The sequence below is a fragment of the Colossoma macropomum genome, unplaced genomic scaffold, assembly GCF_904425465.1.
Source record: "Colossoma macropomum unplaced genomic scaffold, Colossoma_macropomum, whole genome shotgun sequence".
NCBI lineage: Eukaryota > Metazoa > Chordata > Actinopteri > Characiformes > Serrasalmidae > Colossoma > Colossoma macropomum.
In genome coordinates, this window is record NW_023494807.1 from 31591218 (window position 1) to 31861162 (window position 269945).

Genomic DNA, 269945 nt, shown 5'->3' on the forward strand with positions numbered 1-269945 from the left:
ATTCGCTTATATTTTAGTTTTATTATTAGTTGGTGTTTTTCTAATGCACTGCTTGGACTCCTGCTCAATTTCATTGTGCTCTGTGCAGTGACAATAAGGCATCCTATCTTTAGGTTTTAAAATGTACCATTCACTCTCTGGTCCATATAGTCTATATATCATCACTCTATATTAAAAAATAAATTCCATTTTTTTCTATTTTTGTTTTTTGAGCGCAGCAACTGCCCTTTACATTGAGTGAAAAATTCATGATGAACGGACCAATTGAAATGATAATAATGTCAAGATAAGGATGATATAATCTCTTTACCTTAACTTTCTGTAAAAATAAGGAATGTTTTGCCCTCTTTTTTAAAGTTACCATTTTGAGTATACCTAATTTTCTCTGAACAGCGACAATATGAAAACTAAAGTGCAAAAACAGCCTGCTTTGACTCGTATCTCCAAAATGATACTTTTACAGGAGAAGGAAAAAACCTACTTTACTTTTAATGTAAGTCAATGGAACCAGACAAGTAATTTTGGGCAGTTTCTTTTAGTCCATTCATCATGAAATTTACACACAATGTAAAGAGCAACAGGTATTTTCAAATTATGTCAAAAACTGAAAAATTACAAAAATGGAGATAGGAGGTTTTGTTCCGACAGCAGGAATATATGTGATTCTCCTATTCAGCTTACAGCAGTTTAGCCCCGCCCACTCAGGCTGAAGCTATAAAGAGTGTTTCAGCCTGGATTGCTTTTGAAAAAAGGCACAATACAGGATGATAATGTCAATCAGGACCAGGCCAATTTTCATATATCAGTAACTAAATCAGCCTATTAAATTCTAAGATAAAGAGAAGTTGGGAAATAGTCATGTATAAATGAATTGCAACATAAAAGCACACAAATGTTATAAGTGGAGCAAAGGAAATATAAAACAAAATACAAGAGAATTGTGTTATATGTCAGCATTATGTTGAACATTTTACTGCCGCATTACGTTTCAAGGTTTCCTTTTAAGTTAAACGATAAACCTTCCAGATATGACTTTATTTAGTCTACTGGAATGAATAACAGAGTTAGTTTACAGACAGAGCCATGCGGGGCCTTTGTGCACCCAGTTGGAAGACATATGGGTCATTCTCCATTTGGAGGGGAAACCATGTCACAAAGGTTTAAGGGCTTAAAAAGATGCTTAAAATATTAGGCACAGCTCCAACAGTCGGTTATGTACATTTACACAGTTGACCTAAGATTAAATAATACTTTTCTCTCATGATTTCTCTGATGTTTCTCTTTTTATCCTGTTTTGTAGTCGCATCTGTAAAACAGCTTGTCACAAAAACCAATTTTATGTTTACTTTTTACATCATAACGTAAAACTACATTTAAAAAATATGTATTTTATTATATAAATTCATTTGTCACAGAGGTTTTGGTCACTGCTGTTATCAGGACTCTTATTTTACATTTTAACACAGTGTTTTCAGCTCTATTTATCTGCCTCTTTGGGTCGAGGCTCATCAGAGAGGAAGCATCTTAAGGCGTGAGAAGGCGAGTCACACTCGCTCACTATATTTCATTAATTTATTAATAATTTTGTTCATCAGGCAGAGCGTGCAGCATCATCAAGGACTCCTCTCACCCCACCTGGGAGGAGATACAGAAGCATTCCGACCAGAACCAGTCAGCTCAGGTCCAGCTTCTTTCCCTCCACCATCACCCTGCTGAACGCCACACCGCTCCACTAATACTCATATCTGTATGTTACACACATATATTTATTTATTATTTACTATCCCTTTCATTTCCATACAACAGACTGTTCACTGTATATTGAATACAGCACATAACTGCTTACTCTAACAGTATGTAACATACCTTATTTATTGTGTATCTCTCTCTCTCTCTCTTTCTATATATATATATATATTATATATATATATATATATATATATATATACAGAGAGAGAGAGAGAGCGAGAGAGAGAGAAAGATCGATAGATATTATATTATATATCATATTCTTAGATATATTTGTATTTGTGTATAGATATGTTATATTTATGCCTATTATTGCACATTTGCACTGTCTGCTTTTGCACTATTGCTACTATATGCTCTTCTGGTAGATGCTAACTGCATTTCGTTGCCTTGTACTTGTACTGAGCAATGACAAAGTTGACTCTATCTATCTATAACCTCTATATGTCACCGGTGTTATGTGCTGGTAAGTGAAATTCTGTCAAAAATAATGCTATTTATCACTTTTATTACTGATTTTAAAATAGTTGCACAAGGTCACCTGACCACCAATGAGTCAGCCAGTTTACAGAATCCTCAGTTTTAGCCAGAATGTCACTGGAGTCACCGTCACTGGTGTTACACCATATTCATGCAACACTAGTGACTGAATTTATTTGGAACTAAGCTCTCATTTTTGCATATATATATATATATATATATATATATATATATATATGATATGTCCATTAACATCTCCTGTTAAGATAATTTAGTTTTGGGATGAAAGAAATACATTTGTTTTTTAATGTTTCCTTCTGAATTCCCACTCCAAATGGAGAATGACCCATATAACGCAATACAGCTGACCAGGACACAGCTGGTGTTGAAAAAGGGAGCATTCACTGGTTAAATTATGAGTGTTTAAGCCGTCCATGTGACAAGCAGGGTGAATAGGAGACTTTGCTTCTGGCTAGAGGGCCACCTACTCCACAGAGTGGGGGGAATGGCTGGCCAAGTCTGAGATATCTAACCAGCTCTAACTCAAGCCGAAACTAGTCCCGTTATCTCGCAGCTTTTGGCTCAAGATAGGGCAAAAATGGACGCTGTCGAACGGGGAGGAGTAACCATGCCGTTGGTGTAACTGTTTTTCATCATCTTCGAAGGCTGGAGACGGAGAAGACAGGTAAATAAACCCGAGAAAACGTAAACGTGGTGTTTTTAACGCTGCTGTGATGGTTATGCTGATGTAGCTCCAGCTCATTTCTTGCTCTAACATTTTCTTGATGGCTTCTTGGTTTTCTCGATTTTGAACCTCTGCCACTTTTTCTAGCCTGGACATCAACACGTACGATATCTGTAACCATTTATTAGCCCATTTTGAAGCCGAAGTTGAAGCGAGTATCGCTTTATTTTCGTTGTTTTGCTCAGTTGTCCAGTAAGCTAACTGGCTAACTCACAGTTAACCACGACGACACTGAAAAAGGGGGGTTGCTGGCCTCTTGTCCTCCCTGGCTTTGGAGCCTTATTAGTCGGCGAGGGAGGCTCGGACCAAGCCCGCATTTAGATGTTTAGTTAGACCTCGACCCCACCTTTAAAACGAGCCATGTCTCGACAATCTGGAGCTTGCGGTTAACGAGATGTGGAGGGGGATATTGGCTAAAATCATGACCGCGTGAGGCGTTCCCCAGGGCGGGCTTGTAGAGAGAGGGGCTCCCGCGCCCTGGATGTCCCAGTTCCAGAAACACTGGAGCTTAGTTTTTTTAGGAAAAACGTCAATAAATGGCGGTTTTGTTTCGCTAGTTCAGCTTTTCTAGTCTAACTTGCCTTGTATCTTTTATCACCTTTGAGAATAAGCTTCTGAAATGTTTTCCCAGCCCTTTTTTTTGTTTAAGAGCTGGAAATTTTTTTGATTTTTGTAATAGTTACACACAATTCCCGATTAATGCAACGTTATTTTAACCCAAACCGACGTCAAACGCCTCAAATAAGATAAAATTAGTAGCCTGTCTGTGTAAAAGCTCTTAAAACAAAGTAAAGTAACTGTTAACTCCCATCTCTGAAGTCGCCCAGCCTGCAGTGTATTGCGTTTGAGGGAGCTAAGCTGGCTGTAGTCTCATTTAATGGGTTTTCCCCTAAATTAGCCTATTTTAAGTCTTATTAAAGTGTGATATTTACGACCCAGGCTACGTTAGATGTCACTGTAATCCTCTAAGGATGATAAATGTGCTGTATGTCACTGTTATTCAGAGTAGATATCAACAAGTTGCATGGCAAAATGGTTGATTAGATAAACTCCATGTTTATTCACTTTGGTAACTTGCAGAAGTGTAAAAACCACAATAACGGTCAAAAATATACTGGTATCAAGACTCCTCACTGTAAAAGATAACGTCTTATCATCTCTGGCCTTTCCTCACTCCCACTCTGGACCTTACCAGGGCGTTAAGGGTTCTAGCCTACATCTGGTCTTCTTCATTTATTCTATGGTCTTGTGTTTACAGTTAACTGTACGGGAGAGATGAGGTTCTTTAGTAAAGGCAGTGGCTTTAAATAAACCATTTGCATGCTTAAATGGTTATTTGTGTGGTAAAATGGTTCTTCAGACTGTATATGGTTCTATATAGAACCTTTTTTGAAAATTGGTTCAATACAACACCAAAAAGGTTCTTCTGATGTTTCAAGCTTGACATTATAATACTAGAACCCGCTTTTGGTGCTGTATAGAACCCTTTACCATATACAACACAAGCTCCATCAACATGAAGAACCATTTCACCATGCAAAGAACCATTTAATGCAGATGGTCCAATAAAGAATGAAGAATAATGAACTCATAGTTCTAAGTAGAACCATTGCTTTTACTAAAGAACGCTTGAAGAATATTGGTAACTTAACAGTAGAAAAACTGAGGGAAAAAACATACTTAACTTTTAATGTAAGTCAGTGGAACCAGATTTTTTGTCCAAGTAATTTTGGGCCAGTCATTTTTGGACAATGTTTTGTCCTTCTAGGTTACCGTTTTGGAGATACTAGGTTTTTGTTTTGTGTGATGACAGTGATACACATATACACAGATCGGGCATAACATTCTGACCACCTCCTTGTTTCTACGCTCATTGTCCATTTTATCAGCTCCACTTACTATATAGGTGCACTTTGTAGTTCTACAGTTACAGACTGTAGTCCATCTGTTTCTCTGATACTTTGTTAGCCCCCTTTTACCCTGTTCTTCAGTTTTTAAACACTGTGTCCACTCACTGTCCACTCTATTAGATACTCCTACCTTGTAGATGTAAAGTCAGAGACGATAGCTCATCTGCTGCTGCACAGTTTGTGTTGGTCATCCTCTAGTCCTTCATCAGTGGTCACAGGACGCTGCCTGCAGGACGCTCTTGGCTGGATATTTTTGGTTGGTGGACATTTCTCAGTCCAGCAGTGACACTGAGGTGTTTAAAAACTCCAGCAGCGCTGCTGTGTCTGATCCACTCAGACCAGCACAACACACACTAACACACCACCACCACGTCAGTGTTCCTGCAGTGCTGAGAATGATCCACCACCCAAATAGTACCTGCTCTGTGAGGGTCCATGGGGGTCCTGACCACTGAAGAACAGGGTAAAAGGGGGCTAACAAAGTATGCAGAGAAACAGATGGACTACAGTCTGTAACTGTAGAACTACAAAGTGCACCTATATAGTAAGTGGAGCTGATAAAATGGACAATGAGCGTAGAAACAAGGAGGTGGTCATAATGTTATGCCTGACGTGTATAATTATATATGTATATATTTATGTGTGTGTACAGAGTATGTATATCATCAGAACCCAGGTAATAATGGACATCACTAACTAGGACTCCCTAAATATTATACAAATAAATAATACAAGACTACATTTTCCATCTTCTAAATTCTGTTTATCTACCTTTCATCATTCTCGACAAATTAGCTTCCTGCTAATAAGCTGAAATGTGCGGTTGTGGAGTAGAAGCATCATAATAGAATCATGCTGTACATTTATAAGCAACATATTTATTTTATTCTTTTAACTGGTAGAGCTGGAATAAATAATGGAGTTGAGTTAGTGTCCTGCCTATCATGCACTCATTTTGCAGCACAGGAAAAAACAGTGTAAAATGTCTACTAGCAGTATCAGAGCTCTGTCAGAACAAGACAGGATGTGCATGGCCTTCGAGGATTACACTCTAGAGAGGTGCAGTAACTTAATTACTTAAAATTTGACCTTAACCCTCTACTGCACGCATTATGAGAGCAATTAAAAAAATTGACTCACTTTTCTTGCATAAATCGACCTGATTATTATTTAAAAATGTTTTTGAATTTAACAATGTATACAGGGGTCCTTTTGGGCTATGTTGCCCTACAATGTTGCTTCTAGGCAACAAACATACTTCTGCAAATTCTCATAAAAAAAAATACTGAAATGTTAAAGAGGTATAAAAGTGTCCACTAAGAGAGAGTGTGGCCAGATACATGCTTTTTATTGACTTACTTGAACTTTTCCCTTTATTATTAAACCTGTGATTGTCGTTAAATATGTATAATGTTAGTGTAAAGAGAGGAAAATGGGTTTGTTGCCTATAGGCAACGTCATGCAATAGAGGGTTAATAGGTACATTTAGAATGAAAAAATATCACAGTATAATACATTCCTGCTTTTTTGTATGACTTTTCCATTTCTTGTGCATCCTACACTCTAAAAAGTGCTGTTAAATAACAACACGCTTAACTGTGTTACCTGTTTTAACACTTTGCTTTATTGTTTTCTGGTTTAACTGTGTGTTAAAAGTAACATAAAATGTTTGCTCTCTAACTGAACACACTGATGTGTCTAGTTAGAGACTGAATGTGTTGTTTTTTTTACATCTATTTTAAGAGTCTAAGCTTTTTCCACACAGAAACCTAAATACAACTTGTCAACTAACAGGTCTTGAGGTTTGTGCTCTGGAGTGTTGAGGTCCCAATCAATTATAACACAAGCTGTTCTGTTTCTGTGTTAACAGCTTCAAAAAGTGTTCAGTATCTGAAAGAATTCTGTTAATAGGTTTAAAGATTAGAGGCTTAAAGCTACTTTAGTTCAGCACTGTGTCTGTAGCCTTTCTTCTTACAGCTGCAGTAAATAACAGAGCTTTTCTCTTTGCCCCATGCAGCACTGTGCAGAAGTCAGAATCCACATTTCCAGTCAAAACGGCTATTAAGTTATTCATTTTTCAGCTTCAGGAAAAAAGCAGAAAACCTATTTAACCAAAAATACACAGAAGCATTAAGAACTAAGTCTAATATCAGCTGTGTGAGTGTTCAGTGTTCAGTGCGTCACACTTTACCTTTATTCCAGCTTCCATTCTTTTCAGGAGACTCGCTTTCAGTTTCTCAAAGAATCTGCAGACACACCTCCAAAGTTCAGTCTTAGAAGTTGGTTCAGCACAGGGGTCGCCAACATGCGGTGCTGGAGCCTCATGCGGCTCTTTTCCTGTCCTGTTGTGGCTCCACAGCTGAATTAGGTTTGTAGGTAAAAATAAAATAATCCTCCTTTACAGTAAAATAAAGCTCTGCTGATCGTTCAACACAGTTTAACAATAAATGGTCTTAAACTCTGGAGTTAATGTAGAACTGCTGATTCACCCTTTAACCCTGAAGATCAGCGCAGACTGGTCACCATAGCAACACAGAGAACAATCTCGCCTAGCTAGTAGCAAACGAAACGGCAAAGAGAGAGATTTAAGATAAACATCGATAATTTGGAGACGAATGGACTTATTTGTGTTTATAATCACTCCAGCTGGTTTCCTGATATGTTTAATCTGCAACGAGAAAAAGTTGCGAGGCTGAAATCGCTTCTCATTCGCCAGCTTCTTGTTCGAATTTAATATACCTTAAATGGTGCAGCAGTTACATTCTGGCACCTCAGGCACCATTTAAAGTGGAACGGGAAAATTTGAACAGGAAGCTGGTGAATGAGAAGCGACTTCAGCCTCGTAAAAAGTTGAGCGTTGAGAGACATTTTACAAAAAACTGTTCTACTTTTGTGGAAAAGTTTCCTGCCAGAGATGCGAGAAAGGCGGCTATAGCTGAGCTAAAGCTTAAAACAGAGCAAAGTAAGTCTGAGTTTTCGTTTATATTTTTATCCTATATTAGTACATCAGCACATACTGAGACACATTTACAGCCAAGATGGTAAAATGGACATAAAATGTTGGGCTCCCAAAGTGGTTTGATTTTTTGTTTAAAGGACAAAATGGCTCTTCTTAACATTTGGGCAGCGACCCCTGAACTAGCGTTGGATTACTTCAGAAAAACACATTCAGTGGTGTTGAGGTCTGGACTCTGGGGTGGTCAGTCCATCGTTCAGCTTCTTTGTTTGATGTGTCCGTCTCCTTTTCTCAGTGAGGTTCTTCTTGATCAGCTACACATCCTTTCAGACCCACAGCGCTGAGTCGTCTTCTCACAGTGGAAGGATGGACAGAAACACCTGTGGATGTTTTCAGATCTGAAGCAGCTTGATTTTCTCCTCTCTCTCAGAGATGAAAGCTTTAAGTGCTGTTTATCTGATGGGGGCAGTTTTGGGGTCGACCAGGCTTTCCAGGTGGTTGTTAGGAGCCCCATTTTCTCTGTATTTTCAGTTGTAATCAGTTTCTGAACTCTTGTCTTTCTCCTTCCTTATACAAGTGGATTATCTTGTATCTAATCTCCTCAGAAACATCTCATGAACATTGAAGAACTTGTAGTTAACGTCTGTTTTGACTGGAAATTGAATAAACGAAAGGATGTTCTGACTTTAGCACAGTACTGTATAGGGACACGTCATCTGAGGTAGCCAACAAGTCTCAGGTTGCACCTGCTGGACGGAGACAGAGGGATTTCCAGCAGCTGTGGCTCAGTTTGAAACAAGGTCGGACGGAGATAAGCGTAAATTAGAGCCTCTGCAGCAGCTTAAATTTGTTATTTATTAATTCACACGTTCTTGCTGCTTCTTTGAGCTCGTTGTTTGGTGTGTTTTCTCACAGTACTTGCCCATGACAGCTCTCCCGTATGCCCTGTTTTATAAGCAACACGCCGTCCTACAGATGTCTTAGTTTATTACTATACAGTGACTGAATTGTGGTTTGATTGTGTAATTTCTGTAATAAAACAGATTGTTCCAGTTTTAATATGGCTGCATATCACCTGTATTATTGCGTCCTGGGCCGTATTACAGGAGCTTCCCATTTTTAATCTTTAAATTAAAACCTGACATTGTCACGTATGTCCTGTCTCACAACAGCTTATCTTGAACTACTCATTTAAGGTTGTTATTCAACTGGCATGTTTGGCACCAAGCAACTGACAACACAGGCACAGCTATGATAAATAACAGAGAAATAGCATGAAGGGAAATGTAAGTCAGTTAGCCAGACAGATAAAACAAAACTAAACTGCAATAAAATGGAAGCTGATTGATAAAAAAGTTAAGAATATTAAATTTTAAATTAAAATAAGTGTACAGTTGCCTAAAAAGGTGACATTCTATGGTTTAGTAGAAAGGCTAATGGTAGAAGTGGACATTTTGTCAGGTTATGATGCTTCCATCACACTTGTTTCTTATCCAGAGGTAGGATAACGTAATAAACTTAGGAAAATGTTATTCTGTCATAGTTACTGTCCTAAATTCAATCTTCTCAACCCTGTCTTATCTGTGATGACTCAACTGATACGATTCCACGATTGGGATTTTTCAGTAATACATACCAAGTTGCTTGGCAACCATAACCATAACAAATGACAATCAATCTTTGAATCAAGGCTAACTCAATGATAATGCGCCAATGAGTGTGTCTACATGCACTAAATAATCCAATAACTGCAGAAAATCTAATTTGGTCAGTAATCTGATCAATGCGTTTACATGTACTTGAGTAATCAGATAATGGGGAAACTCAGTAATCGGATTCTGCTTTGCAACCAGCCAATAAACCACTCGTGCCACAGCTTTTTTTAAAACACTGAGCCACTTTACCTGAAAATATGAACATGCATCGTCTACAAGATGAAGAATATTTAGATCTGTCATTTCGTCAAGTATTTGGTTTCAGCGTCGCTCCGAAAGTGTTTTGCTGCGTCTCGCTGCAACGCTGCCCGCTTATTTCCGGTACCGCGGCCTGTTTTCGCACATGCACAGAGTGAGACATCTGAAAAAAAAATCAGAGTAAGAGTTCACATGCACTGAGAAATCTGATTACGGAGCTAAAACCCAGCTCTCTTTATCAGATTTCTTAATCAGATTTCTAGATCTTACTCCGATCTAAGAAATAAGAGTGTGCTGTTTACACAACCATTTGAATAATCAGATAACTGCAGAAATCTGATTATGATCAGATTGAGTGCAGTGATTGGCTTCATTGAATTACCGTTCCAGTCCGAAGTTGATTCATCACTTTTGCACCCTGAATTAAAACTGAAGCAACATTGAAAACTTACTAAAATTCGTCAGAACGGCAGTGATATGGTAATTATATCAATTTTCGATCTTTTAAAAATCCTGTTACTACAGTAAAATACCGTTAAATACATCCACCATTAATCTGTCGCAGGGATTATGATGTTAAAATCCAAGTAAAACAAATTTGGCCCATAAATAAAATGGAAAACTTTAAATTAGTTTTAGACAGAACGCTTCTTTATTCAGTAACAAGATGACAGCAAAAAAGAAACCTTTACCCAGGAGGCTTGTGTTATATTGATTTTACCCTGCTTGTGATTTAAGATCTTGAAATTGTTTAAAAAAAGCAATGTTATCGTCTAGAAAACAAAAACCTTGATGCATGAAAAGTAAAACCTAAAAAAAGGAATTTTAATAAGCAATTTTCAAGCTTTTTATTGTTATCTGTGAGGTGTAATAATAATAATAAAATTACAGTGATGCTGAACCCTTTTACCACTATACAGACACACTGAGGGAGGTCAGGCTCGATTTGGGTGGTCTGAAGTCGCCTCTTGCGCTGCCAACTGAGAAAATGCCGACTAATGCTCTCTGTTTTTGCAGAGTTTGTCAGTCCTAGATTTAAGTTGTGTCCTCGTGACCTCAGTCGGGTCCATCTGAGATTTTTTTTTTTTGGGGACTTCCTTAGTGCTGGAGTTGTCATTGGAGAGGCGACTTTCCTCCAGTTTCCTCTCCTCCAGGAAGCTCGTAGGTCAGCAGCTATTGTCAGTCACATGCGTTTCTGGGAAAGAGCTGGTCTTGAGGTAATTTGACACTAATTTCCAATCGCTGCTGATGAAGTGTGCAGTAACAGACGTGTATGACTGTAAATTAGTACTTAAAGTTAATGAAAAATAATCATTTTGATCAGCCTTAGATGACTCCACCCAGTATTACCATCTTTTGTGATGACTTATTACAGTTTTTACATGTCACATTGTTCGGATTGAGTGGTTGACCCCTTACATCGGCTGTAAAGGTAAAAAGTTGTCAGATTTTAAAAGGTATTTTAACAAGCTGCTCTTTAGTTAAAGGAAAACTAACAGGAAAAACCTGAACTGAAAGTTTAATCTCATACATTTTTACCATTCAAAACTGGGCTGTCATACTTACGAGAGCGTTTTAGGGCCACTGTTAATAAAAATAAAAATAGTAGACTTTGAGAATAAAGTCGTACTATTTCGAGAAAAAAGTCATAGAATTACGACATTAAAGTGGCATTAATACCAGGAAAGGTCGCAATATTGTGGCCAAAGGCTTTTCAAAGGGAAAGCAGCACCTCTTTGTGTTAAATGAGGGGCGTTGAGGAGTTGGTGGGGTTATATTTTCATATCAGTTTCACCCATAAAAAAATACTCATTCTCCCTGTCTCTCCTGCACATCAGCACCAGCCTGTTATTAGTATAAGAACCGGCTGAAACGGCTGAGCAGGAAACTGTGTTTATCTAGAATAAAGAGCCAGACGGACTCGGAGGAAACTGTCTGTCTGTGTTGTTGAAGGAGAATCTCAGGCAGGGTCGTCTACACGCCTATCGGGGCTCCATCTCCACCCATTCAAAGAGGGCATGAAGTTTCACAGACAGTGAGAATGATGATCAAAATGATCCACAATGAAACAGGAGTGAGTGGAGCTCCGGCGCCAGTACTGCAACCGAGACCTCAATGCGTTATGGCAGCCCCCCTACAGTACAGCAACCGAGACCCCAACGCGTTATGGCAGCCCTACAGTACAGCAACCGAGACCCCAACGCGTTATGGCAGCCCTACAGTACAGCAACCGAGACCCCAATGCGTTATGGCAGCCCCCCTACAGTACAGCAACCGAGACCCCAACGCGTTATGGCAGCCCCCTACAGTACAGCAACCGAGACCCCAATGCGTTATGGCAGCCCCCTACAGTACAGCAACCGAGACCCCAATGCGTTATGGCAGCCCCCCTACAGTACAGCAACCGAGACCCCAATGCGTTATGGCAGCCCCCCTACAGTACAGCAACCGAGACCCCAATGCGTTATGGCAGCCCTACAGTACAGCAACCGAGACCCCAATGCGTTATGGCAGCCCCCCTACAGTACAGCAACCGAGACCCCAATGCGTTATGGCAGCCCTACAGTACAGCAACCGAGACCCCAATGCGTTATGGCAGCCCCCCTACAGTACAGCAACAGAGATCCCAACGCGTTATGGCAGCCCCCCTACAGTACAGCAACCGAGACCCCAACGCGTTATGGCAGCCCCCCTACAGTACAGCAACCGAGACCCCAATGCGTTATGGCAGCCCTACAGTACAGCAACCGAGACCCCAACGCGTTATGGCAGCCCCCCTACAGTACAGCAACAGAGATCCCAACGCGTTATGGCAGCCCCCCTACAGTACAGCAACCGAGACCCCAATGCGTTATGGCAGCCCCCCTACAGTACAGCAACCGAGACCCCAATGCGTTATGGCAGCCCCCCTACAGTACAGCAACCAAGATCCCAACGCGTTATGGCAGCCCCCCTACAGTTAGCCCCCCTACAGTTAGCCCCCCCTACAGTTAGCCCACTTTATCCTCGAAAAATTACGACTTTATTCTCGAAGTCTATTGTTTTTATTTTTATTAACAGTGGCCCTAAAACGGCGTCATACAAACTCAGCTGCTGAAAGGGCCATATTAAAAAATCTCAACAGATCCGTGGGCCAGAAAACGCCCTTCTTCATCTCCGCCGTGCTGTCTGTCTAACTCTCCGGTGCCTTGTTTCATAATGGTACCTAATGTGATATTCCTTCATTACAGCCAAACCATGTCTGCAAACGAGACAGATACTGAAGTAAAGAGGTATTTGAGCTCCCACCATCTTGAAATCCCCAGCGTTCACTGTCCACTTCTCACTTTTAGTGAACTAGGTAGTTTTTAACTAGCCAAGTGTTTATATTGGTTGGACTGCTACCGAAACACACACAGTGTGTCTGGTGATGTGACTGTTGTGGTAGGATTGAGGTGTAACCGCTGTCCCATAGGTTTCTGTTGGAGGGAGGAGGGTTGGAGTGCACTGCACGTTGCAGTGCATGTTGGGGATTGTAGTGCAGCACATGGTGAAATGGGCTAATATTAATAGAAATTTTTAAAGAGTTTAAAAAGAGTTACTTCAAGAGTTAAGAGGCAAACTTCGTACAGTTAGTGAATTGATGTAATTGGAGTTGATGTTACTGGATATTAGGACAATCAAATTGTTATATCACAGAAGAATACTACCAAGTGGGGGTAACATAATAAAAGTTATAGGGATGTAGTTACTTTTTACTGTAGTGAAGTAATGCAGTACAGTTTAAATGTTTGTAATCTGTAAAAGTTACCGATTTTAACAAGAATTATGTTACTTATAAGTCTCTCCCACAGCAATTTAAGACACAAATTGTCACAAAAAAAGTCACATACTCAAACTGTGAGTAATTCATAAACACAAATGGTTGGCTCATTTCAGGAGACCTCCTTTTACCTTGATTCCTCTGAGAAGTAAAAGCAAGAAATCAAGCTGTGAGTTGTGGTACTTACCCAAAACAAAATCTGTTACAAATGACACATAACTCCTTAACAGGCCAGGAGCCCAATGGTAGGCCTGAAGTTTCATTACACACTTCTGTAATCTAAGAATAGCTCAACCAGTTTTCACTGAAGTCCCGGTAGATACTGAATAATAAGCCTGGGATGTTAAGGGGTTTAACTGTAATGGGATTATTTCACTGACTAATTTCACTTCATTTAGAAAGAAATAGTCAGTCATCACATTAAACACATTTAAAGCTGCACTGTGTAAGATTTAGGGATTTGGAGACCTCTCTGGTGGAAATGTGTAATTGCATGCAATGTCTGGAAAAGCATTTTGTACCATGGGTTGTGCTTTGGATACGTTCACCAAGCGGACGAATCTGATGATTGAAAGAGAATTCAAAGGGAATTCAGTCTAAACCTGGTGAAGGACGTGTCTTCTGAGGATGAGAGAGAATTATCTACTATTTTCATTGCATCTTCATCAGTATAATGTTGATTCTGAGATTATTTGACACCTAAACATCTAGCCGGACCTTCTTTTTGAGTCTGTTTCTGTGACATTAATACTTAAAGATGTATCACGTGAAAAACTCTTGAACTGACTCTTCTGACCTTTTAAAAGAAATGGTCAGTCATCACATTAAACACATTTAAAGCTGCACTTGTAAGATTTAGGGATTTGGAGACCCCTCTGGTGGAAATGTGTAATTGCATGCGTGGAAAAGCATTTTGTACCATGCCAACGGAGGTTAAACATCGCGACGGCTCCTACCTCATCTCTCCAACACAGGGGCATCCCGGCTTGTTAGAAGCTCCATACACTGAGGAGCACGTTGCACGTTGTTTCGTTCAGATTGCTTCATCCTAGAGAGAGTTATGACAGAATATTCTGGGCTTCTTTCGAGTGAATCTTCCTGTAGATGAAGCTCAGCCAGACATTGAGGAGCCAGGCCATGCAGAGCTTTATATGTAATAAGGAGAACCTTGTACTGAACACAGAATGTAAAGGGTAACCAGCAACTGTGACCACAGTTATTAATTTGTGAGTAATAAAATGTGGCGACAGGGAGCAACTTTGAATTATTATTATTATTATTATTTTTTAAGGGTAACTATTTATTACTGTTGTTCTGAATTTATTACCTTTTTTTTGTTTTTATGTATTTTCATTTATCATTTTACATCTTAAAACGTAACTGATAGGCTTTAGCGTCACATGGACGTGTCTGCCTACCAAAAAAATGCCTGTGTGCTCATGGGATTTTAACCAGAGTGACAAAACGTGACAAAGCAGCTGAGCCAAGCTGAGGTATTTGCAGTCAACGTCAGCGTGTAGAAATCGTAGATAGATCTACGTCTTTGTCAGACCTTAAGACGTCATCTGCTCAACCCCAGTTCGACTCAGTTAGGACCAGTGAAAGATGCACATGAAGAGGTACTTGAACAACCGTCCACTTAAAGCACTTCATGCAAAAGTGCAACCACAGAAAGATTTCCGGACTTCTTGGCTTCAGGAATTTGTGTATCTCAGGTATGACAAAGCAGACTGTATTGCGAATTCTGTTCGAAAGCAAGCAAAAAATATAGCTGTCGTGTGTAATGAGCAAGGAACAAAACAGACTGGTAGAAACATTGAACACAAAATAACAAACTACTAAGCTTAACAAAAACACTGAGCAAACCAAACACAAGGTAGTCGCACAACAACTTCGCACAACAAAGTGACGAGGAGACCAGATAAACAGTGTGTCCCAATTTAGCGGCTGGATCCTTCGAAGAACAAGGTCTGTGAAGGTGTGTCCTTCGAAGGCTGCTTAGATCCGTGAAGGCTGAACCGAAATGAGACGGTCTGCTCTACGGCGGATTTTCTGTTTGCGTCACAGCACCGCTGTTCCCACCCTTACACCTGCGCCACGAAACATCCTGTCAAGTTCTTTTAAAGATGGAGCCAGAAACTGATTTTAGTTGTTTATTTTTTTTATTTGTTAGAGCTGGAGATGCTTCACCGCCGGCTACTATGAGGTTTTACATTTGTATCGTTAGCTATTCGCCTCAGTTTAAACCCAATACTTATTTATATACATTTAAAGTGTCTCTTCAGCCGTTCGCTTCTCTGTTGATGCCGCCATGTTCTCGAATCCTCGCCGGCACTCAATGAACCTTGGGATATGTTGGCTGGAGAAGGATGCACCCATTGGATCCTCCGTTGCCATGGAAAAGGAGGACACATTTCTCGGCCGCGTATGAAGGAAACTTCGAAATGGGACAGCCTAGTCGCGCCGCTGTGACGCTGTCAGCCTTCAAATGCAGCCTCCAAAGGATGCAGCCCCTGAAATGAGACACACTGGAAACACTGACAAACAAAGGGCTTAATAAAGGCTACAACAAATGGGGAACACCTGGGAGAGGGAGGAGACAGAGACTACAGACAGGTAAGGATACTAATAGGGAAGACGAGGGAGCTCGAAACGCAAGCACCTGGCTAAAAAAGCACATGGCTACAACACGGGAAGAAACAGATGAAGACAGGGACAGAGGAAACCGTGACAATAGCTGGGAAATGGGTTTCTTAACAGGAATGAATCATCCCAAACAAAGAGACGGTGAAAAAAATATGGCACATATTTCAAACGCAAAGAAGTGCACGCGATGTTCTCAGAGTGCTCCTAAGTAAGGTCACTTAGCTCCCGCAGTGTCTCGTGCATGCAAAGAAACAGCCGAGAAAGAATTAAGAGCTTAAACAGAGGCTACAGAATAGCACGTGAAGAACTACGCTTCACCAAATTCACCTCCCAAATCTTGCTAATGAAAGAAAGCAGACTGGATGTGTTGCAGGCGTATGATAATATGTATGTCAACAACCAGGCTGAGGTGGAAGGCAGAGATATGTAAATCAAAGAGCTGATCTGAGGTGTGTTAAAAAGCTTTATTTATTTATTTGCATAGTATTATTTGGCACTTAAAGCTGTTGGCGCCCAATTCTTTTGTGGCTCCTTACGCTAGTTTTTAGTCTGGAGCCCTGCAGTAAAGGGGTGATGGTCATTCTTTGAAAAGGGTGATCCTGGCCTCGGCATTTTGAACATACTGTGACCCACTGAGGTCTTTGACAGGGAGGCCAGATGGAAGAACATTGCAGTAGTCCAACCCGCGATGTCACTAATGCATTTTAAAGTGTTTCTACGTCAGCTTGGCTGAGGAACGGTTGGAGACGAGGAGCACTGCGATGGAAAAATGCTGTCTTAGCAACAGAATTGATGTGAATGTCAAAAGAGAGCGTGGGGTTAAGGATAACTCCGAGACTGCAGACGTGGGGAGAAAGTGTTACCAGAATCCCATCAATATTGATGCTAAGGACGGATGAACTAGATGTCAGTGACTTTGAGCCGATTAAAGGCAACTCGGTTTTGGAAGCATTGTTTGTAAAAGTTGATGCTCATCCATAACTTTGTCATGAATACAGTCAGATGAAGGAGGTGGTGGTTGTAGTCTGAGCAGGGCTGACACTGACATAGGTCTACTGTATGGAGTTCTGAATGTAAGTGGAGTCTGGTCTGATTAGGTGAGGTTCTCTTCATCGGCAGGGACATCATGAGCTGTTTGTGCCGGTGTTGCACTGCTCACATTTACAGTCAGTCACGCAGAAAACACATTTGAGGGTTTGCTATATGGCAAAAATATTATCACAATACTTCAAGTAGGGCTGGGCGATAAAGCGATAATGATAAGTATCGCGATATAACTTTTCCTCGATAGAGCGATAAGACAGGTTCGATAAATGTTTGATATAATACACCATTCTCACACTTCTACGTTTTAGCGAAAGCCCTGTTGACGTTTTCTACTGCAAGGAAAGCGACACTACTCTGCTGTCGCCAGGAGAAGGCGCACTTCCGAATTTTTCGACTTGATTAGAGAGGGAGGGGGCCACGAGTAAAAAAGGGTCGCCAAATATGCTTTAGCAATGGCTGAAACGCGGAGTTATACAGTCCCTGTTTGAGTGGAGCGACCGGCGATCTGTTCTCCTGTGACCGAGTGTGAGTGACGAGGTCAGTGGTGTAACTGTACTGACCTACGGTGAACTCACCTCTTTACTAACATCCTAACAACTTTAGCAGTGTTAAATCACGTCTGCAGCGCCGTGTTGCAGCGCCAAACCGCCATAGTTTAGTATTAGTGCATTCTCGAGCAACGAAAGTGAAAGAAAGAAGTGGTTCATGTTCGAAAGTAAACAGAGGAAGCTGTGAGGCATTGGAGAGTGGGAGAGCGCTGTCTTTCCAGGCTAACTGTTTTTAGCTGCAGGCTAATCGAAGCAGCGCTCCGGCAAAACATGGTGAATTGATGATACTGTAGATCAAACAAGACACAAAATCACCGCTTTCAGTTTAAACATGCCTAAAAGGAGGACTCTGTGACTGGTGAGAGAGATTCACACTGCAGATAACGCTTTTACACAGCGAGCGTCAGATACACTGCGGTTCACCCCTTAAACTACTACGATAGCATAGAGAAACCCAGCCGTCTAGCTGGTGTCTGAATACTGTGATCTGCTCTGACATGGATGTGGTAGGAGTGACCACAGTGACCTACCGAACCGAGTTGACGTTGTTGAGAAACTAAAGAGTTCAGCTCTGTTGTTGGCCACTTGTTTAGCATTTGTAGCGGGGTAGCCGAGCGCTCGACACCAGACAGATAAAATAATCTGTTTTCTTTCTTAAATCATGACTATTACAAAAATTGCAGCTGTGCTTTTCCAGCTGATAAAAACAGCTCAGGAACTTTCTCCCACTGTCCCAAGACAGATTAGTGAAACGTTCCACTGTTTGCCGAGTGTTTGTCATGATCGGACCACAATTAACCACCCAGGAGCAAAATCAGCCTTCAAACGTGAAAGAAATCATGATTTGACATTTATCGCGATATGTATTGATATCGAACGATATGAATTTTGTTTATCGTGGTAACGTTTTTGGCCATATCGCCCAGCTCTAACTTCAAGATATTTTTATGATACACAATATTTTGAGATTTAATACGTTGGAACAGGCAAAACAGAACCTGTAGTGCCACATATTATATTTTTATTATTATTAATAATAATAATAATAATAATAATAATAATTCAGTGTTTTACAAACTGCACTGCCCTGTCACGAGTTCGATCCCTGGTGATGCTACAGCCATCCTTGGCCGGGAGTCCAAGAGAGCACAGTTGGCCTCGCTCTCTCTGGGTGGGTAAGATGGCCCCCCTGTCTCCCCCATCACTCAGTGCGATGCTAGTCAGTGCAGGTGTCTGTTAGCTGATGTAACAGACCGGGAGGTTAGCATTCTCCTCCAGTGACGTTGCGTGAGCGGCGGTTCGAAAGGTTGCGTTGGACCTTCACAGGTCTCAGAGGAAGCCTGTGCTAGCCTTCACCCTCCTAGTGCTGGTGGTATTGTGTGATTGGGGGAGTCCTAACTAGTGGGTGGAATTGGAGATGACTAAACTGGGGAGAGAACTGGGGCGGGGGAGTGGGGACTGCACCGCCCTAAATCCAATTAAACTGCTCTAATTATGCCCTCTTTTCTGTGAAACATGTAGTTAGTCATTGTTCTTTAAGTTCTGGTGATATCTACGATACACTCAGGAAAACATATTGTGACACACTTTATCACGATAAACAAAATATCATCATATCGCCCACCCATACACAAATTACATACAAGCACAGACGTGTATAATCTAAGGGTTTTTAAGTTCTTTTTAAATGAACCGAATCGAGTTCTGTTAAAGTGAACCTGAAAGGGAACCAACTGCAAATGACCTCAGCACTTTGTATGCAGAGTTTTTTTCCTGGTCCTTTGAGATCTCAGGCCACTTCTTGTTCAGACCACAACTCCATTAGAACTCGGACCCTTTCACAGAACTCACGGTGTGAGTGGCGCTCGTGAAGTGGGCAGCGTTCTCTGATAAAACTTTCAGGTGGTGAGAGGAACTACCAGACATGCCTGCTGCTCTCTGCCAAAGTGCACTGCGCAAAATTGGAAAAATGACCCTGCGCGTGTGCTGCAGCGGGTTCAGTTTTTGGCTTTGCTCCTCACTGAGCTCCACCCGGCAAAAATGCAATGAAGTAGTTTATTTGAAGGAGCAGCGGTGGAATTTCTTTCGTTCAGCGTCCTGTGGAAAGCAGCTTAAAGCTCTTTTGCGTGCCCAGCCTGAGCCTTTAACACGGTAAAATCACGCAGACTCTCGCATCTTATCGCTTTAATATGTCAGGGCTGCTGCCTCGTCGCAGAGGACAGGCTAAAAGCAGACTGGGGCTGTTTTGTTTTCACAATGTACAAATCAATCGATCCATAAAACGAACTGCAAATGAACCACCCTTGGAGAGGTGGTCTCAGTTTGGTTTGTTTTTGGGGCTGTTTAGAGGGTCCGAGTTTGTTTGGCTTGTTCACACATGCACAGGAACCATGACTCGGCGGACTCGGTCCACTTCAGACACAGGAAATTTATGTTTATAAAAATTCAGCATACTTGACATTGAGTGGTTTTACATGCACTTAATAAACTGTTAATTCAGATAATCCAATCAACGCGTTGAGTACATACACGAGTAATCAGATAATATGAAAACTCCAGGTCTACATGAGTCAGACAGTAATCAGATTTCTGCTTTACAACCAGCCAATAGACTCTCAGAAGAAGATGTGACATAAATGTAATGTAAAACTTTATGCTGCAGCGTTTTTTTTTGTTGTTTTTTGTTTTTTTTTATAAACCTTGCACCACTTTAACTGAAAATATGAACACACATCATCAAGAAGATGAAGAATATTTAAATCCTTTATATCGTTAAGCATGTAGTCGGTTTCAGCGTCGCATGTAAATTCTTACTCCGATTTCTTTCAGCAGTACCGCAAATAAGCGAGCAGCGTCGCCGAAAGAAACCGGAGTAATCAGAGTTTACATGCCCTGAGAAATCTGATTACTGAGCTAAAATCCAGCCTCTTTATCAGATTTCTTAATCGGATTTCTAGACCTTACTCCAATCTAAGAAATCGGAGTGAGCTGTTTGTTTACATGACCATTTGAATAATCAGATAACTGCAGAAATCTGATTATGATCAGATTAGTGAGTGCATGTAAACTCACTCAAACTGCAGTGCGATCACAAGAATTTAAACTACGTAATTGCAGGAAAAAGTAATTCCATTACTGTATCGGTTACTTTCTACCCTGTTACCCCAACACAAAAGCTTCATTTCTCACACTGTTAAATAGTTTGACAGAATAGATTGACAGAATGTAGGACGAATTATTCTACTGTTAACTTACTATTAGAGGCTCAGTTACCTCTGCGTTTTACGGCGGCTGGGTTATTTACTGTTTTAGGTAAAAACAGAGACTCTTTCTTTACAGTGTGAACAAGTGATAAATGACTAGGCAGATGTAGAACTACTTCTCAGCACAGTCGCACTGGTTACTGTCATTTTGTGGCTGCAGTTCAGCGGAACTCAGCACCACAAAGCCACACTCGTCTTGTTTTCGAGTGCATATCTCTTTGCTGATCCTGTTCTCACACCGCATTAAACCACTGCTTTACAAAATGTTTTAACTGCTGCTGAGCTGAGGAGTGTGTTTTGAAACCGTTTGTTTTGGAATGCTCTTAGGGAGTTTTCCCTGACGGTCTCCGTCGGCAACGCTCATTAGAGGGTAGAGATAAGAATTTAGTCTGCGTTTCTCTGTTCTGGTCCTGGACTGGTAGTGTAAACATTTTAGCCTTTTTCCTGTTAATAGGCTGGAAAAATGCTGCAACTTTCTTGCAATTAGTTGCACTGTCTGAGTGCAACATAACTTCCATGCAGCTTGACAGTTGCATGAAGCAGTTCAAAAACAGCTGTATGCAGCACATTTGATTACTCCACTAGTTAGCACAAATATATATGTGTGTGTGTGTGTGTGTATGATATATATATATATATATATATATATATATATATATATATATATATATATATATATATATATATATATATATACATACACACACACACACAAAGATTCATCTGATTTTTAAGCGTCATATTTTTACTACCGTGAGGCGCCTAGGAACCAATCACATACCAATTGAAAGAGGGGGTCATAGAGTTTCTGACTGTCAGTGGAAGATGGCTCCCTTCAGTCTGCGAGGAGATGGAGACCCCTGAGCAGAAAGCTTTCGAAGTCATTCAGAGTCATTCAGAGTGGTTTAAAATAAAATGGCTCGTTGTAGTGAAACTTACTCACATTTCTTTACAGTGGTGGTGATGGGAACCGGGGTCGCCATGACTACAACACAAATATAGACATTTAATTTACTATCCAGAGCCACCAGTGAACCTACACGAGTCTTCTGAGTTTATATGGAATGTTGATGGTAAAATAGTGGAAAATCTGAAGTTTTTTGAGGGACTATTTTTGCTGTCAACACTCTGCATGTATCCCTCCACCATAAACGGATTAAAATAAATGGATTAGCAACATGTTTTAGGCCAAAACTGTATCACAAAACTATCATAAAACAGTGTCTCAGTCATCAGGCAGTGAATTCATAACCGTTTCATGTAGTAACTTTCTGTGAGGGAGCTTTTAGAGGTGGACCTATGACCTATAGGTGGTTCCTATCACATATTCAACTTGCAGCAAACCACTGCGTTGTTCGTTAGTACAGTGAAATCAATGGTTTGAAATGATCATGTGACATTCTTGTGGTTTTGATTGGTTTCATGAAACTTGTTTGAGATGTTTGAGAGAGTGGCTCATTTCCAAGCCCTCATGAGGTGAAAATGAGGGTGTTGGGGCAGGAAATCACTGCAGTCTGCAGGCCAAAGGCAGTAGCAGCCGGATTAGGAAACACTGGGTTAAATGTTGGTAATCTTTATGGAATTCATTACTAACCATGTTCTAACATTAGTTTCGTGCTGGGAACGAAGCAGCCTTATCAGTCTTCTGTGATTTCCATTATCTGGTGCATGAAAAAAACAACGGCCACAGCCTTCGAGTCTCAATTCTTTTCTTTCTGGAAAAACATTACGCAAGTGTGTAATAACGTGACTTAAAAACAAATGGGTTCATTAATACATTAATACTGAAAGGAAGATGTGAGTAATCCTACATGATGCATCTGGCTTATTTTAGATCAGAACTAGAGATATGCAATATGATGATGATATTTTAGCATTATTGTGATGAATTATGTCACAGTATGCTTTTTTGAGCATATTGTGGGTATTATCAGTACTTAAAGAACACTGACTGCTTGTTTCATTACAAAGATAGCATAATTAGGCCTGTTTAGTTGGATTTAGTGTAGTGAAGCTTGTAAAACATTCAATTAAAATCATTCTAGTTGTAGGTTTATTATTATTATTATTATTATTATTATTATTATTATTAGCATTATTATTATCAGTAGTAGTAGTAGTATTATGATGTGTGTGTGTGTGTGTGTGTGTGTGTGTGTATATATGTGGCACTACAGTTTGTTTTGTCTGCAAGTTATTAAATGTTAAACACTAACTATCTTAGCTGTAGGCATATTTTATCATTATTATTATTATTATTGTTATTATTATTATTATTATTATTATTATGTGGCACTATATTTTGTCTGTTGCAACTTATTAAATCTTAAACACTAAACATCATAGTTGTAGGCTTGTTGTTGTTGTTGTTGTTGTTGTTGTTGTTGTACTTTATATGTGGCACTGCAGGTTCCATTTTGTCCGTTACAACTTATTAAATCTTAAAACACTAAATATCATATAGTTGTAGGTTTATTATTATTATTATTATTATTATTATTATGTGGCACTACAGTTTCTATTTTGTCCGTTACAACTTATTAAATCTTAAAACACTAAATATCATAGTTGTAGGTTTATTATTATTATTACTATATTATTATTATTATTGTAATTTATATGCGGAACTTCAGGTTCTATTCTGTCTGTTGCAACTTATTAAACTTATAAACATTATGCATATTATGTATTATGTGAAAACATCTTAATGCATGTCATGATAACATAATATTTTTGCCACATACCGCCCACCTCTAATCAAAACTCTTTAAACACTAGTTTAATTAACATGAGATTTTACTTAAAACTGTCATGAAATTATGGTGCAAACAAACCAAACACATTTGATTAGCTTTCCTTGTTGGCTACCTCATTTGCCTTTAGCCAGCCAGCCTGTCAGCCCAGAGCCTTATTAAAGACTTTATCACAAGCCCCCTCTTCTCGCTCCACCTTGCTGGTGTACAGTTGGACTTTCTGACCACAAAGCTGCACCTGGCTGGATATTTTTGTAAACCTCATCAGTGCATCAGTGTGTAGTTCCCATCTTGCCCACATCAGAAACTGTAGGTCTAAGCAAATTTTCCCTGTGATAAAAAATGAATGCTGCTTTTGAAAATTGGAGCCATCATTTTGTGTGATGGCGTATCAGCTTTGGATTTTTGTTTCTGTCCTATATTTCCCACCAAGCGTCACTGAATCCTCAGAATTTAGAGGTTGTTAGAGTTGAAAGATAAATAATGCTACATTCATGCTAACATTTGTGCATGCTGAAATAGAGAGGCATTAAACTTAGTTTCAATATATACCAACACCACCTACTCAAACTGTGACCTAAAGCCACAGAAGCAAATCGACTACCACATTTGGCAGAGCTTGCTGGTTTGTGTGCTGATTTTGGTGAGGTTACCAGTCTTAGTGTGTGCTGACCGCAAGGTACGTTACTTTATGGGCTTCCAGTACACATTATAAGTATTATTAATAGTTGTATTAGTGTAAATATTTATTATTTTGTATATTTTATATTCAATTTACAAAAAACTAAAATGTACCTACAATATCCTAATAAGTGGGTTTGTAGGCTGATGATAAATAAATCTAGGCTACTTGTAACATTATAGGCAATGAGTCTGGATACAAGTGTAAGTTACTTACTTTTTAAAATCAGAGTCCAGAAACCGGGTAGCAGAGGTAAGTAGAGCAGACAAGTCCATGATGAAACAAAACAGGAAAACTGAGCCAATCTAGAACCGACAGGCGGAGACAGGCGATGGCAACAGGGTCACATAAACAATGCAAGACAAAGGGACTAAGCAAACAGAGAGGTATAAATACACTGAGGGGAAACAAGAAACACCTGGGACTAATAAGAGGGCAGGGCTACAGACTACACACAGGTGGAACAGATGACAAGGTGGCAGGACCAGGGAGGAGACACGGACCAAAACAACAACAAAAACACCTGGTAAGATACACAAGGGAATGAAAACAAAGGCAGAAACAGAGAAAGACACAGACAGGATGTCACAATACTCACCATTTTGATTGAAGCCTCATGCTATTTTCTGATAGGTGGTTTATTCGTGTTTGTTTATGCACATACTTGACGTTTCCGGTCTAGCCATCCTGAAAGCTTGACAACTTAACGCAGGGCTACACTAAAATACTGACATGCGGTGTTTCAGTGCGCCGCTGTTTTAGCTTCCATGCAGCAATAGTTGCATATAAGATCACCGGACAAGAACTTACTCACCTGTGGCTGAAACGTACCTAATAGCATGTAATACCTCCACAAACACGAATAACAGCTGTGTCAGTTTGCATGGACTGGACAAGTTGGATGTAGGTGACATCAGTGTTCAGCCACTCTTGCATCAGGGAATCTCACAGTTCGACCAGATTTCGCATTCACTGCACTGTACCACCTTTTCTCAATCTATGAATCCCGTCGCACACCCCGCAGGCATTTATAGCCCAGCCCTCCTCGTGCAACGTCATCTGCAGGAACCTGAATTTACTACCACCTTAAACATGCAAGGTGACTTTGTCCAGGGAGCTTACGAGGTTTTGTTCCGATAGAGACGATCTATAGTTTCATTTTACACAGGTAGGTGAAGGTAGGGTTAGGAGTCTTGCCCAAGCACTCTTATTGGTATCGTGTAGGGTGCTTGTCCAGGTGGGGATTGAACCCCAGTCTACAACATAACGCAGAGTTGTTACCCACTACACTATACCATACCAACCACTGGTTAAATCTAGATCTATGCGTCCAGTGCTGATATGTATTTTTAAGCTGTTCTCTGCTGATACCAATATTATTCTGTCATCATTGTGAATCTCCGATGGTTCAGTTGTAGCTTGTTTAGTATTAACTGGTATTCTCACATCCTTAAAGCTGAGGTCATGTCATCTGCACTCGAAAGCAGAACAGGAATTCAGTTTGGGTGCATGAACTGTCAGCTTTCAATCACAGAAATATGGTGTTTGACTGTTTATAGCTTGATGTGGACATGCTGTAAACAGAAGACTGTGTTTATCTAATTTCAGCTTTACAGGCTGAGTTTATTCACATCCTCTTTAGTGATCTAAATAGGGAAAATATCTAATTGTGATTTTCTGACTAATATAAATTTCAATTATGATTTTATAAATTGAGCTTCAAGCCTGATTTATTTTGGACAAGAAGACCAGAATATCCACCTTTTTTGGCTTGAAAGCTCGACCCCTGAACATAGTGTGCCACACTTAAAAAAAAAAAAAGATGGTACTTCAAGGGTTCTTTAGTAAAGTGACCCATTTGTATGCTTAAAAGTTCTTTGCATGGTGAAATGGTTCTTTAGATGTATGGAGAATGTGTTGTGCTGTATAGAACCATGTACCTTTTTTAAAAAGGGTTTGACATCGTAACAATAGCAGAACCCTTTTTGCTACTGTATAGAACCATAAGCAACACATTCCCCATCAGTCTGAAAAACTATTTTACCATGCAGAGAACTTTTTAAGCATGCAAATGGGTCTTTGAGTGTTTATGGTTCTATAGAGAACCAGTGTCTTTACTAAAGAACCCTGGAAGAACCATCCTTTTTTAAGTGTGTGCATTAGCAAAAATGTTGTTTTAGGTTTTAAGAGGGGAAATTGAACTAATCAGAGCTTGTAAATGCCTGTAGATGAGTTAGACCAATCCGAGGCAACCAAATCTGTGTTGTGACATCACAACCACAGCTTACTGGCAGTTTGGCACGCTACGTTCGGGGGTCGAGCCTCAAGCCACAAAAGGTGGATATTCTGGTCTTCTTGGCCAAAATAAATCCGGCTTGAATCTCAATTTCACCATGCAAAGAACTTTTTAATCGTGCACACAAGTCTTTGAGTGTTCATGGTTTTATATAGAATGACTGTCTTTGCTAAAGAACCATCTTTTTTAAGAACCTTGATGAACTATGTTTTTTTTACGGGTAGGCTGTGATTAAAACAAATTGCAGCTCTTTTAAAATTGCATGTCTTAAATTGCGATTTTCGATACAAAACAATTAATTTTTCAGCCCTGGATCTAAACATGAGGGTCAAATGACATTGATTTAGCTCTTATTTGCTTCACAGTGTGCGTGTGCTCATTCCATACTGCAAAACAAAACATTTGAATGATGATAAAAGTGAGAAATAGTCATTAAAACACTGCTGGTCATCACAGATGAGTTCAAACAGTTGGAGCAGCAGCAGATAAACAGTGAAAATATCAGCCACGTGTAACATGGCTGAGGAACGTTAGACACAGACTTAATAATCTCTGTTCACGTGGAGCATCGAGACCCCCAAGAGCTTCTCCGCTGCAGGTCTGATATCACCTGAAAACATGACATGATATGCAGAACACAGCAAAACAACAAGCGCAGAAAGGAAAGTCCCTGCGAGCAGGTTGACACCACCTGTACACTCATTTTATCAAATGAAGAGGATATTAAACCCCGAAAAAGTGCAAAGAATAACTAAAAAATAATGGAATTCATTGCCTTGCATGACCAGCTGTTCTCTGTTGTCGAGGACTGTATCCAGCATTCTGTGATCGTTTAAGTGAGTTAATGAGATTTAGTGAGATTGGCAGCTCAATTTTGTGCCGTTGAAACCAGATTTTGTACATCAAAGGATATATTTTCTTTATTACATCATAGTTTTTAGTTTTTGTTTAGTATGTTTATTCAAAAGCATGAATAAAACCGCAAATAAAAAAGAAAACATTCTTAGGCTTTTCCGTTTTGGTTTATGTCCAGGTGTGTTTTGGATTCCGGTTTCTGTTTTGTTCAGATTTTCCTTTTGGTGCATCACTAGTTTGCATCAATGTCTTCTGACTCAAATTGCAAGATGTGGGAAATTGCCTGCATTTAAAACTGATATATGTACATAAGCTTCGCTCTGAATGGCTGGCATGTTTTGAGGCATATTTAGAAGGCAGTCTGGACTGAAACACTGTTTAGAACTTCAATGAGGGGCCATCGGTGAGTAGTATGAGAGATAACGGTTGCCGTTTGAGTATAAAAGTTCTGTCATAACTGTTAAACCAGTTATGCAGTTTCGTTTTGTTGCATTTCATGTTTTATTTTTTTGTGATGTGTTAAATTCACTAAAGAAATGGTAACTGTGCACTAAAATATGCTAAGACTCTCTATAGAGGATGTTTCCACTAATTTTGACCTAGAAAATCGACGTCATTAAAGCAGGAGCGCACAAACATATGTATTACTTCTTCATTTGTTTGATTTATGACTGTATATTTTACAGATTTTGAGTGGTAATGCATTCAACTTCATCATCCCGAAAGCATCCTAATCCTGCACTCTCAGAATTAAAGGTATGAAACTGTCTCTGGGTCAGTTCCCCTCTTGTCACTGGGGTGGAACCCTCAAGGGTCCATCTCAGTACCTTTAGTCAGGGAACATAACTGAACTATAAAGCACTGAAATGATATGTTCTAAGCTGTACTGACTCCACACACCCCGTCTCGCCTCCAGGCTTTTATTTTACTGTTCTGTTTAAAACATTCGGTTATGAAAAGGTACAAATACGAACTTTTCACCTGGAGAAACTTATTTAAGGTTCACAATCAGACCTTAAAACCACTGTTGGAGCTTTGAGGGAACATTTACACTGTTTGTACCTTGATGAACGTAAAGTGTACCTGTATAGTACCTTTATTTCTAACAGTGTATTAGCCACTGAATGGAGTAATGGAATATTTAGCATATTGTATGTATGTACAGCAGATAAACAATACATGTGCATTAAAATGTGCAGGAAGTCAACAAAACATGCAGTTTGACCAGAGGCGCACAAACCTGTGCGAGTGAGTCTGTTTTAATTCCGACAGGTTGCACTCGTGCACATGGGGAATGCACACAAAATGAATACCCAAGTTACAGCATGTTTTGTGCTCCCGCTGGGGGGGGGAGGGATTTGACTGACTCCCATTTGCGAGTTCGGACCATGCCTTTAACATATGCTGGTGGTATGAGGGAAGACTGACTGAGTAATACATATGTAACTTGGGCTGAAGTTCTGAGTGGCTAAAAGTCTGGACCCCCCAGCTGACATAGGACTGAGGAACAGGGAGGAGATGCGCTGGCGGTGGGGATCGTAAGAACTTTGCAGCAGTTGAAACGTTAGGGATGGCAATTTATAGGCTGTTAGGCTGGAAGGAGGAGGGGTTTCAGGCGTGGTCCTCCTCCCAAATTTCAGTTATTCCATTACTACTCCATTTAGTGGCTCAATTAAAGTAACGTTGGAAATGTTGGAAAACAGGACGTCTGTTCTGAGAAGAGAGAAGATGAAAATAGTGCATGGGACGATGTTAAATCTGCACTGCATAAAGTTGCCTTTGTTACCACTTAAAATCTGTAAAGTTTACAGTCAGTGAGGAAGTCATTTATTGCTGCTGTCGGCACAAAACCTCCCTCTTATCTCCATTTTTGGCGTTTTTCAGTTTTTGACATAATTTGAAAATGGTTGTTAGCCTTTACACTTTTTGTAAATTTCATAATGAATGGACCAAAAGAAATCTACTTGGAAGAAAGTCTGGTTCCATTGACTTACATCAAACGTAAAGTATGAGGCTCCCGAGTGGCGCAACCGTCTAAGCGTTGGCCCTATTATCAGGAGATCGCGAGTTCGATCCCTGGTGATGCTACAGCCGTCCGTAGCCGGGAGTCCGAGAGAGCACAGTTGGCCTCGCTCTCTCTGGGTGGGTAGGATGGCCCCTCCTTCTCCCCCCATCACTCAGCGCGATGCTAGTCAGCGCAGGCGTCTGTTAGCTGACGTAACAGATCTGGCGGTTGGCGCTTTCCTCCGACGCGTTCGGCTGTCCAGTGACGTTGCGTGAGCGGCAGCTCGAAAAGAAGCGGTGGTTGGCTTCACAGGTCTCAGAGGGAAGCCTGTGTTAGCCTTCACCCTCCTAGCGTTGATAGCATCGTGTGATTGGGGGAGTCCTAACTAGCGGGCGGAATTGGAGACGACTAAATTGGGGAGAAAATCGGGTAAAAATAAAAAAAAAATTAAAGTATGTTTTTTCCTTCTCCTGTAAAGTTACCATTTTGGAGAAACGAGGTTTTGTTCCGTTAGCAGCGATTTATCGTTGCTGTGCTGTGAAAATCACGTATCTCCATTTTTTGCGATTTTTACTTTTCTGCATCGTTTGAGCTCAGCAGATGTCCTTTACGTTGTGTGAATATTTCATGATGATTGGACCAATAGAAATGCTCCAAAATTGCTTAGAATAAAATCTCTTTTTTCCTTAACTTACATTGACAGGTAAAGAACGTTTTCTGCCCTCTCCTGTAGGGTGACTATTTTTGAAGACACTTGTTTTTTTTTCTTGGACAGCAACGATATGTTTGTGCTCCCTGTTCTAACGACGTTGGTTTTCTAAGTGTGAATATAGACAACACACTTCTGCACATTTTAATGCACAGTTTGCTGAAAAAGTTAGGGCACAATTTTTATTTTATGTTTTATTTTTTTCTCAGTAGCCAACTGCAGTAGCCTTTAGTAGTGTCTGAGTGCACAGCCTGTAGACATAAGATTCCTAAGTTTTCCTGTGTGTGTGTGTGTGTGTGTGTGTGTGTGTGTGTGTGGCGGGTATTATTTTAAGATTATTATTTTTTTTAATAGGGCCTTACACCTAAACTATATGAACATTTGGGCAGGAAGTCTTTGTTTCTGCCATTTTATATTTTTACAATTCCATAGTTTGGTAACTGGGAGTTAAATGAAACAGTTATGTAAACAAAAGCAACTTAACCCCTTAAAATCCTAGGCTTACTACATTCTAAGGCTTTTCATTGAGTAAATACAGAGACTTCTGAGCTGTTCTTAGGTTATAGAAGTGTGTAATAAAACTTTGGGCCTGCTGGTGGGCTCTGACCATTTAACCCCCCTGTTATCCTCAAAATTACTAACATCTTTGATCTTTGGAGTCAATTTGGCACCAGCAATTTAAACCTCCAGGAAATATCAGAGTTCTAGTGGGAATTCTGTTTCCCCCACCCCCCCCTGTCTCGCACTACTACTAGTGTGGTTGTGTTACACTCTTAAAATGAAGGTTCTTCAAGTGTTCTTTATTAAGGAAAGTGGTACTGTATAGAACCCTGAACACCTCAGAGAATTCTTTGCATCGTGAAATGATTCTTCAGATTGATGGAGAATGTACTGTAGATGGTTTTATATAGAACCTTTTTGAAAAGTGTTGTCAAGCCTGTAACAATAGAAGAGCCCTTTTTGGTGCTAAATAGAACCCTTTTAAAAAGGTTCTGTTAGAACCATATAAAACACATTCTCCACCAATCTGAAGAAAGAGCTTTCACAGTGTAAAACACCCTTTAATCATGCAAAGGCTTCTTTGAGTGTTCAGGGTTCTATACAGAACCATTTTCCTTACTGAAGAACCCTTGAAGAGCCATCTTTTTTGTGTGTAGTGTGTAGGTTATGGCCCTAAAGCCCTTTTGAGTTATAAAATTGCACATATGACCTACAGTGATCATCCAAAACAACCAAAATATAAAGCATGTCTACATGTAAGCAATATAAAGCATATTTCTGATTCTATTTCTCATTGAAGTTGACCCCAGAGATCACAGATGCATACAAAATGTGTACAGAAATTGAAAATATATCCTGTTAAATTTGTTTACCCAGTTAAATTAGTAAAAAGTAAATAAATGGGCAGCAAAAAAAAAAATCAATAATTTATTTAGAGATGTTAAACATTAAATAGGGTTAAATTTACCATAAAGATAATAGGAGTGTTAAGGGGTTAATTCAGGTTTCTTGTGTCTTGATTTAAACTGTTTTCTCATTGAAAAGGGAGCGTAAAGTTATAGAAGGTTGTAGAAGTAATTACAGGTCATATTTTCTAAAAAGCTTCACATCCTGAGCAGTTGTGGTTGTGACGTGCCAAACATCACACTCAGCATCACAGTGTAAGTTTTGTTGCAGGCCTAATATTCTACACCCACACAAATATAACTGCTGAGTTCACTTCCTTCCTGATCTTATTTTAGCCTGGTGCCATTCAGAGGTTGCCTTTAGCTTCCTCCTCTTTACGTCTTATGTAAAAATTGGTCAACTGCTTTGAAGGGATTTGAGAATATTAACAGAGCTGGGCAGCAGCTACATTTACTCAGTCCCATGCACTCAAATAAAAGATACTAAAATATGGCTCATATCAGAAGGATCAAAAAAAAGAGAAGAACTGAGCTGCACAGTCTTCGGTTCCTATGCAGTTGTATGCAAAAGTTTGAACAGCATGTTTATTTTAGAGTGATACGATCACATCCTCTACAGAGAACACACTCAAACCTGGCACTTTCTACAAACTGTAGTGCACAGTTTATATTTATTTGCTGGGTTTAACATGTTGGGAGGAAAATAAAATCTAAATTGTGCCAAATTGTTTGTACAGGCCATTGTTTATTGTTTTATATTTTTTTCCCAATATGCCAAATTCAGCAAATAAACAGTAACTGTGCATTGAAGTATGCATGGGTGCGTTCTCTCTAGAGGATGTGTTGCTTATTTTCACTTCACTTTCACTTTTCCTCATGTCAGGTGGCACAACCAAAAACAAAGGACTTTTATTTTGACATTTTATCATGTCAGGTGGTCTAAGCATAAAAATGTGTAATCATGTGTCTTAATTATTACACTTAAAACGTAAGACTAAACTCAAATTCAAGAACAAAGGTTTCTACAGGTGTCTAATTAGACACCTTTTTAATTTGAAATTAGTCTGAAAAGTCAGGCGGCGCAACCAGTAAGTCAGATGGAGCAACCAGACCAGTACAGTTTTCATACCAGGCAATTAAATGCTTTGATACCACTCACTAGTCAAGAAAGTCAATTAATCTGCCGCGTTTGTAGTCTACTCAGGTTTTCTTTTGGAAAGTTAGTTTTACATTTATTTAACAGTTTAGGCTGCTGTACACACTGAATATCACTCTGATATTTGTGCACAAGATCATATGTCATCTGCAGCTGAACGGAAAAGATAACGACCTGTATTCTGTTCTTCCACCTCTTTAAGATCTTTTAATAGTTTCCAGATGGCAATCACATCAAAGCTTCATGACGATAGTGGGCTTGTTCAAGGTGACGTGCTTCCTCTTGGTGGTCAGTGAGAGTTTTCATAACGAGAAAGCCTTGAGCAGTTTTGGGCTAAATAAGCCTCACTGTAAAGGTCTAAAAACCAGGGCTGTAACAGTGTGTCTTTAATTGTTGGCAGCAACTCGCATTAGTTGGCTTGATGACATTTGTGTTTCCCGTTCACATCATGTGACGGAAAGAAGGAAACACTGATGGTGCAGAATGCACAAGGCCAAAATATAACAAGCCATGAAAACACTTGCCTTCGGCGTTGTCTTAGAAGATGGTTTAAGGTGTGATATGTAAAACTGATAAGCCAGGTGCGAGTATGAGAGAGAAAACACTGCATTCACAGTAAAAGCCACAGTCAGAAGTGGAAACAGTGCATCTCTGTCTGCTTCTCAGCTGATTCTGTTTTAGATTAGCAGATATAATAAGTAGCGCGGACTGAAAAAAAGTCTAAACTACACTGTTGTCAGGCTGCTTGTAAGCTAATGCACACAGACTAGCTCAGATGTTTTCCTCTGTTTTAGCCTCAATTCCACACAAAAACAGAGCTTTAGGTCTCTAATATTTTTAAAAGTGTTATTTTTCAGTGCTTGAATGTACGCTGATAAAAAGAATATAAATGTTTATGGGTGACATGATATGTTTTTATTTTGTGTCCAATTACTTAATTACTTTCCCAATAAATAATTTAAGAAATACATGATAAATATAAAATTATTCAACAATATCTCTTTCGTTTGAAACAAACTTCAGTGCATCCATATAATATTCATTTTAGTGTCTTTTTGCCTCCAGACGTCTAAAAGTATCAGGTGGTGCAACCGTCCAACAATATAAGTTGATTAAGCAAACGATCAGAAAGGTTATTTAGTTTTATAATTGCGTGTTTGAAACCTTTAAAATGGATACCTTGTTGTAAAATAAGGCAGCTTAAAAAGTGCTCAACCTGCTGGAAAACTTGTGTCCACAAGATCTTACTTCCTTAAAAAAAAAAAAAGCCAAGTGGCACAACCACAAACAAAGGACTTGTATTTTGACATTTTACCATGTCAGGTGGTCTGACCTCAGGAGAACCATGAAAATGTGGAATTATAATAATGTTTATTTATTTTAAAAAATGTAAATTTAAACTCAAGTTCGAGGACAAAGTAAGTGGACGCCTGTTTAATTTGAAATTAGTCTGAAAAGTCAGGTGGCGCAACCTGTAACTCAGATTGAGCAACCAGACCAACACAGTTTACTGACTCAAACAGGCAGTTAAAAGCTATGATAACACTCACTATATTTAAGATATAAAATGAACATTTTTATATATATATATATATATATATATATATATATATATATATAAATGCAAATACATGGGCACATCATGTTCTTTTTCATAAGATTCTTACTTGTCATTAACCCATATATTGGAAAACTAATATCGTTGGGTTATGGTTATTGTCGTTTTCTGTGTAATGGGCTGCTAAACACACTTAAAAGAGACAGTTCTTCAAGGGTTCTTTCGTAAAGGCAATACTTCTATTTAGAACCATGAGTTCTATATAGAACCATTTGCATGCTTAAATAGTTCTTTGCTTGGTGAAAATGTCCTTCAGATTGATGAAAAACGTGTTGTATATGGTTTTGCATGGAACCTTTTTGAAGATGGTTCTGTATAGCACCAGAAAAGGTTCTTCTATTGTTAGAAGCTTGACTCAATCTAAAAGGAAAGCTTTGTACCGAGCTACGCTGCGATTGATCTGTGCACCAATCCAACCAAATAATACACAGCTTTGGTCAAACCTGTGTCTTGGAGGGTTAACTTGGAATTTACGGTCATTTTACAGCACTCTTATTTTGACACCCTCAGATCTAAAATGGTGTTCCTCTGCATATGTTTTTCCTCTTTCTGTGACTGGGGCAATCATGATATTTACAATAACTTCAGTTTCTTTTACAATTTTGTATCATAAAATACTAGTATTATAATTGTAGTGCTACATATTGTGTCTGTGTTATTGCTTGCAATCTTTTAATATGCATTATTTTGGCCAAAATAATTTCCTTCTGCTGGATATGAACGTACACTGCAAGAAATGGTATCTTGTCAAGTAAAATGATCTTAAATCTGGTATTTAACTTATTTCCAAACAGTTTTAAGTGATTTTATTAAGTAAATTTATCTCACTATACTAGCAGAGAATTTTGCTTGTTGTAAGAAATGTGCTTGAAACCAGCAAAATTATCTGCCAAATGATAAAATAACTTAAAACACGTAAAAAGAATCTATAAATAAGCTAGATAATCTTACAATAAAAGCACAACCACTTCAAAATCAGACATATTAGGCAGATCAACTAGAATAAAGATAATTTCACTTGTCAAGCTACTATTTTTTGCAGTGTATTGATTCATAAACTCATCTGTAACTGTGATTAGTCGAGTCAAAGTTTATTTATACAGCGCTTTTCACATTAGAATGAGGTTAGATTGTTTCTCAGGGCACCGGCGGCACACAGTGAGGAACGTTGTTTTTGGTCAGAGGGCTCTTTTGCATACTGCACATTGCAGCCTTCTGCGAGATTTGGGTGGGGGCGGGGGGTTTTTGGTGGGGGCGGGGGGTTTTTGGTGGGGGCGGCGGGGGGGGTGCGTGATAACCTGATAACTTAGGCAAAAACAACCAAGCCTGTCCAGTAGGAGCAGAGCTAAGGAACAGCGACTCATTGTCAAAAACGCTGATAAAAGTGCTCAAAATGCAGAGCAGCAGTCGTCGACATGTGTACACGGTGCTATGACTGGTTAATGATCTTGTGTAGAGAGACATGGGCACAGCTAATTTGCATATACCTCTGGCCTCTTTGGGCATAACCTCACTCAGCTGTCGATGGTATAACTGAAGAGCATAAAACACCTGACGTTTCCGAGCTCAGTTGGCCTCGATGGTTTGCTGAATAGTGTTATGCTGAGCTTCTCTGGCCCACAGAAAAGAAGTGGATGTGGAAAAACAAAGAGAAAGAAGGACAAAGCAAACAATGAATATGCAAGTAAAGTGGGAAAGGAAAACAGCTATTTATAGTATTCGATTACATCATTAAGGAGACCACGTCGCCGTGTTGGTAGGCGAGCCGCATCTCTGCTCTGACAGAGCTCGACTCCTCACCATTACTGCAGATACAGCCCTGCAGGAGGATAAACACCGAGCAAAATAGACCAGAGTGACCACGAAAACACGAGCGGATATGTAGATGGTTTAGATGCGTCTCCAGAAAGAGCTACGAGGAGAAGACTAGCCTGATTGGTGGATCTGTATAACCTGCACATCTCCAGAGTTCAGAACATTCCAGTGGCTACCAGAACTGCCATAGCTCTTAGATAATATATTTACATTTACATTTACAGCATTTAGCAGACGCTCTTATCCAGAGTGACTTACAAAAAGTGCTTTGTCTATCCAGAGAAAGTATCTTTGCTGGTTACCAATAGGTTAGAGAGAAACCTATGATACTCATACGTGAGCTGAAGTGAGCTACTTATTCACCAGCTTCTCATTTAAATTTTCTGTTTCACCTTAAATGGTGCTGCAGTTACACTGAGGCACCTTAAACGTAGAACGAATTTTAAAAGTTTGCGATACGAAGCAACGTCAGCTTATCCTGATAAATGTGTTAACTTACCTCAATAAATTCATCAATTTACCTCAATAAATGTTTTAATTTACCTCCATAAAGTCATTAACTAACCTCAGTAAATGCACTAATTTACCTTCATAAATTCTCTTTCATCAACGAACACTTCGCTGTTTAATGAGCAGCTAACGAGCAGCACAGCAGAGCAGCTGTTGATCGCCTCTCACTGGCTGATCTAATGCAGCATCCCAAACCACACATTTCTGCACTTCACCTACTGCACTAATGAGTTATTTTATATAACGGTATATGCACTACTTTTCGCATACTATTTAGTGTGCGGTTTGGCACGCGACAGTGGGAAATCTCAGCCGTTTAGATTTTAGCTTTCATTTGTTAATCACTACAGCAACAAATCAAACGAAAGCAAGGCAGTACTGTCACGCTTCCCTTCGGCCCCGCTGTCACCACTTGTCAGCCTCTGGACTGAGATGACCTCAGACCCCCCTCATGTGACTCCCCACCGCTCCACTTCACCTTTTATTGATTCAGGTCACCTGTTTAACACACTATGTAAACCTCCTCAGTTTGTCAGCTCTTTGCGAAGTGCATTAGTTTGGCTTTCTGCGCGTGACCTCGCCTTAGCCCGGCCCTTTGTCTATTGTTTGTATTTCTGGTCTGGACTTTCTCTTTTGGTTTATGGACTCTGTTTATTTGGATTGCCCCTGTGGTCATTGTTTCTCGATCCGGCTTTTGACTTTGGACAGTTTGATTTTGGATTCCCCTTTTGCTGATAAAGCCTTTGTACTTCAGTCTGGTCTGTGAACGTCCGAGTTCTGTCCGAACCTGACAAATACCCTCAGATATGTCAGTTAATATGCTTTAGAAATGCTATTTATAAAGTGTTTATAGAAACGTGTTTTACTGCCTTTGCTGGATCGGTTCTGGCTTTGTTATCTCATTACAAACAGCCACAGCACTGCTGAGTGAACTTGAAGTTGCCTACCAAAATGGTGGCAGCGTGATTGTGACGTCATCGCAATACTGTCAATATTGAAACGGAGCTTTGTTGAGGCGGTCTTAACCTTTTTCAACTCCTTGGGACCACCGGTGGTTCCAAAACGCACTTCGTCATATTCTTCATAACTTTCATATTTCATAAGCTTCATTCTAAAGGTGAGGGTCGTATGAGAGCTGTAACTGTCTTCTTTCCAGTCAAATAGATGGGTGATGTTATTTTAAACCCTTATAATAAAAGAAGCTCAACTCAATTTTCTTTTCTACTGAAAGTCGACCCATTTTTCCATAAATCTGGGCTATAAACTATAAACAGATGGCGTCTCTTCAGTGATCTGCTCTGTAAACATTATTTTAATAAAATAATACAAAAAGCATCTGAGATTTTTGGCTTTCAGCAGTAAATTGTAGGCATATAGTAATATGTGTATCATAAAACACGTTCTGTTAATTTGAGGGGAGTTTTTATATAAAAAATAAAATAAAAATTTACATTTTTTCATGCAGTTACTGAATAATTTGCCTTACGATTTGGTCATGTAAATTCAGATGGAAAAACCAAAATATACCCTGGAGAATAAGAGTTAATTGCTTGATTACATTTAATCTGAGGTAGGTCCTGGGCGATGAAACGATAACGATAATTATCATGATATAACTTTTTCCTCGATAGAGCGATACAGCATGTTCGATAAATGTTCGATATAATACACCACTCTCACACTTCCACGTTCAGCGAAAGCCTTCGTGGCGTTTCTACTGCAAGGAAAGCGACACTACTCTGCTGTCACCAGGAGAGGGCGCACTTCTGAGTTTTTCGACATGATTTAGAGAGGGAGGGGCTGAAAAGTGGAGCTATATATGCCCTGTTTGAGCGGAGCGACCGGCGATCTGTTCTCCTGTGACCGAGTGTGAGTGACGAGGTCAGTGGTGTAACTGTACTGACCTACAGTGAACTCACCTCTTTCCTAACATCCTAACCAGCTTTAGCAGCGTTAAATCACAATCCTCACAACTAAAGCGCTGTTACAGCGCTCAGTCATATTTCAGTATTAGTGCATTCCCAAGCAACGAAAGTGAAAGAAAGAAGTGAGTTCTTGTAAATTACAGCCCTGATTTAAACAACAGTAAACTGAGGAAGCTGTGAGGCAGTGGAGAGCGGGAGAGCGCTAACAGCTTTCCAGGCTAGCTGTTTTTAGCAGCTGGCTAACCTGAAGCAGCTCCGTCACTCACACAGCACGGAGAACTGATGATACTGTAGATCAAACACAACACAAAATTACCGCTTTCAGTTTAAACGTACCTAAAAGAGGACTCTGTTTGTCTGGTGTTGATATTTTGCGGTTCACCCCTTAAACTACTACGATAGTATAGAGAAATCCAGTCGTCTAGCTGGTGTCTGAATACTGTGATGTCATGTGTAGCGGGGTAGCCGAGCGCTCGGCACCAGCTAAAATAATCTGTTTTCTTTCTTAAATTATGACTATTACAAAACAGCCGTGCTTTTCCAGCTGGTAAAAACAGCTCAGCAGACACTTTCCCCCACTCTCCCATGACAGATCTGTGAAATGTTCCACTGTTTGCTGAGTGTTTGTCGTGTTCCGACTATAAAGGACAGTTTAAAACAGCAATGAACCACCCAGGAGCAAAAATCAGCCTTCAAACTTGAAAGAAATAATGATTTGACATTTATCGCTGTATGTATCGATATCGAACGATACGAATTTTGTTTATTGTCACATTTTTGGCCGTATCGCCCAGCTCTAATCTGAAAATTAAACTTTCCGATAAATCAGCAGGAATTAGTTTAAAAATTTCCTAATGCCCTCTCACGTTTTTTTTTTAACATTTTAATTTTTTTTGTTTGTCTTTTAACAAAAAAAGTATTGTAGCGTCTGTGAAAGGCTCTATGTGGCTTTTTATTGCTCAGTAAAGTCTGTTTTTATTGTTTGCCTCAAGCATGTGTTCAATTAATATGCAAAACATGAGACCTGAAGGGAGTGCAGGGCTGTGCCCACAATTAATCACATGAGTTTTGAGGAGTGAAAGCCGAAGAGAAAGAAGGAGGAGGATAGAGTTCAGAGAGCTCGAGCTTTTTTAGGTTTAGGTTCAGGTGGTCCTCCTTGCTGAAGATCCCACAGTGGAATGCAGGAGTGAAGGAGAACAAGGAGGAGGTGAGGAGGGAGAGAATGGCAGTGCCAGACAGGGAGTGTTCGCTGGAAGGCGTTAGATATGGTTCTTCTCCAAAAACATCACACATCGACTAAGTCCATCAAGGTATTTGAACAGTTCTGTAATATTTTGGGCCCTCTGTTTTGAAAGTTGAGAAAAAGATGGTTCTTCAAGGGTTCTTTGCATGGTGAAGTGGTTCTTCAGATTGATGGAGAATATGTTTGTGTTGTAAAAAAGGTTCTTGACACTGTAACTATAGCAGAACCTTTTCTGGTGCTATATAGGCCCAGTCCCATTTAACCCTTCGCCCCTACCACTTAGCCCTACCCCTCCGTTTTGCGTGTTCACGTCTGGGGGTAGGGTGTCCCGATTCTTGTTGAGATAGAGGGGGTAGGGCGAAGTGTTGGGGCTACATGACCCTCCAAACTGAGATTTTTCACCAGGCTCCAAGGAGAGTGATATGAGAGAGAAAGAAAAACCTGTAAGGTGGCTGAACAAGAGACCAAAGAAACCCCCAAATGTGAGAATTTTCTCAGTTAAAAGTTACAATAATCACTGAATTATCTTAGTTTAATGTCGTTTCAGTGTATTATTGTATTATTGTATCATTTTCATGTGTCATTTTCTTAGTAACAAGCATGAAAAATCGCTGATAGTATGCTGATGTCTCAGTAGCTAGTTAGCTAAATTCCCCGTTCCACCTTAAATAGTCCAGCAGTTCTGACGCCTAAAGTGCCAGAATGTAACTGCTGCACCATTTAAGGTGGAACGGGAAAATTAGAACAAGAATCTGGTGAATATCTGCCTTCAGCTTCATATCACTGAAGAATTAGGGGTGGGTGATAATAAATAATTGCCCCCCTCTTTGAAGGCATATGATGCCCTAAATGTAACTAAAGCCCAGCAGTGAGGAGCTGAACTTTACCCTCCTCTGCTGTCACTGCAGACTGGCAGGGTCGCCTACAGAGCAGCGCTGGTAGCTGTTAATGAAGTGATGCTCTTTTTATCTGAGGGTCCCATTTCAGAGGGAAGATTTCAACCAGTACCCCTTATAACTCAGTTCCAAGGGGCAACACTCGAAAACAAGGGGTAGGGGTAAAAATAGGAAATGGGATTGGGCCATAGAGTCATTCTATGTCGTAGATGGGACACATTCTCCATCAATCTTAAGAGCGATTTCACCATGCAAAAAAAAACATTTAATCATGCACGTTTCTATAAAGAACTAATAGTTCTAAGGGTTCCTTACTAAACTCTTTTTCATGTGTGGGCTGGTGGATGAGTATAGAAACTAGCTGTTGGGCGAACACGTATTTTGCATACCCCTTTAGAAATAAAGTTTCTGTGCAGGTGCATTTCTGTTCATCAAGGTACAAACAGTGTAAATGTTCCCTCAAAGCTCCAACAGTGGTTTTAAGGTCTGATTGTGAACCTTAAATAAGTGTTTCCAGGTGAAAAGTTCGTATTTGTACCTTTTCATAACCGAATGTTTTAAACAGAACAGTAAAATAAAAGCCTGGAGACGAGACGGGGTGTGTGGAGTCAGTACAGCTTAGAACATATCATTTCAGTGGATTATGGTTCAGTTATGTTCCCTGACTGAAGGTACTGAGATGAACCCTTGAGGGTCCCACCCCAGTGACAGTTTAGTACCTTTATTTCTGAGAGTGTAGTTAAAAACTAAGGATAGGCATTTTAGTCAAATTTTGCATCTGGAAGGCATTTTTGAGAGCTGTGAAACTGAACCGGATTGGCGACAAAAATCCTCCATTTTAGTGCAGTTAGCAAGATAGATAACTGCATAAAAGGGATGATAGCAGATAATTATCTACTCGTGAGAGCAGATTGCTGTATCAGTTGTAAGCGTATCCAAGAAAAGAGAGACGTGGGTGGCAGCAGCAGTGTGGACTAATTATGCATTAGCACTTAGCAGTAAGCAAGCTAGAAAATATAGTGCAGTCTGTCTTTTATTATAGTCGGTGGTGAAGACGTTACAGAGCAGGTTGATCGTTTCTGAAGAAGTAAGTGGTTAAGATGTAAACGGAGTCATTCAGAGTGGTTTGGTGTGAAGCGCTCCGTTCTAGAGAAACTTACAGAGTCAGAACTGTTCACAGTGGTGGTGATAGGAACCAGACGTCCACCTCTTAAAGCTCCCTCACAGAAAGTCACTACAGGATACGGTTATGAATTCACTGCCTGATGACTGAGACGCTGTTTTAAGGGGTCCTTGAAGGCCTCAAATGTTTTGTTTTGTCGTTTTTTTACATTCACGTCAGAAGTATGTGCAGCCGCTCTTTTACCATCATCAGTATATAAACTCACAAGACTCCTGTAGGTTCACTGGTGGTTTCGGATGGTAAATAAAACGTCCATATTTGTGTTGTAGTCATGGCGACGCCCTGGTTCCTATCACCACCACTGCAAAGGAATCGGAGTCTCTACGATAAACCATTTCACACCAAACCACTCTGAACGACCATTTGTTTACGTTTCCAGCACTGAATTGTGCAGAAAAGTTTACTTTTGGGTGGAGTTCCCCTTAAAAGGGTCATGTTTAGACACGGCTAGAATTCGCATTTCCTCCGTTTTGGATGTTCAGTGCTGCTGTGTGAAGTCCCTGCCCCATAAAAGGTCAAATCAGTAGCACCACTGGTCGAGGACATTGTGGATGATTTCCTTTGAAACAAACTTCCTGCTCATAAAAGGAACAGAACGCTGGTGTTAATTGGACCTTAAGGCGAACTGTAGACGTGTTAAACAGGCTGCTAATGTTACCAGCCTAGTGATACTCGTGTCGCCTCGTACCTTTTAGCTGGAAAGCAGTGAGTGTGTGGAAAAGACTTGAGACACCAGGTATGTCTTGGCTGATCGCCTGAGTTTGTTATAATGGCGAAATTGTCAGTTTGATTTTTTTGCTGAACTGTCACTTTGAAAATGCTTATCAGCTTTTGCAGTGTTGCACATTTTGAGACATCTGCAGTGCGCAGTGTAGCTCTGAGCTCGAGAGTAGAAGAAGTCAGGGGCCAGTGGCCGGTTGCACCATCTGTGGGTAAGTTTAAACATATCGCTGCTGTCAGGACAAAACCTCCTATCTCCATTTTTGGCGTTTTTCAGTTTTTCACATAATCTGAAAATGCCTGCTGCTCTTTGCTTTGTGTGTGAATTTCATGATGAATGGACCAAAAGAAACGACCCAGAATGACTTGGAAAGAAGTCTGGTTCCATTGACTTGCATTAAAAGTAAGGTAGGTTTTTTGCTTCTCCTGTAAAGTTGTGAATTGGGAGATACGAGGTTTTGTTCCGACAGCAGCGATAGGCTAGTTCACGTTTCTGCATCACTAAATAAAACGAGTTGCACCACAAACTAGTTTTAACTCTAAGTGAGTGGGCGGTGTAAGTTTTGGGGAAACCATCAGAAACTACGTAGTGTAACTCCACCATCTTCTCAACGTCCCTCATTTTAGCACGAGGAGGTGCCGCCTTCCTTTTGCAAACCCTTTGGCCACAGTATTGCAGTTTTTCCTGGTAATATCACACTTTAATGTCGTAATTCTACAAATTTATTCTCTAAATATTACGACTTTTTTCTGAAAATACTATGATTTTATTCTAGAAAGTACGACTTCATTCTTGAAGTCTTTTATTTTAATTTTTTAACGGTGGCCTTAAAACGCCACAGTTGGTAAAAGTGAGGTCATTTTTTAGGCCGGACAGACGAGCCAAATTTACAGTGTGTGCTCTTATTATTTATAGTAGTTTAGTAGTGATAGAATTATTAAAGCACATTAAAATAACGGTAATAAAGTACTAATCTATCTATCTATCTATCTATCTTCTTTCTTTCTTCCTTTCTTTCTTTCTTTCTTCCTTTCTTTCTTCCTTCCTGCCTTTCTGCCTTCCTTCCTTTCTTCCTTCTTTCCTTCTTTCTTTCTTTCTGCCGTTCTTTTTCTTTTCTTTTTCTTTCTTTCATTCTTTCTTCCTTCCTTGTTTCTTTCTTTCTTTCTTTCTTTCTTTCTGCCTTCTTTCTTTCTTTCTTTCTTTCTTTCTGCCTTTCTTTCTTTCTTTCTTTCTTTCTTTCTTCCTTCCTTCCTGCCTTTCTGCCTTCCTTTCTTTCTTTCTTTCTTTCTTTCTTTCTTCCTTCCTTCCTGCCTTTCTGCCTTCCATCCTTTCTTCTTTCTTTCTTTCTTCCTTCCTGCCTTTCTGCCTTCCATCCTTTCTTCTTCTTTCTTTCTTTTCTTTCTTTCTGCCTTCCTTCTTTCTTCTTCTTTCCTTCTTTCTTTCTTTCTTTCTTTCTGCCGTTCTTTTTCTTTTCTTTTTCTTTCTTTCTTTCTGCCTATTTTCTTTCTTTCTTTCTTGCTTGCTTTCTTTCTTTCTTTCTTTCTTTCTTCCTTCCTTTCTTTTTCTTTCTTTCTTTTTGGCTTTCTTTCTTCCTTCCTTTCTTTCTTCCTGCCGTTCTTTTTCTTTTCTTTTTCTTTCTTTCTTTCTTTCTTTCTTTCTTTCTTTCTTTCTTCCTTCCTTCCTGCCTTCCTGCCTTCCTGCCTTCTTGCTGGATCACCCAGTGGGCCTAGGAAATGCTGTGTCACTGACTGACTGACCCATTGCCAAAACTCACATGCATTGCTCAAGACAGGCAGCAGGTGGCGCTATACACCATTAAATGCTGCTCTCATACCTTCTGAATGCTACCAGTATGAGGTTAACAAGTAATAGAAGAAAGTAGAAAATGCATTTATGGAAGCACATCATGGGTCTTACGATAACGATGACCGAGTAACGAGTGATACAAACGGCTCGTTAAACTGTAAACAGATTATTCAGTCTTCAGGCTGTACAGTCCGTATATCTAACCTATGTGTGGAAGCTGTGAGTTGTTTTTGGTGAGCAACACATTTATGTTTGTCTACTTAGATCACAGCAGTTTAGCTCCGCCCACTCACACTGTTAAGGAGTTATGTCAGTGTTCCAGCCTGGACTGCGTATTAAATAAGGCAAAATACAGGTCAGCCAATCAGAATAGAACTCATTTACATATCAGTCTTAAAGGCACGGTAGCAAAAACAGCCTGTTTAGTTCTAAAGGATAGAAGGTAAAATAATATAAAATAATAATATATAATATATATTAGTAATAATAATAATGATAATAATAATAATATAGAAATGTAAGATACTGGCCCCTTTTAGCAGGTGGAATGAACGTTACATGGTGGTTCCGCATTAAACATCTCCTAGAACAGCTGTCCTTTGTGCAGATCATCAGGCTCCTGTGGTTCTCAGACATTTCTAACGTCATACTCCAGCACAGTCATCCTGACTGTCGGTAGGAAATCCACAATTGAGTCTGTGGCTAAGGAAACACCCTCAGCCTGTCTGGCTGATCATCAGCCAGTGGCTGTGACCTCGGTCATTATCCTGCACCTGGTCTTTGCCTGTATAAAGCAGACCAGTGCAGGTCTTACTGCTCTGTCCGCTCTGTGGATGACGCTGTTTCATTACCTCTCCACAAAGCACCTGAACACAGAGGTGGGTAATATGACTGTATTTATTGTTATCGTGATGAATTACATCACGTTATGTCACAGTACGCTTTTCTGAGCGTGTAGTGGATACGGTCAGTACTTAAGGAGCACTGACCAACTGCGTGATCACCATAATTAGTCCTGTTCAGTTGGATTTAGCGCCGGTGTGTGAAACGTTTAGTAAAAATCACTGTACTCTTATTTTTATAGTATTTTGGTAGTGATAGGATTATCACCATTATTGTAATGTGCTTTGATGAAGTACAAATCTGTTTACCCGTCTATTTATCTGCCTTTCTTTCTTTATTCTTTCTTTCTCCCTTTCTTCCTTCTTTCTTTCCTCCTTTCTTTCTTTCTTTCTTTCTTTCTTTATCCCTTCCTTTCTTTCTTTCTTTCTTTCTTTCTTTCTTTTCTTTCTTTCTTTCTTTTTTCTTTCTCCTTTCCTTTCTTTCTCCCTTCCTTTCTTTCTTTCTCCTTTTCTTTTTCTGTCTCCCTCCCTTTCTTTCTTTCTTTCTTTCTTTCTTTATCCTTTCTTTATTCTTTCTTTCTTTCTTTCTTTCTTTCTTCTTTCTCCTTTCCTTTCTTTCTCCCTTCCTTTCTTTCTTTCTCCCTTTCTTTTTCTGTCTCCCTCCCTTTCTTTCTTTCTTTCTTTCTGACTGACTACCCTTTGCCAAAACGCACATGCATTGCCTGAGGCAAGCAGCAGGTGGCGCTATACACCATTAAATGCTGCTCTCATACCCTCTAAATGCTCCCAATGTAAGGTGAAATAATGAAAGAAAGTATAAATGCATTTATGGAAGCAGGTCATGGGTCTTACGATAACGATGACTGAATAACGAGGGAAATAACCAGAGGTGTCTGATTTCATTTTCATCTTGCTGTATAAGCAGCACCTGTCCAGGGTGTTTCCTGCCTTCCGCCCAGTGACCGCTGGGATAGGCTCCAGCACATTGAGATTTTCTCAGTAATTTTACATGCATGGGAGTAATGGGGAAACTCCAGGTCTACATGAGTCAGTAATCGGATTTCTGCTTTACAACCAGCCAGTAAACTCACAGAAGAAGACGCAACGTAAATGTAACGTAAAACTCAAAACTTCACGCAGCTTTTTTTGTGAACATCGCGCCACTTTACCTGAAAATATGAACAAACATCATCTAGAAGATGAAGAATATTTAAATCCTTCATTTCCTCAAGCATGTATTTGGTTTCAGCATCGCTCCAAAAGTGTTTTGCTGTGTGTCGCGGCGACGCTGCTCGCTTATTTCCGGTACCGCCGTCTGTTTCCGCACATGCTCAGACTGAGAAATCCGAAAGAAATCAGAGTAAGAGTTCACATGCACTGAGAATCTGATTACTGAGCTGAAGTCCAGCCTTTTCATCAGATTTCTTGATCGTATTTCTAGACCTTACCCTGATCTAAGAAATCAGAGTGTGCTGTTTGCATGACCATTTGAATAATCAGATAACTGCAGAAATCTGATTATGATTGGATTATTGAGTGCGCTGATTATCACAGTCACTATCTACAAAAAGGTTACTTTACAAGAGAAGAAAAAACACTCAACTTAGAATGGAAGTTAAAGTAAAAAGATGATTTTCCATGTCTTTTTGGACTGTTTCTGTTGGTCTGTTCATGAAATTTGGACACAATTCAAAGGGTAACTGGAATATTAGAACTGAAAAATTATGAAAATAGAAATACAAAGTTTGCGCCACAGTGACAACATGTTAGTTTGTTAGTATAATTTAGACCGGACTGGATAGCTGGCTAAATGTGTCTTAATGGATACATCCATGAAGTAGCAGTAAACACATCATGTCCGAATTTTCTAACGAATTATGAAATGAATTATGAAATGGATCCTATGAGAACAGATTATTCCTACGGTTCGTTTTATAGTCGGTCAAAGCCGCTGGAATATATTTACAGATGTGGGGAAACACAGTCTGTTAAAATGACTGACGTGGCGGATTCGGACTGGAGTAACATCACCGAGAAACTGAATTACGTTACCCCATCTCCTCACATACAGCTAATTCTGTCTCAATAGTGTTTTAAAAACATGCTGAATTTCATCATAAAGGGACCAGAGGTCGTCATTGATCATCCAGCCTTATCTTAAACTCAGCAGTCCACTGAACTGTTCATTGTGTATCTATGACTGAAACACCATGGCAGCCTTATCGGAAACTCAGCATGACCCAGTGGACGTTGGAGCTTTCACTGATCAGCTGATGGACTAGAAACATCACAAAATGTATCAGTGTAAAACTGTAAAATGCCTCAGTGAGCTTGTTAGATTTGTGTACTGCCTAAAAAATCAGAAATTGACTGATTGCAAAATGTAACACTTTATATGTTTGGCCAACTGTAAATGCTTCGTCTGCGCTTATTACTTTGAACTTGAATTCAAATAAATCAAATCATGTGTGTCATCACATTTATACAGGTGCAAAGGTGAGTGAAAATCTTGTGTGTAGCCCCCTAGAGGTACTGAAAAAAAAATGTGTGTATGTGTGTATATATGTATATATATATATATATAGTTTTCCAGTTTTTGACACAATCTGAAAATGCCTGTTGGTCTTTACATTGTGTGTAACTTTCATGGTGAATGGACCAAAAGAAACGGCCCAAAATGACTTAAAAAGACGTCTGGTTCCATTGACTTACATTAAAAGTAAAGTAGGTTTTTCCTTCTCCTGTAAAGTTACCATTTTGAAGATAAAAGGTTTTCTTCCAACAACAGCGATATGTAATGTAAATGTAATGTATAGAGCCCATATCATGAAAAACTGAATAACTGAATACTTTTTTTGAAATAAGAGTTTAATGTAGTATCTGTGTTAAAGTTTCAATACACGCTGTTCACTCCCCAGTAAACACAGTCCATATATGGAAACTCATTTATCAAATTTATTGTTTTTGCTTTTACCTTTGTGCATCTGCATTTAAAGTCTGCAGTGTAGCCCCGCCCACTCACACTAAAGTCAGGAGCTTATTTACATACATCAGGTTTTGAGGCACAGTAACATCCAGACAGTTTTGACAATGTTTAGTACATAAAACCACACAAATGCTAAAAGTTGACCAAATACAAAAATGTAAAATGGGCTCTTTAATGTTCCTGATTTTAACCTTAATCTCAACCCAAAACTTAATCCTTACAGAAATGTTATCCAAAATACAGGCATTTTTTACTTGACTTAACAGTGTCTGAATCGAATCGCTGTTTAATGTGTTTGTACTGAATCGGATCTTTCTCAATTCAACAACGTTTTTGAACTGCTGAATTGAATCACTGAATCGAATGGCCAAATGGAATCGCTGTTTAGTGTAAAGAATCACTTCTTTCTTTTTTGAAATGGTGAATCGACTGGCTGAATCACTGTTAAGTGTACTGAATCGGCTCTTTCTCAGTTCACTAGAAGCATTTTGGAACCACTGAATTAACTGAGTCAGTCAAATTACTATTTTGGTCTCTGGCCGAATTGAATCACTGTTTAGTGTACTGAACTGGCTCTTCCTCAATTCACTGGAAGTCTTTCAGGACCGCTGAATTGACTGGCTGAATCAACTGCTGTTTGTATTGAATCATATGGGATCTATCTCAATTCACAAGAATTGTTTTTGATCAGCTGAATCAATTGCTGAATTAACCCCTTGAATCGAATCACTCTTTAGTGTATCGAATCAGATCTTTCTCAGTTTTTGAACCACTGAATCAAATTCTACCCTTAAACAACCCAAAACCTAATCCTCACAAAAATGTAGTTTTTTACTTAACAGTGACTGAATTGAATCACTGTTGAGTTTTGTATTTAATCGGATCTTTCTTAATTCAGAAAATCGTTTTTGAACTTCTGAATTGAATCGCTGAATCAGATGGCCAAATGTAATTGCTGTTTAGTGTAAAGAATCAGTTCTTTCTTATTTTTTTTTTTTAAACAGTGAATCGACTGGCTGAATCACTGTTTAACGTCTTGAATTGGCTCTTTCTCAATTCACTGGAAGCATTTCGGAACCGCTGAATTGACCGGCTCAACCAAATCGCTCAATTTACAAGAATCGTTTTTGATCAGCTGAATTGAATCGCTGAATTGACCACTTAAATCGAATCGGTGTTTACAAAAATCAGTTTACAAAAATTGATTTGAATCGAATTGTCAAATTGAGCTGCTGTTTAGTGTATAAAATCAGTTACTTCACAAGAATTACTTTTGAATTTAATTGACAACTAATGAATCATTTTATATCAGTTTATACCTGTACGTCACCGCCCGGTGGAATAACACCTTCATTGTGCTACAGCTGCGCTATAAACTCTTTGTGTTCTTGTGTTCCTGTTCTGTCTGCTGTAGGTGAAGCAACAGATGGTACCATGTAAATGACTGAGGATCATGAAGGCCACACACAAACTACTGTTTGTTCTGTGTCCCATGCTGGTCCTGGTGTTCATCTACTACTCGTCTGGGAAGCTGCACCTGCACGTATGGGGCCAGAAGCCGCGTGAGTAACCCAGCTCTGACCTTCTGCTGGTGTTTGTCTACTGTTAGTGTTCGTGTTTCTTCACTGGATTGCCCTTCAGTCTGTCAACATGCATGTATCGGTTTTGTTTGTTGCCAGTTAAATGATTAAACTTTTCCGTGGCTTCTGTGCTACCCCGCGTTTGACCGGGATCAGACCGGACGGGCTGCGTCCGGATGTTAAGGCTCGCGAGGACCTTTTACACTCCATTGTCTGTCACAGGAAGGAGTGACTTAGGCAGAAAGAAAATGCCTTTGTGGTGATCCTGGTTACAGAGACTGTCGAGGCTGCTTTCACAACGTTCACCACCAGCCTTTCACAACCATTTCCCAACAAGGCTGTTTTTTAGTTTTTTGGTTTCCTGCTGCAGCCGTTAAATTCTCCGTTCACAAATGCTTTTGTTGACCGATTGATCAGGACGATAGCTACCTGTTTTTTATCTTCACTGTCTTATCGTTGCATAATATCCAGGGCTTGGTCGACAGTTTGGGAAATCAGTACATCATGACCATTCAAAACCATGGGTATTTCACAGAACCACATTCTGGACAGGTTCTGTTCGCGCCAGAGGGGGGAGCAAAGCCCAGGGCCATTTCATACCACTTCTGAGTGATGGATGGATAGATAAGTAGATAGATAGGTAGATAGGTAGATGGATGGATGGATAGGATAGATAGGTAGATGGATGGATGAATGGATGGATAGGTAGATGGATGGATAGGTAGATGGATGGATAGATGATGGATGGATGGATGGATGGATAGATAGGTAGGTAGGCAGATGGATGAATGGATGGTTGGATGGATGGATAGGTAGATCAATAGATGGATGGATGGATAGGTAGATGGATGGATGGATAGGTAGATGGATAGATGGATAGGTAGATGGATAGGTAGATGGATAGATGGATGGATAGATAGGTGGATAGATGGATAGGTAGATGGATAGATGGATGGATAGATAGGTAGATGGATGGATGGATAGGATAGATAGGTAGATGGATGGATAGGTAGATGGATGGATAGGTAGATGGATGGATGGATGGATGGATGGATGGATAGGTAGATCAATAGATGGATGGATGGATGGATGGATGGATGGATAGGTAGATCAATAGATGGATGGATGGATAGGTAGATGGATGGATGGATAGGTAGATGGATGGATGGATAGGTAGATGGATAGATGGATGGATAGATAGGTGGATGGATGGATGGATGGATGTATAGATAGGTAGATGGATGGATAGATAGGTAGATGGATGGATAGATAGGTGGATAGATGGATGGAGAGATAGATGATGGATAGATAGGTAGATGGATAGATGGATGGATAGGTAGATGGATAGATGGATGGATAGGTAGATGGATGGATGGATAGGTGGATGGATGGATAGATAGGTGGATGGATGGATGGAAAGGTAGATGGATGGATGGAAAGGTAGATGGATGGATGACTGGCTGGCTGGATGGATGGATGGATAGATAGGTGGATGGATGGATGGGTAGATGGGTAGATGGATGGATGACTGGCTGGCTGGATGGATGGATGGATAGATAGGTGGATGGATGGATGGGTAGATGGGTAGATGGATGGATAGATAGGAGGATGGATGGATGGAGAGATAGATGATGGATAGATAGGTAGATGGATGGATGGATGGATAGGTAGATGGATGGATGGATAGATAGGTGGATGGATGGATGGGTAGATAGGTGGATGGATGGGTAGATAGGTGGATGGATGGATGGATAGATGTGCACGTAACAGCAGCAGCTAAGCGATACTACTGGAATTGTGTTGCAGGTAAAGGTAATAAACATAATTAAAAGTAAGAAGTACAATTATAAATAGTAATAAAAGTGAAAATTACAGTAAAAAATAAGAATAAAAAATAACAGTAAAGTAATTATAAACACCAGACCTTCAAATAAATCTTTGTACAAACGGGTCAGATTGTTTTTTATTTCGTCTCTTCCAGTGAAGCTCATGGTCAGATGACTCACAGGTGTGTCGAGGCTTTTCCACACACCCGTTGAATCTCGAGTGCACACTTTCATTGAAGCGAAAGGGACACCTCACCAAATACTAAGACATTCTGAAATTCTTCTTGCTGATAACATAATTTGTAATTCAAATCTTTCTATGAAATTAGGAAGGAATCCAAAATATTATTTTTTTTTCTAGTGCTTTCAGCCTTTTGAACCCCTAAAAATGTTAGAACATCACCCACTGTTGCCCTGTAAACGCTGGAGCACCACATTAGAGATTTGCATGATCTCTGTGATGATGTGTCTGAGCGAAGGCGTTTACTGCTTTCTTTAATGTACATTTATTAGCCTCGACCCGACGCCCCCGTTTCACACCCTGCTCACTGCAGCATAATATGAAATGGAACAACTGTGGAAAATGATGGCCGACAGCGTAAATAAATGTAATTAGGCGAGTATGAAATAATTATGACGGGCCTTCTAGAAATCGATAAATGGACTTATCTGTGGCCGTGTTCTAGTTTAGAGCCACTAAATACTTCTGATGAACAGACACTGACGCGGCTTAGATCATCCCACTGACTGACCTTAGTAATGTACCGTGATGAGCTTCAGTGACGTCGGCTCGTTCTGATGAATGCCTTGCAGTGTGAACTGGCTCCTCAGGGTAGAGGTTGCTTTGTCATGAGGCTGAAGTTGGTTCTTGTTCACAAGCTTCATATTAGAGTGTTCCACCTTAAATGCTGCAGCAGTTTCATTCTGGCACCTGTAAGATATGAAATTCAGCCTGTCCGTTTACTGGACGTTCTTCTGTGGAAAGCTCAGACTTGCCTATGTTGTATGTGACGACTTTTATCCTTCATTTTAAGAAAGTTTTGTCTTTTTCCTTAGAAATCTGCTCACATCATGACACTAAGTGAATTTCTGCCCTCTTCAGGCTAAAGGCGTACACTACACAACTTCTAAAATCCTAATATATACATATAAACACCGATCAGGCATAACATTATGACCACCTCCTTGTTTCTACGCTCATTGTCCATTTTATCAGCTCCACTTACTATATAGGTTTACCCTGTTCTTCAGTGGTCAGGACCCCCATGGACCCTCACAGAGCAGGTACTATTTGGGTGGTGGGTCATTCTCAGCACTGCAGTAACACTGACCACTGTGGTGGTGGTGTGTTAGTGTGTGTTGTGCTGGTCTGAGTGGATCAGACACAGCAGTGCTGCTGGAGTTTTTAAACACCTCAGTGTCACTGCTGGACTGAGAATAGTCCACCAACCAAAAATATCCAGCCAACAGCGTCCAGTGGGCAGCGTCCTGTGGGCAGCGTCCTGTGATGACAAGGTAGGAGTGTATAATATAGTGGACAAACTCCAGCAGCACTGCTGTGTCTGATCCACTCGTACCAGCACAACACACACTAACACACCACCACCACCATGTCAGTGTTACTGCAGTGCTAAGAATGATCCACCACCCAAATAGTACCTGCTCTGTGAGGGTCCATGGGGGTCCTGACCACTGACGAACAGGGTAAAAGGGGGCTAACAAAGTATCAGAGAAACAGATGGACTACAGTCTGTAACTGTAGAACTACAAAGTGCACCTATATAGTAAGTGGAGCTGATAAAATGGACAGTGAGCGTAGAAACAAGGAGGTGGTCAGAATGTTATGCCTGATCGGTGTATGCACCCACTGCTGTGAAAAAGTTTTTGCCCCCTTCCCAGCATCTTCTGTTTTTTTGCACGTTTGCCACACTTGAATGTTTCAGATCATCATTTTTTTTAATATTAGACAAAGACAACCCAAGTAAACAGTAAACACAAAATGCTTTTTTCAAATGATTTCATTTATTGAAAGAAAAATGCTGTTCAGCCCTACTTGGCCCGGTGTGAAAAAGTAATTGCCCCCTTAGTTACTAAATCCAGTTAACCAAATTCAGTTGACTGTTGGGTTCACTGTCACTAGCCAGGTCAAAGTCCTGACTTGGATCCCTTTGAGATGCTGTGGCAAGACCTTAAAAGGGCAGTTCAGACTCGAAAACCACTTCAATGTAGCCAAATTAAAACAATTCTGCAAAGAAAAGTGGGTCAAAATTCCTCCACAGTGATGCAAAAAACTTACCGCAAGTCATCACAAACGTTTGATTGCAGCTGGTACTGCCAAGACAGGCATGGCCAGTTATTAGATGGGGCAGTTACTTTTTACATGGGTGACATAGGTTTTGAAATTAAAATGGAATGATCATTTATAAACTAAATTATGTTTACTCATGTTGTCTTTATGTTATATTAAAATTAGTTGGATGATCTGAAACATTTAAACGTGACAAATAGTGCGCAAAAATACAAGAAATTCGGTGAGGGGCAAATATTTTTTCACAGCACTGTGTATGTGTGTGTAAATACATAGACATAAAAAAAATAGTGAAGGTCATAATTGCAGGAAGCTAACTGGTGCGAATATAGTCTGATATAAACCTTACATTTTTGAAATTGATCACTTCTTCATATTCTGTGAGCTATAAGGTGGTGATAACCAGCCTCATCCTGAAGAAACTCTCCTGTAGAGTTTAATTTCAACCTGCCTCTAACGTGCCCCGCCCACTTATCCCTTACCGCACACTAATGCATCTGATCCAGCCAGTCAGAGGCTTCTGAAGAGGTTAATTACCTGAAGCAGGTGCAGCACGTTGTGGTTGGAATTAGACTCTGCAGGAAGGTAGATCTCCAGGACCAGGACTGGTGACCGCTGCTGTAAAGGCATCATTTATGAAATTCTCCTGTACTTTTGACCCTCCGCCACTAGAGGGGGACAAAGAACAGTGGAGGAGATTTTGATTCCTGCTTTTGCATGGTGCAGTCTCTCCACACGGGTGAGCTTTAGGCTCAGTTTCACAGCCTGCAGTGTCCTCCAGGCTTGTTTTACTGTGGTTCCCAAACAGAGACGTTCTCTGCGAGCACGTTTATTCTAAAATAATAATTCTAATAATTAATTAAATAAATAGTTTCCTGCAAACTAAGATTTTAACGTCTGTTTTGTTTAGATTAGAGCCACTGTAGAGTTCTGATACTCAGGTTCCATGTATTTATCAGAATCTGCAGAAATCCCACTGAGAAAGAACCAATAATAATAATAATTATAAATAATAATAATAAATAACAACAACAATAATAATAATAATATTGTCTTCAGTTTCTGTACTGCCTTTCTCAAACCCAAGGTCACAGTACACACCTTACAAGTTTTGAGCTTCAGTGTAAAAGAGTGTAGCTGGGTCATTCAACAGAAATGTCCATTTTTGTGCCCCTAGTGTTTACAGATATATTACACTTTAAAAACTTCTTAAGGTTACAATTTATTTATATTTTTAAAATAAAACAAGTTATTTTAACAGTTAGACCTTCTTGAGCCTCAATTTAGCAATATTGTTTTTTTTAAATCAATTATCTAGAATTCCAAGCACCACAGAAGAGCTCGTCCCCACAGTCATGTGTGAAGGCTGAGGCCATATTTTGAAGTAAAAAACATGTTTTTCTGCAATTTTAACTGCAATAATCTATACATGACTATGAAATATATGATTTAAATGACATAAAGAAAACAAATGCATATTTTAAAATATATAATGAAAGTTGTTGTCCCCAGGAGTCGTGTCACTGGTGTTACTGCATAACAAAGTCTCTTATTTTGAAATAAAAGTCACACTGATGACATCACTTGACTTCCTTTTACCTGTTTTCTGAGGATCTATGAAGAAAAGCTCATGGTGAGTCCACTGTGTCTTTCAGTTATCAGAGGTTTTCTCATTTAGCTCATGATTTCATATGAAGCTTTTAGCTGAAGTCACTGGTGTGACCGACTTTATTCTGAGGTCATTGTGAAAAAATAGAATACAAATGGATTAAATTCCATATTTTATTGGATATTCCATGACTGACGACATGTGGTTTGATGCTCTGTAGCTGTTATTTTGTAAAATGCATTATTCATTAAAAATGTCTCTGGTGTTCCTTTATTATGTGGAACACCAATGAGGGTCAGTAACACCAGTGACTCCTATGGACAGATAGGAAAAGTGGACGTTTCTGCAGAATGACCCAGCTGTGTATTTTACAGCACTGTGAGGATTCATGTCATTCAAGTTTTAAGTTTTCTTTTTAAGTTACGAGGTTATTTATAATTGGACTGTTTTTATATTTGTATCGTTGAAGACTTTTGTCCCTGACTTTCCGTTCAGCAGCATAACGAATACATAAATAGTGATTTCAGTGTTCAAAAGAGGAAGAAACCTTGAGAGGAACCAAGACTCAGAAGGGGAACCCGTCGACACCGGTTAGCAAACAGCATTAGTATAAGGGTTCTCTATAGCACCAAAATTCTGTTGTTACAAACTTGACATCGTAATAATAGAAAAACCCTTTTTGGTGCTATATAGAACATTTTTTCAAAAAGGTTCTATGTAGAACCATCTACATCAGTCTGACGAACGCTTTCATGATGCAAAGAACCCTTTGATCATGTAAAGGCTTCTTTGAGTCACCATGGCGGTATATAGAACCATTTTCTTTACTTAAAAAAACCCTTGAAGAACCTTCATTTTAGAATGTATATGGTTCTATAAAGAGGGTTTTTGAAAAGGGTTCTATATAGCACCAAAAAGTGTTCTTCTATTGCTGCAAACTTGACATCGTAATAATAAAAGAACCATTTTTGGTGCTTTATAGAACCCGAGAACCCCAAAAGTTTCTATATAGAAGCATTTACAGCACGTTCTCCACCAATCTGAAGATCCCTTTTATGATGCAAAGAACCCTTTGACCTTGCAAAGGGTTCTTTGAGTGTCCATGGTTCTGTGTAGAACCATTTTCTTAACTGAATAACCCTTGAAGAAGGATCTTTTTTAGGAATGTATACGGTTCTATAGGGAAGGTTTTTGAAAAGGGTTCTGTATAGGAGCAAAATGGGTTCTTCTATTGCTACTTCACGTTGTAATAATAGAAGAACTCTTTTTGGTTCTATATAGAACCCAAAACCCCAAAAGGTTCTATATCGAAGCATCTACAGCACATTCTCGATCTATCTGACAAAATGCTTTTATGATGCAAAAACCCTTTAATCATGCGAAGGGTTCTTTGGGTGGGCATTGTTCTATATGGAACCGTTTTCTTTAAAGAACCCTTGAAGAACCATCATTTTTAAGAACGCAGCCACCCTCAGAAAAACGAAGTATTGCAATATATATTGTGTATCGTGAAAATGTTTAGGTCAGTGTTCTGTTTTTGACCTTTTATGTAATGCAAACTCAGTTTATTCAAATAAACATACTGACCTAAAACCATCAGTATGTTCCTGTTTAGACGCATTTTAGACGGAGATGTTTGTTGCGCGTGTGCCGCATACATGCGCACTGATATTAAACCGGATAAGAAATCAAATTTCCGCTCAAAGTAAATTTAGAACTTCTCAGTTGGAGGTTTAACCACAGCGTCAGGCTGCAGGTACAACCTGTTTTCGACATAGATGTTGTGCTTCTTGCTCATTGATAAAGTTTGAATTCTCAAGTCTGGGTTAGGAAAATAGTTTGGGACGTGATGGATGGCTTGGTATTTAGCGCTTGTCAGCGATTCCGTTCATGTTTTCATTTCCCAACTTCATCGTCCTGAACTTCTGTGGAAAAAATGCGAGTAGATTAATTATAAACAGTACTATTCAACAGCTGTTCCCAGTTTATTTTGGAAAATCACATGAACCTGGGAAGGGTTTCTTTGAACCTGGCTCCTGTTATGCAAGCTCTTTTGGTCAAATTGTAAAGATGAATCACAATGAATGGCTTTGAAAGGGTAAGTGGGAAGGAAGCACAGCCCTCCTGTGATGATAAATAACAAAGAGAGGGCAAAAACGCAGTAATGTGCTTGGCATGACTGCGGAGGATATGCCTTGAAAGATTTCGGCATGTTGACAGAGGGTCATCTCAGTCAGCACGGGCACTTTCATCTCCAATGTGGCAGGATTCGTGTGTGCACCACTGTGTACGTGTTTATTATATCTAAGCAGTATAGAGGACTTAACTGTGTTTATTTTGGAAAATGAGGTCCAGTCAGCGCACTGACAGGAGTAATGCATTGAATTCACTTGAGCGCATATCGCATCAACACAGTTAAGACCGAAAGTAAGTAAACTTAAAGCCGAAATTATTTTCATGTTGCGTGTTCAGGTGGAAGCTCTGCACACATTTGAATTTCCTTTGAATCCAATAGGGCTGGGAAATTAAGTCATTTTGGTTTTGAAAGTTGATAAATCAGGAGAAAATTGTTAGAAAATATTCATATATTTATTATTTAAATCCACAGGGGTTGTACAGTCTGATATACAGTATGTCTTGACAGTTCCCGTTTGTGCCAGAGGGGGCGCCAAAGCCTGAATCACAATGAGGAAAAGTACAACTGAAATTATTGGCACCACTAGTCAATTTACTGATCAATAATCAATGAGTAGAATTTTTCTTTTTTATCTTTTCCGTTTTGTGAGTGCACTCCGATCCGTGATCCGAGACTCCAGTCTTGGTTTTTCTTAATGTAGTCTGTTTACATGTGCTTAATATTCCGACAACCGCAAAGAATCAGATTTTGTCAGTAATCTGATCAGCACATTTACGTGCACTTGAGTGATCAGATAATGGGGAAACTTCAGGTCTACATGAGTCAGACAGTTATCAGATTTTTCTTTGCGACCAGCCAATAAACTCACAGAAGACGCAACATAAACGTAAAACTCAAACTTCATGCTGCGGCTTTTAAATCGCCACTTTACCTGAAAATATGAACAAACATCGTCTAGAAGATGAAGAATATTCAAATCCGTAATTTCATCAAGCATGTATTTGGTTTCAGCGTCAGCAACGCTGCTCGCTTATTTCCGGTACCGCCGTCTGTTTCGCACATGCTCAGACTGAGAAATCCGAAAGAAATCAGAGTAAGAGTTCACACTCAGAAATCTGATTACTGAGGTAAAATCCAGCCTCTTCATCAGATTTCGTAATCAGATTTCTAGACCATACTCTTATCTAAGAAAGAGTGAGCTGTTTACATGACCATTTGAGTAATCAGATAACTGCGGAAATCTGATTATGATCAGATAAGTGCGTGTAAATGCGCTCATTTCCATCCGAAGCAGGGAGTCACTCTGTGCGTCCCTTTATAGTTTAGTGTTTATTTGTTGTGAGGTCTTTTCACATGGAGGATATGATCTCCAGCTGATCTCCTGGCGCTGCACATAATGATCTTAGGCTTGTGTGCAGCTCAAACTCATTTCATGAAGCTGCTGACGGGCAGTTCTTGTGCTGATGTTGCTTCCAGAGGCAGTTTGGCGGATTTTATGCATTACACACTTGAGCACTCTGCGGCGCCACTGTGTGAGTTTGCGTGGTCCGCCGCTTCGTGGCTGAGCCGTCGTTGCTCTTAGACGCTTCCATTTAACTATAATAGCACTTACAGTTGACAGGGGGAGCTCTAGCAGGACAGACATGTCACAAACTGACTTGTGTCTGAGGTGCCATCCTATGACAGAGCCACGTTGGAAGTCCATGAGCTCTTCAGTTCGACCCTCTACTGCCAGTGTTTGTCTGTGGAGACTGCAAGGCTGTGAGCTTAATTTTATACACCTGTTAGCAACGGGTGTGGCTGACACACCTGAACACAATAGTAGGGGTGTCCACATACTTTTAGCCACATAATGTATGTTCAGCAGCAGCTCAGACATTAGCTGACACCAGAGCCTGTTTATGAAGAGCCGTTTTCCCCCATTATATCAAAAACATGACTGCAAAATGCCAGAGGGCAGAGAATGGAGCTAAAATAGTTTCTGATCACTCGACCAGAACTTTCTTTTAATTTTAGAAAGTAAAAGGATGGATTTCACTAAAAAAGCAAAGAAAGCTCTAAACTGTAAGTCTCTTTTTTTCTACTGCAAATGAGTTTTGGGCAGCAGGACGCTTACATTACTGCTACTGAGTGCTGATTGGTTGGTGAGCGGAGCAGCTCATTGGCTGTTTGCGCTCACTGACTTCATTGACGTATATGAGGCGCCTCGAGTTTAAAAGCTCTTAAAAATATAACAGCGGTGTTGAAATGTTTTATGCGGTTCTGTGTTCAGTAAATTACTGTATTACTTTATATTAAAAATGTTTATTCATTTATAAACTATGATTTTACTCAAATGCTCAATCTTAACCCATTCGTTTTGGACTCGCTCAGCAGCGCCCTCTAGTGTTTGAGAAACCCGGAAGACATTACAGAGCACATTTTTTGTCTGTAAAACTCTTACACAGGTTTGTCGCCCCCTTTGGCGCAAATGGACGAACGTTCTGGATATACTGTGTGTTGCTATAAAATATCTCTGGTTTAAATAACGAATATATCCGTGTCAAAAAATATTCAAAATTGATTATTGACCCAGCCTTAAAAATGACCAACAAAAGAAGATACATGTCCGTCATCTATTTTGTGACATTATTGCTAAACTGATAGGTGGTCCCAGCTCTGATTCACTGTGTTACCCTTTTCATTGTGCTTTTGGACGGATTGTTCAGGCCGTTTGCCTTTTTATTGGAAATTATATGTAGCATCACATCAGTTTGTTTAGATTGCTGGTGGGTTTGCACTGAGTATTTCTGATTGCACTGATGTTGTAACCCTTTTGTTTCACAGATGTAGATGTGGAGCCGACTGTTTCTCTAACAGTTACAAAAGCTAAACCTAAACCTAAAGTGACGACAGGTAGAAACACCACTGTTCTGTACTAAACCTTCCATTCTGATGATGGTGGGCCGATGTGTAGCATTAATTGTTATAACTCCTTGCTGATAAATGCTGCTAGCGTCAATCTGGTTTCTACTAACACCGCCTAACTAAACCTCACTCTCCTCTGCCCTTTAAACCGATTTGACTAATTCTGGCTAATGCAGGGACACATGGAGCAGAACTGTACTGATGCTAATCATTTCATAAGCGCTGCTTTATCACTGTGAGGGAGGGATTGGTATGATTCAGGGCAGCGGAGTATTTCCCATGTTGCTCTGCTACAGTAGCCGGCTGCTGGGTGTAAGTGACTGGTTTTGTCTTTCAGAGCCGGAGCCAGAGGCCGTTGTCTCCGAGGGACAAGTAGTAGGCTCAGGTTGGGTGCTGGTCATTTTAAATACATCTTACTATTGAAGAAACAGTTCAGAGAAAAATGTAATTTACGGCATTTTCCAGTTGTTTCTTTACTTTTGCGCTGGAGCTACGCGGCCAGTGTACATTACTGTGTAAAGATCAGAGACTACCTTTCATTTAGCTCATTTCCAGTCAAAATGAAGACAGGTTCTTCTGATGTTTCGTAAGGAGGGAGAAAGCCAAAGCGAGTTTCCAAAACTGGCATTTAAAAGCTACAGAGAAAATGGGGCTCCTAACAACCACCTGGAAGAGCTGGTCAACCCCAAAACCGCCCCCATCAGATAAACAGCACTTAAAGCTTTCATCTCTGAGAGAGAGGAGAAAATCAAGCTGCTTCAGATCTGAAAACATCCACAGGTGTTTCTGTCCATCCTTCCACTGTGAGAAGACGACTCAGCGCTGTGGGTCTGAAAGGATGTGTAGCTGATCAAGAAGAACCTCACTGAGAAAAGGAGACGGACACATCAAACAAAGAAGCTGAACGATGGACTGACCACCCCAGAGTCCAGACCTCAACACCACTGAATGTGTTTGATTACTTCAGAAAATGATCAACCAGCTTCTAAGACTGAACTTTGGAGGTGTGTCTGCAGATTCTTTGAGGAGCTGAAAGTGAGTCTCCTGAAAAGAATGGAAGCTGGAATAAAGGTAAAGTGTGACTAACTGACCACTCGAGCACCTGATATATTTATTGTTGAGTATAATTTTCTGTTAAACATATTTTCTGCTTTTTTCCTGACATTGAAAAATGAATAACTTAATGTCTGGTCTGAAGGATGAAGGATGGTCTCTGACTTTTGCACAGTACTGTAGCTACTGCATGCCTAAACCATCACAAACTAGCTTCAAGCCGTGTGGAGTTGTTACATAATGCTGAAGTTTGCATTTTGTCAGCAAATAGTTTAATGTTTCTCAGCTTTTCATAATTATAATTTCAGAAATTAAACATAAACCTCTGTAGAAGAGCTTAGCCAGACACTCAGACGTCACAGGGTCACGCTGCCTCCTCCTTACAGCACTTTTCACTTTCTATCAATTTCCCAAACCACAAGCTGAAAAGGCTCTGCTCTTTAACGCCTCTGCTGTACATTCCCTCTCACTAAAGACACAGACCTGGTTTAGGCAATGTTACAGTAGTATAGTAATATAAATCAATACAGTATAGCTATTTATTTCATTCATTTCAGTTTTCCATACATGTTTTTAATATACTATACTTTATACATTATTATTCTAATGTGCAAAACAGTACTGTTCCTAAACTACACTGGGAAAAAAACTTAAATTGTCAAAAGACAGCAAATGATTACCATTCAAAATTAAACTAACCCCTTACTTGGTGTAAAACAGCGACGGTGCGTGACTGGTGATGGGCTGCGGCCATGTAAAGGTTGCCATAGTGATGACTGGGCTGTCTACGCTGAAAAAACATCAACATCTGGTTTAATTTGGGTTGGGAAAATTAAACTCATAACAGTAGTCGTGGGCAGTATGGTGAAAAATGTATGTCATGGTGTAATTAATTTAAATTATATTACAAAAGAAAAATAAAAGATTAAAAATATATGTCTGCATGTATAATGGTGTATGCATATATATTTCCAGATTAAACATATTAGAGACTACAGTAAGAATAACAGTGGCTCATTATTCTGGTATATCCCTTCGGTTTTTCAATAAGAAGCATTTTAAACAACCAAAGTAAATCTGAAATATTTTTATTGTGCAAAAATGAAAACAGATCTAAACAACATTTAGATTAGCCTGTGTAAATATTGCCTTCTAACAATGTTGTTGCACGTTTTAATTTCAATAAGCTCAAGTTAGTTCGTTTTTTTGTTTGAATTTTCCGTTCCACCTTAAATGGAGCAGCGGTTGTATTCTGGTACCTGCACCTGAATGTAACTGCCATGCCATTTAAGGTGGAATGGGGAATTTGAATAAAAAGCCAACTTCAGCTTTGTTGAATTTCTTAAATCATTTGTTTTATACGTGCACCCCTTATAGTCGTCCTCCGACCGTCAGGCGCCACTGGTGCCTCCTTTTAGGCAGTGCCTCAATGTTTGGCTAAGGCTAACCCCAAAGCACCGGCCATTCCTTTAAGTATGCTGCCTCGAAAAAACAGACTACTCCTGATGAGACAGAATAGACGGTGGGGGGTGATCGGGGGTCTCCTGCGTGTTCAATTTCATTTGAAATGTTCCTGACTCAACCATTCAGCCAAATGGGGGAACATTGGCCTAGTTTTCACTGCTTGTACATCATGTTACCTGCACTTATTTGTGGCATACTGGTGTAACGGTAATGACTAAACTCATACCTGACAAGGAATTTCAACCGGTATACCAGATAAACCGGTATATTGACCACTACCACCTGACTAAACATTCCGCTGACCTGTATGGTACGAAGACTTGGCAGAATTTACCAACACTGCTTCATTGAAAAACATGGAATATTAAGTTTTCCATTGTGTGTCTGCTTTTACATTGTAAATGCAACATAAGCCTCTCAGCTATAAACCTTACATAGAAATGTATCAGTAGTTATCAATGTATGTGCATTATGTTTTATGGCTGATAGACAAATGGAAATAGTTCGTAATTACAATAATTAAATTTATACATTTTGCAGTACATATACATAAACCTACAAGGTTACCATTTCTGAGATGATGATGATGATAATGATGATAATAATAATAATAATAATAATAATAATAATAATAATAATGTCTTCACATAACTGATTAAGTCTTTCAGCCTTTAAGGGCTGAACTTTAAGACTGTAGCTCCCACAACCAGGTTAAATATACACATCAGTAGATGTTCCAGTTCCAGTTCTATCAGTTATGTAACTCCTCTGCTCTGCGCTTCAGTTGCTGCTACACTGCATCGCTTCCCCTGTTTGTCCTGCTGAGCAGCACCAGGTCATCTCTGGACTCTCTCTACTCTGCAGCTCTTCTCTCTCCATCCTCAGAGATGCCTCTGTGGAAATTTAACACTGTCCTGTTAAAGCTTAGCTTCTTTTTAATTCCCTCCTGCTTTCCTCCCCAATTCAAAGTGCCTAAAGGGTTTGTGGAGCGAGCTGGTAACGAACTATGTGGGCATAATGCAGTATTGAACGAAGTATATTCGAGATGGCAGATATACTGTATTAGTATCTGGCCCATACCAGCACAGTATGCCGAATCAGATGTAGGAGGATCTGAACTGAATCTGAGCTGAAAGCATAAAGTGACAAGAATGACCAGATGTAGCTTAATGATAACCCAAGGATGACATGTAGCTAGCAAAACTAGGTAGAGTTACAGTTATTTTATTTCAAATTATGTAATTTTGCATACATGCAGATTCATTTAGTTGTTTATTTATTACAAATCTACAGTTTTGTGTGAGTCACGTTGTTGGAATGTTACAAATAGCCCATTTTAAAGCTATGTAGTGTTTAAAGAGATGCAACGTTGTTATCAGTATCAGCCAATACTTAATGATTCAGTATTTGTGTTGGAAAAGTAAAAGTCATATTGTGCCATCTCTAATATATATGTAGAAAAGTCAGAGACCACCAGGCAGAAGTTTCCGTTCATCGTTCTCGAGAGATTAGATGTACTTTCATACGGGCAGAGAAAGGCAACAGTTTCCAAAACTCCAAAAAAAAGCTACAGAGAAAATGTGGCTCCTAACAACCACCTGGAAGACCTGGTCGACCCCAAAACTGCCCCCATCAGATAAACAGCACTTAAAGCTTTCATCTCTGAGAGAGAGGAGAAAATCAAGCTGCTTCAGATCTGAAAACATCCACAGGTGTTTCTGTCCATCCTTCCACTGTGAGAAGACGACTCAGCGCTGTGGGTCTGAAAGGATGTGTAGCTGTCCAGAAGAACCTCACTGAGAAAAGGAGACGAACACATCAAACAAAGAAGCTGAACAATGGACTGACCACCCCAGAGTCCAGACCTCAACACCACTGAATGTGTTTGATTACTTAAGAAAATGATCAACCAGCTTCTAAGACTGAACTTTGGAGGCGTGTCTGCAGATTCTTTGAGGAGCTGAAAGTGAGTCTCCTGAAAAGAACGGAAGCTGGAATGAAGGTAAAGAGTGGACGCACTAAATGAGGCTTTTGCTTTCTTTTTCTTGACACTATAAAAGTAATAACTTGACTGGAAACTGAATAAAAGAACAGGTACTCTCTGACTTCTGCGCAGTTCTGTACATGCTGAAATATTTTCATTTGTATTGCTGTTTATGCAGTTTTCCCGTTTGTTTTATAGACCTGCTCCCATTTCAGTCTTTGTTGCACATGTTCATAATTTTAAAGCAAACCTGTGTTTTTAAATTGCTTTTTGTAGATGAAATCTAAAGTTTAACACAATCAGATTTGATCTGTGATGCTTTGGGAATAGCATAACAGTAAGAATGCTTGATTGCATCAGTTTATTTAGTTGATTTAACTGTTTAGTGCTGGTTTTTGCAGGCGATATGGTTTGTTATTAGTCTTCGGGTTTGTGTTCGAGTAGAGAAAAGGCGTTTGGTTCAGTTAACCTCATTGCTCATTACTTATTTTCCTGTTTTTTTTTCCTTCTCCAAGCATGTAGCTTCATGAGCATCTGCGGTCTGAAGTTGCCCCCAAGTCGACAGCTGCTTTTTCAGTGTTTGTTTCAGTTTGGATGTTTGGGAATGTTTTGGCTGGCCTAATCTAACAATGCTTGCTCACTTGCAAAAAAAACTAACCTGCACTTTCCGCCAAAACTGCAGGCTTATCGCTACGACGCAGCTGACGATAACAGTGTTAATTTCATTTTTTGTTTAGTTCAAACTGAATGTTAATATGGAAACAGGTCTGGTGTTCTCCTCTTTGTCCTGTGATCTGCTCGATGGCCTGAATCTCATTCATTTCTCCGTTTTCTCCGCAGTGTACGATCAGCAGGGCTTCGTGCTGAAGCTGGATGGAAAGCTGTAAGTTGCTTTAATTCATTGCTTCCCCATTATAATCATGTTCTGTTGATAATTGATAAAGGGAGTGACGTCAGTCATTATATTGGCTGATATCGACATCCCATGATCTTTTGTTGTTTGAGGTGCTGACAATAAAAGACCAGGTAAAAGTGGATTGTTGAATGTTGTAACAAATGACTGCAGATTTAGTGGTGAATTCGAACACAAAATGCCACCTTGGCTAAAATAACAGAAACGTGTGTAACATTTCAGACTTAAACTTCAGAATGAAGATGAGTTGAAATGAAAAAAAAGTCTTTCTGTAAAATGAACTGATGAAAAATTGAAGACTTGAGTTTCTACTGTTTGAATTTATGAAATTTGACCATGAAGAATTTCTAATTTTGAAATAAAATGTATGTATATACATGATCAGGAATAACATTCTGACCACCTCCTTGTTTCTGCGCTCATTGTCCATTTTATCAGCTCCACTTACTATATAGGTGCACTTTGTAGTTCTACAGTTACAGACTGTAGTCCATCTGTTTCTCTGATACTTTGTTAGCCCCCTTTTACCCTGTTCTTCAGTGGTCAGGACCCCCATGGACCCTCACAGAGCAGGTACTATTTGGGTGGTGGATCATTCTCAGCACTGCAGTAACACTGATGTGGTGGTGGTGTGTTAGTGTGTGTTGCGCTGGTCTGAGTGGATCAGACACAGCAGTGCTGCTGGAGTTTTTAAACACCTCAGTGTCACTGCTGGACTGAGAATAGTCCACCAACCAAAAATATCCAGCCAACAGCGTCCTGTGGGCAGCGTCCTGTGACCACTGGTGAAGGACTAGAGGATGACCAACACAAACTGTGCAGCAGCAGATGAGCTATCGTCTCTGACTTTACATCTACAAGGTGGACCAATGAGATAGCAGGGTCTAATAGAGTGGGCAGTGAGTGGACAGTGTTTAAAAACTCCAGCAGCACTGCTGTGCCTGATCCACTCGTACCAGCACAACACACACTAACACACCACCACGTCAGTGTTACTGCAGTGCTGAGAATGATCCACCACCCAAATAGTACCTGCTCTGTGAGGGTCCATGGGGGTCCTGACCACTGAAGAACAGGGTAAAAGGGGGCTAACAAAGTATCAGAGAAACAGATGGACTACAGTCTGTAACTGTAGAACTACAAAGTGCACCTATATAGTAAGTGGAGCTGATCAAATGGATAATGAGCGTAGAAACAAGGAGGTGGTCATAATGTTATATAATGTGTGTGTGTGTGTGTGTGTGTGTGTGTGTGTGTTATCATCACATCATCATCATTTTTATTTATATAGCGCCTTTCCCATGTTCAAGGAACACTGATCACATAGTGAAGACAGGTGTCTTTAACAGAAGTGAAGATAGTGAGGATAGAATAGACCTATAGAATAGAATAGAATAGCCCTGAATAGACTTGGGGAGAGTATTCTATAATTCAGGAGCCACTACAACAAATGATCGGCCACCCAAAGAGGCCAGTTTAACCATTAAATGGCCGTGGCCTGAGAGCAGGCCCAGAGTTTCATTACACACTTCTATAGCCTGTAAACAGCTCAGCCAGTTTGCACTGAAGTCCCTGTAGCTGCTGTATAATAAGCCTCAGTATGTAATAAGCCTGGGATGTTAAGATACAGGATGGAACATATAGATGAAGAAGCTCAACCAGGTATTGAGTAGTGTGGCTGTGCAGGACTTTAGCGTGAACAGGGAACGTAACAGGTGACCAGTGAAGAAGGATGGGGTGATATGGTCAGTTTGTTTATTTATTGATTTAACCTTTAATTTAAGTAATTAAGAACGTATTTGTATTTACAGTGACAGCCTGGCAAGCAGCAGAAGCCACTTGGGGAAAAGGTAATTACAAGAAAGGGATAAGATAACAACAACAAAGCAACACACAGACCGAATAAGACAATAGTGCAAAAAATGGACAACATAAAATGTCTTCACTAGAATAGCTGAGGATCCTCGCAGCGGCATTCTGTATGTATTTGACATTATAACAATAGAGGAACCCTTTTTGGTGCTGTACAGAACCAAGAATCATCCACAACACGTTCTCCATCACTCTGAAGAATCATTTCACCATGCAGAGAACCATTTAAGCATGCAAATGGTTCTTTGAGTGTTCATGGCATCAAATTAAAATGGATATATATTATTTAAAAAACAACATAATGGGTTTAAATATTTTCATACCACTGCGTTCTGTTTTTACATGTTCCACAGTGTCCCAGCCTTTTCTTTTCTTCTTAAAACACGCTTGTGCAGTTTTCATGAAGATATTCACCGATGTGCTCTTATGTGGGGTTTGTTCTTAGCTAAGAACAGAATCTACACACACTCAAGAGCACAAAGGTGAGAACAGTTCTGCGCTTTAAGAACACGTCATGAATCTGACGGAGACTTTTTCTTAGGACCTTTCTCAAGAACACACTCTAAGACAAAACTAAGGAAGATGCTGGAGAATGAGACCTGTTGACTTTGGAACCCTTGGAAAACTTGTTTCTAAACTCACTGTCCATTTTATCAGCTTCACTTACTACATAGGTGCACTTTGTTATTCTACAGTTACAGACTGTAACAGACAGCAAGGGATGAGCTATCGTCTCTGACTTTACATCTACAGGGTGGACCAACAACGCAGGTGCGTCTAATAGAGTGGACAGTGAGTGGACAGAGTATTCTTACAAACTCCAGCAGCACTGCTGTGTCTGATCCACTCAGACCAGTGCAACACACACTAACAGACCACCACCTCATCAGTGTTACTGCAGTGCTGAGAATGATCCACCACCCAAATAGCACCTGCTCTGTGAGGGTCCATGGGGGTCCTGACCACTGAAGAACAGGGTAAAAGGGGGCTAACAAAGTATCAGAGAAACAGATGGACTACAGTCTGTAACTGTAGAACTACAAAGTGCACCTATATAGTAAGTGGAGCTGATAAAATGGACAATGAGCGTAGAAACAAGGAGGTGGTCAGAATGTTATGCCTGATCTGTGTGTGTGTGTGTATATATATATATATATATATATATATATATATATATATATATATATATATATATATATATATAAAGGCATTTTCTGAACATTTTATATATATATAAATATAAACCTAATACTAAAATGTACAGAAAATGCCATATTTAGTGTGTGTTCTTATTTTTCTTATTTTTACTTAGAAATTCAGCAAAACGTATTTAGATCAGGTAAACTTTCCTATTTAGTGACAAACAATAGCTCAGCCATTGGAGAGCTCCAGGACACGTAACAGACATGTAATTACAGACACTATATATACAGTACATGCGTAATACAAACATGATCTAAAGTGCTGAAGATAATGATACACAACAAAAACACAGAAACAACACAGTAGCCTCTGTAACTGGCTGTTGTTTAGGCAGAGCCGGAATATCTGTGCTATACACTGGCCTCAAAAAGTATTTGGACATTAGTGCCGTACTTAGAGGTGTATGAAAGCCATTATGAAACTAAATGTCAATGTGGAATTTATTTTATACAGAATATTCCAAGACTTCCATTTTCATTTATAGTAAAATATTTCATCAAAATGTTTTTGAGAGGCTTTAGTGCTGTCTGGCTGGAGTTCTTCTCCAGGATTTCTCCACACAAAGCGTCCAGCGTCAGTCTGATGCTGTGCTGAAAGTGCTTTTCTCCCAAACAAATATCATTTCTTTAAACATTTTATGAAATAACCCAAACAATTTAAGTTTTCCAGTGGTAAAATGGTTAAGTCACTCATAAACTGCGGTCACAGTTTATCAGGTTAAAGTGTAGAGTTAAAAAAGAAAGACTGTCAATCTGTCCAATTACTTATGGCCTCCAGAAGCGGGGCGCTAATGTGTAAAAGTCTATGGTTCTTATATGGTTCACTCAATATATATGTAAATACCCTCAAATTAGCCTAAAGTTGACTTAGGCTTAATGAAAAATGATGTTTGGCTCCCATTTTAACGACTTTTCGCCCAGCTCGATGATCTCAGTGTGTCTGTGGGCAATTAGCGAAGATGTCTGAGAGTGAGGTGTTAAGGTGTTAAATATTAGGAGACTGTGTGTGGTAGGTGTGTGTTTACACTCAGTCTTTAAGCTGTCCGAGCGTTCGGACACACGCAGCCTTATCGCACAAGACGCGTCCATCCACACCGCACACTTGTACAATAAGCAAAGCCTCGGACAGGTTTAGATTTCGCTCTGCGGCGGGAGCGTAACTGTCCGTGAGGTGCGCTTTATCACCCTCCTGGCCTCAGTCTGCGTCCACTCTCACGGTTAAAGACTCCAACCTGTCAGCGAAAGAAAATACAACACTGTCCTGTGGGCCACGGCACTTCATCAAAATCAGGGCTTTACCTAAATAACTGCTTCACTGCGTTACTGCGGTTTCAGTGAGCGCCGAAAAGGCACTGAGTGATCGCTGGGATTTGCAGCTTTCAGTGGATTTTCATTGTGAAAATGTAAACCAATAGTTATAAAACCGCTCATTGAGCAGCTCGATGTCAATTAAACACTGATATTTACAGTTCTGGGCGAAGACCACCCTTCATATATTTGATTTCCAGTCATACGGCCATTAAGCACGAGTTATTCATTTTTCAGTGTCATATTTAACTGAAAATCACACAGAAGATTCAGCAACCAAATCTAATATCAGATGTTTGAGTGTTTATTACAGCTTTATTACAGCTTTTGAGGACTACTTTTCAGGAGCCTCACTTTCAGCTCCTCAAAGAATCTGCAGACACACCTCCAAAGTTCAGTCTTAGAAGCTGGTTGATCATTTTCTGAAGTAATCAAACACATTCAGTGGTGTTGAGGTCTGGACTCTGGGTGGTCAGTCCATCGTTCGGCTTCTTTGTTTGATGTGTCCATCTCCTTTTCTCAGTGAGCTGTATAACATCAAGAATTAAGTTAAAATAGAGTTTATATCTAGACTTTTTTGTTATTTCTAGGCAGATAATGACAAAAATAAACAGTTACAGTGTGGTATGAATTGTTATTTGATTGAACCATCTAAAATGCCTTTAATTAATAAATTGAATCAATAGTTATTGTAGTAAATAAAATGACTAAAATGGTTAGTGTGGCTCGTGATGTCAAACTGGTGTGTAAACGCTGTGTTTTGGAAACGCTGCGCTGAAGAACTTTTCAGTGTTTGCTAATGGAGCAAGGTTTTTTTGCATGGCTTTATATTTAAACTGTTCCAGTGTCAGCAGAGCTCATGTTCCTTATAGACTTATACAGACTTATATTTTCCCAGGGTGGTCCAGCTAGTGCATGTCCATCCTCACCTACTTCAGTCCCGCTGCCCCTGACCACTACTACACACACACACACACACACACACACGTATACACACAGATACCCCATACACACTCCTCCACTGCCCCCATCTCTTTCCTGCACATCTTATTTCCATCCCACTCCAGCCAGACGGTTCTGTCTCCCTCCAGCATGTCTCAGTTCTGTCTCCCTCCAGCATGTCTCAGTTCTGTCTCCCTCCAGCATGTCTCAGTTCTGTCTCCCTCCAGCATGTCTCAGTTCTGTCTCCCTCCAGTATGTCTCAGTTCTGTCTCCCTCCAGCATGTCTCAGTTCTGTCTCCTTTCAGCATGTCTCAGTTCTGTCAAACCCTCAAGCCCGTCTCCCTCCAGCATGTCTCAGTTCTGTCAAACCCTCAAGCCCGTCTCCCTCCAGCATGTCTCAGTTCAGTCTCCCTCTGGCATGTCTCAGTTCTGTCAAACCCTCAAGCCCGTCTCCCTCCAGCATGTCTCAGTTCTGTCAAACCCTCAAGCCCATCTCCCTCCAGCCTGTCTCCCTTCAGCCCGTCTCAATTCCGTCTTCCTCCAGCCTTTCTCCCTTCAGCCCATCTCAATTCTGTCTCCCTCCAGCCTGTCTCAATTCTGTCTCCCTCCAGCCTGTCTCAATTCCGTCTCCCTCCAGTCCGTCTCAATTCCGTCTCCCTCCAGCCCGTCTCCCTCCAGCCCGTCTCCCTCCAGCCTGTCTCAGTTTTGTCTCCTTCCAGCCCATCTCAGTTCCATCTCCCTCCAGCTTTTTTCCCTGCAGCCCGTCTCAATTCCGTCTTCCTCTAGCCCATCTCATTTCCATCTCCATCCAGCCTGTCTCAGTTCTGTCTCCCTCCAGCCCGTCTCCCTCCCGCATGTCTCAATTCTGTCTCCCACCTGCCTGTCTCAGTTCCGTCTCTGTCCAGCCCTTCTCAATTCTGTCTCCCTGCAGCTTATCATCATATCCGTCTCCCTCCAGTTTTTCTCCCTGTAGCCTATCTCAATTCCACCCCCATCCAGCCCATCTCTCTTGAGCCCATCTCAGTTCCGTCTCTGTCCAGTCCGTCTTAGTACTGTCTCCCTCCAGCCTGCTCCAGCCTCGCTTTAGCCCATTCCCTCTACAGTCCGTTCCCCCTCTGCCCTCTCTCCCTTTAGCCTGTCTCAGTTGTCTTCCTCCAGCCCGTTTCCCTCCGACCCGTTTCCCTCCAGCCCGTCTCAGTTCTGTCGCCCCCAGCCCCTCTCCCTCCAGCCTGTTTATTTGAACTGCTCTCTCTGTGTATTACATGTTATTAATGAGTCGGTGTAGTGTTGTCGGTTAGAGGAATTCAGTTGGCCTCGTCTACTGATCTACACTTTTAACAGCTTGTGAGGAAAAAAATGAAGCTGAGGACAAATAATGCTTTTTTATAGTCTCATTCTTAATTGAGCCAAACGTCTGACTTAAAATTCTCAGGGGTTGATGTAGTGCCAGTTGACGGTGCAGTGGTCATAGACAAAGTCTGGGAGTTTTATAGTAGAGATCAGTCTGAACATGTGAATTATCGGGGAAATTGATATGTAAAGCTGTTTATCTGGGCAATAAACATACATTTAAAAAAATAATAAAAACTTTTTGCTTTCAAACATTTGAATAAAAACAAATAAGTGAACGATCTACTATGTGATTTGCCCTGTTTGTGAATGTGATATTAACCTTTTTAAATCTTTCCTCAACAAACTCCAGTATTTATTATTCATTATTTATCATAGGTGCCTCAATTGCTGGTCGCCGATACGTTGCACTGTGGCCGACTTCACAAATTCTCAGAATGGGTTGCCTGGCGAGACGCTCGGTTCCATATAGTTAACAAGAAGCATTCAGTTCTGGGCTTTTTTGATTCGTTTTCTACTTTTAAAAACCAAATGTCCTTTCTTGTGTTTACAGGCCAGTGGACTTGGTGTACAAGTATGACAACCTCAGCAGTGAATCCTGCAAGCCCGGCTATGCCGCTGCCAAGATGTCTGCTGTCTATCCAAAGTGAGAATAACTTTCTGTAACAGTAGTTTTGCCAGCATTGCAGTCCTGTGATAGCAGTGAGGTTAGATGTACACATGTTTGAAGTTGTCAGGATGTCTTATGGGGTGTCAGCTTATCATATTGTGCCCCGTCTATTGATGCGTACATGCTTTGGCTTAGGGCAGCACTATATCGCTGCTGTCGGAACAAAACTTTTTCAGTTTTTGACAATCTGAAAATGCCTGTTGTCCTTTACATTGTGTGTAAATTTCATGAAGCATGGACCAAAAGAAGGCCCAAAATTAATTGGGAAAAAAGTCTGGTTCCATTGACTTACATTAGAAGTTAAGTATGTTTTTTCCTTCTCCTGTAAAGTTACCATTTTGGAGATACGAGGTTTTGTTCTGAGAACAGTGATGTATTAAAATATTCACATTATCCAACAAAGTGGAACTGTTTTAATCACATCACATTAATAGTCATCGCATGAACAGTTATATGCCAGTTTGGTCAAATTGCATGTGTTGATTTTCTAAGTGTAAATAATACACACATTGTTTATTTATAATATGGTTTATTTGCTTAATTCAACATATTGGGGGAAAAATAATACATAAAATGTGGGTCATGCAAAAGCCATGGCATAATTTATATATATATATATATATATATATATATATATATATATATATATATATATATATATATATATATGTAATATAAACCTTTTTTTTGTTAAACTTAAATAAAAAAAAGTTATTTTTATTTATTATAACAACAAAACATGTAATTTGACCAGGAGTGTTCAAACTTTTGCATATTACTGAAGTGAAAAGGGGGAAATCATATAAAGGGCAAGTATAAAAATATAAAAAAATTTTTTTAGTACATCTTTCACCACTGGGGTGCAGCCTTCTAGTGTTGACATGGACTCTCATGTAATGTGTATTTGGTCTTTGCTTACAGTAGATAGTCCGTTACTGTACCACACAACCAAACCAGATTTATTTCATAACATTTTTTTTTTAGCTAAGCAATGATGTTTTCCTTAAACACTGATGTTTTATGGCCAGCACTGTTTAATCCCACATGAACAGCTAATACTAGTGAGTGATTTAATAATCCGATAACTACAGAAACTGCAGTAACTTTATGCCGTGACTTTTTTTTAAAACATCGCACCACTTTACCTGAAAATATGAACAAACGTCATCTAGAAGATGAAGAATATTTAAATCCTTCATTTCGTCAAGCATGTATTTGGTTTCAGCGTCGCTCCAAAAGTGTTTTGCTGTGTGTCGCGGCGACGCTGCTCACTTATTTCCAGTACTGCCGTCTGTTTGCCAATCGTTTAGAATCACCCTGTTGTCCCCAAAGAACACCTGTTTTATCACTATTTACCATCATCAACATTCCATATAAACTCAGAAGACTCGTGTAGGTTCACTGGTGGTTCTGGATAGTAAATAAAATGTCTATATTTGTGTTGTAGTCATGGCGACCCCTGGTTCCTATCACCACCACTGTAAAGACATCTGAACCATTTCACACCAAACCCCTCTGAATCTCTCTGTTAGCATCTCATCAGTTGAATTCTGTGGAAATTTTGAAACATCAGTGGAGATTTTTCCACTTTTTAGGGCAGGTCAAGTGGTCCGTTCATCATGAAGAGCAGCTGACGTTTCAAGTACAGTAAGCATGATAACAAAAACTCAAAAACAAGTTACGAGGTTCAGACGTTGCAGCAATAGTAGGAAGTCTGTTATTTCTGCCGCTCAGCTTTTCCTCCCTTTTTCCGTCTCCTTCCCATTCACTGTGTGGTTACCACCATTCCTGAGACACTATCTCACTCCTCAGCCATGAAGCCCCCCAAGGCTAATCTCTTAATATCCCTGACTGAACAGAAGGCTAACCCTCTGATCTCCTAACTCTGAGTTAATGTGTGACCGACCACGACAAACAACCGTTTCCTTTGCTTTTACTTGGACCATAGTGCTCCTCTTGTTGCCTGTGGTGGAAGTGGCCGGCGGTTCTGCCTCGCAGTCACACGGGGAAACCGCCCCGTCAAACAGCCACTGTGGAGCCGGAATGACTCAACTTCTTCCACTCAATCAGATCCTCCGAACACTCGGTGACCCGCGATGATGTCACTCTGCGTGCGCCCGTCTCCGATTGTTCGCCGTCTTTAGGTTGATCCTCCGGGGGCGAAACAGCCATTGTTAATGTAAAGCCTTTCTTTTTCCATTACAGCGAAAGGTCAACAACTGATCATTTTGAATCATTTTTCTCTCATCGCCGCCAAATTGTTTGGAAATAACGTCTTCACCAATCATGCGAGAATTTGGAAGCCGGTGAAAGATCTTGGCAACCATAACACGGTGGCAGAGAATGCAGCGTAATTTGCAATTATTATTTATTTATTTTCTTTTCCAGCGAACCGTTTGGACCAAAACCCACATGGGTGCTAATAGTGGGAAGAGTCACTGGTATTTGATGGTAGGAATGCAGTCTTTGGGAGATTTTTAATAGGACTGTCTTTTTTTTTTTTACATCATTTTGACAGTCCACATCGCTTTGTGTGAAATCTCAGTATTTAGCCGCAGTGCTAAAAAAGCTACCTGCTAGCCAGTGGTCACTAAAAGATCTTGCCCCTAACGTTTCCTTTGCACTTATGCTGACCATACACTACAAGACTCTGAGAAGAGTTTGTAAAGACTTTTGAAAGACTGAAGTCTGACACCCTCTCACATCTAAAGACAGCGTCACAGTTTCTCAGACTATGATTTTGCAAAGACTGGGGATCATGCAGGGTCGCTTTTTGAGCACCCGGTGGAAATTTACAAGCAGATAAACCCTTTCCTTCCGCTGTATAGTGATACAGATGGGAAAATACTTTGTCTGGACATGTGAAGATCTGAGGCTCAGCTCAGTTCGCTGTAGAGCTGTTTACTCTGGCAGATCATCACCCAGATTTTTATTAATTAAGCTGTAAAGTGTGTAGTTACTTTTAATTTAACAATGATTTAAACATCAACAAAACATGCAGTGATTCAGCGCTGTTGATTGGGTGTCATGAACTAAACCATAAAACAAAATAAAACCACTGAAAGCAAAAAAAAAAACAAAACAAAAAAAAACATTGATGATTCTTCAGTAATGTCATAAATAAAGTCGTCTGCATATTTCCTTACATCACTGTTAGACTCAGCCAACCTGGAATATTAAAACAGCCAGTTTACATTTTTAAGATGATATGATTGTTTTAAAGGGGAGCAGATTTGCCATTTTTACAGAGATTTCAGGCTCTCACGCATTCTCACTCTCACTCTCTCTCTCTCTGTCTCTCTCTCTCTCTCTCGCTCTCTCACGTGCTCTCTCTCTCTCTCTCGCTCTCTCTCTCTCCCTCCCTCCCTTTCTCTCTCTCTCTCTCTCTCTCTCTCCCTCCCTTTTTCTCTCTCTCTCTCTCACTCTCACTCTCTCTCTCTCTCTCCCTTTTTCTCTCTCTCCCTTTCTCTCTCTCTCTCTCTCTCTCTCTCTCTCTCTCTCTCTCTCTCTCTCTCTCTCTCTCTCTCTCTCTCTCGCCCCGGCACGTCACTATTTGCATGAGCCAAGACTCAAAACTTACGATAATATTAAACACGGTCGATTTTGTTGTAACGTCAAGACGAGACTTAAGACTGGTTTAAGACGGCCGCTCTGACCACCTCACACAAAACGATCGAGACAACGCGAGTGTGACGCAACTCTCGCAAGACTCTCGTGATTTTAGTCCGACACTGCAAATTTGTCTGCGACAGTGAAATCACTTGAAAAGCCGTTTGGTGTGAAGCGGTTTGGTGTGAAGCGGTTTGGTGTGAGGTGGTTTGGTGTGAAGCGGTTTGGTGTGAAGCCGTTTGGTGTGAGGCGGTTTGGTGTGAAGCGGTTTGGTGTGAAGCCGTTTGGTGTGAAGCCGTTTGGTGTGAGGCGGTTTGGTGTGAAGCGGTTTGGTGTGAAGCCGTTTGGTGTGAGGCGGTTTGGTGTGAAGCGGTTTGGTGTGAAGCCGTTTGGTGTGAAGCGGTTTGGTGTGAAGCCGTTTGGTGTGAGGCGGTTTGGTGTGAAGCGGTTTGGTGTGAAGCGGTTTGGTGTGAGGCCGGCATTCAGTGAGTTTTGTAAAGACCCTTCAGGGATTGTTTGAGTGGAAAGTGAATAAAAGTTTCAGCACTTAAATTTCTGACAGTTACAAAATTTCAATTTACATCTTTTAAATGTGGAATTCGTCCCATAGCTGGCCGTTTTGACCATTGTGCTGACGGAATGGAAATCTGATATTTTTAGTCAGTAAAATGAAATAAAATATTATTCATTCATTTATTTTGGTGAACATTTTAGTCTCTGATTTGGGAGATTTGATTGTGAGTTTTTTGGGTTTGCGGCACCATTAAATGTAACTCACAATCACAAAATATTTGCATTTAGTCATCTTTTTTTTAACCATCATGATTTTTTTTCCTCATATTGTATTTTTCCTCTAAGGTCCATTTATAAAGTTTCTGTGCTTTTATGCTCCAAAAACGTTTATTTTTACACAAACCTCCCTTTATCTATTAAAATTAAACAGGCTTTTGTTTTGGTTACTGTGCAAAAACAATCGTCCGTCTTAATGTAAGTCGATGTAAAGAGGTTTTATTCCATGTCATTTTTGACCATTTCTCTTGTTTCATTAAGCGGCTACTGTGTTCAAATGAGGATCGATCTGACTTCAGCCAATGAAATCGCAGTTTTTGCTGAAGGAAACATTTAGTAGCTCCAACCTGCTTTCAGTGTTTTAGTCCTATTTTCATGTTTAGAATAGTGTTGCAATCTACGCTGGACAAGAGCTACACTCTAAGGGTTCTTTAGTGAAGAAATTGGTTCTATATAGACCCCAAAAAGGGTTCTTTTATCGTTAGACATTGTAACAACAGAAGAAGCCGTTTGGGTGCTTTCTATTGGAAAATGGCCTAAATTTACACTTGTGAAAATAACACATTTACATTGATTTAATATAAATATTTGTCATTTATTTTGTATATATATTTATTTTTAAGATAATTTTGATTTCTTTTAAACTAATTGAAGTTAGAAACCGCTTGGGTGCTAAATAGAACCATTTTCAAAGTGGTTCTATATAGAACCATTAACACATGTGGCAGATCAACAGTCTCAGACACTGTTTACTTTTGGGGGGTCGCAAACTGTTACCGTTCGCCATTAGAGCCGTCATTACGGGTGAATATCGTTTATAATAAAGCTTCAAATACGGTCATTAAAATAAAAGACACTGCTAGTCTTTATCTGGACTGTTCTACCAAATTAGTTAATTTTTTTTAATTAAAAATGAAACATTCAGACAGATATTCACAGTATTATGTTATCTGTTTACACACAAGTCATAGATTAAGAAAGTAAATATATATAAAAATCATCATTTATAGGATACTGTCTATGGGAAAATGGCCTAAATTTACACCTGTGAAAATAATACATTTACATTTATTTAATAACCAGGTGACGTTAGAAACCGTTTGGGTGCTAAATAGAACCATTTTCAAAAAGGTTCTATACAGAACCATCTGCAACTCACATCAATCTGAAGAACCCTTTCATGATGCAGAGAACCCTTTAATCATGTAAACGGTTCTTTGACTGTTCATGGTTTTTTATATAACCATTTTCTTTACTAAAGAACCCTTAAAGAACCATCATTTTAAGAGTGTAGCTGTACTAACATTGCAGTCGTCATAGTTACCACACAAAATACAGAGCGTTTTTTTTTCCTCCGTATGGAAAACTGTACTGTGCCTTTGATGCGGTGAAGACAGAGAGGCTGGTGAGGTGATTTGTCGCTTGCCGTGTGGAAAGCCTGTAAGACTTGACCTGTAATCACAATGAAACTGAACGATATAATTAAATAAAAATCTCAGACTGAGAGCTGGAAGGTATCTGAGAAGTCAGCCTCAGTAGAGACACTTGAGCTCCGAGAGGCTCGTAAAACAGAGCACTGACTGGATTAGCGGGTCAGACAGTTTAACCGGTCCTCCAATTAACAGCGCATGTGTTAACAGGGCCTCCAATGTGTGGCTAATTAACCCGGTATGTGTAATTAACACACGTGGCAGATCAACAGTCTCAGACACTGCTTACTTTTGGGGGGTCGCAAACTGTTACCGTTCGCCATTAGAGCCGTCATTACGGGGGAATATCGTTTATAATAAAGCTTCAAATACGGCCATTAAAATAAAAGATACTGCTAGTCTTTATCTGGACTGTCCTACCAAATTAGTTTTAATTAAAAATGAAGCATTCAGACAGATATTCACAGGATTATGTTATCTGTTTACACACAAGTCATAGATTAAGAAAGTAAATATATATAAAAATCATCATTTATTGGATACTTTCTATGGGAAAATGGCCTAAATTTACACCTGTGAAAATAATACATTTACATTTATTTAATAGAAAAAAAATTTATATTTTTATAGTTTTTTTGAATTTGTTTTATATTATTATAATTTTTAAAAATATTTATAAATTGTTTTTTTATGAGTAATAATGTTGTTTTATTTTTTTATTTTTAAGATAATTTTGATTTCTTTTAAACTGGTTGAAGTTAAAAGATTTAGATTCATCATGAGCTCAAATTTGATTTTGTCCCACATTTTCATGTCCTTTTAGTCCAGGGGTGGAGCCTTATTTTAGCCACGCCCCTGTATTTTAGAGCAGGGAGTGAGGCTGCATCCCTGTCCCTCGTGGCCACATAGTGAGCAGTTAGATCCCACTGTTTTGAAATGAATGTGTCTCCAAGTCTGAAAATCAGTGTGGAACATTAAGAATGTCACTACTGAAACACACAGTTTTCTGCAGTTTATTAAACTTATTTTGTGTTTTAATGAAAAATATGATGATTTTCTGTGTGAACAGCTGCGTTTCCTGCTTTTTTGAGCTCAAAATGAGCTAAAATTGAAATGTTTGGTGAAGTTTTAGTAGCATTATGTATGTTTATAATGTTCCATCGTTTATTTGAAGAAAATAAACTTAACTAAAGGTGAGTCCTGGTCAGTTAAGTCCAAAATTTTGACTTTGACTTTGAAGCAGTTCAGTACAATGATCCGTACAGCAATGATCGTTTTAGTCAGAAAATTTTGGTTAATACATACTTCCTTTTACTACTGGAAAAACATGAATTACATGTGTTATAACCCTTTTGTAATTACATGAGAGAGAATAGGCTGTTACAACTATTAAGATACACTTGTGTAATTACATGAGGCGAAACTGAAGTTGATACACATGTAATTACATATGCTGTAGTTCTGTAATCCTTCTGTAACAGTGACTAAATCATTAGTAGTTACATTGTTGTTGCATATGTTGTTCACATGTAACTACACAGCTATTAGAGACACTTAATATAAAGTGGGACCGCAGCGTTTCGCTACTATGCTGCTCTTAAATGGACCCAGTTGACAGAGAGCATTAGAAGAGCCCCAACACTGGACACTCCTGTTAGAGCAGCTCTCAGCTCAGTTTCAACACTGTTAGCGTTTCTGGCCTCTTTTCCTCTGTAACGACCGTTTTTCTTCAATCCTAATCTTTTAGTTTTTATTTTGATTGTTTAACTGTCCTAATTTAATTTCTAATTAGACTTTTTGATTTAATGATTTTCTCTTTTAAATTTGTTTTAGTCATGTTTTAATTATGTTTTTAACGTTGTTTTTAATTTGTATTTCCTTTTTTTAAACTCTGACTCTGAATTTTCTCATTTTAAAGCACTTTGAGTGACAGCAGTGTTTGAAAGGTGCTATATAAATAAACTTGCCTTGCTAGCTTAAACAGATGAATTTTAATCTGGAAACATTATACAACAGAGGTCACTTATAGGCGGACCGTGGTCTGAGTCCGGACCCAGACGCTGTCCTATGCAGACCTGGACCTATAACCGATAAACTACGGAGAATTATTTAATTTTGCCTGGGTGGTCCTGTTTTAATCGCCGTAACATTTCTAGCCTTTACTGTAGCTTTAGCGGCTCCGGGAGACTCACAGACCAATCACATTAGTTGTAAATATCACACGTGACGCCACTCAGCCAATCAGATCTGTGCATTACGATGAGCACTGAGATTTCAGTGAGTGACGCACATGCAGGGGAGGGACGAGGTGAGAAACAGCAGTCGGAGAAGAAAGTGAGCCAGAGGGAAGTTATTTCACATGTCGTGCTCTAAAAAGAGAAAACTGACAATAAATATTGTTGAAATCTGACTGAACTGTACTTTATTTGATTTGATATTCAGTTGTTGACTGTATAAGATGTTGATATACCTACTAGGCTACTTCAGTAAACAGTATATGGCACTGAATCATAAAGCAAGTTAGACATTATGATGTTCTGGACCTTTGCTTGAGGAAATTTTCTTTGACTGGACCTTACTGCATTTTAATTAAAGACCCCTGTTATACAACATTATACACCTTCAGATTTAAAAGTCTGCTCTGATAAGTCTTGCGGGTGGTAAGATTTGTACATTTCAGTTTAATAGCTAATATTTTTGAGTGATTAAAGATGCTCCTCTCGTATTTTAGCTAGCTGTCTGGTTGAATCAGTTGCCTTGTGTAATTCGGCCTCGTGTTTTGATAAGGATAAAACTCGACCTGCTACTTGTTTAGGTAACATTAGTTGTGCGGCTCGTCAGCCCTAAGGCAAACTCTTACTCGTCCCAAAAGGATTTCGTTTTTTCCGCCCTTTTTTCGTGGATAACTAGGACACAAAGCGTCCGAAGCTAAACGTGCTGGGCTCAAGTCCTTGGCCTACCCCTGGAATCCAATTTATTTTCAACACCTCCCCTTCTCTCTTTCCCCAAATTGTTTGTATTGGAGTCCTAAATCAAATGTCTCGGGTGAACTCGAGTGGGCGGTTATGAAAATACAGCCCCCAGTGAGAGATAGCCATGAGGAAATGAGCACAATGTGCACAGGCCTCCTGTTCGGGACCCCTTTTGACAAGCAGACCCCTGTCTGTCTGAGGGCCCAGAGCTTTTGGACCCAGTTATTTATAATGTGGGCTTGCCTGAGCCCCAAAAGCCTCATGCTAATTAATCACCGTTTGTTTTGGCAAAGTCTCGCTGCGTCTGTTTTGGTCAGGTGATACGAGGAGAGCGCCCGATGTGACCGTTTTTTCCCTTTTTCCTCCGCACTGTGGGACATTTTCTGGCCCTCAAGCAATTAGTATGTGAAACAGACACGCTTTTATCTGCTTCCACTAGACACTTGCCAATAGTTGTGCTATTCGTCTTCCTGCATCATTTCCTGTCATTACATTTTGACATTTATTGATTATTTTCTTCCTGCTAAAGGTGGGCGATATGGGCAACAATATAATATTGCGATACTATAAGAAATTTTTATGTCATGGTATTTATCTTTTCAGACATCTGATCAGAACCATTAGTGCTACATTTTTAAAAAATACTATCAAAAACTGTGAATACAGTGATTTTTATTCAATATTTGCATTCTGTGTTGCACTAAATCCATTAAACGGGACTAATTTTGCTCTGTTATAATGAAACATGCAGTTGGTCAGTGTCTGAAAGTACTGACGATATGCATGATATGTTCAGAAAAGCATATTGTATTGTACTGTGACATGATTGTCATATTGCCCTGAAAAAAAAAACTGAAAAATGTCAAAAATGGATTTATGAGGTTTTCTTCTGACAACAGTACATATATATAAATAATACACACACATTATATTAGGGGTGGGGGGGGAATCGATTCTTAGATGTATCGCGATGCGGACGTAGACGATTCTGAATCGATTCACAAATGTCAGAAATCAATTTTCTAAATTTTAATTTATACTGTAATGTTGACGGAACGCAAAGGGCGGAACTTGGAAGTGGGTAAGTGCAGCGCCCGGACAGTTTGTGACGGCACATAACAAAAACACAACTGGATGAGTGAGAAATCCGACCGGCTCCCTCTGCATTAAAGCCAGGTTAGATCAGGAGTCACAACACAAATGATAAGAAGAGCCATTTTGACCTTTCAACAAAAATCAAATCACCTTGGGAGCCACAGCATTTAATGTCCAGTATGTCTCAGTATGTATTAATGTCCTAGTATAGGCTAAACATTATAAACAAAAACACAGATTTACTCTGCTCTGCTTTAAGCTTTAACTACAGCCGCTTTCCTCCCGTCTCCTCCAGAAAATGTTTCCTCAATAGTAGAACAGTTTCTTGTAAAATGTCTCTCAACGTTCGACTGTTTTACGAGACTGAAGTCAGTTTCTCATTCTCCAGCTTCTGGTTCGAATTTTCCCGTTCCACCTTAAATTCTGCCTGAGGCGCCGAACGTAAATGTGGCACCATTTAAGGTGGAACGGGGAAGTTCGAAAGAGAAGCGACTTCATCTTCGCAACTTCTTAGTGTTTGACAGTCTCTCATTGCAGGTTTAACGTTCCAGGAAACGAACTGCGCTGCTTATAAACACAGATAAGTCCATTCGACTCCAATTGTTCATCTTAAACCTCTCTTTGCCTTTTCGTAGCTGCTGGCCAGGCGAGACTGCGTTGCTAAGTGACCTGCAGTCTGGGCGCCAGTTCTCAGAACCAGGGCTTTCGCGCTATGTTGCACACTTTGGAGCCGAGATTCAGCGTCCAGTCTCGAAGATATTTTACTGACACAGCGATTTGTTCTTCCTTGCCCAAAGCCCCGACATATGATGGTTTTTAAAATCTAAACTATTCTGTGCTGTGGTTTTTTTTAATTATTGTCTTAATCACTTACAAAAATAAAAAAAATAAACTAAACAAAAATAAAAAGGGTATTAAACCAAAAATAAAAGAAAGTAGAATAAAAGACTTCAGCCGCTGATTTCTTGTGGAAGGGAGAAAAAGACTTCTTCTTTATTTCAGCATCAGGTGGCACAGGGTCTCGAGAGACCCCAACTGTGCAAATACAGTGTTCCCAACAACAGTCTATACCATTTATCTGGGGTAGTTTGATATCCCCCCGCCTTACTGCTCAGATCTTGATATCAGCTCATTCTCTAACTGGTGCATCTCTTCGTCCATCAGTTTGGCCATCGCATGATGAGCTCACTCCTCAAAAGTGGCTTCAACAGGTTTTTACCAGCCTGCTCTACCATTCAAGGTCAACTTGCCCCTCTCTTCACTGGGTCAGTAGGTACACACAGGCCTGTCTGTGAACCCAGCTGCTTTCTAGCGTCCAGAATCTCCTATGCAGACAGACTAAGGCCGACCCTCTGTGAGAGAATTATTATTCTCTGTTAGGCAAGACTTCCTATTTGGTTATTGATTACAACATCTAATCTATTTGATTACTGATTAAGGGAATATTTGCTGGAGCCTGTCCCAGCTGTCACTGGGCGGAAGGCAGGATACATACGTACATACATATGTGTGTGTGTGTATATATACATATATGTATTTCTAGTGAGAGCAGCTTTAATCATTGTTTGAACTCCAGTTTTGGAAGCTCCTGTTTTTTCACTTATTTTTCTCCTTGCTTATGCAAGTGGATTATCCTGTATCTAATCTCCTCTGCAATGTCTCCGGAAGATGAATAACTTACGTACTTAATGTATTTAACTGTTCACATACTGCTCATCGCTATTTTTAGTTATGCTCATGGATTTTCGACATCATCAGATTAATACCTCTTACCAGCTTCCTCGCCTGCTTAATCAAACAAGCAGAATCTCATATACTTCCCTGCACTTGTATCTCTGTTATGGAACATTTCTCTGATAGGCGTTTTACAGTATTTTTCTGTGGAAGAGAAAAGAGAGCAGATTGTTTAGAATAGACTCAAACTTTATTGTCCCGCTAATGAATGAATAATTGACTTTGGCATCACCTTGAGCGTGTGTTTATGAAATGATGGCTTTTATATGAGCTGGAAGGCCCGTGTTCTCCAATCTTGCTCCATTCATGACGTTTTAAACTGAAGAAACTGCCTTAGGAGGGGAAAAAGTCCTATTGAGACGGTGGAATCATAAAACATCCATTGTGTGGCCACACAGAGAGGCTGCGTGAACAGCACATGGAACACGGCTTTGGGAAGCCCCTCTTTCTGCTGTGGGTGCTTCATCAGTGAAGATAAAGGCCCGTATTTATCGAACTCCTAGGAGTGAGGAGCTGATCTGGAGTCGGTTTGTGCCTTTTGCACAGCCCTGTAAAGAACAGGAGTCGACAACATGCGGCTCCAGAGCTGCATGCGGCTCTTTTGCTGCCCTGTTGCTGCTCCACAGCAGAATTAGATTCTTTGAACATGTTGGTTTGACGAAGCCAGCTGATCACGTCAAAATGGTGGAAGACTGTTGATGGTTGTCAGAGTGTTGGTAAAATGTTGCTAGGTGGTTCCTACGGTCTCCCAGGTGGATGTTGATGTGTTGCTAAGTGCCACCTTAAACTGCTTCCTTAAATCTGCCACCTTAAATTCAGCACCACCTTGAATGTAATCATAACTCAAATTCACTGCCATCTTAAATTTGTTGATATTTTAAATACAGTGCCACCTTAAATTCACCGAAACCTTAAATACACTGCCACCTTAAATTTATTGATATTTTAAATACTGTGCCACCTTAAATTCACAGAAACCTTAAATACGCTGCCGCCTTAAGTTCACTGCCACCTTAAATGTAATCATAACTCAAATTCACTGCCACCTTAAATTTGTTGATATTTTAAATACACTGCCACCTTAAGTTCACTGCCACCTTAAATACACTGCCTCCTTAAGTTCACTGCCACCTTGAATTCACTGCCACCTTAAATACACTGATACCTTAAATACACTGCCGCCTTAAGTTCACTGCCACCTTTAATTTACTGATACCTTAAATACGCTGCCACCTTAAATTTACTGCCAGGCCAAATTTACTGATACTTTAAATTTGTTGCCACCTTAAATTTATTGTTATCTTAAATAAACGGCCACATTAAATTTACTGATACCCTAAATACACTGCCACCTTAAATTCACTGATATCTAAATACACTGCCACATTAAGTTCACTGCCGTCTTAAATGATCTGAAGCCTCTGAATTCACTGCCACCTTTAATTTACTGATACCTTAAATATGCTGCCACCTTAAATTTACTGGTACCTTAAATTTACTGCCAGCCTAAATTTACTGATACTTTTTAAATTCACTGCCACCTTAAATTTGTTGTTATCTTAAATACACTGCCACCTTAAATTCAGTGCCATCTTAAATTACATACGAAGAACAGTAAATTGGCTTTTTCAAGTAATTTTTTCTAATCTTGTTCTTCAAACTGGACTAAATCCAACCATTACATTTACTGTGCACTCTGAAGCTGATGAAACTCAACTCTTCCACAAAAATCCCCATTTGAGTTTGTTTGAATGCACTGAGAAGCCCTTTGTAGCGGCCTGCGTGGATAAAGGATGGCGGACAGGGGACGCGGGTCAGAGGCTCATGCATCCATCCTGCGCCTGTGCTTCCAGAAGCAGAGCGAGGTGTGCCTGGGAAATGGCCTCTGGCTTGGCTCTGGATTTGCCTGGATGACGAGGCGCTGGGGTCAGTGATTGATGCCTGCTGGTTCAACTCTGCTGTCTTAAACTCTGACCACTGGGTCACTGCAGAGATGAACCGCAAATGTTAACCTCTTGCAGACAAATGCCCCATTAAAGATTACTCACCAGGCTCCAGATGGGTAGCCTAAAAAGTGGTGCTGTGGCCCAACTGCAAGCTAAACACTAAATCTAACCCTTTTTTAAGCCTAGGCATATGGTGTGCAGTATATTGTAATATGTCGAGTATAGCCCTGTAGTACGTAGTGTATTTTAATATATTAAGCCTATGGTATGTAGTATACTGCTAATTATTTATATATTTATTTATTGTCAGTATATTGCATACTATAGGCCTATAATCTGTAGGCCTGTAGTATGGAGTATATGATAAAATATTGATCATAGGCCCATAGTATGTAGTACATCGAGTATATGTCTATAGTATATAGTATATTGGAGTATATTGGGTATACGGCTATATTATGTATTATATTGTAATATACTGAGTGTAGATATTAAGTGTAGGCTGTACGCAATATATTACAATATACAAAATAGGTCACCTACGAAATTCGTGCAGATCCAAGGACAATTTTTAGTGAGTGGGTGTGGCAGGGGGCTCTGGCGGCCAACAACAGCAGAAGTTTAGAAAGACTTGTTTACTTTTCGACTGCATTTTTTCCCACCTGCATTCTGCGAAGACCCGCCCTTACTCATCCTCGGATAAGATTGGCTCTGACCTCGATATTCCTACCCTAACCAAAGTTTGTTCACTCGACGACTCGCTTTGCAAAGCCGTTGATCAGTTATTTCCAGCCCTTTGAGACGAGGCACGTCTCTTTGAAGAGAAAATCTTACAGAATTTTTCCATTTTTTTGGAAAAATGGTGTAAACGTTTCTAGATGTTGAATAGACTAATAGAAATAGAAGTGAAATCTCATTTTATTATTTTAAAGTTCTCTTTTTTCTTGTCCTGTTGTCCCATTTCTGGAATATTGTGTTTTATTTCATTTTTAATTGGGACGTAGCATGGGACTTATAATGTATGCAGATTGTTGGGCAGGACGTGCATGGTGTGCTATTAGCCCTAACAACATGCATTCCTCCATTTTATTTGTGTTTATGCTCTATTAGTGCTGAATATGAGGTTAGATTTGTGTAACTTTTCTTTCCAAAGTTGTGAGACGCCAATACATTTCCCTATAATAGCGTCATTTTTCCCTATTGTGTTTTTTTCTTGCAGGTTTGTAAAGCCAGCGCCCATGTTCCTCGACAGAAACTTTAAGCGGCTAGGCAAAGTCAGCAGTTTTTTACCTCCATTTGGATTCAAGACACAAGGTATGGAAACCTCTTCTAAGTTTCATAAACGTACTGTGCTTTGATGTGCTTTTTTAGGTGAACGTGTTAATAAAACTATCAGCTGGATTTATTGGGTTTAGTACACAGATCAGATTTTCATAAAGACCATTTATTGCATCAGAATTCCAAACTTTTATCGGTTTTAGCCCTGGCTCTGCCGCCAATCTGTGTAATTCACTGTGCAGATTAGCCTTTATAAAGACACACGGTGAATGCACTCCTGGCAGAAGGGGTGGTTCGGTTAAACAGTGCTAAAATAGCTAATAATGAGTGAAAACCTGCTTTACCAGTTAGCATGAGGTCATACTAGCTGGTAGCTAAGGCTGTGTGATATGGAAAAAATATAACATCACGATACTTGAAGGCATTTGCACGTAATTTTCATCACAGTATAAAACAATACAGCAAGTAGGACTCAAGCCTTTTTAAAAAAAGGCTGAAAAACTGTGAATATAATGTTTTTAGTATTATAAATTAAATTTTTGCGAAGAAGATCAAAAAAATCTCCAACAAACAAAGGAATCAAACTGTACTTAAATGTCTGTTTCAGGATTTATTTATTGTCTATGTTTATGTTAGAGTCCGCTAAAAATGTGAATGGACATAATCATTAGCTTGATATTAATATTACATTGGAATTCTTATTGACAGGCTAATGGAAATTAACCTTTGATACAAAATGCTACTTTTAAGGCCAAGTAAAATGTTTCTGGATCAAAACAATGCTGTGTAGTGTGGACGTGGGCATGGAGATGGCATTAGAGATGGTATTAGTCTGAATCTCTGACTGGGTTAATTTTACATAGAAGAGGAATTCATCAGATTCACAGAGTGGAAACTTACAGACTCAGATGTCTTTACAGTGGTGGTGATAGGAACCAGGGGTCACCATGACTACAACACAAATATAGACATTTTATTTACTATCAAAACCACCAGTGAACCTACACGAGTCTTCTGAGTGTTTATGTGGAATGTTGATGATGGGAAAATAAGGTAATTTGTGTTAGAACTTGCTGTAGCTTTTAGAGGTGGACGTCTGGTTCCTATCACCACCACTGTGAACAGTTCTGACTCGGTAAGTTTCTCTAGAACAGAGCGTTTCACACCAAACCACTCGGAATGACTCTGTTTACATCTCAATCAATTAATTATGTAGAAATTTTGAAAGGCTGGTGGAATTCCCCTGTAAGAGCATCATATAAAAGCTGAGGTAACACATGTGTTCTGTCATCAAAGTATGAGAACATACCTTCTAGAAGAATCCCTCTGCAGAATGGTGCCTTTGTGCCAGCCTCTCTGTGTCTAGATGATTTGAAGTGATGGTGTCTGTGATCAGTAGGTTGCCAGTGTATTCCAGCGCTGTAAGCATGAATGCATGTTTTATCGTCACGCACAGCTGCTTGAAACTGTGTGATTAGATCCGAACGCATCTGAATAGATAGCTTAGGTTTCAGCGTTTTGTCAGATTTTCCGGCACTTGAAGGCTGAATGTAACCTTTGTGCTCGGCCGAGGGCTGCCGTGTGCTCACTCACGGAGGCTTTCTAAAGACGGCGGCCTGTGTTTACACTACGCCGGGTTGCTCTTTTCTCCACGGATCGTGGGAGCAGTGTACCTTTCCTTTGAGCTTTATTCGCTCGGAGAGGTGATACGTGTGGGTCGTGAATAGAACCGCACAAAACACTGCGAGACATAAAAATAGCTGTTCCTTCGCTGCCAATTTTAGTGCGAACGATTCCTTTGGCCACCTGCAGCTGTGATTTCTGATCTGATTGTGCTTTCACTAATTAAACAGCCCATATCTGACATTTTTCTTGTATTTTATTTTTTTTCCCCATGAGACCCAGTAGAGACATTTGTTTGGGTTAACATACCAAAATGAGACGTAATTCATTTTTACAGGACCGTTTCCCAACCTCTCTTTATCACTTAATTAAACAGGACACTGCATTTAAGACTGATGAGTCATATATAGACGTGTGTGTGTGTGTGTGTGTGTGTGTGTGTATATATATATATATATATATATATATATATATATATATATATATATATATATATATATATTTGAAAATGCCTGTTGCTCTTTACGTTGTGTGTAAATTTCATGATGAATTGACCAAAAGAAACGGCCCAAAATTAATTGGAAAAAGTTCTGGTTCCATTGACTTACATTAAAAGTAAAGTAGTTTTTTCCTTCTCCTGTAAAATTACTATTTTGGAGATACGAGGTTTTATATACAACTAAATAAATACATAATAAAACCTCTTTTCTGTCTGTTTTGAGTGACGGAGAGAACATATTGCACTTGATGGACCCTGTATGTGTAGAAATCAATAAATTATCAACGCTTAATAAAAGCAAGACGTGCCAGATATTAAACTGGGCTCCTCAGAAAGCTTAAGTGATGTCACTTATTCTTCATCCTGATACTTAATGTGATAAGTAGGATGGTGTGCGAAGCTGAGGACACAGATCCATGATTATATTCTTCTTTTAATGATAATTTTATATATGTATCATTAACGTGGGAGCAGATCTGAGCAGGGCAAACGCCTGATGTTAATATAAATCTTATTTAGAAATATTTGATATTTGTATATTATTATATATTATATTATACAGTAACCCGATGATGATGATGATGTTGATGTTAGATTGATATATTTGATATATACGTGAGAGATAATGTCAATGACTGTCTATACGAACTCGTAAAATTCCTAAAAAAAAATTGTACAAAAAAAAAAATGAACATTGAATTCATTCATTCAAACACAAGCAGGTTTCTGTCTCTAATCAAAGGCATCAAATGTGACTGAAACTGCACTCTTTTCATGAAATCATATTTAAACCAGCTCTGTTCTGATTGGCTGTCGTGTATTGCGCCCTGTTAACAAAGCAGTCTGGGCTGAAACACTCCTTATGACCTCAGTGTGAGTGGGCGGGGCTGAATTGCTGTGTGCTGAATATGCAGATGCATGCAAATGTGTTGGTTTTCATGGCATCACAAATACAGTGAGTTCAGAACAGCCTGTTTTTGCAGCTTAGTTTCCATATATGGACTGTGTGGACTGGAGAGTGACTTATTTACATACTTACATCAAACTTTATTAACTTTATTTTCATTATTTAGAAATGTGAGGATACAAAGTTGATACAAGAAAAGACTTTTTATGGAGCGGACTGTCGTGTCCAAAAGTTTGGGCAGCCCTGGTCAAAGTGTCAGAGTTTTGTTGATTTTCTAAATGGGGAAAAAAAGTTAATAGATCACTCTAGAGAGACTTCTGCACATTTTAATGCACACTTGCTGTTTATTTGCTGAATTGAAAAAAAATTTTGGGGAAAAATTTTGCACAAAGTGTGGACTGCAAAAGTTATAGCACATTTTATATGTTATGTTCCCATTTTTGCCATAATGTTAAAGCGGAATTCCACTGATTTTTCAAAATTTCTGCGTAATTCAGTCGTTCAGATGTAAAGAGAGTCATTCAGAGTGGTTTGGTGTGAAACGCTCCGTTCTAGAGAAACTTAGAGTCAGAATTGTTCACAGTGGTGGTGATAGGAACCAGACGTCCACCTCTAAAAGCTACAGAAAGTCTGACCACAAAATACCTTTTTTTTTCAGATTTATGACTGTTTTCCCATCAATCGTTGATCGTAGAGACTCAGATTTCTTCTATATTTTGTTTTATTTTTTCCCAATATGTTAAACTCAGCAATAAAACAGAAATCGCCAGTAACACAAAGTGCCACATTTAAGTTTTTAACTGGGGATTTTAGAACTGTAAGTAAGTTGACACATTGTGCAACTTCTAAAAAGCTTTCAGTGACTCAATATGAGTCACTTGGAGCAGCCTTGAATGACCCGTGGCGCTCTTTAGTGGTTATTGGATGGTTTGCAGTGTGTACCGAGCGGACACATGCTTTTGATGAGTCATTCTTGAGGCCCTTGCTTTGGTATGTTGTTCAGACATCACAACCAGCTCCAGCACTTCACAGCGCAATTAAAATGTTCAACTTGCTTTCTTGTTGAAAAAACAAAAGCAGGAATGTTCTCCTCGTGACCGCTGCTCCTGCTGCAGTGACTTCCCGTTAAGGCTGGGCGAAGACAATAACTACGCACCGATATGGGAATCATGGGCTGATGCTGAAGTCTGAAATTTTTCATGGACAGTCGTGTGGAAAAGTTTGAACAGCCCTGGTCAGATCAGATGCTTTTTTGATTTTCTAAGTGAAAATAGCATTTTCTGAAAATGCTGGTGCTCAGTTTCTGTGTATTTGCTTGTCATAAGTTTTGAACAGGCCATGTTTGTGTTTTGTGTGTTAAATTCAGCAAATAAACAGTAATTGCACATTAAAATGTGCAGTGTGTTCTCTGTAGAGGACGTGTTCGCTTATTTACAATTAGAAAATCAACAAAACAAATATATTCAGGTTTCATAAAATGTGGGAATTGGGGATGCCTGAATTAGAATTACAATAAAAATATAACATTTATTTCTGTAAGGTTACAAATGCAGTAAAAAGAATGTAAGAAAGTGGAAAAAGAAGGAAAAAGTGACGCAGAGAAACTTGTTCTTGCATTTGTTGCAAGCAGAGTTGATCACTGTAATGACCTTCTTACTGGACTTCTTAAGAAAACGGTACATCCTTTACAACTCGTGCAAAATGTACAGCATCCTCACAAAAACAACACAGAGAGATCAGATCAGTCCTGTTTTAAAAGAGCTGCACTGGCTGTCTGTATCGTTCAGGATAGACTTTAAAGTCCTGCTACTAGTTTTTAGGGTTTTAAATGACCTTAAAGCACCGCTTACATCACAGAGTGTCATGGAGAGACTCGTTCAGTTATTCTGCTTCTAAACTGTGGAGCTCAGTTCTTTTATTAGACCGTCGAGCTCAGTGGTCACTTTTAAGAAGCATCTAAAAACGCAGCTCTTTAACTTAGTAATTAATTAAAACTACGTCTCGTGGTTTTTATCGTCTCATTTGATCTGTGTATAATTCCTTATATTACTGTTCAGCTTTATCACCTGTCTCTAAAGCACTTTGAGCTGCCACCAGCATGAAAATGATAATATAAATAAAAATGATTATTAATTATTATTATAACATTTCTAAATGTCTGAAGGTAGAACACGACTGTGCCTCAGTAGAATCTTTTCTAACGAGGACTGATTTCGAGTTGTGGCATCGTTGATGATGATGATGATGATGATGATGATGATGAAGGTGGCTCTGCATGTTCGTTGTCTCCCATGTTCTTTGTTTTAACGAGACGGTTCTTCAGAGTCTTTGTCTGTTTCGTTTGTCCCTTCAATGCCTGTCTGATTTGTTCCCCCTGTTATTCATCATTTCTCCCCTGCGAGTTTCTTTTTCTCCACTGTAGGTTTACCCTATTCATTTGATTAGCGCCGTAGCGCCACCTTGTGGAGTAGTATGGAGTAGTAAATCTGCTAATTCAAATTGGAGGCGGAGTCCGTTTAGAGCGTTTACAGCGCAGACATGTTTCAATAAATAAATTCGGCGCCAGTGTATCGATAACGTAGCGATACGATATATCGCCGTATCGATATCTTGTCCCACCCCTAATCATCATATCGCCCAGCCCTGCCACATTCTGAGAGTGTTTGTATGACACCCAGCCCTTTCCACTATAATTCACGCTCTGATTTTCCCTGCCAAAACAGTGTATGTTGAAGGTGAGGGGTTGGTTTGTTCTGGAGAAATGCTTGGATGAAGTGTTTATCCCATTATCTGAAAACGATTAGCAGCCATTGCTCTTAGCAGTTTTTTAAAGGAACCTGCCGCAGTGACGCTCACTCCCTCGTTTCAGCGCGCTCTCCGCGCTGTTTATGCTGGCATCGGTGATGCTTGATGGCAGCTGTCGGCAATTCGTCCAAACACTGACCGCTGGTTTTCCCTTCAACTCTTTAATCATTACGCTCGCGGTTATGGTTGATATTGCTTACAGCAGGAATTCCAGCTCTTACAACAGCCTTCATGCTACATCAGCCGTCAGTGAGAAGCGGGAGGGGAGACTTATAGCTGCTTAAGGTTCTTCACACTTAGTCATGTTTTAGGATATTACAGTCGTTGAGATCAAGCTAAGGTTAAGATCTACACTCTTAAAAAAAAGATGGTTCTTCAAGGGTTCTTTAGTATAGAAAGTGGTTCATGAACACTCAAAGAACCCTTTGCAGAATTAAGTGTTTCTTTGCGCGGTGAAAGGTTCTTCAGGTTGATATATTGAATGTGCTGCAAATGATTCTATGTAGAACCTTTTTGAAAGGTGTTCTGTATAGCGCCAAAAAGGGTTCTTCTATTGTTACAAACTTGACATTGTAACTGTAGGAGAACCGTTTTTGAAAAGGTTCTACATAGTCATTTTCAGCACGTTCTCCGTCAATTTGAAGAACGCTCTCACTGTGCAGAGACACACTTCATTCTGCAAAGGGTTCTTTGAGTGTTCATGGTTCTAAATACGACCATTTTCTTTACTAAAGAACTCTTGAAGAACCGTCACCACTACAGTGAGATATTTACGTTTGAGTAAATAGAAGACGAATGATTACTGGATGAGATGCCAAGTATTTTTTAAGTGCACTAATTTCTAAAATATTTTACAGTGAATATGCGAGTGGGCCTGTATGGTGTGAGGACCTATTAGGGCCTTTCCCTCTGTGTTATATAAGACTGAGTTTCTTCACTTCAGAGTTTAAGAAATGTGACAGTTGAGATCTGACAGTCGGTCACATCTCACAGTTTATGTAATTATATATGTTCTTAGTTATGTTTATTCTTTATTGTGTTGTAACTGCCTCATACCACTTAGTGCAATACTTACTGCTCTCATCTAAATACAACAGATCTTATATGCTGTTTAAATATGCAAATAGATATACTTTTATTTTTACTCTCTCATATTTTAACTTATGTCTTTTTCTGTTTCTGCCTAATTTATGTTTATTTTTGTTTCTATTTTTATTTCTGCCTAATGTGTGTGCAATTATAGATCTTGTCTGTCTGCCTGTTTCTATCTGTCTGTCTATCTATCTGCCTCTGTCAGTCTATCTATCTATCTCTCTGTCTGTCTGTCTGTCTGTCTCTCTACCTGTCTCTCTACCTGTCTGTCTATATGTCTATCTATCTGTCTCTGTCTGTCTGTCTGTCTAAATCTATCTATCTGTCTGTCTCTGTCTGTCTGACTGTCTTTCTTTGTCTGTCTGTCTGTCTGTCTTTCTTTCTTTGTCTGTCTGTCTCTCTACCTGTCTGTCTGTCTGTCTGTCTGTCTATCTGTCTCTGTCTGTCTCTCTACCTGTCTGTCTGTCTGTCTGTCTATCTGTCTCTGTCTGTCTCTCTACCTGTCTCTCTACCTGTCTGTCTGTCTATCTATCTGTCTCTGTCTGTATCTATCTATCTATCTATCTGTCTGTCTCTGTCTGCCTGTATTTCTTTCTCTGTCTGTCTGTCTGTCTGTCTCTCTCTCTACCTGTCTGTCTATCTATCTATCTATCTATCTATCTATCTATCTATCTATCTATCTATCTGTCTGTCTGTCTGTCTGTCTGTCTGTCTGTCTGCTGTCTTTCTTTGTCTGTCTGTCTGTCTCTCTATCTATCTATCTATCTATCTATCTATCTGCCTGTCTGTCTACCTGTCTGTCTGTCTGTCTGTCTGTCTGTCTCTCTCTCTATCTCTATCTCTATCTGTCTATCTGTCTATCTATCTATCTGTTTAACTGAAACCGTTGAAGTCTGTTCAGTTCTTTATTGTATAAAATAATTGCTTTAAAATTAGTATTAGTGACAGATTTCATCGGTCAGGCTCTGCTGACCATCCCCTCCCTACAGTGTTACTGGACTGTTTGTGTTTTTTTCTGTGGTCCCCCTGCTGTGTTCTCCAAATAGGCAAAATGAGTGGATAACATTGCCCCACATGCTGAGTCTGATGGTGTGTGGCTGGGTTGCCCAGTCCGTCTTGGCCTGGTTACCTTTCCACAGTGTGATTTTATCCTCCCTGTGTAATCTAAGCAGTGCTGAACTGTATCCATCAGCACGTTTTAGAGGTACTCATTACCATTAAGCGCACACGCTGCCTCGCAGGCCTCTTTCTGCTCAGCGAACATTTATCCTCGATATTAAAACTTCCTCCAAATGACAGGAAATCAGATATTGCAGTATGAAGGCACCTTTTATGAGTGGTAATAGTTTTTAGACCAAATCCAGGTGCACACATTAGTCATGAGCTTCTGTCAATGGAGTATGACTTCCTTTCTGCTCTGCTCTGCTCTCCCACACAGCCAGTCAGCCTTTCATAGAGCGAGTCATGGGGGTCTGAGATGCTGTGTAGGAAATGTTTGACCTTAGTAGTGGGCGGCATGACTAAAAATTGGTATTATGGTATAATTACAATTTCTGGACATATATCCAAACAAAACCTCATATTTCAAAAATTATAACTTTACAAGAGAAAGGAAAGCAGGAAAACACAGCTTTAACCTGTAATGGAACCAGATTTTTTACAGATTTCTGTTGTTTTTTACAGATTTCTGTTGTTTTTTTTACAGATTTCTGTTGGTCCATTCATCATAAATTATGCAAAAGAAGTAAAACTGAAAAAAGTAAAAAGACAAAAAGAGACAGACAAACTTAACACTCCTCTATAGAGAACACACCTCTGCACATTTTCATGCACAATTACTGTTTATTTGCTGAATCTAATATTTAAAAACAAAAAAGCTGTATGTTTTATTTTTTTTCCAATATTATAGTCAGCAAATAAATCGAAACTGTGCACTAAAATTTGCAGAAAACATCATATTTACCCCCCACTAAGAACATTTTTAGATGCTTAACTTGTATTTCTAGTTTTAACAGTTGTTGTTGTGAAATGTTGAATGTCTGGAATGCACTTTTAATAGGAACTATATTTAACAACTCAAAACATCTGGTATGGTGATGCAAACTGAGTCTGTTCTACAGTTTCTCATTAGGCTGAATGAATAACTGACTCTAAATGTAGGTATTGTGATATAAACCGAGTCTGTTCTACAGTTTCTCATTAGGCTGAATGAATAACCGACTCTAAATGTAGGTATTGTGATATAAACCGAGTCTGTTCTACAGTTTCTCATTAGGCTGAATGAATAACCAACTCTAAATGTAGGTATTGTGATATAAACTCAGTCTGTTCTACAGTTTCTCATTAGGCTGAATGAATAACCGACTCTAAATGTAGGTATTGTGATATAAACCGAGTCTGTTCTACAGTTTCTCATTAGGCTGAATGAATAACCGACTCTAAATGTAGGTATTGTGATATAAACTGAGTCTGTTCTACAGTTTCTCATTAGGCTGAATGAATAACCGACTCTAAATGTAGGTATTGTGATATAAATTCAGTCTGTTCTACAGTTTCTCATTAGGCTGAATGAATAACCGACTCTAAATGTAGGTATTGTGATATAAACCGAGTCTGTTCTACAGTTTCTCATTAGGTTGAATGAATAACTGACTCTAAATGTAGGTATTGTGATATAAACAGAGTCTGTTCTACAGTTTCTCATTAGGCTGAATGAATAACTGACTCTAAATGTAGGTATTGTGATATAAACCGAGTCTGTTCTACAGTTTCTCATTAGGCTGAATGAATAACTGACTCTAAATGTAGGTATTGTGATATAAACTGAGTCTGTTCTACAGTTTCTCATTAGGCTGAATGAATAACCGACTCTAAATGTAGGTATTGTGATATAAACCGAGTCTGTTCTACAGTTTCTCATTAGGTTGAATGAATAACCGACTCTAAATGTAGGTATTGTGATATAAACCGAGTCTGTTCTACAGTTTCTCATTAGGCTGAATGAATAACTGACTCTAAATGTAGGTATTGTGATATAAACCGAGTCTGTTCTACAGTTTCTCATTAGGCTGAATGAATAACCGACTCTAAATGTAGGTATTGTGATATAAACCGAGTCTGTTCTACAGTTTCTCATTAGGCTGAATGAATAACCGACTCTAAATGTAGGTATTGTGATATAAACTGAGTCTGTTCTACAGTTTCTCATTAGGCTGAATGAATAACCGACTCTAAATGTAGGTATTGTGATATAAACTGAGCTTCTCATTAGGTTGAATGGGATTTTTACCAGTGTTCTGTAAAGCTCCTCCAGTCTAGCAGCCGTAGTTATGAAAGCATGGCTCGATCAGTTGTTGTGGTTCCACTGCTGGGAAGTGGAGCACCGTGGCGCTGCGAGCCGTGGCGTCTGTCTGCGCTGAATTCTCTACGCGGGCATCAGAGGAATGCTCACTATGACCAAACATCTCTGTAAATTTACATCAGGAGCTGACACGCTCGGTGTCTGAGGGCATTAAATTGTGGACTTTGTCACAGGAATGTGCTTGTTTGAAAATGACATTCCTGTTTTACAGGCCGCTTTTTCCATCACCCTGGATTCCGCTTCCCAATAAACCTTTCAGCAGGCACACAGTCATCTTTCTCCATCAGACCACCGCGAGCGCGGCGTTGCTGATATTAGAAAACTATGTGCTCAGCCTGTTCTGGTGCTTCCCGTTTGATTCCCATCGCTCTGGTTGATTAATGCGTTTGTCCTTCTGTTTCCTTTGCAGAAAGAATCATAGACACCATATTATCTGTCACAAAGAATTATGGACTGAGTCCAGAGCTTGAGAGGTGAGTATGTGAGATGCATATCGAAGACCACCATGAACACACAACCTTACAAAAGTCTTCAGGGCTGCACAGTATGGAAAACACTAGTGTCGTTTCTATGAGCAGCTCAAGTATTACGTTTTATCATTGAACACAAGGCTCTCAGTTTAGTACATGCAGCTGTCGACCAATCTATTCAAAAGACTGGTGCAAATAAAGTACTCGTTTTAATACTCAATGTGTTGCATAAGTAATTTGTAATGTACACCGATCAGGCATAACATTATGACCACCTCCTTGTTTCTACGCTCATTGTCCATTTGATCAGCTCCACTTACTATATAGGTGCACTTTGTAGTTCTACAGTTACAGACTGTAGTCCATCTGTTTCTCTGATACTTTGTTAGCCCCCTTTTACCCTGTTCTTCAATGGTCAGGACCCCCATGGACCCTCACAGAGCAGGTACTATTTGGGTGGTGGATCAGACACAGCAGTGCTGCTGGAGTTTTTAAACACTCTGTCCACTTACTGTCCACTCTATTACCTTGCCAGTTCACCTTGTAGATGTAAAGTCAGAGACGATAGCTCATCTGCTGCTGCACAGTTTGTGTTGGTCATCCTCTAGCCCTTCATCAGTGGTCACAGGACGCTGCCCACAGGACACTGTTGGCTGGATATTTTTGGTTGGTGGGTCATAATGTTATGTACAAACCCAATTCAGAAAGCGGTGATTTATATTATGTTTATAAATCTACTTTGATTTGCACAAAAGTTATGGCAAAAAAGTTATTAAAAACAGTACAAAGACAAGATATTCAATGCTTTACACTAGGGGTGGGAATCTTTAGGCACCTCGATTCGATTACGATTCAGAGGCTGCGATGCGATTATAAAACGATTATCGATGCATCTTTTTTCTCTATACAGGATTTCTATCTTCATACTGTCTGAGGACTTGGTAGTTTTAAAGCAAAGTATTTGTAATGATCTATAATGTAAATGCATTACGGATCATTACAAATACTTTGCTTTAAATATCTAAAATATCTTTTATTAATAAATCAAATGGAAGTGATGTGGCAAGTGAACTAGAAGGCTCTCATTCAGAGACGCTGCTGCCACTCATCTGTGCTAAAATGCGCTGTTACCCTGAAATAAGATCCAGTGGTGATAGGTGTCCACACAGCACGTTACAGCCGTCCTTCCTGTTTTCTTTAGTGATCTTATAACTTCGGTGTTGGTCTCGTTGTAGAGAATGTGTGTGTGTGTGTGTGTGTGTGTGTGTGTGTGTGTGTTGGGGGGGTGTATTTTCGAGACTGGACGCTGAATCTTGGTTCCAAAGTGCGCAGCATAGCGCGAAAGCCCTGGTTCTCAGCGACTGAGAACAGACAGCAGACAGCAGGTCACATAGCCCCGAGGTCTGGCCTCGCCAGTAGCGAAACGAAAAAACAGAGATTCAGACGAACATTTGGAGACTTATTCGCATTTATAAGCAGCGCGGTTGGTTAAATCTGCTGAGAGACTGTCTTTCTTTAAAACGTTGCAAAAATGAACTCGCTTCTCTTTCGAATTTTCCCATTCCACCTTAAATGGTGCAGCAGTTACATTTGGCGCCTAAGGCAGAATTTAAGGTGGAACAGGTGGAAAATTAGAACGAGAAGCGACTTCAGCCTCGTAAAACAGCCGGACGCTGAGACATTTTACAAGAAACTCTTCTAGTTTTGAAGAAAAGTTTTCTGGAGGAGATGGGAGGAAAGCGGCTAAAGCTGAAGCTTAAAGCAGAGCGGAGTAAATCTGCACTCTCGTTTATGTTGTTTAGTCTATACTAGGACATTAACACACACTGAGACATACTGGACATTAAATGTTGTGGCTCCCAAGGTGGTTTGATATTGTTGAAAGGACAAAATGGCTCTTCTAAACATTTGTGTTGTGACTCCTGACCTAACCTGGCTTTAATGCAGAGGGAGCCGGTCGGATTTCTCACTCATCCAGTTGTGTTTTTGTTGTGTGTCACTACAGACTGTCCGGGCGCTGCACTTCCGCACTTCGAGTTCCGCCTTTTGCGTTCCGTCAACGTTACGTTATAAATTAAATATTTAGAAAATCGATTTTTGACATTTATGAATCGATTCAGAATCGCTCACGTCCGCATCGCGATACATCTCAGAATCAATTTTTTCCCGCACCCCTACTTTATACACTTAAAAATGATGGTTCTTCACGGATTCTTTATGGTTCTATATAGAACCATGAACACTCAAAGAACCCTCTGCTTGATTAAAGGGTTCTTTGCATCATGAAAGGGTTCTTCGACTTGGAGAATGTGCTGTAGATGGTTCTATTTAGAACCTTTTTGAAAAGGGTTCTGTATAGCACCAGAAAGGGTTCTTTTATAGTTTATTATTCTTATATTATTACGATGTGAAGCCTGTAGGTTTTAGGATCTGTGTAGAACCATCTACAGCACATCATCTCCATCACTCTGAAGAACCATTTTATGATGCAAAGAATCATGCAGAGGGTACTTTGAGTGTTCATAGTTCTGGATAGAACCATTTTACTTTACTAAAGTGCCCTTGAAGAAATCTTTAAGTATGTACCTTTACGGAAACTGATGCTTGCAACACGTTCCAGAGAAGTTGTGAAATGTTTAAAGAACATCTGAAACAGGTCTTGTAGTAATGCTTGGGTATAAAATGAGCGTCCAGGAAAGGCCTTTATCTTTAACGAGTAAGGATGGGTCGAGTCTCGCCACTCTGCCAAAAATGCATCATCAAAAAATCCAACAGTTTTATAAAACGGAGAGTTCTGGTCCTAAAATCTGATTGGCTGAGCTGCGTTCGAAGCTGTTGTAAAATCCACCATATACGCACACCTATGACCGCCTCACAGCGACTGACCTTATGTTCTTAACTAGAACTAGGCTGGTCAGGTAGCAAACAAACTGAAACATCATTAATCTCCATCATTAATATCACAGGCTTGAATTAAAGCACTTACAGTGATTAACTGTAAAACTGCAGTATAAAAGTCTAAAAATGTCACTTGAATGGATTAAGCGTTTCAAATGTTCATGTTTCAGTCATAAGTCACGTCAAACCCAGGCTGAATCCCAAACGACTCCCTAAATACTGTTCTAGCTGTGAAAGTTTAGAAATTCTAGCCTCTACAGCCAAACAGTGCTTTATTTATCGAGTGTGGATGTTTCTGAATCCCAAATGACTGTTTCTTAGCTGTATTTTGCTCTGTTGGGCTGCAGGATCCAGTATTTAAACTCCTAAGTAGTGCACTATGTAGGGAGCAGGGAGCTGTTTGAGATTCAGCCCCAGTGTGAGAAGAGGGCGCCGCTGGATTGGTGCTAAATAAGACTCACGGTGGTGATTTGGTGACCAAAAAGTTCTTATAAAGAGAAAGTTTTTGCATTAAACAGTGCTGTGATATGTTCATAGTTATACGACAAACAGTTAAAAAGTTCATGAAATGACCACAATATACAGCGATGGGCGACCAAGCGTTCTCCTCCTCATTCAGCAGTTGCTTGGCAACGACACCTTATGCTGAAGGAACTACATTTCTTGGCAGAATACTTGTTTGATCATTATTAATAATAACTTAAATTATTTTCCAGAAAAGTGTGACTTTTTATGTTGGCCGTTGTTTTTATAAAAGCAATAAGCCATTTGAGGCTGTGCGTTACTGTGTTTTACTTCACGTTACGCTGTGCCTAAGAACACGCATGGCCAAAATCCCCAGTGGAATGCGGGTGACCTTCAACCCCTCAGACAGCATTGCATTAAAAATCAGCATGTTTTTCTGATGGATGTTGCTGCTTGGGCTTTGCTGGCGGCTTCTCTGAACTGGAGTTCATCTGAAATAGACTGATGTTCAGTGGAAACGTGTATTGTGGTCGGACGAGTCAACCTCTTTAGATTGTTTATGAAAATAATGGACGTTGTGTTCTCTGGGATAAAGAAGAAAGGACCATCCTGATTGTTACCAGTGTAAAGTTTCAAATCCAGAGTCTATCATGGTGTGAGGGGGTATTAGAGGGTAGAGGTTGGAGGCTCAGTTGCACATTGCTGCTACCTGCAGTATCAGCACCGCAAGCCAAGACTGCAATAATGATTAGCAAAAAATATATTGTGCAGCCCAGAAAGTTGTGAAGTTTTATGTAATTATAAGATTGTGTTTAATTGTGCTTTTTTTGTGTTTCCTCTTTTGCAGTTTGAGCTGTAAAAGATGTATAATTGTAGGAAATGGAGGAATCCTCGCCAATAAGTCTTTGGGCTCCCGTATTGACGAATATGATATTGTGGTGAGGTGAGTATTTGCAGACAATATGGTTTAATTTGTGGGTGGTACGGATGGGTGGTACCCACTTTTGTCGTACTGTCAAACTGTCTCCAGATATTACCGCGATATTTGGTAACACCAAAAAAAAAAGTGTAAAAATGCATAAAAGTGAAACTTATTCAATAAAACTCAAAACAGCAATGTAACAACAATTGCTAAGGTTAAACAGTGCTCCCAGCTAAGAGAGAGGAGCTGGTTGGCATTAGTGTAGCTAGCATGATAACAGATTTGCTTACCACAGAACTTGTTAGATGAACTTGTTAGATCTGATTGAATACATTCTGATTAAGACTGAGTTGTTTATTCTCACTCTATTCAACAATCTGATGGAAAATCTCCGTTTACATGCTCACTACAAGTAATCCGATCCAAAATTACACGCATGCATAGAGAACCACTTAGTGTAGATGTTACCATGACAACCAGCATCACGTGAGTCCAGTCAGAGTGAGATGAGCAGCAGTGAGCAGCACTTGTGTTTTTAACTGCTTTAAAATGATGTCAGACTCAGGAAAACGTCCTTCACACGTCCTTATTAAAGAAGGCCGAGAGGAAGACGTCGTGTTCTGAGACACATAAGCTGGACGTCCGTCCCACCGCCGTCTTTTAAAGATCAGAGCATAAACTTCGTCTCCTCTGCAGACCAGTTTCTGCTCCGCCATGTTGAACGGTATAAACTTTCACTGTGACGCGACGAACATGATCAGAACAGACTTAAACTTTCCGATAGGGAATGTAATCAGATACAGGCGTTTACACGGATACTATTCTTCTGTTTAACAGGTTGTTTACTGGATTACCCACCTCGATCAGTCAGATAGGAATTATATTCTGAACGGCCTCAGTCTGACTAGTCTATTCTGATCGATGTGTTTACCTGGGCGTATTCTATTGCAATTGAGATATTAGTCGGATTATTAACGGATTATTAGAGAGAGCAAAGTTGAGTGAACGAACACTTCGTTGAGTCTGTTCTGTGGTGTTTGGAGCTATAGCTTGTCAGCTAACGTTAAGCTAACGATGGCTTACTTAGCAGATCAAAAGTGCCGCACACTGCAGGCTCAGTTGTCGCTAACTGATATTCAAATTACAACATTTAGAAATTAGACTCGTATCTCACAGCTCAGAGTCGAGTGAATGGTGTTGTAACGGCCGAAATCAAACGTGTTCTGTGCCATGTAGCTGTTCTGATTTAAATATCAGGTAAAAAAAGATACCGTAACTGGTACAGCGAGACTGTGGGAACTAGTTTTGACTCTGCAGTGGAGGTTGAAAGAATCTTTGTTCTTCTAACTACATTCTTCATGAATTTTGCACAGTGCTCTACATGTAATCTGTACAGTATGACATATTTTGAAAGCATTTTTAAAATATCTATTACTTCATTTCAAAAATATATGTTCTTATGTTGATTTTTTCCTAGATTAAATGAGGCTCCAGTTAGTGGTTATACCAGAGATGTGGGCACTAAGACCACCATGAGGATAACCTACCCTGAAGGTGCCATCCAGAAACCAGAGCGCTATGAGAAAGACTCCCTCTTCGTCTTCTCCGCCTTCAAACCTCTGGACTTTAAATGGCTGAGGCAGATGATCTTCAGAGAGAAACTGGTGAGAGCAGTAGTTTAACTGATGAGGAGAAGATGAGGCCTCTTATGATGTTACAGCCAGCAAATGCATTGTTTCATAGCTAATGTTGCTAGGCTAGACAAGCTTTACAGAAAGCTGGCCAAAATCCCTTTCAGCCTAATGAGAAACTGTAGAACAGACTCAGTTTCTATCACAATACCTACATTTAGAGTCAGTTATTCATTCAGCCTAATGAGAAACTGTAGAACAGACTCGGTTTATATCACAATACCTACATTTAGAGTCGGTTATTCATTCAGCCTAATGAGAAACTGTAGAACAGACTCGGTTTATATCACAATACCTACATTTAGAGTCGGTTATTCATTCAGCCTAATGAGAAACTGTAGAACAGACTCGGTTTATATCACAATACCTACATTTAGAGTCGGTTATTCATTCAGCCTAATGAGAAACTGTAGAACAGACTCAGTTTACATCACAATACCTACATTTAGAGTCAGTTATTCGTTCAGTCATTCAGACTCCAGCTTAAATTCATTAGGCTGAATAGAATTTTTGCCCGTCGTTGCTAAAGCTTGTACAGAACTGTTGCTATGACAGAATGCATTTGCAGGCAGACAATGGATAGGTCACTTTTTGAATGATGGCCTAACAATGCATTCCCATATCCATATCCTACATCTAAGCAATATTGTATTTATATATCGTTGATCTCAGTACAAAACCTTGTACCTCCAAAATGGTATCTTTACAGGAGAAGGCAAATATATCATTAACTTTAAATGGAAGTAAATGTAACCAGATTTTTTTTCCAAGTAATTTTGGACCGTTTCTATTGGTCCATTTATTATGTAAAAAATGATGTAAAAGAAAGTTTTTAAACAACAAAAATGGAGATAGAAGGTTTTGTTTCTGACAGCAACGTTATGTTATTGCTCACATGCTAACTTTGCACAGCTCCTACTTCCCTTATACTGATGACTGATGAGTTTGAGGAGGTTACAGATTTGTCCCCTTTTTATATCTGAAGCGTCACATGCATTTAGAGTGTTCATTCGACTCTGACCCCCTCTAATGAATCTGCAAGCTTCGGATTGCAATTCTGACGACAAAAGAATTTAAATAGGAGCTGCTGTATTGGTCCATGTTGAGGGAACACAGCTTATTGTTCTTTCAGTTCCATTTTTGACAGGCGGTAAAGCCGGTTCCTGTCAGGCTTGACTGACGGCCGGCGAATTAGCCCTTTAATCGCGAGGGGTCGTCCTGGCTGAATGAGTTTCCTCTTATCTCAGCTGAGGAAGGGATGGCAAATTTAATGACTGCGCTTCCATCCCGCCTCTTATCACCCAGAGAGCACACAAGCACTTCGCTTTCCTCTTAGGTAGAGGCCTTGGAGAGGGCACGCCCGGTGCACCTCAAGGGCACATCTTCTTTTTTTATATTGGCTTTCACATGAACTCCTTAAACTCTAAGGGTTTGTGTGTGGGTCCACACTTCAGTCCTTAATTCTGTGTAACCTACATATATGCAAGGTGCAAAATACGTGTTGTCCTGGTGGGACATTCCCAGTTAGCCCTTTGGACCCCCTGAAGACAAGTCAAGTCAAGTCAAGAGGCTTTTATTGTCATTCCATCTATGTACAAGTACACAGTGGAGCGAAATTATGTTCCTCCGGGAACAACACGGTGCAACAAGGAACGAGAAGTACAAAGTGCAAACGTGCAGACGTGAGTGTGCAAACAAAAATTAAGCTACAAACAATACAATAAATGCGCTAAATTAAACAGACATTAGACACAGTAAACAGACAGGACAGTGCAGCGCCGACACAGCACTCGTTTCTGAGCGTGAGGTAGGGTTGTGGAATAAGGTGCAGACATATTTAACATGCTGTGATCTGTCAGATAACATATGTATATGAAAAGTATATGAATATACCTATGACTGAAAATATACCAATGACATTGTCCATTTGAGAAAAATAGATGCTCAAATATGAGTTCAGGGAAATGTCAGTGTTGCTGTGCTTTATTTTAGCCTGATTTTACCCACAAATGACAAGTTTCTGTCTTCTGTGTTCTTATGTAACTAGAGAAGCAGCACTGGTCTGGTTCACTGTTGGAAATTGGTAGCTTAGCAAATGTAACTAGTGTTGCACTGATACTGTGTCGGTATCGGTGCCGATACTGGCTCTTAAACGCAGTATCGGTATCGGTGATGGGGATACCGATACCTATGACCGATACCGCAAAGTGTTTTCTGACGTGTGCATGCGCACCGGTAGACAGAAGACCACAAGCAGCAGTAAAAATGCTCATGGTAGAATCTGTAACAGCAGTTTTTGATGCTAAGAACATGCTAGCTGAGCCGTTTACCTGGCTGAGCTGCTTCTTTCAGTAATCACTCGTCTGCCGCTGTGTGGTCACTCACAGTCTGAGATAATGTTATTGAGAGGGCGGAAGGAGCCGCCGGACTCTCGGTGTAATGATAGCCTTTAGTCTTGATTTAGCCTATGGCATAGCAGCCCGGTAGCGGGGCCGGTGCGTCCACTCACCCCACCTGCGGTGCACCTCCGTCGGTCAGCAGTGGACGAGAAAAAAGAGAAAAACACTGACAGCGCGAACGACGGTGGTGTTTACTGAACTGACGCTCAGAGATGCAGCACGTGAAACAACATTCAGCTCCGTTTTTGAGCCAGAGTAGCCGCTGTGTACTGATGTGTAAACGCCACGGGTTTATCTGTTTACTGTTCAGCTCTGTTTTTAAGATATTTTACATTTACTTAAGTTGTTAAAAATGGTTCTTAGTACTAATTATATAATAGCCAATACTAAATATATGCAGTAAATAGAAATAAGTGCTCTTGGGCATATAGTAAATATAATCCAACAAGTAAATGTCATTTAACCAAGCTGAGCGTGTTTTATTTGTGACGGAGAACATAGATTGTACCAAAAATAAAATATTTTAAAAATATTATTGTATAAATATCAGGACTTATAGGTGAGTTAGGTTAGATAGAGTTAGTATTGGTATTGGTACTCTGTATCGGCCGATACTAAAGGATCAGGTATTAGTATCACTATCGGAAGGGAAGAAGTGGTATCGGTGCACCTCTGACAAGCTTTCAGAGCTTTAACCTTTTAACTGTCCCCCATTTTTGCCTTAAATGGCACACCCAACGTAACAGGAGCTCTGTTCCCGCATACTTTGGGCTACAGTCATGATCTTGGTCTCGTTTAAAAGGTAAGAATCAAGTTTTTTTTCCTGACCGTCAGAATAACTGTATGAATTAGTGACTCAGAGTAACAGAGTCTAGAATGGAGTTTATTTCCTCCTGACTCATAGATCTCTAAACTGATCTCTGACTCTTGCTGTGTTATCAGACGTCATGTTTTGGATGATGGAGAGGCTCTGATGCTCTGAGTGCTGATGTTGCAAATGAGGCAATTGTAACTGTTGTGAATAACACATGAAAAGGTTTATGGGAGTCAAGCTTGTGGAGCAGTTTTGGTGTCTACCAGGTCTTCCAGGTGGTTGTTAGGAGTCCCATTTTCTCTGGAGCTCTTAATTATTTTTGTACTCCTGTTTTTTTTTTACTTTTCCCTTGGTTTTCTCATTGCTTGTGCGAGTGGATTATCTTGTATCTTATCTCCTCACAGAATATCTCCTGAAAAACAAAACAACTTGTGCTTAGTGGCTGTTTTGGCCAGAAATCAAGTAAATGAAGTGTCTTAGCGAGGATGGCTGGTTAGCGATTTCTTATTTAACTTATTTAACTTTCTTATTTAACTTTAATTTCATTGTTATCTGAGCATTTTGCTGCCATTCTGTCTAGCAACAGTTATCTGGCACACTGCATATGTGTATAACTCTCATTGTACTGCTCAATATTTCATAGCAGTTACTGAATAATAAGTCTTAGGCTTAGTAACTGAATAATAACCCTGCAGTTAAAGGGTTTAACAAAGACCTGGCAGGTTTAGGAGATTAATGATTGCTCTTTTTCCCCCCCTTATTGTAGGAGTGTAAAATGCATCAGTGCATTGATGTACATCAGTGTCGGCCAAAATAAATTCCTCTTTTAATTTGAAATCTAACAGCCCAAAACAATATTGGTGTATTTTTTATTAGGAATGGTACCAGAGTTTGAGTTTTTCTGTTGATTTCCTAAGGAATCACAATCGAATTCTATCAGGTCAGAGAAATTCACAACCCAACTTTCTCTAGTCCAGCTTTACTCTGTCATCTTCTGCAGAGGCAGTTCTGCTTTGTTTTTTTCCTCTCAGCCGAGTGTGAATCTGGCAACCCTGCGGTCCAAAAGCTCGCAGCCAGCACAGCTGCATGACTTTAAGGGAGCGACAGCACAGTGGAATTTTTACAGGGTGACATTTGTCAGCGTGCGAGAGGCTCAGCAGAGGAAGAAAAATTGCGGGCTGTTTGATTAGCCCGCTTTGGCTTTGAAAAGGCCAGATTTTTTTCTGAATGTCGGATTGTAAGGGACAGGACAGTGGAAAAGCATGCAGATAATGGATCTGCCCTCTGGCATCTGATAGATTGCCTTTGATCTCATAGTAGCAAGAGTTTCGTTTTTTTTCCAAGTCTGGGGTCAGGAAAGCTCCAGCGTCTGCCATAATATTAGTAACAGCGCTTATACAAGGAACACCCATTTGTAATCTCGGGCAGTGCGTTCGCACAGTAACATGGAAAGGTTTCCATTTAATGTTGATTGCATCTCCATCAAGACACAGATTATCTTAATTAAGGCCATTTTTCCACTGTACATCCAGAATCTTTCTTTTTGGGAAACTTGCTTGCAGCTTATCAAAGAAATCTGCAGTGATATTTTTCCAGAGTTTGGTCTTAGAAGTTGGTTGGGCTTTCTGTTTCTCGTGATCCGTAATGTTGAGTTGTACACTGCAAAAAATGGCATCTTAAAAAATGAAAACACCTTAAATGTAGGCAGTATATCTGATATTTCTCATTATTAGATTGATGTAGGTGTATTAGAAGATTATTTAACCTGTTTCTGGACATTTTTTACTTATTTTAAGTAGTTTTCTCTAGTTAAAGTGTGTGATTCATTGGCAGATCATTTTACTTAGTTTGAGAAATGATGCAGATCATTTTGCTTAATTAAAGAAATCAGGCTTGAAACCAGTAAAATGATCTGCCAGTGGAATAAGACACTTTCATAAGATACAATTACTCAAAACAAGTAAAAGAAGTTACATAATCTCATAATATTCTTACAACAATATCATAATGAGAAATATTACATATATTGATTAGATTTAAGATTTTTTTCACTTACTAAGACACCATTTCTTGAAGTGTAAGAGCTTCTTGACAGCTACACATCCTTTCAGACCCACAGCGCTGAGTCGTCTTCTCACAGTGGAAGGATGGACAGAAACACCTGTGGATGTTTTCAGATCTGAAGCAGCTTGATTTTCTCCTCTCTCTCAGAGATGAAAGCTTTAAGTGCTGTTTATCTGATGGGGGCAGTTTTGGGGTCTACCAGCTCTTCCAGGTGGTTGTTAGGAGCCCGATTGTCTCTGTAGCTTTTATTAATTATTTGAATGATTACTCTATAATTTGTATCTATCAGAAAAGTTAAAACAACCAGCAATTACAATCACGTTTACTAACTGAAACTCAAAATGACTCTGGGTTTGAACTGAAAACGCACTGAAAGAGCTGGAACATTAATGGAACAAACATCAGTGTCTTTTTCCTTTATGTAGGTCAGTATTTAGCATTTAATTTGGGTCAGTATTTTGTTGTGTATCTCTTCTTTTGGATGTCAGCTTTAAGACATGAATGCTCTGATGCTCAGCTGGGCTTTTTCGACATTCTCTTTTGGATGGTCAGAGTCAGAGCATGGCAGGTTTTGAACCCATCCAGTCTCTTTCCACCACTTCAGTACATTTTTCATATTTGATTATGGGAGTTAAAGTATTTGGGATTTAAAGAGTCCCTGCATTTAGTGTCCCAACATTTGTAAGTAAACAGGTGGTTTAGGTGAATGATTTCAAGTTTGCTATTATGCAGTTGGACTCAAAGTATTGATTAAGGAGTCATATAGCTGGAATGATGTACTTTTGAATATGGAGAAGCACAATTTCCCAATATTAACCAATTAAATTATTAAAAAAAAAACAAATGATGATAGAAGTGCCCCAGAACTGCCATTGAGCATCTGGAAAAATGAATAAATTCTACTTAATGGCTGTTTTGACTGGAAATTAAAGAAATAAAGGGTGGTCTGTGGCTTTTTCACAGCACTGTATGTTGAAGTGAAGAACATTTTCAGCTTCTTTTGCAATTGGCATTTCAGAAATGCAACAGCGACAAAACGTTGTGTATATAGATAGTGAGAAGTACCGGACCGTCGACAGACTGGCTCACAAAGCTCTGGCTTCTATGCACACGATTATGCAAGGTTAGCCTCACGTCTAACACATCTTTTGTAATTGTTTTCCTTTTCTGGGCAACGGGAACGCACAGCTGTAAAAGATGTTTAGAGACAGCCAGTCTTCAGCGTGACCTTGCGTGTATGTATTAAGTTGTAGGAGTATCATGTTTAAAGTGGCTTTTTTAAGTGTTTGTCACTTGACAAATGAGGGCCATCACTGTTGTGCGTTCTTAATGAAAAATGATTCTGAGTGTTGTGCCTCGCCGCAGATACGTTAACATCGGCTCGGCTCAGGGAGCCTCCCACGTTCCCTCGTCCGGCCTTTAAGCACTTTAGCCCAGGTCCTGTTTTTTAATGGCCTTGTTAAACGAAGCTATCGAGCGCTCGGGGAAAAATACGACTTCGCTTGAATCTGCTTTGTTCTCCTTGCGGATGTCTCTTTGAATCATTGAGATCATAACAAAGCAATAATAGAGCTTAATCATCACCAAATGATCACCGTCCTTAGCTGTAAGTAATTTGGGAGATACGGTAACAATACCTGCTCTTATTTAAAGGGTATTTTTCAAAAGCTATTAATAAATCACTTTGTTAAAATGTAAACAAAGCCATTAAGAGTGGTTTGGTGTTCTAGATAAACTTGCCAATTCAGTGGTTCACAGTAGTGATGATAGGAACCAGATGTCCACCTCTAAAAGCTCCCTCACAGAAAGTTACTACATGAAATGGTTGTGAATTCACTGCCTGATGACTGAGACGCTGTTTTAAGACAGATTTGAGAAGGTTTTGGTCTAAAACTGGTCTAAAAAAAAGGGTAGGTAAGGTAGACCACTGCTGTGGTGCCCCAGGTGGTTGCTAATATGTGGTTAAACATTTGTGCTAGAATGTATGTGAGTCTTCTGATTGGCTGAGCTGCGTTTGAAGCCGTTGTAAAATCCACGATATACCCACACCTATGACCGCCTCACAGTGACTGAACTCTGTATCACTGCGCCACGGCACGAAAAACCCTGGTGCTGTTAGTGGAATAGTCTTTGACTCTCATGCTGCTCACATGGACCACCGAGTGTACTGATGAAGTAAGAACCCGTTTTTTTTGTTTAAACTGAGGGGCTGACGACTTATGTTCTTAACTAAAACTGGGCTGGTCAGCTAGCTAACAGGCTAAAAGAGCCAACAGCCTAAACAGCTCCTTCATTAATATCACAGGCTTGAATTGAAGCACTTACAGTCTGATTAACCGTAAAACTGCAGTATAAAAGTCTAAAAATGTCACTTGCATGTCTTTCACACTTCAAATGTTCGTGTTTGTCAGAAGTCACGTCAAACCCAGACTGAATCCCAAACGGCTCTGTACTCCCTAGATAGTGTTCTAGCTATAAAAGTCTAGAAATTCTAGCTTCTACAGCCAAACAGTGCATCATTTATTGAGCGTAGATGTGTCTGAATCCCAAATGCCTGTTTCTTAGCTGTATTATTCACTGTTGGGCTGCAGGTTCCAGTAATTAAATCCCTACGTAGTGCACTATGTAGGGAGCAGGGAGCTATTTGAGATTCAGCCCCAGCGTGAGAACATGGTTTTGCGCTGTATAAGGCCTGCGGTGGTGATTTAGTGACCAAAAAGTACTTATAAAGCATTTCTGCATTAAACTGTGCTGCGTTATTATATGTTCATTGTTGTACGACAGAAATATCATGAAATGACTGCATTATGCAGCGACCAAACATTCTCCTCATTCAGAGGTCCATGGTTGCTTGGCAATGAAAAAAAGGAACTACATTTCTTGGTGGAATACATATTTATGTTGATTATTAATAATAAATTATTTCATGAAAAATTGTGTACTTTATCATATTTTATGTTGGCCGTTGCTTCGCGTCGTGCCTAACAACACCCTTCCCCGTGATAAAATTGCAGTAACGCACAGCCTCTCGTGGCTCGTTGCTTTAGTATGTAACGCCTGTGAGGGACAGTGTGCGAGACGTCTTTTGTAACATCATTTTAGATTTTTCTCAGCATTTCTCAACATCTCAGCTATCCAGCTTATTCCTGCATCTCATGATGCTTTGAGTCGCTTATGGACAGAACCTCTGGCAAAGTGTAAAAAAGACAATTTGTTAAATGTTTATAACATCCTAACATGATAGAAATGTGGGGAAAAATATATATAGAAATAATCTTTATTGTTGGAATGCTTGAATGCTTGTGTGCAATGTGGCTTTGCTGTTCTTGCTGTATTTTCACCTTTGCTCAGCTGTAGTGACTGCAAACTACACAGTGTCCCAGAATTGCCTCAGAGACATTTAAGGGGACAAAACAATAACTTGAAACGTAAATACACTCTCTCTGACTTTCCCTAACCTGATATTGCAGCCATAATCTGTAAATGCAGTGATGACATGAAAAATAGGGTGGATGTTTGTTTATTTATTTTTTTGCTTATTTTTAGGATCCCCATTAGCTGCTATCACAATAGCCACTATTCTTCCTGGGGTTCAGTAGACATACCATACAAAATAGTGCATTAACAAACAGAACAAATCATACAATGATTTGTTCTGTTCCATGAAACATGGAAAATAACAGTAAAACAATTTAAAACATAAAGTAACAGAAAAGGATGGGTAACTAAAGTCGTGTTTGAACGAACGCAGTACGAAAGCTGTACATGCGGTCCGTCCTAAAAATGCAAGCACAATATTCCTGTATTGGCCTTCAGTCCTGCTACGTTTTCTGGTTCTAGCTGAAAACTGCGACCCGTGAAAAAGGAAATAAAGCTATGAAACTGTCTCTGGGGCAGTTCCCCTCTTATCACTGGGGTGGGTCCCTCAAGGGTCCATCTCAGTACCTTTAGTCAGGGAACATAACTGAACCATAATCCACTGAAATGATATGTTCTAAGCTGTACTGACTCCACACACCCCGTCTCGTCTCCAGGCTTTTATTTTACTGTTCTGTTTAAAACATTCGGTTATGAAAAGGTACAAATACGAACTTTTCACCTGGAAAAACTTATTTAAGGTTCACAATCAGACCTTAAAACCACTGTTGGAGCTTTGAGGGAACATTTACACTGTTTGTACCTTGATGAACGTAAAATGTACCTGAACAGAACCTTTATTTCTAACACTAACTTAACTTGTTATCAATTAATGAGTTTTGCTTTGACCTCTGAAAGTTAGCCACTGTAGTTGTAGGGAAATCCCTCGGTACTCGCCTCTTCTAGAGTCTCAGGAACACACTTTACCAAACTTTTGGTGATCATTTTAGTAAACCCTGCATCGCGGGGTCATTAATGTCCCTGCAGAGCTCTATGGGTTAACTCTTGGAAATGTCATCGCTATGAAGAATCTGGTGTTGAGTGACTTGCGGTCAGAAACGCAGTGGCCCTCTCTGTAGTACCTGGAAACCTGGTGGAAAAATAACACAACACTTTTGTTTTCTGCGCTCAGCGGCTGCGGCTAGTCAGAGCCATTGTGCGACGACGTTTTTCACTCGCCTGTACCAACAGAGAGAAGCCGGGAGTCTTCGAGCACACAAAGGCGTGCGTAACTGTGTGGACAGTCAGCTTTAGAAAAGCCTGCCTTTAGACTCGAGTCTAATCCTCAGATAGAGGCGTCTCTTCTCTCCCCTCTCTCGCTCTCCCACAGTCGGACTAGCGTTACTTTGAACAGTGGCGAGTGGAAGCTTTGAAGTGACTTGTTTCTGCGCTGCTTTGTGTGGTACAGACGCTCAACGGGTGGAAAGAATGCGAGTCTTTTCAGCGCCTCTGCGGTATTCAAAGGAGACGCTGTTGATGGTGTAGGAGGCTGATGCTTTCGCAATGCCAAAGACACTCAGGCTCACCTGACTCAACAGGACCTGTGTTCTCAAAGTGGGACCGAAGAGAAGATCCAGGGGACGATCCAGGGATCGTGATCGCTTTAATGAAGGAACCTGGTCCTGAGTCTGCAGTTTTGGGAGGTGCATTTAAAAATAAAGGTTCCTGATAGGTTCTTGAAATCTTCAAGTGGAAGAGAATGTTTACCTTATGTGAAACTTTTAAAACAAATCTCACGTAGAACGTTTTTCCAAGAACCATCCATAAAAAGGTTCTTCAGGGAATGATAAATGGCTCCGAAGAACCGTTTTCGGCACCTTTGTTGGGATGAGTGTCTAAGCTTTGGCCCCTGTCATTGGGATTGGTGCTTTGATACTTGGTGGTGCCATGGCCATCCGTATCTGGGAGTCCAAGGAAAACATACTCTCACTCTCACTCTCACTCTCACTCTCTCTCTCTCTCTCTCTCTCTCTCTCTCTCTCTCTCTCTCTCTCTCTCTCTCTGAGTGGGTAAGGTGGTCCTCACTGCCCCCCCCATTCAACCAGCATGGTGCCATCCATACCTGGGAGTCCAAGGAAGCATAGTGCTCTCTCTCTCTCTCTCTCTCTCTCTCTCTCTCTCTCTCTCTCTCTCTCTCTCTCTCTCTCTCTGAGTGGGTAAGGTGGTCCTCACTGCCCCCCCCATTCAACCAGCATGGTGCCATCCATACCTGGGAGTCCAAGGAAGCATAGTGTTCTCTCTCTCTCTCTCTCTCTCTCTCTCTCTCTCTCTCTCTCTCTCTCTCTCTCTCTCTCTCTCTCTCTCTCTGAGTGGGTAAGGTGGTCCTCACTGTCCCCCCCCAATCAACCAGCATAGTGCCATCCGTACCTGGGAGTCCAAGGAAAACATACTCACTCACTCACTCACTCACTCACTCACTCACTCACACTCTCTCTCTCTCTCTCTCTCTCTCTCTCTCTCTCTCTCTCTCTCTCTCTCTCTCTCTGAGTGGGTAAGGTGGTCCTCACTGTCCCCCCCATTCAACCAGCATGGTGCCATCCGTACCTGGGAGTCATAGTATTCTCTCTCTCTCTCTCGCCCCCCCCCTCTCTCGCCCCCCCCCCTCTCTTCCCCTCCCCCTCTGTGTGGGTAGGGTGGTCCTCGCTGCCCCCCCCAATCAACCAGCATGGTGCTAGCCAATAGAGGTGTCTGTTAGTTGACGTGGCAGAGTTGACGTGGCAGAATTACCATTCTCCACCCAGAGCTCCGGTGATGTTGCGTCAGATGTGGTGGAGCTCTGGGACACGGGACGGTGTTTTTAGTTGGGGTTGCTAAAATTTTAAGCAGCATATGAGTGACGTGGATGATGATGTCATGCCAAATAATTTGCCATTTTTTCATTTACATTTTTTCGATAATTTCCATCAAACACACACGTAACTGGCACGTCAAACCGCCAGTTCACAGTCTCATTTCTTTGTTCTCCTCCTGGACAAACTTCGTGCAAATGAGTTGAGTGGTGTCCAATCAGATCGTTGATCTATGGTGCGATTGACAGTGAAACAAATGTATTAAAAACCTGGGATATTATTATGTTTTTTAAGATCAGCGTTAGTCAGCTTCCAGGCACAGAACTGGCCGAAAGCTCTGGACTTACTTTCCTTCCTTGCACTTTGACCTGCTTGTGTTTTTTGGTGACGCCGCCAAAGCATCCAGTAGTTGTCACGGGAAGCGGTTCAGCTCACTGTAATGAAAAAACAGCGTTAGCTTAAACAGTGCGCAGCTACTGCAGGTTAAATAGATCAGTTTTGGTTTATTGATGAAGTTGTGTTTGAATGTTTCTATCTGTAATTTAATGTCACAACCTGTTTATCTTCTCTGACTTCCCGAAAACCTACTAAGTACTTGCTGTTTATTTTATTACTTGTTAATATTTTTCCAGCGGAAAGGTTGTGCAAGTTCTGGCATATAGAGCTGTTTGAGCACTTTCCATTTAGAAAGGCTGTAGACTTTTCTGCCCGTCTCTCTCAGTAAGAGCTGAGAAATGGCAGCGCTCCTTTTAAAAACACTCCTCAGGCCTGCCTTTTTTATACTGCGGAAAAAAACATATTGCAGCATATCAGGTATCTATAAACAATTACCTGCTAAAGATGAACGGAAAATAAATTGTCAGCGTCCGTAATATTACTGATAATTTCAGTTCCCAAAGCCTGCATAGTGTAACGAGACAGAACTAGTCAGACGCTTGTGGATGAAAATATCAAAAGAAGCTTTACTAGTCAGTTTCTGATCCAAAGTTGACGTCAAAAAACAGGCAAAAAAAGACAAGATACAAAAATAGATAAACGTAACAAAATAAGACCAGGCGAACAAATCCATCAGGACACAGAACCTGAACTGTATACAACACAGGAAAGAGAGCTCAGTAGCTCTAGAAGAGAAGCAGAACCTCACAGAGACTGAAACCAGAGCCTGGGCTAATAAACTGTCTAACACAGATCATATCAGTCAGTCAGTCAATCAATCAATCAGTCAACCTTTAATTAACCTTGGAGAACATTGAGGGTGACCCTCATCCACAATGTTGCCGAGTTGATGCAGGAAAAAGGGATTGATAACGTATAAGAACATATCAAATGATAAAAATACATTTAATAGGAAAAATGACTCAAATCAGGTGAGTATATAAAAAAATTAAATAATAAAAAAATATATTAATAATAAAAATAAATAAAAAAACCCTAGAAAATAAAAAACAATAATTAAAGCGGAACTAAAATGTAAAAGTTGCTATAATCAGAAGAAGATAAATAAAACCAAAATGATCAAAAAAGGAAAATAAATTAATTAAAATGATTAAAATAATAATAAATATTAAAACAAGAAAAATAATATGAATAATAACAAATAAACATAAATAAAGGGGAAAAAATAAAATAACTAGAATAATGAAAATAAGTGGAAGTCAAGTGAAACAGAACGTGTGAGTAGAATCAGTAATCCAGTGAAGCAGATCTCTGATAGGTGGTTTGTGGTGACGTCACAGTCGTGTGTTCACTCGGAGGGTTCTGGGAATTGGAGTCCACCAGTGAGTCAGGGCTGGAGGGACGCGTAACACATAGACGAACTTTTAAAGTGTTAAAATGCTTTTTGAATCATTTTTTGCACGAGAAACATGGGAACTGTGGGATGTGGGAGAAATTATTAGTGGGTGAAAATTAGCAGCGGCTGAATTTGGGAGAAAATTGGTTTAAAAAGTGTAGTCAACACACACATCATCTAAACCGCTTATCCTTCTGGGTCATGGTGGGGCACTGGAGCCTGTCCTAGCTGTCATCGGGCGGAAGGCAGGATACACCCTGGACAGGTCGCCAGTCCATCGCAGGGCAGACAGACAGACATACACATTCACACACACTCACACCTAGGGGCAATTCAGCATGTCCAATCAGCCTGACTGCATGTCTTTGGACCGTGGGAGGAAACCAGAGTACCCGGAGGAAACCCACGGGGAGAACAGGCAAACTCCACACAGAAATGACCCTGGTCACCTGGCCGGGAATCGAACCCAGGCCATTCTTGCTGTGCACTGCGCCACCGTGCCGCCCAAGTGTAGTCAAGTCAAGTCAAATTTATTTGTATAGCGCTTTTTACAACTGATGTCACAAAGCAGCTTCACAGAAATCCATTAAAGACAAAGTTTTAACATGAAATGTAAATCCTCCAGGTGAGCAAGCCAGGGGCGACAGTGGCCAGGAAAAACTCCCTCAGCTGGGGAAGAAACCTTCGGGAGGAACCAAGGCTCACAAGGGGGGACCCATCCTCCTCTGGTCAAACTACCTACAAAATTATTATACTACTAATATTAATAGTAGTAGCAGTAGCAGTAGTAGTAGTAGTAATAGTTAGGAGTTCATGAAAACTTCAGTGTAGGGTGGGCAGCTAGTCCAAGTGGCGGTAGCTGGGCAAGTGGCGGTGACTGGGGCGTGGGCAACTGGTCTGAAGCGGATAGCAGGAGAGCTTAAAAAGTGTACTGCATACAGTTCATATTAACCCAGTGTCTGCGACACTTACACTCTTTAATCACACACACGGGAGGGCATAAAGAGATGTGAAGTAGGTTTAATAAATGTGTAATATTCCATCAAATTTAATAGGAAGAGTTCAGCCTTAAAAACAAATACTGTTATAATAATATTAATTACATTTATCAAGATTCAAGATACTTGGTCATTGCACAGAGTGCAACAAACTTGGGCAGCAATCCTAACGGTGCGTAAATAAAAAATTAAACTAGGAATAAAACAAAAATATAAGCTAATATAAAACGCAAGATATTAAGGGAAAGACTGTATAATTTAAAATGAGAGTCAAATAAAAAAGGGTGGGTATGAAAAGAGCTGGGTATTGCATATGAGGGTATTGCATGTTAGATTTCAGCAGTTTAGGTGTTTCTAATTTAAAAGAGGGCATTGGGCAAAAAATCGTTATCATAATCAAGTTATTGGTATTTATATCGTTAAAAAGACTAAAAATACTCAGCATTAGTCAGATTATCCTTCTTAAAAATGACAAATGGAGGGAAACCTTCTGGTCAGTGATCACAGTCCGCCACGCCCTGTGTCCGTCATGGTGTTCTCAAACATGCATCTACGTTTTTTGGAACCTAAACCTGGTTCTTTCTTTTCTGTGGACGCCACCAATCAGCATTAACACGGATCTGGAATGTTAGGCTTCTCTGGACCTGCCTGAGAACCTTTCCCTGCCTGTGAGCTGTTTAATCATCAGGAATAGATTAACCCCTCAGAGTTCACGGCGTTGAATGTGGGGAAGCGAAGGGTCTCAGTCGGTAGATAATGAGCAGGCATCCAGCGTGACTACAGTAAACTGAATTAAAAGGTTCTAGAGGTCATGAGGACCATATCGCTCTCAGGAGAATTTCTCTCCTTCACAATAACCTTTACCTGCTAATCCTCTGCCTTCAGGGCCTCGTATTTATCTCCCGCTTCCTGTTTCCATTAATGTCTTAATCCCTCATTACTGCAGCCCTAGATGGTCAGGCTGGAGCACTTCAGTCTTCCTGCATTTCCTGTTGGTTAGTATACACACTTAAAAATGATTGGTTCTTCAAGGGTTCCTCAGCAAGTGGTTCTATAGAGAACTGTGAACACTCAAAGAACCCTTTGCATGAATAAAGTGTTCTTCAGACTGATAGAGAATGTGCTGTTCATGGTTCTATGTAGAACCTTTTTGAAAAGGGGTCTGTAAAGCACCAAAAAGGGTTCTTCTATTGTAACAAGCCTGAAGTTGTAACAATAGAAGAACGCTTTTTGGTGATATATACCATCTCTAGCACATTCTCCATCAATCTAAAGAACCCTTTCATGATGCAAAGGGTTCTTTGGGTGTTCATGGTTCTATGTAGAACCCCTGACAAACCAGCATTTTTAAGAGGGTAGCTTTTAATATCACGTTGTGTTATGCAGCACTCAGTTTTGCAGCATTGCATCCCTCATAGTTCATGATTTTGTGCCCTTTTATGCTTTTTCAACCATGCATATTCTGTCACTACAATACCCAGCATGCATCAGGCAAAAGCGTCAAAGCATGTTAGCGTAGCCAATGATGTGGAGGTTAAAAAAAATAATATATATATATATATATACACACCAAATTAGGCTCTAGATACTGTTGTGGCAGCACTGTAGGAGGTCATTAGGTGTATCATAAGCCGTAGTGGTGAAGTGTTCTATGTTGATCGTGTGCCTGTAAAACTACATTTGTGCATCAATCTCTCCTGCTTTATTTTAATCTACGTGCTGAAATTCGTCTGCTGGAGTCCAAACTGTATAGCGTCCCTTTCTTTGTTTATACCAGAGCTCGTCTATGTTGATGCCTGGAGAAAGCGTGGCTTTGTTTACTCCGAAGTCTCCAGGAAAGGTGACTCACAGAGCACCTCTAAAATGCAGCACGGTCGCGAAGGGGAACCAGCAGCGAAAGAATAACGATCCATGGCTTGGAGACGCGTTCATGCTGCTAGGGGCCGTAATAGGGGCCGTGTACTTACATAAGAAACAGGTTTAAACCTTAGACCAGGGGTGTCAAACTCAACCAGTAAAAGGGCCACATTAAAACAATCTCATCAGATCTGTGGGTCAGACAGAAATGTTTTAATTTCATTTTTAATCAATGTTGTGCTGTAACCCGAACCGGCCTTCGTTTATTCAAAATATGCAGAAACTTCAACAGTAGACCTTGAAATATTAGATGGACACTTCAAGTATTCAAAATGTAAATGTCCCCAGGTGTTCTGTCTTTTAAACCTACCTGTTTGTTTGAATTAATAATAGATAATATTAATAGATAATAAGAGAAAATTAAAATACTTTTCCGGGCCGGAGATTGTGTGGCGGGCCTGATCTGGCCGACGGGCCTTGTGTGTGACGCATGGGCCTTGGACGTTCGTGGTAAATGCTGACATTCCATTGTTCATATCAGTTATGTTGCATAATTATACACAATAAATTTCATAGTTCTATAATGGATTACATGTACATTTGATTGACATTCTGTTTTGGTTATTTGTCTGCGCTTCTGTTATTTTTAGTTTGTTTTGATGGCGTAAAAAAGTGCTGAAAATACAGCAGAAATTTGATGTTTCACTCCACAAAACTACACTGTACACCCAACAGTTCACATCGTAATGAAGTATCTCCTCTCTTGCTGATGAACACAGATGTGGTATTGATTGAACGTTTCGAATCTGCACCTCCCACACAGTTTCTCCTCTTCTTTCAATGAGCTATATAATTAAATGTAAGGAGGCGTATTAAGGTACACATTGTCGGATCCACAAAACAGTAACGGGAGAAACAGTAAACTTACCTTGCAATATAAGTTAATGCAGCAAGATTTTATTCTAAGTCATTTTGGGACATTTCTGTTCCTCCATTCATCATGAATTTTTGAGGCAGTGTAAAGGGCATCTGACATTTTTCAATAAAAATGAAAAACGGCAATAATGGAGATGCAAGGTTTAGTTCCGACACTGATGATCTGGACCTGAGGCAGACACAGAGTCACTGATACAGCCACTTTAACCCCTCTTTTTTATTTATATTGCGATTTCTGAATTATATTGTTTATTTGATATGTAAAGAATGCAAAAAACAAAAAAATCTTAAAAGGCATTTATTCAGTTTGTGTCACAAACTTCCTTTTTGAACAAGAAAACATATTAATAGGAATTTCAGTCAGTCGTGCTTTTTCGTTAATCTGACTAAACACAACAGTAATAAGCTGTTATTGATCTGAACTGTGTTCCGAATGAGCTCTCAGAAAAACCTGGTGCATCCAACAGCAAAGGAAGACTCGTGTATCTTTTACACAGTGATAGTAAACACTAAAACTCACTGAAAGTTCAGATTCTACATGCTGAATTTCGAAAACGATTTCACTGCTGCTAACAGGGACATGCACTCGTCCACGGCAGCTGTGTGGTGGTCACATGACGGCTAACGTGACCCCAGTAACCCTGGTCAAATGACATGTTTGTGTTGATTTTATAAGTGAAAATAAGTTAACACATGCTTTACAGAGAACACACTGAAGTATGACATTTATTCTGCAAATTTTAGTTTAACATATTGGAAAAAAATAAAACATTTCAATATAACGTGCAGTAATTTTTGCATAGGTCACCAGAGCGCCTGTCCACTCTCTGACAGTGCAAGAACATAAAATGCTTTTAAGAGTAGCCTTTGTTATTGGTTATTTCAAATGAAATTTATTTTTTACTTATTTTATGTGGTTTTTAGAACAGATTTTTTTCTGAACAAATATTTTTACAAGTGTTTTTTCTTTCAAAAAGATTTTCTGCATAAATTTATATACATAATATGCTCTCAGGAAAAAACGGTATGAAACTGTCACTGGGGCAGTCCCCCTCTTGTCACTGGGGTGGTTCCCTCAAGAGTTCATCTCAGTACCTTCAGTCAGGAAACATAACTGTACCATAATGATATGTTCTAAGCTGTACTGACTCCACACACCCCGTCTCGTCTCCAGGCTTTTATTTTACTGTTCTGTTTAAAACATTCGGTTATGAAAAGGTACAAATACGAACTTTTCACCTGGAAAACTTATTTAAGGTTCACAGTCAGACCTTAAAACCACTGTTGCTTGGACTTATAATTAATAGTTAAGCATTTCAAAGTTCACTCATGTCGGTTTGTTTATCCGAACCTTTGTAAACAAGAAATTTGATGTAACTGAACCTCTCGAAGTTCCACCAGCCGTATTTTACTGTTAAATCTCTTGCATGGAAATCTATCACTTTACCTGAATGCTGAGAACTCAGGGTCCCTCGCTGTGGCATGTGCTCGGCTGTGGGAGTGTAAATGCACGTTTCACACACAGGATAACCGCGGTGAGTTAGGAAAGAAGAACAGTCTGAGAAGGAGAGAGAGGTCAGAGTCAGTACAAAGGACCAGAAAAGGGCTAAATGCCTCGGATTCTTTCTAACAAAAGAAAAGCCATCAAAGTATTCTGTGGACCTTTTGTACCGGTAACAAACAACAGGATCTCCATTTCATGAACCTGACCTGCTTCGGATGAGTGCTCCTCCAAATGCACTCGCCCATGTCCGCTACTGCCAAAACCGCTCGTCTAGTGGCTCCTTGAGTGTACCCGAGTGCCCTCGGCCTGCCCATAACCCTCTGACACCGTCAGGATGTGTGTTACTGCAGATTTAGATCTCTGTAGCCGTCAGTGATGCAGAAATGCAGCAGTGCATCTTAAAGGTTTTGGAATGATCTCGTTTATAATAATGTCCAGTAAAGTATCCGTTAGGGATGTTAAAGTTAACATGTTAAAGTGATAAATTACTAACGGCTCGACTTGCTTGACTCTTCGACCCATCCGTAGTAGTGCAGGCTGAAGCCCAGCTGCAGCGCTGTATGTTAGTCTGATAGGAACAGTGATTGTTGTGCTCTCTTCAAATACAGCTTTTAAATGTCTTTTAGAGTGAGACCTACAGCACCCGCAGCAGACGACACTGGACGGACGCTCTTAGTAGAACTATGGATAAATCAACAAGCAGCAAACTAACAAAAGCAGCAGCAAAGTGGAGCTTGAGTTCCCCTCGAGAACCTCCACTGTGACAAGAACCCACGAGCTGTATGAGTGAGAGCAAGAGATTCAATCACAGAGGAGCTGAACCACTGACTGCATATATGATATATATAATATATACACCCCCTGACTGTATGTATGGTATATATGATATATACACTCACTGACTGTATATGATATGTATGATATATACAGTCATTGACTGCATGTATCATATGTGATATACACTTATTGATTGTATGTATGATATATTTGATATATACACTCATTGACTGTATGTATCATATGTAATATATATATATACACTTATTGACTGTATGTAGGATATATATTTTATAAACAGTCATTGACTGTATGTATAATATACGTGATACAAACACTCATTGTATGTATGATGTATTTGATATATACACTCGTTGAATGTATGTATCATATATATGATATATACCCCCATTAGCTGGAACATGCAGACACTACTGCTCTCACTGATGAAAATTGGAATCTGCGTTCACTCTGTGCAAATCGTGATTTTCTTGTTCAAGTTCTGCGTTCAAAACAATGTTATGAATTATTGAAAGTACTAAAGACATTCAGATGAAGCTTATTTTGTCCACTTATATACATATAGCACAATGCACTGCTTTATAAATGGAACATAATCTGTCTTTAGGGTCAAATTTGAGCACTTAAAACATAATCGCGATTTTCACAAAATAAGATGATTTATCTCAATTTGTTTTATTCGTTTTTACAGTCCTAGTAGTATTAGCATTAGTAGTTGTAGTAATTTTTGTCCAAAATAAAATTCTTAGACTATTTTTAAAATATGTATATTTTTTATTTTTTATTGCAAAAGTTATGGCTCATTTTATATTTTGTTTTTTTTTCCAACATGTAAAATCCATTAAATAAATAGACCCGCACTAAAACTTACGGAAAAATATGTGTATAAAGTCCTCTGTATAGGATGTGTTAACGTATTTTCACTTAGAAACTCAACAAAACGTAATTTTGTTGTGTTTAGTCTTTTGCGTACAACTGTATATCACTACTGTATAAAGTAGCCACCTTTGTGTCTTCGTTTTATTTTTGAAGATAGTTCTGAATCGAACCAAAATAATCAATCAGTGGTGAAATTTCTATTGAATCATTTCCCATAAAATCCTAATCTGATTAAAACCTGTTGAGGTCTGAGATTTACAGCCCCACTGGCCATAGACCAGATTTGTGTGTGATGGTGGCTCGTACTTTAGCTGCCATCGTCTTAATGCCCTCAGCAATCAGAGCATGGCAGCTCAAGCAGCAGGAGCACATCTGTCCTACAGCTCTCAGGGGCACACTCTCCAAGCAGTTCGGTCGGCTAGAGCGTCCACCATAAAAACAGTTCGTTTCACTTTAACTGCGCACCTCCTCGGTTTATTGACCCTTTAAATATAACCCTGAAGATAAACAGGAAGCCCTGCAAAAATGGTCCGTGTTTGCCTCTGGTGTGTGAACCTCGTAGAGAGGTGGGTTTTCTGAATGTTGTTAGAAGGTTTTTGCGTAACCTATGGTGCAGTCCTTATAGAATAAAGCGAGTTTCCCGCTGCTGCTGCTGCTGCTAAATATGTGGGAGGTGGTTTGGTGCACCTGTGGAATGGGTCATCAGATGGTTCATCGGAGTCATTTCCATGGATCACTGCCAGGCTTTTATTCTAGCTTTTTTCCCTCCGATGTGCTGTAGCCTGAAGACACAGGTCGAATTTCCTCCTTAAGTTCTCCTAGAGTCTGAAAATTGCCAAATTTGCTCAATACCACCAAGGTGGAGCTCTCCAAGAACAGACTGTGATCAAAGCAAGGAATTTCTCAAATTACTAGCTGGCTAGTGTCCAGTTAGGAGCACATTTGTAGGCCTTGCTTTATATATATAAACCAATTAGGCATAGCATTATGACTACCTCCTTGTTTCTACGCTCATTGTCCATTTGCGTATTGTACATTCCAGCAGCACTGCTGTGTCTGATCCACTTGTACCAGCGCAACACACACTAACACACCACCACCACGTCAGTGTTACTGCAGTGCTGAGAATGACCCACCACCCAAATAGTACCTGCTCTGTGAGGGTCCATGGGGGTCCTGACCACTGAAGAACAGGGTAAAAGGGGGCTAACAAAGTATCAGAGAAACAGATGGACTACAGTCTGTAACTGTAGAACTACAAAGTGCACCTATATAGTAAGTGGAGCTGATAAAATGGACAATGAGTGTAGAAACAAGGAGGTGGTCAGAATGTTATGCCTGATCGGTGTATAGTCAGCATCAGGAAAAAGCAAAAAACAACAGCTAAATATAGTATCATTTTTTCAGTGTCCAGTGAGTCGCTCTTTCCCTTTATTCCAGCTTCCATTCTTTTCAGGAGACTCACTTTCAGCTCCTCAAAGAATCTGCAGACACACCTCCAAAGTTCAGTCTTAGAAGCTGGTTGATCATTTTCTGAAGTAATCAAACACATTCAGTGGTGTTGAGGTCTGGACTCTGGGGTGGTCAGTCCATTGTTCAGCTTCTTTGTTTGATGTGTCCGTCTCCTTTTCTCAGTGAGGTTCTTCTTGATCAGCTACACATCCTTTCAGACCCACAGCGCTGAGTCGTCTTCTCACAGTGGAAGGATGGACAGAAACACCTGTGGAAGTAATCAAAAACATTCAGTGCTGTTGAGGTCTGGATTCTGGGGTGGTCAGTCCATTGTTCTGAGAACAGCAGCAGCTTCTTTGTTTGGTGCGTCTGTTTGGGGTTTGATCCCCTGAAGTGGGACCTCTTTATAAAAGTTTAAATACTGTAGATGTAAATCTCCTCAAATTAAAGCTGACAATCCGCACTTTCACCTTTAAAACTAGTTTAATTTTAAATCCAAAATAACCCACTAGACTCTCACTGTCCGACTTGCGCGCTGTTTCTGAAACGAGGCCTGTTGTTTGGCCGCTGTTGCTTTCTCGCTTATCTCAGGATGCCTTGTATACCCCTGTTACTAAACAACCTCTTCACTTTTTCCACCCAGATTGATCTCCCCATCGAAACCACCCATGATCTTTGCTCTTCCTTGCATACTGTCCTGCTACGGGTCCATTAAAGCTCAAGTGTTTAGTAGCAGAGGAGAGGCTCAATTTGAAGCTCCTCATTGGCGCTCACACTTTGACTCGTTGTGCTTGTTTTGGGGTTGCCGCATGTTTGTAGAATTCCTTGGAACATAAACATGGTATATGGAAGTTTTCCCAGAAGAAACATGCAAAGGAACAACCTATTACAAATAACCCTAAATGTTGTGTTCCTGGTTGCCTGCCGGGTTTATGAACCTGAATCCTGGAATGAGGATGGTGTGGCTGCTGATTTCCTCAGTCGAATTCCTAAAAAATCCAGTAATTGAAAGTGTGGGAAAACACTGCCAGTTGTTAGCAGAGTTTCTCTAAGTGAATACCAGGGGTGTAACGATTCACAAAATTTAGAATTCCATTCAATATGGTACAGTATTTTTGATACAGCAAGAATAAGAAGTTGCTGAAAATGTGTCCCACATTAATGATTTAATTAATTTATTGTAAATGTTAGTCAGATTTGAGAGAATTCAAGTTTATAAAAATGCAGTAGTTGAAACGGAAGTTGCACTTTACAGGTTCCTGATGTAATGCTCTAGCCACAGGCTATGCGCAATACAATGCGATACAGTACAATACAATAACAATGATACAGTATTATTGACTGTGATACAATACGGAGCAATACGATCCACTGTGATACAGTACAATACATTGGCAATGATACAATAATATTGACTGTGATACATCACGATACAATATCAAATGCTGTGATACAATACGATACAGTATGGTACGGTGCAATACAATACGATACCCTGTGATACAAAATGGTACAATGCGATACAATACAATATGTTACAATATGCCTTAATATGCCTTACGATATAATATGCAGTACAACGATACACTGTGAAACACTGAGATGACATACAATATGCTCTAATATAGTACAGTACGCTGTGATACAATACAATACCAATATATTACAATACAATACACTGTTATAATAGAATACAACAATATGATACAAAGACAATAAAATAACAATATGATGCTACATGATGTGCTGTGATACAGTACAATAACATTATGATAAAATATGATATGCTGTGTTAAAATACAATACAATTTGAATCAATGCAAAACTCTGATGTGATGCAGTACAATAACAATATGATACAATACAGTATGCTGATGCAATATGATACAACACTATTCTGTGATGCAATAAAATACAGGGTAATACAATACACTAATACACTATAGTACAATACACTGTAGTACAATACACTGTAACACAATACACTGTAGTACAATACACTGTAGTACAACACAATAATACAATACACTGTAGTACAATACACTGTAACACAATATACTGTTTTACAGTACACTGTACTACAATACACTGTAGTACAATACACTAACACAATATACTGTTTTACAGTACACTGTAGTACAATACACTGTAATACAATATACTGTAATACAATACACTGTAATACAATACACTGTAATACAATACACTGTAGTACAATACACTGTGGTACAATACACTGTAGCACAATGCACTGTAGTACAATACACTGTAGCACAATGCACTGTAGTACAATACACTGTAGTACAATACACTGTAGCACAATACACTGTAGCACAATACACTAATACAATACACTGTAGTACAATACACTAATACAATACACTGTAGTACAATACACTAATACAATACACTGTAGTACAATACACTGTAGCACAATGCACTGTAGTACAATACACTGTAGTACAATACACTGTAGTACAATACACTGTAGCACAATACACTGTAGTACTATACACTGTTGTACAATACACTGTAGTACAATACACTGTAGCACAATACACTGTTGTACAATACACTGTAGCACAATACACTGTAGTACAATACACTGTAGCACAATACACTGTAGCACAATACATTGTAGTACAATACACTGTAGCACAATACACTGTAGCACAATACACTGTAACACAATATACTGTTTTACAGTACACTGTAGTACAATACACTGTAGTACAATACACTGTAGCACAATACACTGTAGCACAATACACTTAGTACAACATACTACACTGTAGTCACAATACACTATACATACACTGTAGCATACACTGTAGTACAATACACTGTGGTACAATACACTGTAGTACAATACACTGTGGTACAATACACTGTAGCACAATGCACTGTAGTACAATACACTGTAGCACAATACACTGTAGCACAATACACTAGCACAATACACTGTAGTACAATACACTGTAGTACAATACACTGTAGCACAATACACTGTAGCACAATACACTGTAGCACAATACACTGTTGTACAATACACTGTAGCACAATACACTGTAGTACAATACACTAATACAATACACTGTAGCACAATATACTGTAATACAATACACTGTAGTACAATACACTAATACAATACACTGTAGTACAATACACTAATACAATACACTAATACAATACACTGTAGTACAATACACTGTAGTACAATACACTGTTGTACAATACACTGTAGTACAATACACTGTAGTACAATACACTGTAGTACAATACACTATACATACACTGTGTACAATACACTGTAGTACAATACACTGTAGCACAATGCACTGTAGTACAATACACTGTAGTACAATACACTGTAGTACAATACACTGTAGTACAATACACTGTAGTACAATACACTGTAGTACAATACACTGTAGCACAATACACTGTAGTACAATACACTGTTGTACAATACACTGTTGTACAATACACTGTTGTACAATACACTGTAGTACAATACACTAGCACAGTACACTGTAGCACAATACACTGTAGTACTATACACTGTAGCACAATACACTGTTGTACAATACACTGTAGCACAATACACTGTAGTACAATACACTGTAGCACAATACACTGTAGCACAATACATTGTAGTACAATACACTGTAGCACAATACACTGTAGCACAATACACTGTAGTACAATACACTAATACAATACACTGTAGTACAATACACTGTTGTACAATATACTGTAGTACAATACACTAATACAATACACTGTAGTACAATATACTGTAGTACAATATACTGTAGTACAATACACTAATACAATACACTGTAGTACAATACACTAATACAATACACTAATACAATACACTGTAGTACAGTACACTGTAGTACAATACACTGTTGTACAATACACTGTAGTACAATACACTAATACAATACACTGTAGTACAATACACTGTTGTACAATATACTGTAGTACAATACACTAATACAATACACTGTAGTACAATACACTGTAGTACAATACACTGTTGTACAATACACTGTAGTACAATACACTAATACAATACACTAATACAATACACTGTAGTACAATACACTGTAGTACAATACACTAATACAATACACTGTAGTACAATACACTGTTGTACAATATACTGTAGTACAATACACTGAATACAATACACTGTAGTACAATACACTGTGTACATACACTGTAGTACAATACACTAATACAATACACTGTAGTACAATACACTGTTGTACACTGTATACATACCTGTTGTACAATATGCAATACACTGTAGTACAATACACTAATACAATACACTGTAGTACAATACACTGTTGTACAATATACTGTAGTACAATACACTGTAGTACAATACACTAATACAATACACTGTAGTACAATACACTAATACAATACACTGTAGTACAGTACACTGTAGTACAATATACTGTAGTACAATATACTGTAGTACAATACACTGTAGTACAATATACTGTAGTACAATACACTAATACAATACACTGTAGTACAATATACTGTAGCACAATACACTGTAATACAATATACTGTAATACAATACAATAATACAATACACTGTAGTACAATAAACTGTAGTACTATACATTGTAGTACAATATAAGACATTGTGATACTGTATGATACTGTATTGTTACAGCCCTAGGCAAGAATGTCAGGTATCATCTTTTTGTGGAAATGAATGAAAGGGTAGAATTCTTGTTCCATCATTCCAGAAACCTTCAGACTGAAGAGATGTGTTTACATGGCTTTTTGACATAGCGGAGAAAACAAGACACTGAACATTTGGAGCCAGGTTGAGACTTTTTTTTTCAAACGTTCAGGCACAACTTGTTTCAAAGTTTGCGAAGTTTGAAAATCAAGCACAACAACCTGTCATGAGAGGAGATTAGCCTCTTCAGCACCCTGCAGAACATCGGGGAAAGAACTTCTCGTTATTTGCCAAGGCTGTAGGTTAAGACTGTGAATGACCTCAGCTCCACTTCACTGAACTGAAGTTCCTATCAAAGTTCGTATGTTTTACATGCCTGGTTAGTTGCTGTTATACTATGTCTGGTTTGCCCCTCAGTCTGCAGCTCTTCAAGAGCTTTTTAGGATGGAGTTTAGTGCGTAGCAGGTATCCTGCCTTTTAGCCAGAGCTTTGCCTTGCTTCTCTATATGAACACTAAAAAAAGTGACACGATTTGCACGTATTCTGAATCAGAAACGTTACCATCGCTATACCTGTTGTAAACATGATTACTGGCATCTGAGTGTGGTGTCGCTTTGGTCTCTAGAGTGAGTTTTTTGGATTAAGGACTGGGAAAGCCCCCTTCTGATGATGAGTCTGGACACTGAGAACTTTAGACAAACTCAACTGCTTTGGGGTGGAGACTGAAGGAAGACAGATGGCTTACTGCTCACAGATCCTCCCACTTTCTGAAAATGCATCTTAAGGGTGGGAGAAACTTTTATAAACCGCGCCGTTTTTGGCGTGGGTTGTTTTTGTTTGCTGGTGAGCGCAGAAGGAAGGCAGATCGCTAACTAATGTTACTGCTAGGAAGATAAATATCTTATTGCAGCTGTTTACGTGTAGTAACAGTCCTCAAACTGTCAGTACAACTGAAAGAATGGATTACTCGAACGTCAGAAATGACTGAGGAGAACATGGAGTTAAAAACTAAAGCTAGCAAAATATTTAGCTACCATATACACACCGGTCAGGCATAACATCATGACCACCTCCTTGTTTCTACGCTCATTGTCCATTTTATCAGCTCCACTTACTATATAGGTGCACTTTGTAGTTCTACAGTTACAGACTGTAGTCCATCTGTTTCTCTGATACTTTGTTAGCCCCCTTTTACCCTGTTCTTCAGTGGTCAGGACCCCCATGGACCCTCACAGAGCAGGTACTATTTGGGTGGTGGATCATTCTCAGCACTGCAGTAACACTGACGTGGTGGTGGTGTGTTAGTGTGTGTTGTGCTGGTATGAGTGGATCAGACACAGCAGTGCTGCTGGAGTATTTAAACACTGTGTCCACTCACTGTCCACTCTATTAGACACTCCTACCTTGTCGGTCCACCCTGTAGATGTAAAGTCAGAGACGATAGCTCATCTGCTGCTGCACAGTTTGTGCTGGTCATCCACTAGTCCTTCATCAGTGGTCACAGGACGCTGCCCACAGGACACTGTTGACTGGACATTTTTGGTTGGTGGACTATTCTCAGTCCAGCAGTGACACTGAGGTGTTTAAAAACTCCAGCAGCACTGCTGTGTCTGATCCACTCATACCAGCACAACACACACTAACACACCACCACCACGTCAGTGTTACTGCAGTGCTAAGAATGATCCACCACCCAAATAGTACCTGCTCTGTGAGGGTCCATGGGGGTCCTGACCACTGAAGAACAGGGTAAAAGGGGGCTAACAAAGTATCAGAGAAACAGATGGACTACAGTCTGTAACTGTAGAACTACAAAGTGCACCTATATAGTAAGTGGAGCTGATAAAATGGACAGTGACAGTGTGTGTGAGGCTCACTGGTTTTTGCAGAAAACTGCAAAATGTAAATTTTTTTCCTGCATCATTTGAGCACGACAGCTGTCCTTTAAATTGGGTGAAAGTTTTGTGATGAACAGACCAATAGAAATGCTCCAAAATTACTTAACCTCTTCAACTCCTTGGAACCACCGGTGGTTCCAAAACGCACTTCGTCATATTCTTCATAACTTTCATATTTCATAAGCTACAGTCTAAAGGTGGGGGTCGTATGAGAGCTGTAACTGTCTTCTTTCCAGTCAAATAGATGGGTGATGTCATTTTAAACCCTTATAATAAAAGAAGCTCAACTCACAATTTTTTTTCTACTGAAAGTCGACCCATTTTTCCACAAATCTGGGCTATAAACTATAAACAGATGGCGTCTCTTCAGTGATCTGCTCTGTAAACATTATTTTTATAAAATAATACAAAGAGCGTCTGAGATTTTTGGCTTTCAGCAGTAAATTGTAAGCCTATAGAAATATATATATGATCATAAAACACCTTCTGTTAATTTGAGGAGAGCTCAGTAAAATAATAGTAAAATTTACATTTATTTCATGCAGCTACTGAATAATTTGCCGAACGATTTGGTCATGGAAATTCAGATGGGAAAAACCAAAGTATACCCTGGAGAATAAGAGATTAAATAAAAACAAATCCCAGTACAGTGGCTCATATTAAAGTAGAGAAAGCTTTTGCCGTCTCCTGGAAAGTTACTATTTTGGGCATTTTTGAACATTAAAGATATTAAACTCTACTTTTATGCCCCTTTAAAAGTATATTAAATTCAAAGCATTTTGTCCTTTAGTCTACTTACTTTTGGAAATATGTGTGTTGAGATGTTTATGTGGAATTGATAGTGAAGTCAGTGGATAAATTTTTTTCAGCTGTAAATTCATCATGCGGGGACGGCCTGTTCCTCAGTGCAGATGTTGCAGTTCCAGTCGTTTCCCCTGACCACTTGTTCTCAGCACTGGAGTGAGTTGGGGGGGGCCGGCGATGTGGCCTGTGACTTTTATAGAGTGATTTAACACTCGGCGGCCATGCTGGAAGCTTGTTAAGGGCATGCTGGATCTGTGCTGGGGGACTGCGAGGCCTCTCTCACCTGCTGCTTTATTGGACAGATCGGTTACAGGGGCAGTCCTGTTTGATGCGAAGCTCGGTCGTTAGCGACCCCGCACTGCAAACGACTTGTGGTTTGGAGGGCTAGGAGAGGTGATCCGTCAGGGGGTCCCCCCCCCCTCTCTCCCTCTCTCTCTCTCTGCTGTCAGTCTGGCTGTGGTTCTCTGAAGGAATGCTGGAAAGAGGTGTGTTTGGACTAGAGCCAGGCAGGACCAGCGGAGGACTTCAACAACAGCACTATGTTTAGAATGGCCATGTCTAACTTTGCTAGGGACGTAACATGAACCAGACGCTGACCGAAACCCGGCTATGAAAATAGTTGTCATAGAGGAAGTCAAACTATTTAAACATAATAAATGCAATATTGCGTCAGAGAGTGGACAGATCCAGCTACTTGGCTTTCATAACAGCACTATATTACATTGTTTCCCCCTTAAGCTTTAAGGCAGGGGTCTCAAATTACCTGCCAGCTTCATACAGCCCGTCATATATTTACAACATATACTTAAACCTTTTACTACATCTGATGGGTAGATTTGCTTCACCCACTAGACACTGTGGCTGCTTAATGAGCATAAACTACATAAAATGAGCTCAGACCGGTTATTACGGTCTTAACAGCAGAACCACGAAGAGGAACCATTCAAAGAAAACCTGACGCAGCATGAATGCTGCAGACTGAGCGCATATGACCGTAATTTAGCTGCAGCTAACTTAGCTGTTGTTCTAATTTAGACCGATAGCTGGTTAAACCTGCCTGTGTGGATTCATTCATGACGGAGTGGAAGATACAGAGCATAAGAATTCCGAATTTAATGAATGGTTTAATGAAATAGTGTTTAATAAAGTGTTATTATACACTGTCTTTATACTACTGCTTCATACAACTGTTACTACGACTAGTACTACTGATTATAATAATAATTATTAATATTTTCAGTAGTAGGTTTGTGGTTAAACGAGCACTATATGATTCTGGAGAACGATTGTTGATATTTGAACTCAACAGCAAAACAAACACACCCCTCCCTTCAGTGCTCCTTCAGAAACCCCACCCCCCAAATTCAAGGACGCCCACTGTCGAGGCTGAACCAACACAGCTTTTTAGATCTTTGTGGCCGTAAAACCTTCGCAAACCTTACACACAAATAATATGATATAATGTTAGAGTGAAAAACGACACAGTGAGCAATGTAGCAAACTTTAGCTCGGTAGTGAGTTAGCAACAGTCGCTACAGTTGCTGCTGTGAAGCTAAACAGTTGCTATTACAAACATTTACAAATAAGACAAAACAATACTGACTTATCGATTCCGTGAAACAGCAAAGTTAATGTAGAACACCTGTCCAGCAGGAGCGACCTCCTCATCCCTTTTCAAACACATCAGCTCTCAGTGAAGTTGAAGTAGCTTCTTTTTCGCCAGCTTCTTGTTCGGATTTTCCCATTCCACCTTAAATTGTGCATGCATGCTGTGTGGGCGGTCACTGTTTGGGGAGGGCAAAACAAAACGTGGGGAGGGCCGACGTGGTCACAGGGTGGGACTAACATGCACGTGCAGCCATCCCGGCTATGAAAACTAAAAACAGAGAAGCTCTGATTGCAGCACACACACAGAGGGGGCGGGGCTTCATTCTCTGATCAGGACGCTGTTACTCCACTATGTCTTTACATAGAAAATAATGGTTTGTATATGTAGTGAAAATCCATTTTTGGAGAACAAATATATTTCCAGTGCTTTTGTTTAAAAGGTTTAAAATTCATTCATATTTTTTCTCTGCATTTTTTTTCATCCACCTCCCCATTGGAGAAGACCACATGGATAGTGGCCCCCAGGTACTTTGAGACTGAGACCCCTGCTTTGGGGAAAAGTCCTGTGAAGAGATATTTATTTAAAATGTCTCTGCGTGTTGGACTGTACACGTGCGTCCTTTCCTTATGGCCTCTACACAGCTAGTAAAAGTCTGAGTTTTATCGTCCTGATGGAGCCTAAGTGTGTTTGGCTGGCCTCTCACTCAGCCTGTTAAAGTTACAGTGTCCCTCTGCCTGTGAAACACCTGTAGAAAGGCCAGCCAGACCAATGACTCCAGTCTCCCTGACGGCCTTCAAATCACACGCATGTCATCTGGGCTGCGGTCAGCTTACATTTCAGTAAAGCTCTAGTCACACTAGGAAATTGCTCTGGTGAGGACAGTGACGAGGCAGGTGTGGAAACACTTTTACCGCAGCTGCCTGCTCTGCGCAATACACAGCAAACATCTTTGAAAGTGTCACATGTCAAAATTAGTTGTTGTTTTCAAATATTTTGGTGAAGTAAATTCACCAGATTGACTTTGAAGAGCAGAGTTAACACTCAGAATTTTTAAGTTCTTGCTTTAGTTTTGCTGAACTGTTTGAATGAAAGTATATAATTACACAACTAACCACAAAGTTATGTAATTAATTATATTTCCATTCAATTTATAGTCAGTGTCAAGAGATTCGAGTCTGCTTTCAGACTCTTTTCCATTTGTTTTGATGTCAGGAAGCAAAGCATGTCATGGACCAGGCTTGTAAATCACTCACTCGCTCATGTTTAGCAGGCCAGGGGGCTTTTGGTGCTTCACGTCGATGACTGTGTTTGTTCCACAAAACAATACTGTACATGCAACATTAACTTTTTATTAAATTCAAATGATAATAAAATATCTGCAGTTCTACTTGCAAATATATATGTGTCCAATATGTTTTCCAAGCAAGTGGCTAAATCAAGGATAAACAGACAGAATGGTGTGGTTTTGAGCTGAGTCAGTGCCTGTTGGTCTCAGTTAAAGCAAAGAAAATATAAAGAACCAATTTTTTATATGGTAGTTGGTCTCGGTTGAGATGAGACTTAATTTGGTGAGTCCAGTGGCCGAGATTAAGACAAGTCCGAGTGTAAATACTACCGAGCCTGAGATAAAAAGTGCTTAAGGCATCTAGTAGAGGATTAACCTCTTAAAATCCCAGGCTTGTTAAATTCTAATGCCTAGTATTCAGTAACTACAGGGACTTCAACGCAGACTGGCTGATCTATTCTTAGGTTATAGAAGTGTGTAATAGAATTCTGGGGCTGCCGGTGAGCCCTGACCATTTAAGGGGTTAAAAGAGGTTTGCCAACTTTGGTGGAGGTTTTAAAAATGACGTTTCCTGTCAGCGATCCTGCGTAAATATGCCTAATTATGCAACACTGTAAGAATGCAGTAACCCCTCATACATTATGGCATCTTTGTCCACTGTATGTACAGCAGACGCCCTCCACTATCTCTCTGTCTGGCCATTGGTCAGGAAGGAATGCATAAGAAGCTCCCAGAGGCGTCCTGCTGTGCCTGAGTGATTTGTAAAGGAATCAGTCTGTGGCTTCCTGTGTTATCCGTCTTCAAACAACCCATCACTCTCATTTTGCCAAACAGCCCTGGGGTCAGATTTCAGATGCCAGCGCTGGCCCTGCACGCTCGCCATTATGTAGAATGCTTCTTTTCAGTCATTTGTTAAGTGGACGGTCTGGCACAGCAAGAGGAGCAAACCACTAACAATGGCGCAACACAATACATCCTTTGTTAATTGACTTTTATAATACTGAAATGGCTGATTTATGCAAATAGCTTCTAACAAATCACAGCATGTTTCATTGTATCATGACTTACATTTGAAGCTCCAGATTAGTGTTTCTGTGGGTTTATGAATGAGAACCAAAGCCAACAAAAATTGTTTTGGTCAAAAGAATGCTTTTAACCAGTTTGGTTCAAGTGTTCGCCAGTGTGTTTCTCATATACTGTGAGTGAAATCACACTCACAATACTTAGAAATACAATTACAGCGTGATATATTAAAATATCATATATATACAATATATACACCGATCAGGCATAACATTATGACCACCTCCTTGTTTCTACTCATTCTATACTCTCTCCACTTACTATATAGGTGCACTTTGTAGTTCTACAGTTACAGACTGTAGTCCATCTGTTTCTCTGATACTTTGTTAGCCCCCTTTTACCCTGTTCTTCAGTGGTCAGGACCCCCATGGACCCTCACAGAGCAGGTACTATTTGGGTGGTGGGTCATTCTCAGCACTGCAGTAACACTGACATGGTGGTGGTGGTGTGTTAGTGTGCGTTGCGCTGGTCTGAGTGGATCAGACACAGCAATGCTACTGGAGTTTTTAAACACCTCAGTTTCACTGCTGGACTGAGAATAGTCCACCAACCAAAAATGTCCAGCCAACAGCGTCCTGTGGGCAGCGTCCTGTAACCACTGATGAAGGACTAGAGGATGACCAACACAAACTGTGCAGCAGCAGATGAGCTATCGACTCTGACCTTACATCTCAAGGTGAACTGGCAAGGAAATAGAGTGGACAGTGAGTGGACACAGTGTTTAAATACTCCAGCAGCACTGCTGTGTCTGATCCACTCGTACCAGCACAACACACACTAACACACCACCACCACATCAGTGTTACTGCAGTGCTGAGAATGATCCATCACCCAAATAGTACCTGCTCTGTGAGGGTCCATGGGGGTCCTGACCACTGAAGAACAGGGTAAAAGGGGGCTAACAAAGTATCAGAGAAACAGATGGACTACAGTCTGTAACTGTAGAACTACAAAGTGCACCTATACAGTAAGTGGAGCTGATATAATGGACAATATGATCATAACGGTGTATAGTTATGGTTACACATATTATGGTTAATAATTTTGCTTTTGTTGCAGCTGAGAGGGACAATGTTCTGTCTATTTAGCATTTTTCTGAATAAAAATACCACAGCTCTCCCTCATTTTTTATTGGCTCATGCTTTCGAAGATCACGATTTGCAGGGTAAAGTTCCCTTGGATAAATTTTAATGCTCCCAAATTTTTTTAATCCAAGCAAATCAGCTTTTTCACAGAACACATTTCACATCTATTTTGTGTGACTGCAGCTTTTGGCCTTGTGTGTGCTAAATCCTCAACAATCCGCTTGGGTGACTCCAGCATTACAGATTAAAAATTAAAGGAGATGAACAAAAGCAAGGCAACCTGTTAAACCTGTTAAAAGTGGGAGGCAAACGTGACATTTGAACCTGACCCAAGCGAGCCTGATACATATTCGGGAAATGCCATCTAAGCCCTTCCAAACCCGTCCGAACCTGACTGAATCCAACGCAAGGGGTCCCGTCGGGTTCAGACAGATATTTCAAGCCCTAGCGGACACTCTTCGTGTTTGGGTATATGTACCCAGGCAGTGTTGAACATGATCTGACATTGTGATTTATTTTGCTAGGTGAGTTCTTCTCCGCACACGTTCATACACCTGCTTGAGGTTGCAGCAGATTTCTGTTGTGCCGCTTCTTAAGCGCAAACCCCCCTGTTGACAGGCGGGATGGTGTGTTTTTGCCGTGGCTTGCACTGGGGCGGCAAGGGCTGAAAGAAAAATGTTCAAAGCATTTTGCCCGGCTCAACGGCTGCTCCCATTATTTGACAATATCAAAGGCAGCGTCTGCTTATTTGAACAGGTGACTCCCATTAAATCGGATGACCCGGCTGGCGCTTTGCCAGCAGCCCTGTTGCGGCCTTGCCTAGCCCAGCGTTCGCAGCTCCTAATGCCTGATGAGCTCAATGCGAGGCTGCCGATTGAATAATTGCTCAGCTGCGGCGCTTGGCCGGTCTCCTGAGTAATTGGTATGAAAGGACCTGGGGGCTGCCACGGATCCCCTAACACCCGTGGAGGTCAGGATCTCATTTGTCCACTTCCTGTGGGCCTGTCCAACATGGACGCGCTGTCTCACTTTTAATGAAAGCCGCCCCTGCCGTCGCCCTCCGGACACGTTCTTCTGCACTATCAGTATGCAGTGATGGCATGTTCGAGCCTTTTTCTCATGTCTGTGGAATAAAATATCGCGTATGGAACTTGTTTTTGAATTCCATTTTTTAATAACAGCCAGCTTGCGAGAAAAAGGTGTCGATCGCTTCATTTTATATTCAGTCTTAATGCAAACCCGTCTAAGTGTGGTGCCTTTCTGTCTTTGGCTCTTCAGCAGGGTACAGAGGGCTTCTGGAAGTCTGTGGCCCGTTACGTGCCCAGGGAGCCTTCGGAGATGCGGATCCTCAACCCTTACTTCATCCAAGAAGCTGCCTTCCAGTTCATTGGCCTGCCTCTGAACAACGGCCTCATGGGCAAAGGGGTAAGTGCCAAGCCTGTTGTAGAGTCTGAAAGGTTATAATTAAATGCTTTCCATTGGCCGCTTTCTGCAGCGCCCCCAAGTGGCCATTCTGCCGGCAGAATGTAAGTCGACTTGGATATTTTTAATTAATATAATCAAATAAAATATTTTCCCCCACAACTCTGTAATCAGATGAACTACGACGCTGTTGTGAAATGTTTTGCCTCTGTGTTGAGCTGCTAGTGAGCAATGATGGGTGAAAACCCCCTGATGTCAAACCAGTTCACACCTCTCCAAGACAGCAGTGCCGAGATGGACAACTTTTAAAAAATCACGTACAACTGTCACAATAAAAATAGCTTTTAAATATAATAAACACACCTTTATAAAAGTTATATATTCATCATTTATAAAATTTGTGCTAATGTCAGTATGTGGATGAAGAAAATACATTCCTGGGTGTGTTTATGTCGGATTTTTCATGTGGTCAAGTGAAATCTGAACACGATCCGGTCACTGAAAACACGTCCATGCAAGGTGTAAACAGCCTCTATATGTTTTCAAGATCATCATTTCTTCAGATTGTACGTCTGAAGAGAAGTTGACCTTTCTGGAACTGGTAGCGCCGTTGAGGGACCGACTGGGTCTGCTCAGACTTTCTGAAATGGCGGGCTGTTCCTTGTAGGCAATTTTATGGAAATAGGGGTCACAGGAAGTCTTGGGCACGTGTTTCCTCAAATGGACTGTAATTACCATAAAGGTGACCATAGGTCAATGACAGCATGGCTAATCCTCGGCAGTGGGACAGATTAAACCCCACACTGTGTCAAAAGCAGGCCGCCCTGTTTTATTTTACGCTTTCTGCCTCGAGAACTTAAGGGTCAGACATAAACACGAGGAAACATGTTATTTCTGTAGAAAGTCTAAAGCTTATTTCACACATGACACCTCTTCATGGTGTAGCACAACCCAGACACGGCAGAGCATTTAGAGAACAGGCATCGAGCGCAGTACAGTGAAATGAACTATGAAGACCAGTGAAACGAAGAAGACAGCTGAAATTAAAAAAATGCAGTTTCTACAACACGGCTCTCTCAGATCCTTAAAAAAAGTAGACTGAAAAACAAAACGTGGCAAAGCGGCACTGTGCAGCTGACGGACTGCACTCTTAAAGATGGTTCTTCAAGGGTTCTTTAGTAAAAGAAAATGGTTCTATATAGAACCATGAACACTTGCATGCTTAAAGCGTTCTTTGCATCATGAAACTGTTCTGCAGATTGCAGAGAATGCGTTGTATAGAATTCTGTATAGAACCTTTTTGTAAATGGTTCTATATGGAACCATATACAACACATTTTCCATCAGTCTGATTCACAAATTCACATTCGTTGAGAGTTCATGGTTCTATGGTTCTATATAGAATTGTTTTCTTATCTAAAGAACCCTTGAAGAACCATCTTTTTAAGAGCTTCTTGTTCAAATGTTCCCGTTCCACCTTAAATGGCGCAGCAGTTCTATTCTGGCGCCTCAGGCACCATTTAAGGTGGAACGGGAAAATTTGAACGAGAAGCTGGTGAACGAGAAGCGACTTCAGCCTCGTGAAAAGTCGAATGTTGAGACATTTTATAAGAAAAGTTTCCTGCCAGAGATGTGAGAAAAGCAGCTGTAGTTGAGGTAAAGTTTAAAGTAGAGTAAAGCAAGTCTGCGTTTTTGTTTATTATATTTTTTAGCCTATTTTAGTACATCAGCACATACTGAGACAGCCAAGATGGTAAAATGGACATGAAATGTTGTGGCTCCCAAGGTGGTTAGATTTTTGTTGAAAGGACAGAATGGCTCTTCTTAACATTTGGGTTGTGACCCCTTAACTAGGCCAGTGCTTAGACAGTTGCATCACTTGGGTGTCTACAAATCATCTTTGAATTGAGCAAAATAACTGATTCAGTTATTGATCCATTTGGAAAAAAGAATGTAGAACTTGCTTGCGGAGGCGTTCACAGTGCAGGCGCTGTATGAATGAATGGCTGCAGCTGTAGCAGTGTAGTTTTTAAGAATCAGGCCTCAGAGGAAGATTTTCCTGTCAGAGCTTGATAAAAACTCTCCTTAAGCGTTGGGTTCACCGCACGACTTTTAAAGTCTTAACAGATTATAAAAGACTGGAATCTCACACTATCGGACTGGTTTTTGGTGTCTAAAAATGTTGAGAATCACACCCTAAATGATTAGGGAACACATGCTACTCAACTTTCAGGCTGTTGCTGAACCAAATGGAACTCCCTGAACTCACTGAACTCACGTGATATCACGCTTTCTCCCGTTACTAGGAAACGCAGATAAACAAACGTGTAGCGGCGCCTGCTGTTTTTTTCGTCTGCCGCTGAAACAGTAAAGAAGCAGCAGGTAAACATGTTTAAGTGAGGATCGTGGATTTAAAAATGTGATCAGTTTGGTATTTTTTAGTTTTAAATGTACATAAACTTGATTGTGCCTCAAACTCAGCTTCGCCCCACACGCGAGTGACTTTTTGCCATTTTTCCTTTTCTTTTTGTCATTTTCTTCTTTCATGCTCTGTTTTCATTGGCTATGGCAGAAGTCTGTTCAGATTGAGTCGTCGATCAGTTTACGCTAGATTAAACTCCGAGTCAGACATGTCTGATAAACTCTGACTGGTCTGAAACGCGATCGGGAGGCCAAAAATCGGAGTCTGCGCCCCTCACACACGACTCGATTCCCGGGGTGAAAGTCATATAGTGTAACCCCGGCTTTGTCATGGGTACTTCAGCATTCTTGAGCTCTGCTAGTAAAACGCATCATGATTATCCAGGAAAAGCCTGAAACACGCAGCGTGTCATCTGGTTGTGATCTCTCTGATCTCACTGCTCTGCTCTGGCCGCCCTCAGAATGCCTTCCCTATTCGTAAACACAGGCCTTGCTCAGAAATGTTGTGTAGTCTGCGGGGGGCCCGGGAGTAGCTGCCTAACTGCATAGTCATATGAAAAGTGAGTGTGACATGCGCCGAACATGACTGGGGATGTCCAGTGTATCTGAAAGATTTCCGATTCTTTGCTAAGGCTGTTTTAACACTGCTGTCTGTTTGTCATAGACTTGATGGAATCTGACATTATCCACAACTTGGGACAGGGAGGCACATTTCCAGACATTAACAAGCAGCCTTAATGACTACATTGTGGAGCTATTTTAAACAAAAGCCAAACAGCCTGTCTACTGTGCCAGTGTTTCGACTGCAGGGAAGGTAGCCATGCTATGTTAAAACATTGTTAAATTAGCCACACATAAAATTTAAGTATGCTTTGCAGTAACAGCGCATTTATAACCAAGAAATATGAGCACTTTGCGCATTAGAACAGCTTGAAATATGTGTATTTCGTAAGCTGGGCAGAGACCTGTAATTTTTGGAGAAGCACAGTTCACTTGTTTGGTGACGACCCAAGCATGGGTGGCCTGTTCACACCTGCCAGAATGAACCGAATTAAAGAAAAGGTTTGATTTGACCACACCCAGCAACGTAGATGTGAAACTTTTCCTCAGTAGCCATACAGTGCGGTTTTCGCCTGTTCTGGTGGTCCCTCAGTTTTTGCGATATGCAAATTGTTCTTTAGGACTATACATTTCAGTGGAAATGTGTATGATTTACAAAACCAGAAGCAAGCTGGATTTTTGTCTTTTGTAGGTGAGCAGGCAAGTCAGTGTTTATGATGTGTTTAAAAGTTTAGTTTGTACAGGATTGTTTATGTAGAAAGCTGCGGTTGCCCATTTTATCTCGGCATGACCGTCTTTGTGGAGAGGAGAATAGTTTTTCACAGCAGGGGGTTCTGACGCCTCCTCTTTCGCAACTCATTGCTCACTAGCAGCTCAACAGAGTCACATTTCACACAGAGAGGCAACAGAGTTCTAGTTAGTGGGGGGAAATATTTTATTTCATGATAATGATAAAAAACAATTTCTGAGTCAATTTCCAGTTTTCTTGCAGATGGCCACGAGAGCGCCTGCAGAAAGGGGTTTTAACTCTTTTTCACAGAAGCTAGAAAATGCAATTTTAGCTTGTTTGGGAGCTCCATCGGTTCAGCCTTGAATTTTTTGTATTTTTAATCACTGCAAAAAAAATCTTAAATCTAGTCGATATATCTACCACTTCCCATTTTGAGATTGTTGTGCACTTATTATAAGATTATCTACCTTATTTAATCTAAGATTATCTTATTTCTAGAAATCTTTTATTTGTTTTAGGTCATTTTATTAAGTAATACTGTCTCACTATACTGGCAGACAATTGTGCTGGTTTCAAGCACATTTCTCACAACAAGCAAAGTTATTTGCCAGTATAATGAGAATTTAATTGAATAAAATTACCTAAAACAAGTAAAAATGTCTAGAAATAAATAACCACTCAGATTGTTTGGTTGCCTTGATTTAAGATAGTTTTACTTGACAATATACCATTTTTTGCAGTGATTAGATTTGAAGTAAAAAATATTTTCGTTCAATTTTAATCATATTTTGAATTAAACACTTTTATTTGATTACATTTAGAAAAAATGTCCATAAAATTGATTTTACTAATCAGATTGGTACTTCAACAGATACTGGATATTAAAACTCTCTGAGGCGGAAAAAAGCTTCATCGAGAACTCGAGGAGTTCCCATTTCGGGAAATTAGACTCCAGAAAGAAAGAATAACCTGTGTGAGCTTTTGCTTCCATTTCTGAAGGCTCACCTGGTTTGCTTCTCGAAGCACGCTGGGCTCGGCTTGATAAAGCTGTCAGCCAGCCCCTCGCGGAATGCGCAGGGACAGTTCTGGAGCAGATTTGAGGCTGAAGACCACCACCCTCTTTGAACTGCGAAAAACATGTGCGGAGCACGTGGGGGCCACCCCCCAGGCCCCTGAGGGCGTGTGGGTAGGAGGGCAGCTCAGGAGGGAAGCTGTCCCATACGGTACTGATCAAGGCGGGATACACTTTGACACATCCTTCCCCTTTTGAGTCCTCCTAACACTCACCTGCTGGGGGTGGGCACGTTGCCCGGACCCCCACCCCACCCGACCGAGTGTGTGGGAGCATGTGTGTTCCAGTGCATGCGTGCGTGTGTGCAAGCTGTACCCTGGGCTTCAGCCAGCTAATGATTTCGAATGGTTCCCCACCCCTGGGAGATGAGGAAGTGGGGGTCCGTCTGCTGAAATTGGCGTGTCATGGGTGGGGGGGCTGTTTAAGCTAATTGTTAATCACACGCAGCTCAAGATGAGTTAACAACTGCTGGCCTGAACAAAGCCAGAAACGCTCAGCCAGCCGGGCCTGGAGAGGAATAGGTTTAGAAGGAGACCACAGACTCAGCGGTGCTGATCAACTCTAAACAGCACACAGCAAACTTTGCTCAGTGTTGCAGGTTTTCAGCTCGTGCGACCAACCCGTACTGGTCCAAGGGTCTGCTGAGTAGTGCTGGGCGATATGACCTCAAATCAATATCACGATTAATTGAATATTTTACCTCGATTACGATTAATGAACGATTATTTCGTTGTTTTTTTTTTGCCCTCATAATTCATGCACATCTTAATGGAAATTGTCTCAACAGCCAGATTGGAGTTCACACGGCTTTTACGTCAATCCAACTCAACATTCGCCATAATTTCACGCAGCTGAGACTCATAAACATTTAGGGTGATATTTCTGTACAAAAATTAGAAGAGACTCATCTAAACTCCTCCGTGTTTAAAGAGATTTGAACTGTCCGAACGCGGCCGCAGGAGAACGAGGCTGCAGCGTCAAAAGACAGTTAAAAGTCTGAAAGTAAAGTTTAAGAATCTGAGGACGCGAACCAAAGAAGTGACCGCGCCCTTTTTACGGCTTGAACACATTCTGGGTGATGAGCCCAGCTGTCAGTCAGTGAAGCTTCATGATGGCTCCTGTAACTATAAGTAATGAAGCTTAAACCCCAACAATTAGCATAATTAAAAATGTTGCTGACATTGTATAGTTTAACGCAGCAGTTCTCAATTTTTCAAGTCTAAGGCCTCCTTTATGGATAGTAAATGCTGTTACACCCCCATTCCGCACTCCACCTCGCCCTCTAGCCCCCCCTACACATACAGATGTTTGGCACATATTTCACCATTTAGGAACAAGTGCCATGTTAATATAATAAACTGGCAAAATTAAAACTTACTAAGTAAAGATACAACTTCCGAGATTTTTCTCCAGCCCCCTTACCACCCACTCTGTGGCCCCCAAGAACCACTGGTATTGTGTTTTTCTGTTACTTGGACAAAATGAATGGAAGAGGACCACACGTTTTGTTTTTTGCTAGATAACTTCAAAGGTATTTAGGCAAAATGAATATTTGTTATACAGTGAACCCGTAGATCTCTTCTACAAATGAAGATGCACACTTTGTTTCCAGCACCTACCGTTTTTGAACAATTCAGCTGAAAGCCGAGTGAGCACAAATGTTACTGAACTCATAGGTGGTGTTAACTGTAACAGAGGGGCTTGTGGTAACAGTCATGTACATTGATGCAAAACACAATGAAGTCAATAGTGTTTCAAGCAGAAAAGCTTTGCTACCTAAGCAGAAGAGCAAATATCAGCACTGTAAAATATTTTATTCACGACAACTTTTTTCTTGAGTCTGTGCAGTTAGGTGGCCCACTCGTTTGTCACTAGCAAGCATGAAGGCCGACAAGAAAACAAAGCACAGCTTTCTGGCTTAAAAGCTTCATTTTTGGGAAATGTTTAGTACAGTGTGTCCACTCCTGCAATAATGACCAGGCATCAGTGAAATTTGTGTTTTTGCAACACGATTTCTTTTAGTAGAGTTGCAGGTGGACAGCTTAAAGACTGGGGGAAAATATTTTGGTTTTAGAGTCAAGAGGTAAAAAAATTTCGTCGGCCTTGTATTAATGTTTACCATTTGGAAACATTTCATAGTTCTTTTTTATTGTTAAGTCAATTCTTTTTTATTTTTATGACAAAGTGCCATCGCAGGCCCACTATGGACCACTGGCACCCCTCAGTATTGGCCCGAAGACCAACAGAGGGTGTTTCAAGGCTCACTACTCGGCCACGGCCCAGTGGTTGAGAACCCCTGCTCTACTTGAGCCATTTTAGCTACATAGGGGCTTGCTCTCCCCTACGTCCTCTTACCCTGTGTGCGGAGTAAGGGGACATACTCACTAGGTGTTTATGGTGGTCTGCGATGGTGCAGTGAAACAACCCCCTGGATAGCAAAGACACTACAGCAAATACTCCGCAAAGCCGGTGGAGATCAGACACTGCAGCGCAGCATTTGAGCTTCATTCTTCTTTCCACAGAACATTCCAACACTGGGTACCGTCGCCATAACGATGGCTCTTCATAACTGCGATGAAGTCGCTGTTGCTGGATTTGGCTACGACATGAACACCCCTCATGCACCATTGCACTACTACGAGACAGTCAAAATGTCTGCCATCAAAGAGGTACAGCTTTTCTTTTTCTCTTTCTTCTGGTGTTTCGTTAAGTTTTGAATCTAAAATGTCAGCTGTGTGGATTTTGGGATAATGGATGTAATTAACATGCAGTATTTGAACAGGCGGGTCAGGCTTGTTCTTGAACTATGAGCTCAGCGTGTGGACCTTTATCTGACCTTCTTCTCGTCCTGTTTAACTGTTCAGTGAATGAATATTGCAGCTGCTCTAATTAGAGGAATAAAGCAGGCTTCCTCTTCCATCCTGTGTTTGCTCGGGTGTTTTTTCAGGCTAGTCCTGATGAAGATGACCTTTATTTTGTCCGTGTAATAAAATTCCTCTCTCCTTTTATTTGCCATGGCTTTAAAAGACTCTCATAAATGTTAAAATTTGGTGGCTTCTACTTGCTACTGGAACATCCAGTCAAACACTGGGACGCAGGAAGGTGCTTTGAGTTAGAGGTGCTGATTTCAGGCGACATATAAGTGACATAAACAGAACGTCATATGATGCTATAATGACAGCCGGTTATTAAATGACACGATTAATCAATAATAATTTTTGAATTGTGGAAATATTTTAGGTGAATAAGTAGTTATTATTAATGTAAACTTTTCTAAACATTAATAATTAAAGATGGACAGATCTGTGTTTGGGGCCGATACCGATGGCCTTTCAGCGTGATTGAACGACAGTCGATACTGATCAAGGGCGGGGCTGGATGCCACGTTTTTTTTTTTGTTTTTTTTTTAATTTTTACCCGATTTTTCTCCCCAATTTAGTCGTCTCCAATTCCACCCGCTAGTTAGGACTCCCCCAATCACACGATGCTATCAACGCTAGGAGGGTGAAGTCTAACACAGGCTCCCTCCGAGACCTGTGAAGCTCCACCGCTTCTTTTCAAACTGCCGCTCACGCAACGTCACTGGACAGCCGAACGCGCTCGGAGGAAAGCGCCAACCGCCAGATCTGTTACGTCAGCTAACAGACGCCTGCGCTGACTAGCATCGCGCTGAGTGATGGGGGGAGAAGGAGGGGCCATCCTACCCACCCCGAGAGAGCGAGGCCAGTTGTGCTCTCTCGGACTCCCAGCTAAGGACGGCTGTAGCATCACCAGGGATCGAACTCGCGATCTCCTGATGACAGGGCCAACGCTTAGACGGTTGCGCCACTCGGGAGCTGGATGCCACGTTTAAAGGCGCAGTTAGTGATGCTCCTTCAGAAGCTCCACCCCCAAATTCATGGACGCACACTGCCAAGGCATAATTTGTGTTTATGACAGTGGTGTAAAAGTGAAATACACTTCACAACTCTAGGGGGAGCCCATGAGCAGAAAATCCCAATTCTCGCATAATGCTGCTTTAAAAAGTACTACTGCTAATTCTGAAAATATATGAATAAAATATGAAATAACAATATGAGCTCCACCCTTAAACAAGCACGCAGCTTTTTACTACGCTCAGTTTACTATTTTTAATTATTTGTAGCTGTTGCATTTAAACAGTTCTGAAGTCTGGGGGTGCTGCAGCCCCCGCATTGTCATAGAAAGTCATTATTTTGGGTTACTAAGTCAAAATTGTGATAAAATTTGTTATTTTGACATAGTAAGTCAAAATTCTGAGAATCGTAATTATTTCGAGATGCTGAGTCGATAGTTTGAGAAGATCATTATATCAAGGTACCAAACACCAACATAATGCTGCCAAGAATAAGCTTTGATGCATTAATAACGTGTTACCTCAGTACATTTTTAATGACTTTTTTATTTTTATGCCAATAACGCATTTTCCTAGTTTGGCCCTTTGAACCATCTGTAGTACTGCAGGCTGGAATAGAAGAAGGAAATGGCTAAACTAAAGTTGTTCATTGAAAAAAGACTTGAGTACTTACTGTGAGTGACACAAACTCCACCCTAATTCAAGCCACAAAGGTCTTCATTATGCTTATAGTATTATTTCTATATATATTCTTCAGCAGTTGCAGTTAAACAGCCCTGAAATCTGCTGCAGCCCCCTTAGCACCCACTCTTCCAGCGTTCCTGGTCGAACAAGCAAACTCGGAATTTTACCGATGTGTGGATTGGTCAGCGGCTTCATGACGCAGGTTATGAGGCAGCTTGTTGAATCACAATTGACTTTCACTGCATCCAACTAAACACTGTGTGAGTAACCTGAGAATAACAGACTCGTGCCTGCCTCACATTTTTCGGGCCGTTTGTTATGGTCCTCGGTTGTTTAAGTAGTACTTGTTTACGAAGTGACTCACGGCGAGCAGCAGATGCAGCGGTTGCTCCCGGCTTCTCCAGCAGAGACCTGTTTCTCTAACTATAGGCCTATATGGAACATACGGAAGAGGGATTGTTTCCGGCCTTCTCCTTCTCCCTGTCCGCCCCCCAGGCCTGAAGAGATTCAGACCCTTCCATTCACTCGACCCTTTTCTTTCCTCCTGAAACCCTACTCCTGGATCTGCTCGTTTCGCCGTGGTTGCCATTCTTCAAACAGGCCGGCAGACAGCCCAGGGACTTTGGACCAGGACCTCCAGCAAGAGGCAAAGAAAGAGAGGCAGCTGTGCATCCCTCCATCCCTTCATTCCCTCCCACACAGCCCCAGAAACCTCACAGGAACCCAAAGCTCTGGTTTCAACCATTGAGCTGTAGGTCCCAAGCTCCAGTGCTGTGGGGCTTACGGCCCGAACCCAACCAAAAGTCTGTCCGTGCTAACAGGAAGCATGACCTCCTTTCACTGCAGTTGGATTACGTCCCGAAAATCACAAAGAAGAAAAATTGCATATGGCAGACTGTTTTGGTGATCTGTCTCTAGTTGTGATTGGTGGGAGATGCCCTGACCTGAGAAGAGACGGTTCAGATAGTTTTCACAGGAGTGCGTAGTGCTCTGCTCCCCAAAGTACTGCATTATAAACCTCTCTGTAGCTTCTGTTACGACTGTAAGGAAATATATCATAAATTTGGAAAATTTCCAAAAAATTGTCAAATTTTAAGGCCTCCTCCTCTCCTGACTGACTAAAAATACTTATTTCCTACTAATATCGACATAAAATGCTGACTTAATGATTTAGTATCTCAAAATAAATATTTGTCAAATTTGGACTTAGTAGCCCTGAGATGATTACTTACTTTCTTGAAATTTAATAACTCATGTTTTCAGCATATTATGCACATCTTTCATCTTAAAAACTCAGAAAATTGTGAAGAACATACGTCATTATTTTGACCAAGTCAAAAAAAAAATAGACAAAATAAGATTTGTTTTGTTTATGTTTTGTTTTTTTTTCCTGATGCTCAAAAATGAAGAATTTGTACTTAAGGACCATTTTGAAAAAATTAATTAAATAAATGAATGGTGGTCGCTATCTGCGCCTTAGCTATAATAAAAGGCACTGTTTTTTAAATGGAAAAGAATCTTTCTTTAGGATTAAATTTGGCTCGTACAATTAATTAACCAATAAATTATTATTTGATTTTTAGCGTTTGACAGCCCTACATTTAATTGGTAGATTTGTCAGCCCATAATTGGTCATAAGCTTTTTTTTAAGCTCACACAGCTCTACTAAGTTTTAAGGCTGCGTTTGTGTGATTACATTGAGACCTGATGACTGATACAATATGTTTTAGATTTCATGACAGGAAAACCTTCATTAGCCTGATAATCCATTAATAATCTGACTGTAAAAGCTAAATCGGAATAGAATTTGTCCATGTATACACCTCAGTTGGAATAGACTAGTCCGCTTGAGGCCAGTCAGATTGATCGAGGTGGGTAATCCTGTAAATAATCCGTTAAATAGAAGAATAATATCCGTGTAAACGCCTGTATCTGATTACATTCCCTATCGGAAAGTTTAAGTCCGTTCTGATCATGTTCGTCGCATCATAGTGAAAGTTTGTACCGTTCAACATGGCGGAGCAGAAACTGGTCTGCAGAGGAGACGAAGTTTATGCTCTGATCTTTAAAAGACGGCGGTGGGACGGACGTCCAGCTTATGTGTCTCAGAACACGACGTCTTCCTCTCGGCCATCTTTAATGAGGACGTGTGAAGGACGTTTTCCTGAGTCCGACATCATTTTAAAGCAATTAAAAACACAAGCACTGCTCACTGCTGCTCATCTCACTCTGACTGGACTCACGTGATGCTGGTTGTCATGGTAACGTCTACACTAAGTGGTTCTCTACACATGCACATTGGGATCAGATTACTCGTAGTGGGCATGTAAACGGAGATTTTCTATTTTGTTGAGTAGAGTGAGAATAAACACCTCAGTCTTAGTCTGTAATCGGAATGTGTTCAATCGGGTTGGCGAAAATCTTTGCATGTAAACACAGACATTGAGATTTAGCGACATTTAGATGTGATGAAAGTTCACAATTCTCTCTCTTCTTATCCCACAGTCTTGGACTCACAACATTTCGAAGGAGAAGGAGTTTCTTCAGAAGCTGGTGAAGGCCAACGTCATCACGGACTTGACGAAGGGGATTTGAGTCTTCGAAGTTTGAGTGCCTTTCCCAGAGAACGACCAAACCGAGAATGCTGGGAAATCCAGGCCAAGGACCAGAGAACACTGAGGTGTTCAGCTGCAGCAGAAAAGACGCCTCAGTGCAAAAGCACACGTGCCTTCAGACTGACAAGCTTCCTCTGAGCAGGACGCTCCAGAGGATATAAGGGGTTCTTGAATGTCTCAGGAGACAACCGATCTCTGTCCCAAACTTCATCCTCACCCACCATACGAACACTTACCGAACGCTATCAAAGGCCGCAGAGGTTGCGAACTGAAACGGCGCTGCAGAGTGAACTGGACTGATTGTGCCAAATGTACCTCTCTCAGAGGAGACGGCCCCTCCTCTACAGCCTGAATGTATTCACTGTGTAGGTATCTAAGATCTTACAATCTCATCGGCCTTTATGGAAGATTCCGTCCAGACAAGCACGTGGTCATCTTGCCCACACTACTGGAAGGCCAGAGGACGGCCTTCGTCTTCTTTCCTTTGAGCCTGCGAGGCTGTCCACCTCCTGATTGTCAGACTTGTGTGTTATTCTCTCTTCTTTCCAAGGAGGCTTGTTCTTTTTAAATTATTTATTTTCGTACAAGATTGTAAGCCTTTTTAAGCGAAGAGGATTTAAAAAAATTTGTGTTGATTCTTGTTTTTTTTTTTTTTTTCATTAATTATTTCCTTTTTTTTCTTTCCTTTAATTGTTTATATCATATACGCTACAAATCGTGTACATTTACTCAAACAGGCCTTGCGAAATTTCCTGGAACAGTATGGTAACCTGCCATGCATCATCTGCCTTTTCGTCAAAGCGCTTCTCTCTGAAAGTACCTGAGAATACCAATGTTTACTTTTTGATACACTTTCGGCTTTGTGAGGTGACGTTTCTTTTCCAAAAATAGTTTTGGTTTTGTACTTTTGGACGATTTACGCTCTGTATTTCTATGCTCTGTGGATTTCTATGGACATTTGTCATTTGCAGTTCTTTGTCATTTGAAAAGTGGTTCGTTTCACAGAAAGGATGCAACATCGTCCTCAACCTCGATGCTATTTTCTGTTTTTGTCACCGTAGATATCGTCACGTAGAGGGTTTACAGAGATCCAGACCTGAACCTGCAGCAAGCAAGGCAAAGGTGTGAGGAAAAAACTCACCAGATAGAATAAAGAAGGAGACAGAAAACAGCAGAACATCAGTTCTCAGAGGTTAGAAGTTGGGGAATTCCTCTGACGTTTCAAAATTTCTACATAATTCAGTGTTTGAGATGTAAACAGAGAGATTCAGAGTGGTTTGGTGTGAAATGGTTCAGACGTCCTTACAGTGGTGGTGATAGGAACCAGGGGTCGCCATGACTACAACACAAATATAGACATTTTATTTACTATCCAGAACCACCAGTGAACCTACACGAGTCTGTTGATGTTAAAATTGGTAAAATGTTAAAAAATGGTGGTAAAATTATGATAAATCTCAAACTGATGTGTTTTTCTTGTTTGTTTGTTTTTTGGTGGCTATTTCACTCTGCATGTACATCTCTGTCAAGAAAGGGGTTAAAAATGTCTTTTAGGCCAAAACTTTATCTTAAAAATATCGTAAAACAGTGTCTCAGGCATCAGGCAGTGAATTCATAACCATCTCATGTAGTAACTTTCTGTGAGGGAGCTTTTCAAAGTGGACGTCTGGTTCCTATCACCACCACTGTGAACAATTCGCAGTCTGCATTTCACTTCAGATCACTCAATGACTGAAACTGGTGGAATTCCCCTTTATGGGCAAAAAATCAAGATAACCAAAAATATCGGCTGATATAATTTTAGATTTTAATTTTATGGTCCAGTCGTTTTAGTGAAACAGTGCTTTACTGACTGATACAATTGTCAGTTCTCAATTTTCACAGTTCTTTTGAAAATAACACAAACTCAATCTTAAACAATAAGAAATATTGTAGCACCGGCGATGGAGTTACCTGGAATTCCTTTTGATTTGGTTTCTGTTAATTACTTCATGTTTTTCATTAGTTTTCTTCTTTCAAACAGGCTTTTTTGTGTTGTGACATGTTATTCTCTAAGGATTAGTTTAATTTGTGTTCAGATTCTGCAGTTCTCTTGTTTTACTATGATCCATTTAAGCAGATGGCGACTCATACTCATACTACTCCCCAGTGGCCAGCCATTTAAGGTTTTGCCCCATTGAATCCCAACAAAACCCACATTTCTTGGCATGTCATTGGCAGTATTTAATTTTACAATACAGAGAAAACCACAAGCCATCAATATTTGCTGATATTATTGGCCGGCTGATATATTGGTCAGCCCTAATTAGACGTTTAGATTAGATCCACCTGCAGGAAATTAATTAAAGCTAGAGTCAATCAAGAATTACTATACAAGAACAAATGCCAAACAAATATCTGTTGTTATATTACAAATATCATAACAGAAAATTGACTAGGGCTGGGTATCACAAGTCAATCTCATTGGTACTAGTGATGTTTGGGTGAGAAATACAGGGGGTCCGAGAGGGTTCTGGACCTCCTAACGAACTTCTTGGACCCTCTGAATATCTCAAAGAGTATTTCGAATATCTCGAAACAATTTTTGGGGGGGGTGGTCCTTGAAAATAAATGTATTATGATGGTGTGCTGTCATTATCAGCTGCTTCACCGACAGTAAGCTTCTGTCTTTGCTATTCTTAACTACCTAGAGCTGCAGCACTGCTCTGCCTCAGGGTGGCGCTGTAGCAGACTGGTTCACCCAGTTGGTCCTTCATAGCCTAGAAACTGCAACTCCGCCCAGGATGCCTCTGAAAAACTTTACAGTGTGCCGTAACATATTTGTAAATCTGAAAACTCCCCCAGGAGTTTGCAGTGAAGAGTGACTGTTCCTCATTTCTCACACTGAAGACAGAAGAGGAGACGAGGAAGATCTCAGTTAATGTGAGGAAGAGCACAGAACCGCACTAGAACAGAGACTCTACAGAAGAGGAGACGAGGAAGATCTCAGTTAATGTGAGGAAGAGCGCAGAACCGCACTAGAACAGAGACTTTACAGAAGAACAATTGCGGAACCAAACATTCTGTTGCCATTAAAGCATCGGCGCCGCTGTGGCAAATGAGCTGTCAGCTGACCTTGGATTAGCGAGACAACATGAGAACCCCGACTGGCAGGGAGTGTTTTGCACACTGGACAAGACATACATGATGCTTACACTTGACAGGTCTCTATGTAGCCTAACATAAGTTAGACAAAGGTCCACAACCATCACCGTCCACAACCAATCATACCTCAGTTAGCAAATCACAGCAGGAACTATTTTCAGCCAGGATACACCAGTAACAATTAACTAGCTGTCTATTTATCTATCATCCTATGTATCTATACTATAGGGACAAAAGTATTGGGACACCTACATGTCACACCTACAGGAGCTTTTATGAATCCACAGGCATTAATATGGAGTTGGTCCCCCTTTGCAGCTCTAACAGCTTCCACTCTTCTGGGAAGCTTCTACAAGATGTTGGAGAGTCTGTGGGAATTTCTGCCCATTCATCCAGAAGAGCATTTGTGAGGTCAGACACTGATGTTGGACGAGAGGGCCTGGCTCACAAACTCCACCCTGGTTCATCCCAAAGGTGTCTGATGGGGTTGAGGTCAGGGCTCTGTGAGGGCCAGTCAAGTTCTTCCACACCAAACTCACCCAGTCAGACCTTTATGGAGCTGCTTTGTGCACAGGGGCTCAGTCATGCTGGAACAGAACAGGTTCTTCCCCAAACTGTTCCACAGAGTTGGAAGTGTACAATTATCCAAAATGTCTTGCTGCTGAAGCATTAAGGTTCCCCTTCACTGGAACTAAGGGTTCTAGACCAACCCCTGAAAAACAGCCCCATATCATCATCCCTCCTCCACCAAACTTTACAGCTGGTACAGTGCAGTCAGGCAGGTAACGTTCTCCTGGCATTCACCAAACCCAGACTCGTCCATCAGACTGACAGATAGAGAAGCTGATTCGTCGCTCCACAGAATACGTTTCACTGCTCCAGAGTCCAGTGGCGGCGCTTTACACCACTCCATCTGACGCTTGGCATTGTGCTTAGGTGTAAGGCTTGCATGCAGTTGCTCAGCCATGGAAACCCAGGCCATGAAGCTCCCGGTGCAGTTTCTGTGCTGATGTTGAAGACAGAGGAGGTTTGAACTCTGCAGTTATTGATCAGCAGAGCGTTGGAGACTTTTATGCTCTATGCTCCTCAGCACTCGGCGACTCGCTCTGTAACTTTACGTTGTCTGTGGTTCCTAAACACTTGCTCTTTTCAATAATACCACTCGCAGTTGATCGTGGAAAATCTAGGAGGGAAGAAATTTCGCAAACTGCCTTGTTGCAACGGTGGCATCCTATTACAGCACTACACTCAAATTCAGTGAGCCACACCCTTTACTAACAGGAGTGTAAAATCAAGCACATAGCCTTCTGTTCGGCTTGATCTTCCCCTGTCAGCTGTAAGTTGGACAGATCTAGGAGCCGCAACAGCTCAGCCACGAAGCGGTAGAGCACGCAAACTCACAAAGAAGAGCCGCCAACCGCTGAAATGTGTAAAATTCGCCTATCCTCTGTTGCATTGCTCACCACAGAGCTTGAAACGGCCTCTGGAAGCAACATCTGTACAAGAAGTGTGCATCGGGAGCTTCATGAAATGGGATTCTATAGTTAAGCAGCTGAACACAAGCCTAAGATCAGCATGCGCAGTGCCAAGCGTCGGCTGGAGTGGTGTAAAACGAGGTTCCTAAAGACATGATTTGACGAGTTTGACAGGTGGCCTGCACAGAGCCCTGACCTTAACCCCACTGAACACCTTTGGGATGAACTGGAACGTCGATTGTGAGCCAGGCCCTCCCGCACAACATCAGAGTCTGACCTCACAAATGTTTTTTCACTGAATTGATACAAATTCCCACAGATACACACCGAAATCTTGTGGAAAGCTTCCCAGAAGAGCTGTTACAGCTGCATGTCCTGGAAGCTCATATCGGTGTGATGGTCAGGTGTCCACATACTTTTGGCCAGCCAGCGTATCTATCTAAAATTACCTTCAGCTGGCACCTCAACTAGCTCATGATCTCAAGTTTTCTGAGCTGCTAATTTTTCTGAAATAGCTTTTTGACAAAATATCACTGTTTTGAAAAGTTGCTCCTTATCTGAGTGTAACTGTGCAGGTAAATGTTCCAAGTTCCTCTGACGTTTAGGGGAAATTACAGCTCTTTTCCTACTTCTTTTCGTTCTGTCTCGGTACCAGAAGATCAAATACAGCTAGGAGGGCTCTCAGAAAGGCTTTCTGTTCATTTTTATTTTCTTTATTAATTCTTCTTTATTAATTCTTACATATTTTCTTGTTTATTTTGCGGAATTCAAAGGCCATAGTGTATATAATGTGAGTTCTGTAGTACAGTTCTTTAAAGAAGTGCTCTTGTGCAGACACAGTGTCGGAATCAAATTCAAGCTACCAATAAAAAAAAAAAATACAGAAACATTTCAAACGATACCCAGCCCTAAACATAACTGGAAAAAATCTGTGATTCTTAAATTGTGTTCTTACCATAAAGTACAGCACCAATCAGGATTATCAGTTCCCATATTCACTGAATGAATCGTCCCAAATTGTTTTTTCAAAGACGTAATAATTGTGTTGGCCAGTTGGGCCATTTTAAGTTGAATTTGGAGCTCTTTTGCGATTATCTTAGCCTTGTTCGACCATCTTTACACTTGTGAACTGTGTTATTGTTTCATGCTGCAACTTTACACAGAAAACGTATGGATGAGATGGTCAAACCAGGCTAAATGTGTCGTTAACATATGTATTATGTTGGGAGATGTGTGCAAAACTGGATACAAAGTATCTGGATCTCATGCCAAAGATATGTATGCAGTAATGTAGTATTTTGAAGTGCTTCCTGATCCGTGTTCTTGTCTCTGCGCCTGAAGAACGGAGCAACGTCCTAAAGCCGTGACTGACTCAACACTACAGTATTGCCTGACACTTCTGACCAAACACATGCTGTCATCAGGGAGCCTCGGATGCTCCAGCATGCTGCAGACTTGGGATGTGGATTTGGAATCGCACCGTCCTGAAGCAGCAGCTAAAACTGCTGTCGAAACAACTGCCAGCTCATCAGTCGTAGCATATGCATGGTCATGGTTATTGTCGTGTGGCCGTTTCTCAAGACAGGTGGAGCTGTGTGCTTTCATTTTATGTAAAAATTAAATAAATAAATATATATAAATATTGACTGACATTAATGAATGTTCTGAGTTGTTGTTCTTTGCAGATCTCCCAGTGGATTCATATAGTTTTTTTTGTTTATTTAATTTCGTCAACACAGCCATTAAAAACAAGTTATGCTTTACTTTTATATTTCTAAGGATGTTAGATATAACAATCCACTTGCATAAGAAAGAAGAAAGTGTGGAAAAAACAGGAGTTCCAAAACTGATTAAAAGCTATAAAGAAAAACTCTATCAACCTCCTAACAACCACCTGGAAGACAGAGCTTTAATGATGAGAGGCTCCTTATAGTCTACTTTGTTAGCTTAAATATATGCGCAGGTAGGACATCATTTTAAAGAACTGACCAGTTTCATTAGGCTGTAAATCTCCAGTTTAGTTGTGTCCATTTCCACTCACCAACTAGGTCTCCTCCTATTACAACCTCCGTGAAGCTGGCCCCCCATGTGGTCAGAAATGGAATAAAAATGCTACTATTTGTTGGTGCTGCGTTTTTGCCGTAAAAATCAGTAAAGCCACAAACAAAGCCACAGATGTTGGACGAGTGACGTAGCACAAATGAATGTCACTCCAACATTTGTGGCTTTATAACTGGAGAATTAAAACAGCTGGAAAGTTTCTTTTAACGGCACAAACCAGCACAAACGAATGAGACCCTTTTGGTGCGATTTGGACGCTGATGGGGGCTGCATGATGTCACAGGCAATAAACTGTAATGTTCAATTTCTTAAAAACGGTGCCAGCCCAAACGATGATTTCTACGGCACAAACCAGCAAAAACGCAGCACCAACAAAAACTAGCATTTTTATTCCATTTCTGACCACATGGGGGGCCAGCTTCACGGAGGTCCTGTTACATGATGCTACCAAGAAGGTTGAAGTCTATCAAATTCTTCCTCCAAGACATGAAGCTCCTCCTTATCCTTACAAACTGCCACTAACACAGCATCATCGGAGCTCAACAGGCTTAAAGGAGAACGCTAACTGCTAATTCTGTTATGTCAGCTAACAGATGCCTGCTAGCATTGTGCAGAGTGAGGGGGGAGAGGGAGGACCATCATACCCACCCAGAGAGAGAGAGAGGACAGTTACGATCTCTTGGACTCCAGTTAACAGATGGCTGTGGCATCATTGATGGTGGGGCCAATGCTTAGACCGTTGCACCACTCAGGAGCTCTGAATGGGATTTTTACCAGCATTCTGTAAAGCTTGGCCAACATAGCAACAGTTAATTGAATAGTTTGGTCTAAAATAACATAATTATTAACATTTATATGTAAACTTGAGTATAATATTTACATTTATACTCACAGTTGGCCATCTGGTCCAGAAGGAGCTTTTGAAAAGCGGGAGACGAAGCTATAGGAAGCCAATGGTCTATTTCCTGTCACCTTGCCTTGCGTTTATTTTCTTTCCCCTCGCTTTATTTACTCTCTATTGCTTGTGTTGAATTTTAGGGGGATTCAGTTTCATTGCAGTGGCCCCAGAAGACCCTCAGACAGCTAGGCTGGGATGGACACTAGAGCAGATGTGGTCACTGCGCTCTGAGCGGGGGACACTCGATCCTTTTAAAGGGCTAGCGGTGCTGTCCATCCTGCTATTAAACACACCAGCAATATAATCTTTCACACTCTGGCTTCAGGACCAGGACTCACACTATAAAAGTCCCTTAAAGCACACAAATGTTATTACTGTCGTTTTGTTGTATTATTTATATGTAGTTATTAATTAGTTACTAATATATTACATATTACATTTTGTATCAACAGGCTTGAGTCTGTTCTGACTTTTTCTGTTTGTTTTAATGTCAGAAAAATGACAAAAACATGGTCTCTATAATTAAAAATTCTATAATTATAATACTACTAATACTATCAATAATAATAATTATTACCAACTTACTGTCTTTTCTACTGTGAGTTATTCAGTATTATAACTATAATAAATTACTTAAGTACAATGAATTATTTAGTGTCTGCTGTAATTTATTACTATGAATTATTGAATAACTACTGTGCACTGTTATGAATACTATGAATTATTAAAGAACTACTATATTCAATAACTAATTTAAATTATTTAGCAACTACTATAATTTATTCACTATCCACTGTTAATTATCTACTATAAATTATCCAGTAACTTTAATGAATGCCAGTTTCTACTATAAATGATTCAGTATCTACTATGAATTATTCAGTGTCTATTATGAATGATTCAGTATCTATTATGAATTTTTCAGTATCCAGTATAAATTATTTTGTATCTACTATGAATTATTCATTAACTACTATAAATCATTCAGAAAGTTCACAGTATCTGTATTTCCTATAAATCTATTAATTAAGTTCATGTTGAGAGTGAGGAACTGAAATGCGGACCCTCATACAGACCCTCAGAGTTTGATGAGTTTACAGACTGAGGAGCTCTGCTCATTTACACTGAGTCTCTCAGGCCTCATTTAAGCAGATCAGTCTCTACTGATGGACTCCTTGACACAGCAGAGCCGTTCCAGCACAGATACTCCCATCATTCTGCGCTGTGTTTATTTGCAGTGACAGTTGTCCACACCACCCTGTCCCCTGTCTGTTACGGGATACTCTGCACGGCCCTCCGGCTGAAACCCCACCACTTCATAAACCGAGAGGTGGAAAAACAGCAATTCTTCGTATACGTTATGTCAAACGTTTAACTCTTAGAAAGGAAGGTTTTACTGCTGTTACGCTGCACTGTTGAAGTGAGATTGTGAGCACTGCTGTGCAAAACCCCTCATTTAGTTATTGCTTGTGCCATTTTGCACAAGTTATTCATTTATCACAGACGCTTTAATAACCAAATATCAGATGTTTGACTGTTCAGTGAGTCACTCTTCACCTTTATTCCAGCTTCCATTCTTTTCAGGAGACTCACTTTCAGCTCCTCAAAGAATCTGCAGACACACCTCCAAAGTTCTTAGAAGCTGGTTGATGATTTTCTGAAGTAATCAAACACATTCAGTGGTGTTGAGGTCTGGACTCTGGGGTGGTCAGTCCATTGTTCAGCTTCTTTGTTTGATGTGTCCGTCTCCTTTTCTCAGTGAGGTTCTTCTTGACAGCTACACATCCTTTCAGACCCACAGCGCTGAGTCGTCTTCTCACAGTGGAAGGATGGACAGAAACACCTGTGGATGTTTTCAGATCTGAAGCAGCTTGATTTTCTCCTCTCTCTCAGAGACGAAAGCTTTAAGTGCTGTTTATCTGATGGGGGCAGTTTTGGTGTCTACCAGGTCTTCCAGGTGGTTGTTAGGAGCCCCATTATCTCCTCAGAAACATCTGAAAAATCAATAACTTGTCCTTAAGGGCAGTTTCAACTGTATATTAAATATATAAGGGAGGGTCTCTGACTTTTGCAGAGCTACAAGTAGAAATAATTCATATAAAATGACAGCATGCCTTTGTTATCATTGGTTATAAGGTCTTCTAAGGGTTAAAGTTTGTTTAAGTCACATGGTGTGATCCGCCAGTTTGTGGTTGTTCCAGTGTTTGTTCTTTTCTTGGAAATGTCGGGAGTAATCCTCCGAAATCGAGCAGATATTGTGTTTCCTGTTTGATTTAGAACCAAACCTGATGCTTGAAAGGGGCTCACAGTCTCGAATATATCCAACAGCACATCAACACAACAGCTCGCGAGTACACAAACAAGCATCCGTGAGACACGGTGACCTCTATCAAAACAGGAACACATTTCCTAATTACCCATAGGGCCATAGTCTAGACCCCAAACTAGTGTGTGCTTTGAAGCAATGTGAGTTAATTACATTGGTTAGAGGGGGAAAAAGCTCTAAAAGGCAGTTATACAACTCAAACTTTCATCATGTCACCCAGACCCGACCCTGCTGTTCCACTAATGCAGCTCAACTCCTGGAAGTCAAGTCTTGCTGTCGTCTTGCTGTACAATTTAAATATATTTGCATAAAGTATTGCGTTTATATTAAATTTACATTCAAGTCTGAGGTCAGCTTAGGAGCTAATGTTTCATCCTCTACTCATTATGGATGCTTTTGGCCTAAAATAATGTCCAAAAATAAGTCTAAAATAAATGTACCTTATACATACAATAAAACTGTTCTGGTTTATTTTCCTTTGATGTTCCATCTAGATCAGCAACATGCGGCTCTCTTACTGCCCTGTTGTGGCTCCACGGCTGAATTAGATTAGTAGGTAAAAATAAAATAATCCTCCTTTACAGTAAAATAAAGCTCTGCTGATCTTTCAGCACAGTTTAACAGTAAATGGTCTTAAACTCTGGAGTTCATGTAGAACTGCTTATTCACCCTTTAACCCTGAAGATCAGTGCAGACTGCTGGTCACCATAGCAACAGCAACACTCACCTAGCTAGTAGCTAACGAACATGCAGAGGAAAATCGATAATTTGGAGACAAATGGACTTGCTTGCATTTATAAGCAGTCCTGGTATGTTTAATCTACAGAAACTGTCAAACACTAAAAAGTCACGAGGCTGAAGTCGCTTCTCATTCGCCAGCTTATCGTTCAAATTTTCTGGTTCTACCTTAAATGGTGCAGCAGTTGCACTCTTTAAGGTGGAACGGGAAAATCTGAACAAGAACCTGGCGAATGAGAAGCGAATTCAGCCCCGTAAAAAGTCGAACGCTGAGAGGCATTTTACAAGAAACTATTCTAATTTTGCAGAAAAGTTTCCTGCCAGAGATGCGAGAAAAGCAGCTGTAGGTGAGCTAAAGAGCAAAGCAGAGCAAAGGCTGCGTTTCTGTTTGTATTATATTTTTAGTCTATACTAGGACGTTAGCAAATACGGAGACATATTTACAGCCAAGATGGTAAAACGTTACTTCAGCAAAATAGACACAAAATGTTGTGGCTCCCAAGTTGGTCTGTTAAAAGGACAAATTGGCTCTTCTTAACATTTGGGTTGTGACCCCTGATCTAGATGGAAATGAAGCATTCATCGAGGGTAATGTGATTTTGTTACACTATTTAAATGTTAAACAACACACAATACATAACTTGCACTGCATGATACACAACTGTATTATGTCTGCACTTCAGTCTTTTTCTGTTTGTTTTGAAAAACAGTGGTTGCATTTCCTCACTGTCTTGGCGAGAAGTGGGGTTTCTGTTGAAGATCTTGTTGATGTGTGTAACACCCTCATTAGGCCATGCCTAGAGTATGGGTGTCTGCTGGTGGGCTGCGCAGAAAAACAGCGAGCAGCTATGGACAGAGTTCAGAAAAGAGCCATCAGAGTCGTGACGCGGTTTCATACGATTCCTCTACACCTTCCAGATCTACAGAAACGGTGGGAGCAGGTCAACGTAAAACTGATAAAAGACCAACAGCCCAATCATCCTTTACAGGACCTCCTTCCGCTCAGTGAGGGTGAGAGAACCAATCGCCTCCTGCAGAAAAACTTCCATCTGTCGCATGTATGTGCAAGAACCAATAGACCATTAAACTCCACTATTCCATGTGGCATCGGGCTGTTTAGTTCATTGTAGTGTGGTTATAGGTATCTGTGTATGTATTTTTATATATTTATTATTTTAAATGTTTTGTAGTATATTTTGTATGTTCTGCAAAATTCAGTTTTTGGATTGCAAGTCAGAATGTTTTGTAAATAAACTAAACTAAACTAAAAATGACAAAAACATAAAAAATAAGATGTTTTTCTTTCATCAAATCAAGGCTGCTTTAAATTTTTAATTTTAAATGAATAATCTATAATATAATTATTCAGTATCTACTATAAATTATTCATTTATCATTATTTAGTAATTATTCAGTAACTACTATGAATTATTGTGTCTTCTATAAATTATACTGTATCTAATAAGAATTATTCAGTATCTACTATAAATTATTCAGTATCTACTATGAATTATTCAGTATCTACTATAAATTTTTCAGTGTCTACTATGAATTATTCAGTATCTACTATGAATTATTCAGTATCTACTATGAATTATTCAGAAGCTAAGATGAATTATTTTGTATTGTTATTATTGCTATAAATATTAATTACATATAAAATTGCAGCGTGGTTTTGTTATCGCCGTTGACAAGTGTGACATGTTAAACTCATTCTTTGCAGTTCTGGATAAAACATTAAATCCGATGTTGTAGAGAAGTGAAATGCTCTGATTGGGGCTGGACGCTCAGTCGTGGTTCCTGCTGGAAGCCTTAAACGCGTATTTCTCCCTCGTTCTCCACGGTGCTTCTGAGAACTAGAAAAGAAAACAAAAGGAAAGGAGAAGAGAGGTGAATGGCGAGTTTGTGTGAGCCTCTGGAGGAAAGGTGTGAACAGGAAGTGGAGAGAGGATGGGAAGGGTGAGCAGGACAGAAGAACCGCAGGGAAAACTTTTACTCTTAAGAGTGTCCTTCACATCTGGACACACAATGCACACTTCCCCCTCCTGCTATGACCGAGCAGTCCCCTGATATACATTAATGCAGAGGCTTGAACCTGTGAGCCTTTATAAACATATCATGAGCATACTGTTTATCTTGGACATCAGATAAGCCTCAATAAGTCAGATATGAGGGGAGATCAAACCTTTCACTGATGTGGATGAACTAACATCAGCTTTAAGCCCTAGAAGAAGATTTTTGTTTTGCTATAATGTTTTAGTTTAATTACATAATTACATTATTCATTACATAATCATGTAATGAACTACATCTACATCCAATTAAAGTTCTGTTGATATCATATCTGTGGCCATGAAAGTTTTCTGCCTGGCTCTCTCACATAACCCTCAATGTTTTAATTTTCCTAACATTAACTTCCATAGACACAGATTATCATTACAGGTATTGTTTCTTGACTGCTATGAATTGTTCAGTAACTGTTATGAACCAGTCCTGTCTCCCCATCCACATACGCTTGCAAATGAACCAGCCCTATTCTCCATCCCCATTACCCATACCAGTGGACCAGCCCTACTCCCCTTACCCCTACCAGTGAGCCAGCCCTGTCTCCCCATCCCCATTACCCATACCAGTGGACCAGACCTACTCCCCATACCCCTACCAATGAGCCAGCCCTGTCTCCCCATCCCCATTACCCATACCAGTGGACCAGAACTACTCCCCATATCCCTACCAATGAGCCAGCCCTGTCTCCCCATCCCCATTACCCATACCAGTGGACCAGAACTACTCCCCATCCCCATACCCCCACCAATGAACAAGCCCTATCTCCCCATACCCCTACCAATGAGCCAGCAGTACTCCCCATCCAAATACCCCTGCCAATGAACCAACCCTAATGCCCTTCCCCATACCCCTACCAATGAGCCAGCAGTACTCCCCATCCAAATACCCCTGCCAATAAACCAGCCCTAATGCCCTTCCCCATACCCCTACCAATGAACCAGCACTACTCCCCATCCAAATACCCCTACCAATGAACCAGCCCTAATCCCCATCCAAATACCCCTACCAATGAACCAGCACTACTCCCCATCCAAATACCCCTACCAATGAACCAGCCCTAATGCCCATCCAAATACCCCTACCAATGAACCAGCCCTAATCCCCTTCTCCATACCCCTACTAATGAACAGCCCTGTCTCCCCATACCCCTACCAATGAAACAGTGCCACTCCCCATCCAAATACCCCTACCAATGAACCAGCCCTGTTTCCCCATACCCCTACCAGTGAACCAGGCCCACTCCCCACCCCCATACCTCTACCAGTGTACCAGCCCCACTCCCCATACCCCTGCCGTTTTACAGATGTAAATACAAGGCTTTTTTTAGACTCCAGGATGTAAAAGTGAATCTGCTGCTGTGCTACTGGACACATTTTATGCTGTAAGTGACAGAACAGTAAGAGGTTGTCAGAGCGAATCATAAAAGCTCTCATGTTCTGTCACTCAGAGAACACACCTCTGTGTTTACTTTCTGTCCTTCTTACGGATTCATCAGCCAACAAAACTGCTCAGTCAAGATTTTCAGATATGACGATGACGCCATCATTGCTGGACTGATTTCAATGATGAAGCAACAGAAGCTCTTCTACACTCTTAAGGGGTTCTAATGCAATCTAATAAAAAATTCGGCATAATTCAGTGTTTCAGATGTAAACAGTCATTCAGAGTGGTTCAGTTGGTTCATTGCAGAATCTCGGATTTCTTTACAGTGATATTCCCCAATTGGTTTCACCCTTTGTAAACCGAAATGTGATTGGTTGATTCCTCTGTCACTTCCTAATTATGTTGATAGGTATTTTTTTTGTGTGTCCAGCTCCTAAAGTCCTAACCAATGGGAGAGCTTGCTTGGCTGCATTCAGCTAAAACTACCTAGGCATCTAAAAAAATTAACCCTTTTGTTTCCAGTCAAAAATTAACAATGAAATAACAGTATTACTGCAATGCTTAGTCTTTCCATGAAGGCCAACTTCCTTTACACACATAGCTGTACAACTGTGCATACTGTGAGTAATTGCAGTTCTTAATGTCATTGCTTTCCCTTATTTTGTGCCTCATTTTTGTACTTTATTGACCATGCTTTGCACTTTTTGTTTGGATACACAGGTGTGCACCAAATAAAAAGTACCACAAACCTTGTTGTGTGACAGCACGGTTTCCTGGATCTTTGATCTTGGGTGACCCTTGCTCTGTTTTCTATGCATTGCATGTTCAGACGATGGTACAGGGAGGAACTACAAACAAATCCGAGGAGTGTCAATACTGTCTTAGCGCAGCTACATGCACTCTGTAGCTTTATGTCTCGTAGTTTCCTCCTGCAAACTGCCTATGAGCTTTTAATTCGGTTTTAGATTGCTAAGACACTTTATGCTGACGTACCAGTTCTTTGGCACTTATTCATATCCACGTTAGGTTATTTTGTAACAGGTTAATGCCTGTCAGATTTCAGGGAATTTAGATGACACATACCTGTTCTTGATTCTGCGCCCAGTGTTAATCCTCTGGAGAGACAGAAACTTTGATTAAACACGCTTACGTTACAGATCTAGAAAGAATATAGAGAAACTATGTTTGTCTATGTAAAGGCAATTAAGTTTGATTAAATATATACAGTACTGTGCAAAAGTCAGAGCCCACCTTCTTTTTTAAATTTCAGTCAAAACAGCCATTAATAAATACATTATCCATGTTTGAGCACCACAAAAACAGCAAAAGCATATTGGAACAGAAAATTACATTCTTTTCAGGAGACTCGCTTTCAGTTGCTCAAAGAAATCTGCAGACACACCTCCAAAGTTCAGCTGTTTAGCAGTTTCTGAAGTAATCCCAAAGTGATGTGGAGGACTCTGGACTCTGGGAATGGTCAGTCCATTGTTCTGAGTTCTGAGAACACCAGCATTTTCTTTATATATATATATGTATCAAGAAAGTTGGGACATTGATCGTCATTTAAACCCTATATTTCATTGAAAATAGTACAAAGACATTAAATCAAATGTTGAAACTGAGAAATTTTATTTTTTTTAGAAAAATAAATGGCAATTTTGAATTTGATGGCAGCAACACGTTCCAAAAAAGTTGGGACGGGGGCCTGTTTACCACTGTGCTACATCACCTCTTCTTTTAAACAACACTCTGTGAGCGTTTGGGAACTGAGGAGACACTGCTGTAGTTTTGAAAGTGAAATGTTTTCCTGTTCTTGTTTGATACAGGATTTCAGCTGCTCATCAGTTCGGGGTCTAATTTCAACATTATGAGCTTGGCTAATTTTTTTTTTGTATGGGAGCGTGTGATCAGATTTTTATTTGATCATGTGATTTGGTTATTATTTTGATTTTAGTCGATCTGTGTTGCAGATCAATCAAACAAAAAACATGAGCTCTGGGCCAGTTTGGCTGTAAAGAAATCAGAATCGGACCTGACCATAAAAATTCATGCTTGTTGGACTTCAGTTGTGATTGGTGCGTCACTCAGGAGAAAATCAAGGTCACTTTTGCTTCCTCAGGTGTTCTGGACCACTAAAACTGCCCCCATCAGATAAACAGCACTTAAAGCTCTTATCTCTGAGAGAGAGGAGAAAATCAAGCTGCTTCAGATCTGAAAACATCCACAGGTGTTTCTGTCCATCCTTCCACTGTGAGAAGACGACTCAGCTCACCCTAAGCATAACCATAACCGTGTTGAGAATCAGCCAGGTTTCACCAGATAGTTTATTGATCATTTCAACATCTGTAGATAGTTTATTCTGAGCTATCCCAGTAAAGTGGGGCTGAAACATACATACATACATACATACATCATCTAAACCACTTATCCTTCTGGGTCGCGGTGGGGTGCTGGAGCCTATCCCAGCTGTCATTGGGCAGAAGGCAGGATACACCCTGGACAGGTCGCCAGTCCATCGCAGGGGGCTGAAACAAATATCTGATAATATATTTTGTTGCTGAGCCTTTTGTATAATTTTCCTGACTCTGAAAATGAATTTGGACTTGAACAGTCTCTTGCACAGTACTGTAAATAGTTTCCTTTGATTTCCAATGTGACCAAAGGTAGAAAACGTAAGCACAACTGATAATAGCACGTTAGCAAGCTGGAACACAGACAACAAGGGACAGGACACCTGCCAAGAGGATTGACGATGGTGGGAGTGGACTTGCAGAAAATGTCTGTAGTATGTGCCTCAGCCTAATTAAACTTGGCCGAGTATGAGCCGCATGTGTACTCGGTGCCTACGTTTGTTGTTCCTGTGCTCAGAGGCTTAGCGAAGAGCACACAGCGGCAGTCTTCCTCGAATCTGCTCAATAACGCAAGCTCGTGTTCATCGCTCAAGCTGACAGCCAGGTATTATGTCAGAGTAGGTGTCGCCTTCTTTTGAAGGCATGCGTTGTCACTGACGAGTGGATTGTTTTCTTGTTTGGGTGCTTTTGCTTCACCATTAGCAATGAAAAGACATGTACAGTGCATGCCTCAGGTGACTGGCTAATTAGCGCCGTCACAGCATGTAGGCCAATGAGACAATGCTTTTTCTCAGATTGATTGCACTAGCAATAGTCTTTACCATGTCTTTGTATCAGTAGTTCCACAGTTTGTCTGTTCGTGGTTCCACAGTGTGAATTCTCAGTGGGAAAATACCTGGACTGCACCTGAGAGCAGATGGTTGCTGGAGAAAGCCCTACATGGGACATGCTTTGGTGCTTCTGAAAAGCACCTTGGAAATCCTCACAGCTCAAATATTCACCAGTGTTATCTGATCAAACCTGAATGGTTAGCTACCGAAATCTGCAGGGGTTGCCTGACGAGATGGCAGATCAGTATCCCTTCATGTTGGTGATGCTTCTTCCACCCACGGCTGGAGTACCTGTCATGAGAGCTGAATCTCATTCTTTCATCTTGTACTCAGCTGCATGCATTGTTGCTTTGGTCTATTAATAGGGCAGCAGGGAGCCTCCCTGCATTTGTCTTGCCGTTTTTCTTGTTGAGAGGAAGGCAAGCGAGGCCTTGTTTGCCCAGGGCTTTGTGCTCTGAGCTTGGTGTTTGCAGTGGAAGGAGTGCCAGAAGAACGAGTGCATGTTTGTGGGTGGAGAAAGCTCAGCTGGAGAGAGGGGGTGGGAGGCTGGAGGAGGTTTGGGCAGGCAAAGGTGTTCCTGAGAACCGGAGCCAAGGAATGCCTGGCTTCAGCGGAATCCCCTTTCTACCGTCGGCTTGGTAACTCCGTCAAAATCATGACCACATTAACACAACATAAAACGCATTGATGCTGACTTACGGTGAGCAGAGGCATATCATATGATAATAAGAGTGACATTTGAACCAGGTGTGTGCCACGCAATATATTCAGCATTTTAAGATACCTGAGACAGACTTTATCTGTTCATTAAGGTGTTCCAGCAAATTAGTGGTTTTCTTGCACCAAAAACATTAAACATGTGCTTCACTTTTCTTAGGGTGATGGCTGGGAAGCAAAAATCTTCACAAAGTTGTCATCAGAACCTTCTAGATGCTGCTTCCTGTGACTTGGATGTCACTAATTTTAAGCATTTTAATTAACCTCGTGGTAATAGCCAGATTCTATGGATTTCAGTCATGGTGTACCTCAGGGTTATGTAACTGGCCCCTTTTTGTTCTGGTATTAAGTCCTTTCTTAACATGTTTAAGTTGTTAGTTAAAATATAACTGATGGGAAAATGTTCCCTAATCAGTGATAAGGTTCAGACAATTCGAAAAATAGACATTTCAAGTTCAGTTCAGGTTTAAATGTCTTGATTAATTAGCTCCGTGTCATCCTTGTTGTGCCTCAGCCTGAAACATTTTGGCCGGCTGACTTATTATGAATGAAATTGACTAAGCTGTGATATTTCGCTTGAACCTCTAAGAACCAAATGAGAACTAATACACTCACATTACTTATTTCCGGCACATAATTCCTTTCCATCCCACAGCAGACGTTCCCTCTCAGTGAATTACACAATGATATGGAAACTGAACTCTCTGAAAGGTTGTGATGTAACCGACTGATTTGCCGTTGTGACGGTCATGAACAGTTGATGCAGTTTGCTGACTGACAGCATACAGACACTTTGTCTGGCAACATGGAATCATCATAATCCATCAGAGTGATTTGAAGAGGTGTATTTAGTCATTGTAGGCCCTGTTCTTTTTCAAGGCGGTAGCCTTGAGAATTGGATCAGGGCATGTGGGGTTCACTTCTGGTGCAAGGGGTTACGTACCCTCCTCAAGGGCACATTCTCCACTTTTCAACATACCAAGCCAATTTAGAGATTTATCTAAGGAATTAACATAGTTTACTTAGAGTAGAACGAGTGCGTGGATCAAATAACCGATTCAAGCGATCAAAATGGTGATAAACAGTAGGCTTGTGATAATGCATGACCACTAAACTCCTGTTCCTGGGAGGTCACAGCTCTGGTCATGATTCGGTCGACTCCTTCACCCAACGTTTTTTTGTGAACATATGTTTGGCAAGCACGTCAAGTTATAAAAGTTTTAGGTTTCACTGCGGTTCTGTTCTGCTGCAGAGCATTATTCACAGGTTTGGTGGACGTGACAGCTGTTTGTGTAGTGTGCGCACAGTGTATGAATCATGGGTCAGTCTAATCTATATCAGCGATTGCAACAATAATCCTGCTGTTTTTATAGGTAATCAATCAGTCTGCACGTTTCACAACACGTTTGAAAATGAAGAGTGAGTGGGGGGTGAAAAATATCTGACTAATCGCCGTGTTCTGGCGCTGTTAGAGGAGCTGGACAGGTGAGTTTGTTTAGTGCACATTCAAGTTTATAAAGCGTAGCGCGTTCCTTCTGTGGGCTCAGATGCAGCCTTTGAAACCCACACAGTTTGCTGAGGGATTGTGAAAGGTTGTGCTGTATGAGCCGCAGGTCCCGGGGGAGTCTCCACTGTGCTTACTCAGAAAGACAGAAGGGAAGAAGCTGCGTGGATCCATCAGCCTGAACTCCCCAAACTCCAGAGAGCAACACTCTGCGTAAACCAAGGAACACAGAGGAGGAACAGAGGAGATATTAAGGATGTGCGTTTGTTCTGGATGTGTTTTTCAAGCTGGATTTATCTTTAGAACATTGTCCTGCATTGTCAATGGATACCGTTTATGGAGAAAAGTTCATGATCGTTTTTTTTGAGACTCATCTGAGCCTAATTTAATTGATTCATTTCTGACAAGCAAAAAATCATGTTGTCTACTTTGGGAGTTCACAGTTTAATAAATAACAATAATAATAATAATAATAATAATAATAATAATAATAATAACAACAATGTTTGTATTATTATTGTTGTTATTGTTATTGTCATTGTGGTTGCCATTGGTTGCTGTTGGTATAAAAAAAAAACTGGAACTGATTTGAAGTTGAATTGAATTCAGAACAAAAAATATTTGATATTTAAAAGACTTAAAATGATAAAGAACTATCAGTAATTGTTCTCTAAATCAGTTTTCATCCTTTATAAACAGTGTTATGCAGAAACAACTGAAATTATTGTTAACATAATTATTCATTGTTATTATTGTATTATTATTATTATTATTATTATTATTATTATCACCATTGTTGCTGCTGCTGTTGTTGCTGCTGCTGTTGTTGCTGCTGCTGTTGCTGTGGTTAATGTTATTACTGTGGTTGTTATTGTTGCTGCGGGTGTTGTTGTTGCTGCGGGTGTTGTTGTTGCTGCGGGTGTTAGTGTTGCTGCTGTTGCTACTGCATTTTGAAAATTATTGCTGCTGCTGCTGTTGGTTGATGTTTTGTTGCTGTTGCTGTTGTTATAGTTGTTGTTCCTGTGGTTGTTCCTGCTGCTGTTGCTGTTGCTGTAGTTGATGTTACTAATGTGGTCGTTCTGGCTGTTGTTTCTATGGTTCTTGGTGTTGCTGTGGTTGTTATTGTTGTGGCAGTTGGTGTCACTGTTGTTGCTGCGATTGTTGTCACTATTGTTGCTTTAGTAAATGTTTAGTAGTTACTTTTGTTGCTGTTGGTGTTTGTTATTGTTGCGGTTATTGTCACTGTTGTTGCTTTGGTTGATGTTTTGTTGCTATTGTTGTTGTTATAGTTGTTGTTCCTGTGGTTGTTGCTGTTGCTGTAGCTGATGTTACTACTGTGGTTGTTCTGGCTGTTGTTGCTATGGTTCTTGGTGTTGCTGTGGTTGTTATTGTTGTTGCTGTTGTCACTGTTGTTGCTGCGATTGTTGTCACTATTGTTGCTTTAGTAGATGTTTAGTAGTTACTGTTGTTGCTGTGGTTCTTGGTGTTGCTGTGGTTGTTATTGTTGTGCTAGTTGGTGTCACTGTTGTTGCTGCGATTGTTGTCACTATTGTTGCTTTAGTTGATGTTTTGTGGATGCTGTGGTTCTTGTTGTTGCAGTGGTTGTTATTGTTGCTGTGGTTATTGTCACAGTTGTTGCTTTGGTTGATGTTTTGTTGCTATTGCTGTTGTTATAGTTGTTGTTCCTGTGGTTGTTGCTGCTGCTGTTGCTGTTGCTGTAGTTGATGTTACTACTGTGTTCGCTCTGGCTGTTGTTTCTATGGTTCATGGTGTTGCTGTGGTTGTTATTGTTGTTGCGATTGTTGTCACTATTGTTGCTTTAGTAGATCTTTAGTAGTTACTGTTGTTGCTGTGGTTCTTGGTGTTGCTGTGGTTGTTGTTGTTGCTGCAGTTGGTGTCGCTGTTGTTGCTGCGATTGTTGTCACTATTGTTGCTTTAGTTGATGTTTTGTTGATGCTGTGGTTCTTGTTGTTGCAGTCTTTGTTATTGTTGCTGCGGTTGGTGTTGCTGTTGGTGCTGCGTCTCTTGTCATTGCTTTGGTTGCTGTTTTCTTGTTGCTGTGGCTGTTGCTGTGGTTGTTGCTGCTGTGATTAAAAAACTAAGTATGAAAATTAAAGGTTTCATAGATGTAAATTTGAAACGTCTCGAGAAAACTCATAGCAATGACAGAGGTTAAAATATATGAAGATAAACTTGCAGATCATTTGCTCTGAACCAGCCAGTCAGTGGGCTGTTGTACAGTCTAACAGTGACATACAGGAACAGCAGGAAATTGTAGTTGTCAGTATTATTGCTATTATTAGTAGTAGTAGTATTAGTATTAGTATTATTGTTGTTGCTGGTGCTGATTGGTGTGGTGTAAGAGTGCTTGGCCCCAGAGGGAGGTGCTTCCTCCTTCTCCTCCTCCTGCTGCTGTTGCTGCTCCTCCTGTTTAAAGCCTGTGTGGAGTTTAGCTCCTGCAGTGTTAACCTGCGCAGCTTCACCGTTTCTGCTCCTCACGCCTCGTGGACTTTGGGTTCGGAGACACGCGCGGACACGCTCGGCATGTTGGGTAGGCAGCTTTAATCTCATTATCGACTCTCACTTTCACTTCTGATGAGACTTGGCCTTTAATTCGAGTCTGATAAGTGCACTGGCTGGGTCTGTGCTGGTTGTGTGAGCGAGTCAGCAGCTCTGTTTTGACTGTGTGGAGTGTCGGGGTGTGTTTGGCGGCTGGAGGTGCTGCTGTTTGTAACTCTCTGGTTTGTCTGGAAGTGTCAGAAAGGCTGAGAATGGTGTCACATTGATTCAGTACCTTTCCTGCAGACTCAAAAACAGCCTGTAATGGGGCAGGGTGAGAGTGTAGAGCGGGTCATTCTGCTACAGTTGAGTCTAAAGTTCCTTAATTGACCAGTTCATGATACACTTTTACTATAATAAACTCATGATCCACTATTTCTAAATCATGATGAACTATTTTTATGATAAACTTGTGATTAACTATTTTTGAGTCACAACAAATTGATTTTAAGTCACACCTCATCCGCTTCATCCCCTCTTCGGGATGTTACAGTGAATATTGGTAGATTTGGATGAAGTGCTCTGAAGTCCAGCTCAGAGATGGATTATTTACACCATTCATACTTAGCTAATTACAAAATTAAACTTGTGCAATATTACGTAGTTATTAGATATACAGTTGACAGAGAACACACTTAAATACAAAAAAATTAAAATATAAAATTAAATGTACAAATTTCAGAGCATAATTTCAATTTATTTGCTGAACATATTTAAAAACATAACAATAAACATAACATATAAAATGTGCCTTAACTTTTTGCCAAGGCCACATTTTATGTTGTATTATTTTTTAACCAATTTGTTAAATTCAATAAATAAACAGTAACTGTGGATTTATTTTCACTCAACAAAACAAAACAAATAAAAATAATTCAGTCTATTGAAAATTTGAAATTTCCATTTTTTACATTTGAAATTTTAAAGCACTACATTTTCGGTAGACGTCAGCATTTTTAGGATGCACCACAAAAAACTACCATAGACACGGTTACTTACTTAGAAGAACCACTTTTGGTTCCTTAAAGAACCACATTTAATTAAAGAGATTTGATTTTAAAGGCTTAAAAAGAATAAAAGAATCCTCACATATTGAAAAAGTTTCTTTAGCAGTTCAAAACCTTTACATTACATCTCATTTACAAAAGTTTCATCCACGAAAAGGTTCTTTAGGGAACCAAAAGTGGTTCTTTAATGGTTTTGGACTTTTGGCCCCTTTAATTTTTATAAAGTTCGTGATAAACTACGTTTTTCGTGGCGCATCCTAAAAACACCAGTTATTTTAAAGCTTTTATATGTTCAATTTACCAAAAAATACAAAGTGTGACATATTTCTAATAACTAAGGAATATCATACATGCTTGATTTTGTGATTAGTCTGATGTGAATGTTAATGAGGCTGAGTGATAATCTGTTTCTGAGCTGGACGTCAGAGCAGCTCATCCAAATCTGTGAATGTTTGCTGTATCGTCCCGTTGAGGGTATGAAGTTCTCACGCATTGACTCTGATTTACATCTCCTGGTCAGTTCGTACTTTCATATGAGCTCAGCAGAGCAGAGAACGTCACGCTTGTTAGGTTTTCGCCTGATTACACGTCCGTGTGCGTTTCTGTGAGGCTCCTTTGAGCTGTTCAGTTCAGCGTCTGCGTCTTTTCTCACGGACACACTGCGAGTGATCCAGAGGTCATGTGTACGGAATCGGGACGGGCACTGATTTAGAGGATATACTGGAGGATTAAACCCAGTTTAAATTGAATAAGTCTAGTAAGTTTAAATAAGTCTAATAACCATGTGTGATTTTTGGAATTGTAACAGTGGAAAACATAACAGTGGAAGTAAAAATCTCTACATGTTTACACAGTTTTGATCTGAACAGTAAACAGCAGCCGTGCCGTTAATAGTTTCATATTTATTTCAGTTGTAAATTGTTGATTTTTTGGTGTTATAAGGAAATACAGGAAATGTGTTTGCAGGCCCCCTGACCCCAGAGTCTGACAAAAAATACATAAAATAACTTTAAAGGGCCCATATTATGGAAATTATAGCTCCTCTATTTTAATATAGTATGTACTATGTACTATATACTATAGTACTGTTTACTTTTCGGTCCATATACTGGAAACTAAGCTGTAAAAACAGCTTAACAGCCTGTTTTGACTTTGTGTTTCTGTGATGTCATAAAAACCAGTGTATGTGCATATATCTTCCTCTTGAGTCTATAGCAGTTTAGCCCCACCTACTCTTGCTGAAATTAAAAGGAAACTGATTTTTTAAATTGGCACAGCCAATCAGAATAGATCTCATTTACATACATCAGTCTTAAAGGCACAGTAACAAAGCCAAACTGTTTAATTCTGAGGGATAAAGAGAGGTTATGGAAAAATGAATTATGGCTGTGTTTCATAAATACTTATTTTCACTCAACAAAACAAGTAAAAATAGTTCTCTCTATTAAATATGTGAAATTTACATTCTTTTAATTTAGATCATTTGAAATTTTAAAGCACTACATTTTTGGTGGACGTCTGTATTTTTAGGACGCACCACAGAAAACTGACCATAGACACAGTTACTTACTTACTAGAGCCACTTTTGGTTCCTTAAAGAACCACAGTTAAATAGAGAGATTTGATGTTAAAGGCTTAAAGAATCTTCATATATTGTAAAAAGTTTCTGTAGCAAATGAAAACCTTTACATTATATCCCATTTACAAAAGTGGCTTTCTAAAGAACCTTACACTAAAAGGTTCTTTGGGGAACCAAAAGCAGCTCTTTAATGGCTTCAGACTCTTTTTGGCCCCTTTATTTTTTATAGTTCATGATAAACCATATTTTCAGTGGTGCGTCCTAAAAATACCAGCAAATTTAAAGCTTTAAATGTTTGATTACCCCAAAAATACAAAATGTGATATATTTCTAATAACTAAGGAATTTCATACATGCTTCATTTTGTAATGCATTTGCTGTGTGTGGCTGTTTTTCATACATAAACCCCCATAAATGTTAAGTGGACATCAAGGGAAACTATTATATAATATTTAATATAGATAATATTATATTATTATTACAATATTAATAAATGTTGAATATAGGCCCTTTAAATTAATAATAAGTGAGTTATTAAAATGTACGTAAGTATAAGCCTTTTTCACTGGGCCTCAGATTTAAAAGCTTGCTTTGTGGAGACTGTTCAAGTAGGATCAAAGTGTGAATGACCAGCTCTGGACATTTCTGTGTCCACAAGCACACTTTGTCCAGCTCAGGAGCACAGAAGGCGTCTCAGATGGTCTCCAGACGGCTGCGCTGACCCTCTAACCTGAATGATAAATCATGTGCGATAGCCATTTATTTCTTGTAGTTATGTTTCGGCACACTTTAGGTGTCACGAAGGCTTTTTAATTTTATTTTGAATATAAAAACAGGGTGTCTGCATTTATGTAGTCATTACATATAAGGGCTGTTCATTCATCTAATGTTTGCATCTGTAGTGGACTATCCTTGGAGACAGTGGGCTGAGGTCCACCAAAGACCCTGGTGGTCAGGGGCCTTGGTCGACCCCGGTAATTCATCTCTGTACAGGAGTTTAACAGATATCTATCAATAAAGTTGCTGTAGTGAATTGATTTTAATGTGTATTTGTGCTTTTTAAACATTCTTATTGTATTTTAACAGTAACACAATGACAATATTGATAGTTTAGGTCACTGCTGTCATGATTCCGTCCCATCGCTGGTAGACAGTGAGAGTTTTTCAGTCTCTCCTAAATTCCTTTGTGCTAACAAGACACTCCTGTTTCCACTTCCACCACCTCCACTCTGATTTTGCTCTTGACGTTGATGGTGGTCTTGAGAGCCAGCATAACGTCAGTGTTACGACAAAACACCGTATCTCTGAAATGGTAACTTTACAGAAGAAGCAAAAACATTTGTAGCTGTAATGTTAATGTAACATTGCCATCATGTTACTTACATTAATGTAATAAGATTTATTTCCATAATATTCCACCGTTTCTATTCGTCTGTTCATTATGACACAAAGAGCTGCACACTTAAAAAATAAAGGTGCCAAAAAGGGTTCTTTGGAAAAATACCACACAAAAAAAGAAAAAAAAAAACACGTTCTTTAAAGAATTTTTCACTGGATGGTTCTTTAAAGAAGCAATAATGTAAATGAGTATATGAGTGCGAAGAACCTTACAGTCCACATAGGTTCTATAGAAATTCAAGGGTTTTCCCAGAACACAAGACTCTTAGCAGAAAGGGTTCTACATAGTGACAAAGTTTATGTGACAATAGCTGCTTGTACTGAATCGAATGATGCCATAGAAGAACCACTTTTGTTTCTCTAAAGAACCACATTTGAAAAGAGATTTGTGAGCGTGAAGAACATTTTACAGGCTTTGCATAATATAAATATTCTTTACCAATGTTAAGGGTTCTTCCTAGAACCTTTAGATCATGTAGAGGCTCTTTCAACCTTAGAAGAGTTCTTAAAATAACACATCTCCATTACAAACATAGAGATGGTTCTCTAAAGAACCGTCCCATAAAAAGGGATCTTCTCGTTGTGTAAAGAAGCATTTCTGGCACCTTTATATTTGAGAGTGTTTGTAGAACGTTGTTTAAAGAACCATAAACTGGTTTTCCATCATAGATAAGAACCTAGCCATGAATAAGCAAGAAGCATTCATGCATTCAAATAGTTCTATAAGTCTTCAGTGAGTGTGTTTACATGCACTTAATAATCCGATAACTGCAGAAAATCTGATTTTGTTAGTAATCCGATCAATGCGTTTACATGCAGTTGAGTAATCAGATAATAGGGAAACTCCAGATCTACATGAGTCAGACAGTAATCAGATTTCTGCTTTACAACCAGCCAGTAAACTCACAGAAGAAGACGTGACATAACCATAATATAAAACTCAAACTTCGTGCCGCGGCTTTTTTCAAAACATCGCCACTTTACCTGAAAATATGAACAAACATCATCTAGAAGATGAAAAATATTTAAATCCTTTATTTCGTCAAGCATGAATTCGGTTTCAGTGTGGCTCCAAAAGCGTTTCGCTGCATCTCCCGGCGACGCTGCTCGCTTATTTCTGGTACCGCCGTCTGTTTTCGCACATGCTCAGACTGAGAAATCCGAAAGAAATCAGAGTAAGAGTTCACATGCACTGAGAAATCTGATTACTGAGCTAAGCCTCTTTATCAGATTTCTTAATCAGATTTCTAGACCTTACTCCAATCTAAGAAATCAGAGTGTGCTGTTCACATGACCATTTGAATAATCAGATAACTGCAGAAATCCATTATGATCGGATTATTGAGCGCATGTAAACACACTCACTGTTCTATATGTAACCACTGCATTTACTAAAGAACCCTGGTAGAACCCTTTAATAAACTTCAAATAAGGCTGGTCTCTGATTTTTTTTTACAGTACTGTACAGACACACATTAATTGTGACATACTGTAAATTAGCAGACTCACTTGGTTTTGTGTAGTGCTGCTTTAGCAACTGTCTGTCAAAAGTTTGGGGACACCTTCCAAATTTGAAACATGAGTTCTCTCACTGTTATTTTTTCATCAAACAAGGTTTAGTTTAGTTCAAGGGTTACTCTTCTATATTCTATTGCATTTACTAAAGAACCCTGGAAAAACCCTTTGGGAAACCTTTTAAAAGTAAAAACTGGAAAACAGTGGGTAGTGATGATAGGAATGTCCTTTCATTTTCATTTTCAAGCTTCTATTTAAAGCAGAGCAGCAGAAAAGAACAGGCGCTGAATAGTTAGAGCAGGGGTGTCAAACTCAACCACTAAAAGGGCCATATTAAAAAATCCAAACAAATCTCTGGGCCAGCTGTGTTTTTATTTCATTTTCAGCTTACATTTTGCCACGACCCGAATGGGCCACTGTTTATTCAAAATATGCCCAAACTGCAACAGCAAAACAGGCATTGAGTACTTATTCAAAAATAATTCTAAATAAAATAAACTGTTTTTGGGCGGCACGGTGGCACAGTGGGTAGCGCTGTCACCTCACAGCAAGAATGGCCTGGGTTCGATTCCCGGCCAGGTGGCCAGGGTCATTTCTGTGTGGAGTTTGCCTGTTCTCCCCGTGTCTGTGTGGGTTTCCTCCGGGTACTCCGGTTTCCTCCCACAGTCCAAAAACATGCAGACATGCTGAATTGCCTCTAGGTGTGAGTGTGTATGTCTGTCTGTCTGCCCTGCAATGGACTGGCGACCTGTTCAGGGTGTATCCTGCCTTCCACCCAATGACAGCTGGGATAGGCTCCAGCACCCCACCATGACCCAGAAGGATAAGCGGTTTAGATGATGTATGTATGTATGTATGTATGTATGTATGTATGTATGTATGTATGTATGTATGTATGTATGTATGTAATGTATGTATAAACTGTTTTCTATAACTTTTTTGAAACTGCCTGTTTGCTTGAACCAGACACCAGGCATCTTTTCTTTGTATGTAACCACTGGTCTATAGTTTGTTGTTGGGGGTCAGAATGTGCACTATGTTGCAATGCATGCTGGGGTCTGTAGTCCATCTCAGGGTGAAACGGGCTAATAAGAATAGAAAATGAAAATAATTTTGCTGGCCGAAAAGGACTGTCACGGGCCTGACTTGGCCCGCAGGCCTTGTGTTTGACACGTGGGAGTTAGAGCTTGAAGAGTGAGTTTTAATGTTCTTAATGGTGCGCTGGCCTCCAGCAGGACCGTGAGATCGGGCCATATAAACCTGTCAGAGGTCGTGCAGTTTAATGGGCATTTGACGCTGAAAGAGATGGTGGAGAAAGTTTGTGTCTATATGTGCTGGCGGTGGAGGAGAGGCGGTTATGTCTGTGTGTGAAGATGTGTTAGAATATTCTCACCATCTGGACAATAATATCTAAACTGCTAAACGAGTATGTGATGATTTGAACAATAACTCAGGCCTGATACAAACATCAGAGACCACCTTCATTTAGGGAAGGAAAACTACACAGAAGCCTCAACAACTAAATCTAATCTCAGATGTTTGACTGTTCAGTGAGTCACTCTTCACCTTTATTCCAGCTTCCATTCTTTCCAGGAGACTCACTTTCAGTTCCTCAAAGAATCTGCAGACACGCCTCCAAAGTTCAGTCTTAGAAGCTGGTTGATGATTTTCTGAAGTAATCAAACACATTCAGTGGTGTTGAGGTCTGGACTCTGGGGTGGTCAGTCCATCGTTCAGCTTCTTTGTTTGATGTGTCCGTCTCCTTTTCTCAGTGAGGTTCTTCTTGACAGCTACACATCCTTTCAGACCCACAGCGCTGAGTCGTCTTCTCACAGTGGAAGGATGGACAGAAACACCTGTGGATGTTTTCAGATCTGAAGCAGCTTGATTTTCTCCTCTCTCTCAGAGATGAAAGCTTTAAGCGCTGTTTATCTGATGGGGGCAGTTTTAGGTGTCCACCAGGTCTTCCAGGTGGTTGTTAGGAGCCCTATTTTCTATCTCCTTCCTTTTGCAGGTGGATTATCTTAGATCTAATCTTCTCAGAAATATTGCCTGAAAAAATAACAGCTGTTTTCACTTGAAATTAAATAAATGAAGGCTGGTCTCTGATTTTTTCACAGTACTGTACAGACCAGACGTTAGTTGTGACATACTGTAAATTAGCAGACTCACCTGGTTGTGTATAGTGCTGCTTTAGCAACTGTTTGGGGACACCTTCCAAAGTGAGTTCTATCATGGTTATTTTTCAACAAACCAGCAAAGGTTTAGTTTATCATAAAGCAGCCGTGCTAATGCTTTGTATCTATTTATCTTCAACACTCAGCTTGTTCATCAACGTGTCCTTGATATGAGGGCAGGTTTTATCTATAATAATAATGCTTTGACAGTTTTCTTTACTGAAACTGTTGTTAAAAGCACAAATTGGTGGCAAAGTTGCTTTAAACACATGAAATGTTTGAATCCTGATGAGTTCTGACATCACAACTAGGGGAGAAAATGGGTGTGGCTTTGGCTTCATTCCCAAACTAGCATTAATATTTACATAATTAATATTACGTAATATTATTTTCCTCTAAATAAACCTGATTAAGTTTCAATATAGTAAGTTATTGCAAACTGACATGAGATCATTTGTATAAAACCCCCAAACTTTTGAGGCCAGTATAATTAATTTATTTAATATTTGAGTAATCTGCGTTGGTATGTGCCCGCATGAACGCGTAAATCGTAATCTTATCTGGTATCTTTTCCCATCCCTGCCTGAAAGAGCGGGTTGTAACTGAATGAATGAGGAGCGCTGACTTACGGTCTGTTGCGACTTTTCCTCAAAAAGGACACAGTTTGGCCTTAGCTGACCTCGCTGAGGGTCAGCGCAGCCGTCTGGGGGCCATCTGAGAGGCCTTCTGTGCTCCTGAGCTGGACAAAGTATGCCTGTGGACACAGAAATGTCCAGAGCTGGTCATTCACACTTTGATCCTACCGAACAGCCTCCACAAAGCATGCTTTTAAATCTGAGGTCCAGTGAAAAAGGCTTATACTTATGTACATTTTAATAACTCACTTATTATTAATTTAAAGGGCCTTTATCATGGGAAACTTCACTCTACTCACCTTTTTTATTTGTGAATAGAAGAGACTGATGTGGTGTCAAGAAGTTTTAAATCAATATTGATTGATTATAATGATTATAATGATCATAAGTTTTATTAATATGTTTCGGCCTGAACTGCCTTTTAAATGAGGCACAACACAGGACAGCCAATCTGAACAGAGCTCATTTACATATATCAGTTTTAAAGACAGTAACAGTCTGTTTAATGTAACCTCTAAACGGCCCAAGGCCCACCCAAAGTTTTATTACACACTTTTATAGCCTAAGAATAACTCAGTTTGCATTGTAGTCTATGTAATTGCTGCACAATAAGCCTTGGTATGTAATAAGCAAGGTTGCAAAAAAATTAATTATGACAATTTCGGCACAGGAAAGCACACAAATGTAAGAAACATGTAGGATATGGGCCCTTTAATCATTCAATTGCTGTATAAACTCTCAATTTTTTGGCAAATTTAAAAGTTTGTGCTGAAAAAAACCTAAATTTACTAACAATGGGCCAAAGTATTAAAGGGACAGTTCTCAATTTCCCCCTTATCCCAAATGTAGTCAGGGTTTGACGTCTAAGGTTTGCTTTCAATGTAAAAATGCAGTTAGCGCCATGCTAATTTGTGAGCTATAGGCTTCCATTACTTGCTAGCCAGCGCAAAACTAAAGGGGCAAACTTCAAACGGTCAACGTGTCTCGGCTGATCAACTACACTTGGGTTAAGGGCGAAAACTGCGTACATCTGATTTTTCACTGGACTGTCCCTTTAACGTCTCTGCCCCGCTTCCCTTCAGGCCGTCTATCAAGGCCTCTGACATGACAGTTAGAACAGGACATTTTTGGGGGAAAACTAATGAAACCACAGATGTTCTGCTTGAAAAGTTGGAACTGACTTCCTCCCCCTTGTGGTTACAGAATAAAAAGTTTGACCTATTCATTCTGATATGTGTCCACCCCCACCCCCTCCCCCTCCCCCCCCCCCACCCCCAAACACCACCTTCAGCTATTTCTCTGCTGACTCCAGAATGCAGCGTAATTGTTGCCTCAGTCTAGTTATAGCCACAAATTGTCCCTGTAAGCTTAGCCTTTGACACTGCTGGGTAATTTGCCCTGATTGTGGCACAGGCCGAGCCAGAGTAAGAACAGCTCTCAGTGCCACGGGGCAGGCCGGGTCTGGAGCTGTTTATAAAACAGAGTTCCGGCTCTACGGTCTGATTGGCAGAGCCACGGTTGAAGCCGCTGTAAATAAAGCAGTAGGCTGTGGCTATTTCACTCAATACGTGTAATGACCGCACAAGAATTCATATCAATTAAAAACCATTCATATCAATTAGAAACCATTGCGCTGTTAATGAGACAATCTTCACTATGTTGCTTACGTTGCTTGGGGACCACAAGCCTACGGTTCATGAGCTACAGTACTTCGTGCGATTGTTTATTGCAGTCTTTACTAAATGGGTGATTCCACAGCTGAGCCCGTGTGATGAAAAGTATATATTATAAAAAAAATTTAAAAATCATATAAGCATGGTACGACATTGTTTAATGCGCTGTATCTGAAATTAACCCCTTAAAAGCCAAGGCCATTACATACTGAGGCTTATTATTAAGTACGTACAGGGTAATAAAACTTGAAATGAAAACTAAAACTGAAAATGAACCTAACTTGACACAGAAAGGCGCACAAATGCAAGTTAGAAAAGTAAAATACAAGAGACATGTAGGATATGGGCCCTTTAATCATTCAACTGGTGTATAAACTTCAAATGTTATGGCAAATTTGAAAGTTTGTGCTGAAAAAAGCATGAATTTATTAATAATGGGCCAAAGTATTAAAGGGATAGTTTTCAATTTTCCCCTTATCCCAAATGTAGTCAGGGTTTGGCATCTAAAGTTTGCTTTCGATTTAAAAATGCAGTTAGCGCCATGCTAATTTGTGAGCTATAGGCTTCCATTACTTGTTAGCCAGCGCAAAACTAAAGAGGCAAACTTCAGACACCCAACGTGTCTCGGCTGATCAACTACATTTGGGTTAAGGGCAAAAACTGGCCATTTAAGGGGTCACTAAAATAATAAATAAAAGCATAATAAATAAATATTATAAAATAATATATAAAGCATAGTGAGGCTTTTTTAAGCCAAAGGTTGTACAAATTAAAATAATGAGCAAAATAATAATAATCCAAAAATTGGTCCATATTTGGTTTTTCATTGGAGTGGCTCAGTTGTGATGCCATTAGCTTCTGTAATCTTTAAAATGTACCTTTTTATTATCATTTTTCAGCACTGAATTTAAGAAAACATGCATTTAACCTTTAAAAAAAGTGTTAACCTGGCTCAACAATATCTCATTTTTACAAAGCTTTTTTTTGGCTGACAATGACTTAAAGGGTAATTCCACACTTTTCATAATTCAGTGGTTGAGATGTAATCAGAGAGATTCAGAGTGGTTTGGTGTGAAATGGTTCAGATGACTTTACAGTGGTGGTGATAGGAACCAGGGGTCGCCATGACTACAACACAAATATAGACATTTTCAAAAAGGTTCCATATAGAACCATTTACAACACATTCTCCATCAATTGAAGAACGATTTCACCATGCAGAGAACCATTTAAGCATGAAATGGTTCTAAGTAGAACTCATGGTTCAAAACAGAACTACTGCCTTTACTGAAGAACCCTTGTAGAACCATCTTTTTTGGGTCTGTATCCCTACACTGTTAGAAATAAAGGTTCTATGCAGGTACACTTTTTCACTCATCAAGGTAAAAACAGTGTAAATGTTCCCTCAAAGGTACAACAGTGGTTTTAAGGTCTGATTGTGAACCTTAAATAAGTGTTTCCAGGTGAAAAGTTCGTATTTGTACCTTTTCATAACCGAATGTTTTAAACAGAGCAGTAAAATAAAAGCCTGGAGACGAGACGGGGTGTGTGGAGTCAGTACAGCTTAGAACATATCATTTCAGTGGATTATGGTTCAGTTATGTTCCCTGACTAAAGGTACTGAGATGGACCCTTGAGGGTCCCACCCCAGTGACAAGAGGGGAACTGACCCAGTGACTGTTTCATAACTTTTTTACTGAGAGTTTACATTACAGGGTTGGGAGGATTACTTTAAAAATCAATTCTGTTACAGATTACTGATGTAACTGTGACCTAATCCAAAGGATTACTAGGTTGAAGCAATGTAATATGATTGCTTTCTGTTATTTTCGGATTACTAGTCTTTTTAAACTTGTATAGTTAATTAAAGACAAGATAAAACATCTTTCAAAATAATTTCAACAAGACTTTTTCACTGAGAATTTAACTTAACACAAAACTGCTCTCCTTTATGAAACAGAATAATAAATAATAAGTGACTGAAATATTGTGCCTCACACAAACAGTCACTGATCTCACTTTTAACGAAACTAACAAATATTTTTAAATGTAAAGATGAAACATTTGTTCAGAAATCATGGCAGAAAAATGGAGTGACAGGAAAATGAAAGACTAAAAGGGAACACAGTGAAACAAGTAGTTGCTAAAGAAAAATCCAGTTCAACACGCAGATGCAAAAGCAAAAAAAGTTGTTAATTTCATATGAAAACTAAGAGGAAGCTGATCATCTTAGTTACAGATAACAATCATTTACACAAATGAACATTTTGCACCATCATTCAAACAAACTATCATTCAAAAACTACTGAAGAAAGAAATAATTCTTGTGAAAACTAAACTAGCTTTGCCGCTCTCTCTCTTTGCTCTCTTTTCACGAATCAAAGCTTTTCGTTAATGTCAGCTCACTTCAGCATTAAAATCTGGCAAGTTAACTTTCACATTTATATAGTATAATACATTTATATATATCACATCTTTATAGTCAAACAGTAGAATTTTACAGAGGCCCTGAAGGGACGTGGTGTATTTGTTTTTAGGTAAAAATTCATGCCAGATACGATCAAGTTGAAAAAAAAATTGTATGTATATATATATATACATATATATATATATATATATATATATATATATATATATATATTATACACACATGTGTCCATCTGTATATCCATAAACAGTCAGTCAAATAAAGTGACTTAAAGATGATAATGTAAGTTTATTTGTTCAGTTACTAATAGGTGCTCACCACATAGTATCGGGTGCTCACTTGATAGTATCTGGTGCACACTTGATAGTATTGGGTGCTCACCTGATAGTATTGGATGCTCACCTAAGAGTATCTGGTGCGGGACCAGATTTTTATGTAAAAACAATACACTACACCCCTTCAGGGCCTTCATTGAATTTCACAGAAATAGAATAAACAGTTCATTTCAGGAAAACGCTGCAGAGCTCAGTTCGGACAATAAAAACAAAATACTTACTAAAACACTGTGAACTGCTGCTGTGAGGGGGATCCTTCCGAAATCTCTCATGGCAGCAGATGGCTCCGCCCACCCTCTCCCCCAAATTAAAAACTCTTCAAATCTACACGATTCACGGAACAAATTTATCAATAAAAACGGCAGATTTAAACAAAAGGTGACAGCTCTGCGTGTCTGTGGTTTGAATGCAATTCTGCTAGTAATCTCCTCATTTTTATAACATACCCATAATCTGATTAATCTGATTACACTCGCTCCCAAGAGAGTCCAGAACGAATGGGTTAAGATGGAGCATTTGAGCAAAATCATAGTTCATAAATGCTTAAACCTTTTTTAAATGTAAAAGAATACAACCATTTCCTGAACACTGAACAGCATACAATATTTTAACACATTTTAATAACGTGGTTATATTTTTAAGAGCTTTTAAACTCGAGTTATAGAAGCTTAAAACGGCATCTCATGTACGTTCATGATGTCAGTGCGCACGAACAGCCAATGAGCTGCTCTGCTCGCCTACCAACTTTTTAGCCATTGAGCTCCGTTCACCCACATTCACTGAGAACTCGCTCGTGGGCGCCCTCTGGTGTTTTGCAGCATGTTTTTGATATAATGGGCGAAACAGGAAGAGGCCAGACTCCTCATAAACCAGCTCTGGTACACGTATTTTTTTCTATCCTGATTATGTATCATGAGTGTGTTTACATGCACTTAATAATCCGATAACTGCAGAAAATCAGATTTTGTCAGTAATCCGATCAACATGTTTACATGCACTTGAGTAATCAGATAATGGGGAAACTCCAGGTCTACATGATTCAGACAGTAATCAGGTTTCTGCTTTACAACCAGCCAATAAACTCAGAAGAAGACGCAACGTAAACATAACATAAAACTCAAAATTCATGCTGCAGGTTTTTTAAAAAACATTGCGCCACTTTACCTGAAAATATGAACATACATCGTATAGAAGATGAAGAAAATTGAAATCCTTCATTTCATCAAGCATGTGTTTGGTTTTATTGTCACTCCAAAAGTGTTTTGCTGCGTCTTGCGGATGCTGTGTTAAACGCTGCTTGCTTATTTCCGGTACCGCTGTCTGTTTCCGCACATGCTCAGACTGAGAAATCCGAAAGAAATCAGAGTAAGAGTTCACATGCACTGAGAATCTGATTACTGAGCTAAAAATCCAGCTGTCTTTATCTGAGTTCTTAATCAGATTTCTAGACCTTACCCTTATCTAAGAAATCAGAGTGTGCTGTTTGCATGACCGTTTGAATAATCAGATAACTGCAGAAATCTGATTATGATTGGATTATTGAGTGCATGTAAATACACTCACTGTTACATGTATTCCGTTACTACCAACACCTGTTGTCTTAAGTAGCTGCCTGCATCATTCAGCTACACGGTGAAGTCCACTTTCACAGCTCACAGTGAGTCACGCTGTGCCCTAAATAAGTCTGCATGACTTTAATGATGAGTTGGACGTGGTGTGAGCAGGTTTAGAGAAGTTTTGGGGTTTTATTTACAGAAAATATTTGGGTGACTATTGACTTCTAGTGTGAGCAACGTTAGCCTCGGAGCTCCAGAGCTAAACGAAAGAAGCTCAATTTGAACACCAAACATATCTTGGCTGATCGAGCCTTTAAGCCTGAGATTCTAATGGGTAAATGATAAATGAAGTGAACATTTGAACATCGGTGGGTTTTATCATATTGTATTTCATCGCCAGACCAATAACAATAACGACCCTTCGCTGTGGTGAAACCTTTGAATGGATTGTTGCTTTATTAACTACCAGTTCCATTCAGGCCTCTCGGGCCGTCAAGCGAATGCACTTTACAGTTATGTTGTAAAACATCATTCAGAAGCGAACAGGACCGTATTTGGCTCTTGAGTCTCAGCTTGTTGCTTCATACTTTACTCCAGTCCCCCATTCACATTACAACACGCAGAAACTGATGAAAGATACTACCTTTTCTCTTTATCAGATCATCTCTCACCAAAAGCCCCAAATTTCTTTTCTTTTTGTTGAGGAATGTTAAGTAGGCTTGTTTGTGTTTGTGGCTGGAAGCAGTTCTTTAATACAATAAGCTGTATTCTTCTGCAATTGCCAGGTCAGATGCATTAATCATGATGCCGTCGGAGCCTTTGAAAGGGCCGGCCAGGCTATTACTCGAAGCCAGTCTGGGGTTGAACCGGGGCGACATGGAAACGCTTTGAATGTCGTTTGTTCATCCAGACGCACTAATGGCCGTCTTTCCCCCCCTCCCTGAGCTTAATTTGAACAAATGAGACCTGAGCTACAGTCCGGGGCGGTGAGGATGAGGATGGGCCGGTCAGAGTGGAAACCTGACTCAAGTTATATACCTGAGGATTCATTCAGAGACTAAAAAGGAGGAAAAAATTAGAGCATCTGCTCAGTTTAACCCCTTAAAATCCCAGGTTTATTATACTACAAGGACTTCAGGGCAAACTGCAGAGCTATTCTTAGGGTATAGAAGCGTGCAGTAAAACCTTGGGCAGTGGGCCCTGGACATTTAAGGGGTTAATCATTCGATACTGAGCTTGACTTCAAAATAATTCAGTTTATATGCAGTTTTTTGGAGCTCGCTCTAATTGTAGGTATTATAATGTAAACTGAGTGGTAGTGAAAAGGCTCACCTTCTACCGGCTGCATGTTTGTTTAGCGTTGTTATAATAACATCTACTTTTGTTTGATTGTTTGTTTGATTGAGTCATATGAACTCTGAGATTAAGATTACTAAGTTAAGATTAGTTTAATAGACTCTTCAGTAGTAAAGTTTCCTTTCTCTGAACGTCTGTCTTCCTCTTAGGCTATTTCTTCTGCTTCTCTCTCTCTCTCTCTCTCTCTCTGTCATTCTCTCTTTTTATCTGTCTCTCTCTCCGTCCTTATTCCTCTCTCATTCCCTGCCCTCTCTCTCTCTCTCTCTCTCTCTCTCTCTCTCTCTCTCTCTCTCTCTCTCTCTGTCATTCTCTCTTTTTATCTGTCTCTCTCTCCATCCTTATTCCTCTCTCATTCCCTGCCCCTCTCTCTCTCTCTCTCTCTCTCTCTTTTTATCTGTCTCTCTCTCCGTCCTTATTCCTCTCCAATTCCCTGCCCTCTCTCTCTCTCTCTCTCTCTCTCTCTCTCTCTCTGTCATTCTCTCTTTTTATCTGTCTCTCTCTCCGTCCTTATTCCTCTCTCATTCCCTGACCTCTCTCTCTCTCTCTCTCTCTCTCTGTCATTCTCTCTTTTTATCTGTCTCTCCCTCCGTCCTTATTCCTCTCTCATTCCCTGCCCTCTCTCTCTCTCTCTCTCTCTGTCATTCTCTCTTTTTATCTGTCTCTCTCTCCATCCTTATTCCTCTCTCATTCCCTGCCCTCTCTCTCTCTCTCTCTCTCTTTGTCATTCTCTCTTTTTATCTGTCTCTCTCTCCATCCTTATTCCTCTCTCATTCCCTGCCCTCTCTCTCTCTCTCTCTCTCTCTCTCTCTCTCTCTCTCTCTCTCTTTGTCATTCTCTCTTTTTATCTGTCTCTCTCTCTGTCCTTATTCCTCTCTCATTCCCTGCCCTCTCTCTCTCTCTCTCTCTCTCTCTCTCTGTCATTCTCTCTTTTTATCTGTCTCTCTCTCCATCCTTATTCCTCTCTCATTCCCTCCCCTCTCTCTCTCTCTCTCTTTGTCATTCTCTCTTTTTATCTGTCTCTCTCTCCGTCCTTATTCCTCTCCAATTCCCTGCCCTCTCTCTCTCTCTCTCTCTCTCTCTCTCTCTGTCATTCTCTCTTTTTATCTGTCTCTCTCTCCGTCCTTATTCCTCTCTCATTCCCTGCCCCCCTTTCTCTCTCTCTCTCTCTCTCTCTCTCTCTCTCTCTCTCTCTTTGTCATTCTCTCTTTTTTATCTGTTTCTCTCTCTGTCCTTATTCCTCTCTCATTTCCTGCCCCTCCCCTCTTTCTCTCCCTCTGTCTCTTTCTCACCCTTTCTGTCTTTCTCTCTCTCTCTCTGGCTTTGTCTTTTTCTCTTGTCCTCACATTTTCTCTCTCTCTCTCTCTCTCTCTCTCTCTCTCTCTCTCTCACACACACCCTCTCTCTCTCACCCTCTCTATTCCCCCATCTGTCTACTTCTCTCTGTCTTTGTCTTGCTCACTTTCTTTCTCTTTCCTTTCTTCTCGTTCTCTCTCTTGTCTCTTTCTCAGACTCTGTCCCTTTTGCTCTTTCTCTCTGTTGTTTTTCTTTCTCGCTCACTCTCTCTCTCTCTGATTGTCTTTCTATCTCTCTCTTTCTCTGTTTGTCTGTCTCTCTGGCTGTCTCTCTCTCTCTCTCTCTCTCTCTCTCTCTCTGACCGTTCAGACAGAACCTCTGGAGTGAAATATTATCTCCTCCGTTGCCCCTCTCCCCCTTAATTTATTCCCATTTAAGGACTTGCTCACCCAACTGTTCCCTTTCTGTCATTCCCTCCTAAAATGCATTTAATCATGTCTGTATTTGGGTATCGTAGCGAAAGGCAAGACGAGAGAAGCTAAAGCTGTTTGTTCAGGAGATGCTTCAAAAAGAAGAGCAAAGAATCCCTGACACAGGGCGCAGTGTCCAGGATGATTAATTGAGAATCTCTAGGTCTGCAGTTGACCTCTCTGTGCTTCGCCTACAAGTGCATTCTTTCATAGCAACTGTTGCTAGGTTGGACAAGCTTTACAGAACTATGTCAACAATCCCATTCAGCCTAAAGAGAAACTGTAGCACATGACTGTTGTGAGTCTGTTCTACAGTTTCTCATTAGGCTGAATGAATAACTGACTCTAAATGTAGGTATTGTGATATAAACTGAGTCTGTTCTACAGTTTCTCATTAGGTTGAATGAATAACCGACTCTAAATGTAGGTATTGTGATATAAACTGAGTCTGTTCTGCAGTTTCTCATTAGGCTGAATGAATAACCGCTCTAAATGTAGGTATGTGATATAAACGATCGTTCTACAGTTTCTCATTAGGTTGAATGAATAACCGACTCTACATGTAGGTATTGTGATATAAACTGAGTCTGTTCTACAGTTTCTCATTAGGTTGAATGAATAACCGACTCTACATGTAGGTATTGTGACATAAACTGAGTCTGTTCTACAGTTTCTCATTAGGCTGAATGAATAACCGACTCTAAATGTAGGTATTGTGATATAAACTGAGTCTGTTCTACAGTTTCTCATTAGGTTGAATGAATAACCGACTCTACATGTAGGTATTGTGACATAAACTGAGCCTGTTCTACAGTTTCTCATTAGGCTGAATGAATAACCGACTCTACATGTAGGTATTGTGATATAAACTGAGTCTGTTCTACAGTTTCTCATTAGGCTGAATGAATAACTGACTCTAAATGTAGGTATTGTGATATAAACTGAGTCTGTTCTACAGTTTCTCATTAGCTTGAATGAGACAATCTGACAATTTGTTCAGGTTGAGTAATTAATTAATTGGTTGAATCAGGTGGAATTCAAAACTATTTCCGGAGGTCCAAGTATCATACTGAGTTCTCTCAACCTTTATTCATTCATTTATTTATTATTATTATTCTTTTTTTTACAGTTTATGCTATTATGCGTGTGTATACACAGCCGTATGAAAAAGTTTTAGCACCCCTAGTCAAATTACGTTATGTTGAATTTTTAGGTGAAACTAAGAGAACACACTTCTGCACATTTTAACGCACAATTACTGTTTATTGATTGAATTTAAGATATCGGGGAAAAAAATAACTATAAAATGTGGTCTGTGCAAAAGTTATGACACATTTTATTATTTAGATCATTTTTTCAATATGATAAACTTAACAAACAGAAATTGTGCACTAAAATTTGCAACAAAAAAGCCACACTTCAGTATGTTGTCTGTACAGGGTATGTTAATTAATTTCAACTTAGAACAAAACATGTAATTTGACCGGCTGTATGATGAGATTACACAAAATATACTGCAAACAAGACAAATAGAGTGTACAATCTGAACAATACAGATAGAATTAACTGGATTTAACTGTTTGTTTATATTAAACTTAGCAAAAAAGCAGAAATTTACTAAAATATGCAGACAAAATGCCATATTTAAGGCCGCTCCCTGTACAGGATGTGTTTTCACTGTAGTGGTGGGTGTCAGTCTCAAGGCAAACCCCATGGCATAATTTGTGTGTGTGTGGTCTGCAGGCTGTGTTGCTGTATGTAGAGGATGTGGTATTGGAGGGAAGTGCTGATCTACACGCTCGTGTGGAATGCAAACAGTGGCCACTGCGTTTGAGAAGCAAAAATAAAGAAATAAAGCCTCTGCACTAACCTGTCGCAGGCCTGCAGCACCACACTGCCCATTTCACTGCCCATTACTCTGCGCATGTGGCATGACTGCAGGAATCTGAGCTCGCGTTAAGAGCGTGTGTGGAATAACGCTGCAGGTTTGCCATGGATTTTAGGTGCATCATATTAAAGCTCTTTGGCAATCAGTGGAAAAAGATGGTCGAGATAAAGGGATAAAAGGGGAAATGTCTGTGGTGCCTTCCAGCTGCCTGCATCTAAGGCGACTTGCTTTGAAAAGCTGCAGCCTTACAGGCCACCTGACCTGTCCATGCTCCACCCATTTCTATAGACACTGTTGTGAGGTTGAGCAAGCTGTATAGAATATTGGCAGGAATAACATTTAGTCCAATGAGACATTGTAGCAAAGCAAAGCGTCTTTCAGGTTCTTTTTATTTTGAATGTAAGTGAAAGGTCATACTGCTAAATTAGATGGGGTGTATATATATGTATGCGATCAGGCATAACATTATGACCGCCTCCTTGTTTCTGCGCTCACTGTCCATTTTATCAGCTCCACTTACTATATAGGTGCACTTTGTAGTTCTACAGTTACAGACTGTAGTCCATCTGTTTCTCTGATACTTTGTTAGCCCCCTTTAACCCTGTTCTTCAGTGGTCAGGACCCCCATGGACCCTCACAGAGCAGGTACTATTTGGGTGGTGGATCATTCTCAGCACTGCAGTAACACTGACGTGGTGGTGGTGTGTTCGTGTGTGTTGTGCTAGTCTGAGTGGATCAGACACAGCAGTGCTGCTGGAGTTTTTAAACACCTCAGTGTCGCTGCTGGACTGAGAATAGTCCACCAACCAAAAATATCAGCCAGCAGCGTCCTGTGACCACTGATGAAGGACCAACACCAACTGTGCAGCAGCAGATATATACACACACACACACACACACACACACATCGCTACTGTTGGAACAAAACCTTGTATGTCCATTTTTGTTTTTCAGTTTTTGGCATAATTTGAAAATGCCTGTTGCCCTTTACATTGTGTGCAAATTTCAGGATGAATGGACCAAAATAAACAGCCCAAAATGACTTGGAAAAAGTCTGGTTCCATTGACTTCCATTAAAAGTAAAGTAGATTTTTGTTGTTGTTTTTGTTGTTGTAAATGTTAAGATATGTGTTATGTGTGTTGTGCTGTGGGGTTAGTTAGAGTGGTTTGTGTCTACACCATAAAAAGAAAACGTATTGCCGTATTGTTTTCAGCAGAAAAATGGCATTCTCCTCTTCTTCTTCTGCATATATGCTGTATAAATATATACTATATTTATGTATGATATGTACATACTGTAAAATGAATGCTTGTCTATAGGTGAAATGTCAACAACGTCTGCTAAGTAACAGTTTCACCTTCTGTAGCCCTATTTGAGCTGGATTAGTTTTACTTGTTGACCGGTTCCTGCACTGTCGTTTGTAAGGGATTCGACTGGCCGATTCGTATCTGTCTAGTTTCCTCAAATTAGATAGCCATGATCAAAACATCATAGCCCGGGCAAAAACTAACTTTCAGTTAAAACCATATTGAATAGCATTAGGCTAGTAAAGTGGGCGCAAGTTAACAAGTGTTGTTCAACAGGACCAAAATCATCTTACCTTGAAAGATGTACCTTCAGATGTTGAATCTCCTTCTCATTCAAATTAGCCCATCATTAAAATGCTTTAGATTACAGAGGCCCTGTTTTGACCTTGAAGATTTGAACAGGGCTATTACTGAAGCATTTCTCTCCTGTTATTTGTTCTTTTGAATGAGTTCACTTTACTGGCCTAATGCAAGTCTATCTACACATACAAAGGTAAATTCATTCATTCATTCATTCATTCATTTATTCATTCATTCATCTTCTTTAACTGCTTAATCCAGATAGGGTCACAGTAGCATTTGGGAGAGCAGAGAATCACAGACAACGCTGTCTCCCACAACCTCCTCCAGCTCATTCCAGGGGACCCCAAAGCCACTCCCAGGCCAACTTGGAGATATAATCCCTCCAAGCGGGTTCTAGGACAACCCCGGGGTCTCGTCCCAGTAGGCCGTGCCTGGTAAACCCCCAGAACCACCTCAACTGGCTCCTCTCCTTCCTGGATTGGGGCCTTGCTGTGGCAGAAGGGCTTGTGTTGTGTAGGGATCTTTGGGGCTAAATCGTCTGGAGCAGTATGCTCCTGGTAGGGTCTCCCAAGGCGAACAGGTCTGGAGTGAAGACCCAGACTAACACGATTCAAAATACTCCATGACTAATCCTCCAGGACACAAGAGATCGTTTACCCAGCCCAGGAGAGAGTTACCAGGACCTACCCCTGGAGCCGGGCCTGGGGGTAGTGTTCCTCGGCGAGCGCCTGGTGGCCGTTCAGCCCTTGTAACCCGGCTGGGCTCAGCCCAAAAAGGCAACGTGGGGGTGCCATGTGGGCCCACTACCCACATGGTCCAGCATGGGGGACCGGTGCAGTGCCATATAGGCAGTAGAAGATGGCAGGGAGGTCCTTGGCGGCATGGACCCCTGCGGTGGAAACTGGCTCTTGGTACAAAAGTAGAATGTGACAGTAATAAGGGACAGGTTTAAGTTTAAGCTTGTCCAAACTAGCAACAGTTGCTATGAAAGAAGTGAGCATGGATTGGTCAATAGTCTGTTCAAAGATGTGGTAAATGTAACCTCCCTGGCCACTTTATCAGAAACCCCTCTCCTCCTTGCTGGTGTACACTTAGACTGTAGCTCATCTGTTGAAGGACAGTTTGTGTTGGCCATCCTCGAGGCCCTCATCAATGGTCAGTTTCTGACCACAGAGCCACTCTTGACTGGACATTTTTGGGCGGTGGGCCACTCTCAAGCTAGCAATGAACATTTTAGCCTTCACTGCTGCACTGAGAATGGTCCTGTGGTCAGACACTGACTGCTGACGGGCAGGGAAGAGGGGGGCTGATAAATGCAGCAACAGATGGACTACAATCTGTAACTGTACACCTACATAGTGGACCTATACAGTAGATAGAGCTCATAAAGTGGCAAGTGAGTGTATATCTTAAAGCAAAGTGAGACTGTGGGCTGAAAAAGAACGAGGAACCTGCAGGATTTATGGAGGTAAACCGAAGCGTCTTTCTGGCAGCTTTCAATATCTCTAAAACTCTCCAGTGACTGGACGCTGACAGTAATGAAATCTAGCCTTCTGCCTGAGAGGGATTATTAAATTATAAGCTCAGATTTCACACTCGCTGACATGCTGTGATTAGACGAGAATTCTGCACCAAGAGCACTTAAATATGCAGTAAAACCGACATCCAGGACGTCTCGACATGCTTGATATACAGAGGCCCATAACTGAGTCAATCGGTAATATATATTCCAGAGGGAGGAACCGAGAGTTCAGGGCTTTGCAGGGAAACCCTGTTGTTTCTGAGTGAAGGTTGAGGGTGATGAAGCAGACTCAACACTGATACCGTAAATATATTACTCTATATTCTGTGCAGAGTTCACACCCCTGGATAAAAGCATGCCTGGCAATGATCAGGCCTTCCAGGCCGCTGCAGCTCCAGGTGTGCTTTATTGCGGCGCTGATTTAGAACGGCCGATCCCGCTCTGAGACACCTCATCATTACTGACAGGTAGACCTGGCACATGAAACACCTCTAATGGCCGAGGCCGAGGGGGGAGTGGACAGTGAAAGAACGCAGGACTCTCTCTCTTTCCGCTGCTTTCACACTGAGGCGTATGCAACAATCAAACCTCCAGAAAAGGCTCTTTTTGGCAGTTTCGTTTGGTTGCTAAGTCACCTTATTAGAACAATGCATGAAAATCTGTATATTTTGCTTGAATTTTCATGCTTTCTCATATTCTTAGTTTCCATGGTTTTATTAAGGGCCTTGGCAGGTTAGTTGAGTTCTGTTTTGTTGGTTCTATAAAAATTCTGCCTTGTATTTCCACTCACTGGCCACTTTATTAGAAACACCTACCTTGTGCTTCCTCTCACTGGCCACTTTATTAGAAACAACTACCTTGTGCTTTCACTCACCGGCCACTTTGGTAGAAACACCTACCTTATATTTACACTCACTGGTCACTTTATCAGAAACACCTACCTTATTCTTCCACTCACTGGCCACTTTATTAGAAACACCTACCTTATATTTTCACTCACTGGCCACTTTATCAGAAACACCTACCTTATTCTTCCACTCACTGGCCACTTTATTAGAAACACTGACCTTGTGCTTCTACTCACTGGCCACTTTAATTGAAACACCTACCTGGTACTTCCACTCACTGGCCACTTTATTAGAAACACCTACCTTGTGCTTCCACTCACTGTCCACGTTATTAGAAGCTCCACTGTATAGCCTAGGTGTACAGTTACAGATTGCAGTCCATCTGTTGCTGGGCAGTTAATCAGCACCCCTTTACCCCATTCATTACCGGTCAGTTTCTGACCAGAGGACTGCTGATGTCCAGATATTCTTGGGTAGTGGAACATTCTTAGCATTTGTACACATCAGTGTCACTGCTAGGTTGAGAGTAGACCACCACTTACCACCAGCAGCTCTATGGTCAGACCCTGACCACTGGTGAAGGGCCAGACAATTATGCATCAACAGCTAGGCTATGGTCTCTAACTGCACACCAGCAAGGTGGAGCTACAAGAGAGGGATTTCTGATAGAGTGGCCAGGTACTGTCCTGCCTCATGGTCTGGAAAAGTACCAGCTTTCCCAAACTAGTCCAAAACCAGCCAACACTCAAGCCCTTAGTCTAGTGACATTGGGGATAGTTTTGTATGTACAGTGGTCCTGTATTTATAGTACTGTATGTAAATATAGAGTTGAATTCAAGTATTACTTTGTAAACCCATATTGTTGTCTAATAAAGCATTTTTATACGAAACACCAAAAAAAAAAACACTTGTTGCCCTTTTCATTGGATGAACACTGTCTTCACTATGTTAAATGGACCAATACAAATGACTTGGACTAAAATCTTTTTACATTAACTTACATTAAGAATGATTTTTCTTTCTTCTATAAAGTGACCATGTTAAGGACACAAGGTTTTGTTCCAACAGCGACAATATGTACAGTACTATGCAAATGTAAGAGACTACCTGTCATTTATTTAATTAGCAGTCAAAACAGCCTTTAAGCGATTCATTTTCAGCAGAAAACAAATTTAACAGAAAATGACACAGAAACCTCAACAACTAAAAATAATATCAGATTGTTCAGTATTCAGTGTGTCCACTCACTGACTTTATTACAGCTCCTCAAAGAATCTGCAGACACACCTCCACAGTTCAGTCTTAGAAGCTGGTTGATCATTTTCTGAAGTGATCAAACACATTCAGTGGTGTTGAGGTCTGGACTCTGGGGTGGTCAGTCCATCGTTCAGCTTCTTTGTTTGATGTGTCCGTCTCCTTTTCTCAGTGAGGTTCTTCTTGATCAGCTACACATCCTTTCAGACCCACAGCGCTGAGTCGTCTTCTCACAGTGGAAGGATGGACAGAAACACCTGTGGATGTTTTCAGATCTGAAGCAGCTTGATTTTCTCCTCTCTCTCAGAGATGAAAGCTTTAAGTGCTGTTTATCTGATGGGGGCAGTTTTGGGGTCGACCAGCTCTTCCAGGTGGTTGTTAGGAGCCCCATTTTCTCTGTAGCTTGTAATCATTTCTGCTTTTTTCACTTTGACTTTTTCCTTCTTTTAGTGGATTATCTTATATCTAATCTCCTCAGAAAAGCCTGTTGAAAAAATAATAACTTGCACTTAAAGGCTGTTTTGAATGAAAAATAAATCAGTGAAGGATTCTCTCACAGTACTGTATCAATCTTTGTTGTGAAAACTGAAAGATCTAGCTACCTATGGTATGTAGCCTTCCTCCTGAATTTGTCCTGTCCATGCGGTCTCCCTGCTCTCCTGTCTTCCACCAGTGGCAGGTATGTGCTTGAGGGCAGAGGGAAGTTCTGGACCTGCTGAAGTTCTGCTTTAATCATTGAGCTCCAGCATCCAGGCCGTCAGCACCGTTCGCTCTGGAGCTCCCTACGGGCTCGCATGAGAACGGCCCCAACGCAGGAGAAGCAGAGACGCCTCCAAAGATGCTTAAACACAACCAGCTGAAAGGCTGAGAGAAACTCTGTTAGCTGGTCGAAAACAACACACTGCCAAAAACGGCATCTTGGCGAGTGAAAATATTGTAAATCTAGTCGATATGCTTAATATTTTCATTTTGCGACTATTCTAAGCTTATTATGAGATCATTAAACATCATTATAGGCATTTGTACTTGTTTTAATTGATTTAGTTGAGTCAAAGTAAAATTATTTCTTTCTTTCTTTTTCTTTCTTTCTTTGGCTCCTTCCTTCTTTTCTGTCTTTGTTTGTTTGTTTCTTTCTTTTTTCTTTTGCTTCGCTCCTTCCTTCTTTTCTTTTTTTCTTTCTTTCCTTCTTCCTTTCTTTCAATTAGCTCCTTCCTTCTTTTCTTTCTTCTTTCTTTCTTTCACTCCTTCCTTCTTTTCTTTCTTTTGGCTTGCTCCTTTCTACTTTTCTTTCTTTTTACCGTTTTTTAAAATTTACTTTGGTCTCTATTGTTGTTATTAAAACAAAACAAAATCTACATTTATTTTTATTTTTCTGCATTTCTAGAAGGAAACCCAGCTCTTTCCCTCATTTGATTTCCCTCGTTTGATCACATCATCATAATCCATCAGCAGTAAACTAAACAGGGTTCATTTTGTGGATCGTGACCTGCGGTTTGTTACGGACCCGAATGCGGGTGAGAGTGTTCACACGTGTCAAAATGGAGAACAAAGCTCCCCGAAACTTCTCCATCTCTGGCTGCAGCTGTCCGCATCGCAGACTTTATTCCAAAAGAAAGAGATAAAATATTACAAAAGACAAACTGTGCTGCGGCCTTTAGAAAACGACCTGGGTAGAAAACAGGCTGATGTTCTTCAGAGATGTTAGCTGGCAAATACTGCTGTCTGAGGCTGCAGCTACTGAAGCAGCATCAAAACTAACACTGACACTGTTCACGATCATGTTCAGAGGTGGGGAGAGGAGCCTAAATCAATACTCAAATAAAAGTATTGATACTTGCATAAAATAGTTAAGTGAAAGCAAAAGTACCTTCCCCAAAACAACTTGAGTAGAAATACAAAAGAAGCAGGTCGAAAATCTACTTAAGTACTGAGTACTGAGTACCGCAGTGGAACTTTTTACTACATCCAGTATTTATCAGCACAGGAACAGAAAATGGTGCTGATCTGTTCTTCTCCTTTTGGGATTATTTTTAGTCTAAAATACAAAGTCAGAGATGTAACCAATGAAAAAGCGATACAAATATTGCCACCATCAAAACAAACTGAAACTAAACACAAAAAAGAAGTGAAAGTATCATGATTTGAAAATGTTCAAGAGATTAAATGTCCATGAATATTTTAATTACATGTACCTGAGAAAATGTAAATGAAGAGGTTTGTAGAGTCATTAGCGTGACATGAAAGGCAATTTGAGTGACTGGCCTTATTGCATTTTGTCACTCAGCCAGCCACTTTTGGAGGTGTGGAGCCACTGATACAGTCTGATCATTTCACTGAAATCACTTAAAGCAAGTACAAATGTCAAAAACAGCCAGAAATGAGAAATATTAGATATGTCAGTTAGATATTAGATCATTTTACTTGCTAAGATACCAGTGACTGATCTGGGGTCTCTCTTCAGGATCTCTCGGCTCTGCTGTGTTTGTTTGACTGTATATTTCGAGTGGTTTCCTGCTGTGAACCCTCAGACCAGGCGGTGTTTCTCAGACCTGTATGGTTTTTCAGAGACGCCTCTGCAGTTTCTCAGCCTGCTTTCTTGTGCGGATGCAGTCATAGAATTATGACAGTGTTCGTTACGGCTTGATGGATCTATGATTAAGTCTGATTAAATCAGTTGATATTAATTAGCACAGAAATATTATCAATTAACCCATATAAATTTTAAATTTCCTTCCCTTACTTTCATTGTTTCTTTTCTTTTTTCTTTTTCTTTCTTACTTACTTTCTTTCTTTTTCTCCCTTACTTTCTTTCTTTCTCTCTTTAGTTCTTTTCCTCCATTCCACCATCTTTCTTTCTTTCTTTCTTTCTTTCTTTCTTTCTTTCTTTTTCTCCCTTACTTACTTTCTTTCTTTCTTTCTTTTCCTCATTCCACCATCTTTCTTTCTTTTTTCTTTCTTTCTTTCTTTGTTCACTCCACCATCTCTTTCTTTCTTTCTTTTTCCTGTTCCTCCATTCCACAATCTTTCTTTCTTTCTTTCTTTCTTTCTTTCTTTCTTTCTTTAGTTCTTTTCCTCCATTCCACCATCTTTCTTTCTTTCTTTCTTTCTTTCTTTCTTTCTTTCTTTTCCTCATTCCATCGTCTCTTGCTTTCTTTCTTTCCCTCATTCCACCATCTCTTTCTTTCTTTCTTTCTTTCTTTCTTTCTTTCTTTCTTTCTTTCTTTCGTTCCCTCATTCCACCATCTTTCTTTCTTTTTCTTTCTTTCTTTCTTTCTTTCTTTCCCTTACTTTCTTTCTTTCTTTGTTCATCCTTCTCTTTCTTTCTTTCTTTCCTGTTCCTTCATTCCACCAATCTCTTTCTTTCGCTTTCTTTTCCTCATTCCACCTCTTCTTTCTTTCTTTCTTTCTTTTTTTCTTTCTTTGTCCTGTTCCCTCATTCCACCATCTTTCTTTCTTTTTCTTTCTTTCTTTCTTTCTTTCTTTCCCTTACTTTCTTTCTTTCTTTGTTCACTCGACCATCTCTTTCTTTCTTTCTTTTTCCTGTTCCTCCATTCCACAATCTCTTTCTTTCTTTCTTTCTTTCTTTCTTTCTTTCTTTCTTTCTTTCTTTCTTTCCCTCATTCCACCATCTCTTTCTTTCTTTCTGTCTTTCTTTCTTTCTTTTTCTCCCTTACATTCTTTCTTTCTTTCTTTAGTTCTTTTCCTCCATTCCACCATCTTTCTTTCTTTCTTTCTTTTTCTTTCTTTCTTTCTTTTTCCTGTTCCTCCATTCCACCATCTCTCTCTTTCCTTCTTTCCTTCTAAATAGTGGGTCATTGGTTACTTCATGACTGTGTGAAATTATACTGGCCGTTGTTATTGAGTCCTGTAAGTTTTGTTTTGGAGACACTTTTCATTTTGAGTTTTTATTCTGATACACAGAAAACTGAGAAACACAGGAACCTGGTAAATGTAATGCAATACGTCATTAATGATCAGGGAAAGGCTTCGTTTGAGCTGCACACGATATCAAACGTGATCTTCATATTGTGAACAGGATCTCTGCTCCGCTCGGTCTCCTCTGATATTCACTCCTCTGCTTAGACATTAAAGAGACAGTCGTACTGTGTAGATATTTCACTGCTCCTGTGGGAATTTCGTGTCTCATAAACCTTATTGATAGCCCATTACAGACTCCCTGCAGGTAGTTGCATGTGCCCCGCCGTGTGTTTGGGAAGCAGATGCCGTTCTCATCGTGACCTTTGACTCGCTTGCCTGCATGAGCTCAGCTTACAGGAAGCCCTGAGACAGGTTAGGCCAAAAAAAAAAAACAGACCCACACAAAGCTAGCGTGCTAAAACGCAGGTCTAACTGCGCTCACAGTGCTGCGAAAGAAAGAGTTTGGTAAAAAAAATCTAATTTATACCTCCCCACTCCGTCCCACACCCCGCCACCCCCCCCACCGCTAGCTACCCTCATAGCAAACCTAAAGGAGCCAATGTAATGCAGTCTTCACTCTCCAGACAGACTGTCTGAGAAATGTGTCCATCTACAGCTCACACATCACTACATCAGCCGTTTTTCACTCTGGACAAAGTCAAAAACAGAGTCAAATATAAAGTTTATAACAAAAATCTGGCTTCCAATCAACCAGTGCTAAAGGATCTACCAGCCTGAAGGAGCTGACAGAGGAGAGTCAGGTAGAGTTCAGCCCCCAATAGTCAGATTAGGTCATTCAGCCCCCCAGATTCCCTCACTGAGGCCAGTAATAATTACTGTGCCTACATAATTACTTTCTTCATTTCTTAAAACTCTCAAACATTCATTTTAATAACTTTTATGATAACTTCTTTCTTTCTTTCTTTCTTTCTTTCTTTCTTTCTTTCTCTTACTTCCCTCATTCCTTCTTTTCTTTTTTTTCTTTCTTTCTTTCTTTTTCTTTCTTTCTTTCTTTTTATTTTGCTTCCCTCATTCCTTCTTTTTTCTTTCTTTCTTTCTTTCTTTCTTTCTTTCTTTCTTTTACATTCTTTCTTTCTTTCTCTTACTTCACTCATTCCTTCCTTCTTCTTTCTTTCTTCTTTCTTTCTTTCTTTTTCTCATACTTCCCTCATTCCTTTCTTTTTCTTTCTTTTTTCTTTCTGTTTATTTTGCTTCCCTCATTCCTTCTTTCATTCTTTCTTTCTTTCTTTATTTATTTCATTCATTTTTTCTCGTACTTCCCTCATTCCTTCCTTCTTCTCTCTTTCTTCTGTCTTTCTTTCTTTTTCTCGTACTTCCCTCATTCCTTTCTTTTTCCTTTCTGTTCATATTGCTTCCCTCATTCCTACTCTCCTTCTTTCTTTCTTTCTTTCTTTCTTTCTTTCTTTCTTTCTCTTTCTTTCCTCCTTTCTTCCTTTCCTTTCTTCGGTTCTTTCTCTTTTTCTCCTTTCCCTTTTCTTCTCTCCTTCTTTTCTCTTAACCTTTCTTTCTTCTTTTTGTTCTATCCTTCCTTTCTTACTTCTTTCTTTGCTTCTGTCTTTCTCATTTTATTACATTTGAGTTTCGTGACTCATTTCTCTGAAATATTATTCTGATATTTCCTTCTAGAACTGCAGGTTTACTCAGTGCAGTTAGTTCGGTTCTCTTTATTTTGCCAGATGTTCTTCTCTGTGTCTTAGTTTTGTGGAATTGATCACTATATTTTAGAATCAGAATCAGAGTCGACTCCAAACTGAACATGGTTAAGTGCTGCCTAATACAGAGCTTAGTAGCCAAGCAGGACGGACCGAGGCTGATGTGGCCAGAAACACGGCTTCGAACATCCAGTCGCAAAGGTCACAGCATGGCTGCACGAACAGCGGAGAGATAAACACACACGCAGACGTGTGCGTCCCGTGACAAATGGTAGCTGCGTTGCTGTTGGAGCAGTGGTTACGGAGCTGATTTTACTGAAGTTTGCCGCAGCTCTCAGCACTGCGCACTTTACAGAGCAAACTTAAAACAGACTCATTTGTGTTCAGTTAAAGCAGAGGTGCTTTAGAGCTGTGAACTGACAGAACCAGTGGAAATATAATACAATTCCCTCTTAATGTCAGTGCTGGTTTGGAGAAATGCTGAATGGATCCACCAGAGGAGGAATAAATACAGTCGTATGCAAAAGTGTGTGTGCCTCTGGTCAAATCACGAAATGTTTTGTTGATTCTATAAGTAAATTAAAGCATCTTCTACAGAGAACACACTTCTGTACATTTTAATGTGCTGTTTATTTGATTAATTTATTGTATATTGCTGTTGTCGGAAGAAAACCTCGTATCTCCATTTTTCAGTGTTTGACATAATTTAGAAATACCTGTTGTCCTTTACATTATTTGTAAATTTCATGATGAATGGACCAAAAGAAATGACCCAAAATGACTTGGAAAAATGTCTGGTTCCATTGACTTACATTAAAAGTGAAGTAGGTTTTTTCCTTCTCCTGTAAAGTTACCATTTTGGAGATGAGGTTGTCTTCTGACAACAAATAAAAAAAAAGGGGCACATATATTTATGGATTTATTTTTTTTTCAGTATATCAAACTTAAACAAATTAATAGAAATTGTGCAGTAAAATTGACAGAAAAATGCCATTTTTTTACATTTGTACAGGATGTATAAACTTATTTTTCACTAAAATCAACTAGACAATTAATCTGACAGGGTGTTCACACCTTTGCAGGCAACTCTACATCCTGTAGCAGTTAGAAATGGGACATATACATCCAAACTCCTCTCGAAGTAACTCTTGTACTCTATTTCATCATTAATTATAAATGTAAAACACTCATTGTAAATTTTACACTCAATTCCTGGCAGCAGAGTTGGCAAGAAACAACAATGAGCACACTGAAGAACCACAAATTGAATAGAACCATTTTCTTTGGTAAAGAACCATCTTTTTAAGCGTGTACTTTACTGCACTAGTTATTGTGAATCAGCTTCGTTAAAATGATGGAAATGTACATTAGTGAACTCTCCTGCCAGCAGATTCTTACAGAATGTACAGTAAATAGTTTTAAGTGTAAAGCTGTGGCAAATGTAGCTGATTCCATTTTGCATGTATTTTTTTACAGTACGCAAGAACTTTTGATTGGCTGTTTGTTTTGCATGTTCCAATAGAAACATACATACATACATACATCTTCTAAACCGCTTATCCTTCTGGGTCGCGGTGGGGTGCTGGAGCCTATCCCAGCTATCATTGGGCGGAAGGCAGGATACACCCTGGACAGGTCGCCAGTCCATCGCAGGGCAGACACCAATAGAAAGATTAAAAGCAAAATAAACATTACAGCAGGTGGAAGTTGCGGTAGAGCGAACACACCTGGCAACCGTGTGCTAAACTTGGTGTCTGATATTAAAGGCTGCACTGATGAACATACTGATGTTCGAATGCATCCCTCTGTACTGGCTTCATTATAGTGATGCGCTTGAAGCTGCTCAGACAGCTGTGGCTCTCCTGTTGATTCTCTCCTGAATAAAATGTGGCTCCTTTTAACCCTTGTGTGGTGTTCAGGTCTGTGGGACCCATTTTCTATGTTTACCAAAAGAAAAAATGATGTGATTTTTTATTATTTCAACCTCAGATTCTTGTCCTTTGATCATTTTCTTTGAAGAACATATAAAATAACCCTTTTTCGGTGTCTTCACTCTGTTCACCCCCCACACATTCATATTACACATATGGTGTTGGGCTGAACCCGCGGGGAGTAAAAGTGTGGAGGTGCTGTGTCCTTCACTCCGTTCTCCTCCTACATGGCCTGCTGTTAGTGTGTGTGTTTGTATATGTGTGTGTGTGGGTGTGTGTGTGAGGGTGGACAACATGGACAGCCTGCTGACTGGCTACAGCTGCTAAAGGAGAACCCTATGCTGGACGCTTGTGATATTTTAAACATCTGGTATTTTTACATAAATTATTATGGCTTTATTGATTTAAAAAACAATAATGTGGTGGGTCCAGCAGACCACTGAAGAACAAACACATCAACACCACACAAGGGTTAAATATGTTTTCATGGCGAATGGAAACGCTTTACAGATCATTTTCTGTGTGTTTGTGTGTGCAAATGCGCGTAAAAAGGAATAAACTGTTTAAAGTGTACTTTTTCTCTAGAGGTAATGAGGCTGACTGCTGCTCCTGCTGCACTTTGAAACATCTCTGCCCTCCTCACATTCACACTCAGTCCAGCTTGGATGAAACTCATATTTTAGGTTATGAATCTGTAGTATCATCTCTTTCTCTTTTGCTGATGCAAATTTTAGAACAAAAAAAGTGAAAAAAGGTAAATGGGATTATTATTTTTTAGTGAGTCAGGTTGTTGATGTTGTCCAGTCTGCTTGGACAGAAAGCTGTGGAGGTCTATACTCACCAGGTAGAGGAGAAAAAAAAAAATCACCTGTTTTTTTTTTCTTCTTTTCAGAATGTAAAAAAATTCGACTTTGAAAATAATGACATTTTCTCAAGAATTTGACTTAGTATCTGAAATATTTACTTAATTTCTCTAAACTTTACTTTGTATCTTGAAACAACTACTTATTTTCTAAAATGGACAAAATGATGACCTATTTCCTCAGATTTTTGACTCAAAATAATAAATTATTTCCTCAAGAATTGACATAGTATCTCAAAATAATGACTGGCATTTCAAAAATGTTGACTTTTAGAATCTTGAAATCTCACTTATTACCACGTTTTTTTCTTAAAATAATGAGTTTCCTGCATTTCAGGAAAATAAATCATTCTTAGATTGCATTATTGGCGACAGTTTGAAAAGATGCGGTGGCGCTTCACAGGTCTCGGGGAAAGCCTGTGCTAGTCTTCACCCTCCTAGTGCTGGTGGTATCATGTGTCTGGGGGAGACCTAACTAGTGTGTGGAATTAGATACATTTAAATTGGGGAAAAAATACAAAAATAATTAAAAAAAAAGATATGGGTTTAATATTTTGAGAAATTACATAAATATTTGGAGACACTAAGAAAGTCCAAAAGTTTCAAGTCAAAGTTATTTATATAGCGCTTTTTATAACACAAAGCAGCTTTACAGAAAATCCGGGTCCAAGCACCGATGAGTGTTGCCAGTGGTGACAGTGGCAAGAAAAACTCCCTAAGAGCAGGAGGAACAAAGACCAGATAGCAAAAACAATAAAACACGAGCAAAATGAACAAAGGATAAGATTTTACAAATCATATACAATATTGAATATAGAGAAAAAGGGAAACCAGCCTGTGATTGGACAGAACTATTTACATTAACCAATGATAACTGAGGATTATAGGCCTGTCAGTGTAACACTGAGAAACAGATCTACGAAAGCCAGTCAGTGAGTGTGCACTTAATAACCCAACAACTGCAGAAAATCTGATTTTGTCAGTAATCCGATTGATGCGTTTACATGCACTTGAGTAATCAGATAATGCGGGAAACTCCAGGTCTACATGAGTCAGACAGTAATCAGATTTCTGCTTTACAACCAGCCAATAAACTCACAGAAGAAGAACTTGAACTTCATGCCGCAGCTTTTTTTGAACATCGCCACTTTACCTGAAAATATGAACATACATCATCTAGAAGATGAAGAATATTTAAATCTTTCATTTCATCAGACATGTATTTGTTTTAGCATCGCCCCAAAAGTGTTTTGCTGCGTCTCGCAGTGACGCTGCTTGCTGTTTCCAGTGCCACAGTCTGTTTTTGCACATGCTCCGAAAATCCGAAAGAAATCAGAGTAAGAGTTTACATGCACTGAGAAATCTGATTACTGAGCTAAACTCCAGCTCTCAGATTTTTAATTGGATTTCTAGACCTTAGTCTGATCTAAGAAATCAGTATGCTGTTTATATGACCATTTGAATCGGATAACTGCAGAAATCCGATTACTCACATGCACTCAGTGTTACCAGTGAAAACCAGTGACTGCTGTTAGGAGGGAATCACAGTGAGAATGAGAGCTTAATCCATGAACACCAATGACCACTGTAATTATGTAATTAAATAAGTCATTATTTCAGGATACTAATTTTTTGATATACTGCCACCAGACAGAGGAGCAAAGAAATAATTGTGTTTGTGCTTAGAGAACAGACTGCCCCCTGCTGCATGGGCAATGCTACTGCAAACAAAAGCTAGCAACCTCACTTTCTAACAACATAAAGCTGATCTAGAACCAGTTAACTTCACTTTTACTGGCAGATCTTCCCAATGTACCCATTTTTGGACGTGCCTCCATCGTGTAAGACATCATGGCTGGTATCTGATCCTGCTTGACTTGGAATCCTCACAAGAGAGAAAGCAAAAGTTTTGAACCCATCCTCCGTCACAACTAAATAAAACCACCCATGAGTCCAAGCATGACACGCTTCCCTCACTCAGCCATTATTCACTTTCTGCAGGCAAATAATTGCCCCGTCTTCATCAATCATTTTCAGCGCTCCTCTGTTTGGCACAGTCCCGCTGCCTGAGCGGTGCCGAGGGAGGCGACGGTGGCCTTGTTTTAAACTCCGATATAAATCAGAAGGCTCAGGCGGCGCGAGGTTATTCAGTCACACGCTGCAATGAGTCAATAAACATCTGCAGTGCTGAGGGCCCTTATCAGCCAGGCTGCATCTCTGTGGTTTGGGAGAAACCCCCTTGGAGGCCCGAGACCCCACTGTTCTTCCTCTACACAGGCTAATCTAACCAAGGCAAGAATGCTTTTGACAGGGTTTACCTAAAGGCTGTTTATCCAGCGGACAACGGCTGTCTTTAACACTGTAGCTTTGTCCGCAGGCATGTCGACACTGGCCGCACGCAGTGATTACATTGGCCTCTCTCCGGGCAACGACGATAAGCATGATTTCCGAAGGCATTGTGCCCGTGATTTATGAGACACCTTTGGTTGTAAATGCGGATGCATGTGTACGTGTTGCCCGCATGTCGCCCTCCAAGTTTACAGCGCCTGTCAAAGAGTCTGGGGACACCCTGCGTCCTTTAGGAATGCTTGATTTTACATTCAATAACTTTTGCTTGCTTTCAGTTACTTTCACTTGCCAACATGTAGCAGCTATGTATGTATGGCATGAAGAGCAGGTTTGGCCTTAATAATGATTGACACTTTGCCCCCCCAACTATTGGTAAAAGCATTCATGAGGCTACAGGACACCTACATGGACCTTTCTACTGAATCAGTACTGTAGTTTTACAGTAAAGAAACTAAATATATACAAGCTAAATATATACAAATCCATCATTTATAGGGTGCTTTCTGTTACGAGGTGTCTGTCCCAAACCCTAACCCCTAAATTTACACTTGTGAAAAAACAAAAAATTATATATATATATATGCATTTTTTCAATGTTGTTTCTTTTGATTTCTTGTAAAGTGAAATTTCTTGTAAACTTGAAAGATTCAGTTTTATCAAGGGTTTAGAGTCTGTGGGCGGAGCCTTATTTTAGCCACGCCCCTGCATTTAAGAGCAGGAAGTGAGACTGCATCCCTGTCCCTCATGGTCACATGCTGAGCAGTTAGATCTGATTGTTTTGAAGTAAATGTGTCCCAAAGTCTGAAAATCAGCATGGAACGTTAAAAATTGTCACTACAGAAACACAAATTTACTACAAAAGTACTTTGTGTTTTCAGTGAAAAATATTATGAATTAAGTGTATTCAAAGCTACAATTGTCACTACTGAAACACTTGGTAAAAATTTGGTAGTGTTATGACTGGAATGTTCCATCATTTGTTTTAATAATATAAACATAATTAAGGTGTAGGGTCTCTCAAAGCAAAAGGATTGTAGTCTAAAGTCCAAGTGAGTTTAAAGTCCGAGATGTTTTTTTCAACTCTGACTTTGAACCAGTTCAGTAGAATGATCCATATAAGCCTTTCACAACAATTGGCATAAATATACATTAACATTTACAAAGGCTTATTCCAATAAGCAACAGGCTGCTTTTTCAATTTGTCATTTCACCTCAGAAAGCGTTATGACTGATTCCTCGGGTGTCATGAGAGGCTTACGTAGGTGTTGTGTAGCCTTATGAACGCTGCCCTTCAGTAAAGCGCAGGGTGCCGGTGGTGGCTACATTCCCAAAGAAGAGCTTTGGTCAGTTTTGCAGATTTTATAAAGAAAAACAGCCCAGCTTTCTGTTTACTAAGGCACATTATTGCAAACCAGCAATAAATATGCTTATCTATCAAATCATATTGAAAGGCTAGGTGTCCTCAGCCAGCAGGCAGCGTACGTCATTATGCTCTTGGAAGAGTGACATCTGTGGTGTTCTCTCCGAACAGGTGAAAGATGGTGGAGGAAAGTTCGGGGCAGACAAAAGATGTCCACCATGCTGTCCAAAACCAGTGATGCCCCCTTTCACAGAAGAAACTGGAAGGTATTTACAGACAAATACTGTCACTTCCCAGATTACACCAGTACAAACGTTTCTTACAAGTTGCCAACAGCAGCCGCACCAAAATCTAGATTTGATTCAAGGAAGCGAGTTAACAAAACTGTATTATTTGTCTCATCCTTGCAACAAAGAGCTAAAGATATATGCTGTCAGCGAATGTTAGATAAAAATTTGGGATCATTTTATGATTTTATGATTGCAAATGAATTCAGTAAACTGCAAGCTAAGGCAAGCGCTAGCTAATATTAACCAAAGTCAGCTTGGCGTATACTGAAAGCAATGTGGTTAGCTAGCTACATGTAGCACAAACTACAAGGGGGGACAATCTGTCCCCACTCTAGTGTTCACGCTCATTCCATTTTTAAACTTACCACGTCCCGTTTCCATCAGCAAGTGACCACTCGTGTTAGGCATGCATGATTAAAGGCTTTGTAGGAAAGTTTGCACACTCAGCGTCCATCTTGGCAACATCCCCGCACAGTTATTTCCTCAAAAACAGTATAAAGAGTTTGTAGCTTTTAACTCACAAAAAATTGTCTTTCGGGTTGATCTGGCTTCTATGCACCCCCATAACAAGTTACCAACAAGGCGACTGTTGTTGAAGTGTGTAACTTTCCACAATACAGTCCCTATGTTGAGCATTGCGAGCTACTCCATTCATTTTTCAACCAGTGAATTGACTCTGAATCCTTTATAATGTTCCTGGTAAGATGCAGATGCAAAGTTTAGAAGGGTGGACGAGAAGTCAACAAGAAAAAGAAATTGCATGCACTGCAGATGAAACACTTACTGAACTCTTTGTTGTTTCTACAGATGGTTTTGTGGGTGCTTGTATCTCTGCTGCCCCTAGTGGTTGGAGAGAGGCCTGGGTTTAGAGAAGGTCCTGAGGGCGCAGTGGGTTTAGTCAGTGCCACGCTAGACGAGCAGCCTTTAGATACCTTACCCCAAGAAGAAGAAGAAATGGGAGACGGGGACAGCCACTCTCCATGGCAGAGCCTATTTGGTGAGTTTACTTACCGAGAATGATCTAGGCTGTTCAGTTAGTCAATTTCTATTAGCCATTGTTGTTCTGCCTTCTCCTGTTAAAGATCACAATGTATGGTCAGGCTATCTACTCCCTGTGGTGGTGTTTGACATTTTGTGAACCCTTTATAATTTTCTATATTTCTGCATAAATTTGACCTAAAACTTCATCAGACTTTCATTTCCATTTGTACACAATCTGTCTGACTGTGGATTGCTGGAGTCCAAGCTCTGCTTCTGAGGTCCTCAGGAGTCTCCTTTGTTCATGCCATGATACACTTTCACAAACGTGTGTTGTGAAGATCAGACTGCGATAGATCCTTGTTCTTTAAACAAAACAGGGTGGTCACTCACACCTGATTGCCATCCCATTGATAGAAAACACCTTACGCCTTCAAAGTATCTGCTAATCCTAAAGGTTCATATATACGTTTGCCGCTCACAGATCTGTAATACTGGATCATTTTCCTCAATAAATAAATAATCAAGTCTAAAGTTTTTGTCTTATTTGTTTAATCTGGTTCTCTTTATCTACTTTTAGGACTTGACGTTTTAGGTCAAATTTATGCAGAAATATAGAAAATACACAAACTTCCAAGCACCACTGGACCTCAAGACACTCATCATTGAAAAGCAAGCTAGAACTATTGTCCAACCTAGAACAGCAGATACTTTCATGAAGTGATGTACAATTTAATTGCTGAAAACTTGATGTGAGCCCGTGTCATTTTGCATACACAAAGTGACGGTGAAAATAGGAATAGAAATGGTTATTTTACCAGTAGAATGGAATAAGACTGCCATTCCCTCTTCTAACAGTGTGAATTCAGTGATTAGCATTCTCATCTAAAAGTGTTGAAGCATCTACTTTGGTCAGCATACTGAAAAGACATTTTGACAAGCTTCATAAGCAGCACTCGTGCACTGAAAGTGGTTATATAGTTGTAGAGAGGTCCTGAAGAATCTCGTTTAGGATGCTGATGAAGACAGAATTCTATGGCAAGCTAGTTTGGCCTGAAGTAATATCCTCTCATTCTCTTTGTTGCTTTCAGAGCCATCTGTTTTCGTAGAGGAGGAGCGTCCAGCTCGGTGGGAGCGCTCACCCCGTTCCTCAGAGGCTTCAGATGCTCAGTCAAAGGGATCACGCAAGAAAAAGAAGAAGAAGAAGAAAGAGAAAGGTGACAGAAAGCAAGGCCACAGCCCACGGGACTGCCGGCTGGAGAGGCGAGAGATGCGGGTGAGAGACCTGGGCATGGGCCACGACTCGGATGAGATCATCCTCTTCAAGTTCTGTGTGGGCTCATGTCAGAGCTCCCGGGGGAACTACGATCTGGCGTTGAGGGCACTGCTGACCAACGGCAGCCTGCCCAAGCGAACTGCTCGAAAAATCAGTGCCCAGCCATGCTGCCGGCCAACAGGCTACGAGTCTGTCTCCTTCATGGATGCCTCCACCACCTGGAGGACCATTGACAAAGTCTCGGCCTCTGACTGTGAATGCGTAGGCTGAGAGAAGCAGGAAAGGAATCAATCTCCTCTCAAGGCTCTGAAACAGAGGCACTGAGAAAATGAGGCAGCATAGAGCCCAAGGTTGCAGCTTCAGGGAGAGCGGAGACATACAGAGTGAAGGCTAAACAGTGAGATACCTGTGGAAGGATACACCAGGGACTTGATTACGAACATACCTAAGCACTTATGGTAAATTCCTGCTCGCTGGCGCGTTGAACCTGACCCTTGTAACCCAATAATGCTATACGGAGTGGACTTTGCAGTGGTTGGATAGCATGGTGGATAATACCTGCCACACGTAATGATGAGAGGATCTTTTCCTATACATGCAGTAACAACAAGTGTGCTTGGATTGGACTCCTCATGCCACATTTCTCTACCATTGTGACTTGCTTTGGGTAAAAGTGATATATACGTACATTTATGTTTGTGGCGATATAGCTATGGAATGATACCGGTGAGAGCTACAGAGGGATACCGAGTGGCCTCCAGGACATGCACCATATATTCTATATTTCCAAAGGACGGAGCTAGAAAGTGTTGGCTGAGCTCTGCTGGAAGAAATCAAAACCTCTTTGAGGCCAAGAAACAGAAGCACCTGGAAAGAGAGGCAACATGAAACCAGAGGCACCCCAGGTTGCAACTTCAGGGATCGGGGACATGCAGGGTTAAGACCCCACAGAGCTGTTCCCCGTGAGAAAGTTTGGGAGGGATACAGCAGGACATGGTATCTGGGACATGTACTGTATATATTATAGTAGTGTTTCTCAACCCAATCCTTCTACCAGATGGTCCACATTGCTCTATCCCAACTCCGAACACACTAGAACCAAGCCTTAAAATCAAAGGTCTGGCAAAAATCAAATTCACCCAATTTCCTCATTAACAAAAATACAGTCAGTCAGCTAAGACATAGTGCTTCTGAAGTGTGGGACTTTGTTTTGGCACATGTTAGCATGACTATGTCATAAGTCGGCTTAAAAAGATTTCTGACAACCACTATGTGGTTTCCAACACTGTGGGACCTACTCTTATCTACGGATAAAGGACTTTGCATAGCTAAGCATAGATGGATGGCTGCTATTACTGTTTTTAAGCTATGCAATATTAGCTATACTGCTATATCTGTGCATTTGTTGATTTTTGTAGATAACAGGGTGTCATAAGTCTCAGAAACCACATAATCAAGTCTGAGTTAGGTTACTTAACAACTTGATGCAGTTTGAGGCATGTGTGATGATTTAGCCATGCAGGTTGGTCAATGCCAATGAGTGTCAATGAGCTTGTTAGCTACATTACCCCTGTAACTAAAGTGCAGAATTTTACAAAGCAAACTTTTCACACTAAAGATGTCTTGGCTGATTATCAGTATCTGAGACAAGGTTGATTTTTGGCTGGCTGGCAATGTCATCGCTAGAACACCATTAAATTTCTGGTACAGGTGTACTGGGAGCTAGGCTAGAGCAAAAACGTAGAGGACTGGATCGAGAAACACTGTTTTATGTTATCAAATCCCTTCAAAATGCTGGTGCCAGACTAGATCAAGGCTGCAAAACATGGAGAGTCTTTTTGGAATCTCTTTGGTGGAGAAACGCTGGAGACTAAACGACTGCGGCTTTACTCGAACAAGATGTTTTTCTTTCATAAGACTAATATTACACGAAACCTTCCTGTTTCATTTCATCTGTCCGTTTGTTACTGGAGGATGTCAGCGCTCAGCCTCTGTATCAGCCAGTACTGGCAGCGTGTGCAAAACCTCAAGTCACTGTAACTCATTTCATTGCAGCATAGAAACAGTGGTTTGAATGAAACCATTTCAGGCTGGGCAGAATCAACAACAGCTAAGTACCAGCCAACAACAGCTGGTACTTAATGCTAATCTTTGCCTTCACTCTTCATATTCAGGTTACACAAACTAGATTACAAAAAACAATTGGCTGGCTTGACATGGTGAAACTTTCATGCAACTAGTTTCGATGCAACTTAATGCAAATGCAGTCAAAATCATATGGAATACATTTCATTACTCCACTCATTAGCCATCAGGACGAGCTCGTTTTCAACCATCCAATAAACCAACTTTTATTTCATTTTGTTGTCTATTGATCCAGTGAAATCAATCATTTAAAACAGTGTTGTTTGACAAGATTACATGAGGTGTTATGAGTGGCTGTTTCATGTAACCTGTTCCACTATCCACCTGTTTTAATTCTGGTTTTAACACGCCCTCATTTACTTGCATTATCTTTTTTAGCTCAAGTAAAATTTGTTAGACAAACCCTTAGAGGGGCGAGTGAAAACAAGTGTCGACTTATCAGCAGAACTTACCCAGATAGCATTGCAGTCTGATGCAATTCCCTTTCCAAACCTGAAAATAATGATGGAAAAAACTGTTTTTAAGCCGTTTTTAAAATGCTTAATATTTCAAAACTATAACATTCAGATTGCTGGGCTTTAAGTTGCAAAGTACTCTGTATGTTATGCATGACTGCTCATGCAATGTCATCACGCTCTGCCAGCTTGCTAGTTAGCAGCTTACAGCTATGCAGCGAACAACAACAGAAAGGCACTACTCCAAGTTTATTGCCAGACAAAGCAGTTATGCTCAGATTTCTGCATGGCTAGCTGATTAGCTCACTGAAGCTAACCTAGATGAGGGTGAGTGCATTCCAGTTGAATAATCTAAAGTTGAGACGGTTGCAACTGTTGCGGCAGAATTTCCAACAAGTTGCATGAAACTTTACAATACGTGACTCAAGTGAAATTGAGTTGCATGAAAGTTTTACTGTGTAAAACCAGCTTTAAACTTGTACAATACTGAGAAGTTCAATTCATGTTCACCCTTACAGACAATGCTTTACTGAAGAACGCTATGGCCTGAGGAAGCCCATGAAGGGTTAACATGACTGCTGGCCCAACACCAAAGTGTCGTCTGATGTGGTCAGCATGGACCAGCGTGGTCAGGGTGTTTTTCATCGATGTAGCTGCAGACCACAATGCATTTTGTCATTGTTTACCTTAGTGCTACAAAACTGGATGCTGTGCATCTCTTAGCATTTACTGTATGCATAATAGGTCAAATATTTATTTTTTCAACTAAGTTATTTATTTATTCTTGTGTATAAAGATGTCTTTTAAACTTTTTATATTTATTAATGTGTACAGTATGTTCAATGTGCTTTATTATCACCTCATTCTATCTACGAACAACAAGGCCTTGATGTCAGTTTCAAACCTCCAAAATGCAAAACCTCAAACCTCTTATGCAAAAGTTTGGGCGCCCCCGGTCAAATCACGTGTTTTGTTGATTTTCTAATTGCAAATAAGGGAACGCATCTTCTTACAGGGAACACACTGAAATATGGTGTTTTAAGAACAGAATTTCTAATTATTTGATGAACTTTGGCAGTAAGTTTTGCAATATGTTCAATTTTGCAAATGAATAGGAACTTTAAATGTGCATTGTTTTCACTTTAATCAATGTGCACTTTGACCAGCGCTGCCCAATGCATAAGACTGTATTTACAAGATGTAATGATTATGTTTGTGGAGGGGCTGCAACACACTGAGTGATTCAAAAATGCAGAATTAATTTCTTTTCTGACCGTGTCAATCAGTTTGCATATCAACTGACCAAACTGACCATGAGAGCCTCGTTGTTCTGAATTCTCCACTTAAGAAAAGCTGCTCTTGAGGAAATACTCAAAACTCAAATGTACAACAGTAGTTCTAGAAGACATTTAATAGTTTTCCACAGTATTTGCATCAAATTATTGTTATTATTATTATTATTATTATTATTATTATTATCCTTTATTTTTGTACAACCATGTTTCTTGTATAGAAATAAAGCTGTTTTTATGAAAAATAAGTGATGTTTCTCTTCCTTCCTCTTCACTTCAAAAAAATCAAAGATCAATGTATGTTTAATAGAGATTATGTTTGTTATTAGCCCATATCAGTCTGTCTAGGTAAACATGTTCTTTATTGTGTACCTAATTTGGTAAGACAAAAACAAACACTTGTGCAAAAATGTGTGAAAACAGGGCTATTAACATACATATATAATATATATAACATTTAGGGGTAGTCTCTTTTTGCATGCCCCCTAGTGGTCATTAGCGGTTTTCTGAGGGCTTCCTTTAGAGCAGTGGTCAACAGGAGATCTACTTTCCTGCAGAGTTTACTTCCCACCTGGATCTAACATGTTGCTCCTCCCCTCACCTAACGCAATTGCATCTGATCCAGCCAATCAAGGTCTTCTGAAGGAGTTAATTAGCAGGAGCAGGTATGGCAGATTGCAGTCAGATCTAGACTCTTCAGGAAGGATCCCAGGATCTCCAGGACCAGGGTTGGTGACCACTGCTCTAGAGGCATGAAGTTAAAGCCAGAGCCATCCTATACCCACAAACTTGAGGGGTGGCTTATCAGGCCTGAGCAGTAACGCTAAATTTGAGACTTGAACCCACACCGATGCACAAGGCTGAAGTTGACATGAATGCAAGGGCGTTACAAGGCGTTCCCTGCAAAATCCAATTTATAATCCTGCTAAGTTGATATTTATGTAAATAATGCTTATAGTTTTTGAACAATCATTGAGTCAATGTAGTATGCATCATCTTACTAATATTCTTCAAAACTTTAATAAGGTTAAACTCGGCCAGATTAGAATTTAGATCATTGATTACCACTTCAGTTCGACATCAGTTATTTCAATTGATCACATTTTGAAAGTAAACAGTAAGTAAATTAGCTTTCGCTGCTGGTCTTCAGTTTCGGACAGAAACGTTTGAAAAGCGGAATCAATGTTTCATACCTTGAGCTGCAGACACAAATCACACAAACACCAGCTGCCTCCTGATAAACACATCATTTTGACCAGATTCTTTTGCATAAAGTTCAGCTCTGTTTAACTTTTCAATGTGCTGCATCACTCTTGTTTTATGGACTAAACGGTCTTGATGACCCGAAGTTGATTTGAAGTGTGATTCGAGGTATCCGTTTGATCGAGGTGGGTAATCCTGTAAATAATCCGTTAAATAGAAGAATAATATCCGTGTAAACGCCTGTATCTGATTACATTCCCTATCGGAAAGTTTAAGTCAGTTCTGATCATGTTCGTCGCATCATAGTGAGAGTTTATACCGTTCAACATGGCGGAGCAGAAACTGGTCTGCAGAGGAGACGAAGTTTATGCTCTGATCTTTAAAAGACGGCGGTGGGACGGACGTCCAGCTTATGTGTCTCAGAACACGACGTCTTCCTCTCGGCCTTCTTTAATAAGGACATGTGAAGGACGTTTTCCTGAGTCCGACATCATTTTAAAGCAATTAAAAACACAAGCGCTGCTCACTGCTGCTCATCTCACTCTGAGTGGACTCACATGATGCTGGTTGTCATGGTAACGTCTACACTAAGTGGCTGTCTATGCATGAGCATAATTTTGGATCTGATTACTTGTAGTGTGAATGTAAACGGAGATTTTCATCAGATTGTTGAGTAGAGTGAGAATAAACAACTCAGTCTTAATCTATAATCGGACTGTATTCAATCAGATTGGCAATAATCTTTGCATGTAAACACAGCCAGTGAAACAAACAACATTCACACCTCTCCACAAACTCTGCTGAAAAAGGGTCATTAAAAACCACTAGGATTAAAACCTAACAGTTCTGCTTTCTAATTGGCTTAATTGTTTCCAATAGAGACCACTAGTTTCCTGTAGAACCCCCTTCAGATACCATTAGGAAACCCATCAAATGCATTTAGAATCAGCCACTGTTCAACTGTTAAACCAATAGGATCCTTTACATTGTAATATCAACCTATTAAAGAAGCCAAAACACATTACAAAACAATCAGGAACCAATAGACACACGTAATGGTTTCTATGGGTTTTCTTCAGCAGGGAAGATGACCATGCTGAGATAGGATGGTTCTTCAAGGGTTCTTTAGTAAAGGAAATGGTTCTATATAGAACCATGAACACTCAATAAACCCTTTGCATGATTTAAATGGTTCTTTGCATGGTGAAATGGTTCTTCAGGTTGACGGAGAATGTGTTGTATATGGTTCTATACAGAACCTTTTTAAAAAGAGTTCTATAGAGCACCAAAAAGGGTTCTTCTATTGTTACGACATCAAGCTTGCTACAATACAAAAACCCTTTTTGGTGTTTTATAGAAGATTCTCCGTCAAACTGTAGAACAATTTCACCATGCAAAGAACCGTTTAAGCATGCAAAGGGTTCTTTGAGTGTTCATGGTTCTATGTAGAACCGCTTTCTCTACAGAAGAACCCTTGAAGAGTCAGCTTTTTTAAGAGTGTGGTTCAGCTGAGGGAACGCAAACACTGGCTTGAGGGCAAAAGGGTTAATGAAGATGAAAATGTGTGTGAAATGACAATATGAAGCACAGACTAGTTTCCATTTTGATGTTTGTTTTCCTTTTATGATGTTTCACAAAAGAGAGATGCCTCCCTCTTTTCATGCGTGTAAAGAATCGCAGTCGTTCCACTGATATCCTACAGACTGTAGCTTTGGTGCTTCAAACAAACTAGCTGTAGAAAGAACGTTTCCATCTGCTGGATGGCTCCTAATGAGCCTGTCTCACACAAACCGACCCACCGGCGGCTCAGGGGCCTCAGCCTGCACCTCTCTGTGTGGTTAAGGTTAATTAATACTAGATGGTGCCTCTCCTACGTTTCTACGGATTTATGCTATTGGAAACAGATGCAGGTGGAAAAAGAGATACGGTTGTTTTGCGCTCTTGTGCTAAAGACCACACCGTACGATCACACTGCGTTACACTCAGTCTACAGCGCTGCGCAAAAGTGAGGCCGCCTTTCATTTATTCATATTCATTTTAAGTCAAAATAGCCATAAGGTACATATTGCTGCTGTCGGAACAAAACCTCGTATCTGTATTTTTGTCGTTTTTCAGTTTTTGACCTAATCTGAAAATGCCTGTTGCCCTTTACATTGAGTTTCATGATAAACGGACCAAAATAAACAGCCCAAAATGACTTGGAAAAAATTCTGGTTCCATTGACTTACATTAGAAGCAAAGTATGTTTTTCAGGAGATATTACTGAGGAGACTAGATTCACAATATTCTACTTGCAAATAGACGGGAAAGTCAATCTGTGAAAACAAGAGTTTCCAAAAATGATGAAAGCTACAGAGAAAATGGGGCTTCCTAACAACCACCTGGAAGACCTGGTTGACCCCAAAACTGCCCCCATCAGATAAACAGCACTTAAAGCTTTCATCTTTGAGAGAGAGGAGAAAATCAAGCTGCTTCAGATCTGAAAACATCCACAGGTGTTTCTGTCCATCCTTCCACTGCGAGAAGACGACTCAGCGCTGTGGGTCTGAAAGGATGTGTAGCTTTCAAGAAGAACCTCACTGAGAAAAGGAGACGGACACATCAAACAAAGAAAGAAGCTGAACGATGGACTGACCACCCCAGAGTCCGGACCTCAACACCACTGAATGTGTTTGATCACTTCAGAAAATCATCAACCAGCTTCTAAGACTGAACTTTGGAGGTGTGTCTGCAGATTCTTTGAGGAGCTGAAAGTGAGTCTCAGTCAGTCTCTTGTCTTTTGCCTTAGAGACCAGCAGCATGAGAGATATCACAATCTTAATTGTGATATCTCGATCCTAATGGTTTACCAGGTGACCGATGGCTGATCTAGAAATTCGTGATAGTCTGTAATGTGTTTCGGGATGAAAGCCTTCATGTAGAAACTGTACATCCAGTATCAAAAAATGTAAATAAAAATAAAAAGTAAATGATTTTATGCATAAAACGAACAGCTGTTCTGTTTTTGTGGTGGTGATGTTTTGTGGGCAGTGCAGAGACAGAGAATTGGCGTAGTTGTGGGCAGTTTCATTTTACACTGACATGAATAAAATTGGACGTTTTAACAATAAAAAATAATTAGTTGCCACTTGAATGATTGGTGAGGGGAAAAACTCTAGTCTATGAGATTTATAACATATACCTTGAAGGACTGTATGAAAATGTAAGGAGCTTAAGTACGGTGACTGAGGTGCCCCGGGCGCCGTGGATAGGGCTGCCCACCGCTCCAAGCAAGTATGTTCACTGCCCCCTAGTGTGTGTGTTCACTAGCATGTATGTGGTGTTTCACTGCATGGATGGGTTAGAATGTGGAGATGAAATTTCCCTGTTGTGGGACTAATAAGGGTCACTCAATCACTAACAAGTCACAAACTGTCCCGTCCAGTCACTGAGGAACAGAAATGACCACACAGAGCACACTAAAACCATTTACAGATACATTCTATATTTCCCCCAAAGTATAATCACAATAACCTTCACACACGCAGTCTGAAGGTCCTTTAAGATGAAGAGCTCGTCTCGAATTCTGTGTGCCTTTATGAATTATGCATCATGGTCATCTGCAGTTTGATATGCAGGAGGTACTTTAATCTTCAGATGGATCACCCGCATAACTAAATACTTGCAGTAAATGACCAAGGCTGGTATGGTCAGCCTGACCCCTGTAATCCAATAGTCCTATACAGAGTTTGTTCAATGGAAAGCTTTTATTAGATTTAAAGTTAGCTGGTGCATTAATCATGACTGACCCCAGAAAATGATCCGATTACTGCTGTAGCTTTTCAATTTTAGTGTAATAAAACTCCAGGAACTCATTATAAATATCATGCAACACTGACATCTGTTGGTCAGAATACACTCCCTTCAGCAAAACACCGGCAGCTCATACTTTCATACCTTTCATAAATTTAAAGGTACAAATTCAAGATTATGATCAGAGTTTTGGGTGGAAATGTGCAAAATTAACTGACCAGAATTTGGTGTATAACCTCTAGCTCAAACATATAAGCCATTTATTATATAAAAAAAGACACAATATTATGTACTTATTATTATTATTATTATTATTATTATTATTGTTATCATTGTATTTTATGCTTGCAAAAAAGTAATTTGGGGAAACATTTAAATTACAGAATTATTCATTTATGTATTTATTATTAAAACAAATAAGCATGCAAAGAAATAAACGGATAAATAAATAATTTGGGGAAACTTCTAAAGTTTCTACAGAATATTTTATTATTTATGCTTATTATTATTATTATTATTATTATTATAGACACAAACAAGCAAGCACACAAACAAATAAAAAACAAATAAATAAATAACCTGGGGAAAATATTCTGAAATACATATTCATTTCTTAATTTATGTATGTAGGTGTATGTATGTATAATTTGTGCTAGTACTGGAAAATCGTATTAAAATTAATAATGACATTGAGTAAGTTTGAACATCCTATTCCACACATTTTAATGCACAATTTTTATTTATTCGCTGAGCTTAACATACTGGGAAAACAAAAACATAAATTATGTGCCACAATGTTATATTTTTAGGTCAGATTCAGCAAATAAACAGCAATTGTGCACTAAAATGTGCAGAAGTGTGTTCTCTGTATAGGATGTGTTAATTTTGATGTGCCCAAACTTTTGCACGTGCCTGTAGTTCAGCTTCAGTTCTAGTTTCGACTGAATCCTCAGGTTCAGCCACAGTCCGTGTTCCTGTGTTGTGCTGCCTCCTTCTGGCTGAATGTGCACAGTGAAAATCCCATTCACATAGCAGTGACGATTGGAGCTACGGCACCAGGGGTCTTTGTCTTGTGACCCCTGAGTAAACACTGAGTGTAATAAGAAGTAAATGATTGTTCAAAGAGAATCTACAACAACAGTTCTTTCATTTTTATTGTCAATACATAATTCACAGTTTTACACCATTAACCCAGCATGCAAGGCCAACATCGTACAGCATAAAGCAGCACATAAATAATCCTTTATACATTCACATTTGGCGAATATAAAAGAGCAGACGCAGAATGTCTTACGTGTTCGGAAATACTTCTTTCCTGATCCGCAGAAATGGATCGTTTGATATCAAAAGTATGTTAATTCACAGAATTCACTTTCCTAGAAATCTTAAGATGTGCACAGTACGAACATGACTGTTACTCACATTTACAATTTGGACCAAAACATGAGAAATAATCATGAAAAATAAGAAAGGCACCAAAATATTAACATGCATACTGTGCCTGTCACAACTTTTCAGCTCTTCCTCACTGATCCAGCTGCAAACACCATAGCATGTAGGGGCGGAACGATACTCATATAGTCCGATTCAATACAATTCGATTCAGATTTTCGATATTTTATGTGTTAAAATGTTTTGAGCCCACAGAGCTTTAAACAAGCCCTTGAATTTATAACCTCCTGTGACAAACGCCCAGTCATTTGAGTGTGGGTGTGGCCCCGCCCATTCTCCGCCCAGTTTACTCTGATAGGCTGAACCCAGAGCCTAGTTTTGATCACTGACAGTGGCTTCTAGGACAGATGATACATTAGAGACGCCCTAAAGAGAGTGAGGGGCGCAGAGTTACAGTGATAAAGTCCCAGTGAACACAGTAAAACACTAATAATGCTTGTATGCTACAAATAACAAAAAAAAAAGACAGAAATATAATAAAACATGGCTTTAAAAACGCTGACCAGGCCTATCTGACCCCTGTAATCTAATACAGAGTTTGTTCAATGAAAAACTGTTCTTAGATTTAAAGTTAGCTTGTGCATGAATCGTGACTGACCTTAGAAAATGATCTTATTAATGCTGTAGCTTTTAAATTTTAGGGTAATAAAACTCCACGAACTCGTTGCGAAAATCATGCCACGCTGACATCTGTTGGTCAGAATACGCTTCCTTCAGCAAAACACCAGCAGGTCATACTTTTCATACGTGTAATAATTTTAAAGGTGCAAATTCCAGGAGTTTTGGATGGAAATATGCAAAATGAACTGACCAGAATTTGGTGTATAGCCTCTAACTGACATTATTGTTCCAAGCAAACAAATAAATAAATGAAATGAATGAAAAAAAAAGATAGAAATATAATAAAACATGGCTTTAAAAAGTGCTGACCAGGCCTATATGAGTACTCGTAAGTGACATCCTTCAGTTCAACACCCCCAACCTGCTACACCACTGTAGCAGAAGAAAACTATTGGATTACTTCACTGTGTTCATAGCTCTCTAAAGACGTTATCTGGCTTTTATGTGGCGATGTCTGAAAGAAGGTAACGTTCTTCTTCATTTTACTGAGGAATGGGAATGCTGCCAGGCTGAACAAATGTACAGATGGACAAACAAGTAAATAAATGAATGCACGAACAAAACAGACAGAAGACAGGTGGACGTCTCAGTCAGGCTTGCCATGTAAGCTTTCGCTTGGTGGTTAGCTTTCTCAAAGTTTCCCATAGAACTCAAAGAGACCGAGAAGGTGTAGGAAGAGTTTTGTTAAACCTGTGAGGGCGGGACAAACCACCTCAGCCTTGCGATTGGTGAGGATACTGCTTATGTAAGCATTACTTAAGGGCCCAATCCCATTTCACCCCTCGTCCCTACCACTTAACCCTACCCCTCTGTTGTGCGTGTTCGTGTCTAGGGGTTGGGTGTCCCAATTCTTGTTGAGATAGAGGGGGAGGGTGAAGTGTTGGGGCTACATGACCCTCCAAACAGAGGTTTTTCAGAGACTCCAAACAGAGTGATATGGGAAAAAAAGATGGCTGAGCAAGAGACGGAAGAAACCCACAAATGTGAGAATTTTCTCTGTTAAAAAATGACAATAACCACTGTATTATCTTAGTTTAATGTCGTTTCAGTGTATTATGATCCTTTTTTCATAACAAGTATAAAAATTGCTAATCGTATGCTGATGTCTCAGTAGCTAGCTAGATAACTTTCCCGTTCCACCTTAAATAGTCCAGCAGTTCTGACGCCTGAAGCTCCAGAATGTAACTGCTGCTCCATTTAAGGCGGAACGGGAACATTTGAACAAGAATCTGGAAAATATCTGACTTCAGCTTCATATCACTGAAGAATTAGGGGTGGGTGATAATAAATAATTGCCCCCCTCTTTGAAGGCATATGATGCCCTAAATGTAACTAAAGCCCAGCAGTGAGGAGCTGAACTTTACCCTCCTCTGCTGTCACTGCAGACTGGCAGGGTCGCCTACAGAGCAGCTCTGGTAGCTGTTAATGAAGTGATGCTCTTTTTATTTGAGGGTCCCATTTCAGAGGGAAGATTTCAACCACGACCCCTTATAACTCAGTTCCAAGGGGTTAGGGTGACACTCGAAAACAAGGGGTAGGGGTCAAAATAAGAAATGGGATTGGGGCTAAGACTAGGATTGCCCACTTTACACTGAAAGAAGAGAACACTGGCCAAATAGATCGGCCATTTATTGGACAGTGGAAAGCTACTCACAGGACATACTTTGTAAAAGAAAGCATGGATTTAGGTTCCCTGGGGCTTTAAGTAATAAACAGTTTCAAATATTCATTTTTGATTTTTTGATACTGTGCTGAAATGTATAGTTTGGTCATGTGGAAATATTATATTATCCAACGCTCTTTTCTGACAAGCAGGAGCTCGGCGTGCTGAAGGTGCATGTGACCATCTCGGCTTTATTTTCATGCTCTTTTGTGCAGGACGTCGGCGTGTGAATGCATCCGACGGACCCAACATTGTCCACTTTAGAGCTGGATGCTGTTTCACTCTCGGAACCCAAAACTGGCTCCTGCTCCACGCTGAACGGATGGAAACCGTCCATCGCAGTGTCGAAGTCCCACGCCTGGCGGAGAGCTAAGTCCACATAAGGTTTGGTGTCCATTGCAGTCTGTTTTACAGCGGCATTCCTGCACGTCGCCATGCGTAGCGATGCATAACTGGTGTCGTTGCTGTGTGTTAATGATGGCGGCGAATGCTGGCTGCTCACCCAACCCAGCGTACGCTCATGCTTCTCTCTACTGCGGCCCACGGTGCGTTTAAGCCACTCGCAGCCTTTGGTGAACAGACTTTTCCGGCACAGGATGTACACCCATGGGTCCAGTATGGGGTTGAAGGAAGCGAATCGAATGGCCAGGAGGTCGCTGCGATAATCAGGCTTCCCGCCAGCAGCGATTTCAGCAGGTCCGTAAATCTGATTAACAAAGATGCGCACCTGGGAAGAGGACAGAAAACAGAGAATGGTTACGGAATGCTTCGGACACAAATGTAGTCTATTTATACCAACTGTTGCAAGGTTGGGCAAGCTCTACAGAACGCTGGCAAAATCCCATTTAACCTAATGAAAAACTGTGGAACACAAGTCAGAAATACCGATATTAACAGTGCATTCTCCATTTCAAATGCTGTTTATTTGTATATTGCTGTTGGAACAAAACCTCGTATCTCCAAAATGGTAACTTTACAGGAGAAGGGAAAAACCTACTTTACTTTTAATGTAAGTCAATGGAACCAGACATCTTTTTAAGTCATTTTGGGTCATTTCTTTTGGTCCATTCATCATGAAATGTACACACAATGTAAAGGACAACAGGTATTTTCAAATTACGTCAAAAACTGGAAAACGACCAAAATGGAGATGCGTGGTTTTGTTCTGACAGCAGCGCTATGTGAATGGTTACACTATTGAGATAGACTGGGTGTAGTGCTGTGTAGTCAGGCTAACATGTTGCTTCCAACTTGCCTAGTTATGATTAGCGACAACAACACAGTCCGTAACTGGACATCTGAGATGTGGAGTGAGGTTTTATGGACTGACGAGTCCAAATTTGGATTACTTGGAGAGAGAAAAGCAGAAAATGCAACTTCCAAGACTGAACTTTGGAATTTAAATATATGAGGGGTGGTCACTCACAGTACTGTACATAGTAAACACAGTAACATAAGTACACACCAATTTGTTTTCTTCCACTCCTTTCTCATCCCTTCTTTTCTCATCACTTCATCAACCTACAGAAACCCTTTTTCGCTACGCATTTAACTGTGAAGCCAGAGCCATCAACCTTGATGAAAAGATTTAAATATTGAACAAAAAAGCAAAACTGCACTTCATACTGAGAGCACATGTCCATGTAACTCTCCTTATCCTTCCTTTCATTCCTCCATTGCTCCTTGAAAATGTTGATAATCCTTGGATTTTCAAGCTCGAACCAACAAACCTGGTATGAAGATGTAACATGAAGTGTATGATTCAGTTTCAAACTGATATCTAACTCTGGCATTCTTTCTTTTGTCCCTCCATCCCTTTACAGAAACCACTGATTTCAAGAGACCTCAAGACTTTAACATATAACTACCAACTTTTAGACAAAGCCTGTGAGAACAAAGCTGCATTTCATACTGATGCCACTTCTCTAATACAGCTATAGTTCTTTCTTCTCTCTGCAGTCGTACACAAAAAGACATGCCTGTAATTCAAAGTGATAGTACAATGATAGAACACAGCTCTTTCAAATTGCATGCAGACCTGCTCATTTCCAAGATTCAAGCAATTCTCATAAACAACAGGAGCCACTGGCTTCTGTTATAAATGTGTTGTTTTCTGTTCAGGGAAAACTGTCTGTATTACTGTCCATGATAAGTGACCACACACTACAGATAGGCAGACAGCAATTAGGTTGAAAATGCCGTGCTCATGTAACGGCATTCGACAAGCTGACGTAAAGCTGCACTATGTAAGTTTTGGGGATTTGGAGACCTTTCGTAAAGCCTTGGGTTCACTACACGACTATTAAAGTTTTAAAAGATCCCCCAAAAAATGGTCATCTCACACTATACAACTGTTTTTGCAGGCTTTTTCGGCCGATATTGGGGATCACACACTAAATGATTAGGGATTACACACTACTCAACTTTTAAGTTGCTGCTGAACCGAACGGGTCTTACTGAACTCGCATGAACTCATGCAAACTATCACGTTCTCCTGTTACTTGGAAACCCAAATAAACAAACGTGGAGCTGCTGCTGCTGTTTTTGCTGCCCTCTGCGCTGAAACAGTAAAGAAGCAGCAGGTAAACATGTTTAAATGAGGATCATGGATTTAAAAATGTGATCAGTTTGGTATTTTAAAGAGTTTTAAAGAGTTTAAAGAGTTTTAAATGTACATAAACTCGACTGTGGCTTAAACTCAGCTCATTAAAAAGCTTTGCCCCACACGTAAATGACTTTTTGTCAAGTAAACACTTGTTTACTTTCTTCTTTCTCACTCTCAGTTTTCATTGGCTGTTGCAGGAATCCGTTCAGATTGAGTCGTTGATCAGTTCACACTAGATTACACTTGGAATCAGGTCTGAAAAATCAAACGTTCGATAAACTCCGACTGGTCTGAAATCAATCGGGAGGCTGTAAATCTGAGTCTGCGCGCCTCAGACACGACTCGACTCTGTCTCCAACTGTCGACTCCGACTGACACAAAAATCTGCAGACTAGAGCCGACCAGCTCAGACTCAGCCAGACTGAGAATCGGGGCTTAAATCAGGGTAAAAGTCTATTATAGGCTATACACTATTAACAAACATGGTTCTATGTAATACCCAAAAAAGATTACATGACAACAATGATTACATAATTACATAAAACCTTTTTTCAAAAGGTTCTTTAGAGCACCAAGTACCACAGGTACTTAATCATGAAGAACCATTTAAAAATTCATGGGCCTATAAATAGCCCCTGCCTGTACTAAAGAACTTGCAAAGTCACAATTAGTGACCACAGGGCCACTGCTGACCAGATATCCTTTGGGTTATGATCATTGCTGGGGTTTTTTTTGCACATATCAATATCACTGCTAGGTTGAGAATCATATCCAGCCAAGAACTGCTCTGTGGTCAGAACCTGACCACTGAATCAACAGATGGCCTAGAGTCTTCAACTGTGCACCAGCAAAGTGGAACTACAAGAGAGGCATTTCTAATAGAGTGGCCAGTTACTGTTCAGCAAAGTGTAAGAAAGTCTGAGTGCGCATGCCAAGCAGTGCACAGAGGCGTAGCCAAGAGGTGGCCAGTGCCACTTTAGAGTAAAGCGTTGTTACTCACTGGCCACCCCAGTTACGGAACGTGAGACAGCCAGCTATTAATAATAAAGCATCATTTACCTTTATGGTGAAAATCAGTTATAAGAGTATGTTGATGCTGCATTTAATAATGTGACAGGTTAATCTGCTGAGTGAACAGGCGAGTGTGTTGTGTCCGTTCAGCAGTGCTGCTCTGTCAGCTACATTATAAAGAAATCTATGCCAAGGCGAGTTAAGTGTCAAAAACTAGCCAGCTGTAATAGTTTATCATGCTGATTACTCTTTTGCAGTTGAATGTGTGCTGAGCTTTCTAGTCATTAGACTCATGTATAACCTGTAGCGAGGGCAGCCTAAATGAATTCTTCTATGGTCTGTCTATATGAAATGATGGGCCTGGGTTCGATTCCCCGCCCGGGCGACCAGTGTCCTCTCTGTGTGGAGTTTGCATGTTCTCCCCGTGTCTGTGTGGGTTTCCTCTGCGTGCTCTAGCTTCTTCCCACAGTCCAAAGACATGCAGCCAGGAGACCTGGAGATGCCAAACTGCCCCTAGGTGTGAGTGTACTGGTGGCCTGTCCAGGGTGTTTCCTGCCTTCCGCCCAGTGAGCACTGAGATAGGCTCCAGCACCCTCCGCGACCCAGGAGGATAAGCGTCTTAGACAATGTGTGTGTGATTCTAACACATCCTTTCCTCATGAATGACTAAAACACATCAACACAGTTTTGTCCTTCAGTTTACTTTTGGTAATAATTGTATTGATGTATTATTTTATGGTAACATTTTATTTAGAGTGGTTTTTGGTGGACGATTAATAAACTCTTAACTGAGGATCAGTAACACATCAACAACATATCAGTGAAGGAGCAGCAGTGAAGCATCTGAATGCACTGAAGTAAATATCCTGTAGATGTTCTGTTGATACATTACTTACATTAAGCAAAGCCTAACCTTACCAACCTTAACCCTGGCCCTAATCCTAATCCTAACCTCAGCCTGACCCCAATCCTAACCCTAACCTTAACCAAAACCTAATTGAGTTAAGCTCCTAGTACAGAATGGGGTCAGCAGCATGTCTATACCAACTTGCTGAGGATGCTGAAATGGTGTGTATTACAGGTTAAACATCTACAGATCTGAACTTGGACACCAAATAAAGTGAAAAACAACTGAACTCAGCAGATTCTAAACAAATCTTATTTACACAGTTAATTAAAACTCTCTTAATGATCTACTGAATGTATTCAATGCTGCTACATCACTGATGTGCTGTTTATATGTTACTGAAAGTCTGTTGAGTGTTTATTTCATCTCAGACGGACCACTCAGAACAAAGCATCGCCTGTTTTATTCATGTGGAAATAATGGACAGATTAAATTAAGCACAGAGAAAAGCCAATGCATCACTTTTATGTCATTTTAATAGAGTAACACTGTTATTTAGGGTTTTTTCTCCTGTAACCCCCAAATCTAAAAGTTCTAGATACGCCCCTGGCAGTGCACAGGAGTATGTACTGCTGTCCTACACGCTCCTCTGGAGTGAAAGGGAGTAACAGACGGAGCACCCGAGAGTAACAGACACCGCTGTCTGCGCTTTACTCACCACCAGCGGGATGGAGCAGATGAGGAACACGACGGTCATGATGATCAACATCCAAAACATCTGGATCTCCGCCGCCGACGTCACGGCGGGCAGCCCGGCGAGCGCGCGCCTCCCGGTGCCTCCGGCGCGCGTCTCGCGGCTCATACGCACGAGCGAGCGGCACGCCGCGCAGTTGCAGGCGACGGTCACGGCGACGAGCGCGAGCATGACGCCGCCATACAGGTAGGAATAGGCTGCGCCCGGAGCGTCCGTCGCGCGCCAGTCCAGAAAGCACCAGGTTCCAGGCACGTGGCGCGCGTGCCTGCCGAAGCCGAGGCTGGGGAGCGCGCAGAGCGCGGCGTTGGCCGCGTAGACGGCGAGGAGAGCGGCGCGCGCCGTGCGTCTGTCCACGCGCTTGGAGTAGAAGTAGGCATGGTCGATGGCCACGTAGCGCTCCACGGCCATGGCGCACAGGATGGACATGCCGGCCGAGCCGAAGAACAGCATGGAGAAGGAGAAGAAGTGGCAGAGGCGTGCGCCGCCGGGCCACCGGCCGGCCACGTAGGTGGCGATCACCACGGGGCTCGTGAAGCACGTGCCCAGCAGGTCGGTCACGGCCATGCCGCACACGAGCGTGTAGAATGCAGTCTCTTTCTGCTCGCGCCTGCTCGCGCACAGCACGGCCGCGGCCACCACGTTGCCCAGCACGCCCACGGCGAACATGCTGGCCGAGGTGACCAAAGAGCGCACGTCCAGCCGCAGGGGGGCGCGCGGGGAGCCGCCGTCAGCCAGCAGCACCGAGTCGTTCATGGTTCAGGTGGAGCGGAGCGTGCGTAAAGGCTTCTTCTGCGCGCGGGCTGTCCGGCTCATCTCCAGCGAGCTCTAGCTTTGTGAGGTGTAAAGGAAGCCACGCGGAGCACATATAAACTCACTGGCCCCGCCCCTCCTCCACTGTGACGCCCTCAGCGTTCCACTCCTTCGCTGTGACGTCTGCCTGTGCCAGCCCTTCACTGTGACGTCAAGGCAGCTCCATGACCATCTGTCTTGTTCCACCAATGCCCCAGCTCCACATTATGATTGTATTACTTGTGCCGCACCATCACCTGTCTGACGTCATTAACCCCCACCACCACTGCCCCCTCACCCCCTGATGACAGAACGTGTCCCCCAGTACCCCTCAGTATAATCTGCTTCTCCACTTTGGTGTCTGTGGGTTCATAGTGATGTCATCGAAACAAAACCACTAACTTGAGGAGATGATTTGAATATTCAGCTTTTATTCAAATTCAATATTCAAATAAGTCAGTTTAAAGTAATTCATTAGTAAACACAAACCTTTGATGATATATTTAGTCATAACAAGATCCCTACAAACAAGTGTCGATTCAGCATTTACAGTGTTGCATTAACCTTTGCAATGTTCCGTAATATCTTGCAGAAAAATCACATGCCCTTCACATGTGATCATGTATGCAGTGCCTAAACAGCACATGTTCATAAGTAAACACGTGGCATAACGTGACTACGTGATCACAGGTGAAATAATGGGAGTAATGTGCAATCACATGTGACATAACCTGATTTGTGATCAGATGTGACCCAACGTCAATAAAATGTGATGATGTGACATAACATAAATAAGATGGGATCAACTGACTGTGATCACCTGTGACACCTGTGAAGTGAATAATGTGATTCTATGTGACATCAACTTGAATTATATGTAAGGACATGATACAGCATGAATCGAATGTGGTCACGTTTGACATAACATGGATAGTGTATGAAAGCAGATGACAAAATATGATCATGTGATGATGTGATCTTTTGTGACTTTTCACATGATTGATGTGGGATCATATAAGACTCAACATGGATAAAATTTAAACATAACATGAATAAGATGGGATAACCTGACTGTGATCACCTTCGACACAACGTGAATAGTATGTAATGACTTGACATAGCGTGAATCATTCGTGATCACTTGTGACATAACATGGACAGTATATGATCATGTGACATAATGTGATTCATGATCACATGTGACACAACATGAACAAAATATGATCTTTTGATAAAATGTGAAAAACGTGATCATTTGTGACTTGCCACACGATTAATCTATGATCACATGTGACATAACTTGAATAAGATGGGGTCACCTGACTGTGAAAAATCTGTGATCACCTGTGACATCGATATGAATAATATTTAATGATATGACATAGCATGAATCATATGTGACCGCACGTGACATAATATGAACAAATATGCTCATGTGACAAAATGTGAAAAATGTTATTACTTGTGACTTGCCGTGTGTTAACATGTTCACATGTGATATGATATGAATAGGTGAACACAAGACAGTGTGAACAATTGTGATCAAGTGACATAACATGATTTGTCATCACATGTGACCCAACATGGATAAATGTGATTATGTGACATAACATGAATAACATAGGATCACCTGACATAGAGTGAAAGATCTGTGATCACCAGTGCCACAACATGAATAAGGTGATCATGTGATATATGTGTAATGTCATGATATACCATGAATCATATGCGATCATGTGCCATAACATGAACGATATGTGATCATGTTACATAACATGATTTGTGATCATGTGACAACATGAGAAAAAATAATCATGTGACAAAATGTGAAAAAATGTCATCGCCCATGACCCAACATGGATAATATATGATCGCATGTGATATAATGTTAATAAAATGTGATCGAGTGACATAACAAAATATGTGATCACAAGTAACGTTACTTTTTTAGCAAGGAATTATAAACGTGGAACATGCAAATGAATGAATCGTGATGAGAGAAAATCACAAATGAAAAATTAAAATGTGCATCACATGTGAAAACCATTTAAAGTCATGTGATATTTCTGTAATAGAAATCCATTTGGACACATATTCACACTATAAAAGTGAAATGAACAGAAGATTTTACTGTAATGTTCTATGTTTTCTTTGTCACAGTGTTTAATGTTAATTTTCAGTCAGGAATGATTTATTTACATAAGACTAAACCATTAAACCCTTACATGGCCACGGATTCTCCGGCAGGCCCAACGTTTTATTACACACTTCTATAACCTAAGAATAGCTCAGCCATTTTGCACTGAAGTCCCTGTAGTTACTGAATAATAAGCCTTAGTATTAATAAGCCTGGGATATTAAGGGGTTAACGTGTATGTATACACTCAGTACAGTAGATACAAAGAGTTAGTGAGTATTTGAAAGCAGTGAGCTTACACGTTTTTGTTTATTAATTTTAACACAATGTATGTAGAGAGTGGATAGTATTTAGAAGCTGACAGCTCACTTACTCCTCAGTATTTATTAATCATTTATAAGTCTCAAGCTTTAGTATTCAGTTACTACTATTAATTATTGAGCAACTATTATGAAATTGATATTGAGTTATAAGACTGAGGGGTGGAAGTCTGTCTGCTACTCAAATTAAACCGTTTAAAGTGAAAACATTTCACTCATTTTGTGTTTCTTTAATGTTATACTGTTAATTACATTAGAACAAAATAGCCTTGAAGCTAAACATTTTCATAGAAAGCCTCATGTATTCAGGGCCATGTTCAACATTTTTCTTGGATTTTATTTTTCTGTTATAAAGCTGTTGTAAGCTAAAGTCTATTGTATCTCATTTTCCAGCCTCTCTTTATCCCTTAGAATCAAACAGGCTGTTTTTGTTACTGTGCTTTTGAAGACTGTTATATGTAAATGAGCTCTGTTTGATTGGCTGTCCTGTACTGTGCCTCATTCAAAAAGCAGTCCAGGCTGAAACACTCCTTATAACTTCAGTGTGTGTAGAGCTAAACTGCTGTAGGCTGAATAGTTGGATACGTGTAAACAGCTTTGCTTTTGTGACATCACAAAAACAATGACCTCAATACAGCAGCATAGTTTCCATATATGGACTGGATGGAATGGGTGAGTGATCTGTATGCTTTAAAACTTGAACAATGTTTACATACCATATCACTTTTCTTTAAAAGCTGAGGAAGTTTTCTGCCTTTATGGCTGATATATGTAAATGAGCTCTGTTATGATTGGTTGCCCTGTACTGTGCCTCATTCAAAAAGCAGTTCGGGCCAAAACACTCCTTATAACTTCAGTGTGAATGAGTGGAGCCAAGCTGCTGTAGGCTGAACAGTGTACAGTGTCCAGATGACTGCTGTAGGCTGAGCAGTATCCAGTGTCCAGATGTCCAGATTAGTGAATTGTATGTTTTAAGAAATGTTTACATTCTATATCAAACACATTTATTTAAAAAATGAGGACATTTTCCATGATAAAGGCCCTTTAAAGTGAGAGTAAACAACTCTAAAGCGATCATTTTAAAGATTTAAGCTGAAGATGGTTAATAGAATCAACAAGCCTTGTGATTGTTTTGTTTACAGGCCTTTAAAACTAGTGACCGCACCTGCTTAAAGAGGAAGATGGGGATGACCTCAGAGGTCAATGCTGTGGCATCTGAACAGGCTAATGATAGCCAGCCATTCCCAAAACAGACATAAGGACTTAGCAACTCTTCCAGTTATGCGTGTACAGTGCACAGTGGTTAAACATGCCATGTCAGAGTCACTGCTGTGCTGAGAATGATTGGACCACAACCCAAATAGTATCTACTCAGTGGTGGTCCCGAAGTGGTCCACTTTCAATTGGTGGATGGGGAGGAGGGGGGCTCCAACAGATGCACCAACAGTTAGCTACATGATTAGTGTTTCTGATAAAATGGCCAGCGAGTCTAGGTAAGAGCGCATAATGAACTGGCAAATCAGTGTACAGCATTTATAGGAATGGTTCGTTGAAAAATCAAATTTACACAATTTCACTGACCCCAGATGCAGTTTATCGGCCAAGCGTCCAATTTTACTTCGTTAAATTAGTGCAAGGCTAACGTTGCTAACAAACACTAGAAGTCAATAGTCGCCTGAATGTTTGCTGTAAACACATCAAAACTTCTCTCAACCTGCTCAAACCACATCCAGCTCTGCATTAAGATTGTACAGACTTGTTGATGTGGTTCAGTTTGACTTAAGCTAAACTAAAGAAGCAAAATTTGGACACCAAACATGTCTTCACTGATCAGCTGCATCTGGGGTTGGGAATTGTGCAAAATATATTTTTTCAAGGCTGGGGTTTCTCCACAGGGAGGAAAACATGCAGGGAAAAAAGTGTCCATGTATGAATTTGAACTAAATAACATCTACACTCGCTTAAGCACATCTAAGCCAATGATTATTAGCGATTCCTCTGTTACCACAAACCACAACAGCCACTACTAGGGGCGTCTCTAGGATTTGAAAACATCTGGGGCTTCAGACAAAACATCCTGGGCTGCTGGGGAGATTCAAAGTTTGTTCTTATATTTTCACACCGTTGACGACACTTAACAACCTAGATAAAGCCTTGTTTGTTAAGAAATTATAGCGCCTAGTAACGTGGGCATCTGAGGCATAACTATATTCTCACACTCTACAGGCTACAATGCACATCAGCTTCATAGGCGGAGGATTTTTTGTCTGCCAAGCACTTTAAACCTCACAGCATTTATAGACTGAATGACATCCGTGTCTAGGAGCAGGATGACTCACTGAGTGTTTTTGCCCTAACAATACCCCTGACTACTACAACTGATAATAATAATAATAATCATAATAATAATAATAATAATAATAATAATGACTATTATTATTATTATTAGTAGTAGTAGTAGTGGTAGTATCCATATATATAAATAAAGTCTTTAATAAATATTTAAGTGTTCAATTTAATCATGTAAACTTACATTTAACAGAACAGCATTGAATAGAATCATATGGGACTCTTATTTTGAAAGGAATGGCGTTCCTGCTGAACGTGAGTGAAGTCATTATGAGAAAAGTGCCATCATTTTAGTTCTGACGTGCTGTAAATGCAGCTGTGTCCTGAATGAATCCACACAGGCAGATTTAACTAGCTAGGCTGTTCTTGTTACTCTGCCTTTATGGGCTGATATATGTAAATGAGCTCTGTTATGATTGGTTGCCCTGTACTGTGCCTCATTCAAAAAGTGGATCGGGCCAAAACACTCCTTATAACTTCAGTGTGAATGAGTGGAGCCAAACTGCTGTAGGCTGAACAGTGTACAGTGTCCAGATGTCCAGATTAGTGAATTGTATGTTTTAAAAAATGTTTACATTCTATATCAAACACATTTATTTAAAAAATTAGGACATTTTCCATGATAAAGGCCCTTTAAAGTGAGGGTAAGCGATCTTAAAGCAATTGTTTTAAAGATATGACTAGAAGATGGTAAATGCAGCCAACAAGCCTACTGATTGTTTTGTTTACATGCCTTTAAAGCCAGTGACCACACTTGCTAAAAAGGGAGATGGGGATGACCTCGGGGATCACTGCTTTGGCATCTGAACTCTGTCTAATGATAGCCAGGCATTCCCGAAACATACGTAAGGGCTTACCAACTTACCACTGCATTTGTTTGATAATTGCATTAATTTCTTAATTATGATGCTGTATAAATATAAATATGTATTTAATTTACATAAAAACAGTTAAGTATTTAAAATGGAAAATGATTTGCAGGCTGGATTTAAGGCTCAATTGTTGGACCCAGTCCCATTTCACCCCTCGCCCCTAACACTGAGCCCTCCGTTTTGTGTGCTCACGTCTAGGGGTTGGGTGTCCCGATTCTTGTTGAGATAGAGGGGGTAGGGCGAAGTGTTGGGGCTACATGACCCTCCAAACAGAGGTTTTTCAGAGACTCCAAACAGAGAGTTATGAGAAAAAAGAAGACCTGACAAGATGGAGCACAAGAGACCAAAGAAACCCACAAATGTGAGAATTTTCTCTGTTAATAAATTACAATAATCACTGTTTTATCTTAGTTTAATGTCGCTTCAGTGTGTTTTGGTCGTTTTCTCCATAACAAGCATACAAAAACGCTGATAGTATGCTGATGTCTTGGTAGCTAGCTAACTAAATTTCCCGTTCCACCTTAAATAGTCCAGCAGTTCTGATGCCTGAGGTGCCAGAATGTAACTGCTGCTCCATTTAAGGTGGAACAGGGAAAATTTGAACAAGAAGCTGGAGAATATCTGACTTCAGCTTCATATCACTGAAGAATTAGGGGTGGGTGATAATAAATAATTGCCCCCCTCTTTGAAGATCATATGATGCCCTAAATGTAACTAAAGCCCAGCAGTGAGGAGCTGAACTTTACCCTCCTCTGCTGTCACTGCAGACTGGCAGGGTCGCCTACAGAGCAGCGCTAGTAGCTGTTAATGAAGTGATGCTCTTTTTATTTGAGGGTCCCATTTCAGAGGGAAGATTTCAACCACGACCCCTTGTAACTCAGTTCCAAGGGGCAAGGAGACACTCGAAAACAATGGGTAGGGGTAAAAAGAACAAATGGGATTGGGCCAAAATGTGTGATGGGCTGTAAGAAGCAGTGTCGTTTGAGACCTCTGCTTTAAGGCCTTGTTGGCAGTGTGATATGGACTTGTGAGCGAGATTGAGGTGAACATGTTGGCAAATTTGGTTTCGGATGGAACTAAAACCAGAGAGATGCAGCAGCCACAGTCCTGGTGGGTGATCTCAGAGGAATCTTACAGGAATGCGCTGCCCAGTAGAGTCACAGACAAAAATAACGTGAGCGAACTCTGAGGAGCTGCTTTGAAATTAGCCTTATGTTCTCAGAGCCACAGACCCCAGGAGCAGGACTGCAATATCCTTATTGTTAATTGTTTTCTGTAATATTGGCCTTTGTAATATTCATATCACAGAAGGCTACTGCAGCAAATGAGCCTCTAACAGATCACTGAGTATTTGATTGTGTGCTGTGAGCTACATGACTAATCACAGATGCTCCAGATGAGTTTGTTTATATAAATTTGAGGCAGTAACGTGATCCAACAGACATAATATTGGGTCAAAATAGTGTCCATTCACAGCACATCAGGGTTTCACTATGTGTCTTATTATTAATAATGTCACTGTCACATCATTCATTCATTTATTACACTATTTGAAAAAATGATATTGTTGCTGATCACGAAAGTGGCAACTTTACAGGACAGAGCAAAAACACTCTTAACTTTCAATGCAAGTTAATGTGAAGAAATTTTATTTAAAACAATTTTGGAACATTTCTATTGCTTAATTCATCATGAAGGTTTCAAACAATGTGCCTATATTTAAATGATAAAGAAAAATAAAAAATGGGAAAGCATATAAACATGTATATATGCAAAGTACTGTAATATGTTTGTATATGCAAAGTACTGTATACTTTGAGAAGTATATGAGAAGATGACATGTAAAGCTGTTTATCTGGGAAGTAGACAAATACAAACAACACTTTGTGGGTCCCTTAATTCACATGAATTTCACATTTTAAAAAACGTGGCTTTTGCATACTTCACACATCAGAAAAGTGTGATTGCTTGTAAACAAGTGGTTTTTGCACACTTCATATGTTAAATACATATGACTTTTCTGTATGGTGAGTGTTAAACATTTCCAAAGCTCTCCTCGAGGAAGAGCAGTACTTACAGTCACCATCCAATAAATTGCCTATTTGGCAATGTATACAACTGTACATATGATAGCTTTTACTTCATGACATATTACTGTACAAAATCTGTACATTGGAATGGTGTACTGGTGTATATTAACGTGTGTATATATATATATATATATATATATATATATATATTGCATATTTAAGTACTACAAGGGGGCTATGCACTTAAGATTTTCACTCCCCTTCACACCTGTGTAAATGTGATGTGACAATAAACATAATTTGATTGGATTTGATTACCTGGTTGATCTGATCAAACCTTCATTAAGTTAAGTCAGATGCTGCTGAAGGAAGTTCTACTGAATTTCTGTACCATTCAACATAAACAGAGTGACTCAGAGTGGGTTGGTGAGAAATGGTTCAGATGTCTTTACAGTGGTGGTGATAGGAACCAGGGGTCGCCATGACGACAACACAAATATAGCCATTTTATTTACTACCAGTGAACCTACACGTCTTCTATCGAGTTTTATATGGAATGATGATGATGGTAAATAGTGATAAATCTAAACAACAAAGTTTTCTTTGAGGACTATTTTACCTCACAACACCCTGCATGTACTTCTCCACATGAATGGATTTACAAAAAATGTTACAAAAAACATTGATACTGTGTAGACCTGTGCAGAAGTGAGAGACCACCCTTCATTTATCATTTTTCAAGAGATATTTCTGAGGAAGATTAAATATGAGAAAAAAACACTTGTATACGGAAGAGAAAGGCAAATGAAAATAAGTAAAAAACTAAAGTTCAAAAACCTGATTAAAAGCTACAGAGAAAACAAGACTCCTAACAACCACCTGGAAGACCTGGTAGACACCAAAACTGCCCCCATCAGATAAACAGCACTTAAAGCTTTCATCTCTGAGAGAGAGGAGAAAATCAAGCTGCTTCAGATCTGAAAACATCCACAGGTGTTTCTGTCCATCCTTCCACTGTGAGAAGACGACTCAGCGCTGTGGGTCTGAAAGGATGTGTAGCTGTTCAAGAAGAACCTCACTGAGAAAAGGAGACGGACACACCAAACAAAGAAGCTGAACGATGGACTGACCACCCCAGAGTCCAGACCTCAACACCACTGAATGTGTTTGATTACTTCAGAAAATGATCAACCAGCTTCTAAGACTGAACTTCGGAGGTGTGTCTGCAGATTCTTTGAAAAGACCAGAAGCTGTAAAAACAATATATGTCGTTGTTGAGGCTTCTGTGTGATTTGTATTTAATGGCTGGAAATGAAATAAGTGAAGGGTGGTCTCTGACCCTTTTTGCACTGTACCATATATTGCACCCAGCACTTATTAGCAGGCCTGATATTGCTTGGCTCATTACCGCTGCTTCTGAAACCTTTCTTGTCATGGATCATGTCTGTGACGGCCTTGGCTGATGAAAGAACCAGCAGGCCATTCAGCAGTATCATAATACAGATATAAAATAATAATGCACAATTCATTTTACGACAAAGGCGGAGCCAAAAACAATGACAGCAGCCAAAGCGGATGCCAAATCCATAATTTATTATCATGATTCCGTAATTATTGGACGGGCGTGTACTGTTTGCCTCAGTGGGCAGCCTTGGCTCCGTGCCAAATCAATAAAAAATGCATGATGGAAATTCCAGACGATTGTAATATGTACTTAAAACCGTACAGCATGCAACATAGTTGAAGAAATTCCAAAATGAGTATTCGGAGAAGCCAGGTGGAGCGAGACTATTGATCCGGGATATGTCAGGAAACATGCACACACATATATCCCATGATCCTCTTGGGAGCATTTGGCCCAGAGAGCTTGAAGAACTCATAAAATATATGAAGCTCTGCCGCAGCGGCATGAGGACCGTAGAGATGACACTGTCGTCTCTGTGCTGGTGCGCAGCTCTACGGGTTTCTCTTATTATGACCGGCGCTCCACAGGTATATGACAGCAGCCATGAACCCGGAGCCTGAAATCTAATTTGTAAATAATGAAAGAATTCATCATACGTGGTGAGGCCGAAGGGTCCGACTCCTCTGTCTCTGCCTGTGTAAGTGGATTCCACCCCCCACACACAGAGCTCAGGGCCCCCAGGCGTCTCGCTCTTGCGCACGGTTTGCCGCATCTCAGCTCCACAGTGACCTTTCACTCATGGACGTCATCTAACAGCCGCCCACGCCTCCACTGTCGTGTGGGGTGGTCTGCTGGGGGCTGTAAGAGTTACTGTGTGTGTGTGTGAGTGTTGGTTTTCATACAGTTTCAGGACAAAAATAATGAAATAATGGTTATTTATACAGCACGTTTCAGCTTAGTTAGGAAATCACTTTGGGTGCAATGACAGCATAATTGAAAGGAAATTAAATAAAAACGTATTAATGAAATCACAGCATAATTAGCAATAAAATTAAATTTTTTTTAATCAAAGAACATATTAGTCCCAATAGTATTTTTCAGTAGAGATGTTAATCAGAAGGACGTTATTATGACCAATAGATACATAGTATATATATATATATATATATATATACATTTATGAATTAGTACTACACATAGATTATATTTATTTGCATATATATAATACACATAGGGACATATAATTATTACCTATAGGCACTTAAATGTATATATTACATTTGAGAAACATATTAGATATTATATATATATATATATATATATATATATATATATATATATATATACACGCTGTGTGCAAAATGTTAATAAAAACAAAATGCAATGATGTGCAAATCATTTAAATCATTTATTTCATTGAAAATAGTACAAAGACAACACTGAGAAACTTTATTGTTTTTTGAAAAATATTTGCCCATTTTGAATTTGATGCCAACAACACATTTCAAAAAAGTTGGGACGGGGGCAACAAAAGGCTGGTAAAGTTGTGTAATGTGTAATTCAAGTTAAAACTCTTAAACACAAAGAAGAAACCATATATAAACAGGATCCAGAAACACTGCCGCCTTCTCTGGGCCTGAGCTCATTTAAAATGGACTGAGGGGAAATGGAAAAATGTCCTGTGGTCGACAAATCAACATTCTTTTTGGAAATCATGGACACTGTGTCCTCCGGGCTAAAGACCACTCAGCTTGTTATCAGCACACAGTTCAAAAGCCAGTATTCATGATAGTATAGAGGTGCACTTGTACACATGACATGGATGACATTCACATCTGTGAAGGCACCATTAATGCTGAATGATATATACATGTTTTGGTAACATATGCTGCGTCCATCCACGTCTTTTTCAGGGAAGGTCTTGCTTATTTCAGTAAGACAATGTCAAACCACATTCTCCACGTATTACAACAGCATCGCTCTGTATTAAAAGAGTCCATATGCTAAACTGACCTGCCTGCAGTCCAGACCTGTCACCACTGAAAACATTTGGTGCATTATGAAATGAAAAATATGGAAAAGGAGATCCTGAATTGTTGAGCAGCTGAAATCCTACATCAAAAAAGAAAGGGAAAACATTTCACTTTCAAAACTACAGCAGTGTCTCCTCAGATCCCAAACACTTACAGAGTGCTGTTAAAAGAAGAGGTGATGAAACACAGTGGTAAACAGGCCCCCGTCCCAACTTTTTTGGAACGTGTTGCTGCCACCAAATTCAAAATGGGCCAATATTTAAAAAAAAACAATAAGATTTCTCAGTTTCAACATTTGATATGTTGTGTTTGTAATATTTTCCTTTAAAAATAGGGTTTAAATGATTTGCAAATCATTGCATTCTGTTTTTATTTACATTTTGCACAGCGTCCCAACTTTTTTGGAAATGGGGTTGTACATATATATATATATATATATATATATATATATATGTATATATATATATATGTGTATGTATGACCCGTAGAACATGATATTATTATGCTACTTACATACATAATACATATGGAAAATTGTTTTTACATATGAGTATTTACATATCTATAGCACATATGGGACATAGGTATAAACCCATGTTCTCATAAGATATAAAAACAAAGCTGTGTGTGTAGATGTGTGTGTGATGGAGAGAGAGAGTTCTTGAATCTCCAGATTATTTTATTGCCAGGCGTTCCTCAGTGTACAGTAGGTTTGATAAATGTGCCCGCTGGGTCAATAACTTATGAATATGTTCCTCTCTTCTTTAACAAGTTGCCTTGAACTAAGACTCGAAGCAATTGCAGATTTGATTATCAAGGGATATTATATCATATAATATTGATCTAAATAAATAGAACTGAATACATTGTCTTTTATAGATGTTAACAGAATTCAGTAGTAAAATCTGGTCAATGCTGTGCATGATTTCAGAACACACACCTCAGTTTTGTCCTTGAAGTGCTTGATGTTAGTTCTAATGTTAAACTGTCTGTTTGTAAACAGCCTTTAATTTTGTTTATTGGAATTTTCCCTGGCTTTCAATATCGGGCCTTGGGGATTACAGTTAAAAGTGGGAAAGCTAGTATTAGCTAAAGGCTAAGCTTTTATTAGAGCAGTATTGGCCCTGACAGAGATCTTCCATAGTTAATCAGTGATTTCATTTCAGCGTGTTCCCTGATGCCTGATCTTAAAAGCAGGAAAAAACCCAAATACAACAAAAGGCAGAATCGATTATACACGCTGCAGCCCACAGAGCCTCCAGAGTTATTGACACTCTTGGGAAAACTTAGCAAAATCAAAATCTTTGTTGTTTTTCTGCTTGATGTTACTCCAAAAATGGAAGAGTTTTTTGAGTGACCTTTGAGTGAGGTGAGATCATTCAAAAAAAGACTGATATTAACAGAGTGAAGTGAGGGACTCGCTGCTTGAGTTACTGAAAAGTGAACTGGAGAAATTCATCTACACAGTCAAGATACCAAAGCCAAAATACAGTAACCTACATAAACAAGACTAACTCTCAGGTAAAAGTAAAAAAAGTCATTTTACCCATAGAAAGTTTGCTGAAATCATCTACACTTTTTAAGGGCGGATGAATACAGCTTTCTCGCATTTTTTCCCCTGAGCTTCATTTAATAATTTGTGTGTTGCTTTATGCACCACAGCAATCATATTTCATTTTTACATGACCTCTCTTTTCCAACCTCTCTTTATCCCTTAGAATTAAACAGGCTGTTTTTGTTGTTGTGCCTTTAAGACTGATACATGCAAATGAGCTCTGTTCTAATTGGCTGTACTGTATTATGCCTCAAAAAGCATAACTTCTTGTGAATAGGCGGGGCTAAACTGCTGTAGGCTGAATGGGTGGGGCTAAACTGCTGTAGGCTGAGTGGGTGGGGCTAAACTGCTGTAGGCTGAAGAGGTGGCGCTAAACTGCTGTAGGCTGAATGGGTGGGGCTAAACTGCTGTAGGCTGAGTGGGTGGGGCTAAACTGCTGTAGGCTGAGTGGGTGGGGCTAAACTGCTGTAGGCTGAAGAGGTGGCGCTAAACTGCTGTAGGCTGAATGGGTGGGGCTAAACTACTGTAGGATGAATGGGTGGGGCTAAACTGCTGTAGACTGAAGAGGTGGCGCTAAACTGCTGTAGGCTCAGTGGGCGGGGCTAAACTACTGTAGGATGAAGGGGTAGGGCTAAACTGCTGTAGGATGAAGGGGTGGGGCTAAACTGTTGTACTCAAAAATGAGGTCAAAAATGCTGAATAATACATCCATCAAGATGTATTGTTTGGTTAATACTATACAATATTTAGGAATACTATGATTTATTCAGTTGTTGCTTTGAATTATTCAGAAACCACTTTGAATTATTCAGAAACCACTATGAATTATTCAGTAACTACTATACATGTTTCAGTATGTACTATGAATTGTTCAATGACTACTATGAAATCTGAAATATCCTGTATGAATTATCAGTATCTACTACGAATAATTCAGCTACTACTATGAACTGCTCAGTAACCACCATGAATTATTCAGCAACTACTATGAATTATTTAGTAACTACAATGAATTATTTAGTAGCTACTAAATTTAGTTACCATTATGAATTATTCAGTAATTACTATAAATTATTTACGAACCACTTTAGATTATTCAGTAACTACTATGAATTATTCAGTATCCACTATCAATTATTTAGTAACTACTATAAATAATCAATAACCATTATGACTTATTTAGTACATACTATAAATTATTCAGTCACTTTGAATTTTTCTGAAAGTTCTAAAAATCCTGAGGTTGTAAGAGTGAGGAACTGAAATGTGGTCCCACCTTCAGAGTTTAAGCGGTCTGATTATTTGATTAAAGGCTGCTGTTTACTCACTGATGATCTTTGAGTGATGACGTCACGCTCCTCTGAATCTTTGCCGCTGAGACGAGGAGATGGTATGACGCTGTGATGTCAGAGTGTGTGTGACGTCTGTGTCTCTGCAGAGCAGATCAGCTGTTCAGCTTCATCACATTGCACTACAGCTCAGAGATACGAGAGCTTTACTGAGCTAATCCTGATCTAATTCTGCAGCAGAGCAGAGACTTTACTCAGAACAAACAAGACTCACTCCGGCTCCGTCCATCCATCTCTCCCAGCGTGCACTCAGTCTAGTGGAGCCCATCAGTCCTGACATCTGTCAGTAAACCATTCATTGTAATTGTGTTTGTCTCCTTTAACTGATTCAAATCTGCCCCAAAGTAGTTGGTGAGCATGTATGTCCACAGTGGCCAGTAAAATTGAAATTGGAGCTTTCTGTGAGTGACCACTGCGTACGAGAAGCTCTGCACTGCCTTTATTGATGTATTGGTTGCACTGCCACACATTCACGTCACTATGGAAACGGGATGTGAAGTATATGTGCTGACTTGTTTAAATAGTGATAAAAATCTATGAATATTCAGCTTTGTTAAATCATGTTTGTTTACTTTTCAAAACAACTTTTCAAATGCAACATTATTGAGAAATCATGTTGTTAGATTACAATTCCAAATTATTGAATTATTCAGTATCTACTATAAATTATTCAGTATGTACTATGAATTGTTCAGTAACTACAGAATTATTTAATAACCTGAATGAATAATTCAGTATCTACTATTAATTATTCAGTAACTATTATGAATTTCTCAATAACTTGTATGAATTATTCATTGTCCATTATAGGCTGGTGGAAGGGGTCAGCATGGGCACTCTGAGCAGTCTGCAGTCACACGGCTCCACATGCAGCAGGATGCGACATGCTGTGTGTTGTCACACATTCCTTGTGTCATTTTTTTGCCTCGCCTTGACTTCATTGCCTTTGTGCGTTGCTGAGCCTTGGGCATCCAATACCCTGTCGCCAGCTTGTGGCCTGTCCCTCCTCAGACCACTCAGACTTTGGCGAATTAGAAGCCCTATTTGTGCTGGATTAGTTTTATCTGGGGAGGTGCTGTAATTTGACTGATGACTGATGAGATCAGTGATTTTAATCCAGTATGAATCTGTCATGTCCATATCTGTCAAGTCTGCTAAGAAATTTGCCACCTATACTTCGTTTAATTCCTCAGTAACAGTGGTCCTGTTTGAATCGACAGCACAGTAATGTAATAACAAAACCGGGTAATAGAAAATTTGTATTTTTTTGTGACTTGAAGACAATGCTAACCACTAAATGGAGCTTAGGAGTTTTACCCGGTTCCTTAACCCTCAGGTTCTTGACAAGACTACAGAAATCCACAAAATATCTGTTGTAGCCAAATTACAAAGAGAAGGACAATGGAATATCACAAAACCATCTCTAGCACAGTGGTGCAGTTTCTGTCTCATTGGGTGACATTTGGTATGTTGAATGTATTCACTTTACCAGCCTAATGCTGGTCTATTTGCTATTTAGCCTCACAATGTGTCATTATTGTTTGGAAGTGTGGTGCCTGTTGCATAATACTGACATAAACGTGTGCATGATGATGTTCTGGGCTTTTTGAGATAACGTGGAGATCCTTTACTCTGCAGGAATCGCCCAGACAAATCACACACAAATGAAATTACTGGAGCTCATCTGGTAAAACTAATCCCGCTGCAAAAGACCCCTTTGCTGGTTTCTGTTTAGTTTGTTTTTTTGTCAGCCATGTGCTTTTGTTGTCGTTTTGGTATTAGCTCCTCCCCCTGTCCTGCCCTGTCTTCAGCCCTCACCTGTTCCCCGTTTCTAGCCCCGCCCTCATTAAGTGTCCTCAGGTGTTTTTTATCTCCTGTGTTTGTATATCGCTGCTGTCAGAACAAAACCTCGTATCTCCAAAATGATAACATCACAGGAGAAGCAAAAAACATGCTTTACTTTTAAAGATACAAAACAAAATGATAAAATATGACATTATGACACAATATAATACTTTGCAATGCAATGTAATATCATATGTTACACTACAACATGATCCAATATGATAGAATATAATACATTATGATACAATATGATGGAATATGATATAATATGACAAGTTAAGATGCAATATGATACAATATGACATTTTATGATACGATATGATGCCTTACAATGCAGTGTAATATTATACGTTATGCTACAATGGGATACATTATGATACAATATATGTTATGATGCCATATCATACAATGCTATTTGTAATGATCCATTATGTTGCTATACAATGTTATGTTATAATATAAAATCTCTCTATCTATCTATCTGTCTGTCCGTCCGTCCGTCCATCCATCCGTCCGTCCATCCGTCTGCCCGTCTATCTATCTATCCATCTATCTATCTATCTATCTGTATGGGCAGTGATTGATTTCAGAGACTGAATTTAGTATTTCTGTCATTCACTTTTCATTGATTTGCTTTGTTGTTGACAGAATGCATTCAAATCTTCTTTGTCACTTTATTTGTCTTGTTTGTTACTTTCTTCTTTTATAAACTTTCTGTTTCAGTTGACGTCATTAACATTTTCTTTTCTTCTCTGTGAACACTTTGTCTGCTTCAGCTGGGACTGAAAAACAGCAGATCAGCTGTGTTCATTCTCACCGACTGTCAGGAATCAGGCCTTCGTCAAATGAGCTGTTGTCTTTCTGTTCTTGAGGCAGAAATGATGTTTGGAGCTGAGTTGGTGTCTCAGCTCTGCAGCTGTCTTTGTGGACGCTAATTGCCCCTGTCTGTAACACGCTGCTGTTTGAGACCCAGTGAAGGAGAGGCTTTTTAATTGGACAATGAGAATATTTAGTGCACATGTTTGTGCTTAACCTTGGCAAGTCCCAAAGAGCCCTTATCAAAAAGAATGGAAAATTATTTATTTATTTAAAACAGCACAGCCTTCACTCATGTTAAGACAATTACACCGGAGCTATAATGGCTTTGGTTTTTACGAAGTTTATGGAGTTTGGCAGTTCAAAATCATTTTATCTTCTCTTTTTCTCTCATTTCTTTGCATTAATATCTAACTATAGTATATCGGTGACACAAACAGCCGTATTAAAGCCCCGACGTCGCAACAACTCAATTATAGTCCAATCAAATGCAGACGAGAGGCAGCACTGAATGATTTGATTTCCCAGAAACATGATATTTAGACTTCAATAACAGCTTCCTACACTTCTGATCCTTTCATAAAGATAGTTTCTTCCCGAAATCTCATTTCTCCTCGTTTGTGTCGGTGCATGAAATTGCGTTTAGATAATTGAAACCAATACATTAGGAGACAGCGTAACACAGGCAGCACGTCCAGCATGTATTCCTGTCTTTGTACGGTATTTTCATGTGATTTATCAAAAGAAAGTGTTGCTGTATAGACAATATACACCAATCAGGCGTAACATCATGACCACCTCCTTGTTTCTACGCTCACTGTCCATTTTATCAGCTCCACTTACTATATAGGTGCACTTTGTAGTTCTACAGTTACAGACTGTAGTCCATCTGTTTCTCTGATACTTTGTTAGCCCCCTTTTACCCCTGTTCTTCAGTGGTCAGGACCCCCATGGACCCTCACAGAGCAGGTACTATTTGGGCAGTGGATCATTCTCAACACTGCAGTAACACTGACGTGGTGGTGGTGTGTTAGTGTGTGTTGTGCTGGTCTGAGTGGATCAGACACAGCAGTGCTGCTGGAGTTTTTAAACACTGTGTCCACTCACTGTCCACTCTATTAGACACTCCTACCTTGTCAGTCCACCTTGTAGATGTGAAGTCAGAGACGATGCTGCACAGATTGTGTTGGTCATCCTCTAGTCCTTCATCAGTGGTCACAGGATGCTGGGGGCTGGATATTTTTGGTTGGTGGACTATTCTCAGTCCAGCAGTGACACTGAGGCGTTTAAAAACTCCAGCAGCACTGCTGTGTCTGATCCACTCGTACCAGCACAACACAAATAAAATGCATTTATGTAGTATTACACACTCAAGGCCTACTCTTTGAATCTAATTTTATATCTGCTGTGCATGGTTCTCAGTCACAGAGCAGCCTCGAGCCTTGTGAAAAAGTCTTCGGCTGGGTGGAGCACAAAGACCCTGTTTACACCTGGTCACTTCATGTGACTGGTATCTGGATTGTATCCTGATTTTAGCCACATGCATTTACATGTGGTAGTCAAATCTCCGGTTAGTTGGACTGACATCCGATTGCTGTGTGGGACGGAATATGTAAATCCGCTCGTTACGCAGCAACCAATTACCAACTGTTTATTAAGCCGTCTGCAATTTGTTTTGCACAGTGTCTGTCCATACTGCAACCATGAGCGTCCCCCAAGATTATCTTCCTCATAGACACGCATTACGAGCCCGGTGACTTACTGCATGTGACGAAGTTTCGGTTATACTCGGAGGGGTTTCAGTTGTACTGGGAGGAGTTTAGGTTGTACTGAGAGGAGTTTCGGTTGTACTGGGAGGGGTTTTGTTTGTACTAGGAGGAGTTTTGGTTGTACTGGGAGGGGTTTCAGTTGTATTGGGAGGGATTTTGGTTGTACTGGGAGAGGTTTTGGTTGTATTGGGAGGAGTTTTGGTTGTACTGAGAGGAGTTTCAGTTGTATTGGGAGGGGTTTTAATTGTACTGGGAGGTGTTTCGGTTGTACTAGGAGGAGTTTCGGTTGTACTGGGAGGGGTTTCAGTTGTATTGGGAGGGGTTTTGGTTGTACTGGGAGAGGTTTTGGTTGTATTGGGAGGAGATTTGGATGTATTGGGAGGAGTTTCAGTTGTACTGGGAGGTGTTCCGATTGTACTGGGAGGAATTTTGATTGTACTGGGACGGGTTTTGGTGGTGCTGTGAGGGGTTTTGGTTGTACTGGGAGGAGTTTTGGTTGTACTGGGAGGAGTTTCAGTTGTACTTGGAGGAGTTTTGTCTCACTAGGAGGAGTTTTGGTTGTATTGGAAGGAGTTTTCATTGTATTGGGAGAAGGTTTGGTTTACTGGGAGGAGTTTCTGTTGTATTGGGAGGGGTTTTGGTTGTTGAATGTGTCTTGGAGAGACTGATGTGTTTACGCTGCTATAACACGTGGTTCAAATGCTTCTCCACATCCTGAAGTGGTTTGAGTGATCAGTTTTAAATGCGTCTCGTGTATTTGTACCTTTTTATAATCTAATGTTTTAAAACAGAACAATAAAATAAAAAGCCTGGAGACGAGACGGGTGGGTGGAGTCAGTACAGCTTAGAACATATCATTTCAATTATGTTCCCTGACTACAGGTACTGAGATGTACCCTTGAGGGAACCTCCCACAGTGACAAGAGGGGTCCTGCCCCAGTAACAGGTTCATACCTTTATTTCTGAGAGTGTATCACTGTATTGAATGAGTTGGTCCCCACAAAGAGCTAAATACACACACTCTCCTTCAACCTATGTGTGGTGATACATTCTTGACACAGTAGATGCTCATTAGCCCAGTAAAAAGCCCATGTACTTCCATGACCTCCACCACAGCACTGAAACCTGCTGCAGTGTCCATTTCACAGGCTAATTAGCTTTCCTCTAAGCTGCTCTTGGAACTATCCGTTGGCATGTGTGCTTCATTCCAGCGTTCAGACGCCTAATGATGAATGTTTTCAATAATCCGTTAACCACCTGCCGAAGCCATCAGACTCCACAATGAAGCAATCTCAGCAAATAGCATCTCTTTCTCAGCCACGCGCTCATCAGCACCACAAACATGGGGGAGTTCCACTGATTCACTCTCGATCTGTGCAGCATCAGGGTGAGCACATCTGGCGAATGGGCCTTCTGGGACGATGCTGTGGGAAAAGAATGGCAGCACTCAGAGAGGCATAAAATCCAGATTGAAATGTGTAATGTTATTTTTTTCTCTCCTATTTTCACCTCAGTGGTTTTCTCTTCACCGGGCTTGAGGGAAGGCTTACATGTGAGTTTTTACACCCGCCCGTGTGGGAGTACACTTTACCATCCCTATTCATTAGGAATGGACACTGTGTGGGCAAAGAGCTGCTCTGCTTTTGCTTTAAGGCTGTTTTTAAGCATTTTTTACAGTTCTGCAGTTATACAGTTATTACACAGTTATGCACAAGCAATTCTTTTAGATGGAGCCATGACGGGGACACAGTTCATGTTCAGGGGCCAAATAAATGCCTTCAGATTGAAAGAGTGCTATAATATATCTAGATGCACTTGAGTGAAGAAAAAATGAACAAGCATCAAAGACATTACTGATATAGTTTGTTCCAAACATTAGACATGGCAAAACACAGTTGTACGCAAAATTTGAATACATCCAGTAAAATTATTTGTTTTGTTGATTTTGATGCAAGCCCTATTTGAGCTGGATTAGTTAGGATAGGTGATATAATTTGAGTGATTACTGATGAGATCCTTGATTTTAAATCCAATCTGTAGTTTTTACAAGTCTGCTAAATAATAATTCTGGAGCAAATTATTGTAACGATGTGTCTGGCTTGGTAGACGAGGAGACAGAGTACAAGTGCAAGCATATAAGTTCTTACATGGAACATCCACATAAGATGCAAGCAGGGAAAGGGTACAGGGATCCATGACAAAACACAAACGTTGAGCAAATGTAAAGAGAACACAGGCATAGAAACAGGACATTGACATCAAACCATGCTGGCTGGGGAACAAAACACTACTGTTGGAACAAAACCTCCATCCATCCATCCATCCATCATCTACACCGCTTATCCTTCTGGGTTGCGGTGGGGTGCTGGAGCCTATCCCAGCTGTCATTGGGCAGAAGGCAGGATACACCCTGGACAGGTCGCCAGTCCATCGCAGGGCGGAACAAAACCTTATATGTCCATTTTTGTCGTTTTTCAGTTTTTATACATAATTAAAAAATGCCTGTTGCTCTTTACATTATGTGTAAATTTGATGAAGAATGGACCAAAATAAATGGCCCAAAATGACTTGGAAAGAAGTCTGGTTCCATTGACTTACATTAAGCATATTGTGTGGTATTGTATTGTGTTGCATCACAACTTGTCATACTGTACTATATTGTGTTGTATCATAAAGTATCATATTGTATCAAATTGTATTGTGTTATATCTTGTATCGGATTGTATGGTAATGTGCCATATTTTATTGTCTTGTTTCATGTCATAATTTATCAATTTGTGTTGTACTGTAATGTTTCATACTGTATCGAATAGTGTTGTGTTGCATCGTAAAGTCTCATATTGTATTGTACCGTATTATAATGTATCTTAATATGCGATATTGTATCATATTGTTTTGTATTGTATCGCAATATGTCATAACGTTTGAAATGGATTTGTATCATACACTGTAAAAATGGCTTGCAAATTCAATGGAAAAAATACTTATTTATTTATTTAAACTAGATAATTTACTTGTTGAAGTCATTCTTTTAGGTTGAATTGATGAGCCATTTTTTACAGTGTAATATATCATACTGTTTCATATAGTCTCATATTGTATCGTCTTGTCATATCACATTGTATAATGTATCATATTGTATTGCTAACATTAGCACATTTACTGTAGCAGCAACACACTTATAAGATGGTTATAAGAGACTAAAACAACACGTGTGCTTGAATGGCAGGTAATATTTACCACATAATGTGTTTCAATGACTAAATATTTGACTTGAGGTAGTTGTTAATGAGATTTTTAAAAATGTCTCAGCTACTTATATACTCTGGGTTATAATAATGATTGCTTACTGAAATAGAAGCAGCTGAATTGTACATCCTCTGTTATGTAATGTCCTTATCTGCGATATTTAATGAGCATCGTGGCCACTACTGTATCAGCTTACACTCCCATTTCTAAGCAGTTAGTCACTGGACCTGCATCATTCTGTTTAATGGAGAGTGGAAGGTTAAAAAGACAACGTTTGGGTGACTCAGAGCTGTTATCAGCCACCCCTGGCCTTTTAGAGCAATGTGTCATGGGAGAGAGTCATGTTTTATGTGCACTAAATGAAGCCTCGATAAAATCTCGCTATGAAAATGAGGCTCGGTTCAAAATTGGGGGCTAATTTTAAGATTTTAATTTTGAATGAGACCAGCTGTGACTATGAATTCCTCAGAGTGACACTGTTTAGCATAAATTTGTTGAGCTAAATTTGCTAAGAGAGAATGTTTTTTCTGCTGGGAACTTCCTCACATCCAGCATAATGTCATTTAACCAGGCTTTAAGACATCGAAGATGCAGTTATCTACAACAAAAGCTTGTCGGGCTTTGATATTCTACATATTTAATTATATTACACTTATTTAGTAAGCAAAATAACTCTGAAGGGTTAAAAGCTCACATACAGCACATGAAGCAAAGCTTTATAAAAGCTGAAAGAGGGGGAAATAATAGGAACAAATAGTCTTGTGAGTAATTGGTGGTCTTTGAGCCCGTCAGATTTACCTTCAATGAGCCTCCTTTGCCTCGAATCTCACAAAAGCCTCCCAAGCCACCCAACCCTGGTGTTACACCTGCTCAGTGAGATTCAATTAACAGCCTTTTCTCCTCTACAGCTGTGGTGCAATCTCTCAGGATGAATGCTGGGGGTAATAAATCCGGCCTGGTGTAGGCCGGAACCTCTTTGTTAAACCACAGCGCAGCTTTAACTGATCCACGTTATCTCCAGTGAGCTGATATATCAGGTTCTCTTGTACATCTCAGGATTGCTAGGTTCTCTTTAATCGTTTTAACCAATTGGAAGTGTATATATTAAAGCAACAGCAGAAATAAATTACGCTACACTCTCAGAAAAAGGTGCTAAACGTTCACTGGGGCAGTACCTAGGTTGTACGCTCAAGAGTACTTTTTTGTACCTTTGGATTAAGGGACATAATTGTACCATATTCCATAGCAATTATATATTTTTAAGGTGTATTGACACCATATGCTCTGTTTTGCCTCAAGCCTTTTTTAATATTAGTGTTCTGTTTTAAAATATCAGGATATGAAAAGCTACAAATGTGTACATTTGCCCTATTAAAACTTATTTAAGGTACACAATAACACATTAAAACCATTGTTGTACGTTTGAGGGTACATTTACATTGTTTGAACCTTAATGGCTGTGTTTACATGCAAAGATTTTTGCCAATCCGATTGAATACATTCCGATAACAGATTAAGACTGAGGTGTTTATACCACTCTACTCAACAATGTGATGTAAATCTCTGTTTACATGCTCGCTACAAGTAATCCGATCCAAAATGATGCGCATGTGTAGAGAACCACATATTGTACACGTTACCATGACAACCAGCATCACGTCAGTCAGAGTGAGATGAGCAGCAGTGAGCAGTGCTTGTGTTTTTAATTACTTTAAAATGATGTCAGACTCAGGAAAACGTCCTTCACATGTCCTTATTAAAGAAGGCCGAGAGGAAGACGTCGTGTTCTGAGACACATAAGCTGGACGTCCGTCCCACCGCCGTCTTTTAAAGATCAGAGCATAAACTTCGTCTCCTCTGCAGACCAGTTTCTGCTCCGCCATGTTGAACAGTATAAACTTTCACTACGACGCGACGAACATGATCAGAACAGACTTAAACTTTCCGATAGGGAATGTAATCAGATACAGGCGTTTACACGGATATTATTCTTCTATTTAATGGATTATTTACAGGATTACCCACCTCGATCAGTCGGATAGAGATTGTATTCCGAATGGCCTCAACTAGACTAGTGTATTCTGACTGAGGTGAATAGATGGATGTATTATATTCCGATTGAGCTATTAGTTGGATTTTTAACGGATTATTAGGCTGCATGTAAACGTGGCTAACGAATGAAAAATTTACCTGCACAGTATCTTTTGTCTAACAGTATATAGGTACAGTGCAAAGCCACTAGCTTGCAAATGTTTCCATCAATGACGTTTTCCTTGATAGCAAGAGGGTAGTGGACTGCTGCTAGCCCACAGAAAGCAAAGCTGGTGGTCCACTGGCGTTTTGCTCAGTGTTTTCCAGGCAGCCCACCGGTGTTTAAGCAGAGTATTAGACAGAATTCCACTTATCATCACTCATTTTCCACTCACAGTCCAATGTACTTATTTTTCCTTTTTTAGTTTAGGAAATTTTAATCTAGCTCAGCATCAGCAACAACATTTTCTATAAAATCATTTTACATTAAGCCTAATCATAATTTTTTCCTCTTTGTTGTTTGTAATATTTGTAATAAAGTTTATTTTCTAAAATAAAAGTCTCTGTGCATTTAAAATCTGTTTGAGGAGATTAAAAGCTAGTTAGAGCTTGGGTGGTTACAAGGGTGGACCAGTAGTGGCAAACCATCAGTGGAGTTCCAACCTTATCAAGCCAGCAGATCGATATATGCTCGCTATCTGGGTTTTGTCCATTATTTTAACCCTTTACCAAGCCATGGGTCTGCCAGAGGGCCCAAAGTTTCATTACGCACTTCTATAAGCTAAGAAAAGCCCTAGTAGTTTGCGAAGTCCCTGTAGTCAGTGAATGATAAGCCTTCGTATGTAATGAGCCTGGAATGTTAAGCAGTTAATACACTCTTAGAAATAATGGTACTAAAATGGTACTAACTGTTCCCCTCTTGTCACTGGGGTGGGACCCTCAAGGGTCCATCTCAGGACCTTTAGTCAGGGAACATAACTGAACCATAATCCACTGAAATGATATGTTCTAAGCTGTACTGACTCCACACACCCCGTCTCGTCTCCAGGCTTTTATTTTACTGTTCTGGTTTAAAACATTCGGTTATGAAAACATACACATAAATACTTTTCCACTAGGAAAAACTTCTTATTTAAGGTACACAATCGGACCCTAAAACCACTGTTGTACCTTTGAGGGAACATTGACATTGTTTGTACCTTGATGAATGAGAAACGTACCTGAACAGAACCTTTATTTCTGACAGTGTAGACAACAGTGTCACACAGTATCAGAAACCACAAAATCATAATCAGCCACATTTAAGGTAAGGGGGATATTGGGAAGATTGATTTTTGGCTGAACCCTTACTACAAAAAGCAGAAAGGGTGTTATTTGTGTGAAATCCAAAGTCTTTGTTCCTCCTCATTATAATTCATAGAGCTTCTTTGTTAGACTGGGTAATTGTTATTGATCTAGGCTGGTTTTAAGGATTCAATCCATCCACCGTCGACTTTTTACAGCATACACTCTTAAAAATTATGGTTCTTCAAAGGTGCTTTAGTAAGGAAAATGGACATGAACACTCAAGGAATCCTTTGCATGATGAAAGGGTTCTTTGGATGGTGAAATGGTTCTTCAGACTGATAGAGAATGTGTTGTGGTTCTATATAACCCTTTTTTTGAAAATGGTTCAATATAGCACCAAAAAGGGTTCTTCTATTGTTATACACTTGCCATCATAACAATAGCAGAACCCGTTTGGTGCTAATTTAGAAGGCTTTTCAAAAAAGTTCTATATAGAACCATCTATAGCACATTCTCCAGCAATCTGAAGAACCCTCATGCATTGAGTGTTCATGGTTCTATATAGAACAATGTTCTTTACTAAAGAACCTTTGAAGAACTACTTTTACATACTGCAAATCATTAATGTATGTAATGACTATTAGTTTAAAATGTTCCCTCTGTTATATTTGGAGCAATGTGAAAGAAACGCTTAATACATCACTGTCTTAGTCAATATAGCTTTAAATACAACACTTGAAATCCAAGGATAGCACATTTCCTCATTGTGATTGGGGTTGTTTCTGAAACTGGGACATGTTCATTGATCCTGACTGGTATACAGGTTTTAATTGATCCAGCACTCTTATATTCTCAGCACGTCCACAGGTACAAAACACAAGCTCTTTGCTTTGTGGTGTCTTTTCATTTACCGCTAAGGCCTTAATTGATTGCTGTAGTTTGAGAAAGAACATGACTAGAAATCTGAGGCTGTATTTCATGTCGGATTTCAGCATTTCGTCCTCTCTTAGCTCGCTTTACATGGCAAAAAGTGATATACACTGTCAGAAATAAAGGTTCTGTGCAGGTACAGTTTTCAGTCATCAAGGTACAAACAGTGTAAATGTTCCCTCAAAGGTACAACAGTGGTTTTAAGGTCTGATTGTGAACCTTAAATAAGTGTTTCCAGGTGAAAAGTTCGTATTTGTACCTTTTCATAACCGAATGTTTTAAAACAGAACAGTAAAATAAAAGCCTGGAGACGAGACAGGGTGTGTGGAGTCAGTACAGCTTAGAACATATCATTTCAGTGGATTATGGTTCAGTTATGTTCCCTGACTGAAGGTGCTGAGATGGAGCCTTGAGGGAACCACCCCAGTGACAAGAGGGGAACTGCCCCAGAGACAGTATAGTATGTTTGAGATGTTTTTGAGTGTATAGGCAAGTAAAAGCATCTTTAACGTAGGTGATATATTACATATTTCTGATTAGGAGATTGTTGTAAACATGGTATAAGATTATTCAACCATTTTCTACTTATTTTATGTAGTTTCATCAGGAGAAGTGATCTTACTGCACTGTCTGATAATCGCTTGGTCTAATAAATAATGTGTGAAGAACACATATCAGGAAGATCATTTAAACTGAAGAAATCACTTCATCTAAATAAAAATGTCTCTCAGAACACGTTTACAGCCATCTCAGAATGAGAAATATTAGATATATCACCTACATTCAAAGGCCAGTTCCATTTACAGTGGTGGAGATGATGTAAACAGAGTCATTCAGAGTGGTTTGGTGTGAAATGGTTCAGATGTCTTTACAGTGGTGGTGATAGGAACCAGGGGTCACCATGACTACAACACAAATATAGACATTTTATTTACTATGCAAAACCACCAGTGAACCTACACGAGTCTTCTGAGTTTATATACCTAAAATGATCGAAATTAAAAAAATAATAATAAATATTTTTTTGGCCAAAACAGTGTCTCAGACATCAGGCAGTGTATTCATAACAATTTCATGTAATAACTGTCTGTGAGGGAGCTTTTAGAGGCATTAAACTCTTCAGACGTCTTTAAAGAATTTACTTACAGTTCTGACAGAGTAAGTTCACGCCAAACCACTCTGAAAGACTCACAGAGTCGCCATTTAGTTATGCAAAAATTCTGAAAAATGGAAGAATTCACCCTTAAGGCCTGCCAAACCGTCAATTTATTGCAGTGTGCCTGTCTGGCTTTATTGATCAGCTTCAATCTATAGACCTCTAGCGCTGGTTTCCTATCCCCACTGGAGATATACCTCTCTGACATTTACTGTAGGTGACCTTTGAATGCACTGAGTAAATACTGTCCACACTCTCACATGCCTCAGCAAACATTACATCCACAGTTGTGGAAGTCTCTGCCCCCTTAAACATACAATATATTCAGACATACAATATATTTGGAAGGGGTTAATGTTGGGTGCGTAAGGTTAATAACTTATTAAGTCCTTTATGTCTAAGTGCAAAAACAACCTTCCCTTCTTTCTTTTTCGATGATAGTGGCACTGGAACAACGGAGGAAGGCTATTTTTAAAGTAATTATGAAGTGTTAAAGTGACCTTTCTTCTGCAAAGGTCTTCAATTTCTAGTGATCGCCTTGATGTGGCCTTTTATACTGACATGAGGCCTAACTTTTCACTTTCTAATAGTCTGTGAGATACGTCATTGCTCGAAAAGAAAAGAACACAAAAGAAAAAGTTGAATGTAGCATCTGCAGATGCACCTGCGGTTTTGAAGGACATGGTTCAGTGCATATGAAGCGTCATTCATTGTAGTGCTGTTGGAAATCCGCTTCATCATACTATGTCAGTCCTGGTCCTGGAGATCTACCACCCAGGAGAATTCAGATCCAACTCACCTAGCTCTAATATTCAGATGCCTCTGAAGACCTTCATTATGTGGGTCAGGTGTGTTAGATCAGAGGACGAGGACTGAGCACCCTGGTACTATGTCATCTACTTCACTGGTTTACTAACTCCCTCAAAATTTCTCTTATAGTTATTTTTTGGAAAAACTTACCTTATACACCTACACTTACTGGACATTGTATTCAAAATACCTACCTTATACTTCCACTTATTGGTTATTTTATTCGGAACATCTACCTTATACTTTCACTTATTGGTCATTTTATTAAAAATATCTACCTTATACTTTCACTTATTGGCCATTTTTTGGAAACACCTACTTTATACTTTCACTTATTGGCCATTTTATTTGAAACACCTACTTTATACTTCCACTTATTGGCCATTTTATTTGAAACACCTACCTTATACTTCCACTTATTGGCCATTTTATTTGAAACACCTACTTTATATTTTCACTTATTGGCCATTTTATTTGAAACACCTACTTTATACTTCCACTTATTGGCCATTTTATTTGAAACACCTACTTTATATTTTCACTTATTGGCCATTTTTGGGAAACACCTACCTTATACTTTCACTTATTGGCCATTTTATTTGAAACACCTACTTTATATTTTCACTTATTGGCCATTTTTGGGAAACACCTACCTTATACTTCCACTTATTGGCCATTTTATTTGAAACACCTACTTTATACTTTCACTTATTGGGCATTTTTTGGAAGCACATACCTTACAGGACCACTACATATGTGAAAAGTTACAGACTGTAGCCCATCTGTTGCTACACAATTTATCAGACCCCCTTTACCTATGGTTGCCAGGAGGGCTGAATGATTTGGGCAAAATAACTAACTGCAATTTTTTCCTGAGCAATCCTGTGACTGGGATTTAATGAACAGTTCTTTTCTCCTAAATGAGGCCTGTTTTTGGCCAAGAAGACTGGCATATCCACTTTTTCTGGTTTGAGGCTTTAACTCTGAACATAACATTACTGATAATAGGCTTCAATCAAAAAATTGCACTCTTTAGGTGCCAGATTTCAGCTGTGGCAAAACCAGGCAGCTTGGGGACTGAGGAAGAGGGGGAGGAGTCATTCAAGGGGGTGGTCACCAAACATCCAGCATGCCACTGATGTGAAGCATTCACACTGCACCATTTAAACTGTGAATTAAAACTCATGTATCAGGGTCAGTAAATGACAACAGCCCACAAGTTATACTATTTCATTATGATGATGATTACAAGACAACAGTATAAACTACAAGTTTTGAAGCTACGGGGCATCCATTGGTAAATACCTGCTGTAGAATATGTATGTATTTACATAAAAATATATAAAGATATATTTAATATTTTTTTATTTTAACTATTACAAAAGCTCAGGTCATTCCCACCAATCATGTTCAGGTATTTGGCATGTGAAAACCTAATCAGCAAAGTTTTTATTTGCCATGATGTCAGAACAAGCTGCATCATTTTCAAAGTCAGCAACGCTGATGTCAAGAAGGTTACAGAAACCAAAATATGTAACCAAAATAAAAACATACTGCTCACTCCAAAATCAGACATCTGGCAACCCTACATCTACCCCATTCATCAATGCTCAGTTCCTGACCACAGGGCCACTGATTTCCAGATATTACTTGGGTCCACTCTCAGCACAGCAGTGACACCATCTTAATGGCTATTCTATTACTTTAATAGCTCAATAAAGTTTATTAGGTGATCTCTCGAAGGGGAGAGCGACTGAGTGAACAGAAGTGTCGACTAGAGCAGCAGAACCGGAAATCGTTGCAACCTGATATAAGGGTCATTCTACAGAAACGTCCACTTTTCTGTCTCTCCATAGGAGTCACTGGTGTTACTGATCCTCATTGGTGTTCCACATAATAAAGGAACACCAGAGACATTTTTAATAAACAATGCATTTTGCAACACGGCTGCTACAGAGCATCAAACCACATGTTGTCAATCATGGAATATCCACTAAAATATGGAATTTAATCCATTTGCATTCTATTTTTTCACAGTTACCTCAGACTAAAGTCGGTCACACCAGTGACTTCAGCTAAAAGCTTCATATGAAATCATGAGCTAAATGAGAAAATCTCTGATAACTGAAAGACACAGTGGACTCACCATGTGCTTTTCTCCATAGATCCTCAGAAAACAGGTAAAAGGAAGTCGAGTGATGTCATCAGTGTGACTTTTATTTCAAAATAAGAGATTTTTGTTACACAGTAACACCAGTGATACGACTCCTGGGGACAACAACTTTCATTATATATTTTATAATATATATTTGTTTTCTTTATGTCATTTAAATCACATATTTCATAGTCATGTATAGATTATTGCAGTTAAAATTGCAGAAAAAAGTGTTTTTTACTTCAAAATATGGCCTCAGCCTTTACACATGACTGTGGGGACGAGCTCTTCTGTGGTGCTTGGAATTCTACATGATTGATTTAAAAAACAATATTGCTAAATTGAGGTTCAAGAAGATGAAATTGATAAAATAACATATTGTTTTATTTTAAAATACAAATAAATTGTAACCATAACATGTTTTTTAAGTGTAAACACTAGGGACACAAAAATGGACATTTCTGTAGAATGACCCGTAATTCCTTTTTAAAACCCGAAAAAATGGTAACCAAAGTTGTTTATAAGCTTCAGCAATAAACTACCTCAGAATGCATAATATTTCAAAACCATACATTCCATTTGCTCAGCTTTAGGTGGCAAAACACTCCACCTGTTATACAACAGCATCACACAACTCTGCTATCTTGCTAGTTTGCATGCTAAAGGCTACACGGCAAACAACAACAACAACAAAATAAAGGCAACACAGTATCGTTTTAACCAAAGCTTAGAGCCAATTGTTCACAGTTACACAAATAAGTTTGTATAGCCAGTTAGCACATTGAGGCTATCCTGCCTGGGGCAGGACAATAATCGGAACAATTTGTTCCTCACTGTGCCCACCTCCTGCTCTGCTGTGAAGCTGGTGATAGCGTGATTAAAAAAGGTATTGAAACTGGATCTTTGTAGTACGCATGGTGCAAGACTGATGGCCTTGAGGACGGCTAACATAAACTGTACATCAGCAAGGCGGAGCTACAAGGGAGGGGTTTCTAATAAAATGACAGATGGTAAGCAGTCAGTGTATCCAGCTTTATGCCATTCGTGTTCTCAGCGCTGTAAAACTGAATGTACACCTTGCTGTAACAGACCTAAGTCAACTCATGAAGGGCTGCTAGCAAAGTCATTATAGGAAAGTCTGTCCACTTGTTGGCCAACTTGGCAATGCCTCTGGGCAGTTAACAGCAGTCATATAAGAGCGACTCCTGTCTCTCTGAATGGGGAGAGACCTATAAAACAATAAAATGAAACTAAAACATGCATTAACATTTGAGATTCAGAAGACATATTTGAAATCACAGTCAAATCTGATTCAAATTGCATTTTTGGAGCGTTTGGCTCAAATAACACACAAAACGCTTGTTCTGACTACTCCCACGTGCGGCTTTACCAGCTTTTAACGCTCAGCATGGTGTCTATTTACAGGGCAAAGCCCCACCCTTCAATATCTTCTTACTGAAAGATGGGACTACAAGCTTTGCCATTAATTTTTCAGCCTCCTCATCTATTCATTCTTTGTAATTTCTCTGCAGTTAGCTCGTAATTAGCTGAAAGTCTGTGTGGACAAAAGTACAGACAAAATTCAGGTATCAAGACGGCAGCTGTTTTTAGCTATGCTAACGTACATAAGTGTCAGAAACGTAAAGAATTTCAGTGAGAATTCAAATTTACACAACTTTCCACTTACCACAAAAAATGTCGATCCGCCACGACATGTTTGGTGTCCGACTTCCACTTCTTTAGTTTAGCGCTGCAGCTACAAGGATAGCCTAGCTAACAAGCACTAATATACATCCTCAAAACTTCTTTCAACCCCCTCAAATGTCATCCAGCTCTTTATTAAGGTGGTGCAGACTTGTTGGGTCACAGTATGACTTACTGTAAACTATAAAAATGATTAAAAATCCACTTAAGTGGTTTTGCATTGTAGTGATAAGGCTAACGTAGCTAAGTATTGGTTATGTACACCAATTAGCATTGTGCTAACTGCATGCTTAAATTTCTAGGCACTTGCCTCAAACTGTTAAGTTTTTAAGGGAACGGTTCAGTAAGAAATCAGATTTACACAGTTATTCAGTCATCCTAGATGTACTCGATCAATGATCAGCCAAGACATGATTGGTGTCCAAATTAGGCTTCTTCAGTTTAGTGCTGGAGCTACAAGGCTAGCATAGCTAACAAACACTAGAGATCAATAATATACATCCTCAAAACTTCTCTCAACCCACTCAAATGTCATCCAGCTCTTCATTAAGGTGGTGCAGACTGGTTGATGTGGTTTGGGTCACAGTATGACTTACTGTGAGCTATAAAAATGATTGAAAATTCATTGAAATGGTTTTGCATTGGAGCGATAAGGCTAATGTAGCTAAATAATGGTTGTGTACACCAATTAGCATCGTGCTAACTGCATGATTAAATCTTTAGACACATTTCAGTGAGAAATTAAATTTACACAGTTTTTCACTCATCCTAGATGTACTTCATCAGCCAAGACATGATTGGTATCCAAATTAGGCTTGTTTAATTAAGCGCTGCAGCTACAAGGATAGCATAGCTAACAAACACTAGAGGTCAATAATATACATCCTCAAAACTTCCTTCAACCCACTCAAATGTCATCCAGCTCTTCACTAAGGTGGTGCAGACTGGTTGATGTGGTTTGGGTCACAGTATGAATATTACAAAATTTGTAAACGTATGAATATTACAAAAATTGTAAACGTAATCTGTAGCGTCAATTTGCGTTCAGCGTTCAGCTCCACAGTGAAGTTTCGCTCAGTTTTGTAGCTCACAGTAAGTCATACTGTGTCCTAAACCACAACAACAAGTCTTCACCACCTTAAAGAGGAGCTAGATGTGGTTTGAGCTGGTTGAGGGAAGTTTTGAGGATGTATTCACAGAAAAGATTTGACTTCTTGTGTTTGTTAGCAATGTTAGCCTTGTAGCTCAAGCTCTAAACTAAACAAGCCTAATTTGGACACCAATCATGTCTTGGCTGATCGAGTTCATCTGGGGTGAGTAGAAAACTGTAAATTTGATTTCTCGCTGAACCATTCCGTTAAAACTTAGTGTATAATAGTTTGAGGCAAGTGCCTAGAGATTTAGGCAGTGCAGTTAGCACGATGCTAATTGGTGTACATAGCTACATTAGCCTTATCGCTCCAATGCAAAACCACTTCAGACACCATGTCTTGGCTGACTGACTACATCAGAGAAGAGGGCAAAACGTAATTAAAGTATCCTTTTACATAAAGAAAAACACCGTGTCCTTCCACTACCGACACGACTAAGGAGGTTTTTGTTCCCGTTGGCACCCAAATAGGCTAAAAAGCTTTACAAATGAGCCAAAAATGTTTTATTCATATAAACATCCATATAAAAAGTGTCCAGTATGACCATATTTTTATTTGTGAATCCATCTAGAAGGCAGTGATGTCCACATTGATGCATTTCTGATGAAATGGCTCATTATTCAATTTGACAAATGAAGTAAACATCAGTAATGTCTCTACTTAATAATGTCTGTAAATACATCACAGAGGACATTAGGGTGCATGCTAAATGGGCAGTGTCTGTGTGTTTTTATCCCAGCAGTTCCCACAGTGCTCTTATTACCATTACTGCAGCGCTGATGTCAAACAAATACATCAACACAGCACTGTGTTCTGAGGGTGTTATAAACTTAAATTATGTTTCCTGAGCCGTATTAGCTTCCGTAACATTAAGGCGGTTATTTCAGCTCTTGCGCAAGTCCCTGTTTGACCAGTACTGTTTAATCACCTTGGCACTTTGCAGTGGGCAGGCCAAAGGCCGTTCCAGTACGCATGTAGGTTCAGTAGAGCATGGATAATAACGCCACCAATATGTTTCTGGCTTCATTCTGTGCACTAAATTGGGGGCTCATAAACAAATGTTTGGAAAATCCCATTTTAGGTCCTACAACTGTGTTAAATCATGTCTCAAAGCCTTAAGGATCTCAAAAATTAAGTAAGAGAGAGAAAAAAAGATTGTGTGTATGTATTATTTTGTTACATATCTTTCTTTTTTTTACATTATGTTCTGATGTAAATGCAGCCTTAGCATTGTGAACTGATTTATTAGCTTTTTTATTGCCGTCATCTGTAGCCTTGTCCTGATCTTAGTTGTATATTTGCTAGTTCAGACCACACCTTCACTATATTGTTGTAGTTAGAGGCATCAGTAGGAATTTCGGACCCCCTGAAAATTTCATGCATGGGCCCCTCGCCTCACCACGTGTCTTAGCAGAACCTGTCACAACATTGAAAGGGGAATTCCATCTGTTTTTCAAAATTTGTGCTCATTAAATGTTTTTAAGATGCAAACAACAAATTAATCCGGAGTGGTTTGATGTGAAACGCTCAGTTCTAGACAGGCCCGGACAGACCCTTTTCACATTTCTGCATGTTTCCTGCTGGAAGTGCTCATTGCAGGGTAACGCTGCTTCCGCTAAAGCAATAACAATAGCAACAATGAAGAGTAGAGAGTGTACCGCTCACTCAAGTGTTCAAGATTGAGGCAAAAACAGCCTCATCTCAGTTTCAGTGGTTTGTCTGCTGACCTTGAGCAGAGGAAAATGGGTTTGTGGAATTAATAAAGAAATAAAACTTGTCATACAGAGTAAAAGAACCCCTGTGTCAGCGTTTCACCACTGCTAACGTTACACTGAATGCAGTTGCTGCTGCAGCCGCTTTCAGAGGAACAGTTTTCATTGTCAGTATCTGAGAGAGCGAGTGCTCAGCGGGTAGTAGATGTTCATTCAGTGTTTGTGTGAAACATCAATGGTGGCGTTACGGACCACGACGACACAACATGACCCCCGCTGGCACGTGTGCGTGTTTAGCTTTTTGCCAACTAGTTTATTGTTAGTGAACTGTTTCAACATCTCCAGCTAACATAGCTAATCTAGTGTTTTGATTATAGTTATTTTCACATATCCATCGATTTATCACTCTAAAGACGTTCACTGACATTCCTGTTCTCTGATAGCTGTGAAGGAATTTTTCCACAAATCATTTATATCCTTTATTTAGTTTGGCCTCCCATATAGTTGTGTGTTTGGTTCTCCAACAATTCTGGATATATCCTCGAACTTCAGTCTTGGCAATTATGACAAAGAAAAAGTGAGACACCTGTCTGTGGTGAGCTGAAGTGATACAAACGCCTGTATTTCTGAGGTTAGTGACTGTCCGTAAAGCAATAGCGGAACTTGTTTTACCTTCTGTTTCTTGTGAAAAGCGTCTATTATTCCATGGGTTTCATGGGCTTATGCCCAGGGGCCCAGGCCGCTAGGGGACCCCTGCGAGCAATAATGCCAAAACAGCTGTCTTTACTAGTGGTGGGAACTATACTAGCAGCACTGAGAAAAAATTTAGCTATTTTGGACACTGTCATTATGTTATGGCTAATCATAATCCTCACACTTTCCGTGTTAGTCCTGCTCATGACTGCTGATTGTGATTCCTGACTTTCTCCTCCAATCACTGCTTAGCAACTGTTCTGTGTTCAGTTGAACTTTCAGTTTTTTTAGTAGCAAACTGTCCTGTAAAGATACTTTGAATTTAAAGCTTCAGATATAAAAACTGTGCCTGGTGGATCTGTAAAAGTGAGATCTGATACCCCAATAAATTTAGAGGATACCAATTTCCAAAGGCAAACACGAATAAAAAAACAGCCCAAGTTAAAGAAAAACGTTGCTGTGTTGTTGTCAAGTCATCAGAGGTAAGATACAAATGGTCCATAAACATTTTCAACACCCGCTGTGGCTGTTGCTTTAGCTCGGGATGCTTGATGGTTTTGGTTTTAAGTTTGTTGGTGTTGTTTTCTTTATATTTATATGTACATCAGCTGTCTGATGTCTTCATTGGCGTAAAAGCTGTGTTTGTGAAGAGCAGACGCTTTATGAGGAGCTGTTGCATTGACTGTTGGCTTGATGTTAACATGTGTTCTTGTTAATGTGTGCATAATCTTGCTATAGTTTTGTTTCAGTTAGAACTGCATTTGTAGCAGTGATATGCCCAGCACAAGGGTATTCGGCCATCATGGTGCTGCACAGTCCTCATGTAAACTGCTATGACATCATAAAAATGGTGAACCAGATGTCCATCTCTAAAAGCTCTCTCCTCCAGAAAGCTATTACATGAAATGGTTATAGAAACACTGCCTGGTGCCTGAGACATTGTTTCACAACAGTTTTAAGAAGGTTTTGGCCTAAAACACATTTTTTAAAGTGTTTCATGGTGGAGTGATGCATGTAGGGCGTTGTGAGGCAAAATAGTCCCCAGATTTATCACTATTTTACCATCAACATTCATGTAAAACATTCCAGATAAAAACTCAGAAGACTCGTGTAGGTTCACTGGTGGTTTTGGATAGTAAATAAAATGTCTATATTTGTGTTGTGGTCATGGTGACCCCTGGTTCCTATCACCACCACTGTAAAGAAATCTTTACAATCTCTACAATCAACCTTTTCACACCAAACGCTGGACTACTTTCCAATTCACATTAACTTTGAAGTTAAACCTTCACATTTTAGTGGCCAAGAGAACACTACATCATCTTCACACAAACACACAGGGTGTGCTGTACTTTTAATTTATGAGGGAAAAACTAAAGCGCTGTAAATTTGCAGCAGGATGCAGGGTTATTTAGACAGCTCTGTCACATAATTCCCATTTGACAACTGCAGCTATCATAGCATCCATTTCCTGTCTATTAACTGCTACATTTATGGCATTTGGCAGACACCCTTATCCAGAGCAACATACAATTTGACCATTTTACACAGATAGGCAACAGTAGTGTTAGGAGTCTTGCCCAAGGACTCTTATTGGTATAGTGTAGGGTGCTTGTCCAGGTGGGGATTGAACCCCAGTCTACAACATAGAAGGCAGAGATGTTACCCACTACACTATACCAACCACACTACAGTACCACGATATACCACTGCCACAGTATATCTTGGTAATCTTTACCTCAGATAAACTGGGTGACACTGCCTTCCCTGTTTTTGCTGTTCATACGGAAGCGGAAAGCCCGAGGAAAATAAGTGGAAAAAACAGAAAATCCAAAACAGAAAATTTAGTAAATGATTAAGAGATACAGAGAAAATGGGCCTCCTACCAACCACCTGGAAGACCTGGTAGACACCAAAACTGCCCCCCATCAGATAAACAGCACTTAAAGCTTTCATCTCTGAGAGAGAGGAGAAAATCGAGCTGCTTCAG

At 40.0% G+C, this 269945-nt stretch overlaps 3 protein-coding genes across 14 annotated transcripts; 2 read left to right on the plus strand and 1 right to left on the minus strand.

Annotated features, from left to right (window-relative positions):
- Positions 1-2698: 2698 nt before the first annotated feature.
- On the plus strand, positions 2699-154958 carry st3gal3b (ST3 beta-galactoside alpha-2,3-sialyltransferase 3b). 12 transcript variants are annotated; one of them, XM_036555688.1, is made up of 14 exons: positions 2699-2914; positions 49881-50028; positions 60753-60821; positions 61171-61218; positions 66175-66217; positions 68059-68097; positions 73475-73567; positions 88386-88480; positions 99141-99204; positions 103412-103507; positions 104964-105150; positions 140633-140779; positions 148083-148229; positions 152624-154958. In XM_036555688.1, the coding sequence occupies exons 2-14, from the start codon at positions 49920-49922 to the stop codon at positions 152711-152713; spliced, it is 1227 nt and encodes a 408-aa protein (XP_036411581.1). In that variant the 5' UTR covers positions 2699-2914; positions 49881-49919; the 3' UTR covers positions 152714-154958. The 12 variants fall into 12 exon arrangements, with proteins under 12 accessions (XP_036411581.1, XP_036411586.1, XP_036411582.1 ...); XM_036555689.1 differs by lacking the exon at positions 2699-2914 and adding an exon at positions 39874-40099; XM_036555686.1 differs by lacking the exon at positions 2699-2914 and adding an exon at positions 45391-45516.
- A 14619-nt stretch (positions 154959-169577) lies between these two features.
- LOC118796907 (artemin) lies at positions 169578-215693 on the plus strand. The gene is made up of 7 exons (XM_036556057.1): positions 169578-169603; positions 169694-169780; positions 170480-170644; positions 174681-174778; positions 211596-211690; positions 212522-212711; positions 213784-215693. The coding sequence occupies exons 1-7, from the start codon at positions 169578-169580 to the stop codon at positions 214236-214238; spliced, it is 1116 nt and encodes a 371-aa protein (XP_036411950.1). The 3' UTR covers positions 214239-215693.
- A 10735-nt stretch (positions 215694-226428) lies between these two features.
- Positions 226429-232561, minus strand: ptger4c (prostaglandin E receptor 4 (subtype EP4) c). The gene is made up of 2 exons (XM_036556238.1): positions 231773-232561; positions 226429-227318 (listed from the first exon to the last, which is right to left on the minus strand). The coding sequence occupies exons 1-2, from the start codon at positions 232559-232561 to the stop codon at positions 226716-226718; spliced, it is 1392 nt and encodes a 463-aa protein (XP_036412131.1). The 3' UTR covers positions 226429-226715.
- Between the last annotated feature and the right edge of the window lie 37384 nt (positions 232562-269945).

Coding starts and splice junctions, on each gene's coding strand:
- st3gal3b (XM_036555688.1), top strand. CDS start 49,920: ATGAAGGCCACACACAAACTACTGTTTGTTCTGTGTCCCATGCTGGTC. Junction 50,029..60,752: donor CGTATGGGGCCAGAAGCCGC/GTGAGTAACCCA, acceptor TTTGTTTCACAG/ATGTAGATGTGGAGCCGACT. Junction 105,151..140,632: donor TGATCTTCAGAGAGAAACTG/GTGAGAGCAGTA, acceptor TTGGCTCTTCAG/CAGGGTACAGAGGGCTTCTG.
- LOC118796907 (XM_036556057.1), top strand. CDS start 169,578: ATGGTGGGAGTGGACTTGCAGAAAAT. Junction 211,691..212,521: donor TTCACAGAAGAAACTGGAAG/GTATTTACAGAC, acceptor TTGTTTCTACAG/ATGGTTTTGTGGGTGCTTGT. Junction 212,712..213,783: donor TCCATGGCAGAGCCTATTTG/GTGAGTTTACTT, acceptor TGTTGCTTTCAG/AGCCATCTGTTTTCGTAGAG.
- ptger4c (XM_036556238.1), bottom strand. CDS start 232,561: ATGAACGACTCGGTGCTGCTGGCTGACGGCGGCTCCCCGCGCGCCCCC. Junction 227,319..231,772: donor TCTGCTCCATCCCGCTGGTG/GTGAGTAAAGCG, acceptor TCCTCTTCCCAG/GTGCGCATCTTTGTTAATCA.